The sequence below is a fragment of the Microcebus murinus genome, chromosome 5, assembly GCF_040939455.1.
Source record: "Microcebus murinus isolate Inina chromosome 5, M.murinus_Inina_mat1.0, whole genome shotgun sequence".
NCBI lineage: Eukaryota > Metazoa > Chordata > Mammalia > Primates > Cheirogaleidae > Microcebus > Microcebus murinus.
The window spans coordinates 15,576,985-15,865,342 of NC_134108.1; the positions used below are offsets into that span (position 1 = coordinate 15,576,985).

The following is a 288,358-nucleotide window of genomic DNA, read 5'->3' on the forward strand; positions in this document are numbered from 1 at the left end:
CCCCTGGCTATGGACAGCCTGACTCACAGCCGTTGCTACTTACCAATGGGCTCCCAAGCCTCCCCATAAGGACAATTTGTAATTTATAATGAAGTTAGTAATTGGGTGACTTGTTTATTCTGCATATGTAAATAAACCCACACAATTTGTTTTACAAATAAGTGAAGATACATCTAATTCTCCTAAGATGTGGGCAAATGCCATCAAGAGTTCACAGATGGGTGCCAGGCGCAGTGGCTCACGCCTGTAATCCTAGCACTCTGGGAGGCCGAGGCGGGCAGATTGCTCGAGGTCAGGAGTTCGAAACCAGCCTGAGCAAGAGTGAGACCCCGTCTCTACTATAAATAGAAAGAAATTAATTGGCCAACTAATATATATAGAAAAAATTAGCCAGGCATGGTGGTGCATGCCTGTAGTCCCAGCTACTTGGGAGGCTGAGGTAGGAGGATCGCTTGAGCCCAGGAGTTTGAGGTTGCTGTGAGCTAGGCTGACGCCACGGCACTCACTCTAGCCTGGGCAACAGAGTGAGACTCTGTCTCAAAAAAAAAAAAAAAAAAAGAAAGAAAGAAAGAAATTAATTGGCCAACTAATATATATAGAAAAAAAAATTAGCCAGGCATGGTGGCGTATGCCTGTAGTCCCAGCTACTCGGGAGGCTGAGGCAAGATCTCTTGACCCCAAGAGTTTGAAGTTGCTGTGAGCTAGGCTGACGCCACGGCACTCACTCTAGCCTGGGCAACAAAGCGAGACTCTGTCTCAGAAAAAAAAAGAGTTCACAGATGGTGAAGAAGCCTGTAACATATGTGTGTCAACGTATTCCAAATAATTAACAAAACACAACATAAAAGGACAGTGGACTATGAGAAGGCAACAATGTTAGACCAACCCTTGATAGCAAAATTTGACCTTTGATGACAGTCTGGCTGCCAATCTAAAATATTAGCTGTCACTTGGAAGTGTGTTTTCCAAGCTTCAAAGTGCCTCATTTGCATGAGTTCCTTACATAACTCTTGAAGGGGCCTTTACAATATTTCAACTTACTCATTTTGAAAAGTTTGCAAAAGTAAGATATTTGCTCTTAGTCGATTAGGACCACCATTTTTACTGGCCCTTTCCATCAGACTTCCCTCCACACCAGATGGCATTAGAGGGAATGCTGGCATTCTAAAAATTCAATTAAGAAGAAGATGAGTTCGGAATATATTTATTTGGTTTCAAGGAGATACATTTATATGTTCACACTCACTTTCACATACAGTTAGGTTATTGCTGTGCAGAAACCACAGTCAACTGTGCTGACTCACTGGGTGCCATGAAACAAATGTACAGAGCTACAGGCTAACATGTGAATTAACATACCTAGTAACATCGTAATACGTCATAGAAAGAATAAAGTGGAATATATTCACAAGCAGAACACTATATAGAAATTGATCAAGAATAAGCTTACAAAAAATGAATGACTCTTATAGACAGGATGTTGAGAGGAAAAAGTCAGATACAAAAGAACATATACTCTGATTCCATTTACATGAATTTCAAAAATGGACAAGATGAATTTTTGGTAATAGAAATCAGAATGATGGATACCTTGGGTAATAATTAACCATTGTTTCATACATTTTTCCCCCTTGATTTTTCTTTCAGGTTGCAGGGTTAAGTCCAATCCCTGTTGTTCCACCATGGCAGAAGCAGATGTCAGAGCTTATTTTGAAAAAATAAAAATTGGTTTACAATAAGCTCATTGTAGAAAAATCAACAGATATCAGGTCTTATAAAGTAAAAGTGAGTATTTCCCTTCAGTACCCCCATCTCCCACCCCAGAAATAATCGCTGTTAATGGAACACAACTTAAGTCATTTCCACCTCTCTCAAGAAAAGACCCTATTGTGGACTTCTAGAGGTGGGAAAATCTTTGGTGATGCTGGAGAAATTTGGAAATGAATGCTCCTGAGAAATGCCATCCCCTCCTTGCTCCCTCCCCCATGGGACATATGAGCTCAATCTCATTCTGTACTGACTTCTCTTTTAGTCCAGAGCGCAGCAGTGAGAGCCACGTGTCCATCTGCAAATCTTTGTGACGGCCACATGAAATCACGTATGTGGAATTGTTCAGCAAACTTTGAAATCAAACAATTGTTAGTTAATATTACATATTACCATGCATGCTTATTTTAATTTTAGTAACTATTATAACAGGTAGTCTTTAGAAGGTTTGCTGATACCCTCAGAGGCCATTTTTTATCACTAGTGAAGCTTCTCCTCATAACCAGCATGTACATGTTCTCCAAAGCCTATTGCAAAACAATCTTTATATTGCCTCAAGGGCATCCTAAAGTGGCTACAGTTGTGTGGGTGTGTGGACTAATAAATATCCCGTAGGTAGAAGAATCTCCAGCCCAAAGTAGTACAGTCCAGATACCCTTCAGGGCTAAGAAACCATTTCTTTCAGTCTGAAAGTCACTCAAATACACACTCTCAAAAACTTCATGATTTCTCCCTTTCATGGAATGGCAAGTAAAATTCAGTTTCTTTTCTTTTCTTTTTCTTATCTATTTTTACCTTCTTATTTTATCTCCTACTCTTTTCTTGACCTGCACGCAGTGGGTTCCTAAGTGTCAGCTCTGAAAAAAAACATAGCGGAGAACGCTATTTTCCTATATCCAAGTATTTAGTCTTCTTCCACTTCTAAAAAAGACAGACACTTACACTGATCCACTCACAATGTGCAGGATACAGGCAAAAGTTTGGGGACTTGCTACAAAGTAACAAAATGTGATCCATAATCAGGAGAAAAATGAATCAACAGAAACTGACTCAGAAATAAACAAGAGGCAGAAGCTGTTCACAGACGGCTAGAACTCTAAGGTATAAATCCTCCTGAATTGAGCGTTTTTTAATGCCTCATGTCATTTAAAGTACAACTCCCTAGACTGTAATGATCTAACAGCTGAAGGCCTCTCCTTCACAGGCTGTAGAGATTACTCACCAAGTTCCCATGATTGTCGGCGTCCAGATTTTTAGTTACGTTTGTGAAAATCTAAGCGAACCTGACTACCGATTGCTACATCGTTACACTGACCAAACATCCTTCAGCACCGCCCCTCTCTCGTGCCATCCAAGCACAGCAGTTTAGCAACCCAGTGTGGAAACAATCAGGGACGCAGGAGGGGAAGGACTGATGACAGTGTCTGACGGTTCCCTAGTTGAGCATGTACTCTGCCCACCCCGACCGCCATCCACCCACAAGAGCCCAGGGTCCCGGGCGCTGCCGCCCTGAGCAGATCTCGTAGGTAAATAAAGCCTGAGGGCCTAGACATAAACCCCGCCGGGGCTGGGCAGGACTGCGGGCCCAGAGCAGTTCCCAGGGCTGCACTGCCAGGAACCCACCCGTGCCCCGCCCGCCTGCACGCCTGCCCACCCGCTCCCCGAGGCCGCCGCCCCGCCCACGCAGGGCCGGCACACCGCTCACGTAGGAGCCCAGGCCGGGGCGTGGCGGCGCGAGCGCGCGCGCGGGGCGGGGCCGCGCACGGAGAGGCGTGTCTGGGCGGGGCTCGCTGCGGCTCGTCCCGGCGCGGCCGCTGTTCAGACCGCGGGTGCTGAATACGCCGAGGCCGGCCTGCCGCCACCAGCGCGCGGGGCAGCCGGGCGGGGAGGCGCCCGTCGGCCGCGGGCAGGAAGAGGAGCGGTGCCGGCCGGGCCAGCTATGCCTCCCGCGGCTGCGGTTCCCGCCGGCGCCGCCGTGCCCGCGGCCTCGCGGACGCAGCCGGCTCCCGGAGGCGCTGAGCTCTGAGGCCGGGCCTAGCGCCGCCGCGGCCGCGCAGGAGGGGCCCAGGGCCCGCGCCGCCGCCTTCGCTTCCCTCCCGCGCCCGGCCGGCCTCGGCTCGTGCCCTCTGCTGCCCGCCGCCATGGCCGCCGCCGCCCGGGAGAGCGCGGGCTCGGGGCGCCTCCGGGCGCTGCGCGGGCTGCTGCTGCTCTGCCTGTGGCTGCCGAGCGGCCGCGCGGCCGAGCCGCCGGCGGCGCCGCTGTCCGAGCTGCACGCGCAGCTGTCGGGCGTGGAGCAGCTGCTGGAGGAGTTCCGCCGGCAGCTGCAGCAGGAGCGGCCGCAGGAGGAGCTGGAGCTGGAGCTGCGCGCCGGCGGCGGCCCCCAGGAGGACTGCCCGGGCCAGGGCGGCGGCGGCTTCAGCGCCATGCCGGACGCCATCATCCGCACCAAGGACTCCATCGCGGCGGGCGCCAGCTTCCTGCGGGCGCCGGCGGCCGTGCGGGACTGGCGGCAGTGCGTGGCGGCCTGCTGCTCCGAGCCGCGCTGCTCCGTGGCCGTGGTGGAGCTGCCCCGGCGGCCCGCGCCCCCGGCCTCCGCGCTCGCCTGCTACCTCTTCAACTGCACGGCGCGCGGCCGCAGCGTCTGCAAGTTCGCGCTGCACCGCGGCTACAGCAGCTACAGCCTCAGCCGCGCCCGGGACCGCGGCCGGGGCGGCCTGGAGGCCGGCGATCCCGCCCGGGCCACTGCCCGCGGCTTGCCCGAGCTGGGTAAGCACGCGATGGAAGGGCGGGCTGGGGCCTCCCCGCTTGGGTGGGCTATCCTTGCACCTGTTAGCTGGCTGCACTTTACCTGACGTATCGGTGACCCGCCTGGGCGGGATCCCTGGGCCCTCTTCACCAAGTTAGAGACGAAACACGCTGGTTCCAAGTTATTTTAGCTGCGGGCATCCAAAGGAGCGTGTCCATTGCACCCTGCCTCCCTCCCCCATCTCCACCTGAGATAAGGCTCAGGACCCTTGCCAGGGAAGTAGACATCAAAGGGTCACCTGTGACTGTTTAGCCTTGAGACAGGCTAATTTCTGTCTTAGGGGTGAGAAAGCCCAGTAGATTGGCAGAAGTGGGAACGGTGGGGTGCTGCTGGAATTTTTCTAGGCTTGGGAGGGAGGCTGAACTGTGAGGATTCACGGAAATTTGATTTAAAAGAGGAGAAGAGTTCAGAGAATAAAAGTTTATTTTCTCACGGGTTTTATAGGGCATGGTTTGTGTCAAGTAACTGCAAGAGCAAAATCTAATTAAATGCCACATTGCTCAGAACACCCACCCCGGTTGCTTAGTGTGGCTCTGATGACTCTTACGATTATGCCTGTAGTTGCTTTCATCAGACAAAAATGGGGACGGAAACTACTGCTCCCTTTATAGAGTGAAAAGAAGGGGCTTGATTTTCATTGAAAATAAGAGCGTTGAAGGCATGTCTCTTAAAAAGAGCTAAACATCACGCTAATTCCATGGCTTCACTTTTTGTAGATGCTCTGAATGAGAGTCAAGACACTTAACAGGAGGCACAAAAAAAATTGTAGCAGTGGGAGATGAATGTCACTGAGGGAACACGACCTTGATTGGGTCCACTGTGTCCACTGTGGTGAGGCTCAGTGTGTTTCATCATACTTTGTTGCTGTTTGATATATAATAACAGGAATGATATCATTAGCAAGATGGGGGTGGGGAGGAGTTCAGCCACTCTGGAAATGTGGATTCTCTAAAACCTGTGGATCCACTGAGAAGGGTCTGGAAATCTGTGTCCATTGCACCCTACCTCCATCCCCCACCTTCACCTGAGAGGAGGCTTGGGACCCTTGTCAGGGATGTAGACATCAAAGGGTCACCTGTGACTGTTTAGCCTTGAGACAGACACTGGGAAGGAGGCAGAACACTGGAAGGACTCTGTGGTTTTCCCTATGAGGAAGTAGGAGCAGGCAGTGCTTTCACTTGGACCCATGCCAGCATCCAGAGCGTGGCCTCACAGCTGTCACAGACACGTCATTGCTGTTACACACCTCCTGCCTGCCTGAACGCAGATCGGGATACCCCAGCAGCAAAGAAAGTCCCTTGTTCTCACTATTCACCTGGAAGAAACTGACATTACCAAGGGAAGCTTTCCTACAACCCAGGGGAAACCAAAAGGAAAATAAACAAGGAAAGAATATGCCCATGGAAATTTAAAAAAAAAAAAGTTTAGGTTACAATTTCTTCCTACATCCTTCTTTGTCCTTCCCTTCTCTGGAGGGAGTTCATCTAGAAATTCAGTTTTGTAGAGGTTTAGGGATCAGAACAGGTGACCTCTGGGCTGGTCCTCATTTCTGGGAGAACACTGCCGTGCTCAGACTTCCCCAGGCCCCCAGCAGCATGGAAACATGGAAGGTGCAGCTCAGGCTCCGGGGTGCCCTTGTTCTGCTCTGCATAGAGGGCAAAGTTTTTTCCCCATTGTCCTGTGTGTCCCCTGCCCAGATGCTTAACCTGTTGAAGTTCTTTATGTTTCTGGGACTACTAAGTTTTTCCCCCATGAATTGTTTCTTGATTTGGGGGAATCTTGTGAGCATGTGGAGTCAGAGGCTAAAGCAGGGTGAAATGGTTTAGAAGGGCACTTACAGAGGAGTCCTGACCAGGCCCTTTTGAGGTGAATACAAGGATCATGGAAAAGTGGTTATGGGCCAGGTGGGGCGGGATAGCACAGACTCACAGCAGAACCCCTCCACTCTGTTCCTGTAGAGATTTGCTGAGTTTGGTGTTATGTGCTGTTGTAAGCTCTCTACATGCATGAACTGACTTTGTCCACATAACAGCACATGGACTTAGGTTCCGTTACAATTTCTGGTGTATATGAAGGCTTGGTGAGAAAAAGTAGTTTGCCTGGGGGTCACCCAGCACAGGGTTGTGGAAAGGAAGCTGAGAAGGGACCTGCAGGGTTGGGACTGAGCAGGTGGGTGTAGAGGATGGTGGGAGAATGCAGGATCAAGTAGGGGATACTGGAGAGAGGTGTCTTGCATTGACTGAAACTGCCTGCCAGAGCATTGGTAGAGCACAGTAGGGTGCTTGAAGTTCTGAGCCCTGATCTGAGTCCTGGCTCTCCCACACACAAGTCCCTGCTAATCCCCTTGGGGCTTGAGTGCCTACTTGCCTTGCAGCTCAGATCGTTGTGAGGTTCAAGGGTAGACATGCCTTGTGAATTATAAAGATGGCATGCAAGTACATGATATTGTTCTAGGATTCTGGTTGGGTTGTGCTTGTGACTGGAGAGGTTGGGGACTGGATATCATGGTAAAAGTGAAGAACAGCAGGAGGGAGTGCTGGGGGGAGAGGTGGGTGCTGGAGCTGCTACGTCCTAGAGGAGCTGGGGATGTAACCTGCAACAGCTCAAGGCCCAGCACCTGCGTGGGGTTTCTACTGGATACTCATCGTGAAACCCAGTATCTCTGGGAAGAATTTGGGAAGCCCACCCCTTCTATGTCAGGGAAAATCAAAGCTGTTAAGGAGACTTCTCTTCCCTCTTCAGAGCCACCCACGGCCTCCCTCAGCATTTCCCTGGGGCCTCCAAGTGCAAAGGGAGGAGCCACCTTCCAGTTCAAGGCTAATCCCTCCACAGGTGCCTGACCAATGTCCTTCTCCAAGGACCTTAGTTTCCCACATTTTCATCTCCCTTTTGTATTATAAACAATTATAGTTAATAAATAATATTAAGATAATTAGTTGGCAGTGTGAATTATGACCACACACAAACTCTAGATGGATTAAAGAATTAAATATATCTTTAAATTTTCTTAAATTTTAAAATTTAAAAATTATATACTTTAAATAATTTTTCCCCATTCCTGTGTACTTCCTGACCTTCTGCACATATCCTTGGTAACAGAATTAAATATTTTTTAAAAAATTAAGCCATAGATTACTTCATACATTGGGAAACTTAAAGAAAATAAACTTATTATTAGGTATCTGGAAGGAAGATAGCTTTCTAATCAATTAAAGGGATCAAAAAGGACAGGATAGATTATGTGCATGTTTATAAAAACTTCATATCAAGAAACAAAAGGAGGCCGGGCGTGGTGGCTCATGCCTGTGATCCTAGCATTCTGGGAGGCTGAGGCGGGCGGATTGCTCAAGGTCAGGAGTTCGAAACCAGCCTGAGCGAGACCCTGTCTCTACCAAAAATAGAAAGAAATTAATTGACCAACTAAAAATATATATACAAAAAAAACTTAGTCGGGCATGGTGGTGCATGCCTGTAGTCCCAGCTACTTGGGAGGCTGAGGCAGAAGGATCACTTGAGCCCAGGAGATTGAGATTGCTGTGAGCTAGCCTGACGCCACGGCACTCACTCTAGCCTGGGCAACAAAGTGAGACTGTCTCAAAAAAAAAAAAAAAAGAAAGAAAGAAACAAAAGGAATTGCAAACAAGAATCTAGGAAAATATGAGGAAAGTATTTATTAATAGAAAGAGCTTATGAATCAGCAAGAAAAACAAAAATAATTGGGCAAAGAACATAAGCAAACAGTTCCCAGAGGAAGTATAATTGATAAACATGGAAAAATTTTTAACCTTACAAGTAATAAATGTAAATGATGCCCACTTACACTTACTAAATTGGCAAAAAGCAAGTTTACTTTTATATTGGCATACATGTGGAAAAATTTATGGGTTTTTTTTGTTTTTTTTTTTTTTGTTTTTGAGACAGAGTCTCACTGGGCTAGAGTGCAGTAGCAGCATCATAGCTCATTACAACCTCAAGATCCTGGGCTCAAGCAATCCTCCTGCTTCAGCCTCCCGAGTAGCTGGAACTACATAATTTTTTCTATTTTTAGTAGAGATGGGGTCTTGCTCTTGCGCTGGCTGGTCTCAAGCTCCTGAACTCAAGCTATCCTCCTGCTTTTGCCTCCCAGAGTGCTAGGATTACAGGTATAAACCACTATGACCAGCCTATATACTCTTATATGCTCATTGATAGTATAACTTGGTACTACCCTCTTGGAATAATTTGGTAAATATTTAGCAGAGACTATTAAAATATTCATTCATTTCTCTGTAATATATTTTAGGAAAATGATCCATGCTGAAGAAAAATTATGTCATATGGCATTATTTATAATGGTAAAAAAATTAGTAATGAAGCAAATATCCAATAGTAAGGATTAAGAAATTAAAATGGCAATTGTGAAGTTTATGTAATCACCTGGGCAGTGCTAGGATATATGAATAAGTGTTACTAAATGGTATATATCAATAAGTTAATAGATTAAATTCAGAATGTAAAATTATATTTACTCTAACTGGAATACCCCTAGGGAGTCTCAAAGAAGAGCGGAAGGACAGAGCTTTTGAGTTAGAAATATCTGGGCTGACCGTGCACAGTGGCTCACGCCTGTAATCCTAGCACTCTGGGAGGTCGAGGCGGGCGGACTGCTCGAGGTCAGGAGTTCGAAACCAGCCTGAGCAAGAGCAAGATTCCGTCTCTACTATAAATAGAAAGAAATTAATTGGCCAACTAATATATATAGAAAAAATTAGCCGGGCATGGTGGCACAAGCCTATAGTCCCAGCTACTCAGGAGGCTGAGACAGAAGGATTGCTTGAGCCCAGGAGTTTGAGGTTGCTGTGAGCTAGGCTGATGCCATGGCACTCACTCTAGCCTGGGCAACAAATCGAGACTCTGTCTCAAAAAAAAAAAAAAAGAAAGAAAGAAAGAAAAGAAATATCTGAGCTGAGAGGTCTATCACTTGTATGATCTTAGGCAACTAACTTAGCCTCTTTGAGCCTAGTTTCCTCATCAGTATTAAGCAGATGATAAGATCCACTTCTGAGATTTGTTGTGAAAGTTAAATGGTGTTGTGCCTATACAGCACTTAGCACGGTGCCTGGAAATCATCCCATAAATGGCAGCTACTGTCACTATCAGTAGCATCATATGGAGAAAGACTAGAACGGTATATACCGAAAATGATGATCATCATATTGGGCTTGCGGATTAATTTTTTTCTAAGATGTTGCAATTAAAAAACACAATGGATTTTGACCCCCTGTGTCTAAGCCTCTTCCATAGCCTGACCTCAGGGTCCTTTCCCATTCCTCAGTCTGGGCTATATCACTGGTGCCCACACAGCACGGCCCCAGATTCTAGAATGGATTCCTTACCACGGGGGCTCTGTTCACAGCAGTGTGTCCTGAATGAGGCTAGTTAACAACGTTATTGTTCTCTATATAAAATGCCACCTTGGTGAGCTCGCTCTAAATTGTTGGGAGTCTCATTTCACCTCCACAGATCTTACTAAGTGTGTTTAGTTTTCAAAAGAAACCAGTGTTTCCATAGTACTTAACATAGGTTTATTACATTTTTATGACAAAAATTTGAAATTATATTCACGTTTTTCATTAGCAAATCAAACATTTTTAAATGGTAGCACACTCCTTTCCTCTTCCTGTTGTCATTTGTTTATTTTAAGGGCTGTTTCTGGGTAAATAAACTCTGGCTTATTTTAAAATACATTTTACAGTACAATTTGCCTAGACTTGAAAATGAAGAGGAAACATTATCTCTGTTATTTCAAATAGTGATCAATTTAAAGGATATGAAGATTTTACTAGGTTCAGAAGTCCTCTTGAAGCTCACCTGAATAAAAGTAAATAACTAAAATAATTTTTTTTTTCTTCCAGGAGAAGCAGGATTAATTAGTTTTATAATATGTGGGACGTTTCAGCACTTACCTGCTTCTTCCATCTTAAATCTTTGAGGTTAAATCTTTAAGGGTTTTAAAAAAATTATTAATAATGTTCATTGCTTTTTCACATTCATTGTTCATTATTTATCACATACGCATATTTTAGTTTGTCTACTTAAAAATAGTATTTTAAACTATAATGGACAACTACGGATGCTTTCCAGAATTATGAAGTGATAAACCATTGTGTAGAAACAATGAGCCTTTCAGAACAAAGGGAAGTGAACACTCTATAGAAGGGCTTACTGATACTGCAGATGTCACATCGCTCCTTATCTGGGAGAAGCAAAATAAAGACATCAAATGCTGGGTCTTTGCTCAGAGGAGGAAAAAGGCAGAAGAACAAATTTCTTCTTAGGCAGGGGGTTGTTCACTTGGCTTATTTAAACCAAAGTTACTAGTCCTCATATTTTAAATGACTAGAGAAATGGGGCTTATCTTCTCTCCATAGACAGTGTACCCCTTGGCAATGGCATATAATAAGCAATTGTGCTTATTCCTTATAACATGCTTTAAAAAAGTTATCTCCCTTTGTGGCTGGCAGCAGCATTCTCAGTGAGAAAAGCCCCTGCTCTTAGAGCCACATGCCCCTCACATGAATCCTCTGATGCCAGGCATGGGGCAGCCCACTGGATGAGAAGATAAGGCTGGAGGGTTAGGGCCCCAGCATCCAAAAGATAATAGGAACCTGTCGAAAGGTTTTTCCTAAGCAGGAGAATGAGGCAATCATACTAGCATTCCAGAAGAGTCATTCTAGAGGCAGGGCATCAAGAGTGACTACCCTTTGTTGCATCATGAAAAACTGAGGTAGGATTGCAGGAAGCCCCGAATCTCAGGCCCTGGGAAGTTTGCTGAGGTTGAGGAGAGTGATAGGTCACAATGCAGGAGGAGAGGCAGTGCCTTAGCAGCACCATTCAGGGTAAGTTGAGGAGGGACACACAGCATTTGGACAAGAGCTTTGGCCCTGGAGGAATAGGGAAATAGTGGATACCAAAAAGGATGTATTACAAGAACCTGTAGAGTTTTTTCAGTTATATTGCTGTTTTTTAAAAATATGTATTTATTTGGGTGAATTTACTAAGAATGTTAAATCAATTAACATTTTTGCAGCTATGCTTATAGAAATGTGTTCTGTGTGCAGCTTATCCTATCAGTCATCAATGAAGCAGCTGTCAGTAAAGTATTAATATTTAAGTAAACATAATTAGCCTTAAATTATTTAGTACCATTGTAGATCAAAGGTAAATATAGACTCATTTTGTTGTTATAGGACATCACAACAGAAATTCAGTGTGTTGGCTTCTGTTATAAAAATTAGTTATTAGAAGCTATGAACCTCTTTAATTTTCTTAGATGAAAACTGGATTCCAGAGAATTTCTATGCAGGCTTTAATTTGTATGGCTGCAAGAACTTGCCTTAACTTTCCAAATTTAATATATTTCCCATCCACTGAACACTTTATGTTCATTGAACTCTTATGTTAAAACCTTTGATGATAACAAAAAAGAAAATTCATATTAGAGGTGAATTTGGTTTTTCTCAGGTTTGTTTTAAGGGTCTTTTTTGGGGGGGGTAAATTCATTTAATAGAACTTTGAACTTAAGTACAAGTGGACAAAATCCCCTATAGGAAATAAAACTACTTCTTCAGATTTACATATTGGTGGGTCCTAGTACACTGTCTTGTACTCAGGACTTTGTCGTAGCTACTGCTACCAGCTGACACTCCACACCCCTCATAATATATTGCTATTTTCTTGTTATGTAAAGAAGATATAGTGAAAATAGTTTCCAGTTAATATACATTCTCTTAGCAGTTCTTTGCCAAACCATATCTGTTCAGCAAATAAGATACCTCTCTTCATAAATTAGAAAAAATGGAGAATCATCTCTCTTATGAATTATTTTCTTTCTTAGACGAGGATGAGCCTCCACTTAGCAAGGCCGGGCAGGATGTGGTTTTGCGTCTGCCGACAGACGGGGTGACGTTGGATGGCCGCGAGAGCACAGATGACCATGCCATTGTCCAGTACGAGTGGGCGCTGCTGCAGGGTGACCCGTCAGTGGACATGAAGGTAATGCATGTTCCCATCGCTGATGAAAAACAGGTATTTCAGTGAAGTGCTGCTTCATAATGTCCCACCACTTAATGATCCCCACCCCATCCCCTTCATGAGCCCCCTCTCTCCCCGCTTGTCTCCCGTCTCCACCATCTATCTGCACAGGCTCTCCACCCCCCTCTGCTCTGGGTTACAGAGTCATCCCTTGCTTTGTCTTGCCATAATTTAAGACCTGGTTCTAGAACCTATCCTTCCACATCCAAGTGACCCAGTCAAGTATTTTAAAAAACAGCAACAAAAATCAATGAGGTTCTCACCTTCAAAGGAACTATGTTGCCAGAAGAATTACAACAAAATTAATAGCTAACTTTTTTTAAGCATCTGGTGTGTGTGCAGTGCTGTACCAGGCACTTTGCATGGCCTAAGCATAAAGGAAAGCTCATTTCCTGACTTGTCTTCTTCATTTATGAAGAAAGAAGGGATGATTGGTCAGAACCAAGAGGCTGTTCCCTAGATCTTAAAGTTAAATATTTCCCACCCTTGAACAGGATATTCTGTATCCACTTGACTGAATATTAATCTATAATATATTCTTAAGTACAAAAAGACATATTTTTCAGGCAGCCCATTAAATGACACTGGCTTTCATGATTATTAAACATAATACCTTCAAATCTGAAATCAGATTATAAAATATGACATTTTGGAATATGATTCAGAGTTACAAAGATGTTCAGGGAGATTTGGAATTCATAAATCAGTGGATTGATTTACATTCATCAGATGTTTAAAATTATTGAATTAAATGATTGTGTTAGTCCATTCAGGCTTCTATAACAAAATACGATAATTGGGTGGCTTATAAACTTCAACAGAAATTTATTTCCCATAGTTCTGGATGTTGGGAAGTCCAAAATCAACATGCAGTCAGATTTGGTGTCTGGTGAGGACCCACTTTCTTTTTTCTTTTTTTTTTTCTGAAACAGGGTTTCACTCTGTCATCCAGGCTAGAGTGCAGTGGTATCATCATAGCTCACTGCAACCTCAAACTCCTGGGCTTAAGGATCCTCCTGCCTCAGCCTCCCGAGTAGCTGGGACTATAAGTGCGAGCCACCATGCCCAGCTATTTCCATTTTTAGTAGAGACAGGGTCTTGCTCTTGTTCAGGCTGGTCTCAAACTCCTGGCCTCAAGAAATCCTCCCATCTTGGCATCCCAAAGTGCTGGATTACAGGTGTATGATACCTCACCAGCTGAGGACCCACTTTCTAGTTTGTAAACAGCAGTCTTCTCACTGTGTCCTCCCATGGCAGGAGGGGCAAGGCAGCTCTCTGGAGCCTCCTTTATAACAGCACTAATCTTACTCATGAGCACTCCACCCTCATGACCTAAGCACCTCTCAAAGGCCCCACCTGAAAGCATCATCACATTGGATTTCAACATAGGAATGTCGGAGGCACACAGTCAGTCTGTAGCAGTGATTACAGAATACCACACATAAGGAAGCTTACTAAAGGATGGATATTGTTTATACCAACAATTTCATTATTAAGTCAAAACCAATTGCACCCTGGCTTACCTGCTATACATAATTTTTTAAAATAGATAAACATTGCTTATTTTGCAATTAGGTGTATACAGTGAACGATAAGTGTATATGTGTATATTACTCTGTGTGTGTGTGTGTATTTATATGTATATATGTAAAGCTCAAACATGTATTCCCAGCCCCTGAATTCCTAGCTGGAGAAACAGGGTTGAGTCAGAAGGGCAGGCTGGGTCACGCATTGATTTAGCCAGAGGCCAACCACCAAAGGTCCTGTGACTGCTAAACAGAGATCTCAGGCAGAGACTGGAAGCTCCTTGTTTGATTAAATGTAAATCATGCCTCTCTCCAAGTTACAAATTAAATATGTTGTATGTACATGTATATATATTTACATTGTTTTATCTTGAAACTTGGAACATGTTTGTGAAATGCTTGAAATTCTCTCTCCAATGTCATATCAATGTGAGAAAATGTCTGGAAGGCTCAGCCGGGCTGTTGAAGGGAAAGCGTCCATCTTACAGTTCTATGTATTCCAAATCCCCGATTTTGAGGAAAGACAGTTTTTGTTAGCTAAATGAATCAGAAGAGATGGTATTCAATCTGAATAGGTCTAAATCTGAGTGGACTCAGGAGACTGAAGGTGATTACTATGGTCTGCACCTGGATCCGGAGTTCCCTGCGTCAGGGAGGAGGTGCCCGCAGGCAGGAGGGGCAGCGTAGGAAGTCCAGGTGGAGGGTTGGCCCTTTGCCCAGGGACGCTCTGTCCTGCCCGCCCCAGCATCAGGAAGAGGCTTCCCAGTGGCCCCCAGGCATGCGGAGTTCTGATGCCCAGAAGTGCAGTGACTCAGTCTCCTTGCAGAGGGCTCTGGCACAGGCCCCGAGCCCCCTGTGGATCTCCCTGTGGATGGCCCCTCCAGCCCCAACATCAGGGCTTTCTTGGTCTTTCTTTAAATCTGTGTTAACTTCCTCTCTGCTTCACTCTGGTGGCCATGCTCAGAAGCTGGTCATGACTCAGCATCTCTCTGTCACACACGCCTTGCAGATGCCTGCTCTGAATCTGGCCTGCGGTCTCCCCTTCCCCTCACGTCCCTGCGTCCCTGCGTAGCCGTAGCTGCCCGCAGTGAGGGGCCGTAGGCAGTTCCAGGGCTTCCTGTCTGTCTGCAGGCAGACCAGCTGGGACAGAGCTGCTCTGCCAAAGCACCTTACTCGACTAAGGCTGCCACATTCCAGTATGTTCATTGTTTGCAACCATGTTCCCCTGTGTTCCTAAGTCCCAGGAGACAGCCAATGATGGTGTAGCTACTGCACTGCCGCCACCCAGCAAGGCCTGCCTGATTCTGAGCCAGAGAAAGAGAGTCAGAGGCTGCCACAGCCACTTAGGCAGCTCCATGCTTTAAGACTTGTGCCTTGGTTCAGCCCTGGCGCCTCTGTGGCCACAGGGAGATGTCATAACGGGCCCTCCCCTCACTGTGGATGGAGGTGGGAGGGAAGGTTTCCAGGAGAAAGGGGGCACTGGGCCCTGATCCCACCAGGGCTCAGATCTCCTGGCCATCGCAGTGACCCAGGCAAGAGACAGGGTGGGCTCAGAGCAGGGTGTAACCATGGACTGGTGAGAAGTGGTCAGATTCTGGATGAGGTTTTAAGGGAGAGACAGTGGGATTTCCTGAGTGATTGAATTTGAGATATGAAAGAAAGGAGGTGCCACACACAAGAGGTCGCAAACCACAGTTCCTATCTCATTTTAAGTCTTCCTTACTCTCTGATCGTCCCGCTGGCTCTCAGAATGACTGCCACTTTCATCTCAGTGTGTTCTGATTTCTAGGATCAATTGCTCACTCTAGGGCCTTTTGAAGTCATCCTACTGTGACTGGCTCTCTTCTCTCTGTTACCCTCAGTATTTCAGCACTCATGTAAGTGGCCTTTGTTTAGTACCCTCTCAGTATAGTTGGGCTGGAGGTGATAAAACAGCATGGCAGTGAACACTGCTTAACATCTCTTTGAGATAAACAGCCAAGGACAGGTGGCTGTCTTTGCCAGCCTAAAGCTTTCGCGGGGAGAGTGATGGACAGCTTGTAGGCCAATGTAGACCTTGCTATATTAATAACTGGAGGCCTCGATTCTGTCACTGTCTAAGTGAATGAAAGTCACTTTACTGAGGTTTTATTGCCCTGTCTATAAAAACTAACTGGGCAGTGTCAGCTTGAGATGAGAACCAACCAGTGGAGACAAAGGAGATGGTGGATATATTTGAGCACTTATTATGGGCCAGGCCCTATGTTAAGCTCTTTTTTAATGAGGTGTCTCAGCTGATCCTCATAAGGTAGGTGCCATTATTACTTATATTTTACAGATGAAAGCACTGAGGCTTAGAGAGGGTAAGTGACTTGTACACAGTCACACAGCTGGTACGTGGTAGGGCTGGCATTGAAACCCAGGTCTGTTGGATGCCAGTGCCGGTTGCCTTATCATGTCAGCAGTGTTGCCTTATCATGTCAGCAGTGTTGCCTTATCATGTCAGCAGTGGATCACCTGTGTGGGCTTGGCAAGCGTACAGGCCCAGATCTCACTGACTCAGACTCTCTAAGACTAAGGCCCTGAAATCCATACCTTAACAAGAGCTCCGGGTGATGAGTAAGCAGTGTAAAATATGACAACCACTGTATCTCATTATTTTGCCTCTGAATGATTATAAAGCATTCTGCTGGTGAGTATATGTAATGCTGACAAATCCTGTAAGCCAAAGTTAGTCTAAATTCTAGGATTTTGTAAATAAGCAAGCAGGTAATTGTTACAATACCATACCATAAAGTACCGTCCTCTGTAATTTCAAAAGTCCATGAATGCATCAGTGTGATAGAATGTATAATGGTCAGCACTGCTTTGCAGAGAACAATATCCAGACTAGTTCATTTAAGCAGAAAGGAATTTAAAAAAAGAAAACATCCCCAGGTCCAGTTAATGTCAAAAAAAAAAAAAAAAAAGAAAACAGTAGGATATTAAACTGTTCACAGAATCATAAGGAGAGCTGAAGAAACAATCTTAAGGCTGTGTCCAGGAATGACTCCCAAAATCACAACATAAAATTGGGCCTTGGAAGCTGTTGCTCTTGCCAGGGTCAGGAAGCTGCCTGCAAGTGGTGTGGGGACAGCAGAGGATGAGGACGGAGGCCTGGGTAGGGAGTGAACAGAAGTGAAGTCTGCAAGGGCATCTGCAAAGAGTGGTTGGGGGAACTCAGAAAGGGAGGCCACGGAAGCAGGGAGTTTCAAAGAAGACAGGAGTGGCCAACGTTGCCAGATGCAGTAAGAGGGCCAGTTAAAAAATCCTTTTTATAAAAGACGAATAAGTGGCCGGGCGTGGTGGCTCACACCTGTAATCCTAGCACTCTGGGAGACTGAGGGGGGAGGATCACTCAAGGTCAGAAGTTCAAAACCAGCCTGAGCAAGAGCAAGACGCCACTTCTATTGAAAAAATAGAAAGAAATTAATTGGCCAACTAAAAATATATAGAAAAAATTAGCCAGAAGTGGTGGTGCATGCCTGTAGTCCCAGCTACTGGGGAGGCTGAGGCAGGAGGATTGCTTGAGCCCAGGAGTTTGAGGTTGCTGTGAGCTAGGCTGACGCCATGGCACTCTATCCTGGGCAACAGAGCGAGACTCTGTCTCAAAAAAAAAAAAAAAAAAAATGACAAATAAGTATTGTTGGTCTTGGACAATGAGGTGACTTTTGCCAGGTGGATGAGTGAGTTTTGCCTGCACAGTCTCAGGGGAGTGGTGGGGCTGCCCCCACCCCCCTCAGGAAGTTAGGTGGAGATGGAAAAGAAATCAGCTTGGCTGGAGAGGCCTTGGCACTTAAGAGAAACTTTTATTTGTTGTTTTGTTAATTTGGTTTTGTTTTTTGGCATTTTTTGGAGACAGAGTCTCACTCTGTTGCCCGGGCTTAGAGTGCCATGGCGTCAGCCTAGCTCACAGGAACCTTGAACTCCTGGGCTCAAGCAATCCTTCTGCTGCAGCCTCCTGAGTCGCTGGGACTACAGGCATGCGCCACCATGCCAGGCTAATTTTTTCTATATATTTTCAGTTGGCCAATTAATTTTTTTATATTTTTAGTAGAGATGGGGTCTCACTCTTGCTCAGGCTGGTCTCGAACTCCTGAACTCAAGCGATCCGCCCACCTCAGCCTCCCAGAGTGCTGGGATTATAGGCGTGAGCCACCATACCCGGCCTGTTAATTTGTTTTTTAGGATGAGAGAAGCTTGAGCATAGTGATAGCAGAGGCATTCTAAAGAGAAATGAGTTGGTGGGTCAGTGTTCTAGAAGTTGTAGGAAGAACGGCTCAGGGCTAGAAGGAGAGGGGTGGTGGGGATGCTAGAGGGACAGCTCCTCCCTTAGGGCTGCCGAAAGAAGTGACTTAACGTTCAGGAGGAAGTCACGTTGGTACAGGTTTGTTACCAGGGAGAGATGGGTGGTGCATTTTATCCTTGAAGTCTGTGCGGCCACGTGCTGGGAAGAAAGGGACTAGGTAAGAAGTGTGGAGGTGTGTGGAGGGCGATTGGAAGTGGCGAATTCAAGGTGGGGCCAAGCTGCCAAAATGGTGTGTGATTTAGCAGCCTCCGTGCTCATATCTGCTCACTAGACATGATGTGTCCCATCTGTGTGTCAGGTGCCTCAATCAGGGACCCTGAAGCTGTCCCACCTACAGGAAGGAACGTACACCTTCCAGCTGACCGTGACCGACACTGCCGGGCAGAGAAGCTCTGACAACGTGTCTGTGACGGTGCTTACCACAGATTACTCCACGGGAGGTAAGAGAAAGTCCTTCCCACGCCGTCTCAGCAGCCAGCTGGAACCCTAGGTGCCACCCTAGCTTACCCCATCCTGGCAGGTTGGTGTTGGATTGGTATTTTATTTTCTAGCTCTGCATACCACGGGCTCTTCTGTTTTCTTTTTGGGTACTGTTGAGTGAGAGAGTCTTTAATAATAAGACAATAACAAAAACAGGTTCCATTGTATTCGGGGTTAGGTTGACACAGCCGTGTGGGGGTGGAGGGAGATCCCACAGGATGAGAATAGACTGTGTGAGTTACTGAGCCCTGTGGACAGTCCATCTTTTTGGGACTTGCCTTCATAAAAGATAATCACCTGGCTTTCCCAGGAGGAGATTTTGTTTAAAGATGAGTGCTCTGTTTGATACGTGTTTTCAAAGAATGCAGCTAAGGACCGCAGTAAAAACAGTCAAATTCACAGAAGTAGAGAGTAGAACGGTGGTTACTAGCGGTGGGGGCATGGAAGGGGAAAGGGGAGACGTTGGTCAAAGGGTACAGAGTTTTAGGGAGACAGGAGGAATAGGTTCTGGTGACCTATTGCACAGCATGGTGACTACAGTTAATGCTATAGTCATTGTCTATTTCAAAATTGCTGTAAGAGTAGATTTTTGGCCAGTTGTGGTGGCTCTCACCTATGATCCTATCGCTTTGGAAGGCCGAGGCAAGAGGATCACTTGAGGCCAGGAGTTCAAGACCAGCTTGGGCCATAGTGAGACCCTATCTCTGCAAAAACATTAAAATAAATAAAACCAATTAAAATATGCAAAGTACACATGTCAATTTAAAAGCACCACTTAAAAAATTTCATAACATTTAAACAGACACATAGATATACTAATAATTTTAAATATATGTGATGTTTCTCACATTCTGTTGCACAATGTGAAACTTATTGTTTCATTCATCTATGTTTCTTGCTTTCCCAAACATCTACGTTTCTAAGATTAGCTCATCAAATATTTTAAAATAGCCATATGTGGACTTGGCAGCACTAAAGATATTGCGGCGTTGCAGAGGGAAACGCCCTCACAATTCGTTCTGGAGAGGTGCTGAGATGTGTTAAACTTGTAGATCGAGTTAGTTGGCAGAGATTTCGTTAGCATCTGCAGTGTGCAGGAAGCTTGCTAGGCATTGGCGGGGGTGCACTCAGTGGGGATGGTCCTTGTTCTCCTGTAGCTTACAGTCTCACAGAGCTTTGCAGTCACTAGCCATAGCTCCCCTTCTTCCTCAAGAGTCTCTACCACCATTTCTTTCTTTTTTTTTTTTTTGCCCCATTTTCCTCCTGGCTCAAGATACCTTCGAATGGCCTTGCATCCACAAGGACTCCTTTTCCAACCCTATTGATTTAACTGCTTTCCAATAAAATATGTATCCAGGTTTTCACTCGGATGTGTGGACAGCTCAGACTTTTGTTCTTGGTGGAATATCATCTAATTTGCCACTGTCGCATGTTCCTAAGTGAATTCTCTAGTCCATTCTGTCCCTGTAAAGTTGTGGAGCTGCTTGGGACCTACTTCTAGCCTGATACCTTTTAGTCTGTGTTGCCAGTACCAGACTGTGACCCCATTCTTGTGGAGCCAAGTCTAATAAAGTTGGTTTAATCAAGGGGAAGGGAAAATGCCTTTCAAGAAGCTATCTGTAGCTCCTATGAACTGCACTGCAAATTAAATAAAATCTCCTAAGAGCTCCAAAGGGGAGGAAATGCCATCACTGCATGAAAAGGAATTCAGGCCAGCCAGCAGCTAAAGATGCTCTGTATTCTCTCCAGCAGCAGGAATTATGGTAGTCAACAAATAGGATTCAGTAGTAGAAAGTTAATCTTGGTGAAAATGATTTCTTAGGAAACAAGAGTAGTGCAAGACATAGCATATGTAAAATGGTGTCTCTGATAAGAGATGGCCAGCCAAAGGCCATTGGTGGGGGTGGAATGGTAACACCAATAAATGCCAGAGGAAGAGCACCCAGCAATGATGAGTGCAGAGTGGGACAACGGAGAGAGGAGGAGGGAGTGGGTGGAGAAAACCAAAGCTGCTGCTTCTGGGCTCCCACCTCTTACTCAATGTGGCTTGGAGAAGAGCCCCTGGGGAGGCCTGAGAATTAAGCTGGGGGGCTCAAGAAGAGCCCTCCAGCCTCTCCAGAACCTGAGCTCAAACTGTTCAGTTTTCCTTGTTATCTGCATCTCTTTACCCAAATGCATCTTATCATCCCAGCAGTCTCTGTTTATCTTGATGAGTCTTAACTTTCCCTGCACTCCTTTGACTCAAGACTTGTTCACAAACAGGGTGTTTGCAGGTTTGCTCGCGCTACCACTTCTTCTGTGACAACGGCTGCTGCATTGACATCACCCTGGCTTGCGATGGAGTGCCGCAGTGTCCCGATGGGTCTGATGAAGACTTCTGCCAAAATCGTGAGTAGTGGTCGCCTTGTCAGGCAGGGGCTGGAGGCGATGGAGTAGGGAGGTCTGTGTTCTCAGAATAAAATGCAAACTCGGTGTTGTTCCTCCGCCTGGCCGTAGGTATAACTTTATGTGGAAAGCTATGCCTTAATTGAGAAGTCACTACAGGTCTCCAGGCTGAGTTGCAAATGTCTAATGTTCAGGATCGTAATGTTGTAAAATTTTTTTTTTCAATTTTCCAAAGATTCTTTCCATCCTAGAAATGTGTCTAACATATGCTTCTAAAAACTGAAGTGAATGAATGTTTTGTTTTGATAATTTTGTTTGATAACTTTTTAAGAAAATGTTATGACTCCCTAGGGTGTGGCTAAGTCTAAGCTGTAATTCTTACAATGTCACACACATAAAAATGCAACCCAAGGAAGAAGAGCTGCCAAAAGTTTAATGAAGTACCGCTTTGAGGAAGGATGAAGAGTCTCAAAACTTTAGGTTTTTTTCTTGTCCATTTCTTTTTGGGTGATACTTGGAAAGCTAATTATTGGAAGAACAGACAACAGATTACCTATCTGAAAACTAGAGAGAATAGTTTTTTATGGGCCTCTGACGTGTCTTAGATGGGTGGGTTATTATTCCCAAATAGCCATGACGTTGAATCGACTGCAAATACAGTGGTTTTAAAGTTCAGAAAAGAAATCCAGCAACTAACAGTAGCTCTTCCGTGCTTCAGTGGGCCTTGACCGAAAGACGGTGACCCACACGGCCACGAGTCCTGCCCAGCCGAGAACCACAGGGCTGAGTGAAGAGGCAGAGGGGGACTCCTTATTGGAAAAGTCCCAGAAAGCCACTGCCCCAAACCAGCCACCCGCATTATCGAACACAGAGAAGAGGAATCATTCTGCCTTTTGGGGACCAGCAAGTCAAGTAATTCCTGTGATGCCAGGTGAGGACTTGGGTCAGGTTCTCCACGAAGAGCCTTGTTTTCTGTAGCTAAACATGGCTTACAATTAAGTTTATATTTGAAAAGTGTTAAGGAAATATCTTAAAAGAAAGAAGAGAGTTAAAATTAAGAATTTGGCCAAAAAAGAAATAAAACCCCTGATATGTGTGCTAATGTAGAATAAGGGACACTTACTAAATGCATTCATACATATGCACATACTCCAGAGGTAATGATGCATTTACTTGTGAGAGTTAGGAAGTTTTAACACTTAGCTAAGGAAACCAATTCTCTAAGTGTTAAATTTTAGATTATTTTGAAACAGCATAAAATCTGTGTATTTATGTAAGTCCTCTTCACCCTAAGCAAGTGAACATAAGGGTGAAGGAAGGGAATGTAAAGATATGGCATCTCGAAATGGTTGCATGTGCCCGTAATTCATGTTATGTGTACCATTTAACTGAGTATGTCATTTTCTGTTTTTAAATAAGGCTAATAAGACTTTAAAACACATTCACACTATAAAGTATTACAGCATTCCATCATTTAAAATTTCTTTTTTACATGCTAATATTTGCACGATTATGTGACATACGAGATAGAAATATAGATTATCTCACATTTCCAAATGCTTTTGTAGATGTCTTTTCGGTACTCCAACTCCACACACACTTTATTGAAATCATCTGTCACTATTTTAATAACTTTTATTGTGAAACATTTTTGTTTATTATATAAGATGGAAGATCCAAAATAATTAAAAAAGGAAAATGACTTAGACTATCACCCTTTATTGAAAACCAATTTTAATCTTTTGGTATATTTTCTTCCAATCTTTAATTTTGTTACCTCATTTACTTTGTAGGTCTTAAGTGCCTCCATACAAATATGTCTGCAAAACTCTGAATTCTATCAGTGGCTTTTCTTTTTGACAGTTTGGGTTAAGGCTACTTCAGACGCCTGCTTTGGTCAATTCTTTGATGGAACTGCCACCTACTGGGCGGATCAGTCACTACATCCAAGCCTTGGGATTTGGTTTAGGGGGTTTTCTCCATGTAGAAGGTTTGTATGGAGAAGACAACCACCACCTAAAAAGCAGAGTTAGGGCCAGGCCCGGTGGCTCACGCCTGTAATCCTAGCACTCTGGGAGGCTGAGATGGGCGGATTGCTTGAGGTCAGGAGTTCGAAACCAGCCTGAGCAAGAGTGAGACCCCCGTCTCTACTATAAATAGAAAGAAATTAATTGGCCAACTAATATGTATAGAAAAAATTAGCTGGGCATGGTGGTGCATGCCTGTAGTCCCAGCTACTCGGGAGGCTGAGGCAGAAGGATTGTTGAGCCCAGGAATTTGAGGTTGCTGTGAGCTAGGCTGATGCCACGGCACTCAGTCTAGCCTGGGCGACAAAGCGAGACTCTGTCTCAAAAAAACAAAGAAGCAGCAGAGTCAGGGAGGACCAGGTGTCTTTGGCAGGACTTCTGAAGGGGTGAAGCATTGACAGAGAGAACTGTGCTCTCAGAGGATGGATGAATTCTTGCTACGTCACTGTGGCAAAGAGGCCCACACCAGCATGAACAAATTAGCTGAGGGTAGAGTAGAGAACTTTAATTAGGTTCTAGTCTTGGTTCTGCCTTTAGAACTTCTAGTAAGTTGCTTCACATCTCTGGACCTCAGTTTCCTCATCTGTTAATAAGGGACACCAACCAGATGACCTCCAAGGTACCTTCCAGCCCTGAGTCTGATTCAGGAATGACAAATAGCCTGACCTAATACTCCACCCCATCAGTCCCTACCTGTGCTAGGTGTCTCTCAGTCATCACAGCACTTGTCCCCCCGGGGAGTGTGGACTCAGCCTTAGAATTCTTTTGAAAATAATGCTCCAGGCTGCCACCAGCAGCTGATGGGAGTTGGCACCCAATTTCCAATGCATTTGCAATCCCTGTGTTTGTCCTGTTTGATAATAATAAGCCTTTGGCTGTGGCTATCAAGATGTAAAGAATGGCATTTCACAGATGCAGAGCGATCAGATGTCCAGTTATCATTTATAGCATATTGAGGATTTTTCTAAATATTACTGTAGAAATGTCATAAAATACAAAAAATACAAAGAAGAAAAGTAAAATCATCTAGCAAAACTGACCATTAAGATTTTGTTGCATTTTCTTCTGGTTACTTTTAATTCTACACATACTACACATGCATATTTATTCATTTTTAACAAAGCCAAGATATTAGTTTTGTAAAACTTTTATTTTTCTCATGAGCATTTTCATGTGTTATCAAATACTCAACAAAAAACATAATTTTTTGCCGGGCGTGGTGGCTCATGCCTGTAATCCTAGCAGTTTGGGAGGCCGAGGCGGGCAGATTGCTCAAGGTCAGGAGTTCGAAACCAGCCTGAGCAAGACCCCGTCTCTACCAAAAATAGAAATAAATTAATTGACCAACTAAAAATATATATACAAAAAATTAGCCGGGCATGGTGGCGCATGCCTGTAGTCCCAGCTACTCGGGAGGCTGAGGCAGTAGGATCGCTGAGCCCCAGATATTGAGGTTGCTGTGAGCCAGGCTGACGCCACGGCACTCACTCTAGCCTGGGCAACAAAGTGAGACTCTGTCTCAAAAAAAAAAACAAAAAAACAAACAAACATAATTTTTTGTTCCTCTATGTTGTCAAAAAAAGAAAAAAACATAATTTTTGAAAGTCTAGGGATGAAGAAAGTGGGAAGAAAAGAACTTTGAAAATGTTAGAGGGAGCCCTCACAGCATGTAGTTTCTGTTTAGATAGCAGCTGTCCTTAAGACAACCAGACTAGAGCCCCCAGTCTCCGACTTCACCTGAGTTAAAGACCCAGCATAATATGAATAGATTTAAACGTGCCTTATTTTTCATGACATGTGCCTGGGTTTTATAAGGCTCATCAGCTGGTACAATGAATATGAACAAATTAGATGTACTTCTGCCTCCTTTCTTGCAGACATGTGGTGAGGATAAGTGAGACTTAGCTCATTGAAGATGTGTTAACAAAATATTAAGGTTAATACAAATAATGTAGTATACAAAGTAATGAGATGCAACTTTTCATCTTTCACATTGACAAAGATGAAAAAGTGTAATAATATTTCTAAGAGTGTATGAGAAAGAAATCTCATATACTTCTGGTGGGAATAAAATTGGTGTGGTCTTCCAGAGGGCAGTGTCTGAAGCCTTACAACTGTGTATGCCTTGACCCAGTTATCCCACTCTTGGAGATTTATTCCAGACTTGTTACTAAGGATAAAATGAAGGATATGGGTTAAATCTTTGGTTACACAAGTGAATGCATACTCAGTACACTCAGAGCCCCCAGCCAGGAGGAGCACAGAAGCCTAGTGTTGCTCCAGTTTGCTCAGCATGTAATGGCACAATGGGTGAATTGTTGTCGGATATGGTTTCAGCTGTAGGGCCTGTTCTCTGTGGTCCCAGTCATTCTTTAACAAGGCTATCCTCTTATATCCAACCTAGCCAGAGGAAAGAAATCTGGTTTTCAGCCCTGCAGGGTGCTAGAGAAGTGGTGTTGCATCTGCATTCAAATGAAATAAATCTGTTGTTTGGAAATGAGAGTTCATGTCTCCCACAGCAGGTCAGCCAGATTCTTTAAGGAGCTGGATGGAAGCGTGGATTTAGGAGCACTCGCGGTTTCTATGTGGAGGTGTGGTCTTCTGCCTCTATTTTCATAGGTTCCCTTGCTAAATATGCCAAAGCTTCATTTCACTTATCCAGAGCTAAGTAAAGGGAGCAACTTCAACATTTGTGTTATTATAGAACGTGTTTTATTCAGAGAGGACATCCTTCCTTATAAAGGATTTTTAAAGGCTTTTTTTCACATGCCCTAGATTTTTCATGGGCATTTCATTTCTTCATTGTGTTTGTCCCTTTTCTTACTGAGAAGCTGTTAGATTACATTTCTGGGAAGGTAGTTTGAATTTCTTGATGTGTGCCAAGGGAGAACATCCAAACAGCCTGTCATGCTCCATCATGGTGCCAGCACCCAGACAGATTCTCAAGTGGTTGGAAGATCCAGCTAAAGGAAATTCACTTATCACAAATGAGGATACTCAAATGGTTATTTCCATGAAATCATTTGAGGAGAGTAGATCCTCCTTCGTTGACCTACTCTTTGGAAAATGTCATTTAGCTGTAAGGACCAGATGCCTTTAAACATACCCCATTATTTGGGACACTTAGAAATGGTGGTTTTCTACCTTCTACAAGGTCTCGGTCTGTAAGTTTGGGAACTGTAATGGAGATTACATGATTTTTATTACTTGAAATCTACAGGTATTTTATGCAGTAAACTACTTATAGTTCTATTTTGTAATAACTGGCCCACATGTGGGTCATTGCCAAGGAGCCACTTGGTTTTAAACAAATGACATGGTCCATTTTGTCTAGAAATTAGTTGACTAGCCCCCACATTCTGTTAGGTTCAAAACACTACCCTATAGGCAAATACAAATATATTTGTCAACAGTGACGTTTTTATTATCCTGTCCTCCCTAATGGAGAAAGGATGATAAAATGAACCAAGTTAGAATTCTTTTTAGCTAATTTTAGACAAGTTGTAGAGGCTTTTCCAAAGCCTACAGGTATTGCAATGAGCAAAGAGAATGTCAATGAGGAGTTGTATGGCTATGATGAGGCCTAAATAACATTTCTGGTACAATGAGGCATGCGGGCCAAGAAGAAAGCTCCCTCTTATCTACTTTGTAGATGTATGGTGTGATCTACCACCGAACAGCAAGAAAGGACAATGCTGGTGTCCGTGTTTGTTGGGCTGGTGTAGCAGGCGATCACAGGAAGCTGCAGAACATTCTGGAATGCAGGCACACATGGTAGCCACTTTCCCAGCTGGTGTTTCCAACTTCCTTCCAGAACATGCCTGCATGTTCTATGGCGACTCAAAATGAAATTAGAACAACTTTCATCCAGCTGCCCGATCCCTCTGCGAATGTGTAGCTACGAATGGTAAACCTAACAGGTCATTCAGAAGAGAGGAAAAATAATTTCCTATGACATTAACTCTTCTAGAAGGATCATTGCCAAAAAGGATTATTTGCAATAGCAAGTGGTGCAGTTGTTCTGTTTTGTGCTGATTTGCCTCACTGGTTAGAACCTGTGATTGGGTATGTGGAGGTGAAGCATTTCTCTGTGGCATTCCATATGCTGAAGTCTAGGAAACGTGAATCAGACAGTCTGGGAAATTCACAGTGAATTCTTTCATGAAGTGTAAAAAAGCAGAAATTCACATTTCAAATATTATCACTTCCGTATTTATTACTGGAAAGAGGTAAAGCAGAATGCACACAAGTCCCTTTTTAAGCTGACCTGGCAGTAAGACACAGGGAGGAAGAAAGGGATGGAATGGTGCTACACGGTGGTTTTTAGGTAATTTAGTAGTTTGATTTCTAGCCTGTTGTCAGGGCTGCTAGTTTTCTGCATGCAGCTGCTAGGGGGACCAAGTGTTTTGCCTCCACAAAACAGGTATTGATATTGTGTTCCTTTTAGAGATCCATAAGCAATGGGCACTTGGAAAAATCAGGCAGCATTAACTCTAAAACACAGTAATGTTTTCCATATCTTTACCAAGCAAAAACTCAGAACCATTCACTGAAGCCGAGGAGTGTATAAGAAAATAACCTAATCAAGGCTTACATTGAATCTCCAAAATGTTATTGAAAATACTCAGATTTTTAATAGGATATCAACACCATGAGATTTGCATCATAAAAGCAGTGTTTAAATATGTACCCAGTACCACATCCTTGAAAAAACTTTCAAAATATTTACTGGCCAAAAAAATTGCATTCTGGACTGTTTATTAGCAGTAAAAAAGTAATAAATAGCTTTATGATCTTCATTATTTCTCTGTATTAGATGGTGCCTATGCCAGCAGTTGTTTACAATATTTGTAGTATAGCTTCCTAAACCAGAAACATATATAATAAAATCTTATAGAACTACCTTACTTGGGATCAAGTATAAGAAAATCCAGATATCTGGAGAAGTCCTTGGTGACCACTGTCCTGGCTATGTTCTGCAAATTTGAAAATTTGGTTGAACTATATTCTGATTAAAAATAATAATAATTTTTGGCCAGACATGGTGGCTCACACCTATAATCCTAGCACTTTGGGAGGCTGAGGTGGGAGGCTCGTTTGAGGTCAGAAGTTTAAGACCAGCCTGAGCAAGAGTGAGACCCAGTCTCTACAAAAAAAAGAAAATAGGAAAATTAGCCTGATGTGGTGGCACATGCCTGTAGTCCTAGCCACTTGGGAGGCTGAGGCATGAGGATTGCCTGAGCCCAGATGTTGGAGGTTTCAGTGAGTTATGATGGTTCCACTGCACTCCAGCCTAGGGAACAGAGCAAGACCCCATCTCTAAAATAATAATAATAATTTTTATGCATTGAGTACTCATTGAATGCCCATCACTCTGCATTCTTTTGGTCTTTATTTTTTTATTTTTTATTTTTTTTTGAGACAGAGTCTCGCTTTGTTGCCTAGGCTAGAGTGAGTGCCGTGGCGTCAGCCTAGCTCACAGCAACCTCAAACTCCTGGGCTCAAGCGATCCTTCTGTCTCAGCCTCCCAAGTAGCTGGGACTTACAGGCATGAGCCACCATGCCCGGCTAATTTTTTCTATATATATTAGTTGGCCAATTAGTTTCTTTCTATTTATAGTAGAGACGGGGTCTCGCTCTTGCTCAGGCTGGTTTCGAACTCCCGACCTCGAGCAATCCGCCCGCCTCGGCCTCCCAGAGAGCTAGGATTACAGGCGTGAGCCACCGCGCCCGGCCAATTTTTTTTTTTTTTTTTTTAGAGACGGGGTCTCGCTCTTGCTCAGGCTGGTTTTGAACTCCTGACCTTGAGCAATCCGCCCGCCTCGGCCTCCCAAGAGCTAGGATTACAGGCGTGAGCCACAGCGCCCGGCCTCTTTTGGTCTTTATATGATAATAACTTTATGATGTGTAGAAATCATTATCCCCATTTTATAGATGAAGACAGGGAGGTGCACAGAGAGGTTAAGAACTTACACAAGCTCGCATAGCTAGTAAGTGATGAAGCCAGCATTTAACTTAGCAGTTGAATGCCAGCCCTGAGGCATGCAGCCAGCCTTGTGTGTGCTCAAGGACATTGTCTGTTAGTTACAGAGACAGGAAGCAGCTACAGCTCCCCTAAGATCCTGCCTAGGTGGCACTAGAAGCTCAGAAGGAAGAGATCCGTGAGCACTGGGGTAGAGTTTGCTGTCTGCAGGGCTGCATTGTGACTCTCGTGGGCACTGGGCACTTTTGCCTTCGTGGGCCCCTTCCTCCATTGAAAGAAAATTAAATATTATATTTTATGGCTCTGTCAGTATAAAGATGAAGATAATCCAGGCTGAATTCACTATTACTTATTCATTATTATTACATTCATTGTTTTCTTGTGGTTTTAAAAGAAATTAAATGGAAACATTTTTTGTGGCCCCTACAGCACCACGGAGGCCAGGCTCTGTACCCACGGTGCCTAATGGTAGTCGGCCCTGGCTACATGACGGGCATGGAAATACAGCTGTGCTCTGAAGAGTGGGTGTAAAGAATTTCTGGCCGGGCGCAGTGGCTCACGCCCGTAATCCTAGCACTCTGGGAGGCTGAGATGGGCGGATTGCTCGAGGTCAGGAGTTCAAAACCAGCCTGAGCAAGAGGGAGACCCCGTCTCTACCATAAATAGAAAGAAATTAATTGGCCAACTAATATATATAGAAAAAATTAGCCGGGCATGGTGGCACATGCCTCTAGTCCCAGCTACTCGGGAGGCTGAGGCAGTAGGATCGCTTGAGCCCAGGAGTTTGAGGTCGCTGTGAGCTAGGCTGATGCTATGGCACTCACTCTAGCCTGGGCAACAGAGTGAGACTCTGTCTCAAAAAAAAAAAAAAAAAAAAAAAGAATTTCAATAAGTGGGAAAGAAGGGTTTTAATTAATTGCATGGGCAAATGGAGTCAGGAGTGAAAATACTTAAGCAGGACACTCCAGCTGCCCAAAGTACAGGGTGCTTGTTGGGAATAGAGGCCAGGTTGAGAGCCTTAAAACCCTGACTGAGGGGACTTGGACAGGACTGAGGCAAAAAGGAGAGTAACGGAATTCAGAGCAGCCAGCCCCTTAGCCAGCAGAAGGACCAGCACTCAACCATAAGCTTTCATCCCCTCATGGCAAGTGAGAGAAAGGACAGTGTCAGAAGTTTTTTATAAGGCTAAATTTGTTCAATTTAAAGACCTGTCCTTTTCATATAATTAGATCCTTCATAATTTGGGGGTTTAGGATGATGGTCTTAGTACACGGTTGTTTCCTTTAATGCCATGGCAAAATAAAAACTGACAACTCTAAATTGGCCTCAGAAATTATTTTCAATTTTTATTGGGCCATGAAATCCAAAGGTCTTCAAATCACTGTACCAGAAAATGTTTTGCCTTGTGGTCAATAGGTCATGTTCTCAATGGCCCCAGTGATGTACTAGCCACATCATTTATGTTCAGTATTCCCCATCCCCATCTCACTGGGACATGGGTCCCAAAGTTCCAGGCAACAATTACCTTGCTCCCATACGTGTTAGCTGGCTGTCTCTGTCCCCTTCTCCCCAGGGTGGTCACTACCTTCTTTTACCAGGGTCACGCTGGCTTCTTTTCCTTTCCCGACCGTCACTGTTCTGGAGGGAAGTGGGGCTTCTGCCACTGCAGTGAGGTGGACGGGAGCAGAAAGCAATTTGGAAGGTAAATCTGATTCTCCAGCAGCGAGAAATTGCTTATGCTTTGGTCATCTTTCTCATTCTGTCTGAGCTTAGGTTTATGGAGAAAGCCCAAAGTATTGGCTGTATATAGGCCAGCAGGCCTGGGTCCTTTTAGAGTAACAAGATGTGGCACGGTAGAATGGCGGGAGCCTGCTCTGGCCTTGGCCAAGACAAGCAGACTCAGCTAACCTCACAGTACTGATACGCTGAATGAGTGTGGGTGAGCGACTTTGCAGACACTCCAGGTGGAATATCTGGAAACCAAAGGCCAGGAGGAGGCTCTTGTAGAGCTCAAGCCAAAGGTGACGAGGACCCCAGGCAGAGGCCGGGAGGAGCGAGGAGAGAGGCCGCCATCAGGGATGCTGCAGAGGGTATGAGGGAAATGGGCTGCATGATATGGAGACCCACAGGATGAAGGGTGAGCCAAAAGGAGGGTTAAGGATGTCCAGACGAAATACATGTAATTCTTGTCCCTTCTGTTTAACAGCATTAACACATGACTGCAATAATCATTTTAAATAGTTACTTTCTGGCTCTGGTAGGCATACAGACTAACTTTACAATGTTCCGTTCTCCAGTTGACTTTGTGATTCTTAGTAAGTAATTCATGAATATTGCTAAGTATAAGCTACCAAAGAATTTTATATACTACCTTTAATTAGTCTTCTTTCAGTTGCACAAGTTATTAACACTTCTGTTGAGTAAAGAAGCATTAAAAATTTTTTTCTCAAGAAAATTCATGTCAGTAGGTCATTTCTAATTCATTGCCATTGAGCATTATAATATTCAAATATCCCACTTGAAATCACACACAGCATGAGGGTAACACCGCCAGCCAACGCATTAAGTGTTACACTGTCATTGTGATAAACACGCAGTGCTGTAAATTACTGGATGGGAAGTGACAGGCACAGCCATGGCTCATCAGAACCTGGGGATAAAAATCCTAATATTTGATCTTTCTTAATATTTTCCCCTCCCCCATATTAGAACTGAACAAACAAATAATATGTCATTAAATTGGAAGTGCTGGTTTCCACCAACGAGCAGTGAGACACTTCTGAGTTTGAATCCCAGCCCTGTGACCCACCTGGATGGAAACCTGGTCCCTGGGAATTAGTAGAAAAAATTGAGCTGCTCACATCTGCCAAGCAGGGTTGTGGTGAGAAAAAGTAAAATAGCACATCTAGATGCTTTATGTACGCTCATTGTTTATTTTTCAAAGAAAACCCTTCCTTGACCATTTTTTATGATGCAATGTCTAGACACTCCCCTGGCTTTTCTAGCCTGAGGTCCTTTCTTCCTCCTCCAGGAGAGCGGGTGGCGGCTCTGGTGGTTTTGTACTGGCCGCATGCTGTGCTTTATTAAATTGGACACATTAGTTATCTGTTTAGTATCAAGCACAAACCTATGTTTATTACAGAAATAAATCCTGTGAGTCCTTTCTCTAAAGCCATCATTAAAAAAAAAAATAAGGCTATATTTTTATGTCTGTTTCCTAAAGTTTCTGATGCTCCTTCAATAAATGTTCTGTTTATTTTCTGCAGATAGTAGTTCCTCAGGGAAGAAGAGAAAAGAGGAAAATTACATCTTTGAGTCAAAGGGCGATCGAGGAGGTGGGGAACACCCAGCCCCGGAAGCAGGTAAATGTATGCCGTGGAAACCCACTGCAGGGTACAGGCTTCTGCAGAACTGACGTCCTCTGGCTGAGGGTATGACATGAGCTCTCAAGAGTTCATGACAGGAGCAGTGAACTGTGGACCAGAACCGTCTTCTCATTTCCTGTGTTGCACTGCATCTTGGGGCTCTCGATAGTAACCTGCTGTCTTTGGACCTCAGCTTCCTCTTCTGTACACCCTCCAGGTGCGGCGTCTGTGGAGAACGTCATCCCGTGGCGAGGTAGTTAAGAATGCAGGCTCTAGAGTCAGATGCCACAGTTCAAATCCTGGCTCTTCATTGAACTCTCTGACCTTGGGCAGGTTATCTTCTCTCTCTGGATCTCAGTTTCTCATTAGTACGATGAAAACAGTAACTATATATACATGCTGCGTAGGGTTGCTAGGGAGAATAAATGGGACAATTCATAAAAGGCATTTAGTGCACTGCCTGGCTCTCGATGCACCAAATGAATAAACGATGGTGGTTACTGAGTCATTCATCATGCCAAAAGGGTGAAGTTCTCAGAGTACCTAGTTATCTTCCTTTCCAAGTGCACTAGTGACAAAGACAGAAGATGGTAAGAATGGGGGAACGGTGTAAGAAGTAGAGGGAGTATTTATGAAGTGGAAGAAGAATACCCTAATTTCATAATCTGGGTTGTTTTTAACTAGAAACTTTGTAGAAAAGCAGGTTTTAGTCTTAAATTCCACAAACTCATAAGTACAAGAAGATTTAGGAGAACAATATATAATTCTTAAATTACAGATCTAAACATTAAGAAAACTTTCTTTTTACCCTAGAGTATTTTTTAAATATATAGACAATTTATTAAAATATAAAATTTTAAACAATAGATGGCTAAGAATAATCCAGATGTCAAGTACCTGGGTACCGCCCCCCCCCCCAGTCTGCCAGCCTACCGGACTTAGCCTGTCCCAAGATATTTGAATAAAAGGGGCCCCGTCCCCCATCAGAGAAACCAGCCTGCCTCTTGCTCCCACACCCACATGTATCCGAGTCTCAGTTCCAATTGGCTGGTGCCCATTCTAGTTGTTACTGTATTTTAAATGTCGCTGCCATTCATATGAACAGAATACATAATTGGTCACCTTAGCTGGTTACTGAGAATACTGTCATGGTATGTTTTAGAAGGGGCTAGAGAATTTAAGTCTCAAATTAGGCCAGGTGTGGTGGCTGACTCGTGTAATCTCAGCACTCTGGGAGCCAAGGCAGGAGGAGTGCTTAAGGCCAGGAGTTCAAGACCAGGCTGGACAATATAGCAGGACCCGGTCTCTACAAAAAAATTTTTAAAAATTAGCCAGGCATTATGATGCACCCAGGAGTTCGAGGCTGCAGTGAGCTAGGATCATACCACTGCATTGCAGTCTGGGTGACACAGCAAGACCCTGTCTCAAAAAACAAACAAACAAAAACCCCAAAAAACTCAAATTACCCAAACTAAAAACACTGAAGAAACTATGCCAACTAAGTATGAAAATGTTGAGAATAATTTCCAGTATTCTAGCAAGTACTTCATGGGAGATTTTATTTTCCTTGTCATCAAAGCATTAAGCAAGGCCGGGCGCGGCGGCTCACACCTGTAATCCTAGCTCTCTGGGAGGCCGAGGCGGGCGGATTGTTTGAGCTCAGGAGTTCGAAACCAACCTGAGCAAGAGTGAGACCCCGTCTCTACTATAAATAGAAAGAAATTAATTGGCCAACTAATATATATACAAAAAATTAGCCAGGCATGGTGGTGCATGGCTGTAGTCCCAGCTACTTGGGAAGCTGAGGCAGCAGGATTGCTTGAGCCCAGGAGTTTGAGGTTGCTGTGAGCCAGGCTGATGCCACTCTAGCCTGGGCAACAAAGTGAGACCCTGTCTCAAAAAAAAAAAAAAAGCATTAAGCAAGAATCCGATTGGACAGTTCAGCAGCCTCATATCTGCTTTGGCAAATAGAACATTTTCCTAGATCACACTCTGTTTTATTGTTACCACAGCTAAACTTGAGCCTGGGATTGGGCTTGGGGTCTTCAACCACAACCTTCCTTCCCTTTAGCCTAAACTCTGGTGCTCATCTTTAAACAAGTCAGACACATTTTAAGGTCTGGAACCCTCTTACTCATTTTCCTGCCTGAACAAGCAGAACTAGGGCTGGTTTGTTGTGTTCCAGTTTGTACTGGAAATTGTTTGGGGTTCTTAAGAGTTACTGGGGGTTGACCAAAGTGCCTTTTTTGTCTTGTCCCTTTGTAACATATCCAACTTATGAGGCTAGTGCAGGAAGGTGGAGAGAAAACTGCCACCTCCAGGCCCCAAGCCCTGCCGAAACTTTCACTAGGTGGCCATTAGGAGCCTGCAGTGGCTCTAAGACCCAAACTGTTGGTCAGGAGAGATGACACGGTGATTCTTGACACTGCCAGAGAGCTGCTGTGTGTGGAATATATGAGACAGCTCTAGAATAAAATTCCAGGTCATGGTTTGTCACAGGTTTTATCTTTCACAGTTCTCTAAGGGAATACTGGCCTCTCCCAAAATTTCATTTGATACTTAACAGTCACTAAAGCAACTTCCACATACCTACCTGTGCCCAGACCCTTCCAAACTGTTCTTGAGAATCTTGTTGAGGAGGTTTACCTGGGACTCTAAAAATACAGCAGAGGTAGAAATGCTGTTAGTGAGTCATCAGTTCCAGGTCCTCTTGTCTTCAAGAGGCCAGAAAACCAAAGCCATGTGGGAGTAACCTTCCTTGGCTGCCTTACCCGCTAATCTCCCCCTCCCCCATGTAAAAACTCATCCATTTGCGTTCATACCCTCTTCCTGTCCTCTGGTGCTATAGGAATAGGTGTCCCCTCTCTCCAAGGTCAGTCTCTACCCTTGGTCTTGACATAGCCCCTTGTTTCCTCAGGTGCGTTTCTCCATCATCTATGAACTCTGCCGTGCTTTCATTCTGTTTCTCGACTGGCTCCTTCCCCCAACGACTGCAAACACATTCAGATCTCTCTTAATATGTACAAAACCCAAATAGCACCCCTCGATCTTCAGTGTCCCTGTAAATGAAGTACTAGTTGTGCACTCCAGCAGGCTCTCTAGGCTTCACCTCGCTTGACCTCTCCGTAGCATCTGGTTCAGCTGAGCACTTGCCAGGCGTCCTCAAACTATGGCCCGAGGGCCACATGCGGCCCGCCTAGCACAGTTATCCAGCCTTCAGAGTGTTTTTGCTGCTGCTGCCTGTCCTCCTTAGCAGCCTACTTGTCCCGGCCCCACAGTGCACGCTCTCCAATGGTCTGAGGGACAGTGAACTGGCCCCCTCTTTAAAAAGTTTGAGGACCCCTGGGTCACTAGCCTCTCCCTCAGCTTCCAAGACCTCACTCTCTCTTGGTTTTCCCACTATTTCTCTGACTAGTTTTTCTCTGTTCTTTTTTGGTCCTTTTCTTTTGCCTGCTCTCTAAATGTCAATGTTTCCCAGGAATTTGTTCCTGTCCCTTCCTTTCTTCCTTTCTCTCTGGTAACATTCCCACTTTCATGGCTGCAACTACCACCTTTATGCTAAAGGCTTCCACATATTTAGGCCCAAATAATCCAAGAGCCTAAGAGAAAATTCCACCTAAATCTCCTATAGGCATCTTAATATGAAAAATGTCAAAAAATAAACTATCTCTTTCACTTACCCAAACAAGCATTATCATACATCAAAATCACTCAAGCAAAAATCTTACAGACCAGATGGACTGCTTTTTACTTCTGTACTTCATATATAGTTTTGTCATAGTATAACACTTTGTTGCATTTTTTTTTCCATTTAAATGCCTATCTACCCAGACATAAAGTCATTCAAAACTGTCTCATATTGCACGAGAATGTCTTGTATGTCAAAAAAAAAAAAAAAAAAAAAACTGTCTCATGTACCTTTTGGAGAAGTAGTTTCTCATAGTGGTTAAGACTTCAGGCTCTGGAGCTGTCCTGGCTGGGGTCGTATACCAGCTCTACCACATACAATACATCTGAGACAAGCCACTTAAGTCTCGATGCCTTAGTTCCCTCATTTGTAAAATGGGGCAGATAATAGTACCACCTCATTTGGTGTTTATGAGAATTCAATGATTTAGCACATTGACTGCCACAGGAATTGTATTTAACTCAGGCTAGTTTTGAGACCAGGGCCTCGTGAAGCAAAACCCTGCAGTGGTTTGTGAAAATCTTAATTGTTGATGTTTTCTTATTGTTAATAAGATTGTCAATTTTAATGTTGACAATTCTAAAAATGTGGGTTGCATTGCATAAAACTCATACACACAAAATAAAAAATAACACATTAGAAAGGATCATTTTGTTTTAATAAAACACCATGGCCCCAGGGAAATTTTGTTTTTTCTAGTGTGGCAGTCAATGTGTTAAACAATAAAGCTGGCACTTTTAGCATTAGCTTATCTTTTGGAGGGGCTATTTATTTGTTTACAAATAAAAATTGCTTATTTGATTACCAGCACTTAGCTCAGCATCTGGCACATGGAAGGCTCTTAATTAATGCAGAATGAATGAATAAATTAAAGAAAATGTATTATAGAATGAGCTTACACAATGGAGATGTTTCACCTCTAGTTCCACCAGTTGGCAAGACTCCTGCAGTTAAAAATAGTTCCACCATATCATCTCCAATCCTGGCCGGACTACAGCGTAGATCATATTAAAAATAGAGCCTGCTGAACTTGATAAGAAAGACTGCTCTGGGCACACCCTGTCCCTTCCAGACTCCTGCAAGCCTTTAACAGTTCTAGTCTGGTGTCTGTAACCAGCCATACAGAAAAAACTAAAGAGATGTTTTTCTTAATGATCCTTGGCCAAAATTGTACCAGCATATTTTGCAATTAGCTTTCAACAAAGGTTCTACTGGTTGAGAGTAGGTTCCCTGGATTTAGAAAAGAAAAGAAATTTCTTAAGCACCAACCAGAACAAGAAATCAGGAGTTTTGCCTATGTGATTGTCATATCATAAAAAAAAAAAAAAAAAAATCAGGAGTTAGTCCATACGTATTTTAAGAGAGAATGATCATTTATGAATCCATAAATGTAATCTATGACTACAATGAAAAAATTTCTTATGGTCAGAATGTCTATTATGTAAGAGAGTGATCTGACTGCAACATTTATACCCACTGATGGCATACAAACTTTGTGGGAAGCTGGTACAGAACTTGGTTTTAAACAGGTCTGGTTTGAGACCTAAACCCACAACTTACAAGCTATGCACTCCTAGGCAAATTACATAACCTCTCTGCACTTTAGTCTGCAAAATGGTAGTAGTACCAGTACCAATTTAGTTGAGTTGTTCAGATTAAATAGTGCTTGCAAAGTGCTTATCGTATAGTACATAGTAGCTGTCATTGTTAATAATTACTGTCTTACCCTCTTCATTTCTAATCTTTTCGCAGGTGCAGTGCTACCCCTGGCATTGGGTTTGGCTATCACTGCTTTGCTGCTTCTCATGGTTGCTTGCAGACTACGACTGGTGAAACAGAAACTTAAAAAAGCTCGTCCCATTACATCTGAGGAATCGGACTACCTCATAAATGGGATGTATCTATAATAAATGTAATTTAAATAGCTTTGGAGCAAAGATGTGTTTCACGTATAATTTATACATATATTATGTTCTGGGTATTTACAACTTCTTTTGTTTTTAAATGGGCTAGAAGATTCTGCAAATGCCAAATCTTGTCTTTATATTTATTATAGAAAGGTTTTCCGTAGACAGTATGAAATCTTTTGAAATTTAGAGCGGAATTAATATGATTAAAGACTTTTAAAATTCTAATTTACATAAGTTGTCCCTGATAATAGAAATTTGTACTTAGCTGAGGCAGAAAATTCAGTATCTCAAGAGGTGGTCTTAGGATGGCAGCATTAATTAACCCTTCACGTTTTAGAAGCCCCTGGCAGCGCTGGACCGCTGTGGGTAAGCACCCCTGTTCTGTGGCCCTGTCCTTTGTCCTTTAAGCTCCCCCTGCTCTCCTTCTACTTTCCCCTTCAAAACCTGTTTCTGAGAATGATGTCAAGTGACTTGATACCTTCAATGAGATGTTACCTATGGCAGGTGTATCTAAATTATAAACCTAGGAACAGGTCATGGAACCTCAGGGGATGAATGTGGGTTCTTCCTAGTGCCTCTGACATCATGTCATGTAGGTGGCTGCCTCCTTAGGCTAATCGTTGGGAGAAAAAAACCCAGACTTTGGATTACAAACAGCTCTAAGATGGTCATGAAGTGTGATAGGAAAGCCAGTTTTTCTCATTATTTTTAATGCTATAAAATGTAATAATGTGCCATTAGCTAATGCCACGCTTATGTATTTCTAGAGCATAAAGCACTTTTTCACAAATTCATCTTTACAGAAAATCGGGATCTAGCTTAGCATCTTTCCCCTCTTCATTTGTAGGCTTTTTAAAAGCAAATTATTCTAATCATCACTTAATGCTGTGATTATACACATTCTAGAAATGATTCTTCTGAGAGGAATATATAGTATGGTGCCTGTCTATACTCACATGATGTTCCTATTTATGTATTTTTTCACAATAAGTGGCAAATCTTTTAAAATACTTGAAAACACACCCTAGAGTCTAGTATACTTTAGACTGAACCTAAGGTAGGTTGTTCCTTTAGCAGAGGGCTTACGTTTAAGTAAAGGATATAACATATCAAAATACATTAACAGATGGAAAGTTCTAAAAAAAGAAGAAATTGGGTATTATTTTTGTTTCATGAGAAACTCAAGCATTTTGTTGAATGTTTAGAATTGAGCAAAGATTTAGATTTCTTGAGGGCAGTTTAGAGAAATGAACTATGTAAATGAACTTAAGATGTTTATATATGATGCTGTGCAGTTTGTTTTTATATAGAAAGACGTTACCTATAGCCATACCCAATAACATAAAAACTGATGAGGCATGCATCTTTCAGCACATCTTTTATACATAAAAAAAATAAACACAATTTAGTGTTGCTATGGTGTTGAAATACTTAAGAAATTATGTCCTGTATCTATGTAAACAATATTCCTTTAATAAACTGTATTTTATTCTTAAGCTTTTCTTTACCTTTTAATATAATCATAAGTTGCTAATATTGACTGAGCTGTTATTACATTATTTGAATTTAACCATATCAACCTGACAAAGGAAATAGAGGATTAGAGAGAAGTGACTTGCTTAAGGCCATAAAAAGTATATTGGAGGGAAGGAGAATGAAAGTCTACAAAATATATTACCAGATGGACTGAATGGGACTTTTAAAAGTTATCTCACCTGTGATTACCTGATTAAAGGAGTTCTGCATCTAAGACAATTAACCACTTCAGTAGGAGCATCGACTATAGTCGATAGCCACAGATGAATCCGCAAAACGACTTTAGCTGACAGCTGTGGTATGACTTTTCTACTTTTTCATTTATCAAAATAAAATTGTGAACATTTAAAAATAACATAATGAAAACATGTATGTTACCTATTCTAATTTACATTACAAGTAAAGCTGCCTGTAAAGTAAAACAAGCTTTCAGTGCTTTAAAGCTTTCCTCATCACACAAGAGCAAAACGGACTCGTCGTCAACGCACAGCACACGCTACCGTGCGGACTGTGAGTGCCGGTGTGGGCAAGGGTTCATGGCTGGTGAGCGCCGTACCGGAGTGGTTAAAAATAATTTTAAGGGGAAAGGTGTCCACAATTTCTCTCTCAAACATGTTGTGTTTTACATCTCTTTTCCTAAGAAAAGGCCCACTTAAACCATCTTTCTGAACACTTAAACTTACTTTTTCCTTTCATCTTCCTGAACACTTAAACTTGCTTTTTCCTGGCCGGGCGCGGTGGCTCACGCCTGTAATCCTAGCTCTCTGGGAGGCCGAGGCGGGCGGATTGCTCAAGGTCAGGAGTTCAAAACCAGCCTGAGCAAGAGGGAGACCCCGTCTCTACTATAAATAGAAATTAATTGGCCAACTAATATATATAGAAAAAATTAGCCGGGCATGGTGGCGCATGCCTGTAGTCCCAGCTACTCGGGAGGCTGAGGCAGGAGGATGGCTTGAGCCCAGGAGTTTGAGGTTGCTGTGAGCTAGGCTGACGCCACGGCACTCACTCTAGCCTGGACAACAAAGGGAGACTCTGTCTCAAAAAAAAAACAACTTGCTTTTTCCTTTCATTCTCAGTAAATAATAGCTACTCTTCCAGCCTTCCACAAGCATTTTAATGTTTCAAATCAACTGAGTACCAAGTATGTTCTCTTCCATAGGAAATCAACTAATTTTTTTCATCTTTCTCTTACTGAGTTTTCAAAATTTGTGATTTGGACCCACAGTTCCCTATTACACTTACCAACACCTTCTTTCAGTCTCTGATGGCTGTTCTTGTTGCTGTTTACTGTATTTTCCCTCCACCCAACATAAAGATGCATATTTCTATTTGCTTTCGGCTTTGCTGTTCAAGGCTGACCTTGCTGATGACTTTAACTGGATGTCACTATGTAAACGTATTACAGTGTGCTGTGCCCAGAACGCAGGCGCTGTCCTTGCCTTCAGACGTGCCCTCAACATCATTGATGATGCTTAACACAGCATCTGAGCCTCGGATTCTGTAATTTGGGGTTGCTGTTAATATTGTTCCAAAACTCTCTCGTGTTTGGTTTGTGTTAAGGAATTTATGCCACTTTGCTCTTAGCAGAACTACTTCAATCATTTGTTTACTAGACTCCAGGTTCTGTAAAATTGAATGAGAATTTCTAACTAATAACTGCCCAAGCTGAATATAAAGAAGGAAAAGCTTAGTTTGCAGTTTGCTATTAAGTCATCTCGCTGGCTTTTTAAGCACCTGTGTTGCAGACTTCTCAATTCCTGGCCCCCTTTTCCCAGCTCTTTTGCCCTATTAAATTCTAGTATTCTAAAGATAAAAGTGAATTATTTTAAGTTACAGCTACCTTAATGATTAAACAGGAAACCACCAAGGACAAAAATAAGACCTCCCAGAGCTGAATGTTTTCAGGAATAGATTGAGTGGTTAGAACTGAGCTTTCTCCTATATTTGCTTTATTTAGGTCTAAACATGTCTTTATTTTATTTTATTTCTTTTTGAGACAGAGTCTCACTTTGTTGCCCAGGCTAGAGTGAGTGCCGTGGCATCAGCCTAGCTCACAGCAACCTCCAACTCCTGGGCTCAAGCAATCCTACTGCCTCAGCCTCCTGAGTAGCTGGGAGTACAGGCAGGCACCACCATGCCCAGCTAATTTTTTCTATATATATTTTAGTTGGCCAATTAATTTCTTTTTACTTATAGTAGAGACAGGGTCTTGCTCAGGCTGGTTTTGAACTCCTGACCTTGAGCAATCTGCCCGCCTCAGCCTCCCAGAGTGCTAGGATTTCAGGCGTGAGCCACCTCGCCCAGCCCTAAGCATGTCTTCATGCCTACTTAATTCTCAAATCACATTAGTTTTTTCTTTAATGTCATCACACTACAAATTGGAAAGAGATCAACTTATAATATTATTCAATGTAAAAATAATTTTATAAGGTTATTTCAAAACTTAGGAAATTTCTCAAAACAAATTTTAATACAAAAATAATTTTAACTTTTACAAAAAAGTATTAGGAAAAATTGTGGTGAGTATGGGGACTTTTATTAATATGTAAAAATGTTTTCTGGCCAAGCAGGGTGGCTCCCGCCTATAATCCTAGCACTTTAGGAAGCCAAGGTGGAAGGATCACCTGAGGCCAGAAGTTGAGGACCAACATGGGCAAAATAGTGAGACCCAGTCTCCATAAAATATATATATATAAAAATTAGCCAGGTGTGGTAGCACACCCGTAGTCCCAGCTCTCAGGAGGCTGAGGCAGGAGGATCACTGAGCTCAAGAGTTGGAGGTTGCAGTGAGCTATGATGATACCACTGCACTCTAGCCTGGGTAACAGAGTAAGATCCTGGCATGCATGCATGCACAAATTAATTAATTAATTAAAAAAAGACATTTCTTATCTCTGACCTACACACATACGTAAATTTAACTCTTTGAAGAGAAAAACTCTTGGACCTAGCTAAAATCCTTTATTTGCATTTCTACCCATTTATTAATGTTCCCTTAAAATCCATTCCTATTTATTCAACATTCTAAAAGTTTAATTGATAAAAGTATAAAGAGCAATGCTTCAACAAGACTTAAGGCATAGCATTTGTCTGTACTATTCACGTGGCACTTAAGTTTGTCTTATCATATTTATAAACTGTCTCCTCAACTAGATTGCAAACTACTTTAGAGTATGGGCCTTTCTCTATCCCCAAAACCTAACATAGAGATTTACATATAGTAAAATGTAGGTAATATCTATGAAAGACACAGACTAGTGGACAAGTTTAAAAATTAAAGTCCTAAAGAATATTTGAAATATTTGACCTTTGTGTCTACCTCAAATGACACTGAGTTCTGGACTGCGAGGGTTCAAGGCTTGGGTCCAGAGGCAATCAACACCAGCAGCAAATAAAGCCAGCAATAATGCTAGTTTCCTGTGTCTAATACGTTATACCCAAGAAGAGACAATTGTGAAAATGTATGCATAATTTTTTAAAGCCATTTAAAAGAAGTAATGTTTAAGACTTTTAAAAGCTGGGAGGCAAGGGAGTGTCTCCCATGCTAAGGATCTCCCTGGCAGATTTATGCACACTTGCATGCACCAGAAAGGCTCTATTGAGAGTGCTGCTTCTGCTCATTCTAGAGCCTCTATTTCCTCAAGTTTTAGAACCCTTAGAAAAACTATTATAAAAGGTATAAGACCACGACACAACAAGATCCCTAAATGCTACTGCCTTCTTAGAAATTCATGTACAGTCATTATATTAATACATCTATTTATAAGTGAGAGACAGGTTTTGGTATATTCCTCAACCTTGTTCTTTCCTGACATGAAGTCAATTCATTCACCCATTCACTCATTCCGCATTTATTATACATCTACTACAGGAAAGCCTTGTGCTAGGTAGCAGAGAGAAATGATGATTCAAGTATGGTCCTGCCCTGAAGCAAAGTAATCGCATTCTACAATGCACAGTTGGATTAATGCTATTTACTTACTTAGATTTCACAAAAGGGAACTTTAGAGAAATAATTTTTTCTCTGTGATCTTGGCATTTTGTATCTGGAGGACATGCGGTTCTTTGTTCTATATTCAAACACCACCAATGATGCCTCTTTTACTTTAAACTTTATTTGGCAAAGCAGCACTGCATAAACTGTTCAGTAACTAGGACACAGCTTACACAGCATGTTAAATTCATATACATTACCAGCAGCAAATTAGAAACAAACAAACAAAAAACCCCACTAAGCTACAATTCTCCTATAATTTTGAGAGAGAGAGAGGAAGAACTACTTCAGTTATGTCCAATCTGAACAGCTGAGTGTTTACAGGACATCACCTGCCATCTTAAGGTTTAATATTTACAAATGCTGAGTTTTAAGGTAACAAAGCAGCTGATTGTATCTACAACATGCTATTCTATGACATCACATTAAAAGCTTTAAAAAGAAAGCTCATCTCTATTTTCTTAGTAGCATTTAACAGACATCCAAATACCAAAACTCTTAACTTGTGAATGGTGGCGTTATCAAATGCACAAAAGCAATCTGATAAATTAATATCAGAACAGAATTAAGTGTCCAAGAAAAGAAAAACCACTCCTCAAAATCAATTTGCAAACTAAGTTTTCCATTTTGCAGAACTGTTTCCTTTAATATTTCAAAGTAAACTGTGGGCATGTTAAAGTAATAATTCACAACTTTATACTTTGTATCCTTCATCTAGCAATTTGGCTCTGTGCCTCTTTGAAGAATTAGAAACCCTAAAAAACCACACATTTTCATGCTGAAAATAATAGTGTAACAAAGTCCAAAACAAGCTGTGATGGTGTTGGTTTTCAAAAAGCTTTGAGGACTGAGATGAGCAATCCACTGTAATATTACAGACTGATCAAGCTGATGTTGCTTTTACAATTCATCCCTGGGGGGAGAAAAGAGGAAAAAAACATAAGTAGAAGTTATATACTACACAATTTGGCTTTATAATAGTTTAGATACAAGTATTAAATCAATCAAAATGCACTGATCCCCAATCAATATATTAAAAAAGGAAAACAGCAAACAATCCCAAGTCAAAGCAAAATATGAAGTCAGCCATTCGAATATCTTTCATGCTACTCCAGAATGAAGTATGAAAGCTAGAAGCCTGAGTTATTTTTTAATTCTAAAAATAGATTTCTTCCTTCAAGATCAAAAATTCAGAAAAACTCTAACTTTTAGGTCTAGGATCATCTTAACACTATTATAAAATGACAACTTGAGTATTCAGAGTTTACTTTTTTTTTTAAGTCACAGAATTAGAAAAAAATTTAGTCTTTCGCTTAGTGTCTGTTAGCGATTATGGAGTGGGTCAATTTCAACCCAAACTCTCTGGGAGAAAAGGCATCATCTGTAGGTATAATATACCTGTCAGCTGATTTCATAAGGCAGCTTTATCAGCTCCAAAAGAAACCATTCGCTCAGCAAGGTGCAGCACTGTACCAGCAACTGCCACTGAGAGGAAGGAATAAAAATGCAGTCTAAAATAATCTGTATGGTATATAAATTACACCTCAATAAAGCCATTAAAAGTGAAAAGATAAATAAAACTACCAAAAAAGCCTAAAAGCCTCATAAATGAGGGTAATCAAGTGAAAAAAATATCATTAAACATTCCAGTACTTTGGGGTAAAGAAGAATGTTAGCAATTAAATCTCAAATGATTCAGAAAAAAGGAAAAAATATTACATATATGTCTATATAGAAAGAGGGAGTGATGAAGAAATGTACAAAAATGCTAATAATTGGTGACTCTGAAAAGAGAGATTTAGGAGTTCTTTTACTATTCTAGCAACTTGTCTGTAATAAAAACTTAAAAGTTTTGAAAAAGTTAAAATAAATTTGAAAGCTACGATCCTCAACCCCAGGCCACAGACCAGTATCAGTCCATGGCCTGTTAGGAACTGGGCCACACAGCAGGAGGTAAGCAGCAGGTGAGACAAGCTTCATCTGTATTTACAGCTGCTCCCCATTGCTGGAATCACAGCCTGGGTTCTGCCTCCTGTTGGATCAGCAGTGGCATTAGTTGCAGGAAAACAAGCTCAGGGATCCCATGGATTCTGCATTATGGTGAGCTGTATAACTATTTCACCATATATTACAATATAATAATAACAAAGTACACAATAAATGTAATGCACTTAAATCATCCCTAAACTATCCATCCACCCACCCCACCCCTGGTCTATGGAAAAATTGTCTTCCATGAAACCAGTCCCTGATGCCAAAAAGGATGAAGACTGCTGTGAAGGGAAGGAGAAGCAAAGAACTTAAATTTCACAGGTAAGTAGTAAGTTAAAGAATTACCAGATAATTTGGTTTTATTAAAACTGAATTTTGTAAATTGTGCAATATTTTAAAAATTACTTCTCCCATAAGGTGCCTTTATCACACAGTATTGGATTATCTATTAAGTGATAAATTATAAGTTCTGACTGTTCTTAGTATATTCTTCTAAATAACAGTACTATAATTCTCATAGCATTTTTCACTTAAATTCATGCATTAAAATATTCAGTCTACAAAGAGTTCACTAGCAAAGTGCTCTATTTATAAACAAATTCACTTGTGCTTTTTAAAATATGAATTAAAGATACCAATACTTTTATTAATTCATTACATTTTATTTACCTATTATAAGGCATTAAGGATACTGCAAATAAATTAATGTCTCATCATCAATATAGTACAATATTTCCAAATAGCCTCTCCATCTAAAAAGTGTTTAAGATATTAAGTTTATAGACCTGAATTTTAAAATTAGGGCCAGGGAGAAATAAAAATTTGCTATCAGGGTATGTATAATCTTGTTACCATTCTAATACTCCGAAATCTAAGTAACTTGTAAGTTATTAAATTTTTCCTAATGTTCAAAATTCTACATAACCATATCTTTATCTGACTTACATGAATATATCATTTACAATAAAAAGTGCTAGTACATCCTAAATTTTTAGAAAGGCTCTTTCAAATTGCCATATTTTTTTTAAAAAAGGGCTGGCATTTTATTCCCAGCACTTTGGGAGACTGATGCTGGAGGATCACTTGAGGCCAGGAGTTCAAGACCAGCCTGAGCAACATAGTGAGACCCTGTCTCTACAAAAAATAAACATAAAAAATTAGCCTGGCATGGTGGCACACGCCTGTAGTCCCATTTACTCGGGAGGCTGAGACAGGAGGATCACTTGAGCCCAGGAGTTCAAGGCTGCAGTGAGCTATGATCACATCACTACTATCACCCTCTAGCCTGGGCGATAGAGAGAGATATAAAAAATAAAATAAAATAAATAAAATAACATTGCTATATATAATGTGCTAAATATATTCATTAGGTTAATAACTGTATGTATTTTATAACATATAATTAGACATAATTTAAATATTTATGGGGTTTTAATAACTCTATGCCACTACCATTTACTCTTATATGTTCTTTACCAAGAAAAAATAAAAAGATGTACTACCAGGAATCAATAATCAAAATTCACAAATGTTTTCTAATAATTTAATGGATTTTCTGAGGTAATAAAAGCTTTGTGGCTCACACCTATAATCCCAGCACTTATGGAGGCAGAGATGGGAGGATTGCATGAGGTCAGGAGTTTGAGCCTGAGATACACAGAGACCCCCATCCCTACAACAAATAAAAAAATTAGTTGGGCATGGTAGCACATGTGTGCAGCTCCAGCTTCTAGGGAACCTGAGGTAGGAGGGTCACTTAAGCCCAGGAGTTTGAGGTTGCAGCAAGCAATGATAGATGGCACTGCACTCCAGCCTGGGCAACAGAGCAAGACTCTGCCCCTCCCCGACCCCACCACCCCTGCAAAAAAGCTTTGGACAATTTGCCTCATACAGTGCATTATGAGAGACACAAAAAGAATTTCAAAAGTAACAGTATATCCCTGGCTTTAAGGATACAAAATATGCCACAATGCTATAATATATGTAAAAAAATAAAAAAGGAACAATATAGAATATGGAACCCAGGATCAATTAGATACCCTAGGACCTATGTTGTCAACCTTAGAAAAGCAAAATCAGGCCAGGGGTAATGGCTCACAACTATAATCCTAGCACTTTGGGAGACTGAGATGGGAGGATCGCTTAAGTCCAGGAGTTTGAGGTTGCAGTAAGCTATGATGATGCCACTGCACTCTAGCCTAGGTGACAGAGTCAAACCCTGTCTCCAAAACCGGAAAAAAAAAACAAAAAAACAAAAAAACCCACCCAGGCCAGGAGCGGTGGCCCACACCTGTAATCCTAGCACTCTGGGAGACCAAGGCAGGCAGATTGCTCGAGGTCAGGAATTTGAAACCAGCCTGAGCAAGAGTGAGACCTTGTCTCTACTAAAAATAGAGAGAAATTAATTGGCCAACTAATATATATATATATAGAAAAAATTAGCCGGGCATGGTGGTGCATGCCTGTAGTCCCAGCTACTCGGGAGGCTGAGGCAGAAGGATTGCTTGAGCCCAGGAGTTTGAGGTTGCTGTGAGCTAGGCTGATGCCATGGCACTCACTCTAGCCTGGGCAACAAAGCGAGACTCTGTCTCAAAAAAAAAAAAAGAAAAGAAACTCAAATATAAAACATAAAACTTTCAGGCTGGGCACGGTGGCTCACGCCTGTAATCCTAGCACTCTGGGAGGCCGAGGCGGGCGGATTGCTCAAGATCAGGAGTTTGAAACCAGCCTGAGCAAGAGCAAGACCCCATCTCTACTATTAATAGAAAGAAATTAATTGGCCAACTAATACATATAGAAAAAGTTAGCTGGGCAAGGTGGCGCATGCCTGTAGTCTCAGCTACTCGGGAGGCTGAGGCAGAAGGATTGTTTGAGCCCAGGAGTTTAAGGTTGCTGTGAGCTAGGCTGACGCCATGGCACTCACTCTAGCCTGGGTGACAAAGCGAGACTCTATCTCAAAAAAAAAAAAAAAAAAAAAACTTTCACTAGAAGATTAACAAAATATTGATTTTCATATATATAATCAACATACTTAAAAATTCAAATTTTAAAAGTATTACATTTCTAAAACAACTAACACAACTATTATATATCCACAATCATGAACATAATACCACAGATTCTGGGTCTATGGCCTACGGCCTGTGGATATGGCATTTTTTCACCTTCTGTTAATCCACCAAAATTACAAGTGACATTTTTCCAAGTATAAGGAGACATAAGCCTACATTCAAGTTTGCGGCTTTATTTGGTACTAGAATTCAGCATGCCCACTAGCTCTCATTTTTTTAAATATAGTTTCTGTCACACCTCCTCAGCAAAAATTGGCTCTCATCCTCATCGGATCCCTCAGTAAAAGAAGGATGCAAAGCTGGTGAGAAACAAGAGATGGTTCCTGAGAAAGCACTGTGAGTTGTTAAATTAATCCTGAAGAAAGTCTGAAAGAACAGAAATCATCTAGCCTATCAAGAAGTTGACCAAGGAACATTTTAGATGATAATTCCCAAATGTAGAAGGGACACTTAGAAAATAGTGACCATTTTTTAGATGTAGCTATCAATCCACTCTTCTCTATTCTTACTAACATACTACTAACATACTTACTAACATTGCCTTAATTCAGGCCACTGTCATTTCACCCCTGAATTGTTACAGCCTCCTCCTGTTTTTGACTCCAGTTTTGTCCCTTTCCAATCTACTGTCTGCATGACAGCTAGAGTTATCTTTCTGAAATGTAATTCTGATAACTTCATTGCTTGGCTGAAACACTTCAATTGCTCCTCACTGTGAGTCTAAACACACTACACTGTAATTGCCTGTTTGTCTTAATCTCTCAAGTTGCTCTTCATAAAAGCTCCATGAGAACAGTCAGTTTCAAATCACAGCTGAAGATTCCTGGTGCCTAGTACAGTGCCTGGCATAGCAGCTACACACATACTGGTTGAATGAATGATACTAAGAAGGTCCTCACAATGAAAAAAATATTTAACAACAGAACGGATTGCCAAAGAAAGGTGTTAGATGTTACTTTTCCAAAGGAAATTTAAATAAACACATCTTTTTCTGTCAAGAACAGTTTAAGTATAGATTGGCCTAAAGGGAACAGAAATGGGACATATAAAAGCTAGATGACCTATCAAATCTCTTCCAGACCTAAATTTTAAAAGAAGCAGGAATGTCTACTTAGGGGGCAGGGGAAGGAAGTAGTGGTGAGAAGTGATTCAGACCACATTTGCCACAGGGCTCCTTCCTCTGACTTACAGTAAGTCTGGCCCACATGATGCCCTGGTAAGACAGAGGAGCACGGGAGGAAAGAACATTGAGATGATTCACAGATTTGGTAGGGGCTACTTCCCTCTGTCACTACAGCTTCTGTCAAGAACCAACCTCCTCCTCCATCCCTTACCCAGGTTGCCCCTGTTCTCAGGAGTTCCAGTAAAACCACTTCCTCCCCTTTCCCTTTTAGACCTAGAGTGGTAAAAGCTTCCTGGGTGTCCCTGGTCCCTAGGTACAACATCATCCTTTACTGGTTCCCATAATCTTTCCCATATTTCTCTAAAAGTCCCTTCATTAAAATCACTTCGAAATCCTAATGGTTTGCATGCCTTGTTTCCTGCTTAGACCCTGATGATATAGTTTATGAACACAAATAGAAATAGCAGATTAACAGTCAAGATTTTAAGTTAACTGTTTATATTGTACCCTCTCAAATATCCTATTTTCCAGTAATTTTTAAGGACAATTATTTTTTATACGATGGTTGTTTTTATTTTCCCAATTTAGTTTCACCTTGAGTTATATGCTTTAAACTTCCAGAATTACAATCAAGTAACTGAGTATCTTTGTAATTAGAACCATATCTTTGGATGTAGAAAATGTATTGAACAAAGAGATAAAAAAATATATATATAACAGAAAAAATTAGAATGTCCTCCTGGTACAGCTAGAAAATGTTTTCCAATGATGCCAAATGTAGAAATTGCTTGATATATATGTTTTTTAATTTGAAGGCCAAAAAGAAAAACAGGTATACATTTAAATGTTTGGCAAATGATCAAATAATTGTCCATAAGTTTAAAAGTTATTCTAAATTTTTTAACTAATAGTTTGGTTTTATCAAGGGTAAATTCAGGGTTTCTGGGATCCTAAGGCTTATTTAATTAGGAGAATCTCTTTATGAAGGAAAAAAAAATCAATAAGACTGTCATATAAATTAGGGACAGGGTCGGAAAGGGCCTTAGCAAGAAAGGGCTCTGGAGCTTCAGCTCCATGAGCTTCATGGTAAATCCACCTCTAATTATAAAAACAAAATACCTTTTTGTAAATCTAAAATTTACAAATAAATCTAAATATCTAAAATCAATCTATCATTAAATTATAGGTAGAATGTTTAATACTCATATTTATTGTGTACAAAAAGAAAATTTTTAAACTTTTAAATGAATATGAACTTTTACTTGGTAACAAATTTCACTTATCATACCATGTAATCATATTCTATGTTATCGAATAATATTATGAATCATATAAACCATAACTAGAAATGAAGAAAGGTTGTAAATAATTAATAAGTATATCTAATTCTAGAAAAGATAGTTTCTTAAATAATTTTTTTAAGAAGCAGCTATGCTCCAGGCTAGAATTCACAGAAAACAGCTATAGGTAAAGAATAAAATGCAACTCCTAGGAAGATATTTTAGAAAAGCCTCATCTGAATTTAGTTGAAAGTAAAATACAGTTCTGAACTGAGTTAGATTCATTTTTGCAATTAAACATTCATTCAAAAAGTACCTTTTCTCTTTCTAGAAAACAACATTGAGAGGTCTATTAAATGTATCACTATTTCAATTGAGAAAATAATTATCTTAAAGTAAGAATCTTCATGTCAAATAAAAATAGATTCTAAGATAAAGAAATCATAAAGCCTTTCTTATTTTGGCATTTAACTTCAAGTAATCTTAGCTAATGGCACTTTTACATTCTGATCTCACTCCCTCTCATCGAAGGGAAGAAAACAGAGAAGAGAAATCTTGGCTTCAAACAAAATATTCACATTACACTGAGACATAAAACAAAAGTGAGCATTATATATACAACGGAGCCATGCTGTGCTGAAAATTGCTGCATGCTGCTGGTCCTTTGGGTGGGTTTGTGAGACCTGGGCACTCACTAGGTAGCTTATGGAATCCCTGCTCCTCCCTAAGAATAGCTTAAAAATTGGCTGGCCTCTAGAATGAAAAGAAGTTTATGTCTTACGGTGGCTCTGAAACAAGACTGAATGTAAAAACAGGTACAGCTTGTCAGACATCTATGAATCTGATTTAAAGAGAGAAATCAAGCTGAGAGGAAGAATGTCCTCTCTGGGATTCTAACACTCTCAAAAACTGAGACAGCTGTTCTTTCCTCTTCTTGATAACAATGGCATTAATACAATAGAGAGTGGCCAAGACCCCTTCTTTTCCAGATTGAAGCCTTTGTTTCCATGCTAATACAGTAGCTATAAAATGATTTGTAAATATAGAAACACAGAGTGCTCCATAATAAAAAAAATATCCTTAGAAAGTACTGAACTGGGCTGGGTGCGGTGGCTCACGCCTATAATCCTAGCACTCTGGGAGGCTGAGGCGGGCAGATCCCTCAAGGTTAGGAGTTTGAAACCAGCCTGAGCAAGAGCAAGACCCCATCTCTACTATAAATAGAAAGAAATTAATTGGTCAACTAAAAATATATAGAAAAAATTAGCCAGGCATGGTGGCGCATGCATGTAGTCCCAGCTACTCAGGAGGCTGAGGCAGAGGGATTGCTTGAGCCCAGGAGTTTGAGGTTGCTGTGAGCTAGGCTGACACCACGGCACTCTACCTCGGCAAAGAGTGAGACTCTGTCTCAAAAAAAAAAAAAAAAAAAAAAAAAAAAAAAAAAAAAGAAAGTACCGAACTGCAGCTGAAAGTCTCTTAAAAAACAAACAAAAAATACGTTGTGCCAACCAAGTCTCACCCTCCCTTTCCCAAAGATATGAGTTAAGCCAAAAGAAGGGCACACCATGCAAAATTTTCACATTTTTAATGTAATGAATTTCTGATGTTGTAATGGAGCAGCATAAAGGTGACAACCAAAAAACAGCTCTTGTAGTCTAATGTCTTAAAATCCACACCCTTTCACCTTGCATGTGTGGAAGAAGAAAGAGCAGAAGATAAAATCACTTCCACCTGGACCACTGCTTTTCTTTATCTGTTAAAGGCACGTATATCACCCCCATCAGAGGCTTCATTTTGACGCTGCCATCTTGTAGCTTGTCATACTGCTCCAACATTTGGTTTCCACCTGCAGGACCAACTGGCAATATCAATCTTCCACCAGGCTTTAACTGGTCTATTAGCTAAAAGAAAAAAAAACAAAACACATATACACCAAGTTATAGATTTTATATTAATAGTCCTTTTACATTGCTGTAAAAAACTTTTAGTGTCCATGGGCAGAAAGCAGAAATGTACTTTATTTAATATATACAGGTTGAGCAAACTGATCTGAAAATCCACAGCTGAAAATGCTCCAAAATCCAAAACATAACACAAGTAAGTAGTTTCACAGGTACCAGACCTCATGTGGTGTGTGGCAGTCAAAACTGTTTCATGCAGAAAATTATTAAAAATATTGTAGTAAAATTATCCTCAGGCATGTGTATAAGATATATATGAAACATAAATAAATGTCATGTTTAGACTTGTATCCTATCCCCAAGATATCTCATTATATATAGATAAAATATTTTAAAACTCAAAAAAGCCTGAAAAAATCCAAAATCCAAAACACTTCTGGTCCCATGCATTTTGGATAAGGGATACTCAAACTTATATAAACTTTTATTGTTATACTATTACTCAACTGTCAGCCTCTTCTGTTAAGCTACAGGTTCCTTGAGAATAGGGACTGTGTCTTATTCATCTTTGTGCTCCTAGCATCTAACATACAGTAAATACCTCGCACAACCACAGTGCTCCAAATGTTTGAACTGAACCACCTAATGTAGAACTATCCTCTTGGGGAGGCCAAAGGCAAAGTATAAAATTCTAATGCCTGTGTGCCTGTTCTGAGCCTGTGTGGGTTGAAAAGGAGGGACGGGGAAGGAGGAGAAGTGTAGAAATCAGCAAGGAATCCCTATCCTATTATTTTAGAATCTAGGGCATCACTGAAGCAAAGATAAGGGAACACTAGTTATATGATTATATTTAGGATTACTGGTACCATGAGGAGTGAAGGTAGGGCTGGAGAACCAAACCCTATCAATGAAGAACCAAGACTACTTAGTGAAAGCCCCTCCAGTCAGAAAACTTTTAAATTATATTTTACCATTTTATTATAATATAGCCTTACAGATCACCATCAATCAAAAGGAAGAAATCTTACTTTGGATAATATCTATTACCCCAGAGAAGGGTGCCCTCAATTAAAAATTTAGTGTTCATTTTAATTTTTATCAAAATAATACTTTTAGGCCGGGCGCGGTGGCTCACGCCTGTAATCCTAGCTCTCTGGGAGGCCGAGGCGGGCGGATTGCTCGAGGTCAGGAGTTCGAAACCAGCCTGAGCAAGAGCGAGACCCCGTCTCTACTATAAATAGAAAGAAATTAATTGGCCAACTAATATATACAAAAAATTAGCCGGGCATGGTGGCACATGCCTGTAGTCCCAGCTACTTGGGAGGCTGAGGCAGGAGGATCCCTTGAGCCCAGGAGTTTGAGGTTGCTGTGAGCTAGGCTGACGCCACGGCACTCACTCTAGCCTGGGCAACAAAGCGAGACTCTGTCTCAAAAAAAAAAATAAATAAATAAAAATAATACTTTTAAGTATTCTTTCAGTTGTTTTTCTCAATTTCAAGGTTTATAATGAAAAATAGATTTCTTCCTCCTACCCCAATCTTGCTCCCTAAATGCAGTCATCTTAAATCCTTTCTGCTGTCTTCTAGTATTTACCTTTATTATTTCCAAATATGTGCTATATAAGGATTTAACATACATTCTGCTTCCTTGCCCCAATCTAACCAATCATAATTTATTAAAATCATTTTCAGTGATGATTGTGTAAATATGATTTACTGCTGAGCCAAGAGGTCTCCAATGATTGTTTCCTTTCTTATATCAATTAATAGTTTTGTTTTCCCTGCAGCTAAAATTGAAGGCTTTTCTTTTTTCATTCACTCACTTAATTTTCTTGTAACTATCTATAAATCCTTCTACCCTCCAATAGCTTCTCAACAAAAATTTCACAGTCAAACCTATCTAATTAGTGCTTTTTTTTTTCCCCCTCTTCTGTAGATGGACTTCCTTCTAGTGACTCCGAATCTGGACTAGCTATTCTCCAGGCCTGCTACTTAGCTTTCATCCTGGGACTTCCTTCTGCAATAATCCTGGGAATTCCTATATCTCTTTCTGACCAAGATGCCCTACTTGGTTTCCCCTTTTGGTTGTTCCTACTGTCTGTCTCTTCCTTTTTTTTTTTTTTTTTTTGAGATAGGGTCTCACTCTGTCACCCTGGCTAGAGTGCAGTGGTGTCATCACAGCTCACTATAACCTCAAACTCTTGGACTTAAGTGATCTTCCTGCCTCAGCCTCTCCAGTAGCTAGGACTACAGATGCACACCACCATGCTTGGCTAACTTTTCTATTTTTTTGCAAAAATGGGGTCTCACTCTTGCTCAGGTTGGTCTCGAACTCCTGGTCTCAAGCAATCCTTCCACGTCAGCCTCCTAAAGTGCTAGGATTATAGGTGTGAGCAACCACAACGGACCCCATTTCCTCATATTTTGATTATACTATTAAAGTAATTTCTCCAGAAGCATTTTGTGAAATAGTACTTAGAATATTTTAAAAGACAGAGATTGATATTTATAAGTCTAAAACTATTGTTATTCTATTTGGTGATGTGTGTGCATATAGAATTCAAGGCTAGAAATAATTTTCAGTTCAGATTTTGATGATTTGCTCCTGTAAGGTTACAGTGAGCTATGATTGATTACACCACTGTACCCCAGCCTGGGCAATAGAGCAAGATCCTGTCACTAAAAATATAATAATAATAATATACAATACTGGAATACACTTCCTTCTCATTGCAAACTATGCAAATTATACTATTCTTTAAGATTCAGTTCAAGTTCCATTTCTCTGTGAGGTCTCCTTGACCACTCAATGCTAAATTTTCTCCCTCATGTACATATTTTCTTATCCATCCAATATATATCATATACTAATGACATGCTATCATATCATTAATTTCTCTGTTACATATGAGACACATCTATTCTAGAATATAAGCTCTGTGAAGGTACAATGTATGACAAATACTTCCTAGTATCTCTCACGCACCTAACATAGTCTTGCGTATTCTCATATTTATGAATAATAAAACTTCACCAAACTGATTATCAGGTCATGAACTCCAGAGGGATTTCCCCAATTCTATTGTTGTCCTAGTTCTTACCTGGATCAAATATTGCTTCAAGTAAGACAGCCACAGCTGGGATTTAGTAATTTTCATGTTATTTATACAATTGTTTGCATTTTAAAAAAAGAGTAACAGCTAACTGTAACCAAAATGCATGACCCAAAAGTATAATTATATTTTGAACATCATCTTTTAGAGTTTTAGTTAAATAAAACACACAAACACACACACACAAAATCCCAACTCACTGCCTGGGGCACAACTGGGGCTGCAGCTCCTACGTGAATAGCATCATAAGGGGCCTCTGCGGCATATCCCATTCTTCCATCCCCCACTGAAAGAAAAAAGGTATGCTTTAAAAACCTGTTCAGATCAAACCTAATGTGAAGAATTCTAGTATAAAGGGTATAAGATGGGGAAAGGATAGATTTTTCAATAAATGATCCTGGGACAATTCTGTATTCATATGAAAAAAAATAAATAACTGGACCCCTACAGCTCATACATATACAAAAATCAATGTTAGGGCCGGGCGCGGTGGCTCACGCCTGTAGTCCTAGCTCTCTGGGAGGCCGAGGCGGGCGGATTGCTCGAGTTCAGGAGTTCGAAACCAGCCTGAGCAAGAGTGAGACCCTGCCTCTACTATAAATAGAAAGAAGTTAATTGGCCAACTAACATATATAGAAAAAATTAGCTGGGCATGGTGGCGCATGCCTGTAGTCCCAGCTACTCGGGAGGCTGAGCCAGGAGGATCGCTTGAGCCCAGGAGTTTGAGGTTGCTGTGAGCTAGGCTGACGCCACGGAACTCACTCTAGCCTGGCCAACAAATCGAGACTCTGTCTCAAAAAAAAAAAAAAAAAAAATCAATGTCAGGAATATCAAAGACCTCAGTGTGAAAAGCTAAAATGATAAAGCTTCTAAAAAATAATATAGAGACATATCTTCATGATTTTAGGGTATCTTTAAATAGGACACAGAAAGCACTGGAAAAAATTGGTAAGTCTTGACTTCATTAAAATTTAAAATTTCTATTTATCAAAAGGTACCAGTAAGATGAAAAGGCACACCACATGGGGGAGAAGAAATTTACAATATATATAAACAAAGGGCTAAAAGCCCTGTAAATCAAAGAAAAATACAAGCAATCTAATATCTAATAGGAGGTACTTCATGAAAGAGGAAATCCAAATGGCCAAACACATAAAAAAAGTATTCAACCCCATTGGTTAGAAAGAAATACAAAATTAAAATTACAAAGAGATACAATGCTATACACTCATTAGGTAGGCAAAAAGAGTAATTGTTTTTCTTTTTTAGTACTTAAAAGTGAATGTAAAAAGTGCAATATTTAGGTCTGAGTATTATTTAGCTTGCATTGGATCTTTTGAAATAAAAATCCTCTGGAGAAGAAATTTTTAAAGTTTTCTGATACTCACCAACCAGTTGTACTCTCCCTGAAGACAAAAGGGTTGGATCGTCCTTTCTGACATTATTTATTGAGTCATCTACTAGCTCTTTAATATGATCAATTCCTATGACTTTTCCACTACCTCCAACCTGAAAAAGAGAAAATAATTCAATAGCTCATTGGGCTAAATTTGTTTTTCTGAAGTGCCATTGAAGTGTTTCCTTATATAAATCATATTCTACAATGAGAAATAAAATAGTTTATTGTAAATTATTTACCTATACAACTTTCTCAACTATCACTGAATAATTATGTTCAAGCAATCTAAAAGCTAAAAAAGGGGGGGGATGGGCGAAAAAAAAAAAAAAAATAAAAAAAAAAAAAAAAAAAAAAAAAAAATAAAAGCTAAAAAAATTTTAAAAAAACTTATTCTAAGAAATTTTATATCTTTCTTAGATTTCTATTTTAAATCCCAAACTTTGAAGTAGAATTACCAATATTTAAAGGTAATGCGATGCGATAATTTTTTTTTTTTTTGAGACAGTCTCTGTCTCACTCTGTCTCACTCTGTTGCCTGGGCTAGAGTGCCATGGCATCAGCTTGGCTCACAGCAACCACCAACTCCTGAGCTCAAGCGATCCTCCTGCCTCAGCCTCCTAAGTAGCTGGGACTACAGGCATGCACCACCATGCCCGGCTAATTTTTTCTATATATTTTTAGTTGACCAATTAATTTCTTTCTATTTTTAGTAGAGACGAGGTCTCACGGTCTCACTCTTGCTCAGGCTGGTTTCGAAATCCTGACCTTGAGTCATCCTCCCGCCTCGGCCTCCCAGAAAGCTAGGATTACAGGCGTTAGCGACCACGCCCGGCCCCAAATGCAATAATTTTTAATTTAAGTTTCTAAAAGCAAAACTTTAAATATTAAAATGTTCCATAAAAATTTGATGGGAAGGGATTTCTATACCTGATTCTATTGCCATTAATAGAAAACATAAAAATATATAAAAATATATAAAAATATAAAAAAGGCCCCAAGTATTTTTTTTTTTTTTTTTGAGACAGAGTCTCACTCCATTGCTTGGGCTAGAGTGCCATCAGCATAGCTCACAGCAACCTCAAACTCCTGGGCTCAAGCAATCCTACTGCCTCAGCCTCCCAAGTAGCTGGGACTACAGGCATGTGCCACTTATGCCCGGCTAATTTTTTTATATATATATTTTTTAGTTGGCCAATTAATTTCTTTCTAATTTTAGTAGAGACAGGGCCTCGCTCTTGCTCAGGCTGGTTTCAAACTCCTGACCTTGAGCGATCTGCCCACTTCAGCCTCCCAGAGTGCTAGGATTACAGGCGTGAGCCGCCATGGCCCAGCCAGTCTGCTGATTATAATATTTACAGCAAGCTACATAGATTCTAGTCCATGGTTAAATCCCAACTTAACTAGACTAGAATTTTCCAATCTAGCCTGCAGGCACAAGATTTCTCATAATCAAACTGATTTGATTACCTTAGCACCGATGAACCTTTACTCCGAGGTGTGTCACCAGCTTATACTCTGAATAGTCCCTCAACCAGATAAGCCTCTGGTGATAAAAGTTGAAATATAATAAACAAGGCATTTTTCTAAGAGCACTTTTTATAATGTAAAAGAAGCTCTACCTTCAATTCCCAATAAACCTATAAGAGTGTTTGGAAACTTTATTCTATTCTGCCAAGTGAGAACTGGGAAGAATTTAGTTTGGGAGCTACTGGCTGCTAGCTTGGGATCACGAGGGTAGAGTCTGCCAGATAACGAAGCCAAACCAAAAAGTAGAGAGAAAGCCATTGTCAATAACAACATTTGGTCTAAATCTAGCCACACTAGAAGCCAGATATACCTCTCAACTTTTCCATTATACTAACTAAATAAACTCCCTTTTAGCTCTGCCAGTTTGGGTTGAATGTTCTGTCACCTGCAACAACAACAAAACCCTAAGCCATGCTCATTCCAACTGCTATCTTAATAAACAAACAAATAAACTATCTTAATAGGATAAACAAACAAAGAAAGATCAAAACCACAAGTTAAAAAAACATACAGCCAAATCATATAGTATCCTTCTGTTGGGGCCAGAATGAAAAATAAAACTCCTACCATCCGTGCAAAACATGCAGTAAGGATTCCACTTCCAGATCCTACATCGAGTGCTTTAGCTCCTTCGTGCAGCTGATCAGATAGGAGTTCCAGTGCATATGCATGCTGCCAAAAGAAAACAAAGGAAATACTCATTTAAGACTCTAAAGTATATACACCATGGTATATAAATACAGTTGCTAATTTTCTACCAATTTTTCTACTATTGTCATCTACCAAAACAACAAAAACATATATACTTATGTCAACACAGGAGTTACACAAGAAAATTCTGTTTGATTAGAATTCTTACAATTAAATCAAGTGTTTCAGTAATTTTAGATCTCCACTGTGTAAATTTTTTAAATTTAACTAATTCAAAGTAAAAAGATAGAATAATTTACAGTGAAATGTCCCTACCCCACTCCCATTCCCAAATATCCGGTTTCACTCCCTAAAGGTAATCCAGTTTCTTGTGATCCTTTCTTCCATTCTTTGCATATGCAAGTAAACATATATGCATTTTTCCATTTATTATATTTTGAAAGACATATCAACACTTAACCAGCTTGTTCATTCTTTTTTGTGGCTAAGGAGTATATTCTTGTATGGATGTGTTATAATAACAAATACCACTAATGGGAGATATTTAAGTTAGCACCAATCTTCTATTTAAAAAAAAAAAAAGAGATGAAATAAATTTATAAGGTACATCTGTAGAGTAATAATGTAAAAATCTGTATAAAAATCTTATAAAGTACATCTAGATGATAAACTCTTAGAAGTAGAATTCAAGGATCCAAAGGATATATATTTTTATGCTTACAGTATATATAAATTATAAATAAAATCATATTGGTTATGCTTTGGACCAAACCAAGAACTAAAACCTTTCTTATCTCATCTTCTTTTAAATTTACATCTCAGTGCTTTTCCAAAACATGAGGTTGGAACTAATAAATTTTATCTCAAAAGCTGTCCGTCCTTAAATGTTTGGTGTTTTCATTATTAAAAATCATCAGATCCAGTAGAACATTTACTACCGGATCTTGATTGATAAAAATACATATCCATTCATCTACAGTGATAAGTATATAATTCTATACATATATTAATATACATGGAGAATAGGGGAAACTGTTCCCAATATTAATAAATACAGAAAAAATGATCAACTTAGAAAATTATCTTTGTGTAATCATCTCATTAATAATTAAGGCAAAAAATCATAAATGGAAACCAAAACTAGTAGATTAACATTTGATGAATAAACAAGATATTTACATAAACTCAAAGTGTTCACCCAAGATATTTATTTATTTATTCATTTAATTTTTTGAGACAGTCTCACTCTGTTGCCTGGGCTAGAGCGCCGTGGCGTCAGCCTAGCTTACAGCAACCTCAAACTCCTGATTTCAAGCAATCTTACTGCCTCAGACTCCCGAGTAGCTGGGACTACAGGTATGTGCCACCATGCCCAGCTAATATTTTCTACATATTTTTAGTTGTCCAGATAATTTCTTTCTATTTTTTTTAGTAGAGACAGGGTCTCACTCTTGCTCAGGCTGGTCTCTAACTCCTGAACTTAAATGATCCACTCACCTCAGCATCCCAGACCAGAATACTTATTAATCACAAAAAGTAAAATAATAACTGTAGTACAATGGAGTTCAGAAAAAAGTTTTTCAGTGGAAAAATCTGGTTGACATCACCTTAATCAGATGATCACAGTTAACATCACAATTATGGGACACACTGATCTCAAATGCCTCTGATAAGATAGATGACTTCTGGGATATTCCAGGCAAAATGTATAACTCGTATTGAATAATGAGAAACATCAAACAAAACCAAATTGAGGACATTATATAAAATAACTGGCCTGTATTCATAAAAATTTTCAAGGCCATAAAAGAAAAGAATGAATAACTGTTCCTCAGTGTTTCCTTAAAGAAAACAAAAAAGACATGATAATCATATGAAACTCGTGATATGTATTTTTTTCTATAAAGAACATCAGAACAATTGATGAAACCTAAATAGGTCTATAAATTGACTGTCACATCAATATTAATTTCCAGACTTTGATAACTATACTGTGGTTATATAAGAGAAAGTCCTTATTTTTAAAGGTAAAGAACATTATGCCTGCAATTTACTCTCAAAGAGCTCAGAAAAAAGGAAATAAATACACACATACAAACACACACACACACACACACACACACACACACACACACACGGAGGAGGGCAGGGAGAAGGGAGAGAAAGAATAAATGATAAAGTGAATGTGGTAAACTAACATCTGGGGCACATGGGTAAAGGTATACAGGAATTTTACAACATTTCTGTAAGTTTGAAATTATTTCAAAATGAAAAACGTTTTTTTATCATCAGAAATAGGCAATGTCAAAAAGAAGGGTAGAAGGGTAATTCCCTATTCTGCAAAACTAATAATCTAGATGATAAAAACCAGCACAATGGTTACCTTGGGGATAGGGACTAATTAAGAAAGAGCACAGGAAATTTCTCAGGTGCTAAAAAATGTCCCGTATCTTGATCTGGGCAGTGGTTATACATATGTATGCACGTAAAAATTCATCAAGCTATACACTTAATGTGTATACTCTGTGTGTATATAATAATAAAAAAAACTTTAAAGACTTTTTATTCCAGTCACTAAAGTGACATTATGTAACCCCTGATGAGATGCAACAGGAAGGACCATTAAGAAGTGTTCTTGGCCAGCGCGGTGGCTCACGCCTGTAATGCTAGCATTCTGGGAGGCTGAGGCAGGTGGATTGCTCAAGGTCAGGAGTTCGAAACCAGTCTGAGCAAGAGCGAGACCCCATCTCTACTAAAGAAAATAGAAAGAAATTAATTGGCCAACTAAAAATATATAGAAAAAATTAGCCTGGCATGGTGGCGCATGCCTGTAGTCCCAGCTACTCGGGAGGCTGAGGCAGAAGGATTCCTTGAGCACAGGAGTTTGAGGTGGCTGTGAGCTAGGCTGATACCACGGCACTCTAGCCCGGGCAACAGAGGGAGACTCTGTCTCAAAAAAATAAATAAATAAAAAATGAAAAATAAAAAGAAGTATTCTTGAAAAGAATTCTAAAAAAATATTTTAAAGGAACAAATAACAAGGAAACAATTAACCAAATTTAGAATATGGGAAATTCAATATGACAAATGAACTGGTTTTGTCAATAAATAAATATGATATAAAAGAAGGAAAGGGTCTACTAAAATTAAAGAGACTAAAGACTTAAACAAGACTAAAAAGATACAATGTATGGACCTTGTTTGGATACTGATTTAAGCAAATTTACTATAAAAAAATTTTAAACAAAGTTTGAACATGGACTAGACATAAGATAACATTAAGGAACACTGTTAGGTATAATAATGGCAATTCTTAGTTGCAATGAAACAATTAAAAAAATGGCATTGCAGTTGTGTGTGTGTGTGTGTGTGTGTGTGTGTGTGTGTGTTTGAGATAGAGTCTCACTCTGTTGCCCGGGCTAGAGTGCTGTGGTGTCAGCCTAGCTCACAGCAACCTCAATCTCCTGGGCTCAAGCAATCCTCCTGTCTCAGCCTCCCAAGTAGCTGGGACTACAGGCATGCACCACCATGCCCGGCTATGCAGTTGTGTTTTTTAAAGTCATTGAGATTTATACTTCAATATCTAGGGGTGAAATAATATGTTTGGAATTTGCTTTAAAACACTCTGCCAAGGCCAGGCATGGTGGCTAATGCCTGTAATCCTAGCACTCTGGGAGGCCGAGGCGAGAGGATCGCTCAATGTCAGGAGTTCAAAACAAGCCTGAGCAAGAATGAGACCCCGTCTCTACTATAAATAGAAAGAAATTAATTGGCCAACTAATATATACAGAAAAAATGAGCCAGGCATGGTGGCACATGCCTGTAGTCCCAGCTACTCAGGAGGCTGAGGCAGCAGGATTGCCTGAGCCCAGGAGTTTGAGGTTGCTATGAGCTAGGCTGATGCCACAGCACTCACTCTAGCCTAAGCAACAAAGCGAGACTCTTGTCTCAAAATAAATAAATAAATAAAAATAAACATAAAATAAAATACTCTGCCAAGAGAGAAAAACTTATATAAAACAAGACTAACAAACTATTGGTAATTATTAAAGTTGAATGATCGTTACATGAAGGTTCATTATGCTATTTGTATGTATGGTGTTGGAACTCTTCCACAATTTTCCATAAGAAAAAGTTAAAAAAAAAAAGTTAAGATGATCTTTTCTCACAACCAACATATGGAGAAAAGGCCTTTAATAGATGCAGTCTCACATAAATCCAAGAGTTTTCAGACTTTCAAAGTAGAAAGTCTTTAAGGTTCCACAGAACCCTTTTAGGAATAACACACAAATGTGTGTTAAATGGTTGTTTTTTCCCAATCTATTCAAAGTTCATGTACTGCATTTGCCAATCTAGAATATTCTCCCCTCAGTTTTCCTCCTCCACCCACCGTGTCACTGTTTTTCAGAACACTGACTCACTTATCCCCATATCCTAAATGCTTCTACTTCCAGTTATCCCCACACATAATGCCCCACATCCTCAATGTTTCTACTTCCTCAGAGTTAGATTCAGATCCAGACTTCTAGCAAGAACACATACAGATCTTCCTGTGCAGCCCACCAACTGCCTTGCCTCAGGAAGCCATGTGATATTGGGCCATCTTACTACTGGACATGCCAACCTCCACCACTCAGTAAATGTGGTGCTCACTCTATTTTCAAGGAATATTTTTCTTTTTATAATTAAAAAGTGGTATATGGAATAATAATTTGAGAATACATGAATATTTTTGTTTCCCAACAATCTTCCTCCTAATGGTTTTAGATTTAGAGATGATCTTTGCCTAATTATTACACTGATGATTACAAAATAGAGATTTTTTAAAATTCTTTTTTTTTTTTTTGAGACAGAATCTCGCTCTGTCACCCTGAGTTTAGTGCAGTGGCATCATTCATAGCTCACTGTAATCTCCAACTCCTAGGCTCAAGTGATCCTCTTGCCTCAGCATCCTGAGTAGTTGGGACTATAAGCATGTGCCACGATGCCTGGCTAATTTTTCTATTGTCTTGCTTTTTTTGTTTTTTTAAAATCTCCATGGATGCACAGATTTTTGTTTTTCAATTCACTGTGTTATAATCTGTTATCTTCATTATTTTTTTTTATTCTCAAATTTGGCTTTTGGGAGCCTCTTTAAACCTGCTCGTATGTCCTTTGACATTATCCCATTAGCTTTTGAGTACTTCCTCACTTTCTGGCTATCAGTCACTTCTCCAAGGAATGCTAGTCTCTTTTAGTGAGCAATGATACTTAAGATCTAAAATCTGGATGCTAGGCGTGTTCACTGCTACCAGCATGCCATTTTAACAGGCTGCTTTTAATCTTTTGACTAATGCAAACATCACATTTCTCTTCATAGCTCTGGAAAATATTCTAAGGTTATAGTTACTTACAAGCTTGTGATTTAAAGCCTCATTAGATGCAGATGTCATTTCTTTTTGCTTCCTCACTTTCTGCTTCTATTTTAATATTGCAAAGATCTATGCGAGACATCCTCAAACTACAGCCCGCGGGCCACATGCGTGTGTTTTTGCCCGTTTGTTTTTTTACTTCAAAATAAGATATGTGTAGTGTGCATAGGAATTTGTTCATAGTTTTTTTTTAAACTATAGTCTGGCCTTCTAACGGTCTGAGGGACAGTGAACTGGCCCCCTGTTTAAAAAGTTTGAGGACCCCTGATTTATGCAGTAATTCATGCAAGATCACAACTGCTTGTCCATATAATATTAATACAATTAATAATATTTTATCCTACTTACATCCTGGTTCAGCAAGCATCAAAGGACACTGTGTGCTTACTGTTTGTAAATGTGTATACGCAGACATTCATATAAATGTACACACATAGACATGTTTTACTTATTAAAAGTCATACGTTATTCAGAAAATGTAAGACATTAAAAATGCATCCTTTTTGGAAGAAAATTCTGACACAAGCTATGACATGGATGAACTTTAAGCACATTATGCTAAGAGAAATAAGCCAGTCACAGAAAAACACTGTATCATTCCACTTATATGAGGTACCTACAGTAGTCAAATTCACGGAAACAGAAAATGGAACAGTAGTCATCAGTGGCTAGAGGAAAGGAAGAATGGGAAAACAGGAAGTTGCTATTGAATGGGTATAGAATTTTGGTTTTATGATGAAGCACTCTGAAGACTAGTTGTCTAACAATGTGAATATACTTAACACTACTAAACTGTATACTTTTAAAATGGTTAAGATGATAAATTTTATGTTATGTGTATTTTTAACACAATTTAAAAAATTTAATGTATTTAAATAAAATGCCTTTTCAACATTAAAAAGACAAAAAATCCAATTAAGAAAAGGGTGCTTGCATAAACATCTATCCAAGTAAGATACACAAATGGCCAATAAGCCATGAAAAGATGATCAACATCATTATTAGGGAAATGGAAATCAAAACTATAATGAGATATCACTTTAGAGAAACTAGGATAGATGAAAACATGTTGACATTTTGGGCTGGATGATTAAGAAAAAAGAAAGAAGGCCGGGCGCTGTGGCTCACGCCTGTAATCCTAGCTCTTGGGAGGCCGAGGCGGGCGGATTGCTCAAGGTCAGGAGTTCAAAACCAGCCTGAGCAAGAGTGAGACCCCGTCTCTACTATAAATAGAAAGAAATTAATTGGCCAATTGATATATATATAAAAAAAAAAAATTAGCCGGGCATGGTGGCGCATGCCTGTAGTCCCAGCTACTTGGGAGGCTGAGGCAGAAGGATCACTCGAGCCCAGGAGTTTGAGGTTGCTGTGAGCTAGGCTGACGCCACGGCACTCACTCTAGCCTGGGCAACAAAGCGAGACTCTGTCTCAAAAAAAAAAAAAAAAAAAAGAAAAAAGAAAGAAAGAAACTAGGATGGACAAAAACAAAAAAACCCACAAAACCCCAAGCAGGGCTGGGCTTGGTGGCTCATGCCTGTAATCCCAGCACTTTGAGAGGACAAGGCAGGAGGATTACTTGAGGCCAGGAGTTTCAGACTAGCCTGAGCAACATATCGAGAACTCATGTCTACAAAAAATTAAAAAATGAGCCAGGGGTGGTAGCAGACGTCTGTAGTCCTAGCTTCTCAGTAGGCTGAGGTAGGAGGATTGCTTGAGCTCAGGAGGTCAAGGTTGCAATGAGCTATGATTATGCCACTGTACTCCCGCCTGGGCAACAGAGCAAGATCCTGTCTCAAAAACAAAAATGAAAAACCAAACAGACAATAACACATGTTAACAAGGAAGCAGGAGGCCGGGTGCGGTGGCTCACGCCTGTAGTCCTAGCTCTCTGGGAGGCCGAGGCGGGCGGATTGCTCAAGGTCAGGAGTTCGAAACCAGCCTGAGCAAGAGCGAGACCCCATCTCTACTATAAATAGAAAGAAATTAATTGGCCAACTAATATATATAGAAAAAAAAAAATTAGCTGGGCATGGTGGCGCATGCCTGTAGTCCCAGCTATTCGGGAGGCTTGAGGCAGGAGGATTGCTTGAGCCCAGGAGTTTGAGGTTGCTGTGAGCTAGGCTGATGCCATAGCACTCACTCTAGCCTAGGCAACAAAGCGAGACTCTGTCTCAAAAAAAAACAAAACAAAAAAAAAAACAAGGAAGCAGGGAAACTGGAACCCTCATACATTGCTGGTGAGATTGTAAAATGGTGCAGCTACTTTAGATCCTCAAAATGTTAAACATAGAGTTATCATATGACCCAGTAATACATATACCTAGGTATGTCAAGAGAAACGAAAACATAGGACCACACAAAAACTTGTATATGAATGTTCAGAGTAGTATTATTTAGCCAAAAGTAGAAGCAATTCAAATGTCCATCAACAGTTAAACAAAATGTGCTATATCCATATGCTGGAATATTATTTAGCCATAAAAAGGAATGAAGTACTAAGTTACACTACAACACTGATAAATCTTGAAAACATCACACTAAATTCAAAAAGCCAGTCACAAAAGGCCACGTATTATATGATTCTATTTACACAAAATGTCCAGAATAGGCAAATCGATAGAAACAAAAGGTAGATTAGTAGTTGCCAGGACCTGGGCAGAATGGGATGGAAAATGGTAATGGATACAGGGCTTTATTCTGCAGTGATGAAAATGTTCTGAAATTAGTGATGATGTTGGCACAACTCTGAATAGACTAAAAAATCACAGAAGTGTACACTTCAAAAGGATTAACTCTATGGTATTTGAATAAAGCTGGGTTTTACTGTTGCTAAAAAATACATCCTTTCCCAAGGAGTTACTGCCACATTTTGTTTGGCAGTGAACAGGACACCCAGAACCAAACTTCGTGGGGAAAAAAACCCCACACTATTTCCCTTAATACCTGAAAACATAAACTTCCAGTCAATTTCCCAAATATGCTGCATACTAGTTTTCTAAAATAACCTTTAGGGTTAGGTGAATGCTTCTATAAATCTTTCATTTTAAGTAGTAGTTCAAATTATTTGGGGTATCTTAAGAGTAAAACTTTTCTTTTTAATCACTAATTTCTTTGAATAGGTAATGCATAAAAAAGCCATTCCTATTCTAAGGTTTAAAAAAAAAAGAAGAAAGAAATTACTAAAGAATCAAGACTATACAGTGAAAAGCAGATCTCATTTCCACTCCTGTGCCCTGAATTATATCACTCCCTACCTTAGCAAAAATTTTTAGTTTTCATTTCTATAGAAAAAAATGTATCTATTTATGTGTATATACTTGATTTTAGTATATTACAAAATGTTCTAAATATCCTTCTGTACTTGATTTTCATACTTAATGTTTCTTGAAAACTTTGCCAGATTTGTACTTGCAGAGCTTACTCATTTAACAGCTTCACAATATTCCACAATATGCACATACAGACAATCCTTGACTTACAAAGGCTCAACTTACAATTTTTTGACTTCACAATGGTGCAGAAATGATTTCAGTAGAAACTGTACTTCAACTACCCATACAACCACTCTGTTTTTCACTTCCAGTATAGTATTCAATAAATTACATGAGATATTCAACACTTTATTATAAAATAGGCTTTGTATTAGATAATTTTGCCCAACTGTAGGCTAATGTAAGTGTTCTGAGCACATTTAAGGTAGGCTAGGCTATTTGGTAGGTTAAGTGTACTAAATGTATTTTTGACTTACATTATTTTCAAGTTGATGGCTTTATCAGGATGCAACCCCATTATAAGTCAAGGAGCATCTGTATTATAATTTATTAGCCATCTACCATAGTGGACCATTAGTGGTTATAGCTACTTTTTTGTGATTATAAACAATATATCAATGAATAACTTTAGTTAACTCATTTTGTATTCTTGTAACTATACTATGGAATAAATATCTTAAAATAAAATTGCAGAGGCTAAGTTATATTTATTTTACATTTCAATAGATACTGTCAAATGGCCTTCCAAAAATACTCAATTTACTCTCCCACCAAAAAAAGTACATGACTGCCAGCTTCCCATTTCTAAGATAAAGTATCAAACTTTTTAATCTCTGACAATCTCATAATGGTACTACACTGTAGTGCTAATTTGAAATTTACTAAATTTAAGTGAAGATGATGATGACATCATTTCATTTGTTTAAATGTCAACAAATCTGTATTTTTTTTTCCGATGAACTATCAATCTTGTCCTTTATCTACTTTCTTTTGGGTTTGTTGGTCTTTTAACTATTAACTTACAAGATTTACACATACAGATGTATATGTATATATGTATATAAATTGAAATTTGACTTTTGCTATCATATGTATTACAATATTTCCCTCAATTTTCTTCTTTAATTTTTGCTCATAACATTTTTTCTCTGCAGAAATCCTAAATTTTTATGTTGCAAATGCATCAGGTTTTTAAAATGGATTCTGTGTTTTCTGTCATGTTTTAAAAAGCCACTTCTATTCAATTTTTATAAATGTCTCCTAGTCTTCTTCTGATTATCAATTCACTATAAATACATATATAGAATTTATCAGTATCACGTTTAAATAAGAGCTTCTCCAACCCCCAATACTTGCAGAGAATCAGAAAAGCTATTGTTCTTTCCAGCAAAATCCAACAGAGTACTCATTCAAATACTGACATTTAAAACCCAAGAAAATTCTCAACAGATTAAAAGTGCTAAATCACTTAAAATAGGTCCTTCTGAAGGACCTGTGCAGCTTCATGGCTGCCATACTTAATTATTCTCTACTAAATTTTCCAAATAAAATGTGAAATAATATTCAACTTGAGATTTCTATAACATGTCCAGTATACTATTTAAAATATTCTCTCCTTTCATTAACTTATCACTAAACAATCTTTTATGTAGAATTTTTATATGTCATAGACCCTAATGACAACCACCATGATTAAACACTTTAATCTGACAGTTTCTACCAAAAAGAGCTCTTTCTACAGACCATGTATTCAGACTAACATATTCAAAAAAGGAAAACAATAAGATATTTATTACCAATTTATATATAATTCATAGATGATAAAATTGATATAACTGAAAATTTTAAACTTTCTTTAAACCTTTTATACTGAAGAAAATGATCCTGGAGAGAAAAATGTGATTCATCTGTAACCAAATGAAATTAACTTACCATGTGTGGAGCACTGATTGTTGCTTGGAAACCTGCAAAACAAGAAGAGAACTACTAATGCATTCAGCTATAAAAATATATTAAATATTTCCTATGGTTCCTTTACTAACATCCATACATTATTTATTTATTTATTTTTGAGACAGAGTCTCACTTTGTTGCCCAGGTTAGAGTGAGTGCCGTGGCATCAGCCTCGCTGGGCTTAAGCAATCCTATTGCCTCAGCCTCCCAAGTAGCTGGGACTACAGGCATGCGCCACCATGCCCAGCTAATTTTTTCTATATATATTAGTTGGCCAATTAATTTCTTTCTATTTATTGTAGAGATGGGGGTCTCGCTCTTGCTCAGGCTGGTTTTGAACTCCTGATCTTGAGCAATACGCCTGCCTCGGCCTCCCAGAGAGCTAGGATTATAGGCGTGAGCCACCGTGCCTGGCCCACACATTATTTTTCACAGTAATTTTCTTTAGTTTTATGATCTCAGGAAAATAAAACTTTTATTTGTTAGAGTACTGACACACAGCAGCTAAAATCAGAAAATACAATCATGCCCAAGACTAATGTGTCCCATTAATCCTACAAATTTCTTCTCCTGTATAGTAGCTAAGAACAGAAGAATTTCAGTAAATTGATACATTTTTTTTATTTGCTTTTTCTTCAGATTTATAAGCTTCCATATATTAGGAGGTGTGCGGAATTAAACTGCTTCATATTTCTAGCAACTTTAAAAAAAACAAGACAACTAACAAAGTAGCATAAGAGACTGATAAACTACTTCTTTATTTTATCATATTTTCTTGGTTTTTAGTTTTTAGTTTCTTTTTTTTCCAGTGTTGCTTTCTCAAAACTTATTTACCTGGCTTCTTTTTGCTTCTGAAGCAATTTTCACTGAGCGGTGGTAGCAGGTGCCTTCGGGGTTCAGAAGCTCCCCAGGATCTTCTCTGCTGTCTGTTAACAGTGCTTCAAAAGAAGATAAGCATGGCAGCTGGCCGACAGAATCCTGAGGCCCTTCTAAGCCTCAAAGGCGCCCACTGCCAAGGCTCAGCAGTTCAGCAAAACCTGCTTCAGGAGAAGGAGTTAAATACGGGACTTTCTAAAAACAAACACAAGCCAAAAAATCAGAGCAACTGAAGCAGAGAAGTCAGTAATAATATAAGCCCACTTACTTCTTTTAAATATTAATTTAAAAATTAATGTTAACGTAAAAAGCAATCTAACACGAAAACTCAGCACTCAGCTAAAACAGCAATTTTTCATTAAAAGTTCTGGTTTTCATGTTTTAAAATATTTTTAATTCTTTATACATATTATTTATTGTTTGAGAAAACAGAAAAAGATATATCTTTTTATTAAAATGAGTATGTTTGGGATTATGAAACTTACTTAGTCATAAAATTCAAATTAATAAGGTTATAGTAAATATCTATGTCCCAGGCTTTTTCTACTTACAAAATTCATAAAATAAGTGAGGAAAAATGTGACATTTTCAGAAATCTAAAGCTTACCTATAGATTGTGGAGAATCCATATAAGGATTACATTTTGCATAGTGGGAGCGGTCTGTGGCCAGCATCACTTCAAATACTTTATCTGTCTTGATGATTCCATTTTCTGAAATGGATGAGGCAAATACTTTCAGCGAGAGTGACACGATCAGATGTATATTAAAATAATTACCCTGGGCCGGGCGCTGTGGCTCACGCCTGTAATCCTAGCTCTTGGGAGGCCGAGGCGGGCGGATTGCTCAAGGTCAGGAGTTCAAAACCAGCCTGAGCAAGAGCGAGACCCCGTCTCTACTATAAATAGAAAGAAATTAATTGGCCAACTGATATATATATAAAAAAAAAAATTAGCCGGGCATGGTGGCGCATGCCTGTAGTCCCAGCTACCTGGGAGGCTGAGGCAGAAGGATCACTCGAGCCCAGGAGTTTGAGGTTGCTGTGAGCTAGGCTGACGCCACGGCACTCACTCTAGCCTGGGCAACAAAGCGAGACTCTGTCTCAAAAAAAAAAAAAAAAAAAGAAAAAAAAAAAAAAAAAATAATTACCCTGGTTGTACCGGGTTTCCCCGAAAATAAGACCTACCCATAAAATAAGCCCTAGCAGGATTTCTAAGCATTTGCACAATATAAGCCCTACCCCGTAAATAAAACCTAGTGATGGGCGTGGCTACGCAGCACATCTGCACAACTCATGCATTTCGTCGTGGAAGGGTAAAGAAGACAAGCAGCCCTTCTCATCTGCCCCAGGAGAGCTCTACTGCTCCACATGAGAGATTGGGGCCAATGGTTCTAAAGGAAATAGAGTTGCAAGAAATTCAGGATGGAATTTGGGGTTTGGAGAGTTATGATGATGTTCTAGAAGAAGACAACTTAACTATATTTGAATAAATGTAGATTGCTGTACCGTACTTAAAAAAAAATAACACGTCCCCTGAAAATAAGCCCTAGGGTGTCTTCTTGAGGAAAAATAAATATAAGACTCTGTCTTATTTTCAGGGAAACACGGTACTATAGAGACTGGGACTGGAAGGCAGCATGACCAGAAGTTGTTGAAATGGCCCAGATAATGGCAACCTGGTCTTAAATGGTGACTGAGAGAAAGGACAGAGAAAAGTAGAAAGATTTGAATTATATTTAGTAGGTAATGTATACCAAACTGGATTTGGGTCGGGAGTGGGGGTAATGGTTGAGATGCTGATACCATTCACTGATTTGAGAAATTCTGAAGAAGGATCAGAGTTAAAGAGGAAAAGAATAATCATACAAGTGGAGATACTCAAAAGTCAGTTGGACACATGGATCTGGGGCTCAGGAAAGAGATCGATGATAAAGATATAGGCTGGGCATGGTGGCTCATGCATGTAATCCTAGCACTCTAGGAGGCCCAGGCGGGTGCATTGCTCAAGGTCAGGAGTTCAAAACCAGCCTGAGCAAGAGTGAGACCCTGTCTCCACAATAAATAGAAAGAAATTAATTGGCAAACTAATATATATAGAAAAAAATTAGCCGGGCATGGTGGCACATGCCTGTAGTCCCAGCTACTTGGGAGGCTGAGGCAGTAGGATTGCTTGAGCCCAGGAGTTTGAGGTTGCTGTGAGCTAGGCTGACACCACGGCACTCTAGCCTGGGCAACAGAGCAAGACTCTGTCTCAAAAAAAAAAAAAATGTTAGAATAAAGATATAAATTTCTATTTAAACAGATGGCAACTGAAGCAATGGAATTGAATTAAGTGGCCAGGTAAGGATAAACGGAAAAGAAAACAAAAGCCAACACTTAAGAGATATGCAAAGGAAGTGGAATCTTTAAAGATGATGAGAAAGACCAGCCACAGAGGCAGGATGAAGACCAGGCAGATACATTGTTACAGAGCCTGAGAGAAGTGACTTTTTCAAGAAGGAAAACAAGATCAATATTTGGCTTCCCCAACAATTAGTTCTTTGAGATTAAATAAATGTCAAACTTCAAAAGCGCTCATGGTACCTCGCATATTTTTATTATGCAATAAAGCCTTCTATTATGCAATGAAAGCCTTTATTGTAGTATATCCATACAATGAAATATTATTTAGTCATAAAAGGAATTAAGCACTGATTCACATCACAACATGGATCAACCTTAAAAACATGCTAACCGAAAAAAGACCACATATTATAACCCATATAATGTAATGCCATAGCAAACCTAGAGAGACAGGAGGTAGACAAATTAGTGGTAGATTAGGGCTGATCATGATGGGGGAATAGGAGAGTGAGACTGGGTATCTTTTTGAGGTAATGAAAGTATTTAATTGGCCATGGTGATGGTTGTACGCTTCTGTGACTATAATAAAAACCACTGAATTGTACAATTTAAATGGGTAAACTATATGGTATGGAATTATATTGCAGTAAAGCTTTTAAAAAAACATATACAGAGTGAGGAGTGGTAGCTCATTCCTATAATCCCAGAACTTTGGGAAGCCAAAGCAGGAGGCTCACTTGAGGCCAGGAGTCCGAGAGCAGCCTGAGCAAAATAGTGAGACCTCATTTTCACAAATAATTGTTAAAAACACTGCTTCTGGGGGAGAATCACATAAACAGGGAAATGATAGTACCTCTTGGGAAATGTGGCAATAAAGGGAAAGAAGGAAGAAAATTAAGAATCCTACACAAACAGAACACCAATAAGGTATGCTAACCCCTCCCCTTTCCCCAGCACTATTACTAACATTATCATCCATTAAAGAAACTGCAAGTCACTATACTGACAGGAGAGGATGCTCTTGACCTCTAGCCACAAAATACCTAAAAATAGGGAAAAAGAAAAAAAATCAACCCAACCCCATTTAAAGCTACTATAAATGTAAATCAAAACATTTCAGCTGATTAAACAGAACCAATATCTAAAACTATATTCTGGCTGGTTGTGAGAGCTCATGCCTGTAATCCCAGCGCTTTAGGAGGCTGAGGCAGGAAGATAGTTTGAGCCCAGGAGTTTGAGGCTGCAGTGAGCTATGATGGCACTGTACTCTAGCCTAGGTGACAGAACTAGACGCTGTCTCAAAACAAACAAACAAAAACTATACTCTAAGAAAACTTGCCAGAAAGTGAGCAAAAATATTACCAGAGACAATTAACATCAAAAAACATCCTAATGAAACTATTGGATTTTAAAGACAAGGAAAAACATTTTCAGAACCTGAAGGTAAAGAGATCAAATTACCTAATAAGAGTGAAAAAAAAAAATTAGGTAACCATCAGGTTAAGACCAACATTCAAAGCAAAGCAAGAATAAAGCTGCATTTTCAAGAAATTCAATGAAAAAAAGGACAAGTCAACAATAAAAAGTAGTGAACTACTGATACATCCAACAAAACGAATGAATCTCAAAAGCACTAATCTAAGTGAAAGAAGCCAGGCAAGGAGACTATACACTATATGATTCCATTTATAACAAATTCTAGAAAAGTCAAAACCATAGTGGCAGAAGGCCAATCTGTAGTTGCTATGGGTTGAGGTGGAGGAAGGAGCTTAATTGTAAAGGGACATGAGGGAACTTCTTGGGTGAAAGAAGTGTTCCATAGCAGAGATCAGATACATTTGTAAAGGGACAAATAGTCAATATTTTAGGCTTTGCAGGCCATATAGTCTCTGTCCCAACTACTAAATTCTGCCATTGTAGTACAAGAACAACCACAAACAACACATAAATGAAAGGGGGTGGCTGTGTTCCAATAAAAATTTATAAATAGGCAGCAGGCTAGATTTGCTCTGCGGGCTGTAGTTCGTTGATCCCTGTTCTATATAACGATTATGGTAGTGGTTACATACTATATATGTTTGGTACATTTTTCAAGTTGTATTCTTAAAACTGGTGAATTTTTATGTAAATTATACCTCAATAAAACTGATTTTTAAAAGTGTAAGCCAAGGATTTTATACCCAGTCAAGCTGTCCTTCAAATACCAAGGCTACAGAAAAAAAGTTTTGATATACAAGAACCCAGAGAATGCAGTACATACAAGCCTTTCTTGAGGAATCTTCTAAAGCATGTGCTTCATCTAACCAATAGATAACCAATAATATGTCAGCAAAGAACACACATCCAATTGTAGAGAAGAGATGAAAATAAGTATAGGGACATGGATGAAACAAAAGCACTAAACGTTATATGTTCTGACAAAGTTGAAAGAATAAAACTAAAAACAGGCCGGGCGCTGTGGCTCACGCCTGTAATCCTAGCTCTTGGGAGGCCGAGGCGGGCGGATTGCTCAAGGTCAGGAGTTCAAAACCAGCCTGAACAAGAGCGAAACCCCATCTCTACTATAAATAGAAAGAAATTAATTGGCCAACTGATATATATATATAAAAAATTAGCCGGGCATGGTGGCGCATGCCTGTAGTCCCAGCTACTCGGGAGGCTGAGGCAGGAGGATTGCTTGAGCCCAGGAGATTGAGGTTGCTGTGAGCTAGGCTGACACCACGGCACTCACTCTAGCCTGGACAACAAAGCGAGACTCTGTCTCAAAAAAAAAAAAAAAAAAAAAAAATAAAACTAAAAACAATAGAAGGAGAAAAAAAGGCAAAGTAGAATTAGGTAATAGAAGGAATCAAAGGATAGCATTTAATACTGTAGACCAGATAGTAAAAATTAAGAAAAAGGTGAATTAAGGACACCATAAAAGGTATTCATATAAATATAAACTTTCCAAATAACAATATTTTTTAATATTAGCAAACAAGGCACATCAAATAGAAAAAACACTGTAAATAGTGATAGACTGGCAAAGACAAACTCATACGATCTTTCCATTTTTATTTATTTACTATACCTTTTTTGAGACAGAGTCTCACTCAGTTGCCCGGGCTAGAGTGCCGTGGCATTAGCCTAGCTCACAGCAACCTCAAACTCCTGGGCTCTAGCAATCCTCCTGCCTCAGCCTCCCGAATAGCTGGGACTACAGGCATGCACCATCATGCCTGGCTAATTTTTTTTCCTATATATTTTTAGTTGGCCAATTAATTTTTTTCTATTTTTAGCAGAGACAGGGTCTCACTTTTGCTCAGGCTGATTTCGCACTCCTGACGTTTAAGCGATCGACCCGCCTTGGCCTTCCAGAATGCTAGGATTATAGGCGTGAGCCACCGCGCCTGGCCGATCTTTCCATTTTAAAATATGAATTTTGGATAAATTAACCCAAATAGAAAATATTGGCTAGGCGCAGTGGCTCACATCTGTATCCTAGCACTTTGGGAGGACAAAGTGGGAGGATTGCTTGGAGGCCAGAAATTTGAGACCAGCCTGGGCAAGAGTGAGACCCTCTCTCTACAAAAAATAGAAAAATTAGTTGGGCATGATGGCACATGCCTGTAGTCTCAGCTGCTTGGGAGGCTGAGGCAAGAGGATCGCTTAAACCCAGGAGTTTGAGGTTACAGTGAGACAGAGAGAGAACTGTTTCAAAAATAAAAAGAAAATATTATTTCTACCCAAAGCAGCTCAGGCAAGCTACCCAAAAAAGTTACCAAAATAAAACAGCAAAAGCATTTTTAAAAGTTTTAAAAGCAAAGTAATAATAATAGAGATATCATTTACTAAATATTTACCATGTGATAGACATAGTCCTAAATACTTTACATAAACTATCTCTTTTAAGACATGAACTTATAAAATCTTATATTGTGTCTAATGAGCCTATAAAATAGGCACTATTATTACTCGATTTTACAGAAGATGTTAGACTTCTCTTGACCACTTCACTGTAGTGCTACTAGCATATTCAAATAGCTTAGTGAGTTCTAGTAATTCATTTCCCAAAATAATTTTTGAGTGGTTCATTTGCCCTGAAATTAATTCAAATTCCAGAGGGGTGATTCATAGACTCTCAAGACCACAAGAGGCCTTAAAAGCTATCAAGTCTAACTTCATAAATTGGTACCAAGCTCTCTACTAGAAGAGTTCCACTAATGTAGAACTTACTAGTTCAAAGAACAGCCCTTTCCACATTCAAACTATTATATCAGAAAATGTCCCCGTATTAGTATGAACCTCCCTTTTTTACAACTCACTCATATGAGCCCATAGTGCTGCTCTCTAAAGCCACAAAGAATATACTGAATTTTCTATCCAGCCAACCCATTTACATGAAGATATATCATGACTATCCCAAGACCTACCATATTTTTTAAGCAGCTTCACTTAATAGTTCCAATTATTCATCAATTTTTAAAAACCATATTCACTTTATTCACTCTTTTCTAGGTAGATACTCAAAGTATGACATCTTAAGTCAAACATATTAAAAGGCACTTTCTAAAAATCAAAGTAAATTAAAGAAATTACTTTCTCATGGTAGATAATATACTTCTATTAAATTCATGTGAGTTTCTTTGGCTCCTTTCTTACTCTATAGATATAGAGGCATATGTAATTTACTAAAAACTCTAAATAGTTTTTAATAGCATGTCATCAGTCATTTGTTAAAAAGCTGAACACATCAAGGCTCAGAATAAAGCTTTCTTAGGCATTACTGGGTGGTTTCCAAAATTTTTACAAGTTTCTCATTTATGTTTATTTTTCATCCACGATCCTATGTTTTGAAAGATGCCTACACCAAGCTACATTTACTAAGTTATTAAATCATTTTCCTATTTTTGGTAACCTATGACATATATAACTGCCAGTGCCCTGAAATATTTCTAGCAAACAGCAAAGTAATTTGATGTTTTACTTTGCATATATAGACAGACTAATTAGGGGTAAACATGCAATTACCATTAGGTTTTTCTGAAACAGCAAACAGCTTGAGAACCACCCATACCAAATCTGCCTACAACCCTAGGGTCCAAGGACCTTAATTAAACAATTATAATAATAGCGCCAATTCAAATATGCAACTGATCCAAATGAGAAGTTAATAGGATTCAAACAGGAGAATGCAACAGAATCCAAGCTACAAGCCATATAATAAAAAGCTCAAAGAAATTAAGGCCATGTTAAGAAGGTATATATTTCTCTTCCCAACCTGGGTAGAGAGGGGCACAGAGGATAAAACGAATTCCACGAAAAAACCAAAAATACCAGAGTCATGATTTATATATGAAGAAAACTCAAATGTGGCATGATTTCAAGCAGCTGATGACATGTAAAAAAAAACGAAAAACATTTGACGGTCCTCTTCAATAGTAGAGAGGTCTGTCATATTGGAACAACAGGGAATAAACTCAAAACATACTGTATAGCTCAGAAAAGTGTTGACATAGCCATAAATATTAATGGGATGGTCATTGATTTTTAACTTTTAAAATCAACCAATAAAGTACATAAGATTTATTCACTGCTCAGAACAAAATATAAATGTTATCAACTTTGACAATATAAAAGAACTGACAATAATAAGTTGAGAAATGAGAGGGGGAATTCCTCCTTTCCTACAAAAGTAGAAGGGTTAAGAGGTAGTGTCAGTTTATAAATTATGGAACAAGAAATAAAGGTTAAGTATATTACTTAAAGGTAACCACAAAAGAGGAACCAAAAATTATGATATAACTATATAAAGGAAGAGGGTAGGTTTGTATTGTGTAAATACTCATCCTTCTTGGCAAGAGATCTGCAGATGATGTCTAAAGTTGATAAAACATGAAACAGCAGATTTAGAGATATGAAGATAAAAATAAGAACCAAAAGCAGGCTGGGCATGGTGGCTCATGCCTGTTATCCTAGCACTCTGTGAGGCCGAGGCGGGCGGATTGCTCGAAGTCAGGAGTTCGAAACCAGCCCGAGAGAGACCCTGTCTTTACTAAAAATAGAAAGAAATTAATTGACTAACTAAAAATATATACAAAAAATTAGCCGGGCATGGTGGCACATGCCTGTAGCCCCAGCTACTTGGGAGGCTGAGGCAGTAGGATTGCTTGAGTCCAGGAGTTTGAGGTTGCTGTGAGCTAGGCTGACGCCACGGCACTCACTCTAGCCTGGGCAACAAAGTGAGACTCTGCCTCAAAAACAAACAAACAAACAAACAAAAAAGAACCAAAAGCATAGTTAAAAGTGGCTTATTCTAGGCTGTGAGTCTAGGGGTAGGGAGGAATGTTGTTTTTCATTATAAGCCCTTCTTATATTTTATCTTTAATTTAATTATGTACATATATTACTTGATTAAAAATTCATCTTTTCAAGTCTCCTATCCTCATTATCACATAGTATGGAGACAGATATGTGTATGTATGCACAATCTGCCCACACCAAATTGGCAAGATTTAGCAGAAACTCCATTCTTTCATAGTGATAGAATTTTATTTGGGTGCATTCTCTAGCTTCCTTGTGATTACTTGTAGCCTTACAATTAAGTTCTTGCAAATGGAACCTATACAGAAATTACGTACACAACTTCTAGATCATGCCCTTAAAAGGAATGGGTGTTTTCCTCTTTCTTCTGTTTACCTCCCCACTGGCTGGAATATGGAAATGGTAGAGGCAAACTATCTTCACCTTGCGGATGAGGTGAAGAGCAGAGCAACAAGAGAAAAGGAGTCTAATTCCTCAGCACCATGGAACCTCCATATTAGCCCTGAACTGTTTGGATTGTTATAGGAGAAACTTTAATTTGTTTAAGCCACTGTTACTTTGATCTTTGTTATAGCAACTGAACATGTACCCTCATGCAGAAGGCATATGAAGAGAAAAATGAGATCAGCCTGAAAAACAAGATTGGAGTTGGAGCACAGGAATAGGCTGTCTAAGACTCTAAAGAAGCCTGAAAGCTAAGTAAGAGGTGTCTGTGCTCAATACTGTAAGCATTAGGAAGCCTGAGCGGAAAAGTGACAAAACAGAAAGCAGTACATTAGGAAAATAAGTATAATGTGTAGAATGGATCTCAGGGGAAGGGAAACTAAAAAGTGTGACAACTAATCAGACACCAGGTATATCATCTCCAAGTGTGAACTAGGAGCCTGGGCTGGGATGGTATTGATGAGAAAACAGTGAAAGGGATGGCTATGAAAGGCAACCATAAGAAGTGCTGAGATAATGTGATGACAGTCTGAAAGAAAAGAATCAATACTTATTCCAAAATTCTTGATCCAAGAGAACAGAAGATCATTGGCAAGCCTGACAGAAATGAAAAACACAGGGCCTGTGTTGGTATGAAGTTCTGAATACAAGTAAGAAAATAAGCTGCAAATGGATTTCAAGCCATATAGAAACTTTTTCTAAGCTTGATACAAAGTTATATCTTTGTATCACTCAATAAAAATCAATTGTATCTATACAATTATCAAAATCAATTGTATCTATAAATAGAACTGTTAACCATCTACCCTATATTTCTTCTCTACTATCAACATGTCTGGGAAAACATTAAGAAATTAACAAAAACTTTACCTTTTTCCTCCCCATCCAGAATGATTAAGTGTTATAGGTGCTAAATAGAGCATGAGACATTCCCAAAGTACTATCTGTACTTTTTTAGTACAGAGAGTCTGTAAGCAATTAGTTTTAAATTCACACTATAATCAAAGAAGAACTTTATCTGATGGTAAATTATGGTAAAGCATATTATATAAGTGCCACAGATTATTTAAAAATATATATCTTTAAGAAATATATACCTTAATCACTTTTAATTGATACATAAAGTTAACAGTTTGTTTTGATGTTATTTCTCAAAAGAGAAATCCCTTTCACTGTATTCTCAAGGGAGAAGGACATGTTCCTTGGATTCCTTTACATCTGGAACAAACTAAAATGTTATGCAAGACCCTAAAATGCAGGTAACATTAGAAGTTAATGTTAAAATAAATGTTAACTTCTGTCCAGGCATGGAGGCTCACACCTGTAATCCTAGAACTCTGGGAGGCTGAGATGGGAGGATTGCTTAAGCTCAGGAGTTCGAGACCAGCCTGAGCAAGAGTGAGACCCTGTCTCTACTAAAAATAGAAAAAATCAGCCAGGTGTGGTGGCACATGCCTGTAGTCCCGGCTACTTAGGAGCTAGGGCATGAGGATCCCTTGAGTCCAGGAGTTTTGAGGTTGCAGTTAGCTATTTTGACATAACTGCACTCTAGCTGGGGCAACAGAGAGTCTGTCTCAAAAAAAAAAAAAAAAAAAAGTTAACTTCTGTGGCTTGCTTCTAAAACACACACACCATGCAAATGATTTCATGCAATCTATAACGCCATTACAAAAAACACAGGAAACAACCTAAGTGCCCATCAATACATGAATGGATTTATAAAATGTGGTGTATGTATACCATGGAGTTCTACTCAGCCACAAAAAACAATGGTGATCTAGCACCTCCTGTATTATCCTGGACAGAGCTAGAGCCCATTCTTTTAAGTATCACAAGAATGGAAAAACAAGCACCATATGTACTCACCATCAAATTGGTATTAACTGACTTAACTGACCAACTCTTAAGTGCACATATAGTAGTAACATTCATTGGGTGTTGGGCAGGTGGGAGTGGGGAGGAAAGGATGGGTATATATTCACCTAATGGGTGGAGTGCCACCATTTGGGAGATGGACATGCTTGAAGCTCTGACTCAGATGGGGCAAAGGCAATACGTGTAATCTAAACATTTGTACCTCTAAACATTTGTACCCCCGTAATATGCTGATATAAAAAAACCCACAGGCCGGGCGCGGTGGCTCACGCCTGTAATCCTAGCACTCTGGGAGGCCGAGGCGGGCGGATTGCTCAAGGTCAGGAGTTCAAAACCAGCCTGAGCGAGACCCCGTCTCTACCATAAAAATAGAAAAGAAATTAATTGGCCAACTAATATATATAATATAAAAATCAGCCGGGCATGGTGGCTCGTGCCTGTAGTCCCAGCTACTCGGGAGGCTGAGGCAGGAGGATCGCTTGAGCCCAGGAGTTTGAGGTTGCTGTGAGCTAGGCTGATGCCACGGCACTCACTCTAGCCTGGGCAAGAAAGCGAGACTGTCTCAAAAAAAAAAAAAAAAAAAAAAAAAACCCACAGAATCTTGGATTTGAGAGAGTCCTTAGAGATCTTGTGTGCCTTCAAATCTGATTACAAAATTCCTTCTACAGGCCGGGCGCTGTGGCTCACGCCTGTAATCCTAGCTCTTGGGAGGCCGAGGCGGGCGGATTGCTCAAGGTCAGGAGTTCGAAACCAGCCTGAGCAAGAGCGAGACCCCGTCTCTACTATAAATACAAAGAAATTAATTGGCCAACTGATATATATATATAAAAAAATTAGCCGGGCATGGTGGCACATGCCTGTAGTCCCAGCTACCCGGGAGGCTGAGGCAGAAGGATCACTTGAGCCCAGGAGTTTGAGGTTGCTGTGAGCGAGGCTGACGCCACGGCACTCACTCTAGCCTGGGCAACAAAGTGAGACTCTGTCTCAAAAAAAAAAAAAAAAAAATTCCTTCTACAATTTGCCTTACAGTGAAATGGTCAACCATTCTTTGCTTCAACATATTCAGTGACAAAAACACTTTTCCAAAGCCAACTCTTTGTTAGGATAGCTTTGTGAATACTTCCTTATAATGAGCCAAAATCTGCCTCCCATTTGTCCCCATTTGACATTTCTTCAAATATTTAAACACCACTGATCCCTAAAGCCTTCTCTCTGCTAAACCAAACAACTTCAATCCTGTCCAAGCACCATGTAAAATGCTATCCCTCTTGTTATCTTCATCACCCTTATGTGATAATCATTGGTTTTTCACTGTCATCCTTAAAGCATGTTGGCCTAAACTAAATGCAATACTGATAAAAAATCTCTGTAACAGCACAATGTAAACTTTCCTCTCCTATAGCCTAAGATCATATTAAACAAACTACAATACAACCAAGCATCTAGATCCAGTGCAATCCAACAGAACTTTCAGTGATGACGGATATGTTCTGTTTCTGCACAGTCTAATAGGGTAGCCATTAGCTTCCTGTGATTATTGAGCGCTTGAAATGTGGCCAGTAAGACTAAAAAAACTGAATTTTTCATTTTAGTTTTGACTCAAGTAGACACACTAATAAAATCCAAAAAAATGGAACAATTTAAATATTACTCAATGCACTGTATGTTTACTTACTAGTATATATCCACAAGAGTGAATTGAAAAAAGTTAAAATGAGGAGGTATTTTCTGGATTTTAAATGAGGCCCTGATTTCTAGCTGGTTATATTAATATTTATCCCATGTACATACAAAAGTAATGGAATATTAAGACTAAATGCTGGCTGGGAACGGTGGCTGTAATCCTAGCACTCTGGAAGGCCGAAGTGGGAGAATAGCTTGAGGTCAGGAGTTCAAGACCAGCCTGAGCAAGAGTGAGACCCTGTGTCTACCAAAAGTAGAAAAACTGAGCTGGGAGTGGTGGTGTGCACCTGTAGTCCCAGGTACTCTGGAGGCTGAGGTAGAAGGATAGCTTGAGCCCAGAAGTTTGAGGTTGCTGTGAGCTAGGCTGACACCATGGCACTTACCCAGGCAACAGTCAGACTCTGTCTCAAAAAAAAAAAAAAAGACTAAATACTCTTTTCCACTAGCTATACTGCTAGTGGCTAACAACTGATCCTCTAACAGAATAAGAAAATAACTTCGCTTTATTTGCAAAAGTAAATGCTTTTAGAACATAAAAACTACAAATCATCATAATTCTTATTCAAATTAAGAATATTAAAGATCTCCACTTAAATATCTTATAAAAACCCAACATTCCTCAAAATAAACTCCTGATCTCCAACACTTTCCCTTCCCCCTCAAAAAAACAAACAAACAAAAAAACCCCCTACTGTTCACTCACTTTTTTTTTGAGACAGAGTCTCAATCTGTCACCATGGCTAGGGTACAGTGGCATCATCATATATTTTGTTTTTTTCCTATACATAACGTGTCTATGATAAAGTTTAATTTAAAATTAGATACAGTAAGAGATTAATAACAACAACTAATAATAAAATAGGACAATTATAACAATATGCCAGCATCACTAATTCTGTGCTTTGAGGCCATTAAGTAAAATAAGGGTGATTTGGACACAAGCACTGTGATACTGCAGCAGTCACTGCTAAGCAAGTAGGCTACTAAGTGATCAACAGGTGCATAGTACAGACAGCATGAATACACTGGACAAAGGGATGATTTGAGTCCTGGGCAGGGAGGTAGGACACTGACAGATTCCAGCACACTGCTTAGAACAGCACAATTTAAAATTTATGAATTATTTCTGGAATTTTCCATTTAATATTTTTGGACTACAGGTAAATGAAACCTTGGAAAGTAAAAGGGAGGACTACTGTATAGCTTTGAAGTCTATCAGTTAAGAGTTAACCTACAGCCGGCGCGGTGGCTCACGCCTGTAATCCTAGCACTCTGGGAGTCGGAGGCAGGAGGATCACTCAAGGTCAGGAGTTCAAAACCAGCCTGAGCAAGAGTGAGACCCTGTCTCTACTAAAAATAGAAAGAAATGAGGCAGACAACTAAAAATATATAGAAAAAATTAGCCGGGCATGGTGGTGCATGCCTGTAGTCCCAGCTATTTGGGAGGCTGAGGCAGGAGGATCGCCTGAGCCCAGGAGTTGGAGGTTGCTGTGAGCTAGGCTGATGCCACGGCACTCTAGCCTGGCAACAGAGTGAGACTCAGTCTCAAAAAAAAAAAAAAGAGTTAACCTATCACAAACCCTCTGGTTTAGATATCCCCTGTTCTAGAACATCACTTTATCCACTCTGCTACCTTACCTAAATTTTACCATTGAAATTAACTCAATAAAAGTAGGAAATAGACTCTAACATAAACATTACTTAAATGGTCACATTTCCTGGATTAAGCAGGCTCCTAGGTGTTTTAAATTAAGCCAATTTGTTTCATGAGCACATTATCAGCCCATAATCATAAATTAACTGTATTTTTCATTTCTACAGACCTGTGTTTTCCAATACGGTAACTACTAGCTACATGTGGCTATTTCATTAAGTTAATTAAAATTAAATAAAATAAAATTTTAATTTCCAGTTCACCTACTACATTTCAAATGCTCAATGTTATATGTAGCTACTGGACAGTATAAATAGAGATCACATGGCAAGATTGCTATAGATTTCTTCTAAAACTTCATTTAAAGTATAAAACTGATTTAGCTGAGACACTGGCAGAACTCAATCTTGTAATTTTCAATTCTCTATGTCAGTGGTTCTTAAAATGTGGTCCCTGGACCAGCAGCAGCATCACCTAGGAATTTGTTAGCAATACAAATCCTCAAAACCCAGTAATCAGGCCGGGCGTGGTGGCTCAAGCCTGTAATCCTAGCACTCTGGGAGGCCGAGGCAGGTGGATTGCTCGAGCTCAGGAGTTCGAAACCAGCCTGAGCAAGAGCAAGACCCCTTCTCTACTATAAATAGAAAGAAATTAATTGGCCAACTAATATATATAGAAAAAATTAGCCAGGCATGGTGGCGCATACCTGTAGTCCCAGCTACTCAGGAGGCTGAGGCAGGAAGATTGCTTGAGCCCAGGAGTTTGAGGTTGCTGTGAGCTAGGCTGATGCCACGGCACTCACGCTAGCCTAGGCAACAGAGCAAGACTCTGTCTCAAAAAAACCCCCAAAAAACAAAAAACCCAGTAATCTTTGTTTTAACAAGCTCTCCAGGTGATCTAAATTATGAAGCATGCTCAACTTTTAGTCGCTGTTCTAAGTTACTAAAGAGCAATCATCACAATATAAGCCATGAGATGATAAGAAATCAATCATTATAATCTATAGTCTGGGCAACACAGTGAGACCACCATCTCAAAAAAATAATAAAAATATTCTGTAAATGATGCACCAACTATGAAATCATATACTACCATATTTCTATTATTATGTATTTGAATACAAAAACCAGTAAATATTCTTAATAAATTATAAAGTTAATAAGTCATGAACTTTGTTTATTTTATTTATTTATTTATTTTGAGACAGAGTCTCACTTTGTTGCCCAGGCTAGAGTGAGTGCCGTGGCGTCAGCCTAGCTCACAGCAACCTCACACTCCTGGGCTCAAGTGATCCTTCTGCCTCAGCCTCCCGAGTGGCTGGGACTACAGGCATGCACCACCATGCCCAGCTAATTTTTTCTATACATATTAGTTGGCCAATTAATTTCTTTCTATTTATAGTAGAGACGGGGGTCTCACTCTTGCTCAGACTGGTTTCGAACTCCTCACCTGGAGCAATCCGCCCGCCTCGGCCTCCCAGAGTGCTAGGATTACAGGCGTGAGCCACCACGCCTGGCCAACTTTGTTTCTTTTAAAAAACATTAAAACTAATTTGCTTCCTCTTCCAATTTACAGATCCCTTTTCATTTCAACATCAGCATAACCACATTTTCATCTTTTTCTAAGGTTTCAATTAAAAGCCTTTAAGAAGAATACACAGTGGAATAATGAAGAAGGAGATATTTTCAAATTTTGTGTCAACTGCAACTTTCGTATGAGCAAATACTACTTTTATAATAAACTAATATAAAAAAGAAATCTATTAGCTACAAACTTCAGCAAGAAGTTGAAACTAATGTAGCAGAAGTGTTACAAAAGAGTCTAAACAACCTGACTACTCTAATTTCCCCTTGCGAATCATAGATCTAGTATAAAACTAAATATTTGCAATGACAACCTCCATGTATGTTAAATATTCCTTATTAAATTTTAGGACAGAAAAACATCCTTAGATACTGTATAAAACATGACAACAATTTATCTTTTTTCTTATTGATGAACATTTAGGTTTACTTTATTTTTTTGATATTGCCAAAAATGTTGTAAAGAAAATTCATATAAACATCTAACATACGAGGCAAGATTCTCTACAGTGTGGTCTAAGGATGGAATTTCAAAGAGGCTATGTGAATATTTAACTTTACCAGCTAGTACCTAATTGCATTCGAAAGTACTTGAGCAATGTATTTTACCCCAGTAATGTGTAAAGAGCTCCCATTACTCCACCTCCTCACTAACACTTCATATTAACAGGCTTTCTTTTTCCAGTTCAGTGAAAATGGTATCTTATTGTTGTCTTACCTGGCATTTTCTGATTACTAGTAGGATTAATCATCTTTTCGTAAGTTTGTTAGACATTTAAATTTCCTTTTCTGCATGATGTCTGTTGTGTATTGCTAATTTTTCTACTGAGTTATTTGATATTATAGTTCTTATGTTTTCTGAATACTAATTTCTTATTGATTTTATATACTGTAAATATTTTCTGCCACTTTGAGCTTTATCTTTCATTTTCTTTATGATGTTTTGATGTTCTTGATTTTAATTTAGTAAAATCGATCAGTCTTTTATGTTAGTACTTTTGTATTATGTTTAAGAAACCTTTCTGTACACATGTCATAAAAAGGTTTTCCTATTTAAAAAAAAGAAAAACATCCTTAGAAATGTAAGCTAAGAACAGTAATGCAATACATTAAAGTGATTACAAAGCCACTGGGAAAAGATCTAGTCTTGGCTTACTACAAATTTGGCCCCAAAAGGAGAGACTTTAAGAGCCTGATTAATTACAAATTTCTGCTACAGCCAAGTGTCTACTGTGACAACCTACTGGTGGAAAATTACTTAATCACAATTCATGTATAGAATGTTTCAGGTATGTATACTGCAATAACAAGTAGTTAGACCATGTTAAGAAATTTTATAAAAGTATTTACAACATACTGAGTTTATGTGCAATCCATGGGAACTTAAATTATACTACATACTACTGCCTCAGGACATAAATGTCAACTTCCAATCAAATGCTGTTCCATAAAGTGAACCTGCAATGTTTGACAAAATTCTGACATCTAAACATTCATTACTGAAGACACAATTTCCAAATTTTAAGCACTGTGAAAAAAAAAAATCCTCGAAATGACTATTAAGTGCCAACCATGTGCCAAACAGTACTGCTTATTTCTCTCATTCACTTTTGTATGCCTAGCATTATATTCCATTATACTTCTAGATCTAGATATATAATGGCACTTAATTGGCATTTGTGAAAAAAGGAATGAGTATAAGTTCTTTGAAAGGATTCAAAGATATTTTTAAAGAAATGGTCCCAGCCTTTATGGAGGTTACAAATTAAGTTGGGAGATAAAACACACACACACACAAAAGATAAATAACAAGACAATAAAAAATACCGCATGGCAGGATATGATTATTGCAAAGTTAGTGGCAAAGAGAGTGCTGCAAATTCAGACCAGAGTGAGATTATTACAGACTGCGGTCCTTCTGGTCTCCCAAAAAGACAGGGACACTATATTTCTATATTAAAAAGGAACGTGACACAGCACTCATCCCACCCTAAAATTATCATCAGAGAAAGGAATACAATAACTAAAGGGAATGGTATAAAGAAACTTCCATACAAGGTTTTTAAAGCCTACGTTAGCCGTGAAAAAAGTTAGGACATTCCACACACAATCGTTTGCTGGATGCAGGACCTCTAAAGGCTCCTGAAATACAAGTCTCTCAGGAACTGCATCCCCTGATTCTCTCTTCTTCCGCCCCCCACGGAGCTTTCTACTGGACAGCCGCCCAAGAAATTTCTCCCAGCATCTGCAGTGGCAATACTCTCATCTTCCTCTCCCTCCCCTCGCCTGTATCAGACGGTGGCATCTCCCTCCAGAGGAAAAACTGGAGGGCGGGGGAGGCAGCATAAGAGGGAAAGCTTGCAGAGAGGTTGATTCTGAAAAAGGGGGAAGGTGAGAAAGTGCGGGGGGCGAGGGGGGCGTCCCCTCAGTTCCAGCCTAGTTTCTAGAAGGGCCTGGCCCACACCTCCCCACCCCAAAGGCACGCCCCTCGCATGCCGGACCCAGACGGCGGACTCGAGTGACAGCACCACCACCTGTGCCCTCCCCCCAGGCCCGCAGGGAGATGACTGCCCCTGCCACCCCCGCCAGCAGTGGCCCCTTGCTCTTTCTCTCCACTTCCAATCCACGTCGCCGACGAGTGACAGGTCCCGGGGGAGGAGACTGCAAGCGCATGCCGTTCGGGACTACTGGTGCAACCCTACGCTGGAGTCCTCCAACAGGCGCGGGGGAAAGGGGGGGCAGACAGAACGTTCCGCACGGTCCAGGGGGACCCGGTCCAGGCCCAGCCTGCCCCAGCTGCCCGACACCGGGCGGGGGTGGCACTTACTGCGGAGATTGTGGATTAGCTCCGAGTGGTTGGCGCCGCCGGATTTCCAGGCCATCGCTAAGCACACCCGGAGCAGGTACAGAACCACCTTCAGCGCGGCGACGGTGCCCAGCAGTTTCCCTAAGAGTGAGACCACCTCCCACACGGTCACCGCCCCGCTCGCGTCCCCGCCAGAGCCGCCGCTGTTACTGCCGTCGCTGCCGCTGCCGCCACTGCGCGCTCCCGGCATCCCCCGCGGCACGCATGCGCTCTGTGACGCCGCGCGGCCTCGGGTGCGGCCGGGTGGGGCCCGGAGCGCGCTAGGCCTGTTGCCGCCCCGCCCGCGTCTGTGGGTGCTGCGGCTGTCACGAAACCGCAGGGAGGCCGGGCTGAGTCAGCGCCGCCGCCGCTGCTACTGCGTGTCCCTTTCTGAGGCCCTGAACTGGCAATGCCTTCGCCCTGCGGCCAGGCCGGCGGCCCCCGGCGCGGTGGGTCGCGTTCCTTGCTGCGTCTCCGGTCACCGAGCGCGACTGCGGGATGGCCGGGTAGATCTGTGCCGCCGCTGCTGGTGGCTCCGCACTCGCCGCTGGGTCAGCTGTTGTGAGCGGCGGGTCTGCTCCTATAGCTGTCCAGATTGTTAGGCGGTGGGCTTCATCTGTCCTCCTTCACCCAACCCAGTTGACTAATATTTAGGTTGGTTAGAGTCTAGGCTCCCTGTGGTGGAGCCTGAATAATAGAACAATAATCTTAATAGAATCCAAGGCAAAGACCCTCTCTAATCCGAGTACACCAGCCTCTGGCTTTTTGCAAGCATATCACTGGTTAAGCAGAGCATCCTGGTTTGTTTTCAACTGTAAAGTGCAAATTCAGAGAATGGAAAAATACCATGACATATGAGGGTTGTATGGGGGGGGGGCTTACGTAAAGGGTTACAATAAAAAATACCACAGTATCCTATGGTGAATGTGTTATTCTCCCAATGCAACTGTGCGTTTCCAGCTAATTAAGCCTTGCAAATTCCACTGTAGCTTTATTGCTATCAGCTCTGCAAGACCACAAGTGAGAAGCTGACAGGGAACATTGCCTGTTGCATCCAAATTGCTGACTCCTAATTAAAACTGAGACCGCCAGATTCCAACAATCATTTAGTCCAGTAAACTTTGAGGAAGAAAACCTTTGTGTTAGCTTTCTAAGACATCTATGCTAGTAACATCAGTAGCAATTTTCAAATTCTAGTTCTTACCAGATTTTGTCAAATGTGTTACTCAGCTTGCCTCCAATCTGAAATATACATTACCTATTTTCTGGGATTCTGTGATGATAAATGAAACCACGCAAAACAATGTTCTTTACTTCAATATTAGACAAGAATAAAATTGTTGGTTTGGGATTCTTATCCATTTAATAGTTTTCCAGCTCATCTCTCTACAGTTTCTTGATTGTCTTCTGGTTGGAAAAAAAAATCCAGTCCAATAGGAACCTGATAACTCTGTCTACAGTTGACCCAGATGAATTGCATTTACATGCAGTGCTTCCACAAGCTGTCCTTGTGAAGCAGGACTACCAATATCAGATAGAAACAACAACATATCATGGCCCTGTTTATGAAACAACCAGCACACAGTTATGAATACCTATAGTGTAAAGGAGATAAAGAAGATTATTAAGTCATACCTCTTGTATTTGGTAGGATTTACATTCTAATTGGAGAGATCTGTATCTTAGGAAAACTACAGAATGCAAAATGTGTCATTGATCTAGATATTAAGTGCTATGTTAATTTAGATCAAGATGGGCTGGAGTCATCAGGAAAAGGTACAGGAAGGAACTAATCCTTGAATGATAGGATTTTGAGAAGTAGAGAGTAATGGACGGATGTAACCAAAAGCACAGAAAGAACCTAGAGCACTGATTTCTGTGCAGTTGACATTAGATATCACCAAACTCATTCTTCATTATATACACGAGTGACTTGACCAATGCTACACAGCTAGGCAATTGGCATCAAAATTAAAACTGGAGTTTTCAAAATTCCAACTCCAGGCTCTGACTGTGTATCAACTTTGAAGCAAAGAATTTGTTTGGGGGACAACAGGGAGAAGTTTAGGAAAGTAAGTTGGCACTTTAGTCGAGGTACTTCCATGAGAACTTAAGGATTTTGAATCATTTTGTATGTGCAGTGACGTGCAACTGAATACTTAGGTGTGGTTACAAGGTGGTTTCTCCTGCATTGATTTTGTTTTATTTTGCTCTTAAATTTTACATTGCACAATTATTGCACCAAAAAATCACCTAAGTGCACATATACTGAGTTTGCAGATTAGGAGCAGGTCATACCGCACAATGGCCGAGGCACTCTTGGATCTGCTCAGAGCAGCATATTTGAGGATGGGCTTCACAGATTCCTCCAGTTTGGGTGCTGGCAATGTACGCACCAGCTACTGACGAGAATTGACTCTCCGCAGCCACCGTCTCTCCCGTGAGTTCCCATCCAATCAGGGCTCCACGGGAAGGGGCGGGACTGAGAGGTGCGCGTAGTGTTTCTTTCTGTACTTGTTAACGGTGATTTTGGCATGGAGGAAATTTATGCTAAGTTCGTGTCTCAGAAAATTAGCAAAACCCGCTGGCGACCTGTACCTCCTGGGAGCCTGCAGACCGCGGAGACGTTCACTACGGGCTCTTGGGACAATGAGGTACCCGCGGCCCCTGGGCTAGGAGTTTTTCCTCTCTCTCTCTCTTTCTCTCTCTCTCTCAACTGCGCTTCTGGCCGCCCTCACGAACTCACCTTCTGGCTTCTCTTACACTTCTCCATCTCTCAATTCTTCATCTCAGGCTCAGAGCCAGAGATGGTGTTCCTGAGCCTCTTAACCTCGTTGCGTTTTAAACTCTCACCATGTGTCTGAGATGCTTTGGAAACAAGGTTGCCTGACGGCAATACAGCTTTTATTTTCCCAGAGTTGACATTTACGTCCTCTCAAGATAAAACTTTTTACTTTTCAGGAAAATTATGTTTCACTGTGGTCTATTGGAGATTTTGGAAACCTGGACTCTGATGGAGGGTTCGAAGGAGACCCTAAATTATTGTGTGATATCAGACACCATGGTGATGTAATGGATTTACAGGTAAATCTGTGTAGTATCCAAAAGCTAACTTTTAAAAAACTTAGAATAAGGCCGGGCGCTGTGGCTCACGCCTGTAATCCTAGCTCTTGGGAGGCCGAGGCGGGCGGATTGCTCAAGGTCAGGAGTTCAAAACCAGCCTGAGCAAGAGCGAGACCCCGTCTCTACTATAAATAGAAAGAAATTAATTGGCCAACTGATATATATATATATAAAATTAGCCGGGCATAGTGGCGCATGCCTGTAATCCCAGCTACTCGGGAGGCTGAGGCAGAAGGATCACTCGAGCCCAGGAGTTTGAGGTTGCTGTGAGCTAGGCTGACGCCACGGCACTCACTCTAGCCTGGACAACAAAGCGAGACTCTGTCTCAAAAAAAAAAAAAAAACTTAGAATAATACATTTAATGACGCAGAGGACCTTAAGGTTTGTCTAGTGTCTCCCGTGGTTTACAGGAAACTGAATTAACATTATTTAACCACTAAGTAGAAGAATCTGGACTGGGAAAGGGGATATAGATCTAATTATAGTTTTTTATTGATTGACCGTCTACTATGTGCTAAGCACTGTTTGGTGCAGAGCTTTACATAAACTAATTTAATTCTCATTGCATGCCTGTGAATCAAGTATTGTTATCTCTGTTTTACCAATGAGGAAATTGAGACTAATATCTTTTGAACGTATGCCATGTGACAAATACTGTGCATGGTAGTTTACATAGTTTTGTTTTTTGAATTCTCATAATAACTCCCTAAGTAGAGATTAGTACTCCCCCTTTTACAGGTTTACCAAGACTTAAGGAATTTAACTTGGCCAAGGTCTCAAAAAGTGGTGGTGATGAAAATAAGTTTTCAAATCCTCATCTGTATGACTTTAGAATCTCAGCATTTTATTCTGTAGAAAGATGCATAGCCCTAGGAATGGTATTTCTTTAAAGCTTTATTGTGGTGGTCCAAAATTAAATCAGTTATGGGTGAATGAGTTCAGGAAAAAAAATTATTGTTTATTCTTCATGGAAATACTTTTATTTGTATAGCAGTTTTGACTTTCATATCTATTAACATATTTCCTTAGTATTTATAGGCTCTTTTTAAAATTGTTACAGGCTTTAGTACTATTTGAGTTAAATAAATGGGCTTCTTCTCTATTAATATTCCTGAATGTTTTAACAAGCAGAAACTTTCTGTTTAGTTTTTTGATCAGGAAAGAATTGTAGCTGCTTCATCAACAGGATGTGTAACAATTTTCCTTCACCATCCAAATAACCAGGTAAAGAACTTTTGTTTCAGCCACTGATTTTATGTGTATGTAATTGGAATAAAAATTGCAAACACTTAAAAAAAAGAACTTTTGTTTGAAAGGTGAATTTATATTTTAATTAGTTTTAGGAAGGCTTAAAGAAGACTATGCATAATCATTACACAAATAATGAAGTTTTATAGTCTTAAAACATGAAGGGGAAAATATCACTGTTATATTACCCACTTTTTGGTAGATTCATTCTAGAACCATGTTTGTGTGAGGTTTTGTTGAAATTGGATATCTCTTAAATAAATTCTGTTAGTTTATACCTAAAATATAGACTTACTAATAGACGTGCCTAGTAAATGTAAGACCCAGTTCTTATTGAGTATTTTTCTTAATAGAGTCATTTAGAAAAAGCTATAGAGATTTATTATTAGCTGCAGGCTCATTCCCATAAGAATTTAAAGAATTACTTTTGAATGTACAACTACTTGATCTACTTGATACCTAAAAACCATTTCTGTAGTTTGAGATAAATGTGGGGGGTTATTGAACAATATTCCTTTTGAATCTAATTTAGCGAATACAGAACTTTGATGGAAGTTGTTTCTAGATTTCAGTACTCGAAAAAGGAGAAAGTTATTCTTTTTCTAGAATAGTGTGAGATGAGTTTAAAGATACTCTTGTTGGGGAAAAATGCTAGTGTGTTAGAACTTTGCTTTAACTAATATTATCATCATTTCTCATGCTTAGACTCTGTCAGTCAACCAGCAGTGGACAACAGCTCACTACCACACAGGTCCAGGCAGTCCTTCCTATAGCAGTGCACCATGTACAGGTATTGTGTGCAACAACCCAGAAATTGTCACAGTTGGAGAGGATGGTCGAATAAATCTCTTCAGAGCTGATTACAAGGAAGCTGTGAGAACTATAGGTAAGAAAAATCATTATATTTCTTTTGTCCATCACGTAGTAATTGAGCACTTACCATATGCTGAGTAATCAGGATGTTAAATGTTTGAGCAATATAAAAATATACAAGGCAGGATCTCTTTGTCAAGACAGTGTGTTGTTGGTGAGGCCAGCATGAATGACTGACTACAGAGGAGACAGAAACTTTTTTTTTGTTTTTTTTTTGCTAGAAGGGATTATCAGATAAAGAATTAGGGGCATTGGTGGCAAGTAATTTTATCTAGGTTCTAAATCTAGGCCATAAGTAACACTAAAAGATGGCACATCAGACAAAAGGAGTAGGCCAGAGGCAGGGTAAAACCATTCAGATAATGACAAACAGTATAGTTTGACCTGACTTTAGATAGTTATATACGAGAAATGAAAGATGAAGCAAGAAAGGTAAATTGGGGCTGGGTTGCAAAGAGTCTGTAATGCAAAACCACAGAGGTAACATTTTTTAGGTGGAAAACCTAGGAGCCATTAAAAGTTTTTGAGCAGGGGTTATTGTAGTCTGTCGGTTCTCAGCTTTGCCTTAATCAGGCTTGCCTGAAGAGATTCTTTAACTGTTCACCACCCTAGACTTCTTGAATCAGAATCTCTAGGAATTGAGCCTGTGAATTTTTTGTGTTGTTGATTATGATTTTCAGTTTTCAGTTATATCACTTGTTTATTATTAAGGACCATTGCCTAGTGGCAGTGTGGGAGAGTGGCACAAAACAAAAGTCTGTAAGTATATGTTAGATTATGTGTCCTAAGTTCTGAACACTGCAGGAAATCAAAAGGACCATTATTACAATCAGGAACAAGTTCACGTAGGAGAGAGTTGATGAGAATAAAGATGTATAGATTTGGGATGAGTCAGCAGAGTGATACAAGGTCAGAGTGAGCTCTGTAGGAAGCATTGGGGTTTGGCCCAATAGAATGGAAGTTCTGGGTCAAGGACTAGTGGGAAATAAGATTGGACATAGAGGAGCTTGAACAACTATCTCAGAAATGCAGGGTAACTATCTTAAGAGGAAATAGAGAAAGAGGAATATGTGAAAACTCAGCCCTCTATCTGAAAACAGTTCAGATGTCCTGTGAGTAATATTTTTCTATCCAAGAAGAGTCCATTTGAACATGTTCATTACCATGCATTTTTCTTTAGAAATTGAACTATGATTTACTGGAAATTTTATTTGTAATGTTTCAATCAATAGAAGGAATGTAATTTAAGATCTTCTTGGGAAAAGAGACCCATTAACACTACCATTTTTTAAATTTTTAGACAATGCAGATAGCAGTACACTCCATGCTGTGACCTTTCTTCGAACTCCTGAGATTCTTACAGTAAATTCAATTGGACAGTTAAAAATATGGGATTTCAGACAACAAGGAAATGAGCCTTCTCAGATACTATCATTGTAAGTTTTGATTTGTAATTTCAGTATTATAATTCAAAATTGTTTGATTGTTTGTAGCAATTGACTTTAAACCATGATGTATTTTAATAGTGTTTTAAGAGAATGATCCCTGATTAAGTTTGATAGAGCAAGTATAACTCAATAGGCTTGATAATAGTACCTTGTTTCATTTAGTAAGTATTTGTTGGTTAAGAGACTTTACTCTTTGTAGTTTACATTATTTAATGGAGAACTTATTTCTGCTCATTAAATGATTGTATTGTTAAAATGTACAGTAGATATAATATACTCTAGATATGATTAAAGAGAAAATATACTCCAAGATATTTTTTCTGAGCAAAAATCCCCCTTTCTAGGTGTGCAACCTTCTCTTCTGTTTTAAGAAAATAGAATGTGTCAAACTGAAAAATTCGTTATATGAAGAAAGCATTAAATAAGATGAGTAAATATTATTTGGTATAGTTGATATATGGTGTTTTAAAAAAAATCTAAAAAATGGAAATGTATTTTGTATTAATACATCTTACCATCAGATTATCTTGTATCCCATGTTTCCAAATTGAAGTGAGAAGGAATAATTTTAACCTTTAATTTTTAAACAATTCTTACCACATAGACATATGTTTAATTTAGTTAATTTTTTGGCATCATTAAGATTCAGCCAGTAGCTCTACAAAGTTCTCATTTAATTACTACATAAAACATGTTACTTGTGTTATGCAAAGATAAATTATACTTAATAACATATTTGATGTCACTGTATCTCCCACAAAAGGACTGGTGACAGAGTGCCACTCCATTGTGTTGATAGACATCCCAATCAACAGCATGTTGTAGCTACTGGTGGCCAGGATGGAATGTTGAGTATTTGGGATGTTAGACAAGGTACTATGCCCTTTTCTCTGCTGAAGGCTCATGAAGCTGAAAGTAAGTATTGTGGAGATACAGAAAGTTTTTATTGGGTGGGTTATATGACATATAAGCACCTTTTCATAACAATACATATGGCTAATTCATTTTTATTTGACAGTTAAGTTCTTTAACGTGTTTCATTATTATATCTAAAACTGTAGGCCGGGCGCGGTGGCTCACGCCTGTAATTCTAGCACTCTGGGAGGCCGAGGTGGATGGATTGCTCGAGGTCAGGAGTTCGAAAACAGCCTGAGCAAGAGTGAGACACTGTCTCTACTATAAATAGAAAGAAATTAATTGACCAACTAACATACATAGAAAAAATTAGCCGGGCATGGTGGCACATGCCTGTAGTCCCAGCTACTTGGAAGGCTGAGGCAGCAGGATTGCTTGAGCCCAGGAGTTTGAGATTGCTGTGAGCTAGGCTGACACCACGACACTCACTCTAGCCTGGGCAACAAAACGAGACTCTGTCTCAAAATATAAAATAAAATAAAATAAAACTGTAATAAATAACTTTAGATACTCATCTTCATGTACTTGTATTCTTAGGATAAATTTTTAGAAATAGAATTGATAGGCCAAAACTTTTGTATAATTTTACAGCTCTAATGCATTGTCAGATTGTTCTACATTAAAGTGATACCAGTAACACATAAAATATTTTTTTAAACACCAGCTTAAGCTAGGGGTGTGGTGACACACACATGTAGCCCCACTTACTCGGGAGGATCCACCTGAGGCAGGTGGATCACTTGAGCCCAGGAGTTCAAGGCTTTGTGTACTATGATTGTACCTGTGACTAGCCACTGCATTCTAGCCTGGGCAACATAGCAAGACTCTATCTCTTAAAAAAAAAAAAAGAAAAAGTAATAGTAATAATACCAGTTTATATTGCCATATTGATGGCAATACTTAATAAGTGGTGTGATCATAGCTCATTGCAGCCTCAAACTCCTGGACTCAAGTGAGCATGTGGCTAATTTTTTAAAAAATGTTTTTTGTAGAGACGGGCCTCCCTATTGCCCAGGCGTATTGATTTCAAACTCCTGGCCTCAGGTGATCCTACCACCTTGGCCTCCCAAAGTGCTAGAATTACAGGAGTGAGCCACTGTTCCTGGCTGCTATTCCCTTTTTATGCCACACTTCAGGCACTTTCTATACTGATTCTTTAAAGTCACCTATCCCAGTCTGACAGAACCCTTGTTCACAGAATACCTGTTTTATCTGCATGCTGCAGGTTACTTTCTGAGGAGTCCTGGCTAGTCATTGGCTTCCAGATGTCTATAGACACATAAAGTTCTCTTAAATAAGTTTATGGGTGGAGTGAAGGGGGCAATCCCAGTATGGCTTTTTAAAAGCCCTCCATCTGGGATGGTCATGCTGGAAATTCAGATTTGTGGGAGGAGGGGGAGAAAGGGCATTTATTGAAACCTTAAAATTTGTACCCCCATGATATGCCGAAATAAAAAAAAATAATAATAAAAAATAAATAAAAGCCCTCCATCTGAAACTGGAGCCAAATTCTTGGAACATTTCCAGTTTGGGTTTGCTAGGAGCCAGTTGCTGTTTATGTGATAGGGCCAGAGTGTCCAGATTCTTGGCATGAGCCAATATTGGATTGTGCCTCTTAGAAATTCATTTGTATATTCCTTTTAGGGTCTTCTCTCTCAGTTTTTCTAATAATACTAACCTTCATATCTTAATGACACAGGAATTAAAAATAAGGGAACTTGTCAATTAAAAAAAATATCTTCCATAAAGAGTGTTCATTTTTTCTCCTAAAAAATGTAATAGGTCAAATGATTTAACAATTATTTTTATTCATTTTGTGACCCAGTACATAAGTAAATTTACGTGGCTTTTTCCTTTCTATGTGTTACAACAAGGATAGATAGATTTTAATACATTGTATCTTTTCTTTAATTCTGAAGCCTTTGATTATCACAAACTTGAGATTCAAAGGTATGTGATGGAGGTTAATGGAAGATGATGCCTAGAGATAAGGTTTTAATGTTGTTTGTTCAGCCACTCTGCACAGGAATAAGCTTCTTGGTTCTTATCTCTTAGTGTGGGAAGTTCACTTTCACCCATCCAACCCGGATCATCTATTTACTTGTTCTGAAGATGGGTCCCTCTGGCACTGGGATGCCTCCACAGACGTACCTGAAAAGTCATCACTCTTTCACCAAGGTAAAACTTTTTATTTAATGAAGATTCTTGTGTATAGTTTTTATATTTTTAAGTACTAAATTAGACATTCTCATATTTCTTTTTTTTTTTAAGGCAGAGTCTCACTCTGTTGCCCAGGCTAGAGTGCTGTGGCATCAGCCTAGCTCACAGCAACCTCAAACTCCTGGGCTCAAGCTGTCCTTCTGCCTTAGCCTCCTGAGTAGCTGGGATTATAGGCGTGTGCCACCATGCCCGGCTAATTTTTTCTGTATATTTTTAGTTGTCCAGCTAATTTCTTTCTATTTTTGGAAGAGATGGGATCCCATTCTTGGCTGAGGCTGGTCTCGAACTCCTGAGCTCAAACGATCTTCCCGCCTCGGCCTCCCAGAGTGCTAGGGATACAGGCATGAGCCAGGGTGTCTTGCTGACATTCTCATTTTTAACTTAGTAGCAAAATGTTTTCATTCTCCTGCCTCAGAGGAAATTTCAGTATCAAGTATCATAGAGCTGGAAATTGACGTCAGTTACTTACTGCTGTACTGCTAATGACTAGAAATGCTACAAGTTGGCTCACTTCAAACAGCCAAGATTCTTCTTTGTGAATGCCAATTGACCTGGGTCCTCATACCATAGGATAAATGTTGGCAGGTCTTTTATATTGCATTGCCAAGACAGGGTGTATGGAAGAAGAAAGTAGATCTTTTATGTTTGTTTGTGTTTTTTTGGAGACAGAGTCTCACTCTGTCACCCTGGGTAGAGTGCAGTAGAGTCATCATAGCTCACTGCAACCTCAAACTCCTGAGCTCAAGGGATCCTCCTGCCTCAGCCTCCTGAGTAGCTGGGACAACAGTCACACACCCAGCTAATATTTCTATTTTAAGTAGAGATGGCATCTCACTCTTGCTCAGGCAGGTCTCAAACTCCTGAGCTCAAGTGATCCTCCTGCCTCGGCCTCCCAGAGTGCCAGGATTACAGTCCCAATGAGCCATAGCACCCAGCCAATCTTTTATGTACTAAGATACTGGTTTCTTTTCAAGTTAAAAGGCCCATCTTGCCGGGCGCGGTGGCTCACGCCTGTAATCCTAGCACTCTGGGAGGCCGAGGCGGGCGGATTGCTCGAGGTCAGGAGTTCGAAACCAGCCTGAGCAAGAGCGAGACCCCGTCTCTACTATAAATAGGAAGAAATTAATTGGCCAAGTAATACATATAGAAAAAATTAGCCGGGCATGGTGGCGCATGCCTGTAGTCCCAGCTACTCGGGAGGCTGAGGCAGGAGGATCGCTTGAGCCCAGGAGTTTGAGGTTGCTGTGAGCGAGGCTGACGCCATGGCACTCACTCTAGCTAGGGCAACAGAGTGAGACTCTGTCTCAAAAAAAAAAAAAAAAAAGGCCCATCTTGTGATTTAAGTCAGTGGTAGGTAATGATCAGTCAGAAGCCACACACTTGTTTGTAATCAAGGGTTTCTGTTTTTGCACTTTCCAAGCTTCCTATTTCTGAGAATTTGTCTGTGGTTCCAAAGTTCATTTGTTCATTCATTCAAACATATTTACTGAATGCCTACCATCTGGCAGGCTCTCTTCTAGTCTCTACATACATAGAGAAAATACACTAACAGACAGTTAAAAAATGATAATGTATCAGTAAGAGTCCAATCAGAAACTAACGTAGATTTCAGAAATCAAAATTTTTTTTTTCTTCGAGACAGAATCTTGCTCTGTGGCCCTGGCTAGAGTGCAGTAGTGTCATCATAGCTCACAGCAACCTCAGACTCCTGGGCTCAAGCAATCTTCTGCCTCAGCCTCCTGGGGAGTTAGGACTACAGGCACATGCCACTATGCCTGGCTAAGTTTTCTATTTTTAGTAGAGACACAGAGTCTTGTTCTTGCTCAGGCTGGTCTTGAACTCCTAACCTCCTGTCTTGGTCTCTCAGACTGCTACAGGCGTAAGTCACCTTGCCTTGCCCCAAAACTTGTTAATACCCCTGCTGCTGCACTGTTGGAAATGCTGGCAAAGTTGGTTCTGTATCAGCAGAAAAGGTGCTACCTCAACCAGGCTGGAACTACTGCCAGTGTTATTGTTGCTAGAAACCTGGAGCAGGAAGGGAGCTGCTTCTCCCCTCCTCCCCTTTCCAGTCACCCACCAGTAGGACCTTCCATTGGCAGGGCCCATCTGGATGGCAGATGGCAAAGGAGGCTTGAAAACAGAGTTTGCAGACTCCCACGCCGTATAATACATACTGGAGCACAGTAAAGTAGGAAAGGGGACTGGAAGCAAAAAGGAAAATAACTGGGCCAAAGACACTGACAATTACTGCAAAGAGGAGTAGAGCTGAGTAAGAGGATAAAAAATGAAGGCAGAGTGAGGGCAGCTGCTCTAATGAGAGGTGTTAAGGAGAGGCTGCTTTCCCAGAGACCTGAGAGAATTGAAGGTGTAAGTCACATGAAAGCACTCTAAGCAGAGGAAACAGCAAGTACTGAAGGCGGGAGATGGGCAGAGAATAGCAAGGCTACTGTGGCTGTAGTGTAGCTAGCAGGGCAGGGCAGTGATTGGAGATAGGCCCTCGTGGCTAAGGAGCAGATACCATAGGACTTCTAGGCCATAATATGGACTTTAGATTTTAAGTGTGATAGGAAGCCATGAGAATTTTGAGCAAAAAGTGGCATGATCTGACCTATTTTTCCAAAGAATCACTGGCTGCTGTTGAAAATAGATGGGAAGAGGGATGTGAAAAATGAAAGCAGGGAGAAGTCTCATCACAGTGGTTCTAATAATATGTTAATTTTTAGAGTATTCAGGGAGCAGTAAAAGATAAACAGAAAGGCCGGGCGCTGTGGCTCACGCCTGTAATCCTAGCTCTTGGGAGGCCGAGGCGGGCGGATTGCTCAAGGTCAGGAGTTCGAAACCAGCCTGAGCAAGAGCGAGACCCCGTCTCTACTATAAAATAGAAAGAAATTAATTGGCCAACTGATATATATATAAAAATTAGCCGGGCATGGTGGCGCATGCCTGTAGTCCCAGCTACCCGGGAGGCTGAGACAGAAGGATCACTCGAGCCCAGGAGTTTGAGGTTGCTGTGAGCTAGGCTGACGCCATGGCACTCACTCTAGCCTGGGCAACAAAGCGAGACTCTGTCTCAAAAAAAAAAAAAAAAAAGATAAACAGAAAAACTAAGGGGAAAAAATTCTAGAACTTCTCCAGAAAAATTCGGGAGTGGAGAGCATGTGTGGAGCATGCATGCATGTCTATGCTAACTTCATTTATGGAGAAACTAACAGTTTTATCTAAGGATTAACTAAATATGTACTTGGTTTTTACTTCTTTCCTCCCCTACCCCACACTATCTTGCATTTGCAAGTTTACTTTTAAGGAACCTCAATTAGCCTGGGAAGAAAATGTTTATTCTTGCTGGGCAGTGGCTCTCGCCTGTAATCCTAGCACTCTGGAGGCTGAGGTGGGCGATTGCTCAAGATCAGGAGTTCGAAACCAGCCTGAGCAAGAGTGAGACCCCGTGTCTACTATAAATAGAAAGAAATTAATTGGTCAACTAATATATATAGAAAAAATTAGCCGGGCATGGTGGCACATGCCTGTAGTCCCAGTTACTCAGGAGGCTGAGGCAGAGGGTTGCTCCTCAAGCCCAGGAGTTTGAGGTTGCTGTGAGCTAGGCTGACGCCATGGCACTCACTCCAGCCTGGGCAACAAAGCGAGACTGTCTCAAAAAAAAAAAGAAAAGAAAAAGAAAACATTTATTTTATATCTACTATTGCAAGGCACAATATGAGACACTGTGGAAAAGTAAAACAAATATAAAATATTCAACTTGCTCTTGAGAAATACTTAATTTAGATATGGAGAAGGGGCATGCAAAGTTAAATCATTATATAAGAAATGTTACAAGATAGTAAATTAATGGTACATCCAAGTGCTGAAAGTACCAGTAAGGAAGAGAAACATGAACTAGAGTTGTCTCAAAGGTTTTAGAGAAGGAAGTTGAGCCGGATTTTAAAACATCAGCAAGATTTAAACCTACTAATGTTTAATCTTCAAGACATCAGAGACTTTGTCTTGTATCCCCAGCTCTTAGAATACAGCCTAACACATAGTAGGTACTCAGCCATTTGTTGAGTGAATGAAATTTGTCCTTATTTGCTTTGACAGCAAGTTGAGAGGAAAGAAAATCGCAAATAATGGCTAAAATCGAAATATACTGCCTCTGCCTCATTTTATAGTATATTAAATAAATGCAGAGCACTGTTAGAGATAAAAGTTTTCAGTCCAGTAATCTAAAATTCTGCTTTTAATAACATTTACCTAAAAAGGGTAAGAATAATCTGAAGCAAGTTGATTGTATTTTTAGGAATAAATATATTTAGAAATACATTTTTAGAAATATTCATTTAGAAATATATCCAGAAATTGTTTCTCATGACCACTTTATTTGTATTATCCAAGAGTTTGCATTTCTGTATATTACCTACATTTTTGGTTTCTTTTTTCCCTATTTATTCTACCTGTCTTCTGGCTATTTTGCTACCTTTTTGAGACTTTCCATTAAAAGATGAACAGAAAGACAGTGTCAAATGAAATATTTTGCTTTACCTGAAGACTTTAGTATCCATATTATCCCAAGGAAATTTGAATATTTAATAACACTGAATAAGCCTTTGGTCAAAAAATGGTGATGTGTGATAATGGAATTAATTATTAGCCTGTTCAGAGAATTAAGCACATCAAAATCGTCACCTTTCTAAAATGCCAGAAGTTTGATATTTATTAATATAAAAATAGTCTTGAAAGGTTTTTTCCCTTTTCTTTTTTTCTCCTAGGGGGAAGAACTAGTACTTTTTTGTCTCATAGCATTAGTAACCAAGCTAATGTTCACCAGTCTCTCATAAGTTCCTGGCTCACTGATCCTGCTAAAGACCGCATTGATATCACAAGCTTACTTCCCACCAGGACTCTGTCTGTGAACAGTTTGGATGTTTTAGGTCCTTGTCTTGTTTGTGGAACTGATGCAGAAGCAATTTATGTCACTAGACAACTTTTTTCATGAAAGTACTATAATTATAAGATTTCAGATAAAACATAAAATTGGCCTTTTGAATTCCAAAATTTTATTATCAGAAAATGTAAGATTTGCAGGGGAAAAATTAGTAAACTACTGTTAATATCAATGCCCATTTTTGGCTTTTGTTAGTTATGTTGTTGTATGATATTCCCTAACAGTTGCAGAATATGATGGATGATTGATGGCAAAAGATTTTGAATAGTAGACGGGGCTTTGTGCTGATAAGTACATCAACACAGACTGTTATTGACAGCACATGGAACCAATTCTTCATTTTTGATGTTGTAGGACTTAACATCAGTGGTGGTAGTGGGAAGCACCAATGGGATCCCATAATTTTTATCAACAGTATGTGGAGTACACACATCCCTAGTGGCTTAGCCAATGTTAATGATTCTTTTTATTGAAAGTATTTCTTTCTATCCTTCCACATTTTATTTCCTTAATAATTTTAATAAATTTTTCCAGAAAGACTTGAGGATACCAAAAACGAGAAACTTATAGTCATGTTCAAATTTTTTTAAAGGTGAAAATGTTTTGACAGATTTCTTTAGAATACGTTTTTGAGGAAAACTCTATCAACTGCTTAGACCCACCTTTATTTTTCTTGGAAAAAGAAAAATATATTTTTCCTAAGTATTTTTGCTTTTGTTTAGCTTTAGAACATAGTCAAAAATTGCCAAACTGGACATTATGCATTATAGGGTAATTTGATGAGTAGACTGAATTCTGAACTAAAATTTGATAGATAACAAGTGTGATAATCATATGATGATATGGTAGGAGTATTTTGCCATCTTTATTATCTCAAATGTTAATGACTTAACATATAGTGTTATAAGACATATAGTGTTGTAAGACAATTTTATGACATTGTCTTTCCAAAGTTTATTATAAATGTATTATTGACCTCAAACCTTAATGACAAATCACTGTTATTACACAATTTAAGTACATGTTCGTTTACTTTATAATTCCAGTAACAGTAATTGTGGTAAGATTTTTGTGTTTCTGACCTAATAAATATTTTCTATTTTTTTATACCACCTTATCTCAGGGGTTTTTGGTCAACACTTGGAAATGAAATGCATATGCATCTGCTTTTTCACATATATTTGTCTCAAAGCTATTTGATTGAAAATAATTAGTAACTTTGAATTCCAAAGAATTGGAGAAGGAAAGAAAATGTTGCTGATAGAAATTTTTATCTGTTCATAGTTTTACTGCTGGGGTTAATTTTTAAAGACTTTTTGTTACTACAAATGTAATTCATTACAGAAAAAGCAAATATAGTCAAAAGAAAAATTTACATACTTATAATTTCAAACAATAGTTTTTCAAAAGAAAAATAAAATAATAAAAAATTAAAAAGATAAAATAGTCTTTTCATACCCTTTCTGTCCATCAGTGTGTGTAATTTTTTATAAAAATGAAAATATACATAGTAACTTTGTGGATGTACATTCCCTAGCAGCAAACACATTTCTTTAGTAATCATTCTCTAATATCATTAATATTCTAAGGTATAAGTACATGTACCACAATTTATTTCAACTGGTTGCCCATTATTGGTTATTTCACATGTTTCTAGCTTCTCACCTGTTATGATTAGTGCTGTAATATCTATTTAGTCTGTACTTCTTTTATTTATTTTTTTTTATTTATTTTTATTTATTTATTTATTTTTTTTGAGAGAGAGTCTCGCTTTGTTGCCCAGGCTAGAGTGAGTGCCATGGCGTCAGCCTAGCTCACAGCAACCTCAAACTCCTGGGCTCAAGCGATCCTTCTGTCTCAGCCTCCCAAGTAGCTGGGACTACAGGCATGAGCCACCATGCCCGGCTAATTTTTTCTATATATATTAGTTGGCCAATTAGTTTCTTTCTATTTATAGTAGAGACGGGGTCTCGCTCTTGCTCAGGCTGGTTTCGAACTCCCGACCTCGAGCAATCCACCCACCTCGGCCTCCCAGAGAGCTAGGATTACAGGCGTGAGCCACCGCGCCCGGCCTAGTCTGTACTTCTTTTAAAACTTGCTTATTTGCTTAGCCATTTTGTTTTCTGAGATAGTTTGGCATTTTCTTATGAATTTGTAACATGTTTTTATATATGAAGAAATTTTTTTGCCTTTGGTCATATGATACAAGTATTTTTAAATTTTTTTGCCTATGGTGCTTTTCATAGTTTTGCATTTTGTATATGGTCAAATTAATTGATTTCTTTTTTTTACAATTTTTTTACAATTTCTTCCTGCTATCCCTATCCTCAGTTTATATAAATATTTTGTGGTTTCATATTTTGCATGTAATGATTACATTTGAAATTTAATTATTTACCTTTTTTTTTTGAGACAGAGTCTCACTCTGTTGCTTGGGCAAGTGCCGTGGCATCAGCCTAGCTCATGGCAACCTCAAATTCCTGGGTTCAAGAGATCTTCCTGTCTCAGCCTCCCAAGTGGCTGGGACTACAGGCATGCACCGCCACACCTGGCTACTTTTTTCTATTTTTAGTTACCTAGCTAATTTCTTCCTATTTTTAGTAGAGACAGGGTCTCACTGTTGCTTAGGCTAGTCTTGAACTCCTGAGCTTAAGCTATCCTCCCACCTTGGCCTCCCAGAGTGCTAGGATTACAGGCGTGAGTGGAATTTAATTATTTAACACAATATATCTGAAGTTTTCTTCTTTTTATTGCTAATTTTAAGCATATAAAAAGAGTTATTTTATGAACCTATTTACTCACCAACCAACTTCATCAATTAAGAACACACAGCCAGTCTTATTTAATCTCTGCTGTTGTCCATTCCCCATGACCCCATCTCTGCTCTGGATAATTTTAAAGCAAATTCTAGATGTCATATTTCATTTATAATTCTTCATTGTATATCTCTGAAGGATGAGAACCCACCTTTTGTAAACGTAAGCACAATACCATTATCATGCCTATACTACATTCTTATTTGTCAATATCATCAAATATCCAAGCACTATTTAAATTTTCCAGATCATAAATATTTTTATAGTTGATTTATTCACATCAATAGACAAGGTCCATTGGATTACATGTCTCTTAAATAGCTTTTAATCCATACATTCCCCTCTCTCTATTTTTCCTTTTTTGCTGATGGGTAATTTTATGATGACTAGATCAAACAGACAACACCTGAACCTACTGATCAATCTTAATATCACAGAAGTGGACAAGTAGACATTATGTGCTTCCTAATGTGATGTAAAAGGAGTAAATACAACATCGCCTATGAAATATTCTTACCCAGGAAAAACTACTTGTGATATTCTAGGAGTAAGTATAAACATAGTGCTTTAGCTCAGGGTATATATTTTTTTCTAGCATTAAAAAGATGTAGACCGGCCGGGCGCGGTGGCTCACGCCTGTAATCCTAGCTCTCTGGGAGGCCGAGGCGGGCGGATTGCTCGAGGTCAGGAGTTCGAAACCAGCCTGAGCAAGAGTGAGACCCCGTCTCTACTATAAATAGAAAGAAATTAATTGGCCAAATAATATATATAGAAAAAATTAGCTGGGCATGGTGGCGCATGCCTGTAGTCCCAGCCACTTGGGAGGCTGAGACAGAAGGATCGCTTGAGCCCAGGAGTTTGAGGTTGCTGTGAGCTAGGCTGATGCCATGGCACTCGTTCTAGCCTGGGCAACAAAGCGAGACTCTGTCTCAAAAAAAAAAAAAAAAAAGATGTAGACCTAGGCTGGGCGCTGTGGCTCACGCCTGTAATCCTAGCTCTTGGGAGGCCGAGGCGGGCGGATTGCTCAAGGTCAGGAGTTCGAAACCAGCCTGAGCAAGAGCGAGACCCTGTCTCTACTATAAATAGAAAGAAATTAATTGGCCAACTGATATATATATAAAAAAATTAGCCGGGCATGTTGGCGCATGCCTGTAGTCCCAGCTACTCGGGAGGCTGAGGCAGAAGGATCGCTCGAGCCCAGGAGTTTGAGGTTGCTGTGAGCTAGGCTGACGCCATGGCACTCACTCTAGCCTGGACAACAAAGGGAGACTCTGTCTCAAAAAAAAAAAAAAGATGTAGACCAAATATCCACATAATTGCTGTTACCCTAAATATCAATTTGAGAACTGTTTTCAGCTTCCCAACTCACAATAACAAAATGGAACCTGACATACCTCTCTACCAGTTTGTAGGCCCTAGAGGAGACAATAGAACATGCTAATGACAACATGGGGATACAACCAGCCAAATCCAAAATTTAAGAAATTCTGTAAGACAAGCTGTTTTCTATAGCAAAAACATTGTTTTAGCAGAAGTTAATGGATCTGGGCATGGAGCAGGATCTTATAGTTAAACATATTAATATTCCTACAGAGAAATACATACATCCATACTAAATGGGAAAAATGAAAACTATAAATGGCTTGCAATAATTCAGGTCCAATTTGCACTCTTCTGATTCAATAATAAAAACATAGCTGTGGATTTTCCTTTGACTTTATATTTCCCTTTGCACAAATGTCTATTGCCATAGCCTAAAGCCTGCTAAGGCAATGGTCTTCTCTTCACCTAGTGCAGGGATCCTCCCCTCCTACCTAGCAGGCTAACATCCTTTGTCTGAATGGGCCTAGAGTTGATTCTCACTTCAGGAAGACCCTAGCTCCCAGGGGGTACATTTTCCATGCACAGTGACTGGCAAGCCTGTTTGGCCTCACCTTTCCTCTGCTGAAAGTTTTGAATCTTTCATTTATGTTGCTGCTAGTTTCCAACAGCAATGTATAAAATTTCCCTTGATCATTATAGCAAATAATTGGTGGAAGAGAGCCAGACATACAGGTTTAGAATACTGTCTTGACTGGAAACAATTGCTTTAAGTTTGAGGCTTTCCTTTGATTTAAGGATACTTGTAATCATAAGTAAATGAAAGTACATTTGAATAGTGTTACATTTTATACCAATTGACAATTTCTGCCAGTTTTAATAAGAAACATAAGCTTTATGGTATATAACACTGTAATTTATTAATTGGTTAATTGTCACTGCCTTTATTCATGAAGCTATCAAAGCTTTTGGGTTTTTTTTGTTTTTTTTTAAGATGGAATCTCACTATATTGCCCAGGCTGTTCTCAAACTCCTGGGCTCAAGAGATCCTCCCACCTAATCCTCACAAAGTGCTAGAATTATAGGCATGAGCCACCATAGACAGACTTTCTTTTGATATCAGAAGGGAAGTTACTGTGGAGGGCATTTCCAACCCAAATTTAATCATCATTTCTACAGGATCCCAACATTATCATTCAATCTATACTTAAAACATACTCTGATAAAGTTTCCCATTTTCCAGTGCACTTTCTTCTTTTTTTTTTTATAAAGAGTCTCACTTTGTTGCCCAGGTTAGAGTGAGTGCCGTGGCGTCAGCCTAGCTCACAGCAACCTCAAACTCCTGGGCTCAAGTAATCCTGCTGCCTCAGCCTTCCGAGTAGCTGGGACTACAGGCATGCGCCGCCATAATTTTTTCTATATATATATAGGTTGGCCAATTAATTTATTTTTATTTATAGTAGAGACAGGGTCTTGCTCTTGCTCAGGCTGGTTTCGAACTCCTGACCTCGAGCAATCTGCCCGCCTGGGCCTCCCAGAGTGCTAGGATTATAGGTGTGAGCCACAGCGCCGGCCTTTCTTCTTATTTCTACAGCTCTAATTGATGCCCCATTGTGTGTAGTAGGGTTTTAGTGTGTGAGTGTGATCCAGAACGCTCAATCCTGTACAAAGGTTGAATCATGTTTGGGGTTAATGACATGATGTGAGCCTATGAGACAAACCAATCACCAATCATGTTATATTCAAATCTGCTTTATGTTGGTGTGCTTTAATGTGAGTTTTCACTAAATAAATGAATTTTCATATACTGAAGTTTGCTTCCATTTGTCTTAGAAGCCACAAAAAATTTTAATTCCTCTTGTCACATATTCAAATATTCAAAACTACTTATTGTAACTTCTTCAGGCAAGGTTCCCTTCTCAGTCTTTCTTGCCTTTTTTGGCTAAATCCTTCTTACCCTTGAAGACTCCTTTTAGGTACCATTTTCTCCAGAAAGCTTTTGCTGGCCTCCAACATTCTCGACCACATTGTGCTCTGCTTTAAAAGCCCATTGAACAGGACTTAAATTGTGTTTATTGCAGTGTATTAAGGAGCCTATCTCCCCCTACTGGACCAGAAGATCAAGGACAGGGCCCACGTCTTAGTGTTGTATTGTGTTTAACAGCATCTGATGCATAGTAGGCAGTGAATCACTGTCAGTTGAACTGAACTAAATTCACAATATTGTTATCCCTTTAAAAAATAATCCCATTTACCAAAGGTCTTGTTTAACAAGACCATGTGAGTTGTATGCATTAAAACTCAGGCTAGTTTTAACCCTGGGGCCTTGTGAAGCAAAACCTATAGTTGGTTGTAAAAATCTTACTTGTTGATCATATTGTTACAATTAATATTGACAATTTAATTCTAAAAATGTGGATTGCATTGCATATAACTCACAGAAAACAATAAAAAAATTAGAAAGGATCATTTTGTTTTAATAAAACACCATGGCCCCAGAGGAAAATTTTTTTTCTAATGTGGCATTTTTTTTTTTTTTTTTTTTTGAGATAGAGTCTCGCTTTGTTGTCCAGGCTAGAGTGAGTGCCGTGGCGTCAGCCTGGCTCACAGCTACCTCAAACTCCTGGGCTCATGCGATCCTTCTGCCTCAGCCTCCCGAGTAGCTGGGACTACAGGCATGTGCCACCATGCCCGGCTAATGTTTTCTATATATATATTAGTTGACCAATTAATTTCTTTCTATTTATAGTAGAGACGGGGTCTCACTCTTGCTCAGGTTGGTTTTGAACTCCTGAGCTCAAAGGATCCACCCGCCTCGGCCTCCCAGGGAGTTAGGATTACAGGCGAGAGCCACCGCGCCCGGCCTTAATGTGGCATTTAATGTGTTAAGTGTGACTTGCAAAATGGACACTTTTCCTGGTGGTGTCTGCCTTGCTCAGATTATGATAAACCTTGCCGTCCTGGTTCTAGGTATGATATTCCTTTGTAATACTATCTCAGCTTATTTTAGCTATTCTGATATTTGTTAATTAGACTGCTGATTAGTTCAACTTAAACCCTTAAATTTTCACACATGCTACTCCTAAGCCACACTTCCTATATCTCCGAGATAATGTAGATAGTTGTTGATCCCTATGATAGGCGTATTTTCTTGTTCTAAGACAAATTTTGTTTCATTATAGGAAAGGACTAACAATTTTATTTAACTCTTTTGTAGAAGCTAATTATTTTCAGAATTGCCCATCATGCTTTCTACACTTTGATCCCATTGGTAAGTGAAGATAATGGACTCATGGTCTTAGACCCACTATTAGAATCCTCTCAATTATCACTGGCCCACAAATCTTGGTATTTGCCTGCAGTTCTTGAAGTATTTGTAAACCAAACCAGTTTATTGACGTTCTGCCCCATTTATTTATCTTGTTTATAAGGCTCTTGTGAAAAAATATCTGGGCTATAACTATGCTATCAAAAATTTGACAATTGAAAAATTCCTTGTCTCTTATGGATAATACTTCTGTTTAATAATATTATGGAAACATTCTTTTAATAATCTAGAGTCTTGTCAAACAAATATACATAACTTCAGTGTATAGTTTATATTAAGCCATCATTTAAACTTAATAATATGATTATAAACTTAATATGATCTCTAGCTCAAACTAATACAAGGTCTGAAGCAGTAGTAGTGTTCTTCTTTTACAGATATGAAACCTGGGGAGACCCAAATTATGATATGCAATTATTTGAATTCTTTCATTAATATCTTGCTAAACCACCATTAATGTTAAATGGCAAATGGCAATGTAGAACAACTAACAGCTAGGTCCTAGACTATAGTTGTCATAGCATTAAAACATTTTCCTACATTAGAGATATACAAAGAAGGTAGAAAACCCTAGGGGGGTACAGGAGAAGAAGAATGACTAGAAGCTGGCTGATGAGGTAAAAAATATTTATTACTTAAAAATAATATCTAGAGCTTTGTTCGTGTAGTGGTGAGTATCCCTTAAAAAATGAGATCTAGAGAAACCTAAAGACTCCACCAAAAAAAAAAAAACCAAAAAAACTCTTAGTGCTAATAAATTCAGTAAAGTTGCAGGATACAAAATCAACATACAAAAATCAGTAACATTTCTATATGCCAACAGCAAACAATGTGAAAAAGAAACCAAAAAAGTGGCTGGGCGCGGTGGCTCACGCCTGTAATCCTAGCACTCTGGGAGGCCGAGGCGGGCGGATTGCTCAAGGTCAGGAGTTCAAAACCAGCCTGAGCGAGACCTCGTCTCTACCATAAAAATAGAAAGAAATTAATTGGCCAACTAATATATATAACATAAAAATTAGCCGGGCATGGTGGCTCGTGCCTGTAGTCCCAGCAACTCGGGAGGCTGAGGCAGGAGAATCGCTTGAGCCCAGGAGTTTGAGGTTGCTGTGAGCTAGGCTGACGCCACGGCACTCACTCTAGCCTAGGCAAGAAAGCAAGACTCTGTCTCAAAAAAAAAAAAAAAAAAAAAAAAAAAAAGAAACCAAAAAAGTAATCCCATTTACAGTACATAGAAATAATATAAAATACTTAAGAATAAACTTAACCAAAGAAGCAAAAGATCATTATAATGAAAACTATAAAGCATTGATGAAAGAAATTGAAGAGGACACAAAAAGATGGAAAGATGGTCCATGCCCACGGATTGGAAAAATTAATATTGTTAAAATGTCCATACCACCCAAAACAATCTACAGATTCAATGCAGTCCTCATCAAAATACCAACAACATTCTTCACAGAAATAGAAAAAAAAATCTGAAATTTATATGGAGCCACAAAAGACCCAAAATAGCTAAAGCAATAATGAGCAAAAAGAAGAGAACTGGAGGAATCATGTTATCTGACTTCAAATTATACTACAGAGCTGTAGTAATCAAAACAGCATGGTACTGGCATAAAAACAGACACATGGACCAATGGAACTGAATAGGGATCCCAGAAATAAATTCACACATTCATAGTGAACTGATTTTCAACAAAGGTGCCAAGAACATAGAGCAGGGAAAGAACAGTCTCTTCAATAAATGGTGCTGGACCAGGCACAATGGCTCATGCCTATAATCCTAGCATTCTGGGAGGCTGAGGCAGGAAGATTGGTTGAGGTTAGGAGTTTGAGACCAGCATGAGCAAGAGCGAAACCCCGTTTCTACTAAAAATAGAAAAAATTAGCTGGACATAGTAGTGTGTGCCCGTAGTCCCAGCTACTTGGGAGGCTGAGGCAGGAGAATCACTTAAACCCAGGAGTTTGAGGTTGCTGTGAGCTTGGCTCATGCCACTGCACTCTAGCCCGGGTGACAGAGCAAGATCTGTCTCAAAAATTAAAAAAAAAAAAAAAAAAATTGGCTGGAAGCCGTGGCTCCCTCTAATCCTAGCACTCTGGGAGGCTGAGTCGGGCGGATTGCTCGAGGTCAGGAGTTCAAAACCAGCCTGAGCAAGAGAGAGAACCCATCTCTACTATAAATAGAAAGAAATTAATTGGCCAACTAATATACACAGAAAAAAATCAGCTGGGCATGGTGGTATATGCCTGTAGTCCCAGCTACTCGGGAGGCTGAGGCAGTAGAATTGCTTGAGCCCAGGAGTTTGAGGTTGCTGTGAGCTAGGCTGACGCCATGGCACTCACTCTAGCCTGGGCTACAAAGTGAGACTCTGTCTCAAAAAAAAAAAATTTTTAAAATGGTGCTTGGAAATCCATATGGAGAAGAATGAAAATGGACCCTTATCTCTCACCATATATAAAAATCAAATCAAAATAAAGACTTAAATCTTGCCGGGCGCGGTGGCTCACGCCTGTAATCCTAGCTCTCTGGGAGGCCGAGGCGGGCGGATTGCTCAAGGTCAGGAGTTCAAAACCAGCCTGAGCAAGAGTGAGACCCTGTCTCTACTATAAATAGAAAGAAATTAATTGGCCAACTGATATGTATATAAAAAATTAGCCGGGCATGGTGGCGCATGCCTGTAGTCCCAGCTACTCGGGAGGCTGAGGCAGAAGGATCTCCCGAGCCCAGGAGTTTGAGGTTGCTGTGTGCTACGCTGACGCCACGGCACTCACTCTAGCCTGGACAACAAAGTGAGACTCTGTCTCAAAAAAAAAAAAAAAAAAAAAAAAAGACTTAAATCTGGCCGGGTGCGGTGGCCGAGGCGGACGGATTGCTTGAGGTCAGGAGTTTGAAACCAGCCTGAGCAAGAGCGAGACCCCGTCTCTACTATAAATAGAAAGAAATTAATTGGCCAACTAATATATATATAGAAAAAATTAGCCAGGCATGGTGGCACATGCCTATAGTCCCAGCTACTTGGGAGGCTGAGGCAGTAGGATTGCTTGAGCCCAGGAGTTTGAGGTTGCTGTGAGCTAGGCTGACGCCATGGCACTCACTCTAGCCTGTGCAACAAAGTGAGGCTCTGTCTCAAAAAAAAAAAAAAAAAAAGACTTAAAATCTAGGACCTGAAACTATGAAACTACTAAAGAAAACATTGGGGAAATGCTCAGGACATTGGTCTGGGCAATGATTTCTTGAGTAATGAAACCAAAGCAAAATTGGACAAATGGGATCACATCAAACTAAAAAGCTTCTGCACAGTAAACGAAACAGTCAACAAAGGGAAGAGACAACTTACAGAATGAGAGAAAGTATTCGAAAACTACTCATCTGACAAGGGATTAAAGAATATGTAAGAAGCTCCAATAATGCAATAGGAAGAAATCAAATAATCCAATTAAAAATGGGCAAAAGATCTGAATAGACATTTGTCAAAAGAAGACATGCAAAAGGCCAATAGGCATATAAAAAATGCTTAGTATCATTGGGTATCAGAGAAATGCAAATCAAAACTACGAGGTACCATCTGACCCCAGTTAAAATGGCTTTTATCAAAAAGGCAATAACGAACACTGGTGAGGATGTGGAGAAAGGAGAATGCTTGTACCCTGTTGGTGGGAATGTAAACTGGTGCAACCACTATGAAGAACAGTATGGAGGTTCCTTAAAAAACTGAAAATAGAACTACCATATGACCCAGAAGTCTCACTGCTAGTATATATCCAAAGGAGGGAAAATCAGTATATTGAAAAGATATCTGCACTCCTATATTTATTACAGCACTATTCACAATAGCCAAGATTTGGAATCAACCTAAGTGTCCATCAATGCATGAATGGATAAAGAAATTGTGGTGCATATACAGAATAGAATATTATATAGCCACAAAAATAATGAAATCCTGCCATTTGTAGCAACATGGATGGAACTGGAGAACATTATGTTAAGTGAAGTAAGCCAAGCACAGAAAGATAAATCTCACATGCTCTCACTCACACGTGGGAACTAAATATTAAAAACAATTTATCTCATGGAGACAGATAGTCAAATGATGGTTACCAGAAGCTGGAAAGAAGAGCAGGGGTAGGGGGAATAAAGTGGGGATGCTAACAGGTGCAAAATATAGTTAGATAGATAGAATGAACAATATTTGATAAGGCATATTTTAAAATAACTAAAAGAGTGGAATTGAAATGTTCCTAACACAAATGATAAATGCCTGAGGTGATGGATACTCCAATTACCTTGATTTGATTAATTCACATTGTATGCCTGTAACAAAACATCACATGTACCCTATAAAGATATACAAGTATTATGTACCCATAATAATTTTTAAAATAGTAATGTTCAATTCCAAACTGTTATGACTAAACTATGTGGGCAGTAGCTAACAGACCAACCTAACATATAGCCATCAGAAATGCATTAACTTGCAAAATGATTTTTGTATAGGCCATGGATATATGAAACTAAACTATAATTAATACTAGACTATAAAAATAATAGATAGCTGTAACAGCTATGATGACACCACTGTACTCTAGCCTGAGTGACAAGAGTGAGACACTGTGTCAAAAAAATAATCATAATAGCTGCAACAAATCAAAACACAGTTTTTACCCCTGAACCGTGTGGAATAAACTTAAATTTAAAAAACTTCTTAGCCAGAGAGATCCTAGAATCAATGATACCCCAGTAATAAGGAGCACACCTTCCAGATTTAGTTTTTAATACCATTTTCCAACAAAAGGAACCAGGGCTCCTTGGAGAAATGGTGATTCCAGGACTGGGACAGGAAATATACAAGATAGCTTGGAGCATATTACAGTGCCAGAAAATGGAAGTTATTTAAAAAAAAGGCAAAATACAAACGAATTGGAGTATGTCAAAGGAACACAAGCCAACTCCCAAAGGCCAAAGCTAAAACAAAATACCCAAAGCAACAAAATACCCAAAGTATAAAATAACCATAAATCCATACCAATATAAATAAATTTGAATAAATGTGGGACAAGAGACAAATCTGCAGAATTCCAAATAATTTATTGAGATTCTCTGTCCTCAAGGTGGTGGAGCACAACTCCCCATTACTTAAGTTTGGGCTGCACATAGTTTGGAGTCTTCCCCTAAGATTGCATGAATATCTAGGAGGGCTTCTGTTCTCAGGGCCACATTGGTGTCAATACTTTTTCCATGTATGCTGTCCCTGTTCCTCCCAGCAATCACCTAAGCATGAAATCTGACCTCTATATCCATTGCTAAAAACAAAATGAAACCAACAAGCCCCACTCCCATGAAGCATTGAAGAGCTGAAGTAGGCTGAAGGTGGATCAAGGGTTTTCCATCTCAGTAATACAAAGACCTTCAAATGCCATGGCAGGTATCACCATTGTTAGACATCCAGCACTCACAGTATTTCCCAGCCTTTCATCACCATCCCCACCCATAGTCCCAGCCACTTTTCATCTTGTCGGTTCCTTCTCTCCTGATCATTCCTTCTCTCCTTTTCCTGCTTATCTCTCCCTCTGCTTCACAGGAGTAAAGCTACACACTGAGATCCTTGATTTATCTAGGAATTTTCCTAAAGACAATAGTTGGTGGAGGGCCAGGTGGCTCACACCTGTAATCCCAGCACTTTGGGAGGCTAAGGCAGGAGGATTGCTTAAGGCTGGGAGTTCAAGACTAGCCTGGGCAACATAGCAAGACCCCTGTCTCTACAAAAATATTAAAAATTATCCTGTAGTCATAGCTACTTGGGAGGCTAAGGTGGGAAGATCACTTGAGCCCAGGAGTTTGAAGCTACAGTGAGCTATGATTGAGCCACTGCACTCCAGCTTGGGCAACAGAGCAAGACCCTGTCTCTAAAAAACTTTAAAATAAATAAATAATAAAATCAAATAAATTTTTTAAAAAGTTTGTGGAGATACTTTCCTTTAGACTTACAGAGCATTGAGGTGCTTAAGTGAAGAAGTTCCATGGGTTGGTGACAGGTGACAGGACTCTTGGGGCAGTATGCTCTTCCAGATACATAATCCTTCTAGACAGGGCAAGTAGCCCTGTGAACCTATTAGATTCAAATAATTAATGTAATTTTAGGGCTAAAAAGGACATCATAGGTTACTTAGTCATTCAGTTAAAAAAAAGCAAGACCAGGACTATTTAGTGATGTACCTTGAGTCATATTCTCTACCTTTTACAAACTTTCTGCTTGTGGAAAATAGATTTTCAACCAAATGTTCTTGGGATGTAATTTTTTTTTTTTTTTGAGACAGGGTCTCACTTTGTTGCCCAGGCTAGAGTGAGTGCCATGGCGTCAGCCTAGCTCACAGCAACCTCAAACTCCTAGGCTCAAGTGCTCCTTCTGCCTCAGCCTCCCGAGTAGCTGGGACTACAGGCATGCGCCACTATGCCCAGCTAATTTTTTCTATATATATTAGTTGGCCAATTAATTTCATTCTATTTATAGTAGAGACGGGGTCTCACTCTTGCTCGGGCTGGTTTCGAACTCCTGACCTTGAGCCATCCATCTGCCTCAGCCTCCCAGAGTGCTAGGATTAAGGCATGAGCCACCGCACCCGGCGAGATGTAATCTTTTAACAGAGTTTTTCACATTTGAATTTCTGGATACCGTAGGCAGTCATTAATTTAAAATCACAGAAATGTCTTTAATATTAATATTTTATTTTATAGTTAATCTCTAATAGAAAAATTATGAAGTTGTATTTTAAAATATTACTGTATGAGGCAAAATTGCCAAAGACACTCTTTACAAAGGGTGGATGGCACCTACAAACATTACAAACCCAATGATCCCATCCCAGACTTCCCATTGAACTTGACATCCCAAAATGAGTGAGTAGACAAGGATGTCAGTCAATGGAAGATTATTAAAGCCAGCTTTACAGCGCCTGCAGAGGGAGGGAGGGACACACAAGCCACAGATGTATCTGTGACTTTTATTAGAAGAGGTTTTTAGAATAGGAGGTTTAGTATTTATACGTTTCCTTTAATGGTGGGGGGAATGAGGGAAAAGGGGCAGGTAGGCAGCAAGACAAATGGTTACATTCTTGTGAGGCTTTAGTTAGTGCCCAGCAAATCTGTTTTATACAAGATAAGGTAAATGTTTGAAGAGAAAAAGAGAGTAAAGGAAGAATCAATTATGCAGATGGCTCTGAGTTGGTGGAGGAATGATTGATTTCCTCTTGTCTCTGTCCTGCACCTGGAAAGATAAGCTTGGAATCAACATTATCAATGTGGAATCAAACAGACTTTAGTTTTAGGAGCTAGACTTAGCCTGCAGACCTAAAGTTACAATTTGTATGTCCTTGTTTATGGGAGGCCAGCAAAGAATTTCCTCATGAATGATTCGTAGGAGCAGACCTTCCTTGATGCCGGTGACCTTTTTGTAATGCATAATGTTAGTAAAAGCTATTCATTTGGAAGGGGGTGTTGCGTGACTCAGCCCCCAGGCTTCACCTTCCCTTTGGTATAAGGAGTTTGGGGGGGGGGCAGGTCCTGAGGTTTTTATTTTCCATTACAAACTTAACCATAAATAAAACCTCTTCTCACACCGTCACCTTATTCCAATTATGGCAATAATGACCTCCTCTTCTATGGATTCGGTTGACAAAGATCTCTAAATCTCTGTCAATCAATCAGTCCTGATTCAAGATTATGTTATCTGGCTGATACAGAAAATACAGATGTTCCAAGCTCACAGATTTATTCCTGGAAAGAGTTCTAAGCAATAATAAAATTTTATTTCAAAGCCCTACAAATCTCGAATCCTGATGTCCACAGCGACGTTTCAGAGAGCAACTCACTGCTGTTTCCTTCTGAGAATGAAGCTCCTTGAAATGCGCATCCGTACTCCCTCCGTCCAGAGAAAGAACTCAAGGGGACAGGGAGACTGAATAAACCGAGTGGGCTTGGGCGGGAGAGAGCCGTGCCCGGCGAACGCGGGCTAGTCATCTGGGCAGCGGCCAGCGGGAGCGCCGTGGGGCGACGCTCACGAACACTCAGAGCGGCAGGTGACCGGCGAGGCCAGAGGCCACAGCGGCGCTCGCTCCCGGCGGCCTGGCGGGCAGAAGCCCCCAGTCCTCAGCCCCCGCGCAAGCGACGCCGGGAAATGCCCACATCCGGGAAACCTGCAGCGGAGTGCGGCGGCGACACGGAGTGGAAGGCAAAATGGCGGCCGCGGCGGTGGTGGCCTGGTGCTAAGGGGAGAGCCAGGTCCCCGCGACCCCCGCGACGGGCTGCGCTGGCCCGCGGCAGGCCCCCGGCGTCTCTCCCCGCCCTGCCGCACCAGGGACAATTAGGGTCTCTAAGACGGTCTCCGGTCGCCTCGGCGCCCGCCGTCGGGCCCGTGGCCGCTGTCCAGAAGCCCTGCTCTCCCCTGCAGGTAGGTCGGGGCTGGCGTAACGGGTGGGGCTCACTCTCTCCTGCGTGGCCCGAGTTGGCGGGGTGGTGGCCGCGGGGGCCCACGCCCATCCCCGCTGGCGGGGGTCCAGGGGCTGCTGCGGACTGGCGGGCAGAGCCGGCCCGGTCCGGGCCTGACTTGGGTGGTTGCATTGACCTGAGCTGAGACCTGCCCTGGGGAAGCGAGGGTTGGCCGCGCCGGGTGCTGCAGGAAGAGCCCTAGGCTTTCGGCCTGGGGGGTGCAGGTAGGCTGGGAAGGGCCTGTCTTGCTGGCGGTCTCGCCGGGACTGACTCCTTCCCACCCCACCCCCAACTCACCCGAGCCAGCGTCAGCGGTGTATTGGAGAGAAGGAACGCGAAAGTGATTCTGAAGGAAAATTGCAGTAAAAGAGCTACAGTTCTTTGGATCTCAGAGGACCCTGATTCTGGGTATACCTTGAAGAAATCCTGGGAATCTCTATTTCTAGGCCACTGTAATTTTAGGTTAGTGTTTATAGTTGGAAGTGGTGGGAGAGATGGGAGGGGTCTTTATGGAGTAGGAGGATGTATATAATTACAGAAAATGAAGGAAATACAGGTAAGGGGACGTTGTTTATTATAACCTGAAACAGTTTGTAGCTCTAAGAATAATTCTCGGATGACTTGATATATCCCCATTCTCTGTGACTTCTCCTGGAAAGTTATTTTCTAAGGAAAGAAAAATTTAATGTTTGTCGACTTATGTGTTAATATGGCTTTTTAAAATATGTATCATCATCTAGAAGTTATTCATAAGTCTAGTAAGCAATAAATATAATCTCATGAACACAAATAATATTGTGTCACTCCGGTCTGGGAAATGGGTTTGAATGCTGGGATCAGGAAGCTTGCTAGGTCTTTATGGATTATTTATTGAAGGTTAAAGATTTTTATCAGTTTTCCTCCATGTGGATGAAAAGGTAAGACATGATTGGAATGACTGTTCTCTGCTAAGGTGCTTACATTGGTGATTGTTTTAACTAAGATTATCTCTTTCTTTTAAATAAGTTGACAGACAGGTAAAATGGGCTAGTTGATTCCCTAAGGCAGTGGAGGAATTTGACTGATTGAGCAGTGAAAGTAGTAGCATTGTGTTCCTGTGATCAGCTGCTACTGCAAGAAACTAGATCATGGCCCATGCTGGAAAAGGCACATTCTTTCTATGCCCGAATATTGATTGAATATGCCTTGCTGCTCTCCAAAAGCAAATAAAGAATACTAATGCTACATTTTTTATGTGTCTTATCTGGCTTTCATTCTGTATGTTTTTATTTTTGTTTTTGTTTTCATTGCTGGTCCTTGTTCTGTATAAATTGTTATTCTGCATAAATATAACAGTTCTAACTGTTGTTATATAGTTATATTTGGTTATAATTTTAGAACATTAGAAGTGTATATTAGGGGTTTTTGTTTGTTTTTTTGGAGACAGAATCTCGCTCTGTCACCCCAATTAGAGTGCTGTGGCATCATCATAGCTCATTGCACTCTCAAACTCCTCAGCTCAAGCAATCCTCCTGCCTCGGTCCAGCAACCCCCCTCAGAGTAGCTGGGACTACAGGTGCACACCACCACACCTGGCTAATTTTTTCTATTTTTGGTAGAGACAGGGTTGGTCTCTCTCTTGCTCAGGCTGGTCTTGAACTCCTGACCTCAAGTGATCCTCCCACCTCAGACTCCCAGAATGCTAGGATTATAGGCATGAGCCACCACTGGTGGTTATTATACACCACAATTATTATTTAGTTATTGAATAACATTTTGTCAAGTAGAGATGGCAATTATTTTTCAGCATGAAGATAAAAACATAGTGATTGTTTTCACTTTTGATCAGTTAATTCTTAGAAAGTGAATGGAAGAAAATGTCAGTCTGCTGAGATTCTTGAATGTTGCTGTCTAAACAACTAAGACTATGCTGCTAAGAAAGAAACAGTACATATTATTGTTGCTATTCTCACAACTGATCTAATCAAAGCATTGAGACAGGACACTTTTTTTTTTTTTTAAGAGACATGGTCTTACTATGTTGCCCAGGCTGTACTCCTGGGCTCCAGTGATCTTTACACCTTAGCCTTCCCAGTAGCTGGAACTACAGGTATACACCACCAAGGCCCAACTAGGCTACCTATTTTTTTTTTTTTATTTTTTTTTACAATTGAGCATTTGTAAAGGCTCCTTTTTAAATAAATTTAATTCAACCCAAGTTAACACTTTGAAATCTTACTATGTGATGGTACCTTATTTTTTCCTAAGTTGGACCAAGTAATCAACAATTATTTGTTTGGATTTGTTTGTATTTTTGATGAGCGTCTAAACTTTCCAGAAAAGGGAGCTTTAATCTATTTAGTCTAAGCAATTTAAGTGCCCCTTCAAAAAATGAGTGACAGCTGGGTACAGTGGTTCACACCTGTGTAGTCACAGCACTTTGGGAGGTGACGTGTTATCACTTAAGGGCAGGACTTCGAGACCAGCCTGGGCAACACAGTAAGACCCCTTTCTCTAAAAAAAATTTTTTTTAAAATTAGCCTGGTGTGGTGGTGTACACCTACAGTCCCAGCTACTCTGGAGACTAAGGCAGAAAGATCACTTGAGCCCCAGAATTCGAGGTTACAGTGAGCTGTGATCAGGCAACTGCACTCAAGCCTGGTCAGCAGAACAAGACCCTGTCTGTAATTTAAAAACAAAGAATGAGTCATGATCTCTTCCCTTAGGAAGTTTAAGCTGTAGGTATGAAGAAGTGAGGCCTGGACTAGGTTAAAGGAGTACATTCCTAGCATTTCCACCAGCTGACTACATGACCTTAGTAGGCCAGTTAATTTACTTCTCTGGATCCATTTCTTTATCTGTTAAAAAAAAACAAAAAACCTCCAAGCAATACACTCTATGCTCTTTAAATCTGTGACCTTGTAGGAAAAATAAGAATATGAAGAGGGCAAAAACATAAGTTTTATTTGAATTGTGCAAAGTGCATTTGGAGTTGAGAGGAAGATAACGGCTAACAGCTTTGGTTGAAGGAGGCATTTGAACGGGGCCTTAAAAATTGGGGATAATTTCCATAAGAAGAAATGTGGTAAGGGCTCTCCCAAAAAGAATAAACAGGATGAGTGAGGACGTGAAAGCAAAAAAGCACAAGGTATATTAACTGAGAGCAAGTCATTGTCTTGGTTAGGGTATAGATACACATAAGGAGATAGTGGGAGATTCTGAATAAGACAGTAAAAAGAGTATGGGTCAGAGGTAGGAAGATACTAACACTTACTGAGTCAGGGACTTTTAAACATTTGACATGGATTAAACTTATTTAATGCTCTCAGCAATCCTGTGAAATCCAGCAATCCTGTATCCTATTATCACTTACATGTGAAGATGAGGAAACTGAGGCACAGAGGCTAAGTAGCTTGCTAGAGGTCACACAGCTAGTGAATGGTAGAGCTGAGATTCGTACCCAGTTTGACTCCAGAGATCTTACTTTAACTACTAGGTTAGAGGAGTCATTGAAGGTTATGGAGTAGTGGGTGATATGATCAGAACTCTTCATTAAGAAGACTGATCTGGCACCAGCATAGCATAGGTTAAAGAGATAAGCTGTTTGCTTTCAAGAGTTGTTTTTTTTTTTTTTTTTTTTTGAGTCAGAGTCTCACTGTGTTACCCCAACTATAGTGCCACGGCATCATTCTAGCTCACAGCAACCTCAAACTCCTGGGCTCAAGCGATCCTACTGCCTCAGCCTTCCAAGTAGCTGAGACTACAAGCATGTGCCACCATGCCCGGCTAATTTTTTCTATATATTTTTAGTTGGCCAGTTAATTTCTTTCTATTTTTAGTAGAGACAGGGTCTCGCTCTTGCTCAGGCTGGTTTTTTTTTTTGAGACAGAGCCTCACTTTGTTGCCCAGGCTAGAGTGACTGCCATGGAGTCTGCTTAGCTCACAGCAACCTCAAACTCCTGGGCTCAAGCAATCCTACTGCCTCAGCCTCCCGAGTAGCTTGGACTATAGGCATGTGCCACCATGCCCGATGCCCGGCTAATTTTTTCTATATAAGTTGGCCAATTAATTTCATTCTATTTATAGTAGAGACAGGGTCTCACTCTTGCTCAGGCTGGTTGAGCAATCCACCTGCATCGGCCTCCCAGAGAGCTAGGATTACAGGCGTGAGCCACCGGGCCTGGCCTCAGGCTGGTCTTGAACTCCTGCCTTTGAGCAATCCTCCTGCCTCTGCCTTAAGAGTTTTTTTAAAAATTCTTTTTGTCTAGTAATAATTTGAATTTTCACATGTCATAGTAGCAAAATTATTAAGATATGATAATGCCAGTGTTGACCATACCTTGTTGAAGGGATTGTAAATCAGTATACCTTTCTAGAAGGCAATCTGACAATAAGTATCAGAATTTTTTTTTTTTTTTTTTTTTTTGAGACAGAGTCTCACTTTGTTGTCCAGGCTAGAGTGAGTGCCGTGGCGTCAGCCTAGCTCACAGCAACCTCAATCTCCTGGGCTCAAGCGATCCTGCTGCCTCAGCCTCTCGAGTAGCTGGGACTACAGGCATGCGCCACCATGCCCGGCTAATTTTTTAGATATATATCAGTTGGCCAATTAATTTCTTTCTATTTATAGTAGAGACGGGGTCTCGCTCTTGCTCAGGCTGGTTTTGAACTCCTGACCTTGAGCAATCCGCCCGCCTCGGCCTCCCAAGAGCCAGGATTACAGGCATGAGCCACAGCGCCCGGCCAAGTATCAGAATTTTAAACATGCATTTTCTTCAGCAATTCCATTTCTGGGAATTTATCTAACGGAAAGTGCTCAGGAATGTGTGTACAAGAATGTTTGTTGTAGCATTTTTTATTAACTAATTTTGATATGTACAAGGAATATGCTATGTACATGTTCTATTAAGTATAATACGATGAACATCCATGAATCTATCACCCATCCTCAGAACTAGAATAGTACCAATATAATTGATGTTATCAATGTTTGTAATCTTATTTTATAATAGCAAAAAAAATGGGATGCTTCCTTAGCAGAAAAATAAATAATAAAAGCAGGAAACAACAGGTAACTATTAATTTAAAAAAGTAGGAAACAACCTAAATGTCCATCAGTTGGGGATACATAAATTATAGTATAGCTACATGATGAAATTCAGTATGCAAATATTAAAAGAGATGAGGCTGAACTGTCATTTTCTCAGTTCTGAAACACTACTAAATCTAAGACAAACCATCTATTTAGTAGCAGTTTTTCAGGGAGAAGAAAATAAACATAGTTTTTATTAAGTATCAGTAGCATATATTTATCCATTCAATTGTATACTATTTTCATCTGTTACAATAAAGGTTGAGTCCCAGCTTTATTCACATTCAGGATCTAGGCTTCTTCTGAATTACTTTGGGCTTTCAGAAGTTAATATCATGATAATATGCTGCTTTTCATAACTCTAGCTAATTATCTTCAACTTCTTTATTGTCTTTATGATTGCATAATTTTAAGGCATTTTGACAGATACTGAGGTTTTTGTTCCTTTTCTTCCTGTGCTTACTCTTAGTTATGTTATTTTTCCTTGAGTTACTTATTGTTGGAAATTAAATAGCTTCTTCTGAAGGTATTAATAACTCCAAAAGTTTTGACAGATGCTTCATGTACTTTGAGTCTATTTTACCTTTGAAAATTCTGTGATCTCACTTAAATTTGGCAGTTATTTATGTCTTTAATTGCATTGCCTATGGAATGACAATTTGAGTACACAATACTACTTCACAGTGGAATCTTTTCAAAACATTTCGAGGATCATGTGCTGCAATGAAAATAATACAATTGAGGTGACAAGGAGATTTCACTTTTTATTTATGGTTAAGTTAGGCATGTGCGGTGTCTGCTACTCCAGAACTTCTCTGCTTTGGAGCTGGAACATTTCTTCTAGTATGGATCTTAAGATGTTCTTGATTTTAGAAATATTAAAATATAGGAAAACTGCATCTTAGAATCAAGAAAACAGGATACCTGTTGCTGTGGAAAGATGTTCATTATGTTATTCTTTTACTATCAAAATGGGCCCTAATCAGTGGTAGAAGCTAGATTCCAAGTTCCAGTGGTTTACCTGCTCAGTAATCTCTCCATCAGCTCCAGATATGTCTCCTCTTGGTCTAGAGATCTGTGAAGTAATCTGCCTTCTGCTCTTTCTCTTTTTCTCTCCTCCTTTCTTTTCTCTCTCTCCCTCTCACTCACTCACCATTATACACAATGGAACAAGGATAGGAGAGCCATAATAAGCACTCTTACTAGAAAAGGAGAAGAATCAGAGATACACAGTAATTGCTGATCTATAATAATTTTTTTTTGAGACAGAGTCTCTATCGCCTAGGCTAGAGTGGCGTCAGCCTAGCTCACAGCAACCTCAAACTCCTGGGCTCAAGCAATCCTACTGCCTCAGCCTCCCGAGTAGCTGGGACTACAGGCATGCCCCACTGTGGCTGGCTAATTTTTTCTATATATTTTTAGTTGGCCAATTAATTTCTTTCTATTTTTAGTAGAGACAGCGTCTTGCTCTTGCTCAAGCTGATTTTGAACTCTTGACCTTGAGCGATCCTCCTGCCTGGGCCTCCCAGAGTGCTAGGTATAAGTCTGAAATCTCCCTAGGCAGATCTTTGTAAAATAGCAGCCCTGGAGGTAGGGGAGATCCTTGATTAAACCTTATCTAGAAGGAACTCTCTCATCCATTGTTCTCCCTAACCTTTAGCCATTGTTCTCTTAGACTCTCCAAGAACCTCCTGGCATGTTCTTTTTCCATTATCACCCTTGGCCACATGTGAAGTGGGTGTTGGGGGAATATCCCCTCTTTGGAAGGTGCAAATCTTTCTCAAATATTCTACTCCTCATAGAAGTTGGGAACCCAAGGGCTTTACATTTTGAATAGACAAAAGCTTGTTTAGTCTGAGCTTGAAGTGATTAAAAATAAATATTTTTTCCAACAAAAGGGTTTTCTCAAAGTTATTAATAAGCCTTTTCGCATTTGTTTGGTTTCCATCAGTTCCATGTGTCTGTAACCACAACCAAAGTTCACGTTAGTTAACTCATCTAAAGGTTTGAGAGCTTCCATTCCTCTTCTACTCAATTGGTTATTCGAGGCTACTAGGTTTGAATTGGAAAGCTATGCCCTTAATATGATCCAAAGCACTATAGTCATTTTTCCTTTTTTAATTTTCTATTTTGGAAAATTTCAAGCATACACAACAGTAAAAAGAATAGTACAACGAACCCTTATATACCCATCACCCAACTAGAACAGTCTTCAACTTATGACCACTTTTGTCTCATCTACCGTGTTTCCCCGAAAATAAGACCTACCCATAAAATAAGCCCTACCAGGATTTCTAAGCGTTTGTGCAATAGAAGCTCTACTCTGAAAATAAGACCTAGTGATGGGTGCGGCTATGCAGTTTATCTGCACAACCCATGCATTTCCTCGCGGAGTGGTAAAGATGAGCAGCCCTTCTCATCTGCCCCATCATGACAGCTACTATCCCAGAGGTGACCAGAAAGGTCACCACCAACAAGGTTGGCTCCCCCTGTCAATCCCGGCCATCCTGTGCGTGCTGCAAGCTGAGGCTTTGAAGGGAAAGTCTCCTCAGTGAAGTGAGGAGCAGGACACTCTGCTTTAGGTATTGTGTGTCCCCAGGGGGAAGAAGGAAAGCTATGGCTGCCATTTTACTATGGTGATGTTTCAGAAGGAGACGACTTAGCTATATTTGAATAAATGTAGATTGTTGTACTGTACTAAAAAAAAAATAACATATCCCCTGAAAATAAGCCCTAGGGTGTCTTCTTGAGGAAAAATAAATATAAGACCCTGTCTTATTTTCGGGGAAACAGGGTATATCCCCATCCATTTGAGCATACAGCCAAAGTACTTTGAAATAAATTCCAGACCTTATCTTTTATTCCCAAGTATTTCAACATGTAGATGAAAGAGATAAGCTTAAAATAAGTTTTTAATTACATAAACCTAAAACACATTATTACACATATACCAGAATTGTCATTACTGTGACCATTGTGTACTCAGATATTAGCAATGTTAGGAATTGCATCATCAAAGCACAGAGTTATAAAATAGAGGACTAGAACAAATCTCTCTGGTCCAGCCTTTTCTAAAGTATATTCCATAGAACTGAAGCTCGGCCGGGCGCTGTGGCTCACGCCTGTAATCCTAGCTCTTGGGAGGCCGAGGCGGGCGGATTGCTCAAGGTCAGGAGTTCAAAACCAGCCTGAGCAAGAGCGAGACCCCGTCTCTACTATAAATAGAAAGAAATTAATTGGCCAACTGATATATATATATAAAAAAAAAAAAAAAATTAGCCGGGCATGGTGGCGCATGCCTGTAGTCCCAGCTACCCGGGAGGCTGAGGCAGAAGGATCACTCAAGCCCAGGAGTTTGAGGTTGCTGTGAGCCAGGCTGAAGCCACGGCACTCACTCTAGCCTGGGCAACAAAGCGAGACTCTGTCTCAAAAAAAAAAAAAAAAAAAAAAAAAACTGAAGCTCATGAAATGCCCTAGGGGAAAAAATTTAAATAAGATAAATTGGGCAACACTACATTGTCTTGTGAGTGTACATGATTATGTAAAAGAATGAGATGTCCTATTTTGTGTATTGTGATCCCATTTTGGTTAATAATATATGTTAGAATATGAAGTATTAATAGTGATTATTCTTAGTTTCTTGTGGTTTATGTAATAAATCACTACAAATTTAGTGGCTTAAAACAACATAAATTTATCCTCTCACAGTTTTGGAGGCCAAAAGTCTAGAGTCAAGGTGTCAGCAAATCTGCTGTCCCTCCATAGGCTCTAGGAGAGAAGCTGTTCCTTGCCGGTCCAGCCTCTGTTGTCTGCAGGCATTACCTGGCTTCTGGTCACATCACTCCAACATCTGTCTTTGTCCTCACATTCCCCCCACCCCTTTTCTGTGTGAATCAAATCTCCTGCCTCATAAGGACACTTGTAATTGCATGTAGGACTCACCCTTGATAATCTCTCCATCTCAGGATCCTTAACTTAATTACATCTGCAAAGTCCCTTTTTCTAAATAAGATAAAATTCATAAGTTCCAGGGATTAGGAGGTGGATATCTTTTGAGAGGCCTGTTTTCAGCCCACTATGGTGATTCTCACTGTTAAGGGAGATGAATTATGAGGAACTTCTACTTTATATATTTATGTAATATTTATATAAATACTTGAATTTTTCAATGAGGAAACATCTTTTATAACTGGAAAAAAAATCACAACCTATTAAGAGTAAAAAGTTTCAGGAACATCAAAACGCAAAAAAAAAAAAAAAAAAAAAAAAAAAAAGAGTAAAAAGAGGCTGGGCGTGGTGGCTCACGCCTATAATCCTAGCACTCTGGGAGGCCGAGGCAGGCGGATTGCTGGAGGTCAGGATTTCAAAACCAGCCTGAGCAAGAGCGAGACCCCGTCTCTACTATAAGTAGAAAGAAACTAATTGGCCAACTAATATATATAGAAAATATTAGCTGGGCATGGTGGGGCATGCCTGTAGTCCCAGCTACTCGAGAGGCTGAGGCAGTAGGATCGCTTGAGCCCAGGAGTTTGAGGTTGCTGTGAGCTAGGCTGACGCCACGGCACTCACTCTAACCTGGGCAACAAAGTGAGACTCTGTCTCAAAAAAAAAAAAAAAAAAAAAAAAAGAGTAAAAAGAAGGAATATGTCATCTGCATTTACAAGTTTAACAAATATTTTTGTACCACCTACTATTGACCAGGTCTCATGGTAGGAAAATGGAGGCAAATGCTTTATCTTGACAGGAAGAAGCAAAATTGTGCTTTTTCTTTTCTTTCTTCTCTATCAAAGAGAATGATCTTGGAAATGGTAAAATAACAGTAAAAATAAAATGATGATTAACTTGGAGTTGAAACCCAAAATAAGTGAGATATTAAAGGAATGTGTAGATCCTATAAATGAAACCTAAATACTGAAAGAACTAATATGTGAGACTGCACAGCTGATGCTGTTAATCCTTGATTGTGGAGAAATGGGTAGGTTTTAGAAGACCCGATATGGGAAATATGTTCACTTTCAGAAAGGACCAGAGGCGACTTCTGCAAACTTTAGACTGGTGAGCTAAATATTAAGCCTTGAAAAATTCATTAGTAAGCTATTGAATTAATATTTTGGGAATGCTTAGAAAAGAAATTGCTTATCATTAGGGACCAGCTTCCTTCATAAAAGCACAAGGTATGTCAGTTCTAATTGCATTCACGAAATGATTATAAATAGATTGGGTTATGTTGTAGACAGAATATGTGTAATTTTCAGATGACAAAGTTCATTTTTTTTTTAACAAAATAGAGAAATGTGGGCTGCTTGTCAATGTAAGTGTGGTTGATTCATAACTAGTTTTGCAGTTGTACCACAGGAGTACTGTTTAATCAGGTAAGTCATAGGAAACTATACCTCTAGTGGTTGCTACAGGCCGTGTCCTGTCTTAGGCCTGCTGCATATATATATATGTGTGTGTGTGTGTGTGTGTGTGTGTAATTAATTTCTATAAATATAAATTCAAACATAAAAAATAAGTTTATTTTAAACAGCTCTGTTAAGATGTAATTTATATCCCATAAAGTTTAGCCGTTTAAAGTGTATTATTCAAATGTTATAACTCTTTTAGAATTTGTCTAGTAGGAAAACCCTCCCCCCATGCAGAATGAATGAATGAATGAGTAAATAAATAAATAAAATTAAAATAAAGTGTACAATTCAGTGATTTTTAGCATATTTACAGAGCAGTACAGCCATCAACATGATCTAATTTTAGAATAGAAAATGGATTTATTTTTTACACAGTATTTTGAAGCTTGCTTTTTTTGCTTAAGAATACATTATGGGGCGTCTGTTCTTATCTGTACATATAGATAGAACCACATCATTCTTTTTAACTTAGTCACATATTATATAAAGGTACTATGAATTACTTGAACAATCCTCCACTGATGAGCATCTAAACTGGTGTCATCTTTTGGTGTTATAAATGATGTTGCAAAAATCCTATGTCTTCACACAGTTGTTTGTATATTCCTTTAGTTGTATTGCATTGTTCCTTTTTTTTTTTTGAGGCAGAGTCTCACTTTGTTGCCTAGGCTAGAGTGAGTGCCATGGCGTCAGCCTAGCTCACAGCAACCTCAAACTCCTGGGCTCAAGCAATCCTTCTGCCTCAGCCTCCCAAGTAGATGGGACTACAGGTATGTGCCACCATGCCCGGCTAATTTTTTCTATATATATTAGTTGGCCAATTAATTTCTTTCTATTTATAGTAGAGACGGGGTCTTGCTCTTGTTCAGGCTGGTTTTGAACTCCTGACCTCGAGCAATCCGCCTGCCTCGGCCTCCCAGAGTGCTAGGATTACAGGCATGAGCCACCGCGCCTGGCTTTGCATTGTTCCTTTTAATCCTTGTTCTATCCTAAGGTAGATGTAACTCCAACCATATTATGCATCAGGAGTCAGTTTCAGAGAATTACAAGTACATGTTGGTAATAATTAACAGAAAAAATGGCTTGAATCACATTTTTTTGTTGTTGTATTTCCATTATAAGTGCTGTGCTCTTCTAGCACTTGTAGGATTTTGACAAAGTGTATCCAGAAGAGCATGACTAGAGTTAGGGAAGGGTTAAAGTAACTGAGGATATTTAGGAGGTACATGTTTATTTCATTTATTCAACATATATGTTTGTTTATCAAGCATCCACTATGTGGATGGTAGATAAACAGTGGTTACAAGACAAACAAGGTCCTCAACTTTCATGGACCATTTATTTCAGTGAGGGGAAATGGACAATTAACAAGTACACAAGTAAGATATTTTAGATAGTGATACATACTATCAAGAAAAGGATAATTAAGTGTTCATGGAAAGGCTGTTTGAGGGCTGAGACTTAAATGACAAGAAGGCAATATTTATATATCTATTAATATATCTGTAGATATCTTTATGTAACATGACTGGTAATTATATTTAATATGATTAGAAATAGGCTTCCAGTAATTAGCAATGTTTCAATCCCAGCAGTATCACTTACACACTATTTACCCAAACTCTCTGAACTTCAGTTTCTGCATCTACAAAGTAGAGATAGCAAGCCTACCTTACAGAGGTATTAGCATGGCTAGATAAGAAGGTAGGCAAAATCGTCTAACATTGGTCTATACCAGGCTCTCACTAGGCACTGAGCGAGATTTCATGAAACTCCACATGAAAAAAGCATTTCTAACACTTCTTACAGACTATAAATGGAATGACTTCCTTGAGTTAGTGATTTCTGTATTGGTGATGAACATTTAAGTCCCCATTTAAGCCTTCAGATGATTATTCTCCCAGTTGTAGAAGACATTCATGCATTAAGTGAGTAATAAGACAAGTTGACTTGAGGGAGCCGGTCCCTAATCCATTGTTGATAAGCTTACTGTCTGTAGAGGCCCAGTTCACAGCTTGGGAAATAGACCCAAGCATCTGTTTTTGAAACATAAAGGGGTCTTCTGGAATAGTGGTTTAAAAACCTTTTTAAAGCAACAGTACTCTTTCTTCTAAAGAAATCTTTTATTGAAGTCTAATTTGTAAAATCTTTTAAAATTAATTGGAGCCACCAAGTGTAGTTGATAACGAGAGGTTGCCTGTTGTATTGTTCACTTAGTAACTGCTTGCATTTGTATATGCTTTATATGCTTACTAAAGTACTCTTTATTCTTTTATCATCATAACCGCTTGAGGTAAATCCATTTTATAGGCTAGGAAAATATTTAACTTGTCCTGATCCTACAGTAATCCTTAATGGAGTCAGGACTATAGCCTGAATCTCTCAGTTCCTATATCAGTGGGGTTTTCTTTTAGTACATGGTACTGCTTTATTAATCACTTTATAGCTTTTATTTATTTTTTTCTTTTATAGGGTTAATTATTTAGATTGCAAAGAATTTTAACATTCCTGGGGACTTACTCGAAGGATCATTTTCACTCAGGAAGGATCATTTCACTTATTTTACTCAGAAGAAACTCTGAATATATCAAGTAGTTTACAGAAGTCCTTTGTGTGGGTTAAATATATAGATGTTTTCATGAAGAGGAGTGAAAAGCCAGAGGGATATAGACAAATGAGGCCTAAGACTTTTCCTGCCAGTAACTACACTGGCAGTAGCCGGCAAATGTTGCAAGAAATTCGGGAATCCCTTAGGAATTTATCCAAACCATCTGATGCTGCTAAGGCTGAACATAACATGAGTAAAATGTCAACTGAAGATCCTCGACAAGTCCGAAATCCACCCAAATTTGGGACGCATCATAAAGCCTTGCAGGAAATTCGAAACTCTCTACTACCATTTGCAAATGAAACAAATTCTTCCTCCCGGAGTACTTCAGAAGTTAATCCACAAATGCTTCAGGATTTGCAAGCTGCTGGATTTGATGAGGTAAGAACTTTTAAAGATGGAAGAAAGGGTTCTTCTTACCTTATACTACATAACACTTTTTAGGTGAACTTATGCTGAAGTGCTTCCTTTGAGAGAATTTAACTGTGTATATAAATTATGTATTCTGTCAGCAACGAATGTTGTGTTTACAATTCCATTAATTATTATAACAAAATAATTGTTATTTCTTTAGTTTCTTCTGTGATACCTATCACTAAATAATGGAGTTTCTGGAATTTAAAAGGCCAGGTCATGAAGTCAGAGTCCAAGTGCAGTTGAAGAAAGCCACAGGTGAGGGTAGGGGAAGGATGTCTGTTTGTGTGAAATATGAGCTTGGTGAGCTAAGTGGCTGTTGGGGAGGAGACAGCTCCAAGGACATGAAGTTTAAGTTCATAGTGGGGAGAAAGAACTATGGTCATGAGTTGATTAAGCAGTTACGTACTTAGGCCCAAATCTTACTTCATAAAAACTAAGGAAATTTCAGCTTATGCTAACTATGCCAAGTCTTTAATATTTACCTTCAGAACTCATTTTGAAATTTTTTCATAGCATATATATTTAAATCATATTTTGTTTAGGTTAATAGAATTTGTTTCTTATGATAATATACCTTGTCAGCACATAAATATTTCAGGTAGCAGAAATAATTTTAGAAAAATATTGGCTATGGAGAATGTAAAATATAACTAAATGGGAATAACTAAGAATTAATTACATTTTTAGAAATTGTAACTTTTTTCTGATTATAAAAATAATTACTATTCTTTATGAAAAATTAAGAAGTATAAAGAAGAAACTGAAAATTACATTTATCTCTACTATACAAAAATAACTACCCTTAGAATTCTTTTACTGTTTTTAGTATTTTGGCGACCACATTTCCAGATCTCTCTATATTTAATTTTAAAAATGAGAACCTAAGTGTGCATTGTAGTAAAGGATTTGAAAGGGAGATTTACAACTAAACTAGGAGGAAAAAAGGTTAGTCTTTCTGGCCAATTCTGTTTACCTATTTGAATACTATTTCCTAACATTTTTCTACTTAAGTGCTCTAAAAATATTGGATTTACACCAGAAAATAGAGAAAAGAGGAGGAGGAAAGGATCTGGGATAATGTTTTTCTGGTTGGTAGGTAGAGGATTAAGGAAATGGTCTGAATGGAGATTCTCCAGAGCTCTTCCTAATCCCTTAGCCAATTGGCAAAAAATAAAGAGAATCATTGATTTTATTCTTAACTTTTATATATTGCTAAGGAAAGGAATTATAAAATCACACAGCTGTAAAGGCCTTGAAGTAGTAATGTTATATGTCAGATATGAAACCTAATAGATATGTATTTATGGAGCTTTTACTATGTGTGAACCCATCAGTCAGGATAGTGAGTGATACCAAACATGATTAATGTCCTATTCTTTATCTAATTGCAATAATAACAATAAGTGCTTTGCATTACAAAGATATATCAGCTTTATTATAATCATACATTTCAAAATTGTTACTTTTATGACATTAATAACATTAAAGGTTGCTCTACTGAAAGTATTTAGACATCTATCATTCTTCATTTATCCAAATAATGAAGTATTATTTATGCCATTGGTGATATAAAGAATATGGCAATCTACTTCTACTATCTCCTTGAATCACTCACTCATTCTGGTAGCTTCCTATTATTGTGTAGAATTTATATTGTTCAAGATCCTAAGTTGGTATTTCAAAATTCTTATCTAGCTTTCACTTATTCTTTTTATCATTTTGTAAACCTATTCCTTTTAACTACACCAAGTTCAAGGCAGTTTATTTTCTTGAGAATTTGTTTCTGGTGACTCTTGTAAAATTAAAAGTTCAACTATTTCAAGATTAATTTCCTCATAGGAGTAAATGTTAAATGCATTCTTAGAGCACATCCATACACAATCACTGGAGTGTATTTTTGTTTATAAGTAAGAAAAACAAAAGCATAATGTGGACATAATGTTTTCTTATCACAAAATTATAGTCTAAGGTTACCAATTTGAGGGTGCTCTTTTTCATATTGCACTAACATCCCAATTTAAGAACAATTGCTTGATATTGTTACAGATGTAAAAAATATTTTAAAACATAGCAATAAATATTAAAAATTAAAAGCAAGCATAATAATCACCAAAATAACAGGCTGACATTCCAGTGTATTAAGCAAGAATATGATTACCTCAATGCTGAAAAAGGATAGTGGGTACCAATTTCTTGCCATCTGAGGTGGCACTGACATGTTATAATAGCATAAATAGAGATATATTTCACTTGGCTTAACCAGCTTTAAAATTTAGCACTCCTTGATGAATTTTAATTTTGAGCGATTTGTATTATTTTAAATTTGCACATAAAGCGAGACTTAATAATTTGTATTTGTATTATTTGTATTTCATTACAAATTTGTAAAGTTTGGTTGACATAAAATGTGACCACAGTGTACCTTTGTATCAGTTAGGGATTGAGTTTGGTTGCTTTTAACAAAAATCCAAATAATAATAGTTTAAACATGATAGTGATTCAATTTCTATAGCTATCATTGGCTCAGCCTCTTAAAGTTGTCAGAGCTTATGACTCATAAGTCTCTTGAGTTTTACTTCCTGGTGGCAACATGCTCTAGCACAGGTATCATCTGTTGCCTGGGAGACAGGATGCAGGAAGGACTAGTACCTAAGTCAGGCATAGCATAAATTTTCCAGAAACCCTTGTTTCTTCCAACAAAATCAGTAACGTTTTCCAAGAAAGGGAGATGGACCTTAGGTAGGCAACAAGTTTCTACCACAATCTTTTGTTGGTCTCATGTTTATCTCCAGTCATTTCACATAGGGCGATAAGTAGCCTGTTTGTTCACTCATTAGTCTTACTCAGTCATTATTTATATAAAAATGTCATTTGAAATACTGAATCCTCTAGGACAAGTAAGTAGTTACATACCTCTTGAAAAATGCTTGTCAGTATAATTTCTGCATGATAGTGTGTAATTTATGTTTACATATGAATAAAGGATAAGGAGTTGAAGAGGACAACCAGCATTTGAGCTTCAGGCACTATGCTTAGTGCTTTCCATATTTTCTTATTTAATCCTCAGGTCAACTGTGTGAGCTTATTATAGTAGAAGAAACTGAAGCTCTGAAATGTTAAATAATTTGTCAAGGTTCACATGATTCTAAAGTAGAGCTGCTGCAACTCAAACTCAGATCTGACTCCAAGGCCTTTCTTTTTTCCATCATGCTGTCTAACCTCCAGAAGTCTTACATCACATAATCATACTTAGTCTAGGTATTTTCTTCTACCATTTGTCCTAAATTTGCATCCATGTAAATATAATTCTCTGAAAATGAAAACTCTAAGAGGATGAGAACCAGAACTACGTAGTTCTTTTACTAGTATACACAATGGCAAACATGCTTAATATATTATATATTTTATATAATTATATATATAGCTATATATAAAAATGCTTGGATATAGAAAAAAGTAGTTTCTAATATTTTGATTGATGCCTTTTCAACAGTCTGATAGTCTCTGATTCTTTACATAAGGATGAAATAAGAATGAGAAATGATCAGACTCATGTTGCTATGATTGTACCGTACCAAAGAAGTTATTCCTAGAATGGAATAGTAATATGTTACATAAAGGTCAAAGTATTAAAGAAACACTTAAAAGATTTGAAGGTTTATTTTCTTTAGTAATTTGAGATTATACAGGTTTTTTAGTAGTTACAAACAGGACATTAATAATATGGTTGGGGCCCTGTTCTTCATAATTATGAATTTCTCTAGTAGAACTCAGGGTTCTTTCCCTGAGTATTAATTATAAGATTTAATTTTGTTTCTTTTTTTAAACTTCATATCAGGATATGGTTATACAAGCTCTTCAGAAAACTAATAACAGAAGTATAGAAGCAGCAATTGAATTCATTAGTAAAATGAGTTACCAAGATCCTCGGTGGGAACAGATGGCTACAGCAGCTGCCAGACCTATTAATGCCAGCATGAAACCAGGTGATTAACCAAACTTTTTTCTGGTCTCTTCTTTTACTGTATAGTCTTAAAATACTTAAGTATGTCAGATCTTCCTGAATCATGTCACGGAGAAAAAAGTAAATAAAAATATATAAAATAAAATAAATTATTAAAAAAAAATACTTAAATATGTCAAATCTTTGCTCTTAGAAATTGTTAAAAGCATCCCAGTAAATGAAAGTTGCAAATTAAGATAACATTATAGTCTTATACAAAAATGAATTTGAGGATGGGGCCTTCACATTTAAAAGTTAACGGGTAATTCTGATAAGCAGCAATCTAGGTTGAAAAGTACATGATTGATGATGCTGCAACTGACATATATCCTTTTTTCCCTACAAATGCCATCATTCAAATTATTTTTTCCTTTTTAAATTTTTTTCATATTATGAAAGTCATAGAATCATAGAATATTTTGAAAGCAAATAAGAAGAAAACACCACTGTTAATAACCACAATATTTTAATATGTTTTGTTTCCCAGTTTTTTTTCCTGTGGGAAACCTGAATGGATTTGTATAAGTGTATTTTGAAACTTATTTAAACAAAACACAGGATCATACTAAAACCTATGTTATTTACTTAATACACCCATAACTTTCCTTGTCATTCAATGTTTTACAAAATAATTTTAATAGCCACATTGAAATAATATATTACATGCTGTATTTAACCAGTCTCCCATTTTGGACATTTGCCTTGTTTCCGTTTTTTATTTGCCATCATAGACAGCACCACAGAATTACTCTTACAGCTAAATCTTTGTACATACCTGATGATTTCTTAAAAGTAAGTTTTAGAAGACTTATAAAAATGTAAAGGTTTTTTTGGCCGGGTGCAGTGGCTCACACCTGTAATCCTCGTACTTTTGGAGGCCAAGGTGGAAGGATCACTTGAGGCCAGGAGTTTGACACCAGCCTGAGCAAGAGCAAGACCCCATCTCCACAAAAAATAGAAAAATTAGCTGGCTGTGGTGGCACACAGATGTAGTCCCAGCTACTTAGGAGGCTGAAGCAGGAGGATGGTTTGAGCCCAGGAGTTCGAGGCTGCAGTGAGCTATGATGTTGTACATCACTGTGCGCTAGCTCAGGTGACGGATGGCAACCGTGACTCCAAAAAAAAGAGGAAGGTTTTTCATAGATATTGCTGTACAGAAAGGTAGTACCAATGTATATTCTCCCTATCAGTTTACTATGGGAATACCGTCACTTATAAAGCCTGTTTATCATCATTTTTGTCTATTTAATGGCTGTGGAAATAGTATTTTATTTTACATTCACATTTCTTTAATCACTAGTGAGTTTGAATATTTATTGGTTATTTTTTAATTGCCTTTTTAATTCTTTGTTAATCTTTGTGTTTTTTAGTATTTAACTGATTTGTAGGAGGGCTTTATTCATTCAGTACATTTTTATTGGTCAACCATTGTTTCAGGGTCTTTGCTTGGCATTGGGTAAGTTCCTGACCTTTTGTGGAGCTTACATCCTAGTAAGGGAGATCAAATAATCACAGAAATGTAGAATAACAGCTATGTGAGTTTGAATGAAGAGGGGAGAGTTACATGGTATTGTGGACTTATATAATAAAGGGTTTTTTGTTGTTGTTGTTGTTGTTTTTTACCTAATCAAGAAGATGAGAGAAAACCTTCCTAGAAACTGATAGTAGAGCTGATAACTGAAGAAATACAGGAGTTAATGGGGATGAGTTTAGTGAAGAAGAGTGTCCCTATGTGTGGTTCCTTAGGCAGGTTTTGATGCCACGAAGAAATGAAAGTGGCTGGAGCACTGTAAACAGGATCTGAGATGTGACTGGAGAAGTTCATAGGAGCAGGACTTGTATTAATTTTATCCTTAGAGTAGTGGGAAGTTATGGCAGTGTTTCAAGTAGGGTAGTAACGTGATTAGATTTGTGTTGCAGAAAGGTGGCTGCAGTGGATGAGAATGGTGGTAGAGGAGCAAGGGAGGATATGGGGATAGGCTTGATATAGTAGTAGTTCATGGGAAATGAAGGTAATTTGGGCTGAGGAGATGGTGGTGGAGAAAAGTGAATGAATTAAGAGGAATGGGAACAGTAAAATTGATAAGGACTTCATGAATTGATTACCTATGGGGGATGATGCTGGAGAAAGTTGACTCTTAGGTTTTTGGCTTAGAGAAATAGCTGGTAACACCCTACATTAAGAAAGGGAATATTGCGGGAGAACTGGATTTGCTGGGAAAGATCATAAGTCCAATTTTGGACAAAAGGTTGAGTTAGGTTCATTGAATTATCCAAGTGGAGGGGGGATATTAAGTAGGGAGCTGGAGATGTATGTGTGAGCCATGTGTATGACAGAGGTCACCTAAGGGAGATAACATAGATAAAAATGATAAGATGGCCTGCAACCAAGCCTATTATTTAAAGCTGGTAGCAGAGGATAAACCTGCAAAGGAGATAGGAGAATTAGGTAAAAAGGAAGAAAGAAAACCAACAAGGTTTTCGGTGTCTTAGAAGCCAAGGGAAGAGAATGTTTCAAGAAGGGGAGGGAATGGTTAAAAATGCCAAATAGTACTAAGAAAAGATATTGACCAAGATTAGAACTAGAAAATATCTTGTTGGCTTTAGTGACATGGTTTATTAGTTTGCTAGGGTTGCCAAAACAAAATACTAGAACAGGTTGCTTGAACAACAAAGATTTACTTTCTCACAGTTCTGGAAGATAGAATTCCAAGATTAAGTCACAGGCAGGTCTGGTTTCTTCTGAGGCGTCTTTTGGCTCCTAGATGGCTGCCTTCTGGCTGTGTCCTCACATGGTTGTTCCTTTGCATGTGTACATGTCTGGGCTGTGTCTCAGTCCAAATTTCTTCTTATAGGCACACACATCATATTGCATTAGGGCTCACCCTAATGACCTCATTTAACCTTAATTGCAACATGCAGTCACGTTTTGTGGCACTAGGGGGTTAGAACTTCAGCATAAGGATTTTGATGGGGGACACAATTCAGCATGACAAATGGGGGAACTTTTTTCTATCCTGTCATGGGAGCACAATTCAAGTGAGAGTGAGTTGAGAACTAAATGGAATGTGAAGTAGTAAAGAACACAAGTATAACTTCTTTGAGAAGTTTTTCTGTGAGGAGAAAGTGAGAACATTAGCAAGGGTAGTGATTCTCAAACCACTGTGGTGAAGATCTTTGATTTTTTTAAAAAAAATATCTAATTCATGAATTAATTTTTAAAAATACAGTGAAAATAGATTATTAGAAAATTAAAATTTAAAATGACATACAAAATATAAGTTTACACACTTCATTATTAGATTTAACAAACATAAGATTATTTTGTCAAATTTCTGTAGGTTTCTCAGTTCTCACTCAGCTTCCATACTTATCTCATAGAAGGCCAGTATCACTTTGTGGACCAGCACCAGACCAGATAACACCTTGTAGTAGAGGTCTACATATGAGAGTGGAGGGAGAGTCTTTTTTTTTAAGGAAATAAACATATTCAAAAGATGATTTGAAGACTACAGTTAAGAGGATAAAAATAAATATTCAAGAGAGAAGGTTCCTGAGAAGCCAAGAGAAGATAGGATACAAAGCATATGATGAGGGATTATTAGCCTTAGATAGAAAAAGGAATAACCATTTCCTCTAACAGCAGCAAATGGGCCTAGCTTCCATAGAGGAGATGAGGAAGGGAGTTTCTTACATTGTTTTTTAGAGACAGGGTCTCTGTGGCCCAGGCTTGAGTGCAGTGATGCGATCGTAGCTTACTGCAGCCTCAAACTTCTGGGCTCAAGTGATCTTCCCATCTCAGGCTCTGTTGTAGCTAGGATTATAGGCATGAGCCGTAGCACTCAGCAAGGGAATTACTTTCTGATGTCTTCTGTTTTCTTTGAAGTAGTAAATTTTTTTTTTTTTTTTTTGAGATAGAATCTCAGTCTGTTGCCTTGGCTAGAGTGCTGTGGCATCAGCCTAGCTCACAGCAACCTCAGACTCCTGGGCTCAAGCAATCCTCCTGCCTCAGCCTCCCAAGTAGCTGAGACTACAGGCATGTGCCACCATGCCCAGCTAACTTTTTCTATATATTTTTAGTTGTCCAGCTAATTTCTAATTTTAGTAGAGAGAGGGTTTCGCTCTTGCTGAGGCTAGTCTTGAACTCCTGAGCTCAAACGATCCACCTTGGCCTCCCAGTGTGCTAAGATTACAGGCGTGGACTGGGTTTCTTTTTGTTGTTGGAAAATAGCAAGCTCCCACCTCAGGACCTTTAACTAGCCTTAGCCTCATATGTCATCTCAGAGGAGCCTTTTCTGACCACTGAATCTCATCGCCTTTTATCCTCCTGTTACTCTTTATCTTTTGACACCATTTATGTTTCATTCATCACTCTCTGAAGTTACCCTATTTATTTACTTTCATATTGTCTGACTTCTTCCCCAAGAATGTAGGTCACATGGGGCCAAGGATGTTTAAAAGTTCACCAATGTGCTTGGATTGCTTAGAGCAGTACCTGGCATATAGTGGATGCTCAATAAATATTTAGTGAATGGATAGGAGGAGAGGAGAAAAGGAATATAGAGGGAAGAAAAAAGTCATGGAGCATAGATTTAAATTGGACAAAGTATGTCATAGAGAAAGAGGAGGACTGATGAAATAGTTATTATTCTTAGAGATCTTGATGAGGTTGAAGAACTTTTGCAATAGGAATAAAAGAAAAGGGAGAGGAAGTTGTGGTTTAAGAGTATAAACCTTAAGTTCTGCCCTTCTGAAGGAAGAGCAGATATGGGTGATAATCAAAATTTGAAATATGATCTTCAGAGTGACATTTAAAGAGGAGTGGAAAAGGATAGGTCAAGAAACTGAGAGCTGAGGGCAGTGGATGATTCATGCATGTGAATGTTGAGGTCACACAATGATGGCAGGGCTTAGGGGAGACCAAATGCCAAAGTTGTGGGTAAATGAGAAAGCGCAGGTAGGAGCACGTAGGACTGAGTATGGTCTCCACATAGCATGAGCTTCAAAAAAGCTGGCTATGGCTCGTGCGGTGGCTCACACCTATCATCCTAGCACTCTGGGAGGCCGAGGCGGGCGGATTGCTCGAGGTCAGGAGTTCGAAAGCAGCCTCAGCAAGAGCGAGACCCTGTCTCTACTATAAATAGAAAGAAATTAATTGGCCAACTAATATATATAGAAAAAATTAGCCAGGCATGGTGGTGCATGCCTGTAGTCCCAGCTACTTGGGAGGCTGAGGCAGTAGGATCGCTTGAACCCAGGAGATTGAGGTTGCTGTGAGCGAGGCTGATGCCACGGCACTCACTCTAGCCTGGGCAACAAAGCGAGACTCTGTCTCAAAAAAAAAAAAAAAAAAAAAAAAAGCTGGCTAATTTTTGAGAGGACTAGTAAGGACCTGAAAGCATAAATGGTAGAACCCCATCTTTTGGCCCAGTTTATTTTTTAAAGAAAACCTTAATTTCAAAGGGCTGAAAAGGAAGTAATATCAGCAGAAGAAAATCAGCTTTAAGGAGGTGGCAGGAAAGCTTGGAGCTGAGGTTAGTGACATAGGAGCATTTGCTGGTTGTGGAGCAGAGCAGGTCCAGAGAGGGTAGTGGAAAGGTTTGGGAAGTGAGAGAACATGAAGAGCTCTAGGAGAGGCACAGCACAGCAGAGATGGCCTTATACTCTAAAAGCAGGGTGAATGACATGGTGTGTTTTAGCCTTAGCTGACTCATGAGACTGAGTCTGGTGGCCAGAGGACTTCTATGGCTTGCCCAGAATGATGATTTTCCCCGAAGTCACAGACCCTAAATACTGCTCAACCTAGAAGAAAGGGAGTGTTAAACTGTACCTTCTGAACATTTCTCAATTTTTTCTCATATGTGTTATTAAATATATTTTTGCCCAGGATGATGTTTCAAATTTATGAATGTTTCTTATTTGTTTTTTTTTTAATAGTGATAAATGTTTTATGTATTTAGATCTGCACCTTTGTCATCTTGGGAAGGCATTCTCTTTTCTTTTTCTAATTTTTAAAAAATATTTTATTATTAATATTATTATTTTTTAAAAGATTGGCTAGTTCTGTAGAATGGGAAGACATTCTCAAGAGGTACCACAGTATTACTCAGTGTTCACTTTTTTTTTTTTTTTTTTTTTGAGACAGAGTCTCGCTTTGTTGCACAGGCTAGAGTGAGTGCCATGGCGTCAGCCTAGCTCACAGCAACCTCAAACTCCTGGGCTCAAGCAATCCTACTGCCTCAGCCTCCCGAGTAGCTGGGACTACAGGCATGTGCCACCACGCCCGGCTAATTTTTTTTTATATATATATATTAGTTGGCCAATTAATTTCTTTCTATTTATAGTAGAGACGGGGTCTTGCTCTTGCTCAGGCTGGTTTTGAACTCCTGACCTCGAGCAATCCGCCCGCCTCGGCCTCCCAAAGTGCTAGGATTACAGGCTTGAGCCACCGCGCCCGGCCAGTGTTCACTTTTTATTTCTAGTGCTTATATGGTTTCATCTTTAATGTTGAGAACTTTAATCCTTCTGGAATGTATATTTATATATATTATCTTTTTATACCAGTGTACTTTATATATTTTTTAAATGTATCCTATATTTTTTCTAACTGGCGAGACTATTTTAAATACTTCATTTTTTTGTATTGTATATTTTCTTGCTTGTTTCATTTATTTGGAAATTCCATTAAAGACAGACACTATAAAATCCTTTTTTTCACTTATGATTTTGACTCAAAGCTGTAAAATCTATACCTTATTTATCATTCATCTAATTATCACCTACTGTCTTTTACTATTTTAAAAGCCATATTAAAATGTATTGAAAATTAGTAGTTGTATCTGTAAAAATTATCAATGGACATGCCCTTTGGCTCAATAATGCCGTCTTTAATCATCTACAGATACACGTGCATATATATGAAATTATATTTCCATTTATAAATATATACATTAAATATATACATTATATTATGCATATATATAAATTATATCTGCATTTTTTTGTGTATAAAGCAGAAGACTGGAAATACCCCAAATGTCTATCAGTAGAGGAACTTATTAAATAAATCAGGGTACATCCATACAGTGAAAAAACCATGATAACATTTTTTTTAAATGAGGAAACACTTTTTTAAAAAGCGATATGGAATCTTCATTTTTTTAAATGAAAACAAGAAGGCACAATAGTATATATAAGAAATATACTATTGTCTTGTATATCCCTAAATTAAGATGGTATTGGTTGGCTTCAAAGAAGGAAACCATAAGCTGTGGTCCCTAACCCTTGGGCTGCATGCGGCCCATTACCAGTCCATGGCCTGTTAGGAAATAGCTGTGCATCTCCACCTGAGCTCTGCACCACCACACAACCCCTTACCCATGACACCCACACCCCCCATCCCTAGTCCATGGAAAAACTGTCTTCCATGAAACTGGCCGTTGGTGCCAAAAAGGTTGGAGACCACAGGGCTAAGGGACAGAGGTGGGTATCATTTTGTACTTTGTGAATTTTGAGCCATGAGTATATTACCTAGTCAAAAATAAATAAAATTTTAGGGCCGGGTGTGGTGGCTCACGCCTGTAATCCTAGCACTCTGGGAGGCCGAGGCAGGCGGATTGCTTGAGGTTAGGAGTTCGAAACCAGCCGGAGCAAGAGGGAGACCCTGTCTCTACTATAAATAGAAATAAATTAATTGGCCAACTAGTATATATAGAAAAAATGAGCCGGGCATGGTGGTGCATGCCTGTAGTCCCAGCTACTCGGGAGGCTGAGGCAGGAGGATCGCTTGAGCCCAGGAGTTTGAGGTTGCTGTGAGCGAGGCTGACGCCACGGCAAAAACTCTAGCCTGAGCAACAAAGTGAGACTGTCTCAAAAAAAAAAAAAATTAAGATAAATAAATAAATAAATAAATAAATAAAATTTAAAAAGGTAAAATGAAACTACTTGCTAAAATTTTATTTGTAGGATGTTTTTTGCTAAATTGAACTAATTAACATATGCATCAACTCATCATTTTTTTGTGGTGAGAACACTGAAAATCTCAGCAGTTTTCAAGAATATAATACATTAACTATAGTCACCATTTTTTATAATAGATCTCTTGAACTTACTCTTATTTTTATAATTCTTGAAAGAGAATTGAACATCATTTAGTGTCAATTGCAAGCTAAATTTTTAAAAAATAAGAGATTGAAAACATGTTTGGTTTTCTTTTGTCTTTTATGATCATAGGGAGTGTGCAACAATCAGTTAACCGCAAACAAAGCTGGAAAGGTTCTAAAGAATCCTTAGTTCCTCAGAGACATGGCCCACCACTAGGAGAAAGTGTGGCCTATCATTCCGAAAGTCCCAACTCGCAGACAGATGTGGGAAGACCTTTGTCTGGATCTGGTATAACAGCATTTGCTCAAGCTCACCCTAGCAACGGACAAAGAGTAAACCCACCACCACCACCTCAAGTAAGGAGTGTCACTCCTCCGCCACCTCCAAGAGGCCAAACTCCCCCTCCAAGAGGTACAACTCCACCTCCCCCCTCATGGGAGCCAAACTCTCAAACAAAGCGCTATTCCGGGAACATGGAATATGTAATCTCCCGAATCTCCCCTGTTCCACCTGGGGCATGGCAGGAAGGCTATCCTCCACCACCTCTTAACACTTCCCCCATGAATCCCCCTAATCAGGGACAGAGAGGCATAAGTTCTGTTCCTGTTGGCAGACAACCAATCATCATGCAGAGTTCTAGCAAGTTTAACTTTCCACCAGGGAGACCTGGAATTCAGAATGGTAGTGGTCAGACTGAGTTTATGATACACCAAAATGTTGTTCCTGCTGGCACTGTGAATCGCCAGCCACCCCCTCCATATCCTCTGACCCCAACTAATGGACAAAGCCCTTCTGCTCTACAAACAGGGGGATCTGCTGCTCCTTCATCATATACAAATGGAAATATTCCTCAGTCTATGATGGTGCCAAACAGAAATAGTCATAACATGGAACTATATAACATTAATGTACCTGGACTGCAAACAAATTGGCCTCAGTCATCTTCTGCTCCAGCCCAGTCATCCCCGAGTGGTGGGCATGAAATCCCTACATGGCAACCTAACATACCAGTGAGGTCAAATTCTTTTAATAACCCATTAGGAAATAGAGCAAGTCACTCTGCTAATTCTCAGCCCTCAGCTACAACAGTCACTGCAATTACACCAGCTCCTATTCAACAGCCTGTGAAAAGCATGCGTGTATTAAAACCAGAGCTGCAGACTGCTTTAGCACCTACACACCCTTCTTGGATACCACAACCAACTCAAACTGTTCAACCCAGTCCTTTTTCTGAGGGTACCACTTCAAATATGACTGTTATGCCACCTGTTGCTGAAGCTCCAAACTATCAAGGTCCACCACCACCTTATCCAAAACACCTGCTACACCAAAATTCATCTGTTCCTCCATATGAATCAATCAATAAATCTAGCAAAGAGGATCAGCCTAGCTTGCCCAAGGAAGATGAAGGTGAAAAGAGTTATGAAAATGTTGATAGTGGGGACAAAGAAAAGAAACAGATTACAACTTCACCTATTACCGTTAGGAAAAACAAGAAAGATGAAGATCGAAGAGAATCTCGTATTCAAAGTTATTCTCCTCAGGCATTTAAATTCTTTATGGAGCAACATGTAGAAAATGTACTCAAATCTCATCAACAACGTCTACATCGTAAAAAACAGTTAGAGAATGAAATGATGCGGGTAAAACCTTTTAAAATGTCCATTTTTATACATGTTATCTGTTTGCTTTATGTTTATTTTAAAATATTGTGTTCCAGTATTTTTTATAGCTAAATATATTATCAATTACAGAATTTAAAAGTGAGTAAAAATACTAAATACTGTAGTATTTCAAGATTTACTAGAATTCCATATAATAAAGTTCTTATCTAAATTAAGAAAAATACAATTTAGAGTATACAGTTTACATATACATAATCTCTTTATATGGAAATTGGAGCAAGGGTTGTTTCCTAGGTTTTACAATTAACTTACAACATTTAAGAATAAGGTAGGAATATCTGGGTCCCATCTCTTGATAAATATATGAAACATTTCTTTTTATTTATAAGTTCTTGTGTTTATAGCTTTATTCATCACATAGGTCTTATTAGAAAGTGTCAGAGTTCTCCCTTTAGTTATTTCTCCCTTCTAATTTCATTTTTATAATGCACTGGAGAAATGTGCTGAAATTATTAAGTCAAAGTGTATTAAAAAGGAGATCAAAATATTAATAAGTAAACACTCACTTGAATCTGTGTTGTGTTTACAGATAGATCTCTTCACTAGATATTACGGGAACACTATCATCATCATCATTATTTTTATCATATACTTAGAATTCAAAGATTTGACTCCTAATCTTACTTCTGTCACTCAGAATCTAAGAGGCTTAAATTTGTGATTAAACTTCTTTACCTAATTGAGAGAACCATTCTTTTAAAATGATTTTTCCAAATCTGATTTTATAATATTATTCTTACTATAAATTGAGTTTTCTTAGATGAGAAATGTCGTGATAATCTCTATGACTTATCCATATTTTAGTTCTTAGGATTTCTTACTAAAGTCTATCTGTATGTATTTTCTTAGTTTATTTTTCCTTTTTCCTCTTCACTTTCACTAATAGCTGATTTAAACTTTTATGGTGTTGGAAGCTTTGCTGACTTCTGTAGCCTCCATTACTGTGTAGGCAAGTAAGATTTTAAGAGAAACAGTTCTAAGTTTGGCATGCCACCCTTCTTAAAAGATTTTGCATGTAAATGTGCATCCTAACAGAAGCATGAGGTTGCTATATTTTAGTCTTGCATTTCTAGAATTAGACCTTTTTCAAGGGAATTCCTTTCTATTTAAACCCTCTAATTCTTTAATTAGCCAAAACAAACTGTCCCTCCCTTCTAAAAACAGGAATTCCATATCTACTTAGAAGTTGGTTTTTGTTTTTATCTGTTTTTGATATCTTTATAAGTTATACTATTATTTAAAATATTCCAGGCCGGGCGCGGTGGCTCACGCCTATAATTCTAGCACTGGGAGGCCGAGGCTCGCAGATGCTCAAGGTCAGGAGTTCGAAACCAACCTGAGCAAGAGCAAGACCCTGTCTCTACAAAAAATAGAAAAGAAATTAATTGGCCAACTAAAAATATATAGAAAAAATCAGCCAGGCGTGATGGTGTGTGCCTATAGTCCCAGCTACTCAGGAGGCTGGGATAGTAGGATCGCTTGAGCCAAGGAGTTTGAGGTTGCTGTGAGATAGGCTGAGGCCACGGCACTCTGGCTCTGGGCAACATAGTGAGACTCTGTCTCAAAAAAAATAATAAAACATAATAAAACATTCCAAATAATGTTTCCAATAAAACATTCCAAAATACCTAAAAGATACTTTGTAACCAAGCATGTTGTTCCTTTTAAATAAAGTAGGAGAAATCCTTTGCATTTTGTGTTAGTGTTTGGCTGTGAGTCCCACCTTTACTCAGATGCCCTGAGAAAGACAAAAGGAAAGACTATTAATGACTATTATAGTAAGAAAAGTCTTACTATTATAGTAAGAAAAGTCTCCATTTATTGAGAATGGAGAAAAGGGTTAGTGGGTTAGAGAAGGCATTTTATTATTCTTAATACATCAGTTTTTTAGAATAAGTAAGCCTGGAGTGGAAGTGGGAACAATATTTTATGCCTAGGCATTCCACAAAGAGAAGCATATGATGAAGGCAATTAAATCATATAATTTGTGGCGAATATGCATGGAGAGATAGATGAAGATGCATGTTAACAGATGCTTATACATTGGGAACATTTTTGTGAGTGAATTAGAGAAGAGTAGAAAGCTATTGGTGTCCTCTTCTTGCTCTCCACAGCTAAATTTGTATATATACTCACCTTGTATATCCTATTAACTACCTCTTAAGCTGCACTTTTGATCTTTAATTTTCTCTGAAATGTATTCTAGATTTCTAACATGCTTTATTAAAAATTTTATGCATTTAACCTTTAAACATATGCCTGAATTTTTTCTCTAAGCTATTTCTTAATATTCAATATTGAAGAAGATAATTCTTCATTTAACATCTAGTTTATTTGCCTAGGTTGGATTATCTCAAGATGCCCAGGATCAAATGAGGAAGATGCTTTGCCAGAAAGAGTCTAATTACATCCGTCTTAAAAGGGCTAAAATGGACAAGTCTATGTTTGTAAAGATAAAGACACTAGGAATAGGAGCATTTGGTGAAGTCTGTCTAGCAAGAAAAGTAGATACCAAGGCTTTGTATGCAACAAAAACTCTTCGAAAGAAAGATGTTCTGCTTCGCAATCAAGTCGCTCATGTTAAAGCTGAAAGAGATATCCTGGCTGAAGCTGACAATGAATGGGTAGTTCGTCTATATTATTCATTCCAAGATAAGGACAATTTGTACTTTGTAATGGATTACATTCCCGGGGGTGATATGATGAGCCTATTGATTAGAATGGGCATCTTTCCAGAAAATCTGGCACGATTCTACATAGCAGAACTTACCTGTGCAGTTGAAAGTGTTCATAAAATGGGTTTTATTCATAGAGATATTAAACCTGATAACATTTTGATTGATCGTGATGGTCATATTAAATTGACTGACTTCGGCCTCTGCACTGGCTTCAGATGGACACATGATTCTAAATACTATCAAAGTGGTAAGTAAACTCATAAAATTTAGTTTGTTCATAATAATGTAATTTAGTAATGCAATAAAACATGAGATGGGGCCGGGCGTGGTAGCTCACGCCTGTAATCCTAGCACTCTGGGAGGCCAAGACGGGCGCTCAAGGACAGGAGTTTGAAACCAGCCTGAGCAAGAGTGAGACCCCGTCTCTACTATAAATAGAAAGAAATTAATTGGCCAACTAATATATATAGGAAAAAAATTAGCCGGGCATGGTGGCACATGCCTGTAGTCCCAGCTACTTGGGAGGCTGAGGCAGTAGGATCACTTGAGCCCAGGAGTTTGAGGTTGCTGTGAGCTAGGCTGATGCTATGGCACCCACTCTAGCCTGGGCAACAAAGTGAGACTCTATCTCAAAAACAAAACAAAACAAAACAAAACATGAGATGGATCATCACTGGATGGGAGCCAGAAGGTCTTGACTATGTTGCGTAAACTTCGTTGAATCCTTTAGGTATTTAGACTTATAAAATGAAAGAAAATGTTAGATTTGATTATTTCTAAATATCTTTAATATTTTTGAGTGAAACCCTTTACCTTTGAAATATGTCCATGTTTTAAAAATAATTTTTAAATGAAGCCCCATATCCACCATTCAGTTTCAGAACTAGATTTTCAGTACTTTAGAAGCCCCAAAACAATCACTCCCTTTCTTTCCTCTACAGAGATAACCATTATTTCAGAACTTTGTAATCAGTATTTTACTTTTCTCTGTACTTTTACCACATATGTATATATCCCTGAACAATACATTATTTCATTTTGCCTACTCTTGAACCTATATTTAAATGTAATCATTCTATATGTATTCTTCTGTGTTGACTTCCTTTATATGTTTGAGGTTCCTCCATGTTATCACATGTAATATTTTCACTGCTATTTAGGATTCCGTTGTGTGACTATTACACAACTTACTTAACCCTAAACACTTTATATACATGACTCCATGTAATCCTCACAATGACATTGTGAGGCAGGATGAAGAAAGTGAGGCCTAGTTAAATGAAGTAACTTGCCCAAGGTCAGACAGAAATTAAGTGTAAGGGCTAGGCTTTGAACCCGTTTGTCTGATTACAGGGCCCATGTTATTTCTACTACACCACACTGCCTCACCAAGATTCCTTCAAGCGCTATTGGAAGTGTAAGTTGATCTAACATTTGTTGAATACTTACTATGTACTAGGTGCTTTACATACAGTATATTCTAATTTAATGCTCATAACAGTTCTCTGAGGTAAGTATTATTAGCCTCCTGTGCTTCTGTGAACACAGTAGATTGACATTAAATGGATAGAATTGAGACATTTGAACCAACTTTAATGTTTGACATAATAGAATTTAGTGTCTCCCCAGATTCACCAGAATTATTGCTTGGGGCTTTTCTTAAATATATGATCCCTAGGCTCTATTCCAGTCTTTTGATTAAAAATCTTCATTGGAGGATAGAAATCATATTTTAATCAAACATCCCATATGATTGTTACAGTTAGGTTAATTTCAGACACATTTTTCTAGGTGACCTCATCCTATTATGGCTTTAAATACCATCTATATGTCAGCGACTTCCAAATCTCTCTCTCTAGAAATGGTTTCCCTGAAATTTCTATATCAAATTGCTTCCTGAATATCGTCCCATGGATTTCAAATAGGCCTTTCAGGCTTACTATTGCCAATAAAGAGCTCTTTATTACCACTCCCATGTCTGCTCCCTTCCAGCGTCCCTCATCTTAGTACCTCGTGCTACCACCACCCACCTAGTTATTCTGATTCTTTTTTTCCCATGCCCTCATGTCTAATTTATCAGTAAGTCCTGTTTACTCCAGATCTAAAATATATCCTGAATCTATTCACTTCTCTCCAGCTCTAGTGACTCCTAGTCCCAGATTACCTATAATGGACTCTTAACTGCTCTCTTTTTTGACTCTTCTCTTCCCTATAATCTGTTCTCTTTACACCAACCAGAGTTTTCTTTTGATTGTAAGAATAAATCAGATCTTGTCATCCTCTTGCTTCAAACACTCCAGTATCATTTCACTATACTTGGAGTAAAAGGCAAACCACTTCTGTTGTTTGCAAAACCTAGGTGCAATGGCTCCTGCTCCATTTCCTACCATTCTCCCCTTTATCAGCTGCACTGGTCCTCACTCTGTTGATGTTGTTTCTGTATGGAATGCCTTGCCCTGATTTTCAAATGGTTGAGTCCCTCTTGATTGTTTACATCTTAGCAGATGTCACCTTCTCAGTCTCCACTAGCTATTCAGTGTAATGTAGCTGTCCAGTCACATTTGTCACATCGAACTGTGTTGATTCTCTGTGTAGGATACATTGCTATGTGTCTTATATATGTAGTTGTGATTCTTTCCGTACTGCTTGAGAAAAGAACTTCGTCTGTCTTATATGTCACTATTATTTATTGAAGAAATGAAACACTCATCTAATTTATTTGAAAATTTGTCTAGAGTAGTAACGGGGAATGGTCTGAATAACAAATTCTTAATCTACTTATGACTTATATTGTTATCATTTAACATTGAATAAATTACTGAATCTTAGGCTAATTTTATTTAGTGTAAAACTTACCTATTGGTATCTCAGAAAGCAGGTGACTTGGCATACATTGTATCTTAGTTTGTTCCACAACTAGGGAGAATGTTGTTAATTCTAAACCATGATGTCAAAACATAAAACAGACTAGGTTTACTCTTGTCCTTGTTGCTTTTAATTATTTGTTTATTTTTACTGTACAGGTGACCATCCACGGCAAGATAGCATGGATTTCAGTAATGAATGGGGTGATCCCTCAAACTGTCGATGTGGAGATAGACTGAAGCCACTAGAGCGGAGAGCTGCGCGCCAGCACCAGCGATGTCTAGCACATTCTTTGGTTGGGACTCCCAATTATATTGCACCTGAAGTGTTGCTACGAACAGGTAAAGCATTTGTCTCATAAATAATAGGCCTTTAGGCTGGGCGCAGTGGCTCACGCCTGTAATCCTAGCACTCTGAGAGGCCGAGGCGGGCGGATTGCTTGAGGTCAGGAGTTTGAAACCAGCCTGAGCAAGAGCGAGACCCCGTCTCTACTATAAATAGAAAGAAATTAATTGGCCAAATAATATATATAGAAAAAATTAGCCGGGCATGGTGGCACATGCCTGTAGTCCCAGCTACTCGGGAGGCTGAGGCAAAAGGATTGCTTGAGCCCAGGAGATTGAGGTTGCTGTGAGCTAGGCTGACGCCACGGCACTCACTCTAGCCTGGGCAACAAAGTGAGACTCTGTCTCAAAAAAAAAAACAAAAAACAAACAAACAATAAAAAAAAATAATAGGCCTTTAGACCAGCCCATACTTATACTAGAGTATACCTTATTTTTTAGGTTTATAATAAATAAAGTATTAATTTTATAGTATAAATTGGAAATTTAATGTTAATTTTGATTGTATTCTCAGTACTTTTTAAGTGCTTATGAATAACTGTAACTTTGATATCTTATTTTAGGATACACACAGTTATGTGATTGGTGGAGTGTTGGTGTTATTCTTTTTGAAATGTTGGTGGGACAGCCTCCTTTCTTGGCACAAACACCATTAGAAACACAGATGAAGGTAAGATATAGAATCTGTATCAAAGGAATTGTCACAAAGTCCCTGCACCATAGTACTTCATTTATTGGTACTTCATTCACTTAGAGCATCTTAATCTAAAGAATGAACTTGTAAATGAACACACTAAAATTGAATGTATAAATTCTAATCTCCATTGGCCTACTGTCATCATATGCTTCCTCACTCACACACTGTACTCACATTTATTCTCATAAAGATCTTTAGTCCCTTTTGAAGATTTATTACAATTTACTCCTTGTCAGTCACTATCTTCTGGCTTTGCGCATTCTAGCCTGAAACTACAAATAAATGTCTGTATCTCCATTTGAAAATGCCTCTGGCTCTTAAATGAGAAGCCTCCATAATTTTGACCATACACTGTCCCATTTAAAACCCTTTAGTGACTCCTTTGTGAGTTAAAGTCCAAATTTGCCCTTTGTTCCTTTGTTCATACCATTTCCTCTCTCTGGAATGTCTTACTTCCTTCTGTCCTATCTTCTACAACCATCCCTCCTTTCTGATTAACTCTTTTTATTTTTTGAGACAGAGTCTTGCTCTGTTGCCCAGGCTAGAGTGCAGTGGCATCAGTCTAGCTCACAGCAACCTAAAACTCCTGGGCTCAAGCAATCCATCTGCTTCAGCCTCCCGAGTAGCTGGGACTACATACCTGGTTAATTTTTTCTATATATTTTTTTGTTGGCCAGCTAATTTCTTTCTATTTTTAGTAGAGATGGGATCTTGCTCTTGCTCAGGCTGATCTCCAACTCCTGAGCTCAAATCATCCTCCCGCCTCAGCCTCCCAGAGTGTTAGGATTACAGGCGTGAGCCACTGTGCCCGGCCTCTGATTGACTCTCGATTATTTCTGATTCTTGATTCTTAATTAACTCTTGATTCTTCTTAATTATTCCTTGAGAGTATACTGAGATATCTCTTCTTTGATTTCCTTCTCCCCTCAAGCTATAACTTTGTCATTGCATTTAATATATTTTAAAACTTCTAGAATTTCTTGTAGTACAGGTCTCCTGGTAATATATTCTCTCAGGAATATCTGAAAGTATCCTTATTTTGCCTTCATTTTAATATGTATATTTGTACATAGATATACACACATACACACACATTTATGTAAGTATATATGCATATCTGTGTGTGTGAGAGAGAAAGAAATTGTATGCTTTCTCCTTAAGGTTGAAAACAAGGCACGGATGTCCACTTTCACCAATCTTATGTTCTTAGAAGTCTTAGTCAGTGCAGTATAGCAATGGAAAGAAATAAAAGGCAAGACTGGAAGGGAAGAAAGAAAAACTTCCCCTGTTCACACATGACATAATTTTCTATATAGAAAATCTCAGGTAATCTACAAAAAACTTACAGGACTAATAAGTAAGTTTAGGAAGGTTGTAGTTTACAAGGATAACACATAAAAATAAATTGTATTTCTATATTCAAACAACGAACAACTGGAAGCTGAAATTTAAAAACAATAACATTTCAATAGCTTCCCCCAAATGAAATACTTAGGTATAACTGTAACAACATGAACAAGCTCTGTATGCTGGCAACTGCAAAATACTGCTAAAAGAAATGAAAGAGCTAAATAAAGGCCGGGCGTGGTGGCTCACGCCTGTAATCCTAGCACTTTGGGAGGCCGAGGAGGGCAGATTGCTGAAGGTCAGGAGTTCAAAACCAGCCTGAGCGAGACCCCGTCTCTACCAAAAATAGAAATAAATTAATTGACCAACTAAAAATATATATACAAAAAATTAGCTGGGCGTAGTGGCGCATGCCTGTAGTCCCAGCTACTCGGGAGGCTGAGGCAGTAGGATCGCTGAGCCCTGGAGATTGAGGTTGCTGTGAGCCAGGCTGACGCCATGGCACTCACTCTAGCCTGGGCAACAAAGTGAGACTCTGTCTCCAAAAAAAAAAAAAAAAAAGAAAAGAAATGAAAGAGCTAAATAAGTGAAGACACACACCATGTTCATTGATTGGAAGACTCAACATAGTCAAGCTATCAATTCTCCCCATATTTATACATTTAACTCAATGCCAATCAAAATCCCAGAAAGATATTTTATAGATATGGATGAGCCAATTCTAAAATTTATATGGATGGATACTAGAAGTAGAATAGCAAAAATAATTCTTAAAAAGAACAAATTTTAAGGAATCAACTGCCTGATTTTAAGATTTACTGTAAACCTATAGTAATTCAGACAGTGTGGTATTGGCAAAAGGACACAGATATAGATCAATGGAACAGAATAAAGAATGTAGACATAGGACCACACCAACATGGCCGTTTGATCTTTGACAGAGGTACAAATGGGCTCGGCATAGTGGCTCACACCTATAATCCTAGCACTTAGGGAGGCTGAGGTAGTAGGATCACTTGTGGCCAGTTTGAGACCAGCCTGAACAACATAGCAAGACCTGGTCTCTACAGAAAAATGTAATAATTAGCCAGGCATTGCGGGGCACACCTGTAGTCCCAGTTACTCAGGAGGCTGAGGGAAGATGATTGCTTGAGCCCAGGAGTTTGAGGTTGCAGTGAGCTACGATGACATAATTGTAGTCTAGTACAGGCAACAGAGCAATACCTTGTCTCAAAAGTAAAACAAAAACAAAAAGGTGTAGATGGAAAAGGACAGTTTTTCAGCAAATGGTATTGGAAAAATTGGTTAGCCATATACAAAAAAACCTGAATCTCAACTGACCTCACACCTTATACAAAGACTAACTCAAAATGGATCATACATACAGAGATAAAGCATAAAGCTATAATACTTTCCAAAGAAAACATAGAAGAAAAATCTTTGTGGGCTAGGGTTAGGTGAAGAGTACTTATACTCTGGGAGGACAAGGTAGGAGGATTGCTGGAGGTCAGAAATTCAAGACAAGCCTGAAAAAGAGCGAGAAAAATAGAAAAAATTAGCCCACGCCTGCATTCCCAGTTACCTGGGAGGCTGAGGCAGGTAGATCACTTTAGCCCAGGAGTTTGAGGTTGCAGTGAACTGTACCGGGGGTGACACAGTGAGACTTTGCACTCTACCTGGGGTGACAGAGTGAGACTGTCTCAAAAAAAAAAAAAAATTATGATCCATAAAAGAGAAAGTTGATCAGAATTAAAACTTTCACACTACCAAATATGCAGTCAAGAGAATGAAAAGACAAGGTACAGACTGGGAGAAAATATTTGCAAATCACATATCCAAAACAAAAAGCTTTTATCTACAATATATAAAGAACCCTCAAAACTCAATGGTAAGAAAATAGACAACCCAAGCCAGTGTCTTGACAGATTTCCTTAAATGTCTGCGTCAAAAAAAAGAAAAGTGAGGCCAGGTGTGATGGCTCATGCCTGTAATCCTAGCAGTTTGGAAGGTTGAGGCAGGAAGATTGCCTGAGATCAGGAGTTTGAGACCAGCCTGAGCAACATAGTGAGACCCCATCTCTACAAAAATAGAAAAATTAGCTGGGCATGGTAGCCATGCCTGTAGTCTCAGCTACTCTAGAGGCTGAGGCAGGAGGATCACTGGAGCCCAAGAGTTTAAGATTACAGTGAGCTATAATGATGCCCCTGCACTCTTGCCTGGGAAATAGAGGGAGACCCTATCTCAAAAAAAAAAAAAAAAAAAGAAAAAAAGAAAAGTGTGTCTGTCTCTTTTAAATCTTCCAAAGGGATATGAAATAAAGGCAGTCATCTGGGATGGTCCTTAGGGGAATCACCAAGACCAACCAAAGCGCACAGCCTCAAAGTTTTGGAGGAAGAGGTTCTTATTGCCCGTCCTGGCACTAAACAGCTTCTCCAGGAAGGCAGGCTGTGGTCTCCATGACCACAGTGGGCCTATGGAATGGTAGATGGTAGTGGGTTCACACATGCTGTTGTCTTACCAAATTCTAACAGCCTCCCTTCATGAAGCACCCCCCTGGTTGCTGTTAAGGGTCTGGTTGGGTTCTAGAGTTCCAAAATAGTTTATTCTGATGATGTTTTTCCAGTTTAATAACTGTTTTTATGGCAGACCTTAGACACAGGGCTTTTTTCTGTGACATCTCCCAATACTGTGTTTTCCTTTTTTTTTTTCCTTTCTCACTTTAAATCAAAATCTATATACTGTGTTTTTGAAATTTAATTTTATTTATTTGATTATTATTATTTTAGAGACAGGGATCTTACAATATTGCCTGGGCTGGCCTCAAACTTCTGGGCTGAAGAGATCCTCCTGCTTCAGCCTCCTGAGTAGCTAGAACTATAGGGATGGGCCACTGCACCTGGCTTCTACTGTGTTTTTGACCCTTATCTCTTTGTATAGTCTTTTTTTTTTTTTTGAGACAGAGTCTCGCTTTGTTTCCCAGGCTAGAGTGAGTGCCGTGGTGTCAGCCTAGCTCACAGCAACCTCAAACTCCTGGGCTCAAGCGATCCTTCTGCCTCAGCCTCCCGAGTAGCTGGGACTACAGGCATGTGCCACCATGCCCGGCTAATTTTTTCTATATATATTATTTGGCCAGTTGATTTCTTTCTATTTTATAGTAGAGACGGTGTCTCGCTGTTGCTCAGGCTGGTTTCGAACTCCTGACCTCGAGCAATCCGCCCGCCTCGGCCTCCCAGAGTGCTAGGATTTCTTTGTATAGTCTTGTTTGTAGTTGCTCTAGTAACTACAAAATACATACTGAGTTTTCATTGTCTGCTCAGACTTGATTTTTTACCACTTCATGTTCTACATAGAATCTTACTACCATGTCGGTCCCTTTGTTCTCTACTCTTTATGTTGTTGTTATTTTATATATTACATCTACATATGTTTAAAACCTCCTCCAACAATGTAATAGCTTGTGCTTTCAACCATTAAATTACTCTAAAGAACTCGATGGGAAGAATAGTCATCATATTTTCCTGTGTATTTAGTATTTTCTTTGCTTCTCCTGTATTCCTGATGTTTTAAGATTCCTTCTATATTATATATCTATATATATATATTATATATCTTCAGATGTAAGAACTTACATCTGAAGAACTTTCTTAAGTAAATATTTTAGAGCAGTTTTGTTGGCAACAGATTCTATTAATTTTTCTTCATTTGAGAATGTCTTTATTTCACCTTCCTTAGGATATTACCACTTGGTATACAATTCCACGTTTCAGTTCTTGCAGCACTTTAAAATGTCCACTTCCTTCTGTCCTCCGTAATTTGATGAAACATCTGCAGTCATTCAGATCCCTCAAGTGATGCGTCATTTTTTTCTGGCTGCTTTCAATAATTTTTCTTTGTCTTTAGTTTTCAGTATTGTAATTATGATATGTCTGGGCATAGATTTGTTAGGGTTTATGCTATTTGGTTTTCACTGAGCATCTTGAATGCTGAGCATCTTGTACATTTATGTCTCTCATCAGATTTGAGGAGTATTCAACCATCACATCTTCAAATATTTTTCTGTACCACACATTTTTTCCTCTTGTGATTTTAATCACAAGAATGTTAGGCCTTTAGGTATAATCCTGTAGATTCCAGAGGTTCTGCTCATATCTTAAATCTTTATTCTCTCTGCTATTCAGATTACATAATTTCTATCAACCTGTCTTCAAGTTCACTGACTCTTTCCTCTGGTATCTCCATTCCACTATTGAGCCCATCCACTAAATTTTTTATTTTGGTAATTTTTCAGTTCTAAAATCTTCAGTTTCTTTCCTGAGACTTTTTCATTTCATGAGTGTTCACCCTTATTTGAAACATTTTTGTACAATGGCTACTCTAAAGTCTTTGTCAGATAATTCTAATATCTGTGTCCTCTCAATACTAACTTTCTTTTTCTATGACTTAAATTTTCCTGGTTCTCTGTGTGCCAAGCAATTTTGGATTATATCCTGCATATTTTGAATGTTATGAGACTCTGAGTCTTGTTTGAATCTTATGGAGAATGTTGACATTGTTTTGACAGGCATTAAACCTGGTTGGATTCAGGCCACAAGTTCCAACCAGCCTTTTGTGTTTTGTGATTTCAATGTCAGTTTTATTTTCAAAGCCTTTTCAATGCTAGGTAGATTTCTCCCTAGGCTGTGGTCTGTTCCTTTGTTCAATTCTCAAAGTCTTCAGTTATGCTCTTTAGGATTAGATCCATATGGGTACAGTTTGGAGGGTGAGCCCACTAGTTCATAAATAACATTATGGGGTCAGTTTCCCAAGCTCCTCCTTGTCTAGGATGACCCTTATACTTTCTAGTTCCCTAAGGCTCCCTTTTTCAGTTCTCTGACCAGAAAATAAGGATTTATTTATCTCACTTCACCACACATCTTGTAACTGAGCCTGCATCCAGGACAAGGTGGCAAGAGGACAGAGAAAACAAGCAACAAAGCTTGGGGCTTTATTTCCCTGCCTCCAAGAGTTCAGGGGAAGAGACTAGGTAGGCTGGCTTTACTTTACTTATTCATTCCATTTTATTTAAAAACAGAACAAAGATTTATTAAACATCTAGTAATTTTGTGCCAGGCAGTTTGCCAAGCATTGGGAAGTACGAAGACAATTAAAACATGGTCCCTTGCCTTAATAGAATTTCGCACCCCCAGCCAGGCATGTGGCTCATGCCTATAACCCTAGTGCTTGGGAGGCTGAGGCGGGAGGATCACTTGAGGTCAGGAGTTCGAGACCAGCCTGAGTAAGAGCGAGACCCCCGTCTCTACTAAAAATAGAAAGACTTAGCTGGGCATGGTGGTACTTGCCTGTAGTCCCAGCTACTCGGGAGGCTGAGGCAGGAGGATCACTTCAGCCCAGGAGTTTGAGGTGGTTGAACTGGGCTGACGCCATGGCACTCTAGCCCTATCAACAGAGTGAGACTCTGTCTCAAAAAAAAACCCAAAAGAATTTTATATCCCAGCAGAAGGACTCAGACATATATATAGGTACCACAAAGTATTAGAAATACTATGATTGAAATATATGGTGCAGTGGAGGCAGAGTGGAAGGTAGTTGAAGTGGTGATTTCTACTAGAGGTAGAAGACACTGCCAAGGGAGACAAAAACTTACAGTAAGTCTTGTAGTGTTAGTATAAGTTGCCTGGAGAGGAGAGGATAGGAGAAAAAGTTATTTTCCACCAGCAGTGATTAATTATTAAAAGTATGGAAGGTGAATTACCATGCAATTTATTTAAAATACACAAATAGTCTAGTAAGACTTTTGTATAAATCTTGGAGAAAATTTTTGTTTTTCTAATTTATTTCTTCCCTCCTAATTTTTAAAAATCTTTAAAGGTTATCAACTGGCAAACATCTCTTCACATTCCACCGCAAGCTAAACTGAGTCCTGAAGCTTCTGATCTTATTATTAAACTTTGCCGAGGACCAGAGGATCGCTTAGGCAAGAATGGTGCTGATGAAATAAAAGCTCATCCATTTTTTAAGACAATTGATTTCTCTAGTGACCTGAGACAGCAGTCTGCTTCATACATTCCTAAAATCACACACCCAACAGATACGTCAAATTTTGATCCTGTTGATCCTGATAAGTTATGGAGTGATGATAATGAGGAAGAAAACGTAAATGACACTCTCAACGGATGGTATAAAAATGGAAAGCATCCTGAACATGCTTTCTATGAATTTACCTTTCGAAGATTTTTTGATGACAACGGCTACCCATATAATTATCCAAAGCCTATTGAATATGAATACATTAATTCACAAGGCTCCGAGCAACTGTCAGATGAAGATGATCAACACACAGGCTCAGATATCAAAAATCGAGATCTAGTATATGTTTAACTCGCTAGTAAGTAATTGTAGTAAGGATTTGCAAAGGGGCCTGAAATGGAAGGTTTTTTGAGGTTCTGACAGTAAAATTATGCAAGTGTGACAGAGCTATGTATCTGTGCTCTGTGTACAATATCTTATTTTCCTAAATTATGGGAAATCCTTTTAAAATGTTAATTTATTCCAGTCTTTTAAATCAGTAATTTAGAAAAAAAAAAGTTATAAGGAAAGTAAATTATGAACTGAATGTTATAGTCAGTTCTTGGTACTTAAAGTACTTAAAAACAAAAAATAGTGCTTTGTTTAATAAAAGGAGAAGCTTTGTTTATCTATTTGTATATATGCTAAATAATTTTAAAAGACAAGAGTTTTTGAAATTTTTTTGAAAGACAGTTTAGTTTTATCTTGCTTTAACCAAATATAAAACATATTCCACATTTACAGAGCTTTTCTTTCCCCCCAACCTTGTTTTTGGTACAGAATAAGCTAGAGAAATTAAGCCATCATGTTGGTGAGCTAATGATAATCTGTGTAATTCACATCGTGGAACTAAAATACAAGGTTGAAATAATATTAATGTTTATCAGAATGAAAAATAATGCAGTTAATTTTTCCCCCCCTTGGTGGAATATTTAATCTTCTAGCATTTATTTCTGAAGAATTTCTGGCTTTAAAAGAAGCCAAAGCACTACTAGTTTCTTTCTATATTGGTATTTTTAATGCTGCTTCCAATTTTAAAAGGGAAAAAAGCTGCCATAAATCAACATTTTCAAATACTAAAAGCTAAAGTCTTTCATATTTTTACTTTGAAATGAAAAAAATATTTCCCACCATTCTATATTGAGAAATTATTTTCAGTTTCATATAAAACTTTGATTAGCAATTATTGTGGGTACTCATTTAAAAAGTACTTTTTCTATATAGTGACTAGTTTTGATTATGTCATCAATGTTACAGGTTTTCTCTTTCAGAACAGTGTTGCATATACAGATTGTTACTGGCAAAGGAAAATCTGGCTATTTGGCAATATTTTACCTAAGTGCAGATTAATAGATGAAAAAATTAACTGTTAATTGAGATAGATATTAATAATTAGGGAAAGTTATATAGTGGTCTTAGTAGAAAATTCAAGTCCTCTTAACTTATTTAAGGTTAAATATGTTTTCAACATGTCTATTATACATAACGCTTAGGTTCTAAGGAAGACTCATGGTTTCAAACCAAACTACACATAGCTTATCTTTTAGGAAGTGGAAAAAGGTCTATTTTGACTACCGTAAAATTTGTATTTTATTTTATTTCCTTTTCTCATAGAATTGTTTTATCAAAACTTAGTATTTGTGAATAAGAGGCATAATTTTAGTGATTTTTCAAACTTTTAACTTTCTTCATATAAAAGCTAATGGAAAATGGAAACCATGTATGTAGTTAAAGGCAAAGCTGCTCCAGTTGAATGGCAGGGAGGCCAAAGAACATTTATTACTAACATTTCCCACATTTCTACAGGTGGCCTCTTAGAGCTCAGCTTGAAAAACCACTGCTGTGTTATCGTGGGCTTTTTGGGATCAACGTGGGCTTTTCGTGGTTCTTTTGAGAATCTGATGAAAGCTGGTGACTCTCTCTTCAGAGAAAAAATGCACACCCACACATACACATAAAATGTTGCATGTTGTTTCAGAGGGTTCTGGACATGTTGAAACCTGTCACAGTCTCTAGGTTAAGGACATCTATCCTATAAGAAAATTGATACATTAACCTAAGAACTTTGCTTTTAATTTACTGATTCGTACTCAGATTAGTACATCTTACATAAACATTGATAGTTTGTGATGGAAAAGGCATATAGCATGTGATAAGATAACCTTAACAAATGATAACCTTAACAAACCTCTCTCTTACTGGGACAACATTAAGATGTTTTTAAATACACCAACACCATTTTGAGGACACTGAAATGTTTGGCTCATTACAGGCTTAATACAGTAATGTTTCTGAAGGATTTATAATCAGAGAATTGTAAGAAAATGCACTATTATGAGATGGCAGTCTTCACCTCACGGAACATTTGCTTAGTCCCATTAAATCCTATGCAAAACAAAGTAATTAGTTCAAGAATTTTTAGCTTGTTACTCACATTTATAAGATATCCCTCTTGCTCTTTGGGCTTTTCCAGTCAGATTTATTTAAATTTCATTTAGTTGTTTTACTTCTGGACTATGGTGCAATACAGTAGAAAATAACTTTGTTACATTTATGTTGTAGGAAAACTAAGGTGCTGTCTTCTTCTTCCCTTCCCACAAAATCTGTATTGCCACTATTTGTATTTGTCAGATGTAACAGACACTACAAATTTTGTATTCTTCTAAAATTTCCTCTGACAGTATAAGCCTTCTGTGTTTATCTGAAGCAGTATACAAGCCTTTGGTATCTGCAATTTTAATAGTTTGGATATATTTATTAGCCATTTTATTCCTGAACTACATCCAGTTCTTCCAGTATAGAATCTGGTGCTTCCTGACCAAAAAAATGAGAACAAAAACATAAAAAATATAGATGCTCTCAATTGAAATGGAGTGAAAACATTGGTTCTACATGTTTTCTTTTTAAAATAATTTTCTCATTCATCAGAAAACTTGCTGTCTTTCTTATGCTTACCCCTTTTTATGCATATCAATAGTATTTATAAAATATGTTCTATAATTATGTTATTGTAGATACTGTTATGTATTGTCCAGTGACATCATAAGGCAGGCCCTATTGCTGTATCTTTTCTACCTTCTTATTTGTAATAGAAACTATAGAATGTATGATTAAGAAGTCACTTTGAGATTGACTTTTTAAAAAAGTTATTACCTTCTGCTGTTGCAAAGTGCAAAACTGTGAGTGGAATTGTTTTATTCTGACTTAATAATATGTTAGAAATTAGAGAATACAGTGGGAGGATTTTTAGACATTGCTGCTGCTGTTACCCAAGGTACTTTAGAAAAAATTTTTTAATCAAAAATAAACAAAAATTCCTTTGGTATTTAACGTGAAACATTTAGCCTGTTCATTTTAATCTAAAGCAAAAGTAATATGGGTCAACATATCGGTATATTTGTAAAATGCCTTAATATATCCCTTTGCGGAAGGCACTACACAGTTTACTTTTATATTGTATTGTGTATATACGTATTTTGTATTAAATTGAATCAATGGCAACACTACAGTTTTATAAAATCATGCTTTGTTAGAAAAGGAATTATGGCTTTGCAGTATAACTAAATTGTTTTGCATACTTCTGAATGTAATAGATATGAATAATCAGCCTGTTTTTAATGAATCTATTTGTATATTCCCAATCATTTTCTCTAGTGTAATGTTTGCTGGGATAATAAAAAAAAAAGCAAAATTCAAATCCTTCAATTAAGTGTGGAAAGCTAACTTTTAAGCTGCTTAAGTATGTCAATTATTTATTTATTTTTCATTTTCTATTGCTACAACATTTAAGTATGTCAATTTTTTAATTCAAAAGTTTCTTTTAATATTTTTATTCTTTAAGAAAATTTATGATTAAAAATTTGATGCTTTGGAATTAAAACATATAACTAATGATAGTACCTAGTTAGGTTAAGGCAAACCTAATATAGTGTAAATGTCAGATATTTCCATTTAAATGTTTTCATTTTTGTCCAATATAAATATAATAACTTTTGTGTTAAAGACTTCCTTCAGATTGTAGGTTTAAAACTTTTTAATTATTAAGTTCTACATTTAATATCATTTGAGTATACTTTATAATTTTTACTTATTTTATTTATTTGCTTTTTTAAGAGACAGGGTTTTGCTTTCACCCAGGCTAGAGTGCAGTGGTGCTATCATTACTCACTATAACCTTGAACTCTTGGGCTCAAGTGATCCTCTTGCCTCAGCCTCCCAAGCAGCTAGGACTACAGGCTCATGCCATCACACCCAGTTAATTTTTAAATATTTGGTAGAGATGGGGGATCTCACTGTGTTGCCCAGAGTGGTCTCAAACTCCTGGCCTCAAGCAATCCTCCTGCTTCAGCCTGCCACGGTGCTGGTATTACAGGCATCAGCTATTGTGCTGGCCTTGTTTATAATTTTTAAAGTATGAAGTTGTTGGTTAATCTTCTTTCCTTTATTTGTAATCCTTTATCACAAATTCTTACTAGATAAAATATACATATTGATGTTTTAATCTCATCTCAACTTTATATGGATGGACAAATACTAAATTTTTCTTCCTCTTTTTAAGAATTACCATCATTATGTTTCCTTTTATCTCCTTGTATGTACTCCTTTATAAATTTGTATTTGGCCTGCATGAGGCCATTGTACAGCTGACACTAGTTGAATTATTCCTATGATTACCTTGCCTCATTGTGGACCCGCATTTGGCATACTTAAAATTGTGACTATGCTGTGCCAAAGTCACACACTCACACACACGTCTGCTTTTGTATATGAAAGGTAAGAGGGAGTTTGCCAAATGTAAGTTTGAAGCATAAACAGTTATTGTCCGCAGTGTCTGGTCTTTCCTTCTTCTCTTCAGTAACAGAGTTGCCCAGAGACTCTGAACATTTTGCTGGATTCAGACTCTGGATGGAACTTTGGGTTGTTTCCCTGGGTTAAGTTTGTTCCGTGATAGGAAAAAAAAAAGATTCTCACGAATGCCTAGCTCCCAGAGGAGTTGACTAATGACAAAGGCTCCTCTTGTTTCCCAGTATCCATCCTCCCATTGTTCCTTTTACTAATAGAACTCCCTTGCCTTTCTGAGTTTTGACTGCCCCACTAGAGTCCATGTTTCTCATATTCCCTTGTAATTAGGTGTGGCCACATGACTAGGTTTTGGCCATTGTGATATGAGCAGACATGATATGTGTAAATTCTACATGCACTTAAAGTTGATATTCCTTGCTCACTACTTGCTCTTTCCCTCTTCCCACTTGATGGAACATGTACATAGTGAATTTATGTTGCACATGAAAATTAAGTTCCACATTTTCACTGAAACAAAAAAAAAAAAAAGAAAATTAAGAAAACACTAGTGATGGTGGATCAACAAAATGAATAGAACCTGGTTACCTGAGAGATTGCTCTGACTCCTGGGTTTGAGTGCAGTGGCCTCATCATAGCTTGCTGCAACCTCAAACTCCTGGGCTCCAGCAATCCTCCTGCCTGGATTACAGGTATGAGCCACTGCACCCAACTGCCTTCCTAAAATTTCTGTGTAACACTTCTGCCCAGAAATTAGATACATGGCCACACCTAGCTGCAAGGGACTCCGGGAAATGTAGTCCTTTACCAGGTGGCCTCTTTCATCAAACTAGGTTTTCTAATTAAGGAAAATGGGTATTTGGTGGGCCAATGGCAGTCAGTCTCTGCCACAGTGAGCAAATTGGGGGAATTTCTATTTCTTTGAAGTTGAAAGCAGAGTAATTTGCTGAAAGGGCTGGGTAGCTGGCTTGAGGAAAGCAATGCAAGTCTGAAATAATGAATGGGAAGAATGAAACATAATTGGGACAGGCAGAAAAATATGTTTCAGGTGGGTTATAAGGTATGAAATTGTGAAGCATCAATCTTCATAGTGGTGTGATTTTTCTCTGTAGCATTCAATAGTCTGGTAGTAGATTAGTGATGGAAACTATTATTTAGGAAGAATGTGTATAAGATTAGTGAAGTACAATGGTAGTTCTGTCGCAGCCATTCTGTTACTGCAGATACTATGTTACATAATCTAAAAATCTAGTAAATATTACTTGCAGTTAGAAATTTGTAGTCTTATTTTTTTTTTGTTGTTTTAACACACAGCTTGAAAGGCAAGAAATTTGTAGTCTTATACACACTCCATACCCCAAGAGATGGTTCAAATGTTTAAAGTATGTTGAGGAGGAGTGTCAGATGCATTGACCAGGTGAATGAAATTAATAACTGGTCCTGAGAAACCCTCTAGATTTCTCTGTGAAATGTTAAAAATTGTCTCTTTTTCAGGCATTTGGTGACAAAAAAAATGTCTCTAATTCTTTGAACTGATTTTATTCTATTTATCTACAGATATCTAATTAGTGCCCACAATATGTCAGACATTGCTCTAGTCAAGTGGACAAAGTATCTGACTTAATTAACTTTACCTGCTGGGGCAAGAGAGACAAATATATAATGTTGACAGATGGTCCTTATGGCCATTCTCTTTCTGTGTAATTCCAGAGGTCACAACAACTCTTGTAAGAGTCCTCCAATTCTCTCTTTCCTCCAAACCTTCTTACTCTTAACTGCTAAGTAATCTTATCTGCTATATAATTTATGTTTTCATTGGAAAAATTTCAGTGGCTCCTTTTTGCTTACTGAAAGTTTAAACTCTGTAGCTGGCCTGTCCCCTTTCTACCTCTTTTCCCATACTTCTCTTCATGTGTCCTATGATCCTGCCAAATTTTTAATCTGACCATTCAACAGGAAAATAAGATCTCAGATTTCTGAGTTCCAGTATGGACACAATCATTTTAAAAGGGTGATGGTTCTATTAATAGAAACCACATTGTAAAAGAAGAAATAACTAGTGTAGTAGTTTGAGGATGGTACACAAACATTCAGTTTCTCTTTCAGGGCACACTGTAGAACAGAACACCCCCATTCCTTTGAAGTCCAGCTTGACCACATGACTTGCTCTGGCCAGCAAAATGTGGCCATTTCATTGTAGCATGTGTCATATCCAAGCAGAAGCTGTGCAATTTATCTCTTTTTCTTTTTTCCCTGCCAAGAGTCCCAGTGCCTGCATCCACTCAGCTATGAGCATATACAGTTGACCAGAAAAAAAAGTCATATTGTTTGAAGCCTCTGTGATTTAGGGGTTATTACAATATAACCTATTCTTCCCTGATTACAACGAGTAAAGAAATGGAAGTAGTGAATGTAAGCCACTTACATTGTCGTTCTGCTTTTAAAAACATCCTCATTGAGGTATAATTTACATACAATAAAAAGTATCGATTGCATGTGTACTATTTGATGAGTTTTGATGAATATATATCCAATACCCCAACAAAACATTTCCTTGGGCCGCTTTGCAGTCAATTTCCCCTCCCCCACCAACTGAATCCACCCTCAGGCAACCAAACACTGATCAGCTGTTACTACAGATTAGTTTTGCATGTTCTAGAATTTCCTATAAATGGAACCATATAATGTGTATTCATTTTGTGCCCTTTGACAAATTTTTAAACTATAAATGGGCTTTATAAGTTAGCATACTTTTGCACTCGTTTAAAAGATGAAGGTTGAGTGCTGGGAACAGTGGCTCCTACCTCTAATCCAGTTATTCAGGAGGCTGAGGCAGGAGGATGGCTGGAGTCCAGGAGTTCAAGGCCGCAGTAAGCTGTGATCTTGCCACTACACTCCAGCTTTGGTGACAGAGCAAGACCTCATCTCTAAATAAATAAATACATGTATACATACATGCATACATACATGCAATGCAGGCGAAATTCATTCAGTCAACAAATATTTATTGAGTGCCTACTAGGTACCAGACAGTGTTTGGCACTGAATATACAGCTGTCAAAAAAATAGAATGTTTCATGAGGCTTAAAGTCTTATAAAATTCTTAACTAAGTAGAAAATAATAGCTTCGCTATGTTGGATATGAACCCTTACTGTAATAGAGCTTAGGAAACTAAAGGAAAATAAAATCTTAGGACCCCCAAACTCATTATGCCACAGGGAGAGTTAAGCCTGGGAACTGAGTCACATTAACACTGCCATCCTTTTTCAGATGGCAGTGATTTCACAGCCCTGTGTCATGACATAGATAGGCCAGGTTCCCACAACGACAAAAGAAATGCCTTTTGCCTCTCCAGATGGCGGCCCTCACTGACTGCTTATAAGGAAATTCCTTGTAAACCCCAAAACCTTTCAGGATACATATCCCCCTATAAAAACAAGTGCATGATAATCACAACCTTAGGTCTGCAACCCAAGTCAATTCTTAAACCTAAGTTCTGTTAAGTCTCATACTGACAATATGGGCTTATCTCCACAGACACAGAACAAGGTTGAGATCAATAACTTCTCTGCCTACACTGAGAGGGCTACATAATTGAATTTTCCTTCTACTCCTTTTGCAAAGGTTCACCTTATTTTATGTAAAACATAGATTTACTGAGCATTAATTAGAGCCTCACAAGAATGTAACCATTTGCCTCACTGCCTACCCTCCTCCCTTAAATACTGAGTTCCCAAAACACTCTTTGGAGAGCACAGGTCACACATGCTTTTGGGGTTTGTGCTTTTCCTAGGGGCATCCGCAAACTCTGGTTTAATAAACCTCAACTGATTGTGACTCTCAGTCATTCATTTTTGGGTTATCAAAACCATATCTTTTGGAATCAAAAACTCAGGGAGGTACAGATTGATCACCCTAATTAGGTGAATTCAACCTTTATCTTTTCCACCTCAGCCTCCTGGGGTGGCTGGGACTACAGGCACGCACCATCACCTCTGGCTAATTAAAAGAAAAAAAAATTTTTGTGTGCAAACAGGATCTCCTGTGTTGCCCAGGTTGGTCTATACTCCTGGCTTCAAGCGATCCTCCTGCCTTGACCTCAGTGGCTGGGACTACAGGCATGCAGCACCACACTTGGGTGGGTTTTCTTGTCATTGCTGTTTAATTTCTTGCAGAGATGGGGTCTTGCTATGTTGCTCAAGCTGGTTTCAAGCTCCTGGCCTCAAGGGCTTCTCCCACCTAGGCCTCCCAAAGTGTTAGAATTACAGGCGTGAGCCAGTGGGAAACCGTCTTTACTGCCTCTTTTGCACCTTGGGCAGAGGATGGAGAATGATAAGAGAGGAAATATGGCCAATAGCACGGTCTAAATCACATATCTGAATCCTGAAACATCGTTAACTTTCCTTGTTGACTGTTTATATGAAAAGAATGACCAAAAAAAATCAAGAAAACGAAATTCCACCAGCAGCATGTCCGAACACCTTTGTTTACCGCTCCCTACTTTATTCCAGTTATGCCGTGACATGGACCCCAGCCGGCGAGTTCCGAGTAGTAGGTTCTAAAACAGGATTTGTCATAAACGAATTGCTTGACCCTTGACACTCAGCTGTAAAATAGACACTCTGACTTCCTAACCTCTGAGGAGTGTGGGGAAAATCAAATGGGAGGAGAAGTGAGCACGCACTCTAAAAGTATACTGAGGTACGCGACGGAGCACTACTCGAGGGTAACACCACACCTGCCCGCCGCTGCGGCTGCCGCGAGCCGGCGGCGAGAAACTGCGCAGGCGCGGCCCAGCGCCCGGGCACCCCGCCCCCCGCCCCCCGCCGCCCGCCGCCCGCCGCCGGTCCCGCCCGGCGCGCGCACGCCGCCCGGCGTCCTCGCTCCCGGGGCGTCGCCCCGCGTGCGCCGGAGTCGCCAGGCTGCCCCTGGCACCGGAAGTGACCGTGGCGGGTTTGCCTTGAAATTCTCGGCCGACAGAAGCAGCGCCGGGGCTAGTGACGGTTAACAGGGCAGTACTGGGGCCGTGAGCGGAAAGCGGGGTGGTTGGGGCTGGGCTGAGCCTCTCCTTCCTCGCTCGCAGGAGCTCCACTCGGCCCTGCCCTTGCGCCTGGCGGTGGGCGGTTTCCCGAGGAGCCTGGGCCACCACAGGTGAGTGTTTGCCGTCGCGGTGCTCTGGGGACCCCCGGTTGTCCCCTAACCCCGGGCCGGCTCTGCAGTGAGGGCCCGCTGAGCATCCTGCGGTAAGCCTGCCTGCGCCCAGGTCTTAGATCCTTGCCGTTGTCGCTGACACCTGTGGCTCAGGCGACAGTCGCCCCTGCCTGAGGAATCCTGTCCGGCCAGGACCTTTTCAGAGGCTCCTGTCGATCCCATCGAAGTCACCGGCCGAGAGAATGTGTTTTTAGTTCTTCGCTTTTTTGACTGGTAGTCTCCCCAATCCGTCCACGCCTACCCCCCCCCCCCCCGGCCCGAAACGGTCACCCGTGAAAAACCCCGAAAGCCGTGACATTGGGGTAAGCCTTACTTTCTTACAGTTTGTTAGGTTGATGTGATATTGTTGGGAATGTTGTTTTTTATTCAGTTATTCTAGAGCCGGGTGTCCTCGGGGAGGCTTAGGGCCCTTTTGTTTAGAGTTGATACCTTTTAGAAACTTACTCCTCGAAACATTTGTTTCATACATATATTATATGGTCACAAAGTTAGAGATAAACGTGAATACTTAAGTGTCTTACAATGGTTAATCTCAAGCCCTTATTTAATCAAAACTAGTTTCCTTTTTAAACTGCGAAGTGCCACTTTTAGCTACTAACTTCCGACAGCACAGTGATGCACCCTTTTCTCTTGATCTAATGTATGTCTGCTTCTTTGCAATCGGACCTTTAGTTACTGCTGAAAACTATTACTGATGTTTTAGAATGTGTGCAAATAGATCTTTGACATGTAGTCACAATGATAGTCACTTGTAGTAGATGTCAAGAAAGAGTTTTGTAATGTTTAGACAGTCTTAAATGTCTCAATATACAGCCCTATTTTCTTTTCCAAAGGAGATGGTTTTTGTAATCAGTGAGTTCTCATACCAAGAAATAGGAGCAGCACTCTTTGTTTTGTATTGGGGCCTGTAACATGCCTTAAAAAAAAAGGCAGTGATGATCGACTTACCAACATTCCTAGATTATGAAAAGCTATATAAAGCTCCTTTATGGCATTTGTTATTGAAGAAGGTTTTATGTTTTATAGATTGAGTACTAGGCATACTGCGTAGTCGGCAAGGATTCTGCACCTGATTTTGAAACTGGTATCATAAGACTGACAAATATTGAGGATTACAGAATCTTGTACTATTAATACAGTAATAGTACTGTATTAATTTTGGATTTCTGTTTACAACAGTGGTTTGGGTTTCTTTTTTTAACTACTTGACTGTTTAAAAAAGATAGCATTGTTACATTGATAATGTCAATGTTGATAATATGCTAAATAGATTTTGCTTGTGGTGTTTATTGATATGGCTTGAATGGCTTTTAAATTACATTTTAATTATTATATTTGCTGATTTGTTTTGTTTAGGGTAAACTGAAAGAAAGTTTACCACATACATATATAGTGGACTTTATATATATATTTTTTCTGAACAGTTTTTTTTTGTGCTTTTTAAAAATAGTGATAACGTTCTTATACTTGAATATTTATTATAGGATGATTACATAGGTAAGAAAAATGTATGCCATGCTGTAATAGGTCACGGGTCACTCATTTATTGTGCTTATTCATAATCATCAGTGAGTGATGTAAATTGGCATATGTTTTCTTTCGTATCCCAGAGATGAACATTCTGAAAATTCCTTACCAGTGTATTGCCACTCTTAAAAGTCACACACACTTGGTTTACTGCCTTCAGGAAGAGGCATGATTGGGTTTCATGATCAGTTTTTGTTTTAGGAAATAAATTTTGTGAGTATTTTAAGATAGTTTCAGGCTTTCAACAATAATACTGAATTTTTAAGTCTGTGCTTTAATATTAATAATATTCTATGCATGTCTTCTCTTAGTAAGGGGGAAAAAACAGCTTAGAATAAAGTAATATCCCTTTCAATAAAATTCAAGGATTTCAAGGTCTAATTCTGTTTTACTTTTGTCTTTAATGCAATTCCTTCCAACTCAGTTGGTGCACCTTGAATATTTTTTGAATGAATGACCTATGCACGTTATGGTAAAAACTGCAATATAAGTGCAACTCAGCCTAAGATTTCGTCAAAAATTAAATGGGTAAGGTATCTTCTTTAGGTGTGTAATAGGGAGGGTCCCATATTTGTTGTTAAGAGAGGGAATAAGAATCTTAGAACTCAAATTGTTACCTTTTCTTTTTCAGTCTCTTTGGTCTTCTTTTTCCTAATCCTAGAGGAGAAAAAAAAAACACTTTTAGTCTCTTTGTGGAGATACTACACTGCATCCCATGTTGTTTGCTAGAAATTTTGCTGTAAAATGGAGTTCTTAGTATTTAATTTTAAAAATTTGATTATGGGCCGGGCGTGGTGGCTCAAGCCTGTAATCCTAGCACTCTGGGAGGCCAAGGCGGGCGGATTGCTCGAGGTCAGGAGTTCGAAACCAGCCTGAGCAAGAGCAAGACCCCGTCTCTACTATAAATAGAAAGAAATTAATTGGCCAACTAATATATATATATATAATTAGCCGGGCGTGGTGGCGCATGCCTGTAGTCCCAGCTACTCGGGAGGCTGAGGCAGAAGGATTGCTTAAGCCCAGGAGTTTGAGGTTGCTGTGAGCTAGGCTGACGCCACGGCACTCACTCTAGCCTGTGCAACAAAGCGAGACTCTGTCTCAAAAAAAAAAAAAAAAAAAAAAGAAAAAAAAATTTTGATTATGTTACTTGCAATTTCATATTGCATCTTGCTCAATTTAAATAAATTTAGTCATTAGCAAAGTTGTAACTACTCAAGCCATGTAAGCAAAAGGGTGGTTCTGTTAGAATAATATAAAGGAAAGACTTGATGTGAGATAAAGCAGGCACAGCCTATGGTTATCTTTCTGTTTAATAATCTGTGTAACTAGGAGTATGAATTTTAGGGCAATCTCATTTTTATAAATGTTCTATTAATGTTGAGCCAATAGGTAATGTTTTTATTTCATAGTGCTTAAAATTTGGTCTATTAGCTTTTTTCCAAATAGATCGATGTCTTCAAATATTGCCAAATATTGTGCTAGATAGACTCAGTTTCTGTCCTCCTCCAGTGTAATTTTAGCAATGATAAAGATACATTTTGAAAATTGAGAGAATTGCATAAATTTACAGTTTTGACATTTGTTTGAGAAGTGTGTTTTAGGCTTAAAGGATACTAAAGGAATGGGAAAAATTATCTTTGTCTAACATTTAGTGAACTGAGGGTGCTTTCATACTATTTTCTGTAAACACATTGTTTCTCTGATAACCAAGGATTTTTCAGGTTATTTGTTTTTGTTTTTTTTTTTTTTTTTTTTATTTGTTTTTTTTTACATGCCAGTCATGTTGTAAGGTTATTTGTTAATGTGGCCTTGGATTGACTTTATGCTTGTTAAAAAATGTCAATTCATTGGCTCCTAAGGAATTTATCTGATTAGAAAGAGAAGTTTAAAACACAGAACCTTTAAAGAAGGCCCGAAGTGACTTTTATGAGATTGGGGCCATTGAAAAAAAAAAAAGAAAGAAAAAAAAATTGAGGACCACCTATATATAAGTAATTAATTTAGACTTTTTTTTGTTTTTTAGTAGGAGAAAGGGAAGACAGATCTGGAGGGAGTTTAATTAAGGAAAAGAGAGAGGGAAAATATATGAGAGGCTTGATATCCAGGCTCATCCAGATCAACTGTATACTTTCAGCAGTTGGCCCTAATTATACTCTTCTATCCTTGCCCAAACTAGGTGTCACTATAGGTCATGGATGGCTTCAGGGCAGAAGTCATCACATAGGTATCAAGCTGTAATCCCAGTTTGGTAGGGATGAGCTGAGGATCCAGGAATGTGATGTGCTGCGGGTCAGGAACTGGACAAAGGACAGAACTCTTGGTAGTTAAGACAAAAACCTGGCAGTATTCGTTCATTCAAAGATTTATTGAAATCTGTGTGCCAACATGGTTCTAGGTGCTGTGGATCTAGCAGCAAATAACAGAGACATGGTCACTGGCCATGAAGCTTTTTTTAAGGTGGGATATTATCAGTGGTCATGAATCCAGGGAGTCACTGCTTGGGACTTATTGGGATCTTATTGCTTTTCTTTTGGACCTCAGATGCCCAATCTTTTTTTTTTTAACCACTTCGGGACCAGCGTCGACTGTAGTTGACAGCCACGGATGAACACGCACAGCGACTTTAGCCGACAGCCATGATATGACTTTTCTGATTTTTCATTTATCAAAATAAATTTGTATACAGATACAGGCTGCTGTCATAAAAAAAAAAATAATAATAATAAAAAATAAATTTGTGAACATTTAAAAATGAATGAGCTGGGCGCGGTGGCTCACGCCTGTAATCCTAGCTCTCTGGGAGGCTGAGACTGGCGGATTGCTCAAGGTCAGGAGTTCGAAACTAGCCTGAGCAAGAATGAGACCCCGTCTCTACTATAAATAGAAAGAAATTAATTGGCCAACTAATATATATAGAAAAAATTAGCCGGGCATGGTGGCACATGCCTGTAGTCCCAGCTACTTGGGAGGCTGAGGCACGAGGATCGCTTGAGCCTAGGAGTTTGAGGTTGCTGTGAGCTAAGCTGACGCCATGGCACTCACTCTAGCCTGGGCAACAAGTGAGACTCTGTCTCAAAAAAAAAAAAAGTTTAAAAATGAATGAAATGAAATGAATGAATGTAATGAAATGAATGTAATGAAAACATGTATGTATGTTACCTATTCTGATATTTATATTACAAGTAAAGGTGCCTGTAAAGTAAAAAAAGCTTTCAGTGCTTTAAAGATTTCCTCATCATACAAGAGCAAAATGGGTTTGTTGTCAATGCACAGCACAAACTATCGGGCTGACTATGAGTGCCGGCTGTGGGCAATGTTTTGCGGCCAGTGAGCGCGGTCCCAAAGTGGTTAAGAGTGGCACTTGGCTCCCATGGTAGGAATTGGTGGACCCCTCCCTCCCAAGATGCCCAGTCTTGAGTTACTCATAGACCTCATTTCATAGCTGTATTGCTTCATAACAAATTACTCACAAATTTAGTGGCTTAAAACAGACATTTATTATCTTACATTTTCTTTGGGTCAGGAGTCTAGGCATGCTTAGTTGGTGGCCTCAGATTCACATTCTTTCTCAGAACTGTAATCAAGGTATCAGCCAGGGCTGTAATCATTTTAAGGCTCAACTAAGGAAGGATTCACTTCCAAGCTCACTTACTTAATTATTGGCAGGATTCAGTTCCTCACTGGTTGTTGGCCTGGGGTCCTCATTTCTTTGCCATGTGAGCGTCTGCACAGGCCAGCTCACCACATGGTAGCTGGTTTTCCTTTGAGTGGACCCTCAAGAGACAATGAGCAGGACAGAAGTCACAGTCTAATCTCAGATATGTCATTCCATTATTTGTTACAAACACACATTCAAGGGGAGGTAATTACTCAAGGGTATGGGTACCAGGTAGCAGTCTTTGAGAGCCATCTTAGGGACTCACTGCAATATGCATAGATATAAGGTCCTTCTTTTGTTGTATTTATTTATTTTTTGTTTTTATTCTACCCTTCATCTGGTTTCTTCACTCACATTGTCCTCTTCACCCTCTAAAGACTCCCATTTTTTTTTTTTTTTTGAGACAGAGTCTCACTCTCTTGCCTGGGCTAGAGTGCTGTGGCATCAGCCTAGCTCACAGTAACCTCAAACTCCTGGGCTCAAGCGTTCCTCTTGCCTCAGACTCCCAGGTAGCTGGGACTGTAGGCACATGCCACGGTGTCCAGCTAATTTTTTTCTATTTTTAGTTGTTTTGGCTAATTTCTTTCTATTTATAGTAGAGACTAGGTCTTGCTCTTGCTCAGGCTGGTCTCAAACTCTTGAGCTCAAGGGATCCTCTGCCTTGGCCTCCCAGGGTGCTAGGTAGGATTGCCGCCGGGGAGTCACCGTGCCGGCCAGTGATAGATTTTCTTATCCTAAGTCATCTTTGCTTTCCTGGGATAAACCCTTCTTGATTTGTGTGTGTGTATGTGTATGTGTTTACATGCATTGTAGGTAAGCTAACATTTTATTTAGGATTTCCATACTTGTAAATGAAATGGGCCTTGTTTTGCTCTTATTCAGTTCTCAGTTATGGTCCCAGCCTCATAAAAAAGAGTTGGTCAGCTTTTCTCTTGTTTTCTGGATCAACTTTTATGTGATTGGAATAATTTATGTTTAGCAGTTTGATTAAAACTATAGTGGATCAGTGGCTCACACCTGTAATCTAAGAACTTTGGAAAACCAAGGTAGGAGGATAGCTTGAGGCCAGGAGTTTTGAGACCAGCTGGGGCAATATAGCAAGACCTCCTCTCTACCAAAAAAAAAAAGTCATTTGGTAAAAACTCACCTATGAAAACCCTCTGGGCCTGGAGCTTTTTACAGGGGGAAGTCTTTTATTAAATTGTGATTTTTTGGCTGGGCGCGATGGCTCATGCCTGTAATCCTAGCACTCTGGGAGGCCGAGGTGGGAGGATCGTTTCAGCTCAGGAGTTTGAGACCAGACTGAGCAAGAGTGAGACCCTGTCTCTACTAAAAAATAGAAAGAAATTAGCTGGACAACTAAAAATATATAGAAAAATTAGCCAGGCATGGTGGCACATGCCTGTAGTCCCAGCTACTTGGGAGACTGAGGCAGTAGGGTCACTTGAGCCCAGGAATTTGAGGTTGCTGTGAGCTGAGTGCCCCGGCACTCTAGCCTGGGCAAAAGAGTGAGACTCTGTCTCAAAAAGAAAAAAAATTGTTATTTTTTTTAGTTTATAAGAGAAAAAGAAAATTTTGTTTTTTTTCATCTCAGATCTGCCTAGTCATTTTCTCTTTTTCACTTTGTATTTTGTTTATTTATGCATCCTTTTCTTCTTCTTGATCAGTTCTTGTCAAAGATTTTTTCCTTGATTTTTCAAATAACCAGATTTTGGTTTTATTAATCTTTTCTAGTTTGTAGGGGTTTTCTTTTTGATTTCTTTTGTTTTTATCTAAGTTTGGCCCTTTATTTTTTTCTCTTCTTGTATTTTTTGGTCTGCTCCCCCCACTCTATTCAGGCCTAGGTTTACCCTGAAGTACCCTGCTTGTCTCTGTCTGGTATTGGGCTCCCACTGCTGGTTTTCTGTCCTATGTGTCAAGGCCAAGCAAAGATTGGCCAGGGCAGTGAAGGTCAGAAAGGACACAGCTAGAAAACTAGCTATGTAATACTATGAAATACACCTATTTGGATATCCCACTGACTCCTACTGAGTCAAAAATCTCATTTCCTTTATACTTGTATCTCTTCTCAGCTTTCCTGTGATCTTTCGTGATTTTTTTCACCCTTTCAGTTCCCCAGGCTTGAAACTTCACTCATTTTCAGTATCTTCTCCACACAGTGAATTTGTAAATAATCTTGGCAGTTCTTTTACCATAGGATTTCAGATTTGCTACGTTTTATTCCCATAGCCACATTCCTAATCCATATTATTGACCTCTAAAAAGGACACAGATCTTTCCAACCTTGAACTTCATGCTATTTATAGTTAATAAGTAATAGTAATCACTGTCAACATTAACAAACCAAATATCAGGTACCTACTTCTAATGCTATATATCTATATTTATATATCCATATCCTACTAAGTGCAAAGATTGGGCTAGGTTCTCTTATGTAGAAAGTTTCAGGGAAGATGTATTTAGCATTTATTAAAGACCTACACTTTGCCAAGAATTATGCTAGGTAAATAGTCATTTATTGGCTGCGTGTGATAGCCTATGCCTGTAATCCCAGCACTTTGGGAGCCTGAAGCAGGACGATTGCTTGAGGCCAGGAGTTCGAGACCAACCTGGACAACCTAGTGAGACCCCAGCTCTACAAAAAAAATTTAAAAATTAGCTGGGCGTGGTGGTGCTCACCCGAAGTCTCAGCTACTTGGAAGGCTAAGGTAGGAGTTTGCTTGGGCCCAGGAGTTAGAGGCTGTGATAAGCTATGATTATGTCACCGCACTTTAGCCTGGGCAATGGAGAAAGACCCCATCTCTTAAAAAACAGTCATTTATTTTTTACAGTGCAATTCTTGGAAGTGGTTACTATCCTAATTTTACAGATTTAAAAACTGAGGCTTAGAATAAAGTTAAGGGACTTTACCAAAGTGGCAGAATTACAATTCTAACCAAGATTTTTCTCACTTCAAAACACACGTGCTTTCTGCTAATCCATACAGTCTCCAAAAAGTGTATCTAACATTCAGCATTCATTCTGCTGGTGTTTAATAAGATTTGTGTGTCATGTGCTGAGGATACAGTCTTACACCTTTTAGATGCAAGTCCTGCTCTCATAGAACTTAATCTAAGAGAGATAAGACATATTTTAGTAATTCAAAGTAGACAAGTGCCTTGAGATGAAAATTACAGTCAAGTGTTAGGGGACTTTACAGTAGGGAGAGTTTGTTTTGAACTGAAGAGTTCAGGGGCCGGACATACTGGAAAATCTGCCATCTGAGCTGGACTTTGACACATAGGTAGAGTTTGGGTGTGGGAACCAAGGTGTTTCTTTGAAGGAGTGGAAATAGGAGCAAATGTACAGAGATGGAAAGTTAGGTGTGTGTGATTGTGAGCTTCTTGAGGGAACACTGGAAAGTACGCTATTAAGAAAACTCTTTGAGGCTGAGCCTGAGCAAGGCTCTTTGAGACCAGCCTGAGCAAGAGTGAGAGCCCATCTCTACTAAAAAATACAGAAAGAAATTAGCCAAACAACTAAAAATATATAGAAAAATTAGCCGGGCATGGTGGCGCATGCCTGTAGTCCCAGCTACAAGGGAGGCTGAGGCAGGAGGATCACTTGAGCCCAGGAGTTTGTGGTTGCTGTGAGCTAGGCTGATGCCATGGCACTCTAGCCCAGGCAACAGAGTGAGACTCTGCCTTAAAAAAAAAAACACAAAAAAACCCAAAACTCTTTGGTACTTATTTTTAAGAGACATGTAACATGAAAATGTTTCTCTCTCTCTTCTTCCCCCCAGCTTACAGTTGAGCATGAGTCTTCTTATGATTAGTGAGAATGTAAAATTGGCTCGTGAATATGCGTTGCTGGGAAACTATGACTCTGCTATGGTCTATTATCAGGGAGTTCTTGACCAAATGAACAAATATCTATACTCAGTCAAAGATACATACCTCCAGCAGAAATGGCAACAGGTGAGAATCATGGCTGCTGTATGTTTTAATGGCTGAAGTGCTCAGAAGAGAAGATTTAGAAAAATTGTCAATGCTATATATAGTTACACATTAAGATTATATAATTTATTACATGGATTTTTATATAATGTTACTTTAAACTTTATTTATTAGTAATAGTCCACTTTCACCATCAGTAGGATTATGAGTTCTACTTAATTATTCTAGTTGTTGAAATCTAATCGATTTTTTAAAAAGTAATGGTTTTGACAATTTTTTTAGATCACATTTTTACCTGATAAAAATAGAGTTGACTTTATTCAGCTATTGTCAAAACTGCAAATGACATGTGAATCTCACTGGTACCATATTCCCTGTAGAGCTTTGTAAAGCAGGTCATATTTGAATTCTATTTGAGGAATTTCAGTCACAGAGTACCAACACAAATTTATACAAAGTGAAAACTGTAGAACTTACAGGTCCAGTTGAGGGTGGACCTGTAAAAATAACCTTGCATTTATGGCAAGGTTCAACTATGTCACAACAGGAGAGAAATGTTAAGAAGTTAATAGTCTTTTTGAATTGATCTTCTAGGTAGAATATTATCCCTCAGATCTACAGAACTGCTTTTTTAATATTGTTCCATATTTGTCCTTAATTTCTTTGAGAGAAACATCCTCTTTGACTTTAACTTCTTTCCTAAATCTGCCCCTATATTATATCCATTACATTACCAGAAAGGGAAAATATTTTATATCATAAGAAATCTAAAGTTTTCACTGAAGGACTTTACCTTTTGTTGTTAGGCCACAGACTTTTACTTAAGTTGTCTAAGCTTTTGTGTAAAGATAATTTAAAATTAAACAACTTCATTTCAATATTACATATATATAATTTTTAAACTGAGTCAACACCCTGTATTATAATACAATTAAGTCAAAAACTATACATAGTTTTAAAATTGAGTCAAGGCTACTTTTTAAAAAATACCTTGGTAGTATGTGAATTTAGACCTTTATCATTTAAAGCCATGTTTTTCAAACTAAGTTGTGATCCTTTAGTCGGTTATAAAATATATGGCTTCTGATTACCATTTTATTTATTTTTTAAAAATTATGTACTGATATGTAATAGTTGTATATGTTTTGGGAGTACATGTGATATTTTGATACCTATATGTAATGTATAATGGTCACATCAGGGTCATCGGGACTGATTGGCATTTTTAAAGTTAAATGGCATAAAAGCTAGCAAAGTAAAAATTGCAAAAGTTTTATTATTGTCAAACTTTAAAATTACAGCCAACTTTTCAATCTGTTTGTTATGTAATTTATATAAGAACAGTACCATGGTTTAGTTAGCCAGGATATTTAGTTCTTTATCAGAGTTAATTGTGCAGTTGAAAACAAAAAGTGAATGAATCATTATTAAAATTTTGACAGAATATCTTGATGTGATTTACTGATATTAAAATGGAGGTTTCTAAAATCTCTAATAAATAGCCCTCGTTTAATCTTGTCAGTGATATATTAGTTATGGAAATGTAAAGAGCCTTATCTTTTTTGAAACCAGGTTTGGCAGGAAATAAATGTGGAAGCTAAACATGTTAAGGATATCATGAAAACACTAGAGAGCTTTAAACTAGACAGCACCCCCTTGAAAGCTGCACAGCATGAACTTCCAGCTTCTGAGGGAGAAGTCTGGTCCATGCCTGTACCTGTTGAACGAAGGTAAGTGGAGGCCTTTTAGAGAAACCAATTAGCCCAAGAAGCTTATAGCATTGATTATATCTAGGAGGAGGACTGGGTGGCTCAAAACAGGAACAGGAGGGAGTTTTTTCCCTGAATATTGTCTTATAACTCTTGAATTTTGTATCCTGTGACTCTATGCCCTATTTCAATAAATAGAATTAGGTGGAAATAATCTGAAGATATGCTTTCATGAATGAATTCAAAGTAGTAGAGACAATACTATCATGTAGAAAGAGACTGGAGCTAGGAATCTGTGTCTATATTTGCCACTATTTATAGCTTTGAGAAAATAATATAACCTTTTTAGGCTACAGATTTTTTTTTTTTTTATGTAAAGTGAGGAAGTTAGACCAACAGTGGTTCTCAAACAAGCTATCACAGAATAACTGCTTTTCATCAAGTTACACTGCTGCTAAAATTGAAAGAAATGGAGTTTTTAATTCACAGAAAAAGAAAAGACAAAATGTTATGAATTTTAGAATTTTCTTCAGCATTTTTTTCCCTGGCTTCCTACTACCAAGTGCCAGCAAACGAACAATTAGTGGAACTGGTAATTTGCTGAAGTGCTGTAAATAGCCAATCATGCTTAGTTTCACTGCATATTTTTTAATTGACAGGTGTGCAGGTGGATGTTAGTTATCTATTTCACTGACAGAATAGGTTTCCTATTTTGCATAGTATATTTAAATATTGAATGTATCATGGCTTTCTAGAAAACATTCCAGGTTGCATTAGGATGTTGCTAAGATGTTTTTCAGTTTTAACATTCTTTTGTTGTGACTCTTGATTTTTGGTTGTATTTTATAATCATAGGTGCTAGATACTGAGCACCCACAATGTTCTGAACTATTTTAGGCTACAGGTGTTATTTCATTTATTGCTCACAATAAGCTTTCCAACTGAGTCTTATTTTCCCTGTATTTCAGATAAGATCGCTAAGGTGTAGGGAAATTGGGTAACTTTTCTCTAATATTACCAGACTAATAACCAGTGGAGCTAGGATTTGAACCCAGACATATTGTATTTTATAATAGTAATTACAAAGCTGGCACTGTCATAGTAGTCCTTCTCAAGCCAACATAGAGAATAGTCTCTTAGGGACATTAATTAAAAATGTGGAACTAGGAGCGTCACTTTCAGACAGTCTGATATAATAGATACCAGGTGGAACTTAGCAATCTGCAGGTGATTCTGATACAAGTGGTCCATGGGTCACACTGTGAGAAGACCCAAACCAAAATTCCTAAGATTAAGGGCAATTAATAGGTATTGATTCTTTGCCGCTTTAATTTTCTTCAGATCCAGATAAAAGTACTGTACTAATGTTCTATTATTAACTTCTGATATCTTTTAAATATTTACTGAATTTTTCCCTTGCTCATAAGTGCTTTCATAGAAATGATATTTTCTGTTATATTTAATAGTTCATTAATAAAAGCACAGTAGGCCGGGTGGAGTGGTTCACGCCTACTATAATCAATCCTAGCACTCTGGGAGGCCGAGGCAGGAGGATCGTTTGAGCTCTGGAGTTTGAGACCAGCCTGAACGAGAGCGAGACCCTGTCTCTACTAAAAGTAAAGAAATTAGCTGGGAAACTAAAAATATATAGAAAAAATTAGCTGGGCATGGTGGCCCATGCCTGTAGTCCCAGGTATTCGGGAGACTGAAGCAGGAGGATCGCTTGAGCCCAGGAGTTTGAGGTGGCTGTGAGCTAGGGCACTGTAGCCCGGACAACAGAGCAAGACTCTGTTTCAAAAAAAAAATAAAAAAAATAAAAGCACAGTAGGCTCATTAAAAAACAGAAGAATTCATAGAAGTAGGAGAGAAATCACACGGTCATTGCAGTTTATTTCCTTCTGGTCTTCCGTGCATTGTTCATTTTCATACTAGTAGTTGTGCAACATTGTATGCTTTTTAAAGAAAAATAATAGGCAGCAATCACTGCATAATTACTGTATGCCAGTTACTGTGTTAATTGCTTTTACATATATTGTTTAATTCTCAGAACAACCTTAGAAGGTAGGTACTAATTTTTTTAGTCCCAGTTTCTGATGAGGAAACTGATAACCGGTTAGATAGGTCAAGTAATTTGCTGTTTGTATTGTAAACATTGGTGATTGATAAGTAATGTCAAATCTTTTTCTCCGCTGCTTTGTAAACATTATTTAATTTTTTTGAGATAGGGTCTTGCTCTGTTGCCCAGGCTAGAGTGTAGTGGCATCATCATGGCTTACCACAACATCAAACTCTTCAGCTCAAGCAATCCTCCTGCCTTAGCCTCCTGAGTAGCAGGACTGCCTGTATGTGCCACATGCCTGGCTAATTTTTCTATTTTTTTTTTATCTTTCTATTTTTTACCATAATAGATGGAATCAAGATTTTTTATAGAGATGTGGGTCTCAGTTGCTCAGGCTGGTCTTGAACTCCTGGCTCAAACAGTCTTCCCACCTCAGTCTCCCAGATTGCTATTATTATAGGCATGTGCCACTGCTGCTTTTTAAGGGTTATTTGCTACTCTTCTGAGTAGTACTTAATCTACATAATTAACCATACTCTTATTGGTGGTTTTCATTTATTATTCATTATTATCAATAATGAATTATTGAATTATTCATTATTATCAATAAAGGTGCAATGAATATTTTTTCCATATTTATGATTATTTTTCCACATTTAAGATTTTATATCTTAATTTCAGAAGTAGAACAAATAATAGATAAGTCAAGTTGTATTTTTATTTTTTGTTTTTTCCTTGCCTGTTAATATGTTTTACTTCTACTTGCTTTCTCATTTCTTTCCTCCTGGAGAATCATCACTTGGTCCTTGTATTAGTCTGCTTAGGCTACCATAACAGAATATTGTAGCCTGGGTGGCTTCAATGACACAAATTTGTTTCTCACAGTTCTGGAGGCTAGGAAGTCTAAGATCAAGGTGTGGCCAACTTGGTTTCAGGTATGGGCTCTTTTCCTAAGCAGACTGCCTTCTCTCTTTGTATCCTCATAAGGCAGAGAGAGTGAATGAGCTCTCTGGTGTCTTTTATAGGACACTAATTGTATCAAATCAGGGCCTCACCCTGTGTACTCATTTAACCTTAATTACTTCCTTACTCCAAATAGTCATATTGGGGGTTGGGGCTTTAACACATGAATTGGGCAGGGGCACAAGCATTCAGTCTATAACATCCCAATAACTTCTCTCAGTTATTGGTTAGATCTTTCCAGTGAAGGGATATGCCCAGTAGAAAATCAGTTAATTCTGAATTTAGTGAAGTATTTGGTCTCCTCAATCTCACAAACAGAGGCGGGAGAATTCTCTCTCAGGAGTAATGGAAGTTAAGCCCTAAATAAGTATTCCTTCTTGTTACTTCTTGCTTTCTTCAGTAACATATTCTGTTCCTGATTTTGAATGTCCTGGATTACTATTAAGTTCTCCTGAGAGTTTGACTTTATTTGCTGCATCTTTCTGTCTCTTCCTGTAATTTGTTTTACTTGCTCCCTTAACTGGATATCTTCCAAGACTTTAATTTTCTGTTAGTCTCCATTTATATTCATGCTTAAGAGAGTCATTCTTTCTTCAATTGTGTTGATAATGCTAATCTTGTCATCACCTAAAGTTTAGTCCCATTTAAAGAGCAGATTCATCTGATCCAGTATTGTTTTCTAGAGCTGTGCACAAAAAAACGTGAGCACAAGGACGTTCATTGAAGCCTATAGAGAATAGATTAGAAATAGCTTAAATGCCCCTAGATGTAATTCTTTTAAAACATCTTTTAAAAGTCAGCTGATGCCCCTAAAGTATCTTGCCATAAATAAATAAAGAATAAAACCTAAAGTTTTCACATATCTTTCAAGGCCCTCTGAGATCTAGTTCCCACAGCCTCTGTGACCTATGTTCTTTCTTACAGCTCTTTCCCTCAGGCACTGTGCTGTGTGGCCTCCTTGAACAAGCCAACCACAGGAATGCCTTGGTCCTTTCACTAGCCTTTTCTTCAGCTCCAATGTTCTAGGGCTCCTTCAGGTCTCTATTTAATTGTAACCTCAGAAAGGTGCTATTTCCTCTTCCCTTCTTTATTTTTCTTGATAGCACTTAGCATCATCTGTGTACTGTTTTCTTTGTTGATTCCTCCCACCCCCACAAACACTTCTGTGAGAATAAGGTTTTTTAGTAAATTTATTTTTAATTTTATGTCAAATACCTAGAGTAGCACTTGTCAATAGAAGGAGTTCAGTAAATTATTATTATTATTCTTTTTTATTTATTTTTTGACAGAGTCTCACTCTGTTGCCCGGGCTAGAGGGCTGTGGCGTCAGCCTAGCTCACAGCAACCTCAAACTCCTGGGCTCAAGCAATCCTTCTGCCTCAGCCTCCCGAGTAGCTGGGACTACAGGCATGTGCCACCATGGCTGGCTCATTTTTTCTATATATTTTTAGTTGGCCAATTAATTTCTTCATATTTTTTAGTAGAGACGGGGTCTCGCTCTTGCTCAGGCTGGTTTCGAACTCCTGACCTTGAGCGATCCACAGTAAATTATTTTTTGAATGAATGAATGGCTAGGAGTAAGAAGTGGATGAAGTGGCACATTTCATGTAATTGCCATCTTGTCATTTATGAGGTGATGATATAGGAAATGTCTCATGATATAATAATAGAAAAATATAGGAGTGTATGCTCTAATTTTGTTTAATTGAAAGGCAACTATTTAGAGCTGCACTTTCAGGGAAAAAAAAAAAGAAAGGTAACTATTAATATAAAAAATAGACTAGTATGTTAAATGGTTAATTCTGAGTAGTAAAGTTATAGGCAACTTTTTTATTCTTTATATAATCATCCCTTGGTATCTATGAGGGCTTTGTTCCAGGACCCTTGCAGATACCAAAATCCATAGATGTTCAAATCCCTTATATCTAGTATATGCATATAACCTCTGCATATCCTCCTGTATAATTTAAATCATCTTTAGATTACTTATAATACCTAATACAATGTAAATGCTATGTAAATAGTTGTTATGCTGTATTATTTAGGGAATAATGAAAAGAAGAAAACATCTACATGTGTTTAATATAGCCTCAACTATCCCTTTTAAAAAATATTTTTGATCTTGGTCGAATCCATAGATGTGGAATCCACAGATACATAGAGCCAACTGTGTCTTTTTTTTTTTTTTTTTTAATTTTATTTCGGCATATTATGGGGGTACAGATTTTAAGGTTTCAATAAATGCCCATTTCCCCCCCTCAAGCCAACTGTATCTTATTATATTTCAGTGTCTATTTTGTATTGTTTTTCTAGTAAAGAAAAAAATCAATGTATATTGTACAGGAATATTTCTGCTTGGCTGTCCAAGTTCTTAAATCTAAAACTGAACCCCCATCATTGCTTCACATACACATTGGTTTGGCCTTATCATCCTTCCACTTCCAAATTCTCATTCCCAACTTTCCATATGTAAGAGTGTTTTTTTTGTTTGTTTTAACAGACAGGGTCTTGCTCTGTTGCGCAGGCTAGAGTGCAGTGGCATCATCATACGCTACAGCCTTGAACTCCTGGGCTCAAGTGATCCTCCTAACTCAGCCTCCTGAGTTGGCTAGGACTATAGGTGTGCACTAACTTTTAAATTTTTTGTACAGATGGGGTTTCACTATGTTGCCCAGGTTGTTCTTGATCTCTTGACCTCAAGTAATCCTCCCACCTTGGCTTCCCAAAGCTTGGGGATTACAGACGTGAGCCACCACACCCAACTAGAGTGTTTTTTAATAGTGTGTCTCTCTGATTCTGTTACTGCCTTAAGCTAAGCCCTCATTTTATGTCTCAATAACATTTGTAACCTAAAAACATCTTCCTGATTTCTGTGTTTTCTTTATCAGTATATCTTGTTCAGTATTAGGCTAATCTTTCTAAAACATTTTCAGTGGATCCTTGTTGGCAGTTAGCCAAAAACCAAGCCTCTTGAACCAGTAGTCAAATCTGTTTACTGAACTATGCGTTCTGTTTGGTATCATCCCGTATTATTCAACTTTCTGTTAGGCTAGTGTCTTTATAATCCTCTACATAGATTAAGCTCATTTTTATTTCTTAGCATTTCTTCATTGATTTTCTTGCTCCAGTTGCACCCCCCTTCTTTAGTTCAGCTCCTGTGTTTCCAGTCCTAGTTTATTTTGTCTTCATGAGGCCATTTCCTTTGCCATAGCACTAGGTCTGTTTCACACGTTCTAGTATACTTGCTTAGTTTTACATATCTTCTTTTCTTCTTTCTGTTTAACTGTCCTGTGGTTTATCTGAGAATAGGACTCCTTTCCTTTTTGTTTCTTTCTCCTTTTAAATGACCCCAACCAAATCTAGGAGCACAGTAGGAGCCTAATACATATTTCAGATTTCTGAATTCTGCCACAGAAATAACGATGAAAGGAGGATGATGTGTGCAAACATAAAGCACCATACATGAGTTCTTGTAACTATCCATAGTTAGTGTTTATATCATTTTTTTAAAAATGGGAAAATGATTACATTTTATTAAAATACAATAATTATGATTGAGGTTGGTTGAACATCCCTAATCCAAAAATCCAAAATGCTCCAAAAGCTGAAACTTTGAGTGCCAACACGACACTCAAAGGTCACACTCAAAGGAAATGCTCATTGGAGCATTTCAGATTTTGGATTTTCAGATTAGGGATGCTAAACTGGTATGTATATGCAAATATTCCAAGATCAGAAAAAATCAAAAATCCAAAACACTTTATTGGTCTCCAACATTTCAGATAGGGGATACTCAACCTGTATATTCTGTTAATAAATAAAATGGTACCAAATTGCATATATTATACTAGTGAATAAATGTGAATTTGAACACCACTTATACTGTATTCTGGTTGTTTTGATAAAACTCTCCTTATAATTGCTCTTTTCAATTTCCAACAATCAGACTAATTTTTCATTCATCTTAGATATACAGTAAGTTTCCTTTCTAAGTAGAAGTGACCAATACTTCCCCTCCATTATTTCTGTAATATAACAATACTGCAGTCCTCTCATTAAATTACTACCAACAGCTATGCTAAATTTAAATTTTAGGTCTTTGACTTCAGCATCCTCAAGTTTGTTCAGCCTTGTCTTGTGTTTATAGACTCTAACTTGCACACTATGTGTGTTCATCCATATTTGGACCAACTTCAAGAGTTGATTATGATTTTAATGATGTTTTATTTGATTAGACCCTCTCCAGGACCTAGAAAGCGCCAATCTTCTCAGTACAGTGACTCTAAACCACATAGTAACCGCCCAAGTACAGCTGTCAGAGTTCACCGTTCATCTGCACCGAATCTTCACAATGACAAAGGGAAAGCTGTTCGTTGTCGTGAAAAGAAAGAACAGAATAAAGGAAGAGAGGAAAAGGTAAATGTTATTGATTTTCATAAATGAAAAGCTATTTATTAATCTTAAAAATGAAGACTGTACAACTTTCAATAAGTTTTAGTTATCAACTATCTAGAGCTATAATAAAACCCTAGTTGTGGCTGGATGTGGTGGCTCATGTCTGTAACCCTAGCACTCTGGGAAGCCAAGGCCAGCTGATTGCTTGAGGTCAGGAGTTTGAGACCAGCCTGAGCAACACTGACAACCTGTCTCTACCAAAAATAGAAAAAAAATTAGCCAGGCATGGTGGCACGCACCTGTAGTCCCAGCTACTTGGGAGGCTGAGGCAAGAGGATTGCTTAAGCCCAGGAGTTGGAGGTTGCAGTGAGCTGTGATGATGCCACTGCACTGTATCAAGGGTGACAGAGTAAAACTATCTGAAAAAAACCCCTAAGCTAGGATTTTTTCCCATTTAGCATTCAAATATTTTAGCTTTTTTGGTAACTTTATATTTGATGTAATTTCAAACTAGCATACAAGTTGCAGGAATGGTATAAGAAATGTCCATATAATCTTTACCTGGTTTTACTGATTATTAATATTTTGCCTGTTTTACTTTATCATTTTCTCTCTCTCTGAACTTTTTTTTCCCCTAAACCATTTAACACTAAGTTGTAAATACAAAGCCCCTATACTATTTAATACTTCAGAGTGTATTTCCTAAGTACTAGGACATTCTTTTTTTTTTTTTTTTTTTTTTTTTTTGAGACAGAGTCTCACTTTGTTGCCCAGGCTAGAGTGAGTGCCGTGGCATCAGCCTGGCTCACAGCAACCTCAATCTCCGGGGCTCAGCGATCCTACTGCCTCAGCCTCCCGAGTAGCTGGGACTACAGGCATGCGCCACCATGCCCGGCTAATTTTTTTGTATATATATTTTTAGTTGGTCAATTAATTTCTTTCTATTTTTGTTAGAGACGGGGTCTCGCTCAGGCTGGTTTCGAACTCCTGACCTTGAGCAATCCGCCCGCCTCGGCCTCCCAAAGTGCTAGGATTACAGGCGTGAGCCACCACGCCCGGCCTAGGACATTCTTTTACATAAAAAAGTTACAATTATGAAAAGCTATAAATTTTACATTGATACAGTACTGTTACCTAATCCACAGACCTTTATAAAATTTTGCCAATTATCCCAGTAATGTCATTTAAACCTTCCCCACCTTAGTGCCCCCGACCCTACTCATATCAGAACACAGTTTAAAATCACACATTGTGTTTAGTTGTCATGTTTCTTTGGTTTCTTTTAATGTGAACATTTCCTCAGCTTTTGCCTTTTTTGCCCTGGCATTTTTGAAGCGTATAGGCCAATTATTTTGTAGAATGTCCCTCAGTGTGGATTTGTCTGATGGTTCCTCATGACTAGATTAAGATTATGCATTTTTGGCAAGAATACCACCAGTGTGGTGTTTTATCCTCTGAGTATATCGTGTAAGAAGGCACAGGATGTCTGTTTGTTCTACTTCTGGTAATAAATTGGATCACTTGGTTAAGATGATGTCTGCCTGGTCTCTCCACTATAAATTACTGTTTCTCCCTTTGTAATAATTTGTGGGGTGATACTTTGAGACTAGGTAAATATCCTGTTTCTCATCAATATTTCATCTACTAGTTTTTTTTATTAAATATAAATTTTTATTTTTCTTTTTTTTTCTTTTCTTTGTGTCCTGTAGTTTACCTTTTGATCATCTACTAGTTTTGGCATCCAATGATTCTTGTCTGAATCAATTATTCCTACCCTGATTGCAAAATCATGATTTTCTAATGCCATTATTGCTTCTATATTAATTACAAAAGCTGAGTGTAGACATTGCTTTGTTTTTTTATTTTGCATTTATTATTTTTAATTGACACATCATCATACATATATATGGGGTATAGTGTGATAATTCAGAACACATACATAATGTATAATGGTAGTGATCAAATTAGGGTAATTATCATGTCCATCACCTCAAACATTTATCATTTCTTTGTGTTAGGAACATTCAAAATCTGTTTTTTAACTATATGAAAATATACAATAAATTGTTGTTAATTATAGTCACCCTATAGTGCTAAAGAACACTAGAATTGATTCCTTCTTTCTAGCTATACTTTTATATCCATTAACCAACCTCTGACTATACTCATCTCCACCCAACCCATCTCAGCCTCTATTAATATCATTCTACTCTACATCTATGAGACAAACTTTTTTAGCTTCTACATATGAGTGAGAACAATTGTTATTTATCTTTCTGTACCTGGCTTATTTCATTTAACATAACGTCCTCCACGTCCTTATCCATGTTGCCATGAATGACAGAATTTTGTTCTTTTTTACAGTTAAATAGTATTCTGTGTTTGTGTGTGTGCATGTGCGTGTGCGTATATACATCTCACATTTTCTTTATCCATTCTTCTGTTGACAGACACTTAGGCTGATCACATATCTTGGCTATTGTGAATAGTGCTGCAGTAAACATGGGAGTAAAGATATCTCTCCAACACACTGATTTCCTTTGTTTTAGATATGTCCAGTAGTGGGATTGCTGGATCAGATGGTAGATCTGTTTTTAGTTTTTTGAGGACCTTCCATACTGTTTTCTATAATGGCTATATTAATTTGCATTCCCACCAACAATTTGTAAGAGTTCTTCTTTCTCTAAATCCTTGCCAGCATCTGTTATTTTTTGTCTTTTTGATAATGGCATTCTAATTGGGGTGAGGTGACTATTTCATTGTGGTTTTTGTTTGCATTTCCTTGATGATTAATGATGTTGAGCATTTTTTCATATCCCTGTTGACCATTTGTATGTCTTCCTTTTAAGAGATGTCTGTCAATTTATTTGCCCATTTTTTAATTGGATGATTTGGGTTTTTGTTGTTGTTATTGTTTGAGTTCCTTGTATATTCTGGATATTAGTCTCTTGTTGGATGGCTAATTTGCAGATGTTTTCTCTAATTCTGCAGGTTGCATCTTCACAACTTTCAGTGGTTTCCTTTACTCTGTGCAGAAGCATTTTAGTTTGATATAATCCTATTTGTCTATTTTTGCTTTTATTGCCTATGTTTTTGAGGTCTTCTCCATAAAATTTTTGCCAAGAGCAATGTCCTAAAGCATCTCTATGTTTTCTTCTAGTAGTTTCATAGTTTGGGGTGTTACATATAAGATTTTAATTTATTTTGAGTTGATTTTTATATATGGTAACAGATAGGGGTCTAGTTTAATTTTTCGACATATGAATATCCAATTTTCCCAGCACTGTTTATTGAAGAGGCTGTTTACTTTTCCCCAGTGCATCTTCTTGGCACCTTTGTCAAAAATCAATTGGTTATACATATGTGAATTTATTTCTGAGTTCTCTATTCTGTTCCATTGGTCTGTCAGTTTTTATGTTAGTACCATGGTTTTTTGTAATATTTTGGCGTCAGGTAGTGTGATATCTCCAGCTTTGTTCTTTGCACTTAGGATTGCTTTAGCTATATGGGTTCTTTTGTGGTTCCATACGAATTTTAGGATTTTTTTTCTATTTCTATAAAGAATGTCATTGGTATTTGATTGGGATTGCATAGAATTTACAGATTGCTTTTGGTAGTGTGGTCATTTTCACAATAGTCATTCTTCTAATCCATGAACATAAGATGTCTTTCCATTTTTTTCTGTTTTCTTCAGTTTCTTTCAATAATATTTTATGATTTTTCTTGTAGAGATCTTTTACCTCTTTGGTTAAATTTATTCCTAGATATTTTATTTATTTGCATAACTATCATAAATGGAATTGCTTTCTTGATTTCTTTTTCTGCCAATTCATTGTTAGTGTATAGAAACACTACTGATTTTTGTACATTGATATTGTGTTCCGCAACTTTATTAAATTTGTTGATCAGTTCTAAGAATTTTTTGGTGGAGCTTTTAGAGTTTTCTATATATAAGATCATGTTGTCTGGTTGGGTGTGATGGCTTACAACTGTAATCCTAGCACTCTGGGAGGCCTATGCAGAAGGATCACTTGAGGTCAGGAGTTTGAGACCAGCCTGAGCAAGAGCAAGAGCCCATCTCTACTAAAAATAGAAAAATTATGGCGTCATGGAGTGCGCCTGTAGTCCCACCTACTCGGGAGGCTGAGGCAGGAGGATTGCTTGAGTCCAGAATTGTGAAGTTGCAGTGCTATAATGATGCCACTGCACTCTATCCTGGGCAACAGAGCAAGACCCTATCTCAAAAAAAAGAAAAGAAATAATACTGAAAGCTCCCATGTGCCCTTCACCTAGTTTCCCCAATGATAAAATCTTGCAAAACTGTAGTACAGTATCAAACTCAGGACATTGATTGATACAATTCCATCATCACAAGGATCTCTCATATTGACCGTTTATAGGCACACTTAACTACCTTTCTGCTCCCAAACCCTCCTTTAACCCCTTGCAACCACTAATCTGTTCTCCATTTTTATAATGTCATTTCAAGAATGTATACAAATTAAATCATATGCTCTATAACTTTTTTTTTTTTTTTTTTTTTGAGACAGAGTCTCACTTTGTTGTCCAGGCTAGAGTGAGTGCCGTGGCGTCAGCCTAGCTCACAGCAACCTCACACTCCTGGGCTCGAGCGATCCTTCTGCCTCAGCCTCCCAAGTAGTTGGGACTACAGGCATGCGCCACCATGCCCGGCTAATTTTTTATATACATATCAGTTGGCCAATTAATTTCTTTCTATTTATAGTAGAGACGGGGTCTCGCTCTTGCTCAGGCTGGTTTTGAACTCCTGACCTTGAGCAATCTGCCCACCTCGGCCTCCCAGAGAGCTAGGATTACAGGTGTGAGCCACCGCGCCCGGCCTATATGCTCTATAACTTTTTAGGATTAGCTTTTTTCACTTACCGCAATTTTCTGGAAATTCATCCTGATTGTTATGTATATCACTAGTTCATTCCTTTTTGTTGCCAAGTAATATTACTTAACATGGATGTACCAGTTTGCTTATTGACCCATAGAAAGACATCTGAGTTGGTTCCAGTTTTGGCTATTATAAATGAGGCTGCCATAGAAACATTCATGTACAGGCATTTGGGATAAATGCCCAGGAATACAATTCAGTTGCTGAATTGTATGGTAGTTGTGTGTTTTGTTTTTTGTTTTTGTTTTTGTGAGACAATGTCTCACTCTATTGGCTACAGTGCTATGCTAGTTGGCTAGGCTAGAGTGCGGTGGTGTCATCATAGCTCACTGCAACCTCAAACTAACTCCCAGGCTCAAGTGCTTGTCTCGCCTCTGCCTCCCAAGTAGCTGAGACTACATGATGATGCTATCACGCTCTGCTCATTTTTCTATTTTTTGTAGAGACAGAATCTTGCTGTATTGCTCAGGCTGGTCTCAAACTTCTGGCCACAAACTATCCTCTTGCCTCAGGCTCCCAAAGTTCTGGTATTACAGGCATGAGCCACCATGCCCAGCCTAGAATAAGTTTCTTGATGACAACATATAGTTAGGTCATGTTTTTAATCTGTTCTGCCAATCTCTTTTTTTTTTTTTTATTTCGGCATATTATGGGGGTACAGATTTTAAGGTTTCAATAAATGCCCATTTCCCCCCTCCCCCCAAAAGTCTTAGTCTCCATCATGACCATCCCCCAGATGGTGCACATCTCACTCATTATGTATGTAAATACCCGCCCCCCTCCCTGCCAATCTCTTTTTATTGGTGTATTTAGATCACTTACATTAATATAATTATTATATTAGGGCTTAAATGTGCCATTTTATTTTTTATTTTATGATCTTTTTTTGTTTTTATGTATTCTTTTTCTGACCACCTCATGGGTTACTTGAACATTATTTAGAAGTCCATTTTGATTTCTCTATAATGTTTTTGAGACTATCTCTTTGTAGAGCTTCCTTAGTGGTTGCTCTAGGTATTATATATATGTGTAGAACTGGTAGTATCATTTTATGAATTTAAGTGAAGTATAGAAATCTTAGTTTTATATCGTTTTAACGTCCCAATTTATAGTTATCTTAAATATTTCCTCTCCATTCATTTAGAACTACATCAGACAGTGTTATAATTTTTGCTTCAACTGTCAAACATAATTTTGAAAACTCAAGAGGAGAAATAAAGCCTGCTGTACTTAGCCACATCTTTGCTTACTGTGTTCTTTTCTCCTTTCTGATTGTTTCAGGGTTCCTTCTTACATTGTTTCTTTTCTGTTTAGAGAACTTCCTTTAGTCATTCTTTTTAGGGTTGCTCTCCTAGCAACAAAATACTTTTAGTTTTCCTTCATCTAAGAATGTTTTGATTTTTTCTTTGCTGGAGTATTTTTGCAGGGTATAGGATTCTGTGTTGACTTTTTTTTTTATTTCAACACTTGAAAAATATTGTGCTACTTCCTCTGGTCTCCTTGGTTTCTAAAAGGAAATCTGCTTTTATCAGAATTGTTTTTTTCTATAGTAAAGGTATTGATTGTCTTTGATCACTTTCAATTTTTTCTTTGTCTTTAATTTTCAGAAGTTTAATGATAATGTATGTTGGCATGGATTCTGTGGGTCTTCTATTTTGTTTGAGTCTTTATATTTTTTTGTTTCAAGTATGTTCATAATTGCTTATAAAGCATTCAGTAGGCTTTGAAATCTGTCAGAAAACTCTTACCTCTCTGTCCTCTTGCTCTTGGCATCTATTGATTGTCTTTTTTCATTTAGTTTGAGATCTTCATGGTACTTGGTATGAGTGGTTTTCATTTGAAACCTATGCATTTTTGTATTAGGTTATGAGATTCCAGATCTTAGTTGAACTGCTAATCTGACATTTTCTAACACTGCTTGGGCAGGAAAAGTAGGAGTGCCACCATTACCTGGTGGAGGTAGCAGCTGAAGTTCCCCAGCTGGCCTCTGTTGACCCTTGATTAGGGGCAGGGGTCTTCTCATTACTGCTGAGCTTTGGTGAAAGTTCTCTACATGCTCTGCAGTGACACTGTGGTGGGGGTAGCCTCATCTTGACTCTCTGCTGGTCCTCCTTTGACACCTCCCCAGTCCCTCAGTACTGCTGAATGGAAGTAGAAGTCTAGGTTCCCTCTGTGGTCTCCACTGACTGGGGCTCGGGGGATGGGGGTGGGAGCAGGAGAGCGGGACAGGGGTTCTTGTTACTGCTCAGTGGAATTAAAGTTCTTATTTAGCCTCTGATACCACCCTGGTGGGGGTTTAAGGTACCTCATTGCAGGCTCAAGAAGGTGAAAAGTCTAGGCCGCCCACTTGGCCTTTGCTGCCCTGGGTAGGGTTGGGGCCACAGCTCTTTAGTGGTACTTGACTTGAGTAGAGTATTATTGTCTAAATGTTCTGTCTTGAGGCACATCTTCTCACAACCTCTTGAAAACATGTGCTCTAGGCCATCAGTCACACACATTCAGCTCAGAATAAACCTCTTTATTTATTTATTTATTTTTGACTCAGAGCCTCACTCTGTTGCCCAGACTAGAGTGCCATGGCATCAGCCTAGCTCACAGCAACCTCAAATTCCTGGGCTCAGGCGATCCTTCTGCCTCATCATCCCAAGTAGCTGAGACTACAGGCATGCGCCACCGTGCCCTGCTAATTTTTTGTATATATATATTTTAGTTGGTCAATTAATTTCTTGCTATTTTTAGTAGAGACGGGGTCTCACTCTTGCTCAGGCTGGTTTAAAACTCCTGACCTTGAGTGATCTGCCCGCCTCGGCCTCCCAGAGTGCTAGGATTAGAGGTGTAAGCCACCACTCCCGGCCCAGAATAAACCTCTTTAAATTATTTTTTAAAAAAGATTCTGTCTTGTTAGGCTGCTCCTTTCTTGGTCCTTTGGCTAGAGAAAGCAGGCATCTGTTGGGGATTTATTTATCCGTATCTGTGTTTCCAGGTTGCTGGCTTCTGCAGTCCCAAGTCTGGACATATGGGAAAAAAAGAAACCTCAGGGAATTCACACCTTATCTGAGTTCCTTAGCCAGTCTACTGCCTTCTCTGTATCTTTCAAAGTCTTGTAGTTGTTTTTCATATAATGCCCAAGGGTTTTAGTTCTACTTAGTGGAAAGAAGTATGTCTGCTCCATCTTCCTGGAAGTGAAAGCCTGGCTGTCATTTCTAAGTAACTGTTTTAAGTAAGGAATGGATTTGTATTTATAATTTTGCCAGCTTTAAAAAATAACTTTTTTAGACCAGTCACAGTGATTTATGTCTCTAATCTTAGCACTTTGGAAGACCAAGGCAGGTGGATTGCTTGAGGCCAGGAGTTTAAGACCAACCTGAGCAACATAGGAAGAGCTTGTCTCTACAAAAAAGCAGAAAAATTAGCTGGGCATGGTGGCATGCTCCTACAGTCCCAGCTACTCGGGAGGCTGAGAAAGGAGGATTACTTGAGCCCAGGAGTTTGGGGTTGCAGTGAAATATAATGATGCTACTGCACTCTAGCTGGGGTGACAGAGAGAGATTCTATCTCAAAACAAAACCAAAAACTGAACAAAAAAACACCTGGTTTTAAACCTAGGGACTTATCTTCTGTTTAATTGATCCATCTGTACAATTGTGTTTTGAGCGTCAGAAAAGGAATGTAGGTTCTTTTTAACCCCTTTACTATTGTTTCCTCTTCCTACTAGTTAATATTTTCACTTAGAGCAAATTATTGAATAGATGTGTATATAAAAGAAATTGTACTAGTTTAGGCCAGGCGTAGTGGCTCACGCCTGTAATCCTAGCACTCTGGGATGCTGAGGCAGGTGGATCATTTGAGCTCAGGAGTTCGAGACCAGCCTGAGCAAGAATGAGACCTCATCTCTACCAAAAATAAAAGAAGTTTATTGGATGGCTAAAAGTATTAAAAAATTATTTAAAAAAATTAGCCGGGCATAATGGTGCATGCCTATAGTCCCAGCTACTCGGGAGGAGGATCGCTTGAGCCCAGGAGTTTGAGGTTGCTGTGAGCTAGGCTGACACTATGACACTGTAGCCCAGGCAACAGAGTGAGACTCTGTCTCAAAAAAAAAAAAAGAAAAGAAAAGAAATTGTACTAGTTCAACTAATTAAATAAACCCCATTAAATATATCAATATTTGAAATTTCATAGTTCCCTTTGGCTATTTCATAACTCCATTATAGCACTGTTTCTCCTTTTGTCCTAGCTTAAATTTGTTTTGCTTTGTCTGCAAACATTCCCTCAGCACTGTGTTCTGTGGGAGAAAAGAAAGATAACTATTAATAGAAAGTACCTTTTATTTGTGTCTTCCTGAGCTTACATTATATGTTCCTGATAGTCAGGGACAGTGTCTTCTTTCTTCCCTATAACTGCTAGCACAGAATAGATACTTGTTAAATATCTGTAAATGAGTAACAATTTTATAAATACTTGGAAGAAAAGATTACCTTCTCCTCTTGTAAGTGTTACATAGTACCTTCCTGGAATCTTTTGTTAGTATTGGAGGCTGAATATGCAAATCATGAGACAGATGCTAAGACTTTGAATATTACAAATATTGGTAAGTCTAGACATTAATAATGGCATTAGAACCAATTGACAAAGGAATCATGTGCAACAAAAATGTTATGGGGATTGGGTGACAATTCTAGTACATGACAGTAAATGATTGTCCTAATGCAGAGCTTTATAAATTTTCTTCGCTCATAAAATCCACAGAAATCTCAGTAATTTTTATATAGCACCTCTAGGCCAAAAAGAATATCCATCCATTTATGAAGAAGTTAGGTTCAAACAACTTGTTTATGTCCTGACAGCTTAACACCTGTTGGGCACTGCAGTTTCTCAAACTTTGCAGTCAGAGTGAACATTCCATCTCATTCCTCTTCCACATTGATTTTCTCACTATATCTTTTATCACAACTTCCAAAAACCCGGCTTCACAAAAATATGACATTATTTAAAAGGAATATAGCAATAGGAATTGTAAACTACCTTGAGCTGGTAGTTCACACAGTGTTCAACAGATTATCACTGTGTTTCCCTCAAAAATTTAAATTCTCCTATAGTGCCTTGGGAGGTTTGCCATCATGCCCTGGTTACCTCGGTATACAGTTTGGGAACCAGGGCTCTAATGACTGTGGTCACAGAGAATGAGAGGAATCTCACCTAAGAACTGAGATGTCTCTTTTGGAAGGTGGCGAGAATATGAAAAGGGATGTTGTTAGGAGCATTGTTGAGGACTAAGTCGGTAGTTAAAGATTGAGCCATATAGTCTTAACTAAATAAGCCATCTGTCTTTAATCTTATCTCCTCTAAAGCATTAAGATAAATGTCATACATATCTGACATTGAACTAGTGGCTAGCATCAAAAAAATTAATACCAAGATTAACTGTCCACAGTTAATTAACTGTCCTCCTGAGTAGCTGGGACTACAGGCATGCGCCACCATGCCCGGCTATTTTTTCTATATATTTTTAGTTTATCAATTAATTTCTTTCTATTTTTAGTAGAGATGGGGTCTTACTCTTGCTCAGGCTGGTTTTGAACTCCTGACTTAGAGCGATCCACCTGCCTCGGCCTCCCAGAGTGCTAGGATTACAGGTGTGAGCCACTGTGCCCAGCCCATACTCTTTTCTGTAAAAATAAAAACTGAGTGTGAAATGGATATTGATATAGAAGAGTGACTTAGAGACTTTGCTTTTATCCTTGTTACTTGTACTAGTGTATTAGCTTTTTAAACAATATCACTTGAGGCCAGGCAAGGTGGCTCACGCCTGTAATCCTAGCACTCTGAGAGGCCGAGGAGGGCGGATTGCTTGAGGTCAGGAGTTCGAAATCAGCCTGAGCGAGACCCCATCTTTACTATAAATAGAAAGAAATTAATTGGCCAAACTAATACATATAGAAAAAATTAGCCGGGCATGGTGGTGCATGCCTGTAGTCCCAGCTACTCGGGAGGCTGAGGCAGGAGGATTGCTTGAGCCCAGGAGTTTGAGGTTGCTGTGAGCTAGGCTGACACCACGGCACTCACTCTAGCCTGGGCAACAAAGTGAGACTCTGTCTCAAAAAAAAAAAAAAAAAAAAAGAAAAGAAAAACCAATATCGCTTGAGTCCAATCTTTGTTTTATTTTGTTTTTGAGACAGAATCTCACTGTGTCACCCTGCGTAGAGGGCAGCGGTATCATGGTAGCTCACTCACTACAACGTCAAACTCCTGGGCCCAAGCAATCCTCTTGCCTCAGCCTTCTGAGTAACTAGGACTACAGGTGCATACCATGATGCCCTGTTAGTTTTTCTACTTTTAGTAGAGATAGGGGTCTTGTTCTTGCTCAGGCTGGTCTCAAACTCCTGAGCTCAATCACTCCTGCTGCCTCAGCCTCTGAGTACTAGGATTACAAGTGTGAGCCACCCCACCCAGCCCAATTTTTGTTTCTTACTCACAGAAACAAAATACAATTTTTGAATCAATCAAAAAGCTCTTATTTTTTTTCTCCCAATGTAGAATAAATCACCTGCTGCAGTTACAGAACCAGAGACAAATAAATTTGATAGTACCGGCTACGATAAGGACCTAGTAGAAGCTTTGGAAAGAGATATAATTTCCCAGAATCCCAATGTTCGATGGTAAGTCATATCACAACAAAATAATTGGTGCTAATGATACTTTTTGGAAGAGAAAATGGAACAAATGTGTGAAGATCAGTCCTTGGGGACAAACCAGAGTATATACAACATGAGCATGACACATCATGAAAAACTTTTTCTTTGTTCAGGCTGTACCTTTTTTTGTCTGAGATTATTTTAATTAATAAAAATTTATGTACAAAATGGGAATAAGATCACAGAAATGTCATCTTTTGGGGGCATCCTCTTATGGTGAAAAGGCAATTAATTTTATGTATATGTGTTGCTTATTTATGACATCATATAATGGTTCCTTTTTCTATTAGAGCAGTGGACCTCAACTTTATTAATATTATTATACATCTAGTCAAAGATCTGTAACCTATCACAATGAATTGTGAAAGCCCACTTTCCCACAAAGTTAGGAATATTCTGTTATATATTTTTGGTTAAAACCTTAATGATTATTAGGTGTAGTTTTGAGTGATATTACAAATTTGGGGGGACATTTGATATTTATACAATGAAAATACATTTTCTTAACAAAAATTGCCATGTGGAGCAATAGTAATAATAGGTATTTCAGTGATTGTGGATGACTCCATAGCAATCTCTATTTTACTCTTTAACCTTGGTGTCTACCTCTTAATAGAGGTGGAGGTAAAGTAGCAGTATTGCAACCTTTTTGTGCTTTGTGCCCTTTTTTAATTTTAATGCCTTTTTTCCCCCAATGGGCTCTTTGTTTCCAAATCATGAATATTACGGAGGTAGCCTCATAAGAGCAGAAATTTTAAATGAGATGGCATGATAACACGAGTGGACTTATAGTCCTATGTTCTCATGAGCCAATCTGAAAACCATTACTGCCAAAAATTGAAAACAAGATTGTGTTCTTTATATACCTGGTTGACATGGTGGGGCCTCATCACAGTGTGTTAGCTCACTAGTGCCTAGAGAAGGCTTAGCATTCTGTCAGCAGGGTAAAATCATATGCTTCCAGTTGTTTTCAAGAGTGACTACAGTGGTTTTCAAGAGTGACTGTATAGAGTTAAATATATAATCTAAGGGGCTGTTGATAAAAAACCTTCTCTTTCAGGGATGATATCGCTGATTTAGTAGAAGCTAAAAAGTTGCTTAAGGAAGCTGTGGTGTTACCAATGTGGATGCCTGAATTCTTTAAGGGCATTAGGAGACCATGGAAAGTAAGTTTATTACCAGGATGGCATTGTCAAAGTAAATGGCAGTGCATTTCTATAGAGAGCCAATATTTGTCTATGTTAGGAAAAGTGGAGAGAGAAAGTGGAGTAAGGAAATTTTTAAATTAAAAAATCTATGTTGTGCTATTCAGAATTTTGTTTAGCTTAAAGCTATTATAAAGTTTCCAAATAAAAAATAGGTATCATGTGATTTTTTGAAAGTTGAATTCACAACAGTTAGAATTTAGAATTAGCTTGTATTTGTAAATATGACCTAGCCAGCTAATGCAAAAATACTACATTTTATGTGTCATGCTGTATAACTTGTAACCTATATTTTGGGGATTGTTCTTAAGGAGTAATTGAGAAATATCTGCATCTGGTTAGTTACTTTGTAAAGTCATGGGCTGATCTAAAAAGAGACTGTCAATAAAACTTCTTGGATTTGGCAAATGTGTTAATGGGTAACTGCATTGATTACTAGTTTTAAAATTCCTTTAAATGTTAAGTGATTAGCAAGATACAGAATTATAGACATACTTTGAGTAAACTATATAAAAACAAAACAAAAAACCTAATTGGTCTAAGTAAAAGGACTAGCAGGAAATACATCCAGATAGTAATGGTACTTCTGTTAGGGTATTGATATTATAAATGACTTTTTCTATCTTTGAGTTCCCAATTTTTTATAATGTGGTTATCTTTCTTTTGTAATAGACAGAGTAAATTTGTGACAAAGTATCCTTTTGTTTATTTTTGTCTTTTATTTGTCTTAATATTATATATAAATTGGTTAAAATTTGATACTTAGTAATGAAATTCTTGTGAATTAGAACAAGGCAGATAAATCCTTTGCTTACACTGTTATACTCTCAACAGGGAGTGTTGATGGTTGGCCCACCTGGCACGGGAAAGACGCTCCTTGCTAAAGCAGTGGCTACAGAATGCAAGACAACATTCTTCAATGTCTCTTCATCAACTCTGACCTCAAAATACAGAGGAGAGTCTGAGAAGCTTGTTCGTCTTCTGTTTGAAATGGTGAATGTTTGAGACAGCTCTAATGATTCTTTACCTCTCTAAAGGGAGACAGTGAGTTATAACTATCTCTAGTATATGGAATAGCTAGGCAGGATGACATTCTGCCCAGAGTATGATTCCTGTGTCCTGGAAGCTAGAATGCTTTACAAACATGAATAACTTGAGTTTCTGTTTGTCTGCTTTCTTCCAGAAGTAGATCCATATCTGCTAGTTGATGAGTGTGCTAACATTATGAGACCTGCATTACTAATGTGCTGTAGGGATCTGAAGTTATTATTATTTTTAAATCAATAGGCTTACTCATATGGTAAATGTAGTATTTTATCAACAATGCCAAAAGGTGAGACTCTTAGTAGTTCTGAAACTTAGATTACCTCCAATCTATTAACTACACCAAATACCTTTAGTTTAATGGTCTGATCTTTTTCTTTTTCTGAGACAGAGTCTCTTTCTGTTGCCCAGGCTATAGTGCTGTGGCATCAGCCTAGCTCACAGCAACCTCAAACTCCTGGGCTCAAGCGATCCTTCTGCCTCAGCCTCCCAAGTAGCTAGGACTACAGGCATGCACCACCATGTCCAGCTAATTTTTTCTATATATATTGGTTGGCCAATTAATTTCTTTCTATTTTTAGTAGAGATAGGGTCTCGCTCTTGCGCAGGCATGTTTTGCACTCCTAACCTTGAGCAATCCTCCTGTCTCGGCCTCCCAGAGTGCTAGGATTACAGGCGTGAGCCACTGCACCAGGCCTGATGGTCTGATCTTTGGATTAAATTTTTTGCTTCTTACTTTGAGTTTCCTTTTCTTTCTTCCACCTGTACAAGTCTTAATACCAGTAGAAGAAATGCAATTCAGCAAGTTCTGATAGAGTGTTTAATTGAATTCAACAGACTGTCAAACTTCAGACTTTGTTAAGCTTCACTGATTACATCAGTCTTGCCTCTAAGAAGCAGTGTAGGACAGAGTATTATGCCATTAGAACATATTAAAACATATCTAATGTATTAGGACAGAGCTATGACATTATGTAGATAGTGACAAAGACATGAATTCTTGATCATAATGGACAAAAGCCATCATATCAGATCTTCCATATCAGATCAAAATAAAATAAGAAATCTAAAACTTTCACAATTACGGGTATCCATGTTTTAAAAAGGCTTTTTTCTGTTTCAGTTCCCATGTTCTTTCTCCTTCAACTATGAAAATTCATTTGCCATAGGCAAAGTTTAAAAGGTTCTTAATGGCTTATTCATAGTCCATAGCACAATAGGAATCTATTAGAGAACCTCTTAGATCATTTTACTGCTTTTTTTTTTTTTTTTTTGAGATAGGGTCTACCTCTACCTCTATCACCCCAGCTAGAATGCAGTGACATCATCATACTCACAGCAACCTCTAACTCATGGACTCAAGCAATTCTCCTGCCTCAGCCTCCCAAGTAGCTGGGGCTACAGGCGCCTGTCACCAGGCTTGGCCAATTTTTCTGTGTTTTTTGTACAGATGGGGTCTTCCTCTTGCTCAGACTAGCCTCGAACTCCTGGCCCCAAGCAGTCCTCCTGCCTTGGCCTCCCAAAGCACTAGGATAACAGACAGGAGCCACTATGCCTGGCCAGATCATTTTGAAAAAGTGGTTTGCTCACTGCTTGAGAAGAAATAAAAGTAAATTGCCAGTATTCCAGAATAAATAGGCCTTTACTTTTTTGAGACATGATCTCACTCTGTTGCCTAGGCTGAAGTATATTAATGTGATCCTAGCTCACTGCTACCTCAAACTCCTGGGCCCAAATCATCCTCCTGCCTCAGCCTCCTGAATAGCTGGGACTACAAGTGTATGGCATCATGCCTGGTTAATTTGTGTTTTTGTTTGTTTGGGTTTTTTTTTTATAGAGACAAGGTCTCACTTTGTTGCCCAGGGTAGTCTTAAACTCCTGGATCAAGTGATCTCCTGCGGCCTCAGCCACTCAAAGTGCTGGGATTACAGGCTTGAGCTACCAGGCCATAATTAGGCCTTTTTTTTTTTTTTTTTTGTAAAGTAAGCTAAATAGAGTAAATGGTTAAATGTGGAGTCTTCAGATTCGGGTGGCCTGGGTTCAAATCCACTTCAGTCACTTTCTTGGCTGCTTAACTGTGGGCAAATTTGTCTCCTTTTCTGATTTTCAGTTGCTTTATCTATAAAAGAGAAAACAATATAGGACGTACCTCTGTAACGTTAGGAGAGTGAGAGGAGCTAATACATGTAAATGTTTAATATAAAGCCTAACTCATAAGGGCTCAATAAACCTTAGCTGTTATTGTTTAAGAATTATTTGGTGTATTTCCTAATGTAAAATTTTTTCTTTTGTTTTTTGAGACAGTGTCTCATTCTGTTACCCTGGATAGAGTGCAGTGGCATCAGCCTAGTTCACAGCAACCTTAAACTCCTAGGCTTTAAGTGATCCAGCTTCCCAAGTAGTTGGGACTACAGGCATGCTCCACCACACCTGGCTAATTTTTTCTATTTTTAGTAGAGATGGGGTCTTATTCTTGCTCAGGCTGGTTTCGAACTTCTGTGCTCAAGCAGTCTTTCTGCCTCAGTCTCAGAGTGCTAGGATTACAGGCATAAGTCACTGTGCCTGGCCTAAGAAGTTTATTGTTAATCACTTTTTAAATCAAATATTCAATATTGAATCACTCCATAAGAAAGTTCAATGACCAAGATTTCTAGAAAATAGAATTTGGATGAACAAATAGCATTTTAAAGATTTTTCTAAAAATAAAAGTCCACAATGGCAAATGAACATTATAGACTTAAACATGCAATTGTACTGGGTCTATCAATTCTTTGAATCATTATAATACAGTATTCTCTAAGAGGCTAGAAACACTGTGCCTTCCCAAGTATGGATTTAGTTTTAGTCTGTTCACTTGGAAAATCCAAATATTTAAAGCCTACTTTCTTTTCTGGTTGAAAATTTGAATTCTAAGCCATCTGTTCCCTCCATAGGGAGAGTTTCATTTTTCATAAAGAGTCATTACTTAAGTTTTAAGTACTATGTATAAAAATTTTTATACTTGTTTTTGAAGAAATGGAAGGGAAAGAATGAACTTATCATCATTAAAGCATCCAAGGAAATTTTAGCTAGGAATCATCTACCAGCAATCCCTACACATCAACAAAAATTAAAATTTTAATCTGTTGCTGTACCAAGCAAAAACAACTAGACTGATTCTTCTCAAATACTCAGGGTGTATAGAATGGTCAGACTTCTATATGACACATACAAAATTGGCTTTTGTTGGCCCAGGAAGGTACTGTATAGAGAGGTCTGTAGTAGATACCAATTGGTTCTGCCTGCACAGCACTAAGACGGGCTTTTTTTTTTCATTTGCAAATCATTCTTCTTTCATTCTTACTCCACTACTTCAAAAGAGGCCAACTCTACTTGGAGCTCCAGGGATATTATTCAGGCCTGGCCAATAAGATCACTCCAATTCTTTGACTAAAATGATGGGTTTAGGCATGAGCACATGACTCAAAACTGGCCAAATGGTAATCTTTTGACTTTCACTGGAACAACAGCAAAATGAGGGCTAATTTCTCTTGGATTACCATAAGGATAATAGTAAAAATAAGGCTTAAAAACTAGGCATGGTGTTGTTTACCTGTAGTTCCAGCTACTCGGGAGGCTGAGGTCAGAGGATCTCTTGAGGGTAGGCATTTGAGGCTGTAGTACACTATGATCATACCTGTGAATAGCCTCTGAACCCCAGCCTGGGCAACTTAGTGAGACCTTGTCTTTAAAACAAATAAACAAAACAAATCTGCTGCACAGGCCTAGGGTCAAAGCCAACCCAGAGATAAAGAGAGCCAAAAGTTGGAGACAATGATTCTTGAGGACATCTGCATTGCTGGATCCTGCTAGGCCTACAAACCTAACAAGTAACTTCTAAAATTCCCAGTTAATTCTAAAGTAAAAAAATAAACTCTGGAAGGCCAAGGTGGAAGGATCACTTGAGCTCAGAAGTTCGAGACCAGCCTGAGCAAGAACGAGACCCCCATCTCTACTAAAAATGGAAAAAAAATAGCTAAGAAACTAAAAGTAGAAAAAATTAGCTGGCCATGGTGGCACGTGCCTCTAGTTCCAGCTACTTGGGAGGCTGAGACGGGAGGATTGCTTGAGCCCAGGAGTTTGAGGTTGCTGTGAGCTGGGCTGATACCATTGGCACTCTAGCCCAAGCAACAGAGTGAGACTCTGTCTCAAAAAATAAAAATTAATTAATTAATTAATAACTTCTTTAGTAACTGTAATAAATTGTTTCCTAAATCTCAAGAGAAGGGTGATACTGTTCAGTCTTAGCTACTTACTAGATTAATACTTGACTAAGACCTATTATTTAATGGATCAAATTAATCTTCCCTGTTACTAAAGAAATACACTTGAGGTGGAAAAATAAACTTGGAGGATATTACTCGGCCATAAAAAGGAATGAAGTACAGCCTAACTGAGGCTTGAAAAGATGCTAAATGAAAGAAGCCAGACACAAAAGGCCACATACTATATGGTTCCATTTATATGAATTGTTGAGAATAGGCAAATCCATAAAGACATAAAGTAGATTGGTGTTTACCAGGAGCTAGAGGGCAGGGCAGCATTGATTATCTTTTGGGGTGATGAAAATGTTCTGCAGTTAGATAATGGTGATGGTTGCATAACATTGTAAATATACTAACACTGGTTTGTATACTTTAAAATGGTGAATTTTATGTTATGTGAATTTTGTCTCAGTTTTAAAAAACTTGGGATGTGTTAATTGACTCTTCTAATTGACTACTTAAGAATATTAAAATGTACCTGTAATTAGTCAAATGAAAAATGTGGCAATTTAATTAGAATTTCTTTAGAGGGAATCTATGTGATTCTATTTAAGGTAATTGTTCTTTGTAACCAAATTTTTTCTAGAACTTCAGAACATTTACCAATATCTGTAAATGTTTTCCTACCATAGTTATTTATATCATTGTAGTATACAGGATAATCCTGTATTTATATCACTCAGATAAATGTATATAGCTAGTAATATTATTGAATGGAACAAAAGACTTGTGATGTAAGTCTGTATTAGAAACTATATTTTAGCTGTTCTAATTCTATCCTCTTCCCCTGCAAATATTAGGTTAAAAGGGAGAGATGAGCAGTGTGTGTCAGCCTCCTCAGCCGTTTTTCTTATTTCTTTTTTTTTTTTTTTGAGACAGAGTCTCACTTTGTTACCTGGGTTAGAGTGCCATGGCTCAGCTGTTTTCTAATTGCTAACTCATAGATTATTTTTAAATTAAATAAAAACTCCCATGTTGCATGATTTCTTCCTTTAGGCTCGGTTTTATTCTCCAGCCACCATATTTATTGATGAGATAGATTCCATTTGTAGTCGCAGAGGGACTTCTGAAGAGCATGAAGCAAGCAGAAGGGTGAAAGCAGAGCTGCTGGTTCAAATGGATGGTGCGTAAACTGACTTGGGGCGGGAGGGTGCTAGGTATATCCAGCTCCAGTGGGGTAAGCTCCGCCCATAGTGCTAACCCAGGGCTTTTAATAGGTGTTGGTAACTCCAGGTGGACTAGAGGGGCTGGCAAGTAGTTCCTGAGATTGATAGCAATAAATTCAGTACACTGACATTGGTGGCATGTCAGAAATAACACCCACAGGACACCCCTTGACATATACACTGACCTCTTATTTTTAGCCATGAAATTGAAATAGAAATAAATACACATAAATTGGACTTAGAGGTTATGTATGCTTTTGAAAAAAATTTTAAATTGGTATGTAGTTGAGCTGAGCTGGTGTTTTGATTAAATCTGAGTCATATTTTGCATACTACAAAACTCATTTTCCTTGGATTACAAATTCACATATGTACCAGTTAGCTGCCTAAGTCTTGAGGCAGCTCAAAGACTATACTGTCTTGTATTCTTGTGCTAAATATTTGATGATGTTTAAATGACTGAGCTTTATTTGGTACAATCCAACTTAATATTTTTCCTTTTGCCTCCTTACCCCCTGATTTTAGGTGTTGGAGGTGCTTCTGAAAATGATGACCCTTCCAAAATGGTTATGGTTCTGGCAGCTACTAATTTTCCCTGGGATATAGATGAGGCTTTAAGACGACGTCTTGAGAAACGAATCTATATTCCTTTACCATCAGGTATCTTCATTTAAATCTTGTCAGAAAGCTGCTGTTAACTTTTAGGTAGTTTTGTTTAGAGAATTTAAAATCTGGATTTTATCATCTACCCCCCCTTCATACTACCTCCCCCCCAAAAAATAAAATAAAATTTGGTATTAACTTTCCTTAAGGAGATAAATGTAGAGAATTTTCCCTTTTACTAGTAGTTTGGCTTTATGCCTTCATAATAAGAAATTAAAAATTCAGTGAGATGTATGGCTCTTGAAATGTTAAGCAGATGAGCTCTAAGAATTGGAAAACAACTCCTCACACAAAGTAGATTTGAGAAATAATAATACACTATGTTTATATTGAAGGTTTACATTTTTAAATTTGTTTCTATCATTAGCAAAAGGCAGGGAGGAGCTGTTACGAATAAGCCTACGTGAGCTGGAATTGGCTGATGATGTTGACCTTGCCAGTATAGCAGAAAACATGGAAGGTTATTCAGGTGCGGACATTACCAATGTGTGCAGGTATGAATTATTTGGAAACATAGGTTTTTGTGGGTATAAACTGCTAACATGAAGTTTTTATGTTGAATTAAGATAGATGAAGAATAAAGATTCACACTATAGTCAGAGTCACAAGTTTTGGGTTTAATTTAGTATTGGCAGGTCCTGGTAAGACTTTTGGGTATCTTTCATGTCAGTGAAGAGTCTACAGTTCATTTGAAAGCTACAAGTTCAAGAAGCTATGCTAGAATAATTTGTGCAAAATAGAAAGTAACTGTCTTAGATTTAAAAAATTGGTGCATTTCTTCACCAGTGAAATAGGAAATGATTGTAAAATATATTGACCTAGCACACACACAAAGTACGGTCTCAATTTCAGTGAATATATACTAAATGTGATAGGAATAGCAGTTGAGACTTTCTGTAATCCAGCTGATTTAAGTAGGGTTTGTCCTAATCTGTTAGCTCAGATGCTTATTAACCAGGAGCTTAACTACACTAGTTTCCTCATCTCTAAAGTGAGCATACCACACAGGGTTATGAGGATTAGAGATAGCATGTATATATACATAAAGCAGGTATCCTGCTATTCCTTTGCATAAAATGGTGGCTGTGTTTAAAGATGCAACTTGGTGAAAGGCAAGAACAACTTAAATCTGAAGTTTCTCTCTTTTTTTTTTTTTGTAAAGCACATAGAGAGGAAAAGGAGAAACCACTAACTTGATCATCTGGCTTTTATGCTATGTGGAGAAAATATTTAATTTTCTGGTTAATAGGTTCTCTTCTGTCTGTGATATTTAGTATTCCTTATTTTATTGAATACTTGTAATGAAATTCACTTGCTAGCTTTATTGTACTCTTTTTCTGGGCTTTTCTATTCAGTGTTAATTATTTAAATTGATTAGCATCCTTATTTTCAGGATGGAAGATTTAACTGCTAAAATCTACAACAGGCCTTGTATTTCAGTAAGATTCTATACAGTACTACATATGTATATGTGATAAGATCATAATTAAAGAATGTTACAACACATGCATTGAAAATTTTTCATTTCACAGGCTTTTTTCTGTTTTCTGAAAATCTCACAGGTGTTAATTCAACCAAAATAACACTTAATGGGTTTTTTTTTAAACTTAAAATGTAGGGATGCATCCTTGATGGCAATGAGAAGGCGTATTGAAGGTTTGACCCCAGAAGAAATCCGAAATCTTTCAAAAGAAGAAATGCACATGCCTACAACAATGGAGGATTTTGAAATGGCTTTGAAAAAGGTTTCTAAGTCAGTATCTGCTGCAGACATTGAAAGATATGAGAAATGGATATTTGAGTTTGGATCATGCTAAATTCTCACATGAGAAATCTGCCTTAAGTATTTGAGATAATAATTAAATGTAGTAATTCATTGCACTGAGTGCTATATTTTTTTAAGCTTTCATAATGGTAAGATTTTTAAAAAACCTTTATGATTGTTAATAAAGGCAATATTTTTAAGCTGAAAATTTGTTTTACTTTAACATTACCAGACTTCTATTTCACTGATCACAAATGCTAACAAACACAAATGTTACTTGGAAAGCTGTCTTTTTCTTTTTTTTTTTTTTTTGTTGTTTTTTTCTTCCCTAGACTATGTGTTTTCCAACTGAATTAGCCATTCATTTTGAGATACTGAATAGCCAACAGATCACAAGAAAGACATTGCTCTTGGCTCCTGTTTAAAACTAACAGCTACAACAGCAAATCACCAGTCTTGATTCAGGGCGTAGGAAAGCTGTGTTAACTGTTACTTCTAAGTATAGCATCTTCTCTCCCGCTGTCTGCTGTTCTTACTCACAGGAAGGAGAATAAGATTGGCCTCACTCCTTAGGTGCCAGTGGATAGCTTAAAATCCCTAAACATTTTTACACAAGTAGCTAATTAAAGTATAAGCCAAGCCCAGTGTGCCTTCTTTCCCATTAGGTGTTATGGTAGCATCCCTTCTTTCTGGGAGAGTTTTAAAGACTCTCATTTTACTGTGCATTTTAAAAAGGAAAAAAAAATAGTCTTGCTTGATTAATTTTTATTCTTCCTACATAAGAGGCTGCACTATAGGCAAGTAGGTATTTTTCTATGCCTCTGCTGCTCATTATACTCCAATTAAACTCATCAACTCATGCATACTAAACTCATGGATGCTAAAGGTAATGGTATAAATAAAAGCTATAAATGAAATAAAAGTTAATGGTATAGGCTGGGCGTGGTGGCTCACATCTGTAATCCTAGCACTCTGGGAGGCCAAGGCAGGTGGCTCATTTGACTTTAGTAGTTCAAGGCCAGCCTGAGCAAGAGCGAGACCCCATTTCTACTAAAAAAATAGAAAGAAATTAGCTGGACAACTAAAAAAAAAAAAAATACATATATATATATATATAATTAGCCAGGCATGGTGGTACATGCCTATAGTCTCAGCGACTTGGGAGGCTGAGGCAGGAGGATCACTTGAGCCCAGGAGTTTGAGGTTGCTGTGAGCTAGGGTGATCCCATGGCACTCTAGCCCAGGCAACAGAGTGAGACTGTCTCAAAAAAAAAAAAAAGTTAATGATACAAAGTTTTAGATACAATTTCCATTTATGATTACTTAGAAGAAAATAACTTTTTGTATCCTCCCAACCAGAGCCTCAGGGATTTGAGTGCCTTGTTGTGGTCCCAAGTCTCACTGAGAAGGAGAGAAGTCAGGGTAGGAATCTGTGAACTGCAAAGCCTATGCTCTCCAACAGACCATGTGGCCTCCTAAATTTTATTCCTTGCTAGACTCTATATGCTTATGGTTAATGGAGGAAATAAGACCCTGTGATCATTTGAAGTGAACTGGTGCATTCTAACAACTTATGTAATGAGGAAGAGCATAAAGAAAAAGTGTTACTAGCTGGTAACTTTAAGATCAAATTATAAATTGCATGCTATTATTTATTTTTATACAACATGGAGATAGGAGTAATGGCTCTGTAAAATGTAATAATTAAAAACAGCTAGGCAAAATGAAACATCATTCCTTCATTCTGCTGTCATCTTTCCCCACCAACACACATACCGTGTTTCCCCAAAAATAAGACAGGGTCTTATATTTATTTACCTCAAGAAGACACCTAGGGCTTATTTTCAGGGGATGTGTTATTTTTTTTAAGTACGGTACAACAATCTACATTTATTCAATATAGTTAAGTCATCTTCTTCTGGAACATCATCATAACTCTCCAAACCCCGAATTCCATCCTGAATTTGTGACTCTATTTCCTTTAGAACCATTGGCCCCAATCTCTCATGTTGAGCAATAGAGCTCTCATGGGGCAGATGAGAAGGGCTGTTCGTCATCTTTACCGAAATGCATAGGTTGTGCAGATATTCTGTGTAGCCACGCCCATCACTAGGTCTTATTTTATGGGAAGGTCTTATTTTCAGGGAAACATGGTATCTATTTACCCTAAATATAAAGTGGTTTCAAAACCAACCATTACTTACTTAGACAAGGGTTTTAAAATGATGGGTTGCAATAAAAAAAAAGTTAGCAACAGAAAGTATTACATAAAGATAAGGTATATGTACTAGGTCACATTGTAAAATATGTCAATATATGTGGTGTTTTTAAAAAGCAAGATAAACAATGGCAGGGTAAATAGCACTATACCTAGAACCACAAGACCAAGGGCACACTCCAATTCCATGGTGTCGATGGACTCAACTGATTTGAGCCTTGGTTTCAGCCAGTGTAAATGAAAGGAGCTATGAGATAATTTCTCCTGGGCAAAGTTTTTATGTAATTATAACCAAAACAGCTATACTTTTTTCCTCAAAAGAAAAATAGTTTATTTTAGAGTGAGAATATGTCACTACTTTTAAATCCTGGTGAATTCAAGTAGTCTTGGTACAGGATACAATCAAATCACGATACACTTCAATGATTTTATACTGAGTCATATACTTAGTATAAAAGGCACATTGTACTGAATAAAAAATAAGTGTTATTAAGTTCTTGAGCTTTTAAATTAGAATTTTATAAAGTGCTTTCCGTAAAGTCTTATATATTATAAGTGGATATAATTTCCTTAACAAAGGCACCTTGAAATGTTATTGGCGCGTGGCTTTTTTTTTTTTTTTTGGTAATTTCAAACTCTCTTCACATATCTTCTCTTCCACTTTGTTTAAACTTTCTGTAACAATTCATCATCTGAATAGCCAGCCCTTTTAGAGCATAAGGTAAACTTTAACTTGGCACTGTAAAGGTCAACTTTCAAACAGTCTTAGGAGTTTAACAATTTCTCTAGTGTTTAAACTGATTAATGATTTTTAAAAAATTATATTCAAGTGGCAAATTCCATGATTTGAGATGGTGTTTTAAGAACATGTTTTATCTTCAAGGTTTTCAACTGTTTTTTCAGGATCATCTGGGTATATGTTGATAGCTGTCACAGGTATAACATTCACTTGATCCCACTGAAGAATTCCTCTGAAACAGAAGATGATTATTTACTGTCAAAATTAAGTATTTTGTCTGCCCATATTTTGGTAGGGCTACTTCAAGGTTATAAATTAAATATAAACCTAAGATCAGGTGCTTTTGCTTCATTGTATTTAAAAGTTTATAATGGTTATACAAACTCTGAGCCCAAAGTCACTTTAACCAAACTGAGGGAATGGAAAGGTACAGAGGAAGTTCATTACTTTGTACAGTAGGGAAGGAAAGGATAGGGTAAATATAGATCTCCAAGACACAGAGTTAGGTCTCTAGATATGCCCAGGTTGAGCAAAAAGACTAAGCCCAAGCAGCTTTCTAAACAATACTCGCCACTGGACTACAACCTAGATCTTTAGACAGCATTTCTCATTTTGTTACTTAAAATCTCTGACCAAAGAGTAGGTCTTCGAATTGAATCCAAGACCCTGTATTCTAAGTTCAGTGTTATCCCGATCACAGCATCAACAGAGGCTAAGTTGTTTATAGAACTGAACAAGCTGATTCTAAAGTTAATGGGAGAAACTGTGCAAGAATAGCCATAACATTTTTTTAAAAGAATAGCAGGGAGATGAGAGAGTTGCCCTAACCAGCTATCAAAGGTTTTATTAAAACATAGTAATTAAAACTGTACTACTGGCACAAGTAAATCATTAAACAAACAGATTAATGTATATGGAAACTTAGTTTGTAATAAGGTAACATTCTAAGTCCATGAGAAATTACCAATGAAACAAGAGCCTCTGGAAAACAATCAGAACTCTAGCTAAAACTATACACAAAAGTGGTGATAGAAAATAAGTTGTTTTTTTTTTTCTTTTTGAGACAAAGTCTCACTTTTTGCTCAGGCTAGAGTGCTGTGGTGTCAGCCTAGCTCACAGCAACCTCAAACTTCTGGGCTCAAGCGATCCTTCTGCCTCAGCCTCCTGAGTAGCTGGGACTACAGCCATGCAGCACCATGCCCAGCTAATTTTCCTGTATATATATATATATATTTTTTTTTTTGTATATATTTTTAGTTGGCCACTTAATTTCTTTCTATTTTTTGTAGAGACAGGGTCTCACTCTTGCTCAGGCTAGTTTCGAACTACTGACCTTGAGCAATCCTTCCCATGGCCTCCCAGAGTGCCAGGATTATAGGTATAAGCCACCGTGCCCAGCCTAAAAAATAAGTTTTAAGAAAACATAGGCTGGGTGTGGTGGCTCACGCCTGTAATCCTAGCACTCTGGGGGCTAAGATGGGAGGATTGCTTAAGCCCAGGAGTTGAAGACAAGCCTAAGCAACAGTGAGACCCTATCTCTACTAAAAATAGAAAAATTAGCCAGGCATTGTGGCATCCACCTGTAGTCACAGCTACGCAGGAGGCTGAGGCAAGAGGATTTGCTTGAGTCTAGGAGTTTGAGGTTGCAGTGAGCTATCACGACACCACCAGGGGCCACAGAGTGAGACTCTGTCTCAAAAAAAAAAAGAAGAAAACATAATTTGAAGATGGGAAAAGGCTGGACTACGTAGGCAAAATAAAAACCCTAGAAGCCATAAAGGAATAGCACAAAACTGCTTAGATCTCAAATTTAAAGCTTTTGTATGATATGAGATGCCATAATATAAGAACAAAAGGCAAATGTTAGTCTGCAATTTGAAAAAATCTCCACAATGCATTACATGTGTATAACAGACAAAGGAGAGCTCCTATGATTACACAAAAGGCAATACAATTGAAAAATGGACAAGGCCAGGTGTGGTGGCTCATGCCTGTAATCTTAGCACTTAGGGAAGCTAAGGCAGGAGGATCCCTTGAGTCCAGGAGGTTCAAGACCAGCCTGGGCAACACAGCAAGACTCTGTCTCTGTAAAATATAAGAATAATTAGCAGAGTGTGGTGACACACACCTGTAGTCCCAGCTACTTGGGAAGCTGAGGCAAAAGGATTGCTTGAGCCCAGGAGTTGGAGGTTACAGTGAGCTATGATTGTGTCACTGCACTCCAGCCTGGGCAACAGAGCCCAGTCTCAAAAAAAAAAAAAAAAAAAAAAAAAAAAGAAAGAAAAGAAAAATGGACAAAGGCTATGAATCGGCAAGTCACCAGAGAAATATATACATCTAATTATTACAAAGATGCTAGACCTAGTTAGACCTAAACTTGCAAACATGCTAGTAAGAACAAAATGCAGATTAAAATGAGATTATACTTTTGTCTACAGTAGCAAAACCAAAAAATTATCATCAGGTTTTGAGGAGTTATTTAACACACATACTGTTTGACACAGTCATTTTAGGAATCTATTCTATGTAAATACATGTGCAAAAAAGATCTACGTACAAGAATGTGTACTAGGTCGGGCGCAGTGGCTCATGCCTATAAGCACTTTGGGAGGCCGAGGCGGGAGGATCACTCAAGGTCAAGAGTTCGAAACCAGCCTGAGCAAGAGTGAGACCCCGTCTCTACTAAATATAGAAAGAAATCAGCTGGACAACTAAAAATATATAGAAAAAATTAGCCAGGCATGGTGGCACATGCCTGTAGTCCCAACTATTCAGGAGGCTGACGCAGAAGGATTGCTTGAGCCGGGGAGTTTGAGGTTGCTGTGAGCTAGGTTGACGCCACCGCACTCTACTCCGGGCAAAGAGTGAGACTCTGTCTCAAAAAAAAAGAATGTATACTAGAGCATTACTGGAATTAACATGAAATTAGAAAGTGCCCAGATGTCTGATAGAGGAATGGTTATATTATGGTATATCCATATTGTGGAACACTGTTGTGATACTGTGATTTATAATAAGATATATATAATTTTTTAATCTTCCTCTGGTTTCCTGGCACAAAGCTCCTAAAATCTTTGAATTCTGGAGTGGTGTATTTTATATGATAAAGAGATGACTGATGGCTGGGGGCTCCCGGATAACCTCAGGATGGAGGCTGGTTGCCAGGGGAATCAACCCTGTGATTAGAGGGTTGGAACTTTCTGTCCCACCCCCTTAAGCCCCAACCTGGGGATGGGTGGGAAGGAAGGGGTGCTGAAAGTTAGGTTGAGTTGATTGATCACCAATGGCCAATGATGTAATTAACTGTGCCTTTGTAATGAAGCCTCCATAAAAACCCAAAAGGATTAGGTGTGGAGAACTTATGGATAGCAGAACAGAGGTGCCCGGAGAGTAGTGTACCTGGAAAGGGCATGGAAGCTCCGTGCCTCTCCTGCCCTTCCTATACTTCGCCCTATGCATCTCTTCCATCTGCCCATTCATCTGTTTCCTTTGTAACAAACCAGTATATGGAAGTTTTTCCCTGAGTTCTGTGAGCTGTGCTACTAAGGTGGGTCATGGGAACCCTGATTTATTGCCAGTTGGTCAGAAGCACAGGTCACAACCTGGGGCTTGGGATTGGCATTTGAAATGAGGGGCAGTCTTGTGGAACTGAGCCCTTAACATGTGGGATCTTATGCTCTCTCCAGGTACACAGTGTTGGAACTTAGTTGAATAAGACGTCCCTAGCTAGTTGCTGGTGGGGAGAAATCCCCCCCTACACACTGGTGATCAAAGCATAAGGTATTGTATTGAGTGTGAGAGTAGGAAAAACACTTTGGTTTTTCCTATCTCCTTTAGGACTATGCAACTATAAAAAGAATAGTTATGCTAAATATAAGTATGATTTGTCAACCAAAAATACAGACATAAATAAAATTGGCATTCAAAAACCAGGTAATTATGGGGGACAAAAGAGGATTTGCTAATATATGCACTGATAGGAAAAGATCTGAACTGGTTCAGATTCCAAACTGCAACGAAGCCCCTGGTTTGTCACAGTAAACTCAAAGGCTTCACAGAATATTTTCAATTTTTAGGAGACTTCATGTGTACTACTAGCTTGAGAGTAGTTCATGGTTTCAACATTAGACTGCAAAACATTCAATGAAGTCATCTTTCCAAAGCTGGGTTTTTGGTGGTGCTACAGTTTAGAACTTTGTCCCCTCCAAACCTCATGTTGAAATTTAATCCCCATTGTTGGAGCTAGGGCCGAATGGGAAGTGTTGGAGTCATGGGGGTGGATACCAATCCCTCATGAATAGATGCCCTCCCTGAAGCTGGAGGTGAATTCTCATTCTTAGTTCCTGCAAGAGCTGGTTGTTAAAAACAGCTGAGTGGCTCATGCCTGTAATCCTAGCACTCTGGGAGGCCGAGATGGGTGGATCGCTTTAAGTCAGGAGTTTGAAACCAGCCTGAGCAAGAGCAAGACCCCTGTCTCTACTAAAAATAGAAAGAAATTAATTGGCCGACTAAAAAATATATATACAAAAAATTAGCCGGGCATGGTGGCGCATACCTGTAGTCCCAGCTACTTGGGAGGCTGAGGCAGGAAGATCACCTGAGCCCAGGAGTTTGAGGTTGCTGTGAGCTAGGCTGACGCCACGGCACTCTAGCCCAGGCAACACGGTGAGACTCTGACTCAAAAATAAAATAAAATAAAAACAGCTGGCACCTTCCCCCTTTCTCTTGCTTCTTCCCTCACCTTGTGATCTCTACACATGCTTCCAGCTCCCCTTTGTGTTCCCCCTCCAGGGGAAGCAGACTAAGGTGCTCACCAGAAGCTGCGCAGATGCCCACACCATGCTGCTTCTACAGCTTGCAGAACTGTGAGCTAAATAAGCCTCTTTTCTTTATAAATTACTTAGCCTCAGGCATTTCTTTATAGCAACAGAAAACAGACTAAGAAAGGTGGTTACTGTGATAAAAAGCAAACACCATATAAAACTAATGTTGAACAGGAAATGAGAATAACAGTGTCCAATCTAATTCCAAGATACAAGGTATTGTGTAGTGCCGTATAGGCACACACATCCCATTAGCAATCTCATTTTTTGAGACAGAGTCTTGCTTTGATGTCTAGGCTAGAGCGAGTGCCGTGGTGTCAGCCTAGCTCACAGCAACCTCAAACTCCTGGGCTCAAGCAATCCTCCCGTCTCAGCCTCCCAAGTAGCTGGGACTACAGGCATGGGCCACCATGCCCGGCTAATTTTTTCTATATATATTAGTTGGACAATTAATTTCTTTCTATTTATAGTAGAATGAAGTCTCGCTCTTGCTCTGGCTGGTTTTGAACTCCTGACTTTGAGCGATCTGCTCACCTCGGCTTCCCAGAGTGCTAGGATTATAGGCGTGAGCCACTGTGCCTGGCCCATTAGCAATCTCTTAAATTAGTCATTTAAGAATGAAATAAAAATATATTTCTTTAAATTTTTCTTTTGGGGCTGGGTGTGGTGGCTCACGCCTGTAATCCTAGCACTCTGGGAGGCCAAGGCGGGCAAATTGCTCGAGGTCAGGAGTTCGAAACCAGCCTGAGCAAGAGCGAGACCCCGTCTCTACTATAAATAGAAAGAAGTTAATTGGCCAACTATATGTATAGAAAAAATTAGCCAGGCATGGTGGGGCATGCCTGTAGTCCCAGCTACTGGGGAGGCTGAGGCAGTAGGATTGCTTGAGCCCAGGAGTTAGAGGTTGCTGTGAGCTAGGCTGACACCATGGCACTCACTCTAGCCTGGGCAACAAAGTGAGACTCTGTCTCAAAAAAAAAAAATTTTTTTTCTTTTGGCCTTGGTAGGGACATTAAAAAAAAATTACTGGCACACTAAGGATGCTATGAACCAAGAACATTTAGGAACCTGTGTCTTACATGAAAAATGCAATTTGTAGAACAATTAAGAGTCTGAGTTGATAAACAATTATAGTTATCTAGTATATATTTACATCAATACATAGAATTTGGATAAAAGATGCCAACCCAAACATGACCTGCCTACCTCTAGGTAGAAAAATAAGAACTGAAGAACAGAGAGGTGAAGAGAAACAGTTAATTGCTCTCTACAGTTCTGTATTGATTAAATCTTTTTCTACCAGAACATACCCTCAGTACAATTGCTATTGATAAAGTATATTGCAAACCTGGTTTCTAGTTTTACATTACATCTGAACAATGTAATTTAGCTAAACTGAAAACTGGTTATCTCCACTGAGATTTTTTTGTATTAAGATACATAAAATGATTAATGGTTTAACTTGTGGAAATGCTAACAATTCATTTTAAAATTTATTATAAAATAATTCGTTTGATTAAAAAATCAAATATAAAAGGAAGAAACAGTCTCTCTACCCCTGCACTCTAACTCCCACTCATTAGAGATAACTTTTCTCATTCTGAAAATTTTCTATTCCTTTATGCACATAGTATTACATAATACTTTTTGTTTTACCCAAATGAATCATACTACTTTGTAACTTTTCCCTCTACTTAACAGATGTGGGACTTCTTCAGCCAGAGAGAATGTCACTGCATGTGTGTGCCATTATTTAGTCAAGCCCTCACTGATAAACAGTTAAGAAGGTTCTTATTTTGCTTTTGTTTTCTATTACAAACAACAGTGCAGTGAATATCCTGCTAGTCTTATGAAATGAACTACATTTTAAATTGGTACTTTAGAATTGAAAATAAATATTGAAGTTCTCTTGTCCATCTCTGATCATAACCATTGCATTTTACATTATATGCATTTTTTTCCTTTCCCTAGTAGAGTTTAAATTTGTTTGTTATTTATAGAGACAGAGTCTTGCTATGTTGCCCAGGCTGGTCTCTAACTCCTGACCTTAAGTGATCCTCCCAAAATGCTGGGATTATAGGTGTGAGCCTCCAGACCCAGCCAAGTTTGAGTTCTTAAAGAGCAGAGTTTGTCTTATTTGTATTTAAATCTTTACGCATCTTGATCACAATAGGTATTTAATAAATGTGTTTTAATTTTGCTAAAGTTGGAACATGGGCTAGGAAAAAAAATAGGTGTTATTTTCCCTCCCACTTGTCTTACCTTTCATTTTCATATTTTCTACTCTATAATAAATATCTCACTTTTTAATTATTAAAAATACTGTTTCAAAAATAAGAAATACTTACTTGTATTCAGAAACTGGGAAAAGCACCTTTAAGATGGTTATTATCACAGCTGCTCCTATAATTCCAACCACCATGACGTTCAAAAACATAAAGAATACTGGGAAAACACTGCTCCAGAACCTACAGAGATCTTTTCTAAACTTTTCCATCCACTGACACATTACCTAGGAAAGGAGTTTTGATTAGACATGCAAGTTTCACTAAGCTCTGAGAATAAACTTTAAATTTTTAATGTTTTATCTTTGGTGTAATGAAAATATTTATATTTTGATTATGCTGGTGGCTACACAGATTTTTACATTTGTCAAAACTAACTATATTTTAAACAGGTGTATTTTATTTTAAAATATACCTCAATAAAGTTATTTATAATTTTTAAAATTGTCTTATAATATGCACGCAGAAAAGTTAATATCCTTTAAGATTATTTATACTGTTATCTAACTATAAGTCAAGTGAAAATAATGGCTAGCTGACAATTGACAAGAGATTAGTTAGGCTAGTCCACTATAAACAAAATGTACCGGAGTCAACTGTTTCCAGTAGTTGCACAAGAGAAAGAAGAGAAAGAAAAACATATCAGTAGCTTTTAGAACAGATGAGCAGCTCATTGTGAATAAAACATGTTTCTATACTTTAAGAGTAAGAGAAGAATCTAAGGGTGGGCATTGATGGCATGGGCTATGAAGACAGTCTGCTCTGAGGTTGACCTGCAGGAGGAGGTTGGGAGACAGGGTGAGGGTGATACAATCCAAATTGCTACAGTGACCCAAAATAAGCAACCCTGACCTTCAGTGGGAACTTCTCCTTTGAGATTAATCATAGACCCTGATCATCTAAATGGAAATTATTTTGGGTAGGGGTCTAGCTAATATATAGAGAGAAATATTAAGATACGCTGAACCCATGAATATCTTCCTAGTAAGCAGTATAAATGTCATAGGTAATATGGGTACTTAGTAGGTACCAATGTATATTTATATGTAGTACCCCTTACTACAACAAACTCATGAGATACCACTTTATACTACTTTAAGGGTTAAGTGGGTACCCCATTGTACAGATAAAGAAACTGAGGTTGGCCGGGCGCGGTGCCTTGCGCCTGTAATCCTAGCACTCTGGGAGGCCAAAGCGGGTGGATTGCTCAAGGTCAGGAGTTTAAAACCAGCCTGAGCAAGGGTGAGACCCCATCTCTACTATAAATAGAAAGAAATTAATTGGCCAACTAATATATATAGAAAAAATTAGCCGGGCATGGTGGTGCATGCCTGTAGTCCCAGCTACTTGGGAGGCTGAGGCAGTAGGATTGCTTGAGCCCAGGAGTTTGAGGTTGCTGTGAGCTAGGCTGATGTCACAGCACTCACTCTAGCCTGGGCAACAACAAAAAAGAAACTGAGGTTACAGAGATTAAGAATTTGTCTAAGATCACACAACCAGTAAGTGGCAGAACCAGGTGTCAAGCCCAGACAGTCTGACTCCAGAAAGTATGCTCACAACTATTTGTGCTTAATCACTGTGCAAAATCCTGAGGCCATAATGCACTTTGTGTATGCAAGGTAGGAACTGCAGAACAAACAGAAATATGAGGATATGGGAAGGAATTTTGGAACTTAAAATTCCAAATGAAATCCACTGCCTTGATAATCATGATCTGACTATATTAATGAAGTTTGAAGAAGAAAACAGGAATATCTAAAAATACCAAATTAAAACCACCACAATGTGTTCATTATCACCAGTGCTCGTTCCATGGTTCCAACCCGGAGGTTTCTACCTCTTTTTAAATGCCAGGATCTATTTTCTTCATCATAACTATAAATGCTTATGGTAACACCAAATACTTGATTTACCTTGTATGAAGATGGAGGCTCTGCTCTGAGAGGAGTTTCAGGTAATTTGCCAGGTAAAGCATCTTCATCTACAGTGGTTTCCACATTCCTGGTAAGATACTGGCTAGTGGTCTGCAATGAACTAACACTTTCTACTGAGGAGGAAGAGCAGAGTTAACAAAATGCTAGCGGAATGCTGGTGTCTCTCCTACTAGTCCTAAAATCACTATACCAATAACATTTAGGATAATAACATATATTTTACCATGGGAGAAAAATAAATGTATTTGAATGTGCATTGATTTACATGCCAGAAGGGAGATATAAACTAAGACAGTCATGAGGGGATAAAGTAGTTATGATTTTGTTATACAGAAAGCGAAAATTTAAGAAGTTCTATGTTTCACTGAAAAAATGAATACTTCTTCCTCTAAATGAACTTTTACAATATTCTTATCACATATTTTGTGATGAATACCCAGAGAAAAAGTGGATAATTACCGGAAAATGTCACTATCCAACGAGCATTGATGACATTCTACTAAGGCTCAAAATAGATTTCTAAAGTCCTTAATGGACATATAAAGTAATACATGACATAAAGTATTTTTCAAAGAGGCTTATTTCCAAACATATTAACTATAATTACAGATATAAAGCAACTTTTGCAAATAGTCTAAAAATTATAAAGTTCAATAGCATATAAAGCTATCAATGAAAGAAATAATGTCCTTAATACTTTAAATAATAGTCATTTAAATTACCTTTTTTGGAGAGGTTGGGAAGGGTAACTAGAATGTCATTGTCTCGGGAAATAGAGTACAGCATGCTTTCCTTCAAAGGAAGGGTATAGTTTGAATGTCTGAGTATTCCCTGGTTCTTAACTAAAATATCAATTTCAGTGACATCCTTTTGTTGAGCCTATGGAAGAAAAAATAATTATTCTTTATTTTAAATAATGGCACAACTCCATAAGAATTGAAAAGTGAATTTTCTTCCCTGATTTCTGTAACTAAAAAATGTGTCCTACAGACAATGACTTTTTATCCCATCCCACCCCACACTCACTTTGAGTTACTTAATTTACAATTTTAATAATATTCTTGTCTGCTTTAGCACTACTATAAACTTAGTTCCATTTCATTTACACATAGGGACTTAGAGGAAATAGTAGCAGACTGAACCAAATGCAATCCCTTCACTTACTTTCTCTGTTTAATTATGTTCATAACATTTTTAAATGATATAAACATACACGAATATGAGCAATTGAAAAAATATATTCCAAACGCTAATATAAGTATATAAAAAATCTAAATGATTAGATAAAGGCAACATTAGGAAACCTTCCTTATCAAGTCAGAAACAAGTAACTGAACACATGCATAATACCTAGCACAAATTTAAAGCTTTACAATTTAATTCCCAATTAATAAGCATACTATCTTACTTGTTTTCCATCAATCTCTACTACCTCTTCTTGAATGACAATTAGTTGCAAACTGGAACCAGATGTCATAGGCCACTCATGAACTAAAATCCTTACACTGACAATTCCAAAATATTCTTTTTCCTCCAAATTTTCCAGATTTTCATTCTTCACTATAAAAAAAAGTAGTGACAGCTTTGAACAAATATTGCCACCAAATTTGTTACTAAATTTGATTATTTTGATGACATTTACATGGAATAACACAGTTGTAAACCAATTCTTTGGCTTTCTTCATCCCTGACCTCAATGCTGTTTCAGATTTATAAAAACAAGGACAACTTGACAAATCCTTATGACTGCTTATGCTGATTTGAAAAGTGGAAAATGCTTTGATCTTCAGAGTTTGTATGAAGTATCACACTAGCAACATCTTTCCTATTCTTTTACACACGTTGGTGATAAGGAACCAGCAGGGCATAACTATTTATAAAGTAGGCCGGAAGATACAGTCAATTCCATGTTTTAGCAAAATAAGCACATTCATTCATCTATTCAATCATCCACAAAATCCTGTGATAGAAGGAGCCTAAGCAGTAAGAACACTAAGTTTTTTCCTCAGTCCTTTCCCCAGTAAGTAACTTGTTACTGTTGGAGAGAGTAGGAATCGGGAAAGAGGGTGGGAAAGGCCCATATCACCTCCTAGTAGGGGCGACTGGGTGCAACTAGCTATTGGCCATGTTCCTCTCTAGCCAAGAAACCCCCAGCCCCACCTCAATAGAGATAGGGTGTAGTAGCTTCAGCTGGTTTATAGAGCCAATGGCTATTCTATTAAGGTAGAACGTGCTATAGAAAAAGACAAAACAACATACCCCGATGAAACTGCCACAAATTGAGCATTTAGTTTCTGTCTCTTATATAATCTGAGGATTATTTGCCAAACTGGAACTCAGATGCAACAGACCCAAGCTGTTCAAACCAATTCTGTGCTTTTATAGTCCTATTCCCTTTGACTGGAATAGCTCAATATCTAGTTCATTAACCACTTACTATTATTACAATATTTACCCAACTATTCTCCCCTTCTTAGTCTCACCCCCTCCAAACCACAGTGCCAGACTAATCTCACTATGGTGCAGTTTTGATTCCACAGGCTCCTGCTCAGACACCTTCAGTGGAATCCTGTGAGTTTTTGGTAGTTCTCCAACTGGTCCACCTCCTTCAGGCTTCTCTCTCTCTTATGCCTCACCTCCTCATATCCTTTGAAGCTCACAACTATGAAAAGTCCCCTGTCACGGTCCATCTCAGAGTTTCAATCAACCATTTACCCACTGGTCTCCCTCCTGGAACAGTAAGCTCCTTGTCAGCAGGTCTGTGTGCCTGAATGCTAGGGCACAAGAGACCCAATGGGGGAGAAAATGCAGTCATATAAATACATCAAAGCAGCGACTCCTCAGCCCACAAATTTGGCACCTTTACTGTAGAATAAAATTAAATTAAAATCAACAAAAGCCCTTCATATTCTGACTTCATTCCTGTGATAGGCAGCTTTCAAAAATGGCCCTAAATGGTCTTTGCCACTAGGTCTTCACACCTTTGTGTAATACTCTCCCTGTGTGCTGTGTGTTGGACCTAGTGACTTGGTGCTAACAAACTGAGCACAGCACAAGTCACGGAATGTCACTTCTGTGATTAGGTTATAAAAGACTGTGACTTCTGTCTTGCTAGTACCCTCTCTCTTGCTGGCAGATCTCACTTGTCCTCTCACTGATGAATCCAGCTGCCATGTTGAGACGCTCTACAGAGAGGTTCATATAGCAAGGAATTGAGGGAGGCCTGCAGCCAACATCTGGTGAGGAAACGAGGCCTCTGCTCAAAAGCTCACAAGGAACAGAATCTTGCCAACAACCACACGAATGAGGCAGGATGCAGATCTTTCCCAGTTGAGTCTTTTTTTTTTTTTTTTTTTGAGACGGTGTCTCGCTTTGTTGCACAGGCTAGAGTGAGTGCCGTGGCGTCAGCCTAGCTCACAGCAACCTCAAACTCCTGGGCTTAAGCAATCCTGCTGCCTCAGCCTCCCGAGTAGCTGGGACTACAGGCATGCACCACCATGCCCGGCTAATTTTTTCTATATATATTAGTTGGCCAATTAATTTCTTTCTATTTATAGCTAGTTTCCAATTCCTGACCTTGAGCAATCCACCCGCTTTGGCCTCCCAGAGTGCTAGGATTACAGGCGTGATCCACTGCACCCGAACACACCCCCCCCCCCTTTTAGTCTTGAAATGACAGTACCCTTATGAGAGCCAGAGGAACCAGCTAAGCCAAACTCAGATTCCTGAGCTATGGAAACTATGAAATAATAAATATTGTCTTGGGCCACTGAGTTTTTGGTTAAATTGTTACGTATCAATAAATAACAAAGATGCCTACTAAAGAAAATATTTTTTAAGGAATTAAAGAAGATTTGTTGCTTCATTTAATGTTTTGAAGATTGCTGTTTTAATTAGATAAGATGAGCATTTACTTTGGCTATCAAAAGAAACAAATTAAATGTAACAATAGGGATGACTGGAAATATGGCTATAACAAATAGAGCAGCTAGGCTGCATTTCACGTCAAATTTCCATTGAACACAACATATAACACCAAAAAAATTATTATTTAAATAGTACTAGCATTTCTTTTCCTAGCTACCATAGATTAGCTTGTAGTACAACAACCTTCTTGCTGAGAACCACTAAAATAGATATAAAAAATACACACCCACATATACCCTCAAAACCAGCATCTGACTAGAGGCATCAGAGAGCTAAAAGACAGCACTTAAAGGGCCAAGAAGAGAGCTCACTGAGGTGACCACAATATTTTATGCTAGTTTTCCCCACAGGGCATTTGCCAACTCCCAAGCTGAACAGATGGAGAAGTTGAAAAGCTGCAAGTAGAAAGCAAAGATTAGGAGGCAGAGAAGCATGACAAGCAGTCTCACATAATCGGGAAGAAAATGAGATGTTTCAAACAATAAAACCTCAGATAATTCATTGCTAACAAACCTGTACTAAAAGAAATACTAAAGGGAACTCTTTAGGCATAAGGAAATGACCCCAGAAGAGTACACAGATAGGAAGGAAAAGAGAGCACTGAAAAGGGTAACCATGAGGATAAACATAAATGAATACTAGACTGCATAAAACAGTAAGAATCATTATGTTGCATGGCGTTTAACAACACACAGAGTTAAAATACATGATAACAATAACCCAATGGCAGAAAGGGAATAAATGCAATTTAAGTGTTCTAAGGTTCTTGCATTGTTTGGGAAATAATAAAAGTACTAATTTATTGCTATCAAGGGTAACTACTAAAAGTAGTAAATAATACAAAACAAACAATATGAGGGAACTATGACTCCAAAAATAATTAACACAGAAGAAGCCAAAAAGGGGAAGAAAAACACAGAACAGGTGGGACAAAGAGGAAACAATTAAGACAAAGGATTTAAAGCCAAATGTATCAGTAATCATATCAATGTATATAAATTATACTATATATTATATAATATATAGTAATTAATGTACTTAAGTGTAAATAAATAAAAAATAGATTGACAGACTGAATTAAAAACAAAAAATATATTCTGCTTATAAGACAGTCACCTTAAATAAAAGGACCCAGAAGGACTGAAAGAAAATGCAAAGATAAACAACACAAAAATCCGCCTCCCCTCCTGCCCAGCCAAAAAGCAGTCATTGCTAAACTAATATAGATAAAGCTGATTTTAAGGCAAGAACATCAACAGAGACAAAGAGGAACATATAATGATAAAAGAGTCAATCAACCAAGAAGATATAACAGTTCTGAATCTGTATGCACTTAGAGTAATATCATGTCAAAATATATAAAGCAAAAAATGAAAGAAATGAAAGGAGAACAGACAAATCCACAGAGTGGAGATTTTAACATATTCTTCTCAGTAACTGATAGAGCAAGCAAGCAAACAAAAATCAGTAATTCCATGAAACACTGAACAACATGATTAAAAATCTGACCTGGCATGCATCACATCTAACTAACTTTTCAAGTATACATGGAAAGAAATATTTATTAAAACTGACCATATGCTAAGCCATAAATCAAGTTTAATTTCAAAAGATTGAAATTATACAGACTGTATCTCTGACAATAGAGGGGAAATCAGTAAAAAGTCCCAAATGTTTGGAAATTAAACCATATACTTCTAAATGACTATTAAGGCAAGGAAATAGCAAAACAAATAATTAGACAACACTTTTAAGTAAATGATAATTAAAATATATATAAATCAGCCGGGCATGGTGGCTCATGCCTTTAATCCCAGCACTCTGGGAGGCTAAAGCAGGAGCATTGCTTGAGCTCAGGATTTCAAGACCGGCATAAGCAAGAGCCAGACCCATCTTTACCAAAAATAGAAAAAATTACCCAGGCATCATGGTGCGTGCCTATAGTCCCAGCTACCGGGGAGGCAGGATGATTGCTTGAGCCCAAGAATTTGAAGTTGTAGTGAGTTATGATGCCACTGCACTCTAACTAAGCTGAGGCAGCAGAGCAAGACTCTGTCTCAGAAAAAATAAATAAATAAATAAATAAATAAAATCAAATATAGGATACACGTGCTAAGAGAAGAATGCACTGCCTTAAATGCATATATTAAAACAGGTATTAAAATCCTACTATATCCCTCATATTTGTTATTCCATTCAAATAATATGATATATTCTAAAGTAACATATTTGCTTACCTTCAAGCAATCAAAAAATGTAAAAGGTTAAAAAAAATGTTCTACTGACATAAGGTAGACGAAACTGAAAACTAGAGAATAAGACAGACAATTCATTTTCTCTTCAGTTTTTACCATTGTGGTAAGCACGCCTCCGAGATTCTGGCTCTTGCTACTGGATTTCTACCTCTATGCCCATTCTTACATTGCTATCAACCTACCAGAAATGCAGTTCCATCAGTGCTAATCTTATGAAAGAAAAAAAGTGAATGTACCAGGAACAGTCAATTTAAAATAAGTAAAAAGTTGTAAACATATTAGTGTTATCATATACTCTGAAAATGATGTATATTTTTACTTTAAAATCAAAATATATAACACCCAAGAATTGTTTTACTAATTTAATATTATTAAAAAAACAATTATGGAAATAATTTAGTAGTACTCACCTATTAAAGTATGACAGCTTATTCGCGTTACACCACTATTTACAGGAAAGTCATTTACGTATACCTGTCCACTCTCATAGATTATGTTAAGAACGACCTTAAAATAAAGCAGCATATACATTAATTCCAATGTTTATAAATAATGAATAATTCTTAATGTCAAAAATATATTATCCAACTAAATTACATGTATAGGTAAAAATAAAACAGGCTACATAACACTTAAAGATATATTAAAAATATAAAAAAAGACAAACCTGTTCTTTAGATACCTCCCCATTATCTTTCATGGTAGTTATATTAATTCTGATGCCATCCTGCAAAAAAAAATATTATATAAATTGAGTGGTTATGCATTTTACAGACTGATAATAACTCAGCTTTTTCTTTTTCCCCTCAATTATATTTACTGCCTAATCACTTATAACAGCATTAGAACGTTTTAAAAGACCATCATTTTCATTTTAGAGCTTTTTTTGCACCCTTACTCATAACTTCAATTTTTTATAATCAGTATGCTTTTCATTTAATTGCGAAATATATCACATGAGCATATATAAGCAAATATAGAATTTAAAAGATTTACACTCATGTACCTACTATCTAGGTTAAAATCTAGAATATCAGCCCTGCCCTAAAGCCCTTGCATGCTTCCCCTCCTTCCCCTCAAAGGAATCCCCACACCAACTTCCCTGTTAATCATTTTTTGCTTTTCTTTGTAGTTTTACTACCTGTGTATCTCTCTCTAAACAACACATTGTTTAGTTTTATGTTTCTGAGCTTTACATAAGTGGAATAATTTTTTGTTTGTTTTTAGAGACAGGGTCTCACTCTGTTGCCTAGGGTGGAGTGCAGTGGCATTATCACAGCTCACTGCAGCCTTGTACTTTTGGGCTCAAGCCATCCTCCTGCCTTGGCCTCCTGAGTAGCTGGGATTACAGGTGCATGCCACCACGTTTGGCTAATTTAAAAAAAAAATTTTTTTTTCTTTTTTTCTTGAGACAGAGTCTTGCTTTGTTGCCCAGAGCTAGAGTGAGTGCCATGGCATCAGCCTAGCTCACAGCAACCTCACACTCCTGGGCTCAAGCGATCCTTCTGCCTCAGCCTCCCGAGTAGCTGGGACTACAGGCATGCGCCACCATGTCCAGCTAATTTTTTTTTCTATATATATTAGGTGGCCAATTAATTTCTTTCTATTTATAGTAGAGACGGGGTCTCACTCAGGCTGATTTCGAACTCCAGACCTCGAGCAATCCACCCACCTCGGCCTCCCAGAGTGCTAGGATTACAGGCGTGAGCCACTGTGCCCGGCCTAAAAATTTTTTTAGAGATAGGATCTCACTATGTTGCTCAGGCTGGTTCTCAAACTTCTAGGCTCAAGCCATCCCCTGCCTTGGCCTCCCAGAGTGCTGGGATTACAGGGATGAGCCACATGAGCCCAGCCTAGTGGAATAATATTGTATGTATTCTTTTGGAACTCCAATTCTTTCCTAAATTTATTCACAGATAGACATTGTTAACCTAGAATAAATGCCATACTCTTCTCAAATACATTTCCCTTGGGGTTGTATTAACTTTGAAAATAGGAAAATTATTCATAAACATCAAAAATAATATACAAGTATATTTCTTGGCACTGTGAACATCCTGAATACTCTATATATAATTTCCAACAAATGAGAGAATAAAACCTAGGTGATTTCATGAGTTGATTCCAGGAATAACATGTAGAACAGGTTTTACACCATATAAGGCCCACGCCATACATGTAGGCTGAATTTGGTGCACTTCCCAACTCCCTAGGAAGCTTTCCAGTAATTCCTCAGAACCAGCCTGATTTCTCAAAGCCCACCTAGATCTAGATTAAGCTTCAGTTAGAACCAACAGTACCTCTAAAGCAAGCCAACATTCAATAAGCCATCAAATTTACAGCTATATTATGTCCAAATGCCAGTTGACCATTCCTCTTTTTAAACTACAAGATTCATTAACTGTAAGCTATTGTTCTTTGAAAAGCCCACAGGTAAGCCTCCAGAGCTAGAGTGCCACGGCATCAGTCTAGCTCACAGACAACCTAACTTATGGGCTCAGGTGATTTTCCTGCCTCAGCCTCCCAAGTAGCTGGGACTACAGGCACACACCACTACACCAAGTTAATTTTTCTATTTTTAGTAGAGATGGGGTCTCACTTTTGTTCATGCTGGTCCCAAACTCCTGAGCTCAAGCAATCCTCCTGCCTCAGCATCCCAGAGTGCTAGGATCATAGGCATGAGCCATGGTGCCCAGCCCAATGATGTTCTTCTAAGAAAACTTTCTATAACTTCTGCCTTTCAGCAGTGAACATACACTATAGGGTTAGCAATTTACTGCACTTACACATGTATCATTTGCCTAGTAAAATACAGGATTTGAAAAAGACAACAGACACAAGCTTACTGTATTTCCCAGAGAATCAACTTCAATGAGATTCTTTTTTGGTCTTTCTGAATGATTTTATTGCAGAAAAGAACCGCATTGCTTACAGCCTCCTGGCCTGGAGTTTGGGGCCAGGTCACATTTCTTGCTCTTCCTGAGAATCTCTGATTGAACTGAAAGTTCAGGCTTGTGAGCCTGGGTTGCATATACTAAGAAAGTGCATAGAGACACTAAAAAGTTTCTCCTCACAAATTTTCAATTCTTCCCTCTAATTCCCTCTTATTCCTCACAGGATGCTCATCTGGGACACAAAAGGCTTCCCAAGGATAAAGGTAATAGACACCTGGTATAAAATAAGTAAGTCTGAGGGAAATATATGAAATATAAAATTATGCATACAAGAAAGTAAATGTCATCTGAATGCCTCTCATTGGTGACTAAGTTATTTTAATATTAGAAGAATATACTATAAAAACTTCTATTATTATTTTCAATCTTGTGTGACCTCAACTTCTGACAATTACATAAACACAGAAAAATGCTTATAACCCAGTAACTCTTATTCACTGGGGGAAGACAAAAGAACTTTCTTGACTTCAACCAGTTTTTTCAAATTTGTATCAGGCTAGATACAAGGATGGACAGACACGTGATAAAGCAAGTACAGTAAAATGTTAATGCTAGTCTAGGTTTGCACTGTTCAATATGGTACCCACTAATCACATGTGACTATTTAAATTAATTAAAATTAAAGAAAAATTGTAAATCTCAGTTCCTCACTGGCACTGGCCACATTTCAAGTGCTCAGTGGCCTCAAGAGTCTGGTGAGACTAATAGAGAGAACAGACATAACAACCACTGCATAAAGTTTTCCTGAACAGCACATCTAGTATGAGGAACCACTATAGAATTCTTTCAAATTTTCTATACATTTGGAAATTTTTCACAAAACATTGAAAAAACCTTGAGATCAAGTGGCTTCAGCTTCCCATCTACATGTTCAAAGTAGTAAGATTCTCCTAGTTGCTCAGCATTCATTTAATCTATGAAATTCTGAGTTTAGATATGAACTTTCCAAAAGTGGAATGAAGACCTAAGAAAGGAGAACTAAAATGAAATCACTAAGAGCCAGCTGACATTGCAGTGTATTTTAAGCTTGCAGTCAAAATGTATTTTTCTCAGATTATATAGACATAAAAGTCTCTTTGAACACACAAGTGTTGATGATGAATCAACACATTGACTGCCACACTAGAAAAAAAATTTCCCTGGGGCCATGGTGATTTTTTTTCAAAAAACGATCCTTTCTAATTTGTTATTTTTTGTTTTCTGTGTGTGAGTTATATGCAACACAATCCATGTTTTTAGAATTAAATTGTCAATATTAATTATAACAATAAGAACATCCATCCACAAGATTTTCACGAACCAACTGCAGGATTTTGCTTCAAAAGGCCCCGGCTCAAAACGAGCCTGAGTTAAATACAATTCACATGGCAGTCAATGTGTAAAAATTTTAAAAAGGAGAAAATAACATCCACATTTCTGGAACTTTAGAATTATTGCATTTTTATTTGGTCTCTTGGTGCTGGTCCATCGAATTCGTATCTTTTAAGCAGATGCAACTGTAGTTCACATATAATTTCAGATACAAGCGGTTCTGAAGGCACCCAATGTTGTGGCTTCCTGGAATGCCTCAGCAGAACTGAAACTGAGAACTGCTTTTCATTTTTGTACCAAAGTGGAGTAAGGTCATTACTCTGAAACATTAACAGTTAAAAAATAACTGTTAATTGGACATTTTTCCGTGCCAGTCCCCTGTGTATTTAGTGTGTTCCTATTCAAGTCTTGACTAGTAAGGCATACCAAGGTTATGTTGTCATTCTCAGAAAACTCAGATTTAAAATATTCAAACTCTCCTACCATACATTCAACTGTAGAAACGCAAATACTGGTTTAGGTCGGCACGACTCCACAGCAAAAATGGTGAGAATCAGCCACCTTTTAATACGATGATGCAACAGTCCTGGAACTTCAGCCGGCACCAGAACCACCTGGGGGGCCTGTTGACAGACTGCTGGCCCCGCCCCCAGATAGACGGACCAGGTTCCCGCGGACGCAGACGCCGCCGGCCGCGCCTCGCTCGCAGAACCCGTTCTCTGACACTCGGCTAGAAGACGGAGTCGGTGGGAGCCAGGTCTTCAGCCTCTCCCCACCCCTCCAGCCCCGCGGAGCCCCGCAGCCGCGCCCTGCCGGCCGCCAGGCCGAGCAGGCACAGGTGGCCTGGAAACGCGCTCTCCAGCTGGGCAACTTCCACATCTCCCGAGCACGCAGGCACAGCCTTGCTCAAGTGCCGGGCTCTACCCGCGGACGGCGCCATTAAGGAAGCCTGGGACCGCCGGCGATCGCGCACACTTTGGACGGCAAAGCCACGTCAGGATGAGCAACAGTTCGGGCCGCTCCGACAGTCTCTTAAGTTTCGCGACCCGAGGCTCAACCACGCAGTAACCGGCCCCTTGCCGTCCCTTCCGTCCGCGCTCTCGCCCCCTCCCCCGCCGCCCCCATTTCCTCGGGTGCTGCTCCCCGCTCCTCCTCTGTGGGACTCGGACCCTGCCCCCAGCCCCCGGCAGGACGTGGGAGGCGTCGTTGGGGACGGCCAGGGCCTCTCCCAGGGTCTGAGCCCAAGCGTGGCCGGCCGTGCCCGCCCTGCTCTACCTGCGGGGCTCGGGACAGCGGTGGCGGCTCCGGGGCGCCCGTCGTCAACCACCCGGCGGCCGGCAGCGCCACGAGCAGCAGCAGTCGGAGGGCGAACGGCGCCGGCGGAGCGCCCTCCATCTTGGACAACCCGGGCGGCGGGCGGTGGGGGCGGAGCTAGCCCGGGGGTGGGGCCGAACCTTCCAGGGGCGAGGAGAGGGGCGGGGCCGGCAGAGCAGGGCCCTCCCCGGCCGCCGCAGAAGGTGCTGGGAGCTGCCGAGGTCTGGCTCGCCAGGGAAGGGCGATCTGCGCATGCGCACAGCCGCGAAGGGCAAGGAGTGGCGTCAAATCAGGAAAAGTACGACCGGGTGGTCTGGCCGGCACTCCGGGTTGGGGAGGAGCTCCAGCCTGCATGGGTGTGAACGTGTTCGTTGTCATTATTTTTTAAATTAGTATAAACACATATATGTGTATATGTGAGCATATATATACATGTACTGTAAGATGAAAACTGGTAATCTTTCAGAATACTATTACACATTAAAAATGAAACAATCATTCTATTATCATGAGCTGTAAAACAGGATCAATATCAGATACTCTCCCAAATAATAAATTTTCAGGATTCATTTGGGGCATTAAAAAAAAATGAAACAATCACAATTGGAGGGAAAATTTTTATTAAATAGTTCCCGTTCTTGGCTGCACGTGGGAATCTCCCATGCAGCTTTAAAAAGTACTGAGGTCTCCCCGGGCACTCCAGTTTCTGGTTTAAATTAGTCCGGGCTGCGGCTCGGGCACTGGTAGTTTTTAAAGATCTGCAGGTGATTCACAGTGCGTCCGAGACTAAGAATTCACCACGCTAAATGTTAAATGTTCATTCAGCCACCACTGGAGGCAGCGAGGGGACAACTACACTCAACTGGAAACCGGACCACCTAGGCTCTCAGAGCCTTTTCCCGTCAGTATCTTAATCTATAAAATAAAGGTCTTAGACTTTTCCTTCACCTTTCAAAAAGGCCAGGTACCAGACAACTAGAGACAGCCCCTACATCCCAGAGCCTGCTGAAATTATTCAAACCAGCCAATCCTAAACCTGCTTACCCTACCCTGCCCTGCCTTGTCTTTCCCTTGGAAAACACAAAGGCTCCAGCTTCTGCTTTCCTCTCCTCCCCTGCCTTCTGACACATCCTGGTGCTTCCCCATGTGGCCCTGCAAAGTGTGGTGTCCTCCCCTCCCCACTACCCCACCCTAGTCCAGGAACTGTGAATAACAAACTATCCTTTCAGTGATAATTGTCTCCTGATCTATTGGCCTCACCATGACCGAAAAATAATAAAACCTATATTTTAAAATACCTTATCAAGGCCGGGCGCTGTGGCTCACGCCTGTAATCCTAGCTCTTGGGAGGCCGAGGCGGGCGGACTGCTCAAGGTCAGGAGTTCGAAACCAGCCTGAGCAAGAGCGAGACCCCCGTCTCTACTATAAATAGAAAGAAATTAATTGGCCAACTGATATACATATAAAAAAAAAATTAGCCGGGCATGGTGGCACATGCGGAGGCTGAGGCAGGAGGATCGCTTGAGCCCAGGAGTTTGAGGTTGCTGTGAGCTAGGCTGATGCCACGGCACTCACTCTAGCCTGGACAACAAAGTAAGACTCTGTCTCAAAAAAAAAAAAAAATACCTTATCAATATATGCTGAAGAGGTCAATGCAAAAATTAGAACAAAGAAAGGGCAGTTAAAGTACTTGACAAGGACAGGAAGATGAAGAAGGAGGTAAAGATGGTTTCCAGAAAGGGCAGAATGTCCTGTTTTCCAGCCAGACAAAACATTCTCTCAAGTCCCCAGACCTGCTACTGTTCCATACAGATATCTCACAATAAATGTGATGACAACAGTGACTAGGATGAATCTCAGTTCACCAAACTGGGATTCCTTAGGGTACAAGAGGAAAAAGCAGGGAAAGGAGGTGAACACTCAGTAAAGGAAATCATACTGGCCTTGTCAAACACAGGAATACTTCTGTACCATATGAGCATAAATATGTGTTTTGTTGTATATACAATTAGGTAGAAGACAGTTCATTTAATGCAGTATCAGGATTACACTTTTGGCAATTTTAGCATGGCTACAAATATTTCAAAATGGTTGTTCAAAGTAGGTAGATGATGTCAAAGTAAGAGAAATTAGTCATGATGGTTGGTGATGTTGATATTTGTGGTTTTTTATTTGAACAAACTTATGGGGTACATGTGAAATTTTGTTACCTGTACGTAATACATAGTGATCAAGTCAAGGTATTTAGCGTATCCACGTACCTGAGTACAATACATTTTTGTTTAACTATACAAAAGTTGTTACCCTACTCTGCTATCAAACATTGAATTTATTCTAACTGTATGTTTGTACCCTTTAACCCACTTCTATTTATCCTCCTCCCACTCCCTCATTCACCCTTCTTAGTCTCTGTTATATATCTTTTCACCACTTTACCTCCATTTGATCCAACTTTTTAGCTCTCATAAGAGAGAACATGTGATATGTCTTTTGGTGCCTGCCTTATTTCACTTACCTCAAGTTCCATCCATGTTGCTGCAAATGACATGATTACATTCCTTTTTATGGCCAAATGGTATTCCATTGTGTATATACACACCATATTTTTTTTATCCATTCATCCATTGATGGTCACTTAGGTTGATTCTGTATCTTTGCTATTGCAAATAGTGCCACAATAAACATGTGAGTGCAGATATCCTTTTGATATATTGGTTTCCTTTCCTTTGGGTAGATACCCTAGTAGTGGGATTGCTGGATTGAATGGTAATTCTATTTTTAGTTTTTTGATAAATCTGTATACTGTTTTCCATAGTGGCCATATACTATTTTATATCCCCACCAAAAGTGTATGTGTTTCCTTTTCTCTGCTTCCTATCCAACATCTGTTATTTTTTTGTCTTTTTAGTAATAGCCATTCTGGGCCTGGTGTGGTGGCTCACGCCTGTCGCCTGTAATCCTAGCACTCTGGGAGGCCTAGGTAGGAGGATCACTTGAGCTCCGGAGTTAGAGACCAGCCTAAGGAAGAGCAAGACCCCTCTCTACCAAAAATATTGAAAATTAGCTGGGTGTAGTGGTGTGTGCTTGCAGTCCCAGCTACTTCGGAGGCTGAGACAGGAGGATCATTTGAGGCCAGGAGGTTGAGATTTCAGTGAACTGCAATGACGCCACTGGCGCCATTGTACTCTAGCTGGGCGACAGAGACTGTGGAGAAAAATCTAACCCGCCGTTCTGCTTCTGTAAAATCCGCTCGCTCAACCCTATTCCCTCCCCCGCTGGCGCCGGTGCCACTCTGTAACTCCCCGAAAACCGCTTGCCGTTAGTCCTTGGAGTTTATTGACCAAGATTAGAAGTTCCCGATATTAGCCCATCTGGTACATGTTTGTGCAAGGTCAAAGCCCATGGAATTTCCCCCCACCCTGTGGTCCCTAGCCACCTGCGTGTGGTTTCTGCCTATAAAATCCTAAGGAATGTGGCTCACGCCTGTAATCCTAGCTCTTGGGAGGCCGAGGCGGGCAGATTGCTCAAGGTCAGGAGTTCAAAACCAGCCTGAGCAAGAGCGAGACCCCGTCTCTACTATAAATAGAAAGAAATTAATTGGCCAACTGATATATATATAAAAAATTAGCCGGGCATGGTGGCGCATGCCTGTAGTCCCAGCTACTCGGGAGGCTGAGGCAGAAGGATCACTCAAGCCCAGGAGTTTGAGGTTGCTGTGAGCTAGGCTGACGCCATGGCACTCACTCTAGCCTGGACAACAAAGTGAGACTCTGTCGCAAAAAAAAAAAAAATCCTAAGGAAAAAAAGGTCGGCGTGGCAGCTTCCCTAGCTCGCTTGCCCCTGGGCTGCACTGGAAATAAATCCTCATGCTTTTGCATCAAGTCTCTGGACTCTGAGTCTTTTTTTAGGCGGTCGTCTCTCCCCCACACGGGCTGTACATTTCTGCGGCCTAACAAGACTAAGTCTAAAAATAAGGAAAGGAAACAAATAAAGAGAGGAAGGAAGGGAGGGAGGGAAGAGGGGAAGGAAGGTAAAGGAAGGGAAGAGGAAGGGAGGAGAGAGAGAAAAAAAAACAACCGATGAGCAAACCCCAGGAGTCATTCCAAAAAGGAGGTGGGAGAAGACAGCGCCGCGGGTGCCCTCTCCCGGATAAAAAGAAAGGGCCGCTTGGAGGGCCGCCCTGTTCTTTAGATGGACACAAAACTCTATACTGGGTCCCTTCTGCGCGACAGGCTTCCGCAGAAGTCGCCAAGGGCCGGCCGAGGTTTTCAAAAGGGCCGCGCTGGGAGCGAGACCAACCCGGTTTACCTGTCAGTGGGGCAGGCCGTAAGCTGACCGGAAGGGACTGCCGGAAAAGGACAGCGGCGTCAGAGGGATGACGCAATCAGGCGTCGCGCCGAGAGTGACGCAAGGCGTAGACGTCGCTGGCTGCGCCTGTCACGCCCCCGGGCTTGTTGCGGAGGAGGAGCGGGCGCCATGGCGGTTCTGCTGGAGACCACTTTGGGCGACGTCGTCATCGACTTGTACACCGAGGAGCGGCCGCGCGGTGAGGCCTGCGCCCTGCTCGCCTCTCGCAGGGTCCCCGAGCTCGTTCCCCTACTTTCCTTTCTCTGCACAGTCCGTGGTAGCCATTGGCTCGAGCTGTTGGGCTGCTGGTGCCCGCGACCGGGCTGTTTATTAGCGGGGTTTGCATAGAAAAGTTTTTGTGAGAATTCGTTTGAACCTCTGCAGCCCTTCTTCCGTATCTTGTGTTGGCCAGTCAGGTGCTTGCAGTCATTTGGGGAGGGTGTGTGTGTGGGCGCGTGTGTGATACGGGGGCTGCATATACAATACCCATACTTTTGTGGCTTTACTGTGCTTTCTGTTCTCGTGAGAGGAACATAACTATTGCTTGGTGTGTAATCAGTTAAGTCTTTATGAAAGCAGGTAGGGTGTGATTGGTGCAACGAATATGGACACCCCGCGTGGATGGAGGAAGGGGGGTGTCCGGGAGTATGAACAGAGCCTGCCAGGCACTGGGGTTAGTCCTGGGCGAGGCGTCTTGCACCTGAGGGTCTGATTTTCCATTGAAGAAAGTTGATGGGGGGAACCCATTTTAATTTTGTAAGTGTTGTAGTAGAAGAATGTGTAAATTGCCATGGAAACTAGAGGAGGAAGTAATTCTTCCTTGGTCGAGGCGTGGGGACAAACGAAGCAAGCAAAGATTGTAGAACACTTAAACTAGCTCGTTCAAAGATGAGTGGGAATGAGAGTTTTCTTTGCTTGGAATTTTCTGGAAATGGCAAGTAGTTCAACTTGGCCAGAAGGAATGGTACGAGTTGTGGAGTGGCAGAGTGCTATTGGTCAGATACGTTTAGGTCAGATTGTGAATAGTCTTGTGTGTTCCACTGATGACCAGAGTCTTTGAAGGTTTTAAAAGTAAGATTGATTGAAGTATGGCATACTTGTTTTGGGAAGATAATGGGAAGCAGTGTGGAGACTGTATCAGAGTAGGGAGAAACTGGAGACCAGTTTGTTACAATCAAGGTCCTGCCCCCATGGAATGCAGAGCCTATCAAAGAGGTTGAAACAACCTGGAGTACTATACAAGTGCCTCCTGCCTTGCAAAGTTTTCTCCCACACTCAGCTATTCCTTCCTCCTCCCTGCCGCCCCCTCGCCCCAAAACATTACAAACTCTCCCTTACCATTCTTCTGTTGCCTCTAACCCACATTCCTCTCCATTCTTGCCCTTCTGGCAAACTTCTTATTATTTAGATCTAAGATCAAACATGATCTCTTTCATGAAGCTCTCCCTCCTTCCTAAGCAGAGTTATCCGTTTCTTCTGCTCTTTCTCAAGTCTTTTTTTTTTTTTTTTTTTTTTTTTTTGAGACAGAGTCTCGCTTTGTTGTCCAGGCTAGAGTGAGTGCCGTGGCGTCAGCCTGGCTCACAGCAACCTCAAACTCCTGGGCTTGAGCGATCCTTCTGCCTCAGCCTCCCGAGTAGCTGGGACTATAGGCATGCGCCACCATGCCCGGCTAATTTTTTATATACATATCAGTTGGCCAATTAATTTCTTTCTATTTATAGTAGAGACGGGGTCTCGCTCTTGCTCAGGCTGGTTTTGAACTCCTGACCTTGAGCAATCCGCCCGCCTCAGCCTCCCAGAGAGCTAGGATTACAGGCGTGAGCCACTGCGCCCGGCTTCATAAATTTTCTTAAAGAATAAAAATATTAAAAGAAACTTTTGAATTAAAAAATTGACATACTTAAATGTTGTAGCAATAGAAAATGAAAAACCCAACTCAAACTGGCTTAAACAAAGAAGATTAATTGCCTCATGTTACTGAGGTAAGCTTGGCTTTAAGTATGGCTGGATACACGGTTTAGAAGAATATTATAGGCATTTAAAAAAAAATTTTTTTTAACCAGACACTGAATGAGGGAATTTTATTTTTATCTCTTGGTTTTGCTTTAAGTTCCTTTGACACTCTATCGATATAGAGCAGCACCTGGCAAAATAAGTGAGCCTCTTTCCCCAGAGTTGTGAGGAACTAAAGGGAAGGCAGGGTTATCCCATGTAATTAACAAGCAGTGGTTCTACTAAGATAGGCTGGAACACCAAGAACATAAGTCCGCCCCTGTGTATGTATTTATAAGCATATGATCAGGTATCTACTTATATATATACCTACTTATTAATCTGTAATAAACTTATCCAGACTTACCTACTTCCTCCCTTCCTTTTCTTTTTTTGCTTTTGTATAAAATTTGAAACATACAGAAGTAGACAGAATCATGTAAATGAACTCTCATGTGTGCATGATCAGCTTTGTTTAACAGTTGTCAACACATAGCTAATCTTATTTTATTTATAATACCTGCACCTCCACTGGATTTATTTGATCTGTAATTAAATAAATTTAATCTGTCATTACTTAAGCATGTATCTCTAAAAAGTAAGGACTTTTTAAAAAAAAAACCAGAACCACAAATCATTATCATGCTTTGAAAATTAGTAATAATTCCTTATATCATTTAAACTTTCCTATTGTCTCATAAATATTTTAAAAAGCGGTAATTTGAATTAAGCTCCAAACAAGGACCATATATTAAATTGGTTCATATATCTCTTAAGTATATTTCAATCTATAGATTCTCCCTACTTCCCCTTTTCTTTCTTGAAAAATTTTCTAGAAGGACTCTGGTTCATTTGTCTATGTTTGAAATTTGTAAAATTTATCTCATTTTGGATTTGATTATTTCCCTGCTGTGTCTTTTAACATATTTCTCTATTCTATTTCCTATAAATTGCTACTTAGTTCTAGAGCCTTGATCAGATTCAGGTTTAATGTTTTTGGCAAGAATATTTGATATAAGATAGTGTGTACTTTCAGCTATATCACATTCAGGAGGTACTTGATGTTGACTCTTTGTGATGTTAAAATTGGTCATTAGGGTTAGGTCTTGTGACCCTTATAAAGTGATCCTATCAGCTTTTCATCCAAAGATTTTGGCAGCAATTGATGATCATTGCTTAGATCATTATTTTTGTTTCCTAGTAAAAAGACTACTCCTTTTCTACTTATTTCTTATTTGTACTGTTGTATTCTTTTTTTCTTACTTATTATTTAGATCTCAGATTAAACATGATCTCTTCTATAAAGCTCACCCTCCTTCCTAAGCAGAGTTATCTGTTTCTTCTGCTCTGTCTCAGGTCTTTGTATAAACCACACGACATATTTTATTATAACTTTTACCTAATGTCCAGATTTAACAAGAAGCCCAGAAATATATTTGGGAAAAACAACTGAAAGCCTGATATTCAACAGTCTCTGGCAGTTTAGCCCATCTTATCTCTCCAGCTTTTCACCTTCTACTACTCAGTAATACTGGAATATTACAGAACTTGACTGGTCTGTTGGACTCCCCTCCCCCCCAAAAAATTTAAATTCCCACTTTCAGATAATTTCATATCTTCCAAGAATAAAATGCTCACTCTTTATTCTCTGCCAATCTAGTTCTTTTAATGCTTGCCTTAAATCTCCCTGAGGTCTTCTAATTTCCCTAGCCAAAAACAATGTCTTTTGAACTCTCTTGGCATTTATTAAATTACTTTTTACCATGTTACTATTTAAGTGGCACAAATGGTATTAATTAGATATGCCTAGAATTGTAACTACTTGTGTTCAGGTATGAGGACCCTAGTTTAATGTAAGCTCCTTGAGATCTTACTGTCTTTCTGGTTTCTAACTTAGTGCCTTGAGAACTTGTTAGCATGTCTTTCCACAACTGGACTGTGAACTTGTTGAGGGCAGGGACCACAGTTCAGTGGCATTTGTGATGGCAGTGTCAAGCATCTAGTAGATACTCAGTAAATGTTTGTTGGATAAGCAAATTAATTTATATGAGAAAGCTTGATCATGGTAAGTGAAGGGTTATTTAACCACTTTTGTGAAGGGTTATTTTAACCACTGTAAAAAAATTTGACCCTGGATGTTTTATGTTTTCTAATTTATATAATCTGTACCCATTTTCATATCTTCTGCTAGATCCTTTCCCATTATATTAACAGTATTATATTAATTGTTTTTTTCTCTTAATCAATTTATCGATAAATGATTGCTTATTCCAGATAAGTGTCAGTTTTCTGCATTAGCTCAGTTGCCCAAGTCCTATGAAAAACACATAAAACAACAATTTAAAATATGTTGCTTTTTTCCTAGACTTACTGCTCTTTTTTATAGTTTTGGATACTGTTTTTTCTTTTTCTTTTAATGGTTATTTAGAAATTAAATTATACTGTGCTTTTACTTGTTTAAAAATAATTTGTGGATTACTGTGATAAATTTAGTATTTACTTTTTTTCAGCCTGCTTGAATTTCCTGAAGTTGTGCAAAATAAAATACTACAATTATTGCCTTATTCACAATGTACAGGTAAGTTGGTAGATGTTAGTCATGTCCTTTGTTATTGAAACCACCTAGCAAATTCTGCTAATTAACAAAGAATCCTGTATATTATAGAGGGATTTTATCATACAAACTGGTGATCCTACAGGGACTGGTCGTGGAGGAGAGTCTATTTTTGGGTAAGTTCTCTTATTCTTAAATGAGGAAAAATAGAATTGCTCTTATTTCAATCTGCATTTTATTTTTTTATTTTTATTTATTTATTTTTTTTTTTGAGACAGAGTCTCACTTTGTTGCCCAGGCTAGAGTGAGTGCCGTGGCGTCAGCCTAGCTCACAGCAACCTCAAACTCCTGGGCTCGAGTGATCCTTCTGCCTCAGCCTCCCGGGTAGCTGGGACTACAGGCATGCGCCACCATGCCCAGCTAATTTTTTTTTATATATATATATCAGTTGGCCAATTAATTTCTTTCTATTTATAGTAGAGACGGGGTCTCGCTCAGGCTGGTTTTGAACTCCTGACCTCGAGCAATCCGCCCGCTTCGGCCTCCCAAGAGCTAGGATTACAGGCGTGAGCCACAGCGCCCGGCCTCAATCTGCATTTTAAAATATAGTTCAAATTTAGGATTTTTCTCCAAGTTCCCTAAATGTCTGTTACAAACAAGAAAAATATTTGGAATCATACGGGCATTTCTATAAAGAAATGGTTGGTAACCATATACATTACTAGTACTTTTTTTTTCATTTTTAGACTGTATATTTTATGACCTTATGATGTTTATTTTCAGTCAACTGTATGGTGATCAAGCAAGCTTTTTTGAGGCAGAAAAAGTACCGAGAATTAAGCACAAGAAGAAAGGCACTGTGTCCATGGTGAACAATGGCAGTGATCAGCATGGATCTCAGGTTAGGAAATGCGTGAGAAGATGAGCTTTGCTTAGAAATGAAGGACTAGAAGAAACTCATAAAATTCTCTTCTTTAACTGTCTAGTAAGAGAGTTTCAATCAAAGATATTTGTTAGAAGAAAAAAGTTGCCCTTTTTTATATTAAAACATTAGTTTGTCCTCTTAAATGTAAGGCATACCCATTGTGAGGAAATGAAAAAATATACAGATGTACAAACAGTAACATATTACCCACAATTCTACCACACATGATTATCACTGTTCACATTTATGGCCCATTTCCTTTCAGTATTTATTCTTTTTTAAAAACAGATTTTACTGAGTACCTTTCATTCGTTGTCTTGTTTAATCCTCACAACAACCCCATTGATATAAGTGCTTTTCTGCTGAATACACATGAAGAAATTGAGCCATGGTTTGTCCAAGTATTTTAAACAATTAAGGGAACATCTGTGTACATGTTAACATTTTATATACAGGCATACCTCAGAGATATCATGGGTTTGGTTCCAGACTACCATAATACAGTGAATATCACAATAAAGCAAGTCACATGAACTTTTTGGTTTCCCAGTGCATATAAAAGTTATATTTATGCTACACTGTAGTGTATTAAGTGTGCAATAGCATTATGTCTAAAAACACAATGTACATACCTTAATTTAAAAATATTGCTAAGTATCTCCAAATATGGTCATATATTGAGGTAAAAAAATAGAAGAAGAAAAAAATATATTGCTAAAAAATGCTACTAATCATCTGAGCCTTGAGCAGGTCATAATCTTTTTGTTGGTGGAGGATCGAGTCTTGCCTTAAATGTTTATGGCTGCTGACTAATAGAGTGGTGGTTGCTGGCGGATGGGGGCTGTGGCAAATTCTTAAATTAAGACAACAAATAAGTTTGCCACGTAGATGGACTGATGAAAGATTTCTCTGTAGCATTTGATGCTGTTTGATAGCATTTTACCTGCAGTAGAACTTCTTTCAGAATTGGAATCAGTCCTCTGAAACCCTACCACTGCTGTATCAACCAAGTTGATGTAATATTCTAAATAATTGGCTGTCATTTCAACAGTGTTCATACTCCACCAGGAGTAGATTTCATCTCAAGAAACCACTGTCTTTGCTCATCCTTAAGAAGCAATTCCACATCCTTTCAAGTTTGATCATGAGATTACAGCAATTTATTCACATCTTCTAGTTCTCTTGTTACTTCTCTTGTTACGGGTTAGTGAAGTCTTAAAACCCCTAAAAGTTATCCATGAAGGTTGGAATCAGCTTCTTCTAAAGTCCTATTAATGTTGATATTTTGACCTCTTCCCATAAATCAAGTATGTTCTCAATGGCATCTAGAACAGTGAATCCTTTCCAGAAGGTTTTCAATGTACTTTGCCCAGATCCATCAGAACAGTCACTGTCTAAGACATCTATAGCCTTACAAAATATATTTCTTTGTTTTTAGAGATATGGAGTGTTGCTAAATTGCTCAAGCTGGGTTCAAGCGATTCTCTCACCTTAACCTCCTAAGTAGCTTGTACTATATGTGCACACCACTGCACCTGGCTGTATTTCTTTTTTTTTTTTTTTTTGAGACAGAGTCTCGCTTTGTTGCCCAGGCTAGAGTGAGTGCCGTGGCGTCAGCCTAGCTCACAGCAACCTCACACTCCTGGGCTCGAGTGATCCTCCTGCCTCAGCCTCCCGGGTAGCTGGGACTACAGGCATGTGCCACCATGCCCGGCTAATTTTATATATATATATCAGTTGGCCAATTAATTTCTTTCTATTTATAGTAGAGACGGGGTCTCGCTCTTGCTCAGGCTGGTTTTGAACTCCTGACCTTGAGCAATCCGCCCGCCTCGGCCTCCCAAGAGCTAGGATTACAGGCGTGAGCCACAGCGCCCGGCCTGTATTTCTTAAATAATAAAACTTAAAAGTCGAAAATACTCCTTGATTCATGGCCTGCACAATGGATTTTGTGTTAGCAGACATGAAAACAACATTAATCTCCTTGTTACATCTCCATCAGCTCCTGGGTGACCATGTTCATTATCAGTGAGCAGTAATCTTTTGAAAGGAATCATTTTTTCTGAGCAGCATGTCTAAACAGTGGAATTAAGATATTTAATAAACCACACTATAAACAGATGTGCTGTCATCCAGGCTTTGGTTTTGCATTTATGGAGCACAGAATTGATTTAGCGTAATTCTTAAGGGTCCTAGGATTTTCAGAATGGTCAACAGTCATTGGCTTCAGCTTTGTTACCAGCTGCATTAGCGCCTAACAAGAGAGTCAGCCTGTCCTTTGAAGCTAGGCATGACTTCTCTTTTCTAGCTATGAAAGTCTGAGGTGGCATTTTCCTCCAATATAAGGTTTTTTCTACATGGAAAATCTGTTATTTCATGTAGTCACCTTTATCAGTAATCTTAGCTAGATCTCTGGGTAACTTGCTGCAGCTTCTACTACATCAACTTGCACTTTTATGTTGTGGAGATGGCCTCTTTCCTTAAACCACATGAACCAACCTCTACTATCTTCAGACTTTTTTCCTGCAGCTTCCTTACCTCTTTCATCCTTAATAGAATTGAAGAAGGTTAGGGCCTTGCTCTGAAGTAAACTTTGGCTTAAGGGAGTGTTGTGGCCGGTTTGATCTTCTATCCAAATTACTACAATTTTCTCCATATCAGCAATAAGGCTCTTTTACTTTGTTATTCACTTATTCAGTGCAGTAACACTTCTAATTTTCTTAAAGAGCTTTTCTTTTGCATTTACAACTTGGCTAACTGGGGCAAGAGTCCTTAGCTTTCAGCCTATCTTGGCTTCCAACATGCCTTCTTCACTAATCTTAATCATATCTAAATCTGGATTTAAAGTGAGAGGTGTGCCTTTCTTCCTTTTACTTGAACACTTAGAGTCCATTACAGGGTTATTAATTGACCTAATTTCAATATTGTGTGTCTCAGGGAATAGTGAAGTCCGAGGAGCAGGATACAGATGGGGGAATGACTGATTGGTGGAGCAGTCAGAACACCCATGACATTTATGGATTGAATTTGCCACCTTTATGGGCATAGTTTATGGCACCCCCCAAAACAATTATAATAGTAACATCAAATGTCACTGATCACAGACTACCATAACAGATGTGATTGTAATGAAAAGGTTTGAAATATTGCCAGAATTACCAAACTGTGACACAGAGACATGAGGTGAGCACATGCTATTGGAAAATGTGCCAGTAGACTTGCTTGATACGTGATTGCCACAAACTTTCAATTGTAAAAACACACTACCTGCAAAGCACAATAAAGCAAAATGTACTTTTTACTTAGTTCTAGTAACAAGTGTGTAAGAATCGGTGCAGTAAATGTAGTCTTCCTTTTGTAAGTATTTTTTTGCCAGTCTATAACTAATTTCAGTTTGAGTTATATATATTTATATTATGTGTCTTTCTATATAGTTTCTTATTACTACAGGAGAAAATCTAGATTACCTTGATGGTGTTCATACAGTGTTTGGTGAGGTGACAGAAGGCATGGACATAATTAAGAAAATTAATGAGACTTTCGTTGACAAGGACTTTGTACCATATCAGGATATCAGGTGTGGTTACAAATTACTATCTGAATATACTAGAATGTTTTAATATTATGATGTTTGACAAGTAGTGGTATGCATAAGACTGGTATTCATAGGACTGGTTTCTGGATAATTTTAATTCCACAATGTGAATTAATATAAGACTATAAGAATCTTTATAATACAAAGGACCTTTTGTATTTTTACATTTGTAATAATTATTTATAATTGCTTATGTTGGGTGAAATAATTATTTTGAAATAATTTATTAATGTTTTAGTTTGGTGTTTTTTGTGGGTGGGGTATACACTGCTTGAAGGGTTTTTATTTTTATTTTTATCTTTGAGACATGGTCTTGCTCTTTTGCCCAGGCTAGAGTGCATATAGCATGATCATAGCTCACTGTAACCTCAAACTTCTGGGCTCAGGGATCCTCTCCTCTCAGTCTCCCAATTGGCTAGGACTACAGGCACTTGCCAACATGCCCAGCTAATTTTAAATTTTTTTTGTAGAAACGGGGATCTTGTTATGTTTCGCAGGCTGGTGTTGAACTACTGGGCTCAAGCCATCCTCACCCTTCAGTCTCCCCAAGTGCTGAGATTACCACCCTGAGCCACAGAATGCCTGGCCTAATTTACTTTTTCTAAATGCAGATTTTGAGAAATAGGGCAAAAGTTCTAAGATTAAGACATTTATGTTCATTTACATCTTAAAGTAATGTAGAGTAGTAAATATGATATCAAACATTGAAAAACAGCACTCATTATGAAATATGTCTAGATTAGTAATATCTTCGTGAAGTTTTTTTTTTGGCATTAGAGATACTCAAATTATTTGTTAGAATCTATGAAAATAAAATATGGATTTTGAAATAACTTAAATGTAACATTTAATTTGTGTTTATTTTGTAAGGATAAATCATACAGTGATTTTAGATGATCCATTTGATGACCCTCCTGATTTATTAATTCCTGATCGATCACCAGAACCCACAAGGGAACAATTAGATGTAAGTACAGCCCTCTTGTGATTAAATGTACATGCATGTTAATGATTAGAATGGACTTAGCTTTTTCGTCTATTAGAGCTTATTTCTTCAGAATTATTATATTACCTTGCTGAATTACACTAGAACAAATTAGAGTTCTTTTTCTCTTCCACAGAGATAGTTATTTTTCTAGCTATCTATTTCTGATTTTTTTTTTTTTTTTACGTTTCTGTTATACTGTAACAACCTTAACTCTGGAAGCTTATATGAACATCTTGGGGAAGTTTTTTTTACCACCTAACTCTAGTTAGGAGTAGAGCTTCAAGGCCAAATTAAACCATCATCTTGTGAGGGAACTTTTCAACTAGAGATACCCTGGAGTCAGGCTAGAACCCAAAAATTTCTGCGGAATGGCGCAAACCTTTCTTCCATATGTTTTAATATGATACCTCAAAGCCATTTATCTTTATGGTTGGGATTGTTGCTTAATTCTAAGATCATTTATCGTCTTCATTCAGTAGTTAGTTGGTTTTGTTTTGTTTTTCTTTTTTTTTTTTTTTTTTTTTTACATATATAAACACAAGTGTAAGTAGTTAGTTGGATAACAGATAATGTCTATATAAATGTTTTGATTTTATGATCAGAAATGCAGTCTGGCTAATATTTTAAAATTAATTTAAATCAATTTTCAGAGTTTCAATAAATTTGTTTCAGTTTGTATTTTAGCACATTTGATGTAACTAAGAATAATGTCTTCCATGTTTCTTAGATTTTTTATTCTTTAAAAGTAAATTCTGCCTTACAGAGTGGTCGAATAGGAGCAGATGAAGAAATTGATGATTTCAAAGGAAGATCAGCTGAAGAAGTAGAAGAAATAAAGGCAGAAAAAGAAGCTAAAACTCAAGCTATTCTTTTAGAGATGGTAAGATAATAAACTTTGGTTCAAGTAGTTGTTCTGCAGTATATTTAATATGTACTCGTTGAAAGTTTATTTCTGGCCCTTTGATAAGTCTTAAAATATTAAAAATCTAGTTAAGAATTTTTTCTGGATTAAATTTGGTGTTATGTAATAATGCATAAGAAAATAAATAAATTTGGCTCCACTTTCAATATAGTGCCAAGTGTCTTTTTAAAAAGTGAGAAGTGGATATCTTATTAATTGAATTTCAGTTTTTTAATATTCATCTCATTTTTCTGTTTTTAAATAGTCTTGGGAAATTATTCGTCCAATTTTTAAATAGTGTTTATTAGGCTGAATTTTATGTCTATTAAAGAATAATCCTTCACCACTCAAGTATTAAGATTAAATAGAATAGTAGTCAAAAGATAAAATAAACCTGGGTTGAAATTGAATGCTTTAAAATATATTCCTTCTCTGTATTACTAATAGCATGAAGTCCTTTGGGAAACAGTTATTCAGAAGATGATTAATTGACTCAACTAAGGCATTGTTTTCCATTTCTTATTTTTGTGGAATAGGTGTACTTACCACACAGTAGATGATCAATAAATATTTGATTAGATAATAAAGTTTTTATTGTTATTTTATGCAATAGAACTTTCAGATTTGTGGGTTTTTAAAAATAATATTGACATTACCAATCTGAATAAATATTAAAGGCTAATTTTTTTTACATATTTTTAGTTGGCCAATTAATTTCTTTTTATTTATAGTAGAGACGAGGTCTTGCTTTTGCTCAGGCTGGTTTCAAACTCCTGACCTTGAGCCATCCTCCCACTTCGGCGTCCCAGAGTGCTAGGATTACAAGCGTGAGCCACTGCGGCTGGCCAATAAGTTACTTATAAGGGAAAGAACAATAGATTATTATCAGACTTTTTAACAGCAACAGTTTAGGAAGTTTATGCCAGAAGAAAATGTATAACCATTTTTTTTTTTTTTGAGACAAGATCTTGCCCTGTTGTCCGGACTAGACTGCACCATAGATCACTGTAACCTCAAGCTCCTGGGCGCAAGCCATCATCTTGTCTCAGCCTCCCAAGTAGCTGGGACTATTGGCATGTACCACCACATCCAGCAATTTTTTTTATTTTTTGTAGAGACAGGGTCTCACTATTGGCATATTTTACTATTTTACTAATTTTACTATTTACTATTTTACTAATTTGTTTTCTGCCTTCTGTGTTGTGATAATTCTTACTGGACATAGGTTATTGTTGTTTTTTGATAGACTTTAGAAACATTGAGCAAATCTTACTGGGTCTGTTGCTTCTTACTGTTTCTAATTTTCAAGATTTTTTGTGGGGAGGGAGGTATTTATCCAAGAGGAGACACTTTACATGATGATTTTAACAGAAATCATCTCTAAGATTATTTGAATATATGTATGAAGGAATATTGTTGGCTGGGAGGGGTAGCTCACACCTGTAATCCTAGCACTTTGGGAGGCCAAGATGGGAGGATTGCTTGACCCCAGGAGTTCCAGACCAGCCTGGGCAACACAGTGAGATCCCGTCTCTACAAAAAATAAAAAAAACTAGCTGGGTGTGGCAGTGCACTCCTATGGTCCTAGCTGCTTTAGAGGTTGAGGCAGAATTGCTTGAGCCCAGGAGTTCAAGGTTGCAGTGAGCTATATGATGGCACCATTGTACTCTAGCCCAAGTGATAGAGAAGAAAGAACCCTGTCTCAAAACAAAAAAAATTTTTGAAAAAAAAAAGGAAAAGAAATATTGTTGTCCCATCTAAAGGCTCACAGGAAATATTTTTCCCACAATGAAACCAATACTGTCATCATGATTCTGTCTTACTGTCACCTTCAGTGGTTCTTCAGTAGGAAGTGCTGTGCTCTGCTAATTGCACTCGTTGATTGTGAACTTGACTTCAGTTTGGCTGAAGTAGAAGATCAAAGGGTGAGGGTGAGAGGAAAAAAATAGAAACACTATCTGGGAATTGTTGCTATTCCATCTTGAACACTAACATAGAAAGAATTAGGCATTAAAAAATCACAGAAGGCTAGCTTCAGTATGATAATATTTTTCAAAAGTTCAAAAGCAAGTGAAACTAAATAATACATTGCTTGGAGGTGCAGACTATGTGGTTACAACTCTGACAGGCAAGGGAATGACCAGAAAGGAAAACCAAAAAGCAGGGACAATGGGATTGGGAACATTTTAGCTCTTAAGCCAGGTGGTATCATCATAGGTGGTTTTTATTTTCATACTTCATAAGGTAGATATACTTTACATAAATTCTCCTTTTAAAAAATATATCAAATACTTGAACAAAGAAAAAGTAAGGGCTTTGAATAAAATTGAGACTTTGAAGCCAGGTAGAGCTGAGTTCAAATCTCAACTCTGTTGGTTATTACCATGTGGCCTTGGCAAGTTACTTGTTTAACGTTTTTGGATTTTCTTTACTTGAATTTAAAACAGAAATTGCAGGATTGTTTTAAGAATCACCAGTGGCTGGGCGCGGTGGCTCACGCCTGTAATCCTAGCACCCTGGGAGGCCGAGGTGGGCGGATTGCTCGAGGTCAGGAGTTCGAAACCAGCCTGAGCAAGAGCAAGACCCCATCTCTACTATAAATAGAAAGAAATTAATTGACCAACTAATATATATGTATATAAAAAAAAAATTAGCCGGGCACGGTGGCGCATGCCTGTAGTCCCAGCTACTCGGGAGGCTGAGGCAGAAGGATTACTTGAGTTTGAGGTTGCTGTGAGCTAGGATGATGCCACGGCACTCACTATAGCCTGGGCAACAAGTGAGACTCTGTTTCAAAAAAAAAAAAAAATCACCAGTAATATATTTGAAGTCCCAAGCACAGTGTTCACACAAAGTATAATTCAGGAATTTATTAGCTATTGATATTGTTAATACGAGGAACAGCGTAGTTTCAAATTTCTTTTCCTGAACCTGCAGTTTATAATGTAAATTTAAATGTTTTAGGGAAATCAGCATTGGGGGCTTGGATAGGATATTTAGAATGGGAAGTAAATAAAGAAATTGATTTGTGTTCTTGTTTATAATTGAGGTGGGAGACCTACCTGATGCAGATATTAAACCTCCAGAAAATGTGCTGTTTGTTTGTAAATTGAATCCAGTGACCACAGATGAGGATCTGGAAATAATATTCTCAAGATTTGGGCCAATAAGAAGGTAATCACTAGAATTAGCAAAGCAGAAATTTGGAAAAACTAGATACTAGTTGATGGTTTTCTGATGATATTAATATATTTTTGATGAGTCTGCATTCTGGGTGAACTTTGTACTGGTGATTTTTATGGGTGAGTCTTTTGACAGTGTGGAAGAAAAGTATATATGTGTGTGTACACACACACGCATAAACCATTGAATGATTGTTCCACTCTCAGCACAAACATTTTTACTTTAAAACAGGAAATCAATGGAATAATTTAAGTCTGTCTGTATAATATTTTCAACAACTTTAATATTTAAAATACTTATTTAACTCCCAGGAATATCAGGAATCTGTGTCAAAATTTAAATCTAAATTTTCCAAAATTTTTCTTTTGGTTAATATTCCCTGCATTATTGTAAAATCTGTGAAGCTAGTATTTCTGTGAGAAAGGGGTCTATTTTGTAATTGATTAAAAAGTATTATGTTTAGGATTTCTTTTTATGTTTTTATTTATTTATTTATTTTGAGACAGAGTCTCGCTTTGTTGCCCAGGCTAGAGTGAGTGCCGTGGCGTCAGCCCAGCTCACAGCAACCTCAAACTCCTGGGCTTGAGCGATCCTTCTGTCTCAGCCTCCGGAGTAGCTGGGACTACAGGCATGTGCCACCATGCCCGGCTAATTTTTTATATATATATCAGTTGGCCAATTAGTTTCTTTCTATTTATAGTAGAGAGGGGGTCTCGCTCTTGCTCAGGCTGGTTTTGAACTCCTGACCTTGAGCAATCCGCCCGCCTCGGCCTCCTAGAGAGCTAGGATTACAGGCGTGAGCCACCGCGCCTTTTTATGTTTTTAAAATGAGACTTATACGTGGGGAAAGGGACAGACCAGGTGCTTTTCAACTCCAGCTTATTGGCCCTTCACTTGGTTGTTTTGATAGGTTAGTTTTGTGTAATAGCTATACTTATAGTGTTAAATTTGAGCTTGGCTTATATTAAAATTCAAAATCTAAAACATAAACTTACTTAAATATTTATATGTTATGAATTGTGCATACATTATTCTACAGTAACATTAAATATTTTATAATTCATCTATATTTGGCCTAGAAATGCATTATGATTTAAAAATTTTTAGCAGTTTACTTTTGCCAAAGGCTAATTAAACATTTCTATTCTTCAGTGCTTCAGGATTATAGGACTATAGGCCTACATAGGGCATTTAGAGTAGAATTTAGATAATTTAGTTGCTGGGCTGGTGAGCCGTTTTTAAAAAAGAATTGTTATTGAAAAAATTAGGAGAAATGCTCTGAATTTAACTTTATTGTGATAACTGGCTTGTTTTGTTCTTCAGTATTGAATAGTGAAAGTGAATGCTTGTTTTTTTTAAGTCACTTTTAAAAACTTTTTTTCAGTTGTGAAGTTATCCGAGATTGGAAGACAGGAGAGTCCCTCTGTTATGCTTTTATTGAATTTGAAAAGGTGTGTCTTAATACATATATATTAAGTTTGGTATTTATTTTCTTTTTATATGACATTAAAATGTGAAAAATACAGAACGTTTTTCTGATTTCTAGGATTACCTCTTAGGCACCCAAGACAATTAACTTTATTATATTCAAATAGGGGATAAATTGAGCACCTGTTGATGTTACTGTATGTAGCTTTACTTTAGGTTCAGGTACAGTGTGCATGAATATATGTTTAGAACTTTCCAAGTCTTATGTAAAGTCCTTCACAGACTCTTAATGATTTTTCAGTGTTACTTAAGTGGAGATATAATTAAGTAATAGAGAACTGTTAAGATCTCTAGGCATTATCCAAGCTCTGTTACTAGCCAGATACTGTATTAGGTTATTAAATATGAAATGTCTGATTTTCTTAAGTACTAAGATTGACAGGAAAAACTCTGACATTTCACTTTGATGCTTCTTGTTTTATTTTTATTGTGAAGATACATCCTCAATGTTTGAAACACACGCTTTTTACACTTGTCTCGCACACAGAAAAAAAGAAAACACGCTTTTTGGCTTATGATTATCTTTCAAATTTTTTTTTAAAGCTATTTTTATGAAACCATGGATAAGTCAAAAATTTTGTTGTTTTCAAATATAAGTTCCATCATGGAACTAATGCAGCACAGCTCGAAATATGAACGATGTGTTTGGGAAGGATGTGGCTGATGAATACACAGCATGTCAGTGGATTGAGAAATTCTGTTCTGGAGATTTTAATCTTCAAAATGAGCCACATGTGACCTGAGACCAAGGTGGATAATGTGCTGAAAGCTGTAGTGGTAGCGAATCCATCTCAACCTATGTGTGAATTAGCAGCACGTTTGATGTTACTATTACAACAACACTGGACCGTTTGAAACAAATCAGCAAGGTAAAGAAGCTGTATAGATGGGTTCTACGTGAATTAAAGGAGCATCAGAAGAGAAATCATCTTGAAGCTTGCCTTTCTTTGCAGTCACAACATAAAGGTGAGCTATTTCTACACCATATTGTTACACGTGATGAAAAATGGATTCTTTTTGATAATCACAAGTGTTTGGCACAATGGTTGGATAAAGATGATGTGCCAAAACAACAGTCCAAAACTGGATATTCATCAAAAAAAGTTAGTGGTGTCTGGTGGTCCAGTGCTGGTGTTATCCACTGTAGCTTCATGAAACCTGGTCAATTGATTACAACAGATGTCTACTGCAACCAACTGGATGAAATGATGAGGATGCTTGTGAATTAGCAGCCAAGATTGATCAATACAAACAGACCAATCAGTCCTCTCACAAGACAATGCTTGACCACATGTAGCACAAACAACATTGCTCAAACTACAAAGGCTGGACTTGGAAACTTTCTGTCACCCGTGGTATTCACCAGACCTTGTGCCAACTGACTACCACTTCTTTCCAGGAAAAATATTCAATTGTCAACAAGCTGTGGAAAATGCCTTTTATAATTTAATCTCCACTGACTCTCCAGGCTGCTTTGCTGCTGGCGTAAATAAGCTACCGTTAAGATGGTAAAACTGTGTTGATAGTTTAAGCGCACAGTTTGATTAATTGTATTGCTTCTTTTTGAGATATAAACTATACTTTCTATTCAAAATCGGACATTGCATATTTAATGACCTGATACATTTGACAGGTTATTTAACCCTTCTATCTTACATTCCTTAGAAATAAAACTTGGATATTGGATTAGATGGTCCCTTCTAGATCTGTAATATTGATGATAGCTCATGTTGTTCAAATATGTACTTTAAACCAGGCATTATGTTACCTTTCTTGCATTTAATCCTCACATTTTTATCCTGTGTAAGATCCTCCTTTTCCAAATAAGTAAAACGAGACACATAGTAATAATATGACTTGTTCAGAAATCACACGCTTAGTTAGTATCATAGCTGGTATTTGAACTTAGGTATATCTCTGACTGCTCCTGTTGAGTTTAGCTGCTGTGCTATGCTATTTCTTTATGTAGCTTGGACTAATGCGCACTTATATAACATTATCAGTAACTTTATGTACATCCATTTTGATCAGACTGCCTTGAAATCTTCACTCTGACTCTTGCCAACTCTGTGACCTTTGACAACTTCTGTACCTCTCTAAACTTTTGTTTTTCTCATTGAGAAAATGGGATAATACTAGATAGTACCCATGAGGTTGTTATCAGAGTTAATTGAGGTTATAGATAAAGAGCATTTAAAGTATCTGGTGTGTAGTAAGTATTCAAGTATTAATTTTAGTAACAACAAACCTTTTGTATTTTCAGTATCCTAGCTACAGAAATCTTTTCTGTAAAGATTTATGCTTGAGATTTTATAATTACTTTCAGGAAGAAGATTGTGAGAAAGCATTCTTCAAAATGGACAATGTACTTATAGATGACAGAAGAATACATGTGGATTTTAGCCAGTCTGTTGCAAAGGTTAAATGGAAAGGAAAAGGTATGTTGGTTTATCTTCCTTTGTTTCTGTTCTGCTTTGCATGCTTGTGTATATAGCCTTTGACTTGGTGTTGTTAATTAGGAGAAATCTTAATTAATGTAACTCCTGCCATTTGTGATTTTACAAAGCTGCTGTCTAGAGTCTGAAGTAGAGTGCATATATGTGTATTTTAAACTGATGAACAATATCTATATTTTCTATGTTTGAATGTATTATAAATTACTTGCAGTTATCCAGTGCAGACAGGATGTGTTTCCAAATTTGTTGTTATGACTTTATGGTAGTTTGATTCTTTTAGATGCAAAACTTAAAAAAGGTTTTTTTAGGTTTATTTTAGCTGTCATATGATGCAAAATTGAAAAGGTCCATATCAGTGTATAAAATGCCAATTTATTCATTTCAGTGGCTGCTCAATATTCTATTGAATGTATATGTCATAATTTATTAAACTAGTCCTATTATAATGGACATTCAGGTGTTTCTGATTTTTACTCTTCTATGTACTATCTGTGTATATATGGCATTTGACACATATATGTCAAACAAATTCCTGGTAGCATACCAAACTTAAAGTATGCCGAAATAATAAGGATTTTTGATGCAGTGTTTTTTTGTTTTTTTTTTTTTTAAACAGAGTCTCACTTTGTTGCCTGGGCTAGAGTGCCGTGGCATCAGCCTAGCTCACAGCAACTTCAAACTCCTGGGCTCAAGCAATCCTACTGCCTTAGCCTCCCAAGTAGCTGGGACTGACTATAGGCATGTGCCACCATGCCCAGCTAATTTTTTCTATATATTTTTAGTTGCTCAGCTAATTTCTTTCTATTTTTAGTAGAGACGGGGGTCTTGCTCTTGTTCAGGCTGGTCTCGAACTCCTGACCTTGAGCAATCATCCCGCCTCAGCCTCCCAGAGTGCTAGGATTACAGGCGTGAGCCACCGCACCCAGCCTAGAGTCAAGGTTTGAATCCAGAACCTCTCACTTTAATGTTGCCCTTTCTATTATACCACAACTATCTCATCCATAGTGAGACTCCTAATGGCAGGCACATGGCAAATACTTTTTCAGTTATAAAATGATGCCTGTTTGTTACTGTTATCAGTTATTTTAACTCTTGGAATAGTCTGTCTCACATTTATATGAAAAATTGTCTGCTGGCCATTTTTGTTTCCATAGTGTCTAGAATTACCAAGTAGATTCATGTTATCTTTGATATTTACCCCCCTTTTTCATTCCTAGTTCCCTTGTCCTTTAAAACCTTAACAATCAAAGAGTATACAGGATTCATAATCAAAACATCTCTCTGTGTTCCTCCAGTTTGCTTTACTTGTACATTTAATCTAAGATCCTTCTGTAGGAAGCCTTCCAGAGAGGCAGGTTAGTCAGCAGGTCTGGGACATGGGTAGGAACTGAATCCTCATCTGGTAGCAGACTAGGCTTGAGTAGAGAGGCTGCATAAATGCTCTTCCTTTCTGGTTCTGCTGCTGTAGGCTTGTCAGGATGTGACAGTAGATCGTATTTTGTTTTCCCAAAGGGACTTTTGGCACTCGGGAAGAATAAAAGTGCCCCTAAGCCAGAATTTAAAGGCAGAGTGTTTGTCTCTCTTTGGTGCTTTCACTAACTCTATCCTCTCACACCTCTTCAGTGAACTTCTACACATATCCTGCTGTCTCCTATCTGCTTAGTGCTTTGTTGCGATTTGGCAGCATAATATCTTCTTTTGTCAGATGATTAAAGGATTTTTAAGGCGTTACTTCTTCAAACTTGTTAAGTCTTTCAGATCTTAAACTCAGGTCCCAAATCCTCGATTTTCCATTGAACTTAATGCTCTCATGGACTCAGTGGCTCTACTTAAATACTGCATTATTTGTGTACATTTTATTTGAAAGTTTCATGATGTAATATTCACATATTTCATTAGGTGGCAGCATATAGCTACCTAGATGGATATCTGATTTCAGTTAAATTAGTGTTTGGAGATTGAATTACTATGTTTCTTTTGTTCACTTCTCACCCTTTTTCTGTGTCTCAATATGTTACCGTTTGTAAATAGCTCTTATGCCTTTTATGAAATAATTATTGTTTTTGATTAATTAGGTGATTTTTCATACTAAGCTCTTTTTTTCTTTTCTTAATAAACAGGTGGGAAATACACTAAGAGTGATTTCAAGGAATATGAAAAAGAACAGGATAAACCATCTAATTTGGTTCTGAAAGATAAAGTAAAGCCCAAACAGGAGTATCCTTAAAAAGAATCAGTTAGTCAATATGTATTGACCATGCATTATGTGTATATAGTACTGTGTGATATGTTATAGAAAGTCATGAAGGCTATAGAAGACAAGGTTCCTGAAGTTGTTTGTGAAGTAATAACTTAGTTTATCGTTACCTCTTTTCAATAGTTTGTCATTATCTCTTTTCAAGGTCTTAAGTATACTCTTTTTCATTGTACTCTAATGTATGGAGAAAGTTAGAGTTGAAAGAAATAAGCCTAATTCTTTTACCTTCCTACTCTTAGGTTAAATGCTTACCATATTCTCAGAAGATCTTTGGGTAAGAATTGTTATTACTGCTAAGCTAAATCCGTTGTACTAACTTATTCTTTTATAATATGTTTAACTTCCTTATCTGGATAACAAAATCCTGTAGTTCTCTGTTACAAGATTAGATTACTTTCTGCACAGTACATTGTTGTTTCACAAACATACTGGGCTCCTATCAAATGCAAGAGTTGACTTTTATAGTATTAAAAAGAAGTTCATAGACTTGCCCATTTAACTCAGATTCTTCCAAGTTTTAGGTTGAGACAAGTAAAAAGCAATGAAACATACTGTTTCTATTATGTCATTTTAATTTGTTCAGTGATTTTTCCTATTATAAATCTATCACTCCACACTTTGCAAAGGTGATTTCTTTTGTGATTCTTTCTGGTGAATGGTGTCTTTGTTTCCTTGTTTCTGTTGGTATTTCAGGGTTTTTTCCCCCCATGCTATATAGACATTTCTAAGTATTCATCAAAGAAAGATGAAAATCAGATTGAACTGTTGTATATTCATGTTTTAAGGTGTGTTGACTGTCTGCAATGCATAAAGTATTGTGAAGTGTCAGAGCTGGATAAAGTCTGAAGGGTACTGACAAAATCAGCATGAGGAGAGTCTTTCACATTCAGACAGACCAAACAAAAGCTGAGATTTGGTCCAAAAAGATGAACTTTAGAGAACAGAGGATTGAAAGCTCAAAATCATAAAAGGTATCGATGGAATACACTTGAGATTATTTACCAAATCTTTGAAATTAAATTTAGGCTAACCACTAATAACTGCAGCTAGAAGAAGGGGAGTGTGTAGGACAAATAAAAGGAAGTACAGGCTGGGCACGGCAGTGGCTCACACCTGTAATCCCAACACCATGGGAGGTTGAGGCAGAAGGATTGCTTAAGGCCAGGAGTTCCAGACCAGCCTGGAAACATAGTGAGACTCTGTCTCTGCAAAAAATATTAAAACAATTACCGTGTTTCCCCAAAAATAAGACAGGGTCTTATATTTATTTTTCCTCAGGAAGACACCCTAGGGCTTATTTTCAGGGGATGTATTGTTTTTTTTAAGAACAGTACATCAATCAACATTTAGTCAAATATAGTTAAGTCGTCGTCTTCTGGAATATCATCATAACTCTCCAAACCCTGAATTCCATCCTGAATTTCTTGGGACTCTATTTCCTTTAGAACCACTGGCCCCAATCTCTCATGTCGAGCAATAAAGCTCGCACCTTTCTGGTCACCTCTGGGATAGTAGCTGTCAAGATAGGGCAGATGAGAAGGGGAAAGGGCAGATGATAAGGGCTGCTCATCTTCTTTACTGCTCTGCAACGAAATGCATGGGTTGTGCAGATACACTGCTTAGCCACGCCCATCACTAGGTCTTATAATCACTAGATCTTATTTTCGGGGTAGGGCTTATATTGCGCAAATGCTTAGAAATCCTGCTAGGGCTTATTTTATGGGTAGGTCTTATTTTCGGGGAAACACAGTAGTTGGGCTTGGTGGCATACACATGTAGTCCCAGGTACTCAGGAGACTGAGGCACAAGGATCACTAGAGCCCAGGAGGTCAAGGTTGCAGTGAGCTATATTAATACTATTGTGCTCCAACCTGGTCTAGACCCTTTCTCAAAAAAAAGGAAACAAAAGAAGTATAATTGTAGAGCACGAAGTACAGGGAGGCATCTTTTTTTCTCTAGAGGTAGTTCAGGCTGAAAAGAATGAATACATAGCATGAAAATGTTTTAAATTCAAGAGAGTAGATTACTAAGGATTAAGAAAGGAAACTAGGCATGTTTGAGGAAAAAAATCTCTGGTTTAGTAGTATTAATAGAATTTTCTGCAATGATAGAAATGTACTATATCTCCACTGCCCAGTATGGTTACTCATATAGCTATCGAGAATGTAAGATGGACTGAGGAATTGAATTTTAAATTTTATTTAATTTCAGTTAAACCATCACATATGCCCATATTGAACAGTATAGCTTCTAGTTTTTTGAAGTTGATGTAGAAGACAGGCATATCTTGGTACAAACCACTGTTAATCATTCTCAAGTGATTAATGGTATTTGGAGCAAGAAAGAAGAAATTCATGAGTCTGACCCAGTGGTATAATTTTTATGTTCTTGGTAACTGATAAATTTCATTTTAGTGACGCATTTATAATTTTAGGTAGAATAATAGAAGGACAGCTAGAACACAGGTTTATAATTGTAAGATTCTCTCTTTCTTATTCATATTATATGTTATTTTGTTACTTATGGCAAGGGAGGAGGTTTTAGGGGATAGTCTAATGTATAGATAAGTTGTTTTAAGTCAATTAAAAAGGGGATGGTGGGATATACCTTATGAGTCTTGAGAGAAAGAGAAATTACTATAAATATAGATTATTAATAAGAAGGAAAGTTTCTTTAACATGACCCAACTAACTAGACCTTAGGCATGAAATTGGCCAAGTGTCTTGGTGGCATAACATGTAATCAGCAAATTCTTTTTTTCTTTTTATTTCAAGATATTAAGAGGATACAAATGTTTTTGTTACACAGATACACTGTTTAGTGCTGAAGTCAGGGCTTTCAGTGTACAACAAATTCTTCATTAACATCTGTTACATACCCAGTTTACTCAGTCCCTGCCCATTGGAGCTTACATTTTATTGTTGGAGTAGGGGGGAAGAACAGACATTAAATAATTACTATTAATTAAAAATGTCTAGAGTATTACAAAAAAGAACATTTGTGGGATGTGGGACTTATAATAGAGGGCGGGCAAGTAAAACTAAAAGAAGTGTTCTTAAAGCTGTGACTCAAATGTGGGAGAGAGGAGGGCTGAGGTAGGATGCTATTTTCTTTAACTGTTATCTATCATTTAAGAAATACAGTTTATATTTTAACCCAGTAGTCACAGTACAATCATTAACATGTGCACACACAATTGAAACAAAATTTTATAAAATAATATTAGATATCATGCACTCTATTCTATATTTTAAAAATTATATTTGTGACCCGCTAAATGGATTTTGTATTCCTTGCTGGATTATGATCTTCAGATCAAAAACACTGCTCTAAAGAAATTTGGACAGAGGAAACAGCATCTGCAGAGCACATATTTAGATCAAATCATATGCAAGGGATATTGAGTTTGTGTCTGAAAGAGAAGATCCAGAAGATAGATAGGCTGGGGCTGGGTGCAGTGGCTCACATCTGTAATTCTAGCACCTTGGAAAGCCAAGGTGGGAGGTTTGCTTGAGGTCAGAAGTTTGAGACCAGCCTGAGCAAGAGCAGGACCCCATCTCTACAAAAAATAGAAAAATTAATCATGCATGGTGGTGCATACCAGTAGTCCAGCTACTTAGAAGGCTGAGGCAGGAGGATCACTCAAGCCCAAGAGTTGGAGGTTGCTGCAATGAGCTATGATGACACCACTATACTCCAGCCTAGCAGCCTGGGTGACAGAGCAAGACCCTGTCTCCAGGAAAAAAAAATAGTCTGGAAACAATGTGGCATAGTATAATGTAAAGGAGAAAAGCAGTTGGAGATAATGGAATCATAATAGGATGGTATGGCTGGCTAACCCTCTTTAGCCATCTTGTGGGAAGCTAGAAAGGACAGTGTTTTCTTATTTGATCTTCTGTAGAAGTGAGACATCCCTGAGGAAAGCATTGATCAGTGGCACTGTGACTTGAGACTCTAAGGGAAGTGTGTCTGCATTTATTGCAGTCCCACGTGCAACTAGAATAGCTCTGCCTGTTGGACTTCCTCATAGCTTGCTTTCTGAAAACCATTATTCTAGCTCGTGCCAGCCTTCCTCAAAATCCATCTTAGAAAAGTTGAGATTATTTTCAGCGGAGGTTGTAATCATTTTATATTTTCTCTTATTTTGAGACAGTATATTAGAGAAAACAGTTATCTGTGAATTAAAGCATTAAAATTTTTATAACACATTTATGTGAAATTTTAAAAAGATTCTCTCATAGTTATATCACCTAGACAAATGATACTTTTTATGTCTCCTTTTTCCTTTTAAGCTTTTATCTTTTGTAAAGTTCTACTTGTATGGTATATGCAGTTTTTGCTTCAAGCTCTTTTCACTTTTAGTTTTCATAAATACCTTTCCAGGTTTTCTCATAGCATTTGTCATTGTTAGTAACCTCCTATATAATATTATACATGTTGAAGTACTATTAATATAATGCATTTAAGTATATCTTTATTACTAGATATTTTGTTGTTCCCACTTTATCGCATTAAAAATAATCCTATTATGTATGTCTTTGTTCATTTAACTTATTTAAATTTTTTAATAAATTCTTAATAGAATGTAAATAACAATAGGATTGAACTAAAGGGAGAGTCATATGAATGCACCTATTTGTTATCTTATATGCTTCTCTGGCATTGGAGTTTATGATATCTTAATTTTTTCCAGTTAAAGATTTACCTCATTTTTTAAGTTTAAATTTTTTCATTATTGACAAATGTGTTTCCTTAATTTTTATGCTACTTATATTTTCGTTTGTGGATGTAGTTTTATTTTCCCCTCTATATTTTTTGCCTACTAGTTGTTAATTGTTCAAGATCAGTGTCCTTTTCATCTTTCCTGACTATGTGATGAAAGAAAATATCATTTTTATTTTAAAAATGTACTCTATGCTTTTTAGATGCTTTTGCTTTAAAAAGTTACCTTTAGCTTTATGATCTCCTTTTATGACCTCCTTTGTTTACCAGATTCTTCTATTTGATGTCTTACCAGTGTTATTTCTTATATTTGTCCTTAACTAACTGTTGCAGTGCAAAATACGATCTTATACTAGATGAGCAGGCAGAAGACTCAAAATCAAGTCACTCACACACAAGTAAAAAACACAAGAAGAAAACCCGTCACTGCTCTGAAGAAAAAGAAGATGAAGACTACATGCCAATCAAAAATACCAACCAGGTACTTCTCATGTCCAGACTTAGATGTGGAGAAATAAACATTTTACCCTTTGTAAATTATATCTTTTTTTTTTTTTTTTTTTTTTTGAGACAGAGTCTGGCTTTGTCGTCCAGGCTAGAGTGAGTGCCGTGGCGTCGGCCTCGCTCACAGCAACCTCAGACTCCTGGGCTCAAGCGATCTTGCTGCCTCAGCCTCCCGAGTAGCTGGGACGACAGGCATGCGCCACCATGCCCGGCTAATTTTTTCTGTATATATTAGTTGGCCAATTAATTTCTTTCTATTTATAGTGGAGATGGGGGTCTCGCTCTTATTCAGGCTGGTTTCGAACTCCTGACCTTGAGCAATTCGCCCGCCTCAGCCTCCCAGTAAATTATATCTTAATGGTGTAATTTAGGAGGTAATGGATAGCTCTGAACAGAGATAGAGATATTTACAACTCTAAAATGTAGAATGGTTACACTGGGGTTTACACTGGGGTACTGGACTAATTTTCAAAAATATATGTCACCAATTATAAAAGATTGTTTTTGAAGTAACTTAATGTATCTGTGTCATAAACTTCCACGTTGTGAAGCAAGAGTGATTTCCATACCTGTGGATACTCATTCCAATTAAAAAACAAGTATGATTATGCTGAAAAGTTCTTCTCATTTATCTGCTTATCACCAAATGTTATATGTAGTACAGCTCTTGAGGTTTTATGGCATCTAAAACATTTATGCCCTTCCATATTGTATATAAGAAATAAAAACACTAATAATTCTCTTGATCATCCTATAAGCTCTCCTGAACAGCATATTTTTAAAAACAATAAAAGAATCCCCAGCCGGATGGTGGCTCACGCCTATAATCCCAGCACTCTGTGAGGCTGAGGCGGGAGGATTGCTCAAGGTCAGGAGTTCAAAACCAGCCTGAGCAAGAGCAAGACTACTTCTCTACTAAAAATAGAAAGAAATTAATTGACCAACTAAAAATATATAGAAAAAATTAGCTGGGCATGGTGGTGCATGCCTGTAGTCCCAGCCACTCAGGAGGCTGAGGCAGGAGGATCACTTGAGCCCAGGAGTTGGAGGTTGCTGTGAGCTAGGCTGATGCCATGGCACTCTAGCCTGGGCAACAGAGTGAGACTCTATCTCAAAAAAAAAAAAAAAATCTCCAAAGAAAATTGATTGTAAAAAGAAGAAATCATTTCCAACCTGTGTTTTGTCACTCAGTTAAATAAAAAGCAGATTACATCACAGCCCCTTGCTTTTGTTTTACTACAGGGAGACTGTTGAGCTAGGATCTGGTGGATGAGAAGGATTTCAGTAGGCTAAGGTGAGAATGAAGGGACTCAAGATAGTGAGAATGTCAAGCAGAGACAGAAAGAGAGAAGTGAAGTATGCATAGGCAAAAATAAAGGACTTGCTGTCAATAGAACTAGGTTTACATTTCTACACACTGCTAGTCAGTGAAGTGACCTTAACAATTTACTTAACTTTCTGAGCCATAGTTTCCTCTTTTGTGAAACTAAGATAATACTTCACAGGCATATTGTTAGGATTAAGTGAAAATATATATACATATATATATATGTATATACACATATATATGCAAACGCTTTATGCACTGGCTATTATTATTATAGCTTTTTAAAAAATTTTTTACTATTGTAGTCAAATTACTATGTTTTAGAGTTACTTGGAATAGTTTCTGTGGGTATCCATTAACTAGATTCATATTTCAATTAAATTATTTTCAGTGTTTGATTGCTTTAAAACTTTTTGTTTTATAGTTTTAAAAACTGTTTCTGAAGTAAAATCTACAAAATGGTACAGAGAACCTAGCTTCTATCCTTGTCCCTTCCTCCTTCCCTTTGTAGATAACTATTTTGTGTGTGTTACAGTTGATTATTCATTTTTTTAAAAATTTCAGCAAATGTATATATCTTAGTTCTCTGTTTCCTAGGTAGCATTGGTTCCTACTTCTTGTTCCTGCTTATAGTCCAACAGAGGAATAATCTTTTTTTTTTTCATAGCCCTTTAGTTGTTTAAAGATTGCCATCATTCCTGCCCAACTCCCAGTTTTTAAGTTATATCTTTGTGCCTTTAAATAAAAGTAGTAGGTAGTAGCTAACATTTTTTTGTCCTTAAAATGTGAGGTTGATTCCTTTATCAGCTTTGCACAACAAAGAAAGTGAAAACAAAAAAGATAAAGTTATTTGCCCATAATTTTACACAGCTAATAAGTAATGGAGCTACAGTTTAAACTCAGACATGGACTCCTAACTACTCTACTGCTGCTCTTCTCACCTGGGATATATTCCTGTCGGTTTTCTTTCCTAAATCTCATTGTCATTTTAGTAAAATTTGTCCCATAGTGTAATATTCCAATGTGATATAACAGGAACCTCTCTTCCCTCTTAATTTCTTTACTACTTCAGTCTAAGATAACCCCAATCTTTTTTTAATGGTGGCTATATCACATTTCTGTGAATATTTAGTATGTTTTCTGCTAAAAACTCTTAATTCTCCCCTCCCCCATCTGCTTTTAGCTATACATCCTTCTCATCCTGCACTTATACATGGAATCTTCAGTGAATTTAAACCTGAAATAAACATTGGTGCATTTGAGATAATTGGAGGTCTAAAAGAGTTCGGAGACTAGCTGTGTTATAAGTCTGTCTCTCACTCTCCCCTCTGCCCTTTTGTGGATCTTTTTGATTCTATTTGATTACTTAAAACCTTACAGTAGCAAATATCCTTCTCTTTTGGTATGGAGTTAAAAGCATCAAGTTTTGGGGGGAACGCTGTCAGTATTAATATTTTTTAACAGAATTTTAAGGCAATCAGAAACTTATGAAATTATTAATTTCTGAATAAATCTCTTAAATTTATTTCTCCCCTCAAAATGTATTAAAGTAAATGTTTTTTTCTTTTATACTTTGATTTAATAATATAGCTACATTAATTTTCTCTTTCTAATAAAATTCAGCATCAGTATTTAAGATTTCAGTGGACCGCAATTTTTTTGTATTCTGATTATTTTCTTTTTATTTCAGCCTTAAAAAGGCAATTATTGAAGGGAACTTTTCAGTACTAGGTTAATTTGAGATCTAGCTAAAATTTTCCTATTTGTTGGTATTTGCTTGGTGAGTTTGGTTTCCTAAGAATGTTTTAACTTACTTCTTCATATTCTTTGTTTTTTATTGAGTGACAGTCATACTATTCAATTCGAAAACTTCTCTGCTTAATTTTTCCACCTCATGTCTTAATTCCAAAGATGGTTTGTGTTGTTGAGGTTTGGGTTTTACTGGGGTTACAGGAAATGAGTATTCAGCGGGAGTTGCCTAGCTGAGAAGTATTCATACTAGTAATCAGTCCTCCACTGGGGTTTTCATAGTGTTTTTATTCTTATAATTTGGGACTCTATTTTTACTGTCATTTCAATGCCTTAATATTATTTTAATGATTTAGATTTAACTAAATCTTTTATTTAGTCCCAGAAACCTGAACAAGTATAGCTTTTAGTTAGATTAGACTTTTTGATTACTTTACATCAAGTCATTGCTAGGTTAAGTTGATTGCTTTAAGTTGGCCATTTTGTGTTTTTGGTGTTTTTCTTTCCGTTTTGGCCACATGGTAGTTTAATCATCTATGTCTTAAATGTATAAAATAATAGAATTGTTTAAAGTCCATTCTGGAAAGGACTTAGAACTTATCTAATTCATTTCCCTCACTTTAAATATGAAGGTGGTGATCCCACAGGTCCTTAGGCCTTTATAGTTTAGTGGGAGAGCTAGAACTTTAACATTTATTTTGATTCAGTCAGGTGTTGGAGTTATTTTCATTATTCTGTACCCCACACCCTCTTTTGAATTTTGTATGTCATTACTGAGCAATTAAATAATTATCTCCAGAAACCTTCCCTGATAAATCTAACCTCAAGAGTACTTCTTCTTTGACATATCTCCTAAATGGCAAAGACTGTTTGAACCCAGATCTGCCTGACTTCAAAGCTTATTATATAGCTTTGAAAACTGCTCCAAGTAGGAATGATTTTAAAGTTTCAGTCCAATTCACATTTTCTTCTTCCTTAATTTTTTCAAAGAATTAATTGTTATATAGCCTTTTATTTCTTTCATTTGATATATTTTTAATCTTTTTTATGTGATGTCATTTGGAAATATATTTCTCTTTTATTTTAAATACTCAAAGCATTTAAGTACCTATTTATAAAATAATATGCTGAGGATTATATGGAGTTATATTTAATACATTGGCTGATAGTCTCTGCATTTTATGTTTATTGTCTCAACCAATACAGAAATAAGTACTAGGTATACAGATATAATAGTACACAGATATTTATATTTTGCATGTGTTACAGGAAGTATAAAAAATTCTTTTATCTAGGAATGTCATATTTTGCTAGAAAGTAGATGGTAAAGGATTTTTCTACTTCATGAACTCTTACAGAATGACAAGAACTATTAGGATTGTGTGGAAAATCATGAATCATTTTATAATATTGTATTCCACAAACACAGTGATTATAACAGTCATTTTGGATCTGTTTTCACATACTGCAAACTCTATGCCAAGTGTAAGGTATAGTTATCTAGACAATTAACCATTTGCTTAAAACCCAATTTTTTTTTTTTTTTTGAGACAGAGTCTCACTTTGTTGCCCAGGCTAGAGTGAGTGCCGTGGCGTCAGCCTTGCTCACAGCAACCTCAAACTCCTGGGCTCGAGTGATCCTTCTGCCTCAGCCTCCCGGGTAGCTGGGACTACAGGCATGCGCCACCATGCCCGGCTAATTTTTTATATATATATCAGTTGGCCAATTAATTTCTTTCTATTTATAGTAGAGACGGGGTCTCGCTCTTGCTCAGGCTGGTTTTGAACTCCTGACCTTGAGCAATCCGCCCGCCTCGGCCTCCCAAGAGCTAGGATTACAGGCGTGAGCCACAGCGCCCGGCCTAAAACCCAATTCTTTTTTTTTTTTTTTTTTTTTTTTTTTTTTTTTCATCAAAAGGAGTTTTATTGACTAGCTCAAGCTAGGGTCTAAGTCCCAGAGCACTGATACAGTGGCCTCTATTGGGACAAAGACCTAAAATCCAATTCTTAACCATGGGTATCCATGACTGGATTTTAAGCTTTGACATTTATGTCTATAATAATGTCTATGGTGATAGAGTTGGGACCCTTGAGAATTCAGTCCTTAGAATTTTGCCTTTCCTTTGGGCTATCTTTTGAGAAAGTTGAATTTTACAAACTATCTCTTAAAAGTGCATTGACTCTGGTCTCTTTAAGATTTTAGCCATGTGCTGAGATTCTTGTTTTAATTAGGGATAGGGCACAAACAGAAATAGAATTATTGCCATTAACTAGCCCTCTTCCATATGGGAAAGTTACTACTGCTATTTAATTATTAAGAATAGAATTAAATGTACCTCTTTGTTGTCTTTGAGGCAATGAATTATTCCAGTGTTTCTTAACTGATTTTTAAGATATATATAAATAATAATTTTAACAAAAACATATCAGCCTAATCTAAACATGGAAAATTTATTTGAAGATCTGGAGAGGGGCTGTTATAAAATATAATAAAACATTTTGAAAATTAATTGCCCGGATGAAAGTATACAATATTGCATTTAAGACTGGTTGACTTATCTAAGACCTCTTCCTGCTATGTTATTTAAATGATGTCTTCTTTTAGCATTCTTATGGGGAGTTAGTAGTTTCATTTCATTGCAGATCAATGATGGGACCACATTTTGGAGAATTAGAGAAAGGGGAGGTGGAAATCTGACTATACATAATCAGAATTTTTGGTATTATAACATTGCTCTAAAGACTTTTTCTAATTTCAGTGTTTTGGGATCTGATCTTTCAATTTAGCTGAAATAGTAGATACAAAGCAATGAGATTATTAAGAAAACTGGTTAAATCTCTTTCTGAATTATTTTTTCTCTTTTTAACTTTTTAAAAATTGGGTCTTGCTTGTTAATCCAGGCTTGCCTCAAGGGATCCTCCCACCTCAGCCTCCCGAGTAGCTGGGACTACAGACTCGTGCCACCATGCCCAGCTGTTTTTTGCTTTGTAATTTATTTTATTTTGAAAATTTAATTAATTAGAGAGAGGGTCTTACTCTGTTACCCAAGCTGGAGTGCAGTGGCACAATCATAGCTCACTGCAGCCTTGAACTCTTGGGCTCAAGCGATCCTCCTATATCAGCCTCCTGAGTAGCTGGGACTACAGTTGCTCGCCACCATGCCTGGCTAATTGTTTTTATTTTTATTTTTGTAGAGGCAGGGTCTTGCTATGTTGCCCAGGCTGGTTTTGAACTCCAGGCTTTAAGTGGTTCTCCTGCCTCAGCCTCCCAAAGTGCTGGGATTCAGTTGTGAGCTACTGCACCCAGCGTGCTTTATAATTTATAAGATTATTGGCGTTAGTGGTAGTGTTCAAATCTGAGCAGTTACAACAGCTAAAGTTTCATTAGGTAGCAATGCCCACAAAATGATTATTTTACTGATTCATCTGTAACTCTCCGTTCCTTTGACAGGATATCTACAGAGAAATGGGGTTTGGTCACTATGAGGAAGAAGAAAGCTGTTGGGAGAAACAAAAGAGTGAAAAGAGAGGCCGGCCTCAGAACCGAAGCCGTAGCCGATCTCGAGAACGGGATGGCCACTACAGTAATAGTCACAAATCCAAATACCAAACAGATCCTTATGAAAGAGAAAGGAGTAAAAAACGAGACCGAAGCAGAAGTCCAAAGAAATCCAAAGATAAAGAAAAATCTAAGTACAGATGAAAGATAAGAGGCAGAAATGAGTGGCTGACATACTCACCCTTGTCTGACTTAGAGTACCAGGAAAGCAGGTGTTCAGATTTTGTGTCAAAACAGTTAAAGGCTGTGCTTGTTATTTTTCTCATACTAGGATATGGCCCTTTTAGATTAATACTGATTGTATAGGGCACTGAAAGATAAAGAATTGAACATTTTCTTTGTATACATTTTTCACATTAATTTTATTGTTATATATAAATGGTAGTCTTCATTTTTAAGTCACATTTTCACTCTTTTTTAAATGAAGTATTTCATACTACAAAAAATATATAAACATGTATAAATAAAGTATAAAGAATAATAAATGTAAATATCTGTGTACCCATCAGCCAGCTTAAGAAATAGACTATTACCTACATTTTAGAAGTCCACTATGGGCTGTCTCCCTCTCAAGTAATTATTCTGCATTTTGTGTTTGTCATTGTTATTATAGTTTTACAACATATGTATCCCTAAATGAAATCTTAATTTTGTATGTTTTTGAATTTTATATATGGCATAATATATGTTTACTTCTGTGACTTTCTTTTCCAATGTAGCATTTTTTGAGAGCCATTCATTTTTTATTGCTATATAGTGTTACATGAATATGCCACAAATTATTCTTCTGTTGATGGACATTTGGGTTTTGTGTTTGTTTTGTTTTCACTGTTGCAAATGATGCTGCTGTGAACATTGTCTATTTAGGCGTGATATTGCTTGGTCATGTGGTATGGGTATCTTCATCTTTCCAAGATAATGCCACATTTTATTCTGAAACAGCTGTACCGGCACACTGAGTAGCTGTTATTTCACATCATCTCCAACAGTTGTTAACACACTGACTGCCGCACTAGGGGAAAAAAAAATTTTTCCCTGGGGCTATGATATTTTATTAAAACTGTGCTTTCTAATTTGTTATTTTTTATTGTTTTCTGTGGGTGAGTTATATGCAATGCAATCCATGTTTTTAGGATTAAATTGTTAGTGTTAATTGTAAGAATAAGAACATCAACAAGATTTTCGCAAACCAACTATAGAGTTTTGCTTCACAAGGCACCGGGCTCAAAACTAGCCTGAGTTAAATATAACTCAAATAGTAGTCAATGTATTAAATTTGGACTTTTAAATTTTGCCATTCTAATGGACGTTAAGTGGTTATCTTATGATTTCCAGCAAGAAGACTACTGTTCTTACTTTTGTTCTTCTCTGTGTAAAGTTGTTTTTTTTTTCTGGCTGCTTTTAAGGTTTTTCTCTTGATCACTGGTTTTAAGCAATTTCATTATGATGTTCATGATACAGTTTTCTTTCATGTCTCTTCTGCTGTGGCTATTTACCTGTTTATTGTTTTCATCAAATTTGGAAATTCTGAGACATTTTTTCTTCACTTATGTTTTTCTGTCTCTCTGCTCCTTTTTACTTATCTCCTGGAGTTTTAGTTATTTTTTTTTTTTTTTTAGCAAGAAAGTATTTTTTTTTTTTTTTTTTTTGAGACAGAGTCTCGCTTTGTTGCCCAGGCTAGAGTGAGTGCCGTGGCGTCAGCCTAGCTCACAGCAACCTCAAACTCCTGGGCTCCAGTGATCCTTCTGCCTCAGCCTCCCGGGTAGCTGGGACTACAGGCATGCGCCACCATGCCCGGCTAATTTTTTTTTATATATATATCAGTTGGCCAATTAATTTCTTTCTATTTATAGTAGAGACGGGGTCTCGCTCTTGCTCAGGCTGGTTTTGAACTCCTGACCTTGAGCAATCCGCCCGCCTCGGCCTCCCAAGAGCTAGGATTACAGGCGTGAGCCACAGCGCCCGGCCGGAGTTTTAGTTATTAATACTTGTGTGTATGTTAGGCCACTTGAAATTGTCTCACAGCACGCTGATGCTCTTCAGGTTTTTTAAAGTCTTTTTTCCTCTCTGTTTCATGTTAGTTTCCATTGCTATGTCCTCATTGTTCATTAATTTTTTCTTCTGCAGTATCTAATCTCCTTTTAATCTTACCCAGTGTATTTTTCACCTCAGACATTATATTTTTAATCTTTAGAAGTTCTGTTTGAGTCTTTATCTTCTATGTCTCTCCTTGACATGCTCATGCTTTCCTTTATTTTTTTGAACATCTCATACACACACACACACACACACACAAAATAGCTGTTTTAATGTACTTGCCATTCTGTATCATTTGTAGTATGTTTCTATTGATTTTTTTTTTTTTTTTTTTTTTGCAACCTGCATTGCTCAGGAATGTTTCTATTGATTTATTCCCACCCAATCCCAACTCTTCCCTACATCCTGCCTACCCCTGCCCCCCATTGGATTGTAATTTTCTTCTTTGCTTGCCTGGTAATGTTTGGTGGTTATGTTGGGTGCTGGAGTTTCTGTATTCAGCTGTCTTGAGCTTTGTTCTAGGACATGATTAAGTTACTTGGAAGCAGTTTCATCATTTTATAGCTTGCTTTTAAGCTTAATGAGTTAGGACCAGAATTGCCTTTAATCTAGGGCTAATTTGACCCACTACTAAGGTAATACCTTTCTGAATAATCTTCCCTATTACACGGTTTCTCCACTCTGCCTTCTGGGAACACGAACTATTCTGAGCCATGTATGAGCTCTCAAACTGTACCTTCTGTTCCTTTCTCATAGTTCTTTCCCAGCCTTGAATAGTTTCCTCACATAAGCTGATTGGTGTTTAGCTGAAGAGACCAGAGGGGAACCCTCTGGAGCTCCCTCCCTCTCCAATACTCTGCCCTACACATTTTACCTTGGCTCCCCTAAATTCTCTATGCAGGAAGTTTATTTCTCTAGCCTAGTGCTACAGCCTGGGAATTCCATGTAGTAAGCTTGGGCAATTGTGGGGCTTTCCTTGTTTGTTTTCCTTCTTTCAGGAGTCACTGTCCTGCATTGGCTGTTGTCCCCGTGTCTGGAAAACTTTGTTGTGTATATTTTGTACAGGGAAGTTAAATAATGCCTCTGTTACCCCATTTTAACAGAGTAAAAGCTAATTATCATCTGGATTTGTACTTCCTAAATGCTAACAAGGCTGAACATCTTTTCACTTATATTCATTTTTGATTGTTCTCTGTGAAAAGCTTGTTTCATGTCTTTTGCCCATTTATATTAGGTTATCTTTTTCTAACTAATTTCTTTAAAGAGGCTTTTTTATATATTGTAGATACTAAGAATAAGTCAGGGAGTGTTTCTGTTTTCTTGGAAGTGAAGAAAAAGATTTAAATGATCTATTCCTTGAAAGTTGGATAAAGCTTGCCTATAAAATTGAACCTTGCATTTATTTTATGAGAAAATTTCTTAACTATTGATTAGATTTCAATTATTATAGAGTTGTTAGCTTTTCTATTTCTTTAGTGTCAATCATTTTTGTTATTACCTTTTTCTGGGAAGTTGTCATTATCGTAGTTTTTAATTTATTGACAAAGTTGCTCATAGTTTAGCTGGTGGGTTTTTACTTCCTTTTATTTTTTATTGATTAATATCCTTATGTTTTATTGAGTGTCATGAACAGTATATAGTTAGATTATTTTTAAATGTAATCTTTAACTGGTGGATTTAGTGCATTTTGTTGTTTACTGATATATTTGGATTTATTCCTACCACTTTATTTTGTGCTTTTTCTGTCTCTACCTCCCTCATTTTTGGGTGATTTACTTTATTTCCACTCCCCCATTTTTTTGTTTTGGGAAACTGCCTTTGAATTTTACCGTCCACACTTAACAGTGTAATGTTAATATTTTTACCTTCCTCTCTAATTGAGAGAGTCTTGGAACTCTTTATGTCACTCTTCTTAAGACTTTTGGGCTGTAATCATCCAGTATTTTGAGTCTTAGCTTATGATTTTTTTTTTGAAACAGAATCGTTCTCTGTCATCCTGGCTAGAGTACAGTGGTATCATGATAGCTCACTGCAACCTCAAACTCCTGAGCTTAGCCCAGGCCTCAGCCTCCCAAGTAGCTGAGACTGGAGGCATGTATCACCATGCCCAGCTAATTTTTTTAAGTTTTGTAGAGATGGGGTCTCAATATATGGCCCAGGCTGGTCTCAAACTCCTGAGCTTAAGCAATCCTACCACCTTGGCCTCCCAGAGCACTTAGGATTACAGACATGAGCCACCATGCCCGGCCTATTAGCCTGTGATTTTTAACCTTAAAATTAGACCTTCAGCTGGGCATGGTGGTGCACACCTGTAGTCCCAGCTACTCAGGAAGCTGAACTGGGAGGATCATTTGAGGCTGCAGTATGTTATGATTATGCCTGTGAATAGCCACTGCACTCCAGCCTGGGCAACATAGTGAGACCTCAAATCTTAAAAAAAAAAAAAAAAAAAAAAATTAGACCTTGTGATTATTATTGCTTTTATATAAATAATTGTTTAGATTTACCCATGTGTTAAAATAGTTGTTATTTCTCTTGCATCTCAGACCATTCGCCTAGGAAAATTTTCTTTTTCTTTTTCTTCTTCTTTTTCTTTCTTTTTTTTTTTTGAGACAGAGCCTCACTCTATTGCTCGGGCTAGAGTGCCGTGGCATCATCCCAGCTAACAGCAACTTCAAACTCCTGGGCTCAAGCGATCCTTCTGCCTCAGCCTCCCAAAGTAGCTGGGACTACAGGCATGTGCCACCATGCCCGGCTAATTTTTTCTATATATTTTTTTTTGTTGGCCAATTAATTTCTTTGTATTTTTAGTAGAGATGGGATCTCACTCTTGCTCAGGCTGGTTTTGAATTCCTGACCTTGAGCAATGTGCCCGCCTCAGCCTCCCAGAGTGCTAGGATTACAGGCATGAACCACCATGCCCAGCCGGAAAATTTTCTTTCTTACTGAAGCAAGTCCTTTGAGGTTGCTTTAAGTGACAATCTGTTGATGGTGACTCTTAGTTTTTGTTTATCAGAAATGTTTTTAATTCACCCATATTCCATAAAGTTGATTTTCTGTATACAGAATTCTAAGTTGACAGTTACTTTTTCTCAGTACTTTGTCTTTAACAGTCTTTTGACTTTTGTTATAGCTTCAGAGATGTTTGTTGTCATTCCAAATGTCATTCTTCTGGATGTAATATGACTTTTCTTTCTGGCTGCTTTTTTGCTATTTTTTTAATTAAAGTTTTAACTTTTAAATCAATTGTAGAATAATGCAGAGAGATCCCATGTACTCTCTACCCATTTTCTCCCAGTGGTACCATCCTGTAAAACTGTAGTATATTATCATAACCAAGATGTTGACATTGACACAGTAGCAATATAGACTATTGCCATCATTACAAGGACCCCTCCTGTTGTCCTTTTATAGCCACACCTACCTCCCTGCCACTTGCATTTCCTCCTTAACCCCTAGCAGCAGATCTGTTGAACATTCCAATAATTTTGTCATTTCAATGCTTTTATATAAGTGGAATTATAAAGTATGTGGCCTTTTCGGGGGAGCTGATCATAGTCCCAAAAGACACAATCCAGAACTCCATAATCCTGATTGTTGAAATCCTGAAAGATCAAAATCTCTAAACTCTAAAATCCTGAAAATCACAGTTCCATAAATATAATTCTGGAAAATATAACTTAAAATGCTTTAAAATATATTTATATTTTAAAAGGGGATTTATTTGAAAGACATAAAAAAAGCAGGACAGAACACTTTATAGGCCTCTTACACAATAAAATAGACAATAGAATACATGTTTTTGCAGGCATAAGGTATATTAATGACATACAGGTATAATGGTTATAAGCAGACAAACCGTATTTGTAAAGAAACAGGTCAAAAAGGAAAATGTATACATCCATATCAAGTTAGTAATTGTGTACACCCAGCTTTATAGCTGCAGTCACCTGAATAACTGAAGAACAACCGATTTTTTCCCACCTACTCCCCTCAGACTCACACACTAATCTCCACTGGAAACACTCATAGATACACTCAATGCTTTAGCAGGTTTCTAGGTATTCCTTAATCTAGTCAAATTGGCAAAATTAAGCCCACAAATCCACACCATGTCAATTTGGCACATACACATATCTCCTTAAACCATACTTAATTTCCAAATACAACAACAAGGTAATAGTTCTGCCTAATATACAGAGTGCAATTGTTAGGTCATATAGTTACTGTATAATTGAAACTTTTAAGAAACTGCTGTTTTCCAAGGTGGGTCCAACCATCATACATTCCCACCAGCAATGTATGAGTGATCCAGTTTATCCACGTCCTCGCCAGCATTTGGTGGTGTAACTATGTTTTATTTTAGCCATTTTGATAGGTATATAGTGACAGCTTATTTTGGTTTTCAGTTCTGTCTCCTTCATTGCTAATGATACTGAACATCTTTTCATATACTCATTTTGCCATCTGCATATATTTTTCAGTGAAATGTCACTATGTCTAATTGGATTTTCTTTTCTTTTTTGAGTTTTAAGAGTTCTTTATATGTTTGTCATACGAGTTCTTTGTTGGATGTATTGATTGCAGATGTTTTCTCCCAGTGTGTAGCTCGTCTTTTCATCTTAACAGAATTTTGCACAGCAAAAGATTTTTAATTTTCCTGCCATTTACCAGTTTTTCCTTTTCTGGACTGTTGTTTTTTGGTCTCAAAAGAAATAACTCTGCCTAGCACTAGCTTCTGAAGTTTTTCTCCTTTTTTTCCTCCCCTAGAAATGTTGTCAATTTAAGTCTGTGATCCATTTTGAGTTAAATTGAGGGGAATGGCTTATGGATATCCACCTGGACCAGCACTATTTGTTGAAAAGGCTCTGGCTGCTTTTTAAGGTTTTACTTTGGTATTCTAGAATTTCACTGTAATGTGTCCAGATATGTGTTTTCTTTATGTTTATTGGTGTATCATTTCCTGTGGCTAATGGCTTCATGTTTTCCATTATTCTGGAAACTTGTCTGCCGTTTTCTCTTTAAATACTGCCTCTCCCTGTTCTATCTATTCTTTACTTTTGTAACCCCAGTCAGTTTTATGTAAGACTTTCTCATTCTGTTCTTTGTATCTTAATTCTCATATTTTCCATATGATAAATTCTGAGTAATTTTTTCAGGTCTCTATTCTAGGTCTCCCATTCTTTCTTCATATAAGCCCAATCTGCTATTTAACTCATATATTGAATTTATTTCAGCAATTCATTTTTAGAAGTTCTGTTTGATCCTTTTTTGAATTCTCCTGGTTTTTTATTTTATTTTGTTCCTTGCTCATTTATTTCTACTGTTTTATTTACATGGCTACTTTATGTTTTTGACAATTTCAATATCTTAATTTCTTGAGAATTAAATTTTCTTTTCTTGCTGACCCTTCCTTGTATGTAGTGCCTTCTTTCCTTGTGTGTTTGTGATTTTTTTTTTATTATTATTAAATTGAGAGTACATACTTTGGGACTCTTAAGGTACCTAAACTGAGGATGCTTTTCTCCAGAGGAGATTTATATTTACCTTTCAGACTCTGGGTGAGGCAGTCACCTGCAGCCACTTTCATTTCTTGGCATTTCCATGTGCAAAGCATACTGTACTTTTGAACCCTAGACCGTAGTGAGAGTTGACTAAATACCAGGGAAAACATGTCTGTTATTAAGGTCTCCCGTCCACACACCCATCATCGCAGAACTGGGGAAAATGCTTGCAGATGGTTTTTTTCTAGCCTAGTCTTTCTCTGATGGTGGCCCCCTCTAGTCTCCTGGCTTTATGTGAAGATCTTAGATTCAGCTTCCCAATTCTCTTTCAAGCCCAAAGCCTCATCTGTCAATGTTCCTCATCACTGTGACCCGAGGCCCTTGGTTCCCAGCTCTACGTGCAGGGCCACCCTGACTGGTGGTTTGCTTACCATTTTGTTAATATATTTGTGGGTCATGAGGAATTTCCTGTCTTGCAATCTCATCAATGCATTTAAAAGTATGATTGTTGTAATTTATCTGGCATGTAATGTTTTATGGGGGAGGTGGGGAGGGTGGTCACAATTCAGAATACCTATTCCACCGTACTGCTAAGAGCAGATGTCTTCCCACTGTTGTACATAATTCTTAGCCATCAATTGAGTTTTAATTACATAAGAAACTATCACCCTGAATATAAAAAAATAAGTATCGTCCATACAAAAGATTCTAAAATGTGGTCTGAAAGAACAAATGAGCAAGACAGAAATACTGGTTGCATGTGATAGGAGCAGTGAGAAGAAATAACCTGATACCTAAAACTTGAATTCAATAGATTCAGTGGGAAAAATCAAAGTAAAATTTTTTGAACCTAGCATTCCAAGGAAAAACTATCCTTAATTGCAAATGCTGATATTTTAGGCATGAGAAACTGGTTTTAATAAAGCTGTGTGGATAGAAACATTGAATTACAGCAATGAATGATTTTAATGATTCCCTCTAACCATAGTGTTCACAAGTATCCTTGATTAACGTTAGCTTTAGATTACTACTACCACTATCTAGGATAAAGTGACCATATTTTCTGCTTCTGTTTTGCTTCTCCAGGTTTTAGGTGAACTTTAATCAGTCTCCAGTGATATATCCTACTGGCTTTTGCTGAAACTGAAAAAAATTGAGTGAGTTGTTAGTAGTCAGATTTTTTTTAATAAAAAAAGTTATTTAAGCATAAAACTTCTCAATTAGTATCACTTCAAAGTTTCAGCTTCATCTTTCCTACCAATTGAATTTTTAAAGATTTTGATCAGAACCATTAAAGGCTAAATAGGAAAGAAACTTTAAATAGATTCAGCAATTATACTTTTACAAATGTCTTTTAATAAATTGCTTATTAGTTACTAAAAGATATATTCCATCTTTGTTTTCCACTCATCATAACAAAGTTAAATCTCAAGTTTGACATTTCTTACCCATCTAGATTGAGTCACAAAGAATGCATAATAGATAGTAAAATCGAAATCACAGAAATTTACCTTTTCAGTGGCTGTTGCTATGAAACCGTGTTTTGATGGGAAATTTCAGAGACGCTGTGCTTCCTGTTGTTAAACGACAGAATGTGGAGATCCCCTTCATTTTCAAAATTATCTCCTCTAAAAGCAAGTAATCTGAATTATTCTGCTAAGGGGACAATCTTTATTCTTACTCTCTCCTCGCTGGACTATTATTAGGCTTAATTAATTTTGCTAGGGGCACTACCAAGAGTTAACAATTTTGTGTTTTGCCCCCTCTCTTATGCCTTGTTTATTGAATGGGCAGATGGGCAGGGTTTCTGAGTGATGTTTTATGGGCAATTAAAAAGTTTTATTTCTGTTACTCTGCTTACAACACTGGGAAGCTCAACTGACATAAAGGATTACAAATGTGGTAACATACTAGCAAGAGAGTTGGTATAAATAGAGAAGTAAGAAAAGTACTGCTAGCCCTGAATCTAGAACAAGACCACAATGACCTCGGGTTCCTCAAAATGAGGAAAGTTTTGTTTCCTTGGTCTGGTGGAGAGAGCTTGGGATTCTAAGTCGGAAAACTTGAGTCAGGAGCAAAGGTGTATGAAGGTGGTAACAAGCGACGTGTGGACAGGAGAGCAGTGTGATGAGCTGGCTGACGCAGAGCACCATGCAAAGTGACGAGGGCCCAAAGAGGAGGAAATCAGCACAGGAGTGCCCTGGATGCAAAGCGGAGGAGCTTGGATTTGATTTACCAGGTGGTAGAAAATTCCAGGACATTACGAAGAAAGGAAGTGGCACTGGGATAGCTGAGAAAAGTTACTCTGGGAGTTGTGAATAGGACCTTCACCAAGGGTTGGCACCAAACTACTCAGTTGGTGTTGAGTATGATTTCATTTAATATCTATTCCACACACAACCCCAAATCCAGATTTGTATCAGAGTAAGCTTCCCAGAGGAGGTGATGTGTAAGCTGAGACCTGCCTTTGATATCCAAGTTGGAGCAGTGCTAGAACATAGAATGGATTATCACAACAGTAAAAAATTGTGAAGTCATATATAGTCTTTGCTACATAATCGATGCTCATTTGGCATCATAGAAAATATTTCAGATATCTTCGGAATGGCCATGGATGGATGTGGCTTTAGTAAAACTTCTTCGATCTGGCGGAAGAGGGTCAGAATGGAGCCCACGTGGTCGACGGTGGTGCTCTGTCAGAGGGATGTGCGGCCGAGGGCTGTCCTGGAAGAATCTTGAGGATGGGCACCATGTATTCTGTTCATATCTGGCATGCAGGGGTGTGCCTCACATGGTAGGAAACTGGTCTTGCAAATACTGCAGTCTCAGTGGATGGCAGTATGCATTTTTATCTTCATTATAATCCTCAATAGAGGTAATGTTTCATTGTTACATCGATAATTTTCTACTACTCTCAGATAAGCCAAAAACACATACTCATGGCCCTTTTCCACTAGCATGTGCTTATAGGAAATAGCACAATGGGCTTGACCATGAAACTTGCCTAATTTCAACATCTGTCCTGGATGTGCAGGGAGAGGGACATCCAGCGTGTGCAGGCACAGGCAATGCTGCATCCCGTGCGGCCGGCCGCTCCTTGGCCTGCCAAATCCTTCAGGCACAGGCCTCGCCCTAGCTGTTCTGCTGTCGTCTCATCGTGTGGTAGGAGTAGGCTTAACTGTGAGGAAATGGTTATCACAACTAAGAGCTCCGTGGGACGGTGTTGGAGGGGATGAAGGGTGTACTAGTTTCCTATGGCTGCCGTAACAAATTACCACAAACAAGATGGCTTAAAACAGCAGAAATCTGTAGTCTCGCAGTTCTGCAGGCTACAAGTCTGAACCAAGGTGTTGGCAGGGCCGTGCCTGCTGTGCAGGCTCGTGGGAGAATCCTGGCTTGCCACCCCCTCCTGGCTTCTCGAGTCGTTCCTCGGCGTACATCTGGATCACTCTACTCTGCCTCTGTCTTCACGGGGCCTTCTTCCTGTGTCTCTCTCTGTCCTCTCTCTTATAAAAGACACCAGTCCTTGGATTTAGGGCTCACTGTAATCCAGTATGACTGTCTCTTAACTTGATTACATTGGCAAAGACTGTTTCCAAATAAAGTCACATTCACAGATACTGGAGATTAGGACTTGAACCTGTCTTTCGGGAAGCACAATTTAACCCACCACAGGGGATAAGGTGTTTGCAGAGCTCAAGAAAACTTTCTACAGCACCTTGGCCAGAGGTTAGCAAAGATGTTGGGCTGAACCTTAGAACCCAAGTTTCTAAACATAGGATGTTGCAAGTGTTCAAATGTGACCACATACGAGCCAATGTCATCAGCCCAGGGGTAGGTGCTTTATCTTATCATGTGCTTCATCAATCATTATCCTTTGCTGTCATCCAAGCTTCCTCTATCTGTTTCCCAGAGTCCTCATGTCTTTCCATTTACAGTCTCTCTTCCTAGCAATGGCTACAGTGTTAGTACAAACCGTCTCCCCTCGGGCTTCTTGTAAGGGGACTATAGACTCCAGAAAAGGTGAGTCCCTCTGAGTCAACTTCAACCCATAGGAGATATGCATTGCAGCAGCTTTAGGGAGATTTTCCAAAATGCCAATTTATTTAGGTTATATGGACACAATCTCGCTAAGTAGGGAATGTCTCCAGGATCGAAACATAAGGCAGGCATTTGAGCTGATGGCAAATCGGATACTAAACAATAGGGTGATGAATCCAGTAGCCAAGGTTGGAGAAAGAATAGAATAGAGTGTCCTGGAATGTCATTGCTTTCCCTACCGCTCATTGATAGGAAGGTCTGAAATCCTCAGAGCTTAGGCAATCTTTGGCAGGCCAGGCTCTTCCCTTGGTTAGGGCCAGTGAATCAGCCTTAACACTGTAAGGCTGTCAGTTTTCCCAGCCTGATGGCTTCTGGATGGCCTAGAAATGGAAACCATCTTATTTCAAAATCTTAAAATGGCCTGCATATGAAAAAAGATATTAACGATTTCATCAATTTTATTTTTAATAATGAAAATACTTTTTAAAAAAATGCTAAGTTATTCCTGAGCTGAGTTAGTCTACCATGATCCTTACTCCCAGCCACACAGATCATGTCATGCTTCCTTGTGCCTCTGAGTCTATGGCTAGATTTTTCCTCCTCCTGGCATATCCCAGAGCCCCAGACTTCTTCATGTGGAACACTCTAACTCAGACTGTAAAGTCAACCAAGCCCTCATTTCCTCTGCAAGTCCTCTGCCTCTTCTTCAGGCAGTCAGGTACTTCCTCTTTTATGGGGCTTGTGCACCTGACTGTCCCTCCAGTCAAGCAGTTTTCTTTCTTTCTTTTTTTTTTTGAGACAGAGTCTCGCTTTGTTGCCCAGGCTAGAGAGCCATGGCATCAGCCTAGCTCACAGCAACCTCAAACTCCTGAGCTCAAGCAATCCTACTGCCTCAGCCTCCTGAGTAGCTGAGACTACAGGCATGCACCACCATGCCCGGCTAATTTTTTCTATATATATTAGTTGGCCAATTAATTTCTTTCTATTTTATAGTAGAGATGGGGTCTCGCTCTTGCTCAGGCTGGTTTTGAACTCCTGACCTTGAGCAATCCGCCCACCTCAGCCTCCCAGAGTGCTAGGATTATAGGCGTGAGTCATCGCTCCCGGCCCAGTCTAGCAGTTTTCAATCAGGGGTGACATTTCCCCCAAAGAGACAGTTCATAATGTCTGGGAGACATTTTTGGTTGTCACAGTGGGGGCAGGGGGTGTGCCACAGCTAGCTATGGTGATGGACCAGGGGCGCTGCAGAACATCCTACAGGGCACAGGACAGCCCCACAGCACAGCGTGGGGTTATCCAGCCGCACACGCCAATAGCACTGAGGTTGAGAAACCTTGCTTCACTCTAACATTTACCATGTGGCTGTAACTACTTGTTTACAATCCTGCCTCTGCTCACTCAGCAGAAACGTCATTCAGTTAGTGATTATATTAATATTCTCAGCGCAGTGCGTCGTATAAAGCAACGTTTTTGAGATATGTTGTACTTAGCAGTTTCATTGCCTTGATCCCTGCAGCTGTTTAAGATAACATCTCAGGTGGAACTTGGAGGAAGTGACACATAGATTTTATTTAATAAAATAAAATTGTTAAATACAGAATTGTTTTAAATTAGATTATTGGCCTAGCACTCTGGGAGGCCGAGGCGGGCGGATTGCTCGAGGCCAGGAGTTCAAAACCAGCCTGAGCAAGAGCGAGACCCTGTCTCTACTATAAATAGAAAGCAATTAATTGGCCAACTACTATATATAGAAAAAATTAGCCGGGCATGGTGGTGCATGCCTGTAGTCCCAGCTACTCCGGAGGCTGAGGCAGGAGGATCGCTTGAGCCCAGGAGTTTGAGGTTGCCGTGAGCTAGGCTGATGCCACGGCACTCACTCTAGCCTGGGCAACAAAGTGAGACCCTGTCTCAAAAATAAATAAATAAATAAATAAAAATAAATAATTAGATTAGTTATAATCTAACCCTGTCTCAAAAATAAATAATTAGATTAATAATTAAAAATAATAAATTAGATTATTGGGCTAAACCAATAACAATTGCAGTGAGATTACTGGCTACGCCAATAACAATGACAACTTCCCCACTTGCTTCTCTGTGTGTACTAGGTGGGCACACATTCTTACTGATGACTTGGGGGGTTGTTTTACCTGTCTCTATAGCCCTCTGACAATCTTTCAGGGTTTTCCGGGTGCTAGACTTTGCCGTATTAAGTTCTAGTAATCCTATCTTCATTAGAGCTTATGTTCAAAATATTAATAATAATGGCCATCTATCGAACATTTAATATATACCACACACTGTTCTAAGCACTTTACCTATATTAATTAAATTCTCACAGTATCCTTATGAGGTAGACAAGATTATTATCCCCGTTTTACGCATGAGGAAGCCGACGCACAGAGAGGTTAGATAATTCTCGAGGTTACACGGTTGCTCTGCAGAGCAGTTTGGCTTCAAGTTCCTGACACCAAACTGCCCATTGCGATAAACTTAAAAGTCTTTCTTATACCATTTATCAAAATCAATTCCAGATCATAATTAAAGATCTGATTGTAAAAAATAAAACGTTACAACTTTAGAGAAAATATAGGAAAATGTCTTTACAATCTCAGGATAGGGAAGGATCTCTCAAACTAGATTCAGAAAGCACAGACTTTGAAGGAAAAAGCAGTATTTTGACTATACAAAGGTAAAAACATCTGTAGGCCCCTAAAACATTTTAAACAAAGCTAAAAGATGTGTGTTAGACTCGAAGCAGATATTTACACATCGTATACAAAAGATAAAGGATTAGTATGAAGACTATATATGGGTTAATACAAATAAAAAGGAAAAAATAAAGCCTACAAAATAGGAAAATGGGCAGTGGAGGAAAACTGCATGGCCAGTAAACACATGAACAGATCCTCAAGTTCACTAGTAACCAGTGAAAGTTAGAATCAAAGTTAAAGTAACCATTGTATACCATTCCTCACACATCAATTGGCGAGGACAAAATGTCTCACGATCCCAAATGTTGGTGGGAAATGGAGAAACGGGAACTCTCTCATGCTGCTGGCGGACAGGTCACTGGAAGGCCGCTGGGCCGTTTCCAGGAGGACCCAGCCTATGCATGTCCGTGTCACCACCAAATAGCTATACATGCTGTGTTTCAGCTCACTAAGGGCACAGGTGACACAGCAAAGACTGTTTGAGGTGTTCACTGGTGCTGCAGATAGAAGGAGGCCGCCCAGCCAGGGCTTCCCGACTGGGTGCATGGGCAGGCTTCCAGGGCTCCATGGCAAATATCTCTCTGTGAGTTTGAGCCTTCCTCTGTTGGGGGGGGCGCTGTACCCACATGTCTTCGACCCACCATCTCAACACCTCCAGGCAGCTTCCTAAAAGCACAGACCTCAGTCTCACCGCTGGGGCCAGAATGGGCAGAAATAGCCTCTGGGCAGAAATAGCCTCCGGGCAGAAGAGGGAAGTGTTCCTGGCTTGCTGTCCCACTCTTTTCTCTGTGCTCTAACACCATGTAGAGATGTGGGGAGTGTGCCCGACCACCACTGCAGGAGGGCAGCTGCTGCGTTCTCCCCACTCTGTCACGGGCAGAGTGTCGTTTGGGGTCAGTGATGTTGTAACTAAAATGGTTACCGCTAGCAGGCCTTATTTCTTGTTCAAGTGGCCAGTATGTAGCCTAAACAGTGGTTTGATTCTTTCAGCTTTTCAGAGTCATAGCAGTTAAATCCCTGTAGCTGTGGAGAGGAATCAAAATGAGGCTTCTCTAGATAAGATACTGTAAGGGGACCCTATGGTGGTTCTTCTGTTTTGTCTTTAGAGACAGGGTCTTGCTATGTTGCCCAGGCTGATCTTGAATTCCTGGCCTCAAGTGATCCTCCTGCCTCGGCCTCCCAAAGCACTGGGATTACAGGTGTGAGCCACTGTGCCAGGCCATGGTTCTTTTCTTAACGGGGACAACTGAGTAACAACTTTTCTGGTCTAAATAATCTCTCCAGTATTTAAGACACACAATTTTGGGAAATCACATCAAACACTTGTCTGCTAGTCGAGCAGATTCCAACATCTTTTTTGAGAAACAATTTGGTGCTGCTACTGTGGTCCCTGTCTCATGCAGAAGTTCTATTTATCTGGGATTGAATACAAATTGGGATTCTTAAATTTCATCACCCAGGGGTGGCACTTGGTAGTCTCCTCAATCTTCTTTGATTGATTGCTGTCCCATACCTAAAAGAAATGTGTCTCCATCATCCAGCGTTTGGAAGAAATCATCTAAGGAATCCA

General features: G+C 38.7%; 7 protein-coding genes, 1 non-coding gene and 2 pseudogenes across 15 annotated transcripts; 6 read left to right on the plus strand and 4 right to left on the minus strand.

Moving 5' to 3' along the window:
- Window positions 1-3,586: 3,586 nt before the first annotated feature.
- LRP11 (LDL receptor related protein 11) lies at window positions 3,587-39,833 on the plus strand. Of its 2 annotated transcripts, XM_012759712.2 has the most exons (8): window positions 3,587-4,533; window positions 12,450-12,607; window positions 18,798-18,939; window positions 21,242-21,367; window positions 22,083-22,295; window positions 30,948-31,076; window positions 32,641-32,736; window positions 38,180-39,833. In XM_012759712.2, the coding sequence occupies exons 1-8, from the start codon at window positions 3,909-3,911 to the stop codon at window positions 38,332-38,334; spliced, it is 1,644 nt and encodes a 547-aa protein (XP_012615166.2). In that variant the 5' UTR covers window positions 3,587-3,908; the 3' UTR covers window positions 38,335-39,833. The 2 variants fall into 2 exon arrangements, with proteins under 2 accessions (XP_012615166.2, XP_012615167.2); XM_012759713.2 differs by lacking the exon at window positions 30,948-31,076.
- A 4,135-nt stretch (window positions 39,834-43,968) lies between these two features.
- Window positions 43,969-90,410, minus strand: PCMT1 (protein-L-isoaspartate (D-aspartate) O-methyltransferase). 2 transcript variants are annotated; one of them, XM_076002871.1, is made up of 8 exons: window positions 90,148-90,410; window positions 72,043-72,147; window positions 70,539-70,570; window positions 59,840-59,944; window positions 57,735-57,855; window positions 56,547-56,632; window positions 53,065-53,234; window positions 43,969-44,780 (listed from the first exon to the last, which is right to left on the minus strand). In XM_076002871.1, exons 1-8 carry the CDS (start codon window positions 90,374-90,376, stop codon window positions 44,768-44,770), a joined length of 861 nt encoding a protein of 286 aa, XP_075858986.1. In that variant the 5' UTR covers window positions 90,377-90,410; the 3' UTR covers window positions 43,969-44,767. The 2 variants fall into 2 exon arrangements, with proteins under 2 accessions (XP_075858986.1, XP_012615151.1); XM_012759697.3 differs by having other exon boundaries at window positions 53,018-53,234.
- Window positions 90,411-92,625: 2,215 nt separating this feature from the next.
- Window positions 92,626-106,044, plus strand: NUP43 (nucleoporin 43). The gene is made up of 8 exons (XM_012759695.3): window positions 92,626-92,819; window positions 93,127-93,249; window positions 94,436-94,513; window positions 95,243-95,423; window positions 96,711-96,846; window positions 97,622-97,773; window positions 99,829-99,951; window positions 104,757-106,044. The coding sequence occupies exons 1-8, from the start codon at window positions 92,700-92,702 to the stop codon at window positions 104,981-104,983; spliced, it is 1,140 nt and encodes a 379-aa protein (XP_012615149.1). The 5' UTR covers window positions 92,626-92,699; the 3' UTR covers window positions 104,984-106,044.
- Window positions 106,045-119,157: 13,113 nt separating this feature from the next.
- Window positions 119,158-121,010, minus strand: LOC142870923 (uncharacterized; annotated as a pseudogene).
- On the plus strand, window positions 120,591-162,663 carry LATS1 (large tumor suppressor kinase 1). Of its 3 annotated transcripts, none has more exons than XM_076002872.1 (9): window positions 120,707-120,840; window positions 132,003-132,124; window positions 133,827-134,343; window positions 138,218-138,365; window positions 146,615-148,128; window positions 150,513-151,095; window positions 153,872-154,054; window positions 154,621-154,727; window positions 161,970-162,663. In XM_076002872.1, the coding sequence occupies exons 3-9, from the start codon at window positions 133,993-133,995 to the stop codon at window positions 162,477-162,479; spliced, it is 3,396 nt and encodes a 1,131-aa protein (XP_075858987.1). In that variant the 5' UTR covers window positions 120,707-120,840; window positions 132,003-132,124; window positions 133,827-133,992; the 3' UTR covers window positions 162,480-162,663. The 3 variants fall into 3 exon arrangements, with proteins under 3 accessions (XP_012615159.2, XP_075858987.1, XP_075858988.1); XM_076002873.1 differs by having other exon boundaries at window positions 120,771-120,840; window positions 132,023-132,124; XM_012759705.2 differs by lacking the exon at window positions 132,003-132,124 and having other exon boundaries at window positions 120,591-120,840.
- LOC142871273 (uncharacterized) lies at window positions 131,534-131,581 on the plus strand (annotated as a pseudogene).
- A 9,139-nt stretch (window positions 162,664-171,802) lies between the features above and the next one.
- Window positions 171,803-212,385, plus strand: KATNA1 (katanin catalytic subunit A1). Of its 3 annotated transcripts, XM_012759704.2 has the most exons (12): window positions 171,803-172,119; window positions 174,131-174,234; window positions 181,146-181,320; window positions 182,872-183,029; window positions 190,266-190,446; window positions 201,881-202,002; window positions 203,099-203,204; window positions 204,078-204,236; window positions 209,588-209,714; window positions 210,283-210,417; window positions 210,788-210,914; window positions 212,039-212,385. In XM_012759704.2, the coding sequence occupies exons 3-12, from the start codon at window positions 181,159-181,161 to the stop codon at window positions 212,235-212,237; spliced, it is 1,476 nt and encodes a 491-aa protein (XP_012615158.1). In that variant the 5' UTR covers window positions 171,803-172,119; window positions 174,131-174,234; window positions 181,146-181,158; the 3' UTR covers window positions 212,238-212,385. The 3 variants fall into 3 exon arrangements, with proteins under 3 accessions (XP_012615158.1, XP_012615157.1, XP_075858989.1); XM_012759703.2 differs by lacking the exon at window positions 174,131-174,234; XM_076002874.1 differs by lacking the exons at window positions 174,131-174,234; window positions 181,146-181,320.
- Window positions 212,386-212,518: 133 nt separating this feature from the next.
- LOC142871297 (small nucleolar RNA SNORA2/SNORA34 family) lies at window positions 212,519-212,656 on the minus strand. Its single transcript, XR_012919547.1, has one exon. It is a non-coding gene; the product is annotated as a small nucleolar RNA SNORA2/SNORA34 family (small nucleolar RNA).
- A 2,053-nt stretch (window positions 212,657-214,709) lies between these two features.
- On the minus strand, window positions 214,710-236,083 carry GINM1 (glycosylated integral membrane protein 1). 2 transcript variants are annotated; one of them, XM_012759699.2, is made up of 8 exons: window positions 235,907-236,083; window positions 231,034-231,093; window positions 230,777-230,873; window positions 225,593-225,744; window positions 224,907-225,063; window positions 224,164-224,294; window positions 222,314-222,477; window positions 214,710-215,374 (listed from the first exon to the last, which is right to left on the minus strand). In XM_012759699.2, exons 1-8 carry the CDS (start codon window positions 236,024-236,026, stop codon window positions 215,263-215,265), a joined length of 993 nt encoding a protein of 330 aa, XP_012615153.1. In that variant the 5' UTR covers window positions 236,027-236,083; the 3' UTR covers window positions 214,710-215,262. The 2 variants fall into 2 exon arrangements, with proteins under 2 accessions (XP_012615153.1, XP_012615152.1); XM_012759698.3 differs by having other exon boundaries at window positions 224,164-224,297; window positions 235,907-236,082.
- A 4,271-nt stretch (window positions 236,084-240,354) lies between these two features.
- Window positions 240,355-273,579, plus strand: PPIL4 (peptidylprolyl isomerase like 4). Its single transcript, XM_076002875.1, has 13 exons — window positions 240,355-240,491; window positions 244,795-244,862; window positions 244,950-245,014; window positions 245,622-245,739; window positions 249,198-249,340; window positions 250,229-250,325; window positions 251,110-251,226; window positions 254,297-254,421; window positions 255,815-255,881; window positions 258,245-258,356; window positions 260,495-260,591; window positions 265,687-265,834; window positions 272,385-273,579. Exons 1-13 carry the CDS (start codon window positions 240,422-240,424, stop codon window positions 272,634-272,636), a joined length of 1,479 nt encoding a protein of 492 aa, XP_075858990.1. The 5' UTR covers window positions 240,355-240,421; the 3' UTR covers window positions 272,637-273,579.
- The last annotated feature ends 14,779 nt before the right edge of the window (window positions 273,580-288,358 follow it).

Coding starts and splice junctions, on each gene's coding strand:
- PCMT1 (XM_076002871.1), bottom strand. CDS start 90,376: ATGCCGGGAGCGCGCAGTGGCGGCAGCGGCAGCGACGGCAGTAACAGC. Junction 57,856..59,839: donor CTGCATGTTTTGCACGGATG/GTAGGAGTTTTA, acceptor TCTCTTTTTCAG/GTTGGAGGTAGTGGAAAAGT. Junction 56,633..57,734: donor AGGGAGAGTACAACTGGTTG/GTGAGTATCAGA, acceptor TTTTTCTTTCAG/TGGGGGATGGAAGAATGGGA.
- KATNA1 (XM_012759704.2), top strand. CDS start 181,159: ATGAGTCTTCTTATGATTAGTGAGAATGTAAAATTGGCTCGTGAATAT. Junction 202,003..203,098: donor CAGAATCCCAATGTTCGATG/GTAAGTCATATC, acceptor CTTCTCTTTCAG/GGATGATATCGCTGATTTAG. Junction 210,418..210,787: donor CTATATTCCTTTACCATCAG/GTATCTTCATTT, acceptor TTCTATCATTAG/CAAAAGGCAGGGAGGAGCTG.
- NUP43 (XM_012759695.3), top strand. CDS start 92,700: ATGGAGGAAATTTATGCTAAGTTCGTGTCTCAGAAAATTAGCAAAACC. Junction 94,514..95,242: donor TTCACCATCCAAATAACCAG/GTAAAGAACTTT, acceptor TCTCATGCTTAG/ACTCTGTCAGTCAACCAGCA. Junction 99,952..104,756: donor GTCATCACTCTTTCACCAAG/GTAAAACTTTTT, acceptor TTTTTCTCCTAG/GGGGAAGAACTAGTACTTTT.
- GINM1 (XM_012759698.3), bottom strand. CDS start 236,026: ATGGAGGGCGCTCCGCCGGCGCCGTTCGCCCTCCGACTGCTGCTGCTC. Junction 231,094..235,906: donor CGCTGTCCCGAGCCCCGCAG/GTAGAGCAGGGC, acceptor TTTTTTTTGCAG/GATGGCATCAGAATTAATAT. Junction 215,375..222,313: donor TTCCCAGTTTCTGAATACAA/GTAAGTATTTCT, acceptor CTTCTGTTTCAG/AGGAATTCTTCAGTGGGATC.
- PPIL4 (XM_076002875.1), top strand. CDS start 240,422: ATGGCGGTTCTGCTGGAGACCACTTTGGGCGACGTCGTCATCGACTTG. Junction 240,492..244,794: donor CACCGAGGAGCGGCCGCGCG/GTGAGGCCTGCG, acceptor ACTTTTTTTCAG/CCTGCTTGAATTTCCTGAAG. Junction 249,341..250,228: donor GTACCATATCAGGATATCAG/GTGTGGTTACAA, acceptor TTATTTTGTAAG/GATAAATCATACAGTGATTT.
- LRP11 (XM_012759712.2), top strand. CDS start 3,909: ATGGCCGCCGCCGCCCGGGAGAGCGCGGGCTCGGGGCGCCTCCGGGCG. Junction 12,608..18,797: donor ACCCGTCAGTGGACATGAAG/GTAATGCATGTT, acceptor TCTGTGTGTCAG/GTGCCTCAATCAGGGACCCT. Junction 21,368..22,082: donor TGAAGACTTCTGCCAAAATC/GTGAGTAGTGGT, acceptor TCCGTGCTTCAG/TGGGCCTTGACCGAAAGACG.
- LATS1 (XM_012759705.2), top strand. CDS start 133,993: ATGAAGAGGAGTGAAAAGCCAGAGGGATATAGACAAATGAGGCCTAAG. Junction 134,344..138,217: donor AAGCTGCTGGATTTGATGAG/GTAAGAACTTTT, acceptor ACTTCATATCAG/GATATGGTTATACAAGCTCT. Junction 138,366..146,614: donor TAATGCCAGCATGAAACCAG/GTGATTAACCAA, acceptor TTATGATCATAG/GGAGTGTGCAACAATCAGTT.